At 38.9% G+C, this 288,358-nt stretch overlaps 6 protein-coding genes and 1 long non-coding RNA gene across 17 annotated transcripts in view; 3 read left to right on the forward strand and 4 right to left on the reverse strand.

Annotated features, from left to right (window-relative positions):
* The window catches only part of ANKRD31 (ankyrin repeat domain 31), a 71,663-nt gene extending 66,424 nt beyond the window's left edge, over positions 1-5,239 (reverse strand). Inside the window, exon 1 of the mRNA XM_067464571.1 lies at positions 5,101-5,239. Within this exon, the coding sequence (XP_067320672.1) occupies positions 5,101-5,186 (86 nt within the window). The 5' untranslated portion in view covers positions 5,187-5,239. The remainder of the gene's footprint in view (positions 1-5,100) is intronic.
* A 6,816-nt stretch (positions 5,240-12,055) lies between these two features.
* Positions 12,056-16,793, reverse strand: LOC137096439 (uncharacterized). Its single transcript, XR_010909476.1, has 2 exons — positions 16,709-16,793; positions 12,056-13,837 (listed from the first exon to the last, which is right to left on the reverse strand). It is a non-coding gene; the product is annotated as an uncharacterized lncRNA (long non-coding RNA).
* Positions 16,794-17,099: 306 nt separating this feature from the next.
* On the forward strand, positions 17,100-39,870 carry HMGCR (3-hydroxy-3-methylglutaryl-CoA reductase). Of its 2 annotated transcripts, none has more exons than XM_060761655.2 (20): positions 17,100-17,227; positions 23,833-24,019; positions 24,321-24,432; positions 25,508-25,595; positions 26,680-26,764; positions 27,952-28,057; positions 29,300-29,406; positions 30,332-30,448; positions 31,247-31,398; positions 31,992-32,233; positions 32,333-32,505; positions 32,934-33,128; positions 33,587-33,745; positions 34,169-34,326; positions 34,470-34,575; positions 35,812-35,982; positions 36,294-36,434; positions 36,550-36,708; positions 37,850-38,004; positions 38,111-39,870. In XM_060761655.2, the coding sequence occupies exons 2-20, from the start codon at positions 23,855-23,857 to the stop codon at positions 38,163-38,165; spliced, it is 2,646 nt and encodes an 881-aa protein (XP_060617638.2). In that variant the 5' UTR covers positions 17,100-17,227; positions 23,833-23,854; the 3' UTR covers positions 38,166-39,870. The 2 variants fall into 2 exon arrangements, with proteins under 2 accessions (XP_060617638.2, XP_067320673.1); XM_067464572.1 differs by lacking the exon at positions 17,100-17,227 and adding an exon at positions 17,375-17,492.
* Positions 39,871-69,498: 29,628 nt separating this feature from the next.
* Positions 69,499-137,626, reverse strand: CERT1 (ceramide transporter 1). Of its 4 annotated transcripts, XM_060761651.2 has the most exons (18): positions 137,128-137,625; positions 122,508-122,642; positions 110,645-110,761; positions 91,457-91,564; positions 90,124-90,262; positions 88,802-88,885; positions 87,004-87,161; positions 85,564-85,656; positions 83,588-83,674; positions 82,993-83,085; positions 82,389-82,466; positions 78,886-78,981; positions 78,273-78,405; positions 78,105-78,175; positions 75,628-75,756; positions 75,257-75,386; positions 73,599-73,735; positions 69,499-72,497 (listed from the first exon to the last, which is right to left on the reverse strand). In XM_060761651.2, the coding sequence occupies exons 1-17, from the start codon at positions 137,221-137,223 to the stop codon at positions 73,608-73,610; spliced, it is 1,875 nt and encodes a 624-aa protein (XP_060617634.1). In that variant the 5' UTR covers positions 137,224-137,625; the 3' UTR covers positions 69,499-72,497; positions 73,599-73,607. The 4 variants fall into 4 exon arrangements, with proteins under 4 accessions (XP_060617634.1, XP_060617635.1, XP_060617636.1 ...); XM_060761652.2 differs by lacking the exon at positions 82,389-82,466 and having other exon boundaries at positions 137,128-137,626; XM_060761653.2 differs by lacking the exons at positions 110,645-110,761; positions 122,508-122,642; positions 137,128-137,625 and adding an exon at positions 94,781-95,090.
* A 77-nt stretch (positions 137,627-137,703) lies between these two features.
* On the forward strand, positions 137,704-178,890 carry POLK (DNA polymerase kappa). 4 transcript variants are annotated; one of them, XM_067464573.1, is made up of 16 exons: positions 137,704-137,851; positions 147,886-148,066; positions 151,347-151,506; positions 153,067-153,186; positions 156,899-157,051; positions 158,178-158,309; positions 159,808-159,961; positions 162,123-162,371; positions 165,947-166,071; positions 169,458-169,624; positions 170,415-170,447; positions 171,042-171,135; positions 172,205-172,376; positions 173,604-174,467; positions 176,827-176,875; positions 176,981-178,890. In XM_067464573.1, exons 3-16 carry the CDS (start codon positions 151,378-151,380, stop codon positions 177,063-177,065), a joined length of 2,526 nt encoding a protein of 841 aa, XP_067320674.1. In that variant the 5' UTR covers positions 137,704-137,851; positions 147,886-148,066; positions 151,347-151,377; the 3' UTR covers positions 177,066-178,890. The 4 variants fall into 4 exon arrangements, with proteins under 4 accessions (XP_067320674.1, XP_060617629.2, XP_060617631.2 ...); XM_060761646.2 differs by lacking the exon at positions 147,886-148,066; XM_060761648.2 differs by lacking the exons at positions 137,704-137,851; positions 147,886-148,066; positions 151,347-151,506 and adding an exon at positions 151,513-151,603.
* Positions 178,891-180,543: 1,653 nt separating this feature from the next.
* On the forward strand, positions 180,544-221,934 carry ANKDD1B (ankyrin repeat and death domain containing 1B). Its single transcript, XM_060760812.2, has 15 exons — positions 180,544-180,801; positions 184,509-184,612; positions 186,541-186,639; positions 188,561-188,659; positions 188,753-188,857; positions 192,326-192,424; positions 198,063-198,161; positions 199,238-199,336; positions 203,164-203,262; positions 206,206-206,304; positions 211,677-211,775; positions 214,351-214,446; positions 217,870-218,068; positions 219,505-219,636; positions 221,438-221,934. The coding sequence occupies exons 1-15, from the start codon at positions 180,675-180,677 to the stop codon at positions 221,494-221,496; spliced, it is 1,614 nt and encodes a 537-aa protein (XP_060616795.2). The 5' UTR covers positions 180,544-180,674; the 3' UTR covers positions 221,497-221,934.
* Positions 221,935-224,600: 2,666 nt separating this feature from the next.
* On the reverse strand, positions 224,601-262,688 carry POC5 (POC5 centriolar protein). 4 transcript variants are annotated; one of them, XM_060761642.2, is made up of 13 exons: positions 262,572-262,688; positions 254,753-254,853; positions 250,622-250,724; positions 241,214-241,324; positions 240,206-240,393; positions 237,491-237,667; positions 236,884-237,000; positions 234,760-234,939; positions 233,288-233,450; positions 229,046-229,218; positions 228,671-228,751; positions 228,117-228,290; positions 224,601-225,050 (listed from the first exon to the last, which is right to left on the reverse strand). In XM_060761642.2, the coding sequence occupies exons 2-13, from the start codon at positions 254,834-254,836 to the stop codon at positions 224,910-224,912; spliced, it is 1,692 nt and encodes a 563-aa protein (XP_060617625.2). In that variant the 5' UTR covers positions 254,837-254,853; positions 262,572-262,688; the 3' UTR covers positions 224,601-224,909. The 4 variants fall into 4 exon arrangements, with proteins under 4 accessions (XP_060617625.2, XP_060617626.2, XP_060617627.2 ...); XM_060761643.2 differs by lacking the exon at positions 254,753-254,853; XM_060761644.2 differs by lacking the exons at positions 250,622-250,724; positions 254,753-254,853.
* Positions 262,689-288,358: the final 25,670 nt, after the last annotated feature.

The raw sequence follows: 288,358 nt of genomic DNA on the forward strand, positions 1-288,358 counted from the left end.
ATTTCAACAGAAAGGAGAAATCCATGAAAATGAACAAAATCTGGCTACCAGTATTTAAAAAAAACCTCTAATATCAGGACAATTAATAAAGAACAACACTCAGAAAACAGAGGAAATCCAGAGAGGGAACAATCAGGGCCAGCTAACACATCCCAACAAAGGATTTCCCAGGCAGGAAACATCCAGGCTTTGAAGCTGCAAGGATATTAAATGCTAATCAATGTGGCCAATTGCAAAATTCACACTTGCCCCAAGCAGACAAGAGTTCTTTCTCCCACCCTGGACATTCCACAGATAAATAAACCTCACTTGCCTAGTTTCCAACAGACCTCTCAGCCTCTGAGGATGCCTGCCATAGATGTGGGCGAAACGTCAGGAGAGAATGCTTCTGGAACATAGCTATACTAAGCCCGGAAAACTCACAGCAACCCAATTAAGTGAAATCATATCCTTGTATGAATGGCAAAACTAACCGAAATGATTCCGAAACAGGAGATGATTGACACAACAAACAGAATTACAAAACAATGTAACAATTAATGTTATCATTATGAAATTAGTATGAGAACTGAGCATTAGTTCATTTTAATTGCTTATTCTTGGGAAACACGTTCATTAGTACATCAAGACATTCAAATGCAACAACTGTTGCTAACACCCTTGAATCTAACAACATATCACAAATTGGCCTCCCAGCTTATTAATATAGCTCTTATTAACAAACGATTATGTATAAGTCTTCCCTGCTCAATGCTCTATTATTATAGAAATAAAATTACCACACTACCCACATGTCAGCTCTCTCTTATTTAAAAGGAATGTTATTTGCATTCTGAAACTTCATCTCCTGATCCTTTTAATTTGCAACATTTGTCCAGTGTTTATTACTGCTTTGAATGGCATAAGGAGTTATTGGCAGGCAATGAAAATAAGGATCAGAGCTTTGTTTATGAACTGTGTAGGCTGATCACCTCAGATAGCGAATCCTGGGGAAATGACAGCACGTTGCCTTATAGCCTATCACTGCTACTTGATGTGTTGGGTGCCTTTAGGGCAGTGGTTCTCAACCTTCCTAATGCCGTGACCCCTTAATGCAGTTCCTCATGTTGTGGTGACCCCCCAACCAAATTTGGCACAATTACCTGATACACCCAAATTTGAATACTGGTGGGGTTGGGGGGGGGGAGTTGGTTTTGTCATTTGGGAGTTGTAGGTAAAGGTTTTCCCCTGACATTATGTCCAGTCATGTCTGACTTGGGTGTGGTGCTCATCTCCATTTCTAAGCCAAAGAGCCAGCGTTGTCCGTAGACACCTCCAAGGTCATGTAGCCAGCATAACTGCAGGGAGCATCGTTACCTTCCCACCAGAGCAGTACCTATTGATCTACTAACATTTGCATGTTTTTGAACTGCTAAGTTGGCAGAAGCTGGGGCTGACAGCGGAAGCTAATGCCACTTCCTGGATTTGAACCTGCGCTCTTTTGGTCAACAAGCTCAGCAACTCAGCGGTATCGTTGTTGGGATTTATCGTTAACCTACAATCAAAGAGCATTCTGAACTCCACCAACGATGTAATTGAAACAAACTTGGCACACAGATATCCCTTGACCAACAGAAAATACTGGAAGGGTTTGGTGGACATTGACCTTGAGTTTTGGAGCTGTAGCACTGTGGACTCAAACAATGATGGATCTGGACCAAACCTGGCAAGAATACTCAATCTGCCCAAATGTGAACACTGGTAGATTTTGGGGAAATTAGACCTTGACACTTGGGAGTTGTAGTTACTAGGATTTATAGTTCACCTACAATCAAAGAGCATTCTGAACTCCATCAGTGATGAAATCGAACCAAATGTGGCACACAGAACTCCCATGACCAACAGAAAATACTGGAAAGATTTGGCAGGCATGGACCTTGAGTTTTGGAATTGTAGTTCACCTACCTCCAAAAGCACTGTGGACTCAAACAATGATGGATCTGGACCAAACTTGACACGAATACTCAATATGCCCAAATGTGAACACTGGTGGAGTTTGGGGAACATTGACTTGACATTTGGAAGTTGCATTTGCTGGGATTTATAGTTCACCTACAATCAAAGTACACTCTGAATCCAGCCCACAATCAAGGGAGGGCTCGTGTGAAGGAGCCCCCGGCTGCCTCGCGGCCTCGCCATTTGGTGAAGCCGCGAGGGAGCTGAGGCAGCCTCCACACAAGCCCTCCCTGGGCTCCCCCACGGGCGCCAAGGAGCCCAGAGAGGGCTCGTGCAAAGGAGCCCCCGGCTGCCTCGCGGCCTCGCCATTTGGCGAAGCTGCGAGGGAGCCGAGGCAGCCTCTGCACAAGCCCTCCCTGGGCTCCTTGGCGGCCTCGCCATTTGGCGAGCCCGCTGGGGAGCCCAGGGAGGGCTCGTGCAAAGGAGCCCCCGGCCGCCTCGCAGCCTCGCCATTTGGCGAGGACACCAAGGAGCCCAGGGAGGACTCGCAGCCTTGTGGGCGGGGCCGAAGGAGGCGGCCTCGCGACCCCTCCGAAATGGCTAAACGACCCCCTGGGGAGTCGCGACCCCCAGGTTGAGAACCGCTGCTTTAGGGTCTCTCCAATTTATTGTGGCCCTAAAGGAAATTCATCAGTTTTCCTGGCAAGATTTGTTCAAAGGGGGTTTGCTATGGCTTTTCTCTGAGGCCCCGTCTACACTGCCATATAAAATCTAGATTATCTGCTTTGAACTGGATTATATGGCAGTGTAGACTCAGATAATCTAGTTCAAAGCAAATAATGTGAATTATCTGCCTTGATATTCGGAATTACATAGCAGGGTAGAAGGACCCTCATATAATTCAGTTCAAAGTAGATAATCTAGTTTCGGTAACTGGATTATATGGCATTGCAGATCCACTCTGAGGGTCCATCTAAATTGCCATACAAAATCCTGATTATCTGCTTTGAACTGGATTATATGGAAGTGTAGGCGCATATAACCGGGGGCCCTTCTATTGAATTCGCTCTCTCAAACCTCATCTACACTACTATATAATCCAGATTATCAAAGCAGAAAATCCACATTATCTACTTTGAACTGGAGCCTCTTCTACACTGCCATATAATCCAAAATAATCCGCATTATCTGTTTTGAACTGGATTATATGAGTCTACACTTCTAGATAATCCAGTTGAAAGCAGATAACCTGGATGTTATATAGCAGTGTAGAAGAGGCCCCAATTCAAAGTAAGTAATGTAGATTTTCTGGTTTGATAATCTTGATTATATGGTAGTGTAGAAGAGGTTTGAGAGAGCGAATTGCTCAGGCTCACAAAATAGATTTCAATGGCTTCATAGGCCCCTTCCAGGGCCCTTCCACACAGCCCTATATCCCAGAATATCAAGGCAGAAAATCCCACATTATCTGAATGTGGACTCAGGGCCCATCCACACAGCCCTATATCCTAGTATCAAGGCAGAAAATCCCACAATACCTGCTCTGAACTGGGTTATCTGAGTCCACATTAAGATAATATGGTATTTCCTGCCTTGATATTCTGGGATATAGAGCTGTGTGGAAGGGCCCCCACATAACTGTATAAAATCCCACATTATCTGCTTTGAACTGGGCTATATGGCAGTGTGGATTCAGATAACCCAGTTCAAAGCAGATATTGTGAATTATCTGCCTTAATATTTTGGGTTATGTGGCTGTGTGGAAGGGCCCGTAGTGATTTTCAGTGAGGGTCACATCTGCCTTATGATTGCCTTCAAAGGGCAACCCTAGATTTAGGTCTCTTCTATACTGCCGGGACTGTGGCTCAGCTGGCTGGGAGTCAGCTGCATTAAGATCACTACTGACCGAAAGGTCATGAGTTTGAAGCCAGTCTGGGTCGGAATGAGTGTCTGACCAATTTGTGTAGCTTGTTATCAACCTTTGCAGCCTGAAAGACAATTGCATCTATCAAGTAGGAAATTTAGGTACTGCCTACGCGGGGAGGTTAATTTAACTAATTTACAATGCCATAAAAATCTCCAGCAAGCCTGCAAAGAATGAGGAAGTACTTCATCAGTGTCACAAATAAGACAGTGAAGCAGCAGCTTCCCTAGTGGCCAGAATACCCTCAAGAAAAGCTGGAATGTTAAATTGCCTCTGTGCCTGTCTATTTATGTTGTGTGTCTATGGCATTGAATGTTTGCCATGTATATGTACATTGTAATCTGCCCTTAGTCCCCTGTGGGGTGAGAAGGGCAGAATATAAATACTGTAAATAAATAAATAAATAAATACTGCCACATTATCCAGATTATCAAAGCAGATAATCCACGTGATCTGCTTTGAACTGGATTATATGAGTCTACACCAGCTCAAAGTAGATAATATGGATTTTATATGGCAGAGTAGAAGGGACCTCATATAATCCAGTTCAAAGCAGATCCTATGTGGATTATCTACTCCAATAATCTGGGTTATATAGTAGTGTAGAAGGGGCCATATTTAGCTGGGGTTAAGGTCCCTTTCACACCACAAAATGGCAGCACTTTGATAGCATTTCAGCAGCCACAACTTTATCCAATTTGAGTTTTGTTGAGGTATTTATGAAGTCTGGGACCGGGGGAATCAAAACACCTCATGAAACTAGAAATCCCAGGGTTCCATATAATGGAGGGGTGGCAGTTCAAGTACTGTTAAACTAAAGGTTGTAGAACTGATGCAGATTGAAACCACTTGAATTTTATTGAAACCCAGGATGGCATGGGCAAACTTGGGCCCTCCAGGTGTTTTGGACTCCAACTCCCACAATTCCTGTCAGGAATTGTGGGAGTTGGAGTCCAAAACACCTGGAGGGCCCAAGTTTACCCATTCCTAAACTATGGTGCCTCGCCAAACTACAATTCCCAGGCCTCCCTAGAAGGCATGGAGCCATAGCAGTTAAAAGTGGCGTTAATCCGCATTAATTCCTCAGTGTAGATAGAAAAATGGCACCCAAAGTGGAAAAGACAAGAATCTCCTTCTGAATAAGCGTGTAGAGTGGCTTCTCATACAGGAGGCCTTTGGATTTTGCTCTTTCAGTCACGTAACGTCTGAATGTCGGCTGTACACGTGTTTGTGCGTGTCACCTCTTCCCGCGGAGGTCTTCTTCGTCCGGCTCGCTGTCGAGCACGGAGCCCTCAATGATAGTCTCGTCGCTATCGCTGTCCGCCATGGCTGCCTCTTGTTTACTTTCCTCAACTCTGAGCCAGAGATTCCCGCTTCTCCTATTCCTTAAGGCGTCTTTGGCTTTCGAAGACTGTAATTCCCATAATGCCCCGGGCCTCCTATTCCTATTCCTTATATCCTATAAGGCAACGAGGGGAATAGGAGGCCCGGGGCATTATGGGAATTGCAGTCCTACACTTTGCTGATGCTGTAGGGCAGCGTTCCTCAACCTAGGGACCACGAGGAGGTGTCAGAGGGGTTGCCAAAGACACAGTATTTTCTGTTAGTCATGGGGGTTCTGTGTGGGAAGTTTGGCCCAATTCTATCGCTGATGGGGTTCAGAATGCTCCTTGCTTGTAGGTGAACTATAAATCCCAGCAACTACAACTCCCTAATGTCAAGTTCTATTTTCCCCCCAATCTCCACCAGTGTTCACATTTGGGCATATTGAGTATTCGTGCCAAGTTTGGTCCAGATCTGTCTTTCTTTGAGTCTGGATGTAGGTGAACTACAACTCCCAAACTTAAGGTCAATGCCCACCAAACCCTTCCAGTATTTTCTGTTGGTCATGGGAGTTCTGTGTGCCACTCAATTCCATCGTTGGTGGAGTTCAGAATGCTCTTTGATGACAGGGGAACTATAAATCCCAGCAATTACAAATCCCAAATGACAAAAATCATTTTTCAAAAACCAGTATTCAAATTTCAGGTATTTGTGCCAAATTTGGTCCAGTGAATGAAAATACATCCTGCATATCAGATATTTACATTACGATTCATAACAGTAGCAAAATTAACAGTTATGAAGTAGCAACAAAAATAATTTTATGGTTGGGGGTCACTACAACATTATGGTTGGGGGTCACCACAACATGAGGAACTGTATTAAGGGGTCATGGCACTAGGAAGGTTGAGAACCACTGATGTAGGGAGGGCTTTGATTGTGCTTTTTCTCCATGGCATTGTATTGAGGGCATGAGCAGCACTAAAGTTGTTTTGGCATTTGAGCTGCTAGGTTGGCAGTGGACAGTGGAAGCTCACGCCGCTCCCTGGATTCGAACCTGTGACCTTTCAGTTGACAGCTCAGCACTTTAACCCACTGTGCTACCGGGGGCTCATATTTGTGCTCTACCTGAATTCATTTACTTCGTCTCAGCAACTGCTTCCAAGGGTCCCAACCCCCAAGTTGAGAAACACTGGGCTAGATTCTGATGAGTACATTTTATTAGTTACCTTCCAGTAACTTAGTAAGATAATTATAGGTATCCTGAGGATTAAAAGAACTTTGGCTAATAATGATTTATGACGGGAGCCACACTCTGGTATTTGCCCGAAGGCACAATGGCTACATATGAGGGCACTGAAGGCACGGAAACACCCTGGCCCTGTCAATCAACCAACCAATCAGTCAATCAAACTTTATTTATGTTCAGGAAAGGACAAGAGGGATCCTCTCACCTCTACAGTAAGTGTACCTTACTTACTTACTCAGGAAGTTGGACTGGATGGCCCACAAGGTCTCTTGCAACTCAATGATTCCATGATTCCACTAACACCAATCAGTGCAACCAATCAAAGGAAGATGGTAAATGGAACATAGGAATGGCAGAAGGATTATGAGAACGGATCTGATTTCAACTGAAGTGTTATGTTATGTTTGTTTTGTTGATTTGTCTTGGTTGATTGTTAATTGTTGTGGATTGATGCTGTTGATCCTGTTTGTTGCATTGTTATGTTTTAATTGCACTGACTGTTTGATAATTGTACCATGTAAACCGCATTGAGTCGCCTGTTTGGGCTGAAAAATGCAGTATAGAAATAAAGCAAATAATAATAATAATAATCATAATAATAATAATAACACTTTCACGCATATGTGTGAGTAATAGATAAAACAGGCCCTATCTACACATGCTATAAAACACATGTTAAAAATGGCAAGAGAAAACCTGAAATTGGCAATAAAATGTGCTAATCAGGAATGGGTGCTGCAGAGCAGAAAGATGCACACAGCACTTCTGGAACCAGTGCGACCTCTGGAAAATTTGGATAAAGGAACCAGATATGGTACTCTCAGGAAAGTAAATAAACACGGTTTCCCTCCACAAGAAGAAATTGCTTTCTTCTTGTTTTTGAATTGGAAAATTAGCTGCATTGCTGTTTCTTATCCAATGAGCTGCAAGAATTCAGCACATTTCTCCAAACAAGCTAAGAAAAAAGGGGGTTCTATTGGATTGATTGGGCATACAGGGAGCTTTGTGGACACTGCAGGGAATTTTTCATGGTTCCTCGGTGTGTGTGGAAACTCTCCAGCACGGAACTGGATTTCTTTAATCCACATTCTGATTCAGATTATGTGGCTGTGTAGAAGCAGCCCGTGATGTTATAGCACTGGGGAGAGAGACAGAGACAGAGAGACAGAGACTCTGGATCATGGCTGGAAGGAGGTGGGAAGGGAAGTTTTGCAAAGTTTTGGTTTCCCTGACAAGTCCTGGTTCTGCTGTGAGGAGGGGGTGCAATAGATTTTTTTAGAGACAAAAGTGTAAAAGTTTTTTAGTTACTTTGCCAATTGAAAGGAATCATATTGAAATGTCCATCCATTCTCCTTCACTCCAGATGTTTCCCAGAGGAAATCTTCTCACTACCCAAAAGTGGTTTAAACGTTCAACTGAATTTTTGCACAGGAAATTATAGAAGCTGGAAAGGAGATCATTAACATATTCATTTTGTGTTCATATAAACACTTTCCAAACAGTATCCTGTTGGCAAGAACTATAGTTGGCAAGAACTATAATGTCACATGATTAGTCCCAACCAAAAGCAGCATTATCCTGATCCAATTGTGATTTAACAACCTAATACTAAAATGCTGCCCCATGCTAGACAAAAAAAGCAAAATTGTATAGTGTTTCCATGGCTGTACTTTGTGGAAAATAAAGTTGTCAGTGACTGCAGTTGTCATGATGCTTTGATACTCTGGCTAGCTAAATCAGTGTTTCTCAACCTTCCTAATGCCACAAGCCCTTAATACAGTTCCTCACGATGTGGTGACCCCCAACCATAAAATTGTTTTAGTTGCTACTTCATAACTGTAATTTTGCTACTGTTATGAATTGTAATGCAAATATCTGATATGCAAGATGTATTTTCATTCACTGGACCAAATTTGGCATAAATACCCAATATGCCCAAATTTGAATATTGGTGGGATGGGAGGGACTGATTTTTTTCATTTAGAAGTTGTAGTTGCTGGGATTTATAGTTTACCCACAATCAAAGAGCATTCTGAACTCCCCTAACAATTGAATTAAACCAAACTTGGCACACAGAACTCCCATGACCAACAGAAAATACTGGTGGGCATTGACTTTGAGTTTTGGAATCGTAGTTCACCTACATCCAAACTTGGTACAAATACTCAATATACCCAAATGTGAACACTGGTCGAGTTTGGGGAAAACAGACTTGACATTTGGGAGTTGTAGTTTCTGGGATTTATAGTTCACATACAATCAAAGAGCATTCTAAAGCCTACCAACAATAGAATTGGGCCAAACTTTCCACACAGAACCCCATGACCAACAGAAAACATTGTATTGTCGAAGGCTTTCATGGCTGGAATCACTAGGTTCTTGTGGGTTTTTTCGGGCTATAGAGCCATGTTCTAGAGGCATTTCTCCTGACGTTTCGCCTGCATCTATGGCAAGCATCCTCAGAGGTATGAGGTCTGTTGGAATTAGGACAATGGGTTTATATATCTGTGGAATGGCTGGGGTGGGGCAAGGAGCTCTTCCCTGCTGCAGTTAGGTGTGAATGTTTAGCTGATCACCTTCATTAGCATTTGAAGGTCTGCCTGAGCCTGGGAAAATCTGTTCCTGGGAGGTGTTAATCTGTGCCTGGTTTTTTCCTCTCTGTTGTTTAGCTGTTATAATTTTAGAGTTTTTTAATACTGGTAGCCAGATTAATTTTAGAGTTTTTTAATACTGGTAGCCAGATTTTGTTCATTTTCATGGTCTCTTCCTTTCTGTTGAAATTGTCCACATGCTTGTGGATTTCAATGGCTTCTCTGTGTAGTCTGACATGGTGGTTGTTGGTGTGGTCCAGCATTTCTGTGTTCTCAAATAATATGCTGTGTCCAGGCTGGTTCATCAGGTGCTCTCCATGTGTCAGAGAAGCCATTGAAATCCACAAGCATGTGGACAATTTCAACAGAAAGGAAGAGACCATGAAAATGAACAAAATCTGGCTACCAGTATTAAAAAACTCTAAAATTATAACAGCTAAACAACAGAGAGGAAAAAACCAGGCACAGATTAACACCTCCCAGGAACAGATTTTCCCAGGCTCAGGCAGACCTTCAAATGCTAATGAAGGTGATCAGCTAAACATTCACACCTAACTGCAGCAGGGAAGAGCTCCTTGCCCCACCCCAGCCATTCCACAGATATATAAACCCATTGTCCTAATTCCAAAGACCTCATACCTCTGAGGATGCTTGCCATAGATGCAGGCGAAACGTCAGGAGAAATGCCTTTAGAACATGGCTCTATAGCCCGAAAAAACCCACAAGAACCTAGAAAACATTGTGTTTTCCGATGGTCTTTGACAATCCCTCTGACACCCCCCCCCCCCCCCCCGTGACCCCAGGGGTCCTAACCCCCAAGTTGAGAAACACTGGGCTAGATCAATGTGCCCTTGAATGCCACCTGCTGGAGGAAAATAAATTGAGAAGAATGCCTTCTTTACATATCCTACTTGTGGCCTTGCTGTTGGCATCTTCTTCTTGACAATTGTGGCTACAAGTCCTTAGACAAATCACTCAGCAGTTCCTACTAAGACCCAGAAAATATTGATAGCAGCCTAAGATAAATTCTGTAATTTTAATCCTCAGTCCTGTTAGGAATTTTGGAAAGGAACTAGTGATTGTTATGTGAAAACTCACTTTTTGCAACCCCACCAAAATTTCTTATTTTGCTTTCCCCTTATCCCTTCTTTCTACCACCTTCATTCTGTTTTTTTTTCTCTTTACCTTTTGGAGTCTCATGGGGATCCCAGCAAAGTCCCAGGGTTAAGAGTTTCACAATTCAGGTTTCTAGGACAGATAAGGAACTTTTATATGGTGCCCAATGTAAATAAGGAAAAAAAGTAAAGACAGGGCTTTGGAACCAGGCCTTTGGGCAATAGCGCAATACAGAATTGGCATGATGTAGCAGCACGAATGATGGCTTCGGGACTAGGTCTCATGTTTTTAAGTTTTCATTTTATTTATTGTATTTATGTTTTATTTGTTTTATTGTCAATGTAATTGTGTTGTGTTGTGTTGTATTGTACTGTATATTTGCTTTGTTTATGCGGCATTGAATATTGCCATACTGTAAGCCACTCTGAGTCCCCTTTGGGGTGAGAGAGAATGAGATAGAAATATAGTAATGTATATATATGAAGGCTCATTTAGATACAAATAAGACCCAATCCTCCACCCTGCATGTAGGACTTTGATCTAAAGCTCGTAATTCAAAAAACTTTTTAAAATAAAATAAAATAGTGATGCAAAAGTTAGAGAGAAATAGGTTTAGAGTAAAGACACATCTGGACAATGTGACATTGATTAGCAATATAGTTCATGCAAACAATCATTCTGAAGACTGGTTTCTTCTGAAACCCCAACCTGGGTCCATAGGTTTCACTTAAATAAATTGAATAATGTTACCCTATTCCATCGCCAAATTTCCAACTTGCATCATAACTAAATTAGTTTTAAAAGGAAGCTTTCAAAATATGAATAATTGGTTTGAGCTGTGTTGATGTCAGCTGTCAACTGAAGACATTCCAGACAGTCCCAAAATGCGGGACCTGTCACGGATTTACCTGAAGATGCCTCAGATAAAGCCAAATGAACCTGGAGTAAACTAGAATTTCCCAGTTTACTCCAGATTGATTTGACATCTGGAAAGATCTGGACTTTAATGTAAGGTCCGGATCTTTTCAGGTATGGGCCCTGTAGGGAGTGACTCCTGAGACCGCTTCTGCAATTCCAGGGGCCAATCCCCACTGTGATCCCGGTTCTTTGGGCTCCAAGAGCCCATTTACTTCAAAAACTTATGAATTGTCCCTTGCAGAAGCCACCTTCATTGTTTAACATAAAAAAGTTTTACAAACCAGAAATTACAACATCCATATTGTTTTGCTTCAATGTTTGTTTGTTTGTTTGTTGTTTGGACAGTCTGTGCAACCCCTGGATTGGCCAGTGACCCAGCCCTGCTTTAAATAAAGGCCTTCCAGTCATTAGGTGAATTCTATTGCCACATGCATATTCAGATACTTCCTCCTTTCCTATTGCTTAAGAGCAATGCATTCTTCTTTTGAGCTTGTCTGACACTTGTATCTTGCCTAACATTTTTATTACTATGCCTGTGTGTTTACCTTGTGCACGCATAGGCATAGCGACCCCATTAATTTCATAGAAGATTTTTTTTGGGCAAGAAATATTCAGAAGAGGTTTTGCCTGTTTCTTTCTCTGAAATTTAGCCAATGGAATCTGGTATTAGCAAACAGTCTCCTTCCAAGTACTAATGACAGCTGACTCTACTGGGACTCCAAGACAAGATGAAATCTGTTGCCTTTAGGGTATTTGTGTCTATGTTTGCCTTAAAAAACAACTGGAGACTTCTGTTTTGCCTTAATATTCTATAAAACTTGCTTCATAAGCAAGTTTATGTCACAAACCAATGCAAAACCATGTTGCCAAGGCTCACAGAAAATTACACTTTCATCGTGATGGAAGACTGTTCATAAGCTAGCTCAGAAAAGTACGTACAGCTAAAGGTCCAAGAATCCTCAAGCAATACTTGTCAGTCAATAAGCACCAAAAACCTAGTTGTTGCCTAAATGCAACACTTTATTTGTATAGCATCATCAATGCGGATTATGCTTTACAGTCTACAAGAAGAAATGTCCTCACCTTGAGAAGCTTGTAAATTAAAGTTCGATACCAAGGAAACAACAAAGGGAAACACAATGGAGGGATGAAGATAAAACTGGGGTGCATCTTGACAGGGCATAAAAGGCAATGCTGATCCGGAATGAAGTACTCACCAGAGGCTACTCTCCACAATCCTGAGCTACCTGGGAGTTACATGGAGGCCACACTCCACACACCTGAACCACACGGGGGCTGGATGATGCCTTCATGGCTAAGTGATGCCAGAATCATACATACCCAAAATTATGGTTTGCTCAGGAGTTCTGGGGGAAGTTCCAGTGCTCTAGTTCCCAATGTGGGGCACACATCCCACAGGAGGTAATTTGATTTTTAAGAGGGGGTGCAATTCAAGAATTAGTTATTAACAGCGAATCTTTTGCATTTCTTATAGTTCTAGGGGCCTCATATACAGTACAGGCAGTCCCAGAGTTACAAACATCAGACTTACAAATGACTCACAGTTCAGAACAGGGATGAAACAACAGGAAATTAGAAAAATCACTCCTGTAAAAAGTATCATGGTGAAAAGGTGTCTCCATTGAAGCTGTATCACCAATTCTTATTTCCACAATAAGCCATTTTTTTTTCAAAATCCAATGATCATGGGGACAGAAAGTGAGGTGAAACCTTCTGAACACGGACACAGACAGCAAAACAGGGATGTTAACCCTTCCCTGTGCTACCCAAAGCATGTGTATAAGGCTGAAGTTACATTTAAAAATGTACCACTTCCAACTTACATACAAATTCAACTTAAGAACAAACCTTCAGAAACTATATGGTTCATAACTTGGGGACTGCCTGTATATTAGTATATATTGTGACATACACAATTTTGAAATTAAAATCAGAATGTACACGGTGGTCAGCTTGTGACAATAGAAAGGGGAAAAGCTCACTCATAGAGAGGAGTGATGAGAGCCCAGAGTTACTAGAGAGCACACAAGCATAGAAAAATGAGTCCACTTTAATTTCAAACACCCCATTCATCTCAGTATTCTTTTAGCATTACAAACTATACATATGAATGGAACAAGAAATCTGTTTAAAAACCCAAAGCACAAGTATTACTTTCATAGATGAGTCAATATTTTACTCATTTACCAGTTGCAAGAAAATTAACGTTAGGTGACAGGATATTCTCACATATTCTCACCAAATACAGACAATGAATTTGGGCACTTAAAAGTCACCCTGACTTCATATAGATTACTCAAATCAATTTGCTCTTTTATCTTTCTCTCTTTCATGGATGCCATGTTCTTCCGAAGCTTGTTTGTTGTTGTTTATTATTTCAGTCGCTTCCGACTCTTCGTGACCTCATGGACCAGCCCAAGCCAGTGCTCCCTGTCGGCCATGGCCATCCCTAGTTCCTTCAAAGTCAAGCCAGCCACTTCAAGGATACCATCCAGCCTTCTTGCCCTTGGTCTGCCTCTCTTCCTTTTTCCTTTCATTTTCCCCAGCATCATTGTCTTCTCCATGCTTTCCTGTCTTCTCGTTATGTGGCCAAAGTACTTCATCTTTGCCTCTATTATCCTTCCCTCCAGTGAGCAGTCAGGCTTTATTTCCTGGAGTATGGGCTGGTTGGATCTTCTTGCGGTCCAAGGCACTCTCAGAATTTTCCTCCAGCAGTTAACTTAAAAGGTAGATTTTTGGTATCAGTGTGCAGCTGCTTGTCTGTGGTAAACAGTGGAGAAAAAGAATAGGATTTAGCCCTTGCAGATCCTACTATAGTTGTGTGAACTTATGTTTATTTTCAATAGACACGGTAAACACCATCTCTCTCCAGAATCCCTTACTGAACATGTGCAAACTGCAAACCAGAAAGAAAAGTGGGAACTTCGCTGTAATGGTTGCACAGTCCACAGACTGATGCAGGGTAGCATAGGTTGGTTAAGTTAGACCAAGTTAATGGTCTTTTAGGCTTCCTTCATATGAATAGGAGGAGTTCACTTTTTGAATAATAAGTTTTATATGTCCCAGGGTGGGGTGGGGGGAGGAGTGGCATCAGGATTTTAGAGATGCCTAGGTGGGGCATGGCCAGGGCATCCCACGACTTCTCTTAATGTGCTTCAAGGCTGCATTAAGTGGCCTTGGGCTATATTACCCTGCATCAGTATATGGGCAGTGCAACCACTACCACGAAGTTCTCTTGGTATCTGTTAGAGTTTGGCTCTAGAACTCTCTCATAGTTACCAAAATCCATAGATTTGCTACAATGGTGTAGTAAAATGGTGACCCCTCTATGAAGTGACAAAACTTTGGGGGTGAGAAAGGCGGGGTACAAGTATATGAAATAAATAAATAATCTTAGAGCTGTGCCTATATTGAACTCTGGTTTCACACTGATGTGGCATTAGGGGTTTGGCAATTGTTATTAGAATGTGGAAGGATGGGTTTTGTAATTCTACATATATAATATGTATTGGGGATCACCTTTTGTTTTGTAATTCTACATATATAGTATGTATTGGGGATGGGTGATTTCGTTGTACGATGTACAATAACAAAGTTATTCTATTCACTTCCAAACTGCATTATATGAGTATACTGACCACACAATGCAGTTTCAAACTGCACTATATGACAGTGTAAATGGAGCTATATATGGCTTCCCACCTGCACCAACCAGACTGATTGATAACTGGCAAATAGATGGAGAAAACATGGAGGCAGTGACAGACTGTATTTCTTGGTGTGAAGATTATTTATTTATTATATTTAAAACATTTCTATTCCACCCTTCACACCCCGAAGGGGACTCAGGGCAGAGCACAACATATAAACGGCAAACATTCAATGCCGGGACATAAGTAGCCTATACACATACATAAACATTAAAATCATTTATCGAAAGAATAAAATCCAATGTTTAAAACCATTTCAATAATTTGCATCGAATCTGGTTGGCGTGATGAGGTTTCCTATTGCTGCCTTATTGCATTGACCCAAAAGCTTGGTTCCACAGCCAAGTTTTTACCATCCTTCTGAAGGACAGAAGGGAGGGAGGGAGCTGATCTAATCTCACCAGGAAGGGAGTTCCATAGCTGGGGGGCAATCAATGAGAAGGCCTTGTCTCTCATCCCCGCCAATCGCGCCTGTGACAGTGGCAGGACAGAGAACAGGGCCTCCTCCTTTATTTCCACAATTACTGCAGACGCAGATTGCAGCCAGGAAATCAGAAGGTGTTATTTCTTGGGAGGAGAGCAACAGCCAATCTTGATAAAAAAGTGAAAGTAGAGACATCACATTGGCACCGAAGGTCCACATAGTTACAGCAGTGGTATTCCCCATAGTAAACTATGGATGTGAGAGGTGGACCATAAGGAAGGCTGAACGAAGGAAGATAGACACATTTAAACTGTGGTGTTGGAAGAAAATTCTGAGAGTGCCTTAGACTGCAAGAAGATCAAACCAGTTGATACTCCAGGAAATAAAGCCAACTGCTCATTGGAGGGAAGGATATTAGAAGCAAAGATTAAGTCCTTTGGCCACATAATGAGAAGACAGGAAAGCCTGGTGAAGATAATGATGCTGGGGGAAATGGAAGGAAAAAGGAAGAGGGGCCGACCAAGGGAAAGATGGATGGATGGTATCCTTGAAGTGACTGGCTTGACTCTGAAGGAACTGGGGTGGCCACAGCTGACAGGGAGCTCTGGCGTGGGCTGGTCCAAGAGGTCATGAAGAGTCGGAAGCGACTGAATGAATGAACAACAGTAAAATTAGCATAAAAGTTTAACTGCATTGAACTGCATTATGAGAGTCTACACCAGGCATGGGCCAACTTGGGCCCTCCCTCCAGGTGTTTTGGACTTCAACTCCCACCATTCCTAACAGCCTCAAGCCCCTTCCTTTCCCCCTCAGCTGTTGGTGAGTTGTTCATTCGTTTCCAACTCTTTGTGACTTCATGGACCAGTCTACGCCAGAGCTCCCTGTTGGCCGTCACCACCCCCAGCTCCTTCAAGGTCAATCCAGTCACTCCAAGGATACCACCCATCCATCTTGCCCTTGGTCGGCCCCTCTTCCTTTTTCCTTCCATTTTCCCCAGCATCATTGTCTTCTCCAAGCTTTCCTGTCTTCTCATTATGTGGCCAAAGGACTTCATCTTTGCTTCTAATATCCTTCCCTCCAATGAGCAGTTGGCTTTATTTCCTGGAGTATTGTCTTCTCTAAGCTTTCCCTTCTTCTCATAATGTGGTTATGGGCGAACTTTGGACTTCAACTCCCACCATTCCTAACAGTCTCAGGCCCCTTCCTTTCAGCTTAAGCAGCTGAAGGGGAAAAGGAAAGGGCTTGAGGGTGTTAGGAATGGTGGGAGTTGAAGTCCAAAACACCTGGAGGGCCCTAGTTTGCCCATAACTGGTGTAGACTGGCCATATAATGCAGTTTCACATGCAGTGTGGATGAGGCCTATGTCAGCAACGCTAATCTCATTGGGTCTGTCCGTTATTTGCTATTTTTATGACGTGAATGGACCTCTATGTGTCAGAAAAGCCATAACTGACATATAAGAATTAATAAATAATACTATTTTTTTCAAAAAACAACCGTTGCCAGGGTGTGAAGCCAATCAGCGCTTGATGGAAGAGGCAAGGCAGCGGCAAATGGAAAAACAGCACTCCTGTGCGCTTCCTCCTCGCCCGCTGGCAAAGCCGAAGCCCATTGGTCCGCCGAAGACCACATGCAAATAAGCCGGCGGCTGGCTGACCACTGAGGAAGCGCGAGGAGGTTCGGGCGGCGCTCTCATTGGTCGGCGCCCCCGTGGCGAGATGGCGCGCGGCCCCCTCCTGATCCCGCCGAGGCTTCCCTTTCTTTCTCTCTCTCTCTCTCTCTCTCTCTCTCTCTCTCTCCGGTTGCTATGGGGACAGAGCGCGGTGACGCGTCACCCGGCTGGGCGTGACGGACGGCCGCCATTGGCTACGCGATCGGGCGATGGCGTCGCGAGCCGGGTGTCCTTGTCCAGCGGAGAGGGCGGCCGCCTCAGTCAGCGGCGAGGACAGCGGAGAGAGAGGAGGCGGCCGCTGGCATTGCCTGTCCCAGGACGAACCTGGTCGTTGATTCAACAAGGTACGGGCCATTCCGTGGCCTCCACAACCTTGGCCTGAGTGTCAGTAGGTTAGGCCGCGCTGGCGAACGGGCGCGATTTCAGGACTATTTCTGAGTGAAAAGAGGGGTTCGATTCAGGCGCGCCGTGGGCAGCCCGGAGGGGGCCTTCCTTCTCTGTCGGTTCTGTCAGCTTCCCTCAAGGAAGCTTCTCTTCTTCTCTGAGGATGGCGGCTCGAGTTAGATGAAGGCGTCTTCTGTTTTTCACCCGAACAGCCGCGGAGGGACGGTAGGGCCTGAGGCAGAGCTGGGACTAGGCCTTCTATAGACGGTGCGCCTGTTTGTCATCCCTCGTGGACGTTGAGAAGGAATACTGCCCCTAAAGCAGGCCTTTGGCAATTTGGACCCTGCAGGTGTTTTGGACTTCAACTCCCACCATCCCTAACAGCCTCAGGCCTCTTCCTTTTCCCCCTCAGCCGCTTAAGGAAAAGGAAAAGGCCTGGGGCTGTTAGGGATGGTGGAAGTTGAAGTCCAAAACACCTGGAGGGCCCAAGTTGCCCCAGGCCTGCCCTAAAGAAATCAGACAGGTGCCCTCTCTAGATAACTTTAGGAAAGAACTAAAAACCTGGATATTGAAGCAGGCTTTCAAAAAAGGTTGACTACTTTTCACTATGGTGGTGGCCTTTTAGCTTTTTCCATATCTATTGGTTTTAACTGGTTTTGCCTCCGCAAAAGCCCAGTACATTTTTAAACCTGTGAATTTATTTATTTGTTATGATATAGTTTTTTAATATTTTTGTTTATGATTATTGGTTATATAGTACATCTTGTGGCGCATTGGGTTAAACCGCTGAGTTGCTAAACTTGCTGACCGAAAGGTCGGCGGTTTGAATCTGGGGAGCAGCGTGAGCTCCGGCTGTTAGGCCCAGCTTCTGCCAACCTAGCAGTTCAAAAAGGTGCAAAGAACTTCCTGACTGTGAGAGCCGTTCAGCAGTGGAACTCTCTGCCCCAGAGTGTGGTGGAGGCTCCTTCTTTGGAGGTTTTTAAACAGAGGTTAGATAGCCATCTGTCAGGTGTGTTTTGAATGCAATATTCCTGCCTCTTGGCAGGGAGTTGGACTGGATGGCCCATGAGGTCTCTTCCAACTTTATGATTCTATGAATCTGAATAGATCAATAGGTACCGCTTCTGCGGGAATGTTTTACTGTTATTGCTTTAATGTTTATTGGTTTGCTTTCTGAGTTTTATTGTTGTATTTGTTATGCTGTTGTTTTATTGAGGGCTTTGGCTTTTGTAAGCCGCACCGAGTCCTTTGGGAGATGTTAGCGGGGTATAAATAAAGTTAATAATAATAATAATAATAATAATAAGGTAACGGCCCTCCATGCAGTCATGCTTGCCACATGACCTAGGAGGTGTCTACGGAAAACGCCAGCTCATCAGCTTAGAAATGGAGATGAGCACCACCCCCCAGAGAAGGACACGACTAGACTTTATTGTATTATGTCTTGTCTTTTTAGTTTCTGCTTATGTTTGTATTGTGACTTCATTCTGTTGTGAGCCGCCTCAAGTTCTTTTGGAGAGTGGGTAGGTTTATTATTATTATTATTATTATTATTATTAAAGCACAATAGGTCTCCCTTCCCGAAAGCGAAGCTTCAGGTAGACTGGTCACACCTGCAATGGGGAATTGATGCAGTTTGGCACATTAATGGCCACAGCTCAAAGCTATAGAGTCATGGGGGCTGTAGTTCCACAACAGTTGTGGGCCAACTTGGGCCCTCCAGGTGTTTTGGACTTCAACTCCCACAATTCCTTACATCTATTAGGAATTATGTTCTACAAGGTCTTGATCCATCTCTCCCAAAGAATGCTAGTGCCTCTGTAACATAATCGGACTTGTTTTGTGCATGTGCCTCAATGAATTGTGTATCCTAGGATTCTGTAACCATAAGCCATGGCGGTTAAAGGGGTGGCAAACTGCATTAATTCTATAATGTAAATGTGTCCCTGTTCATAATCTAAGAGCCGTGCTGCATGCACAATGGAGGACCTTCTCACAATGCACTCAAAAGTGGCTAGCTTCTGGTATTTATTTATTGTGTCAGAAGCAAATTGAGAATACAGTTATAATGTATAAAAACACCACAAATAAAGTTAAACACTTGGCATTATGCTAAATTTCCTTTGATCAGAAGCTGGCCACTTCAAGTGCCCCTGGTTTCACTGTAAGAAGGTCCTCCATTGTGCATGTGACAGGGCTCAGACTGCATTGTAGTAAGTGGTCTATGGTTTGCTCTTCTCCACACTCACATATCGTGGACTCCACTTTGTAGCCTCATTTCTTAAGGTTAGCTCTGCAGTCTGTTCAGCACCTTCCAAATCACCCAGTCTTCTGTGTGTCTGGGGCTGGGGATCCTCATCTGGTATCAGCTACTGATGGGGGTTCCAGGTTTTAACCTGCCACTTTTGGACTCTTGCTTGCTGGGGTGTTTATGCAAGTATCTCTGTAGCTCTTAGAAAGCACTAGTAGCCAGCTTCTGGTGAAAAGAAATGTAGTATTATGGCGACTTTGTAACTTTGCTTGTGGGTTTTTTATACATTATAACTGTATTCTCAATTTGTTTCTGACACGATAAACAAAATAAAACCATTTAAGAAAACCAAATTGAAGACAACATGAATTGCAAAAGCATTAAGCAGCCATACCTAATAGATCATTTGGGTCGATGGGGTCAGAAGTCTCTTACAATTCTTAAGATTCTGTATAATAAATACAGAGCGTTTCAAAATGATGAACCGAGTTTCAAAACAGTATACTTCACAGCAGTGACATGTTACAATTACACAAAAAGTGAAAAAAACTGTTTACTAACCATTTTAAGCCAGAAGCAGAGCTTTTAAAAAACTGCAAATGGACAATATTTCATTAGGCCTTATGTTGTGGGGTCTCCATCTTGTGAATGACTGAATCCTGGGGTGGTTTATCTTCCATAGAGGCGTCTAACAGCAATTGTTTGAAACTCTATGCCCCAACCTTTCAAATTGTAAGGGTTTCATTCATGGGTGGTTCATGGTTGCAAAGATATAGCGATTTCAAATCAGGTTCATCTTTTTGAAATGCCCTGTAGATCCTCAAAATATAAAAGGGTCTTATTATTTCTCCTGGAGACAATATGTGCCTATTCTGAAAAATAGACAATTGCGATTTTAAAATAAGGCATTATTGGATAAGCAGTGTTAAGAACTCCCTGAAGTCCAGTTCACTGGTTCTTGTCGTTTTCAGTCTTGTTTGAGTATAGCAGGGATGGCTTTTGGGTGTGGCTGGTATCAGAGTATTTGCAAAGCAGTGGCACTTAAACGTATCAGAATCACTTTTATCACAGTGTTTGTCTACCTCTTACTGGTAATTGTTGTTAGCTGTTATAGTAATTTGTATTCTGTTTTGTCTTTTATAGCAATGTTTAAAAAATCTTATCCATTTTGCTCTAATTACTTTGTAAAGATATTAAATAAATATTTTAAAAGTAAGGGAAAGGACAGTAAGGGATAGAAGAGATAGAAAAGGAAGGTGTTCCCATGGATTTTTGTTCTATGTTCTTAAAAATAAATAACTGAAAGTGAATTGTGTTGGCAACCAGCTGACTCTCAATGAGAGTCCATTATTTAAAAACATGTAATTTATGCACACCGATGTATTGCATGAAGTACTGTAGTTCTTCATATTTGACAGAAGAGCCATGAGTCTTGCTGTGATATGGGTGTCATTCAACATAAGCTAGTCAGTAACGTTCCTGAGGTGGCCTTATAGAAGAGGATTGTCCCTGCACACCACTTTCTTTGCTTAATAGCTTCAGTGTTGTGACTAGATGGTTAAGACTATTTTTATATGTATGATTGCAGAGTTAATATCTATAAAAGCAACCTCTGTTTACTGTGTTAGAACCTGTCTCAAAGATGGCTTGTTCAAGAGAAATAAAAAGTCTGTCTGTTTGCCTCAGAAATTTTATGGTTCTAAAAGTAGAATATTTTTACACTATTGCAAATAGATGACCATTATAAAGTAAAGCGATTTGAGTGCCCTTTGCATTCTAAACTATCTGTAACTCACACAAGGTAATTAGCAAGTCTAATGAGAATAGATCAAGTTAACACAATCAGTCTGATTTACTTTTTTAAAGGTAAGCTTAGTGACTGTTTTTTATTTTCAGAAACTTGAACGATATACATCGAATACTCCTATAAAATCTGTTAAGTATCCTGATAAAACAGCTGATGGAAAAATGTAATCAGATTGTTTGTGAATATGAAGACATCAGGGCTACTACTTTCTTTTTTATTAAAATGTTCTGTGCCTTAAATATTTTAAAGTAAAATAGGAGAGAATGGCCTATGAAAAAATCAATTAATTGTGTCAGCATTTAACATATGTCCCATGCTATCTTAATCAGACACTTGAAATATAGTAATGTTCTGTTTTAGGAGTGTAGACCAATCAATCTTTGAGGAATGTAGACCAATAAAAATGTACCTGTTCCAACTGTCATACAGATTTAACTTAAGAACAAACCTACGGAACCTGTCTTGTTCATAACTTGGGGACTGCCCGTAGTAATGTTCTGTTTTAGGAATGTCGACCAATAAAAGTAGGATTGCCAAACTAAAAACAGCTTTGTGACAACTGAAAAAAAATCTATACAGTGTACTAATTCAGATTGCAATAAGATTACTGCCCTGAAAAAATATTGGTTACAGGATCGTTATGAGAAATAATTAATATCAACAAATTGTCCTTATTAAATATGCAGGGACATATCTTAAGGAAGTTAATGGAACCGTTTAAAAGAAATGAAAGTGGGCAGGAGACATGTTACTGTTACAAACACATGCCTACACAGTACATATATCCTGTCTTTTGTAGACATCAGAAAAGGATGCTATTTGGGTCATACTTAAATGGCATTTGGCTTGCGTTTTCCGAATGAAAAAAAGTCATAAGAAATATAATTGAAAATAATTTTCTTGAAATTATTTGCTCAAAACTTACAATAATTGAAATGGATTTCTATATGTCAGTCATATATATAAAACATTTTGCACTTCAGTCACTTGGCTTGTCTCCTAGTACAGGAAGATCCATTTGTATATACTATATAGATTGTTTTATATATTTGGAGAGCACTTCCTACCAGTGTAAGAAATCAATTTTATTTTTCTTTACAACAACTATTCTAAAAAGTCCACAAAATTGTTGTTACATTGCTTTGAATTATACCATATATCTAAATATCTTGGCATTATGTGTACAGTACAGAGTCTCACTGTTTCTTGTTAGTATGTACCTTTAAGTTGTTTCTGACTTACAATGACCCTAAGCTGAATGAATGAATGAATGAATTTTATTGTTACAGTCATAGAGCAAGAGTATAAAACTTTACAACATTAAAAACAGAGAGTTTTTTAAAGTGTCAGCATTAAAACCTAAAATTCACAAAATTAAAAGCAGAAAATCCATGAGAAATAAAATGAGTAAGTTAAAACTTTATTCGCTAAAATCATCCACAAAACGTTCCCTTATTTTTATAACTTAAGTGAATGTAACACAGGGATTTCTTGGCAAGATTTAATCAGAGGGAATTTGTTTTTGCCTTCTTTTGATGCTGAAAGACTGTGCCTTGCTTTCAATGGCCGAGCAGTGATTTGAACCCTGATCTCTAGATTTGTAGCCCAACAATTAAACTACAATAGATAATTTTCAATGTAATATTGATGAGTAGCTATTTACATCATAGATTGGAATTTGTGATAGTTTCTGTCTTGGAATATTATGACAAGAGAATGTTATTAAAGAAAGAGTTGATACATCATGTAAAACTTAGGATGAGAGTCCGTTGATACATTTGGAATAATCACCAATAAAAGGTACTCTACTTACTCAGAAGTAATCATGAAGAGAAGTTGCAGATTCACTACCAAGTCAGAGAAAGAGACATTGTTGTAGATTTTGACGCTTTGAGGTGGAAGCAATCATAGTAGCAGGGCTGTTGCCTTTGGCAATGGTCCCTGTTACACGAGGTTGCATGATACCTAATGCCAACTCAGCACTGCCCCAGGATGAAGCCATTAGGGCAGTGGTGTCAAACATATGATCCTCCATATGTTTGGGGATCAACTCCCAGAAGCCTCAGCCAGTTTGTCCAAAAAACCCTGTAAGGCCATAAATTTGACACCACTGCTTAAGAGCTACTGACCAGCAAAGCCTGACAATAGGACCTGATCTTGTTATAATTCTGGAACTTTCTGCATGCAATGAGGTCTGGGTACTTCTGTGCCCCAGGAACTCCACAGTCTATCAGCTTTTGTGTGGTAATATTCCTTGTGATGTAATAGAGTAATTTTCAGAGGTTCTGAGAAGAAACACCTCTGCAATCTTATGGAAGAAATGTTTGTATTTCCTTGTTCCTGTTTGAAATTTTTTAAAATTAATGATTTTGTTTTATGTTCAGCTAATACAATAAACGAATAATTATCGCATCTGCTTAATCTGCATAGAGCTTCTTAAATTATAACTCTACCCAAATGCATAGTTTCCTGTACTAAGATAATACTTTGTTTGTATTTACTTCTAGGTCTGAGAAAATAATTTTGAACATGCTGTCCAGACTATTTCAAATGCACGGCCTTTTTGTGGCCTCTCACCCATGGGAGGTCATTGTGGGGACTGTAACTCTCACTATTTGTATGATGTCAATGAAGATGTTTACTGGTAATGACAAAATCTGTGGATGGAATTATGAATGTCCCAAGTTTGAAGAAGTAAGACAATAAACCCATTCTTTACATATTCGTTGTTAATATAATCACCTTATTTAGAATTTAAACTGCTAAATTGATCTAAGATAAGTTCAGTGAAGCACTGTTTGATGATAGCTATTGACAAAAATAAAATGCATGAATTTGGTCCTAATCTAGTTTTAGTATTAGAGATTAATTAATGTAGCCTGATACTTGGCAATATTATTGCTTCAAAAATGTGAAACACTGAAAATATTGATAACATTTTCAGAAAATTAATGGTTATATTTTAATAAGCAAAACTATATTCTTCTCTTAACAGGATGTTTTGAGCAGTGATATCATAATATTGACAATCACACGCTGTATAGCAATCCTTTACATATACTTCCAGTTTCAGAATTTGAGGCAGCTTGGATCAAAATATATTTTAGGTAAGTTTATATCGTTTGTTTCCAAAAGTGATCACAAAACAAACAAAATGAGAATTACAAATGTCCATGTATATACTGATACAATATACAGTCAGATTTGTACATGTAGGTAATCCAAATACAAAGGCCGAATACGTTTAGGCTGCGTACACATTCCAGAATAAAGTTGTTGCTGACAACATTCACTAGATTTTACTTACATCTATTTGTAGACTAGCACAGATTATTATTTTTTTGAGAAGGTGTTCTGGTCCAGGTAAAAAAGGAGAATACACTTACAATTTAAGCATATTTTATAAGTGTGATTTATTGTAGCAGATGTTGAAATAAGAGAAGAGAAGTATTTTAGGAGGTCTTGAGGTCTTTCCAAGTGGAAAAAAATGTTTCTATAGTTCTTTGATGCAGATTACTCAACCAGGCCATCTCTGGTGCTAAGAGGCACAGAATGCAAATGTGGGTCATAACCACAAACAAAGGGACATGTGTGCAACATAGGGAAACCATCCTGTCAATTTGGTTGAGAAGCCATTGGTAACAAAAAGCAGGGAAAATTACTCCTTGGGATTGGAAGAAAGATAGGTATCTTAAAATTCTATTTGCACATCAAGTTGGCATCCTTTGAGAATTTAATATTGCCCCAAGCAACCAGGAATTCATTTTGAGACAATACATTTAGGGAGTTTCTACTAAATGCAAGTTTTTCAGTGCTGTTCAAAGCTGGATAACTTGCTTCTAAATCAAGATTGTCTTAATGTATTGTCGAAGGCTTTCATGGCCGGAATCACTGATGTTTCGCCTGCACCAGGAGAGAATGCCTCTAGAACATGGCCATATAGCCCGAAAAAACCTACAACAACCCAAGATTGTCTTATTAATGGAAATTAAAGGGAGTGATGCATACTTTAGTTGGTGAGGCATCAGCACTCTCTGGCAGAGAAAACTAAAGACCCTCTAAAACTACAACTCCTATTACTTCATGACATTGAGCCATGGCAGTTAGTGGTGTCCAATTTCATTAATTCTACAGTGTAGATGTCCCTTCTGTGCGTTTTATTGCCATTTTCTTTTTTCCAAGGTATTGCTGGACTCTTCACAATCTTCTCAAGTTTTGTCTTCAGTACAGTAGTGATTCACTTCCTTGATAAAGAACTGACAGGCTTGAAGTAAGTATTCTTCATTATTGTATATACAGTGTACTTCTGTTTATCCAGCAGTAGATTTAACCTCAAAACTAAGATGAGTGAGGTTGGACAAAGTGAGAATAGTTGTATAAATGTTCAGAGTAGCCCAACTCTTCTAGCAGTGCTGGAGTACTTATACTGGTGTATATTTCTGATAAAATATTGAAGAAAATATTTATAACAATGAGCGAGAGTTCCTCTTGAGCGCCTTTACATTGCCAAAATCACCAGCAGCTAAAATGAGAAATGCAAATCAGTCAGCAGTCTAAGAAGCACACATTAGTTAAGCTTTTGTAGACAACAACTCAACTCATTATTTACTATGCTGCATATATCCTAATGACATGCAGTGCATATATGTATCCAAATGAATGTCGCAGGTGGAAAATCAACATAATTTACTTTTGTTAACTGTCCTCAAGTTGATTTAGACTTATGGTGACATTATTATTATTATTATTATTATTATTACAGTATTATTTTTATTATTATTACATTTATATCCCACTTGAATCCTTTGAGAGACCTCTATCCTATCATCAACAACCCTGCTCAGATACTGCACACTCAGAGACTCTTTGATTGAGTCTGTCCATTTGTAATTCAGTTTTTGTGCCTGCTTTCTACCTTATCAAGCATTATTGCTTTCTCCTGTGTCATGTCTTCTCATTATATGGCCAAAGTATGACAGTGTTAGTTTAGTCATCTTGGCTTCTAGGGGGAGTTCAGCTCTGATTTGCTTCAGGAGCCATTTATTTGTCCCTCCAACAGTTCATGGCATCTGTAAAAACTCTTCTCCAGCATCACATTTCAAGTGAATTGGTTTTCTTCCTGTCAGCTTTCTACACTGTCCAGCTTTCATAACCATACATACATGATCCAGTATTAAATATCCCCAAAAACCTTTAATGTATTTCTGTAGCTTAAGTGCCAAAACTAAGTTAATTTGAGTATATATTATTTGTGCCTTCATAATTGAAGACGTCTGTAAGATGTGTGTGTATCTTATATTGCACATTTGTAAATTAAACTTTAAACAGCCAATGTGTTTTCAAAATCTTTACAGTGAAGCTCTGCCATTCTTCTTGCTCCTGATCGACCTCTCCAGAGCCAGTGCATTAGCCAAATTTGCTCTCAGTTCCAATTCACAGGTCAGCATAAATGTCTGTTTTGATATTGTGCATTTTTGTATTGAAATTACTGTCCTTCTAATGTATATGTTGTAAGGAGCCATAAAAATATGTGGTATTATTATTAGTAGTATTTTATTAAAGATGTCAGCCTGTCATGACTGAAAAATCTTATATGAATATAGTGATGTAGTCTAGAGTCATATTCTGATTTAGGTTGGCAAATTGGAACTTTCAATGCACTAACTAGAATAATAGCGAAAGATAACAATTGTCAGCAGGGGCCTATTTCTAGATTTGCCTACAAACTGAGAACCCTCTTCTCAGCAGTGGTCCCTTTGTAGGTGCTTTCACCGTAGTTGCTCACCTGATGCCTTTTCGCTGACCACTGTGTTAAAAAGTTTGTAAAAGACTTTTCTGCCTTGAGCAATACATTACATTTTTCAGTACAGCTATTTTCCATTTTGAAAGTATTTTTATTATCACCTCCCTGATTTGGTGTTTAATATTTCTTCATGTTTTAGAATTGCTTTAATGCTCTTTTGTACAATTATATCTGCTGATTCTGTGATTTCATATTATTTTGGTGCATTTTGTTATCCATCCAGAGAACAACAACGGATGATGATAGATGAATAGAATAAATAAAAATTGAATGCCATTAAAGTATTACAGGACAGATAAGGCTCAGTGTGAATATTGGCATATAGCTGCATCTTGTGAATATTTTCTTACTGTTGTAAGCAGTTATAATTGGATTGAAATGTGATATATACCCCATACGTTGTTGCACATTGTCTAACATTTGCAGGACATGTCATTCAATTGTTAAATCATAATATGCAGATATGTTCCTTTATGCATAAAGCTGTTTAACAAGAAAAACTTGGAATATGGTGATCAGTAATAACAAAGCTTTAGGGATAATTAAGAAATTAACTTTCATGTTCTCACTGTTCATGGATTGCTTTGAATATTTTATATATGAGGCATTTGGCTCTTACTTAATATTTGATTACTACAGTTGTTGTATGAAACACTGAAGGCCTAATCTTTTTCTTACTATGTCAATGGATCCTTTATGGATTTTGATGTAAAATCATTATACATATTGGACCCACTTTTTAAAATTCTGTTTCAGCACTAGTAAGAGATTTCACTCTTCCAATTTGTATACTAATTGCTTTAAATACTTGTATTTCATGTAGGATGAAGTGAGAGACAATATTTCACGTGGAATGGCAATCTTGGGTCCTACATTTACACTAGATGCCCTTGTGGAGTGTCTTGTCATTGGCGTTGGTACAATGTCTGGTACGTCTGGAGTTTTATTGCCATTTAAGATACCATCTATCAGAACACAAAAAAAGATAGACACTTCTACCTACATTGTACTAGGGAAAAGATAAAACATGGGTTTCTGCAGATCTTATTGAATTATTACTCATTCTTCACTATTGACTATAACAAACAGGACAGTCCAATATCTTCTAAAGGACTATATGTTCCCTAGAGGATGGGGATGAATGCAGTTTTCTGTTGTCCTGTTAGATTTCAATAGATATCAGAATTGTGTAATAGCTGTTTTAGAGAAAGGACTTGTGATATTTAGGAAAATTATTTGGCATGGCTTTTTTGTGTTTGTTTCTGAGGATCCCAAGGCTGTAGTCACAATTTTACTGAAAAACATTGCAGACAAACTTTACTAGTGTTTTCTACAACATTGTTCAATAAGACAAAAATGATGACATTTTTGGAGGTTTTATTAGCTATAGAAAGCTATTTCACTTTATTTTATATTTTTAACTGTACATTAATTGGAAAATTCCTTGTGGTGTGCGCTTCTGACTTCTTTCCCCATTCCTTGATAGATTATGCTTTGTTTTGTAGTACATGCCTTGATTAGTCAGAGATTGAAATGCTGTGGTGCACTATTAAGTATGCCTGTCCTTAACCACTTCAGTTGATTGAGTGCACAACAGTAAAAACACTAATAATTGTGTGTGTTGTGCTCCAGTTACACCAGATGGCCTGTTCTTTCCAAACTCAGTTTAAACTGGTCATTTTCATTTTCAAACCAAGGACCAGCTTATTTCAATGATCACATACTATTATATTAACCCACTTTTGCTTTCTGTTTGTCCTATAGCACTTTGTTTTCAGATCCTTCAGAAAGCAAGAGCTATTCGGCTATTCAATACCAGAAATAAAGCATTTCCTCTAATCGGGTCATCATTTGGCATCTTTCTAGCTTTGAGGATTCATATGTTTCCCTTTCTGTTGGTTTTTAGGGAAATATTTCAGACATTTTGATTTCCTTTTTAAAAATTTCAGAGCTCACCACTGCATGGCAACCCCACAGAAAACCCATTTGGGGTCATGACCTATGGGTTGGGAACCATTGGTTTAAATGGTCCAATTGTAGTCAAAAGTAGTTTTATTTTTATTTCTATGGTTGTATATGTGTGTTTTGTTTGCCGAATATAATCTTTATTACTCTTCCAAAAAAAAAAGAATGATGTGGTTCTAATTGCTTGACCCTTATCTTTCTGACAGGAGTGAGACAGCTTGAAATCATGTGTTGTTTTGGCTGCATGTCTGTCCTTGCCAACTACTTCGTCTTCATGACTTTCTTTCCTGCATGTGTGTCCCTGGTATTAGAGGTAAGAGTTCATCAGCATCATAACTTCGAATTATCGTGACTCAGTTATAATACTTGTGAAGTACTTCGTCATAAGCTGAATATATTGCAGGAAATAACTTACAAAAATCTGGAAGAAACTAAAGGGGAAAATACTGTGACACAAAACATTATTAATGTGCTGTATTACCCAACTTTGAATAAATAGCATGAAAAATTCATGCCATTGATTTGAAATAAGAGATGAATACAGGAGCTTAATATCATATGATGGGGATGTTTCTTGAACAATGAATAGACCATGGAAAGTTGAATAATTTACAGCCATCTCTCCACATTTGCATGTTAAACTTTCACAGATATGATTCACCTCAGATTATTTGCTGCTGCTGCTGTATTGTATTTTTAATAGCATCTTTGATAACATTGCTTTATTACTATAAAATACACAACTTTATATGTATAAAACAACAACGCTAGAAAAACACAAAAACAACATGTATGTAAGAAAACCTACAAGTTACAAATAACTTTTCTTCTTTTACTGGTTAGTTATAATCCACATTTAGAATAATTTCCTGTGTGTGGGATTCTAGTCACACTTTTACAAACAAATAGTTACTATCATGTGAAAACTAGAACGGATACACTTCCCCTGTATCTTTGGTTGCTGTCAGGAAATCAAACTAGCAGGATAGGTGGGCCTGGATGTGTATATGCTCCCGTATTCAAGTAGGAAGGTGGTCAGTATGCATAAAGGATGAATACTTCTTTCATTGACAGAATATACGTCTCCTAAATATTAAACAAAACTATGCTGCATTTCTCATTGTGAAACATCAGTTGTATATTCTATAGAATATCATGTAGCTTTTAATACGATGATGAATCACGACCCTATGTAAGAAGGTTAATACATGTGCCAAACTTTAATTTTCTTCTTGCAGCTTTCACGGGAAAGTCGCGAAGGCCATCCCATTTGGCAGCTCAGTCACTTCGCTCGTGTTCTAGAAGAAGAAGAAAATAAACCCAATCCTGTAACGCAGAGGGTTAAAATGATCATGGTAAGTTGTTTATTTTGTTAATTCATACTATTAGGAGTACTGATAAATCAAAAGGACTAAAAATGTTCAGTTTTCTCCAAATGTAAAAAAAAAAGTGACAAAAATAAAAACAGCTACTTCATCGCCCAAGCATAACTTTCAAGTCAAAATAAAGTGATAATTGCAGGGCAACATAGATTCAAGGCTTGATTTGATCAAGAGGCGAGGCTAATTTTTAAAGTGATTTAAATATTATTTTACCTGCTGGTACTTCATTTTGTTTAACTAAAGGCATAAATCTGGTTATGAAGATATGTTAATTCACAATTATAGTATACATGTTTGCACCATCTAGAAAAGTATAGTCTCTATCCTTATAACATGTGCACCTATGTCTATCACATCCACATGTTTAAATAGGTGCTTTATATGGTATAGTCCATCAAGAATCAGAGACGGCACTAGGGAGCACTTGATGATGATAACAACAATAATATATTTTTTATTTGTTGCCTGCATCTCCTTTTGGCTTGATGCATGGCACAAGGCACACTTATTGCAATTTTCCCCTGCAAATGTTTTTTTTTAATTTAATTTTAAAAGTTAATATTAGAAAAGCTTTAACTATATCAAGTTTATGACGTCAGAAAATGTAAAGGAAAATTAAATATAAAGGGCACAGGTGTTTTGTAATGAAAAAGTCTTACAGCTGTAAGACTGCAATAAAAAAGAATGTGCTGTGAAATTCTCTTTATTTATATTCAACTTAGTATATTTTCATATTCTTGGATTAATCAGTAATTCTGTTTTAAATTTTAGTCTCTAGGATTAGTTCTCGTTCATGCTCATAGTCGCTGGATAGCAGAGCCATCTGCACAAAATAGCACAGCAGAAATTTCTGTGGGACTGGATGATAATACACCCAAAAGAATTGAGCCAAATGTGTCTCTGTGGCAGTTCTATCTTTCCAGGTATGCTTAAATATGGTCAGGTTAATACATGTTTGTCTGTCTGTCATTCATTTTAGATTATTTACAATGAATTAAGCTACTAATTTTGTAAGCTCAGTGTACACCTTATTTTAAATTGTTTTTAAAAATTTGGGGGATCAGGTGGCTTCAAGACACTGCAGAATTGGGGTGGGATGATAGCATTTGGTCTTGTCTCAGCCATCTATTTCCCCACATTTTAAAAAATAAAAATAGACACACTTTTTTGAATGATTTTTCTCTTGAAAACTGCCAAATTGCTCTCCCGAAACTGGACTTGAATAGTCTCACATAAGATCAGAATGTTAAAAGTGTTTTGGAGGAGAAGGATTAATTTATAGAGCACTATTGCTCTATATCAGTTTTTTATTTATTGTTTTTATTTTTTTATTTATTGTTTTTTATGTATTTAGACAGCAAGAATGCCAATATATAGTGGGTAATCAAGTATTTGCACTGGACAGAGAAAAGGAGACATAAATGGTGCTCTTTTTTAAAGATATTAGAGAAACTAGCCAATTCTCCTTGTTTTCATTACAAGAAGTAATACATATTGTCTGTTTACTCCCTTCTAGAATGGCCAGTATGGATATTGAGCAAGTAATTACACTTGGCTTAGCTCTTCTCCTTGCTGTCAAATACATCTTCTTTGAACAGACTGAGATGGAATCCACATTGTCATTGAAGAACCCTATAACATCACCATTAGTGATTCAGAAAAAAAGTCCTGAAAACTGCTGCAGAAAACCATCTGTGCCTTTAAAAAATAATCCCACCACCAAAAATGCAAATACCCCATCTGCCAAAACTGAAAAGGGTATACTCTTTAATGATACTCCTGCTTACAATTTTTCAATGTTTAGTACCAAAATTTGAAGCATGCAACCATTTATTTTATCTTAAAAATTTTTTGCAGATGAAACCGTAAAGCCTTTCCTGCCGGAGTTGCCAGCAAAGGCCACCTTTTTGCTTGGTAGTTGTGCTCCTGAAGCAACATCTACATTAGATAATAATACAGAGCCTGATCTCAAACTGCCAAAAGAGTCACGCTCTGTTGAAGAATGCCTTTCAATACTTCAGAATGGCAAGGTAAGAAAGTAAAATAACTTGGAGCAGGAAATATTTTTATGATATTCAGTATGGATGTATGCCATTTTTATGAATCTGGCTTGTGGAATAAACCAGCAAATTACCCGTTTTCTATTTGCATAATGTATAATGGACTGAAATTCTGGGAAAAGTGTAGAAAATATATTGACGTCCATCTTTCCACCTGGACCTTTCAGAAACCGGGTATCAGCAGTAACAGTTACCTAACCCTGAAAGATGTTCTTACAAACAGTTCAGATTCAAGTATTTTTTTTAAAAAAAATTGCCTCCAGGGTCTCATTGTCTCCTCCCCAATTCAATGGCAGTCTGTCTTAGTTATAAAGAATTCAGGCTGTTATCTATTATTAGAAAAGAGATGGTTTGTAAGAAGGCAATCAAAAAATAAACAAACATTTTCATCTTCCTAGATGGGCGCTAAGTTCCTTACTGATGCTGAAGTCATTAATTTAGTCAGTGCAAAACATATTCCTGCTTACAAGTTGGAAACTTTGATGGAAACTCAGGAACGTGGTGTGTCAATTAGGAGACAAATTTTATCTCAGAAACTTCCTGAACCTTCCTCCTTGCATTATCTTCCTTACAAGAACTACAATTATTCTTTGGTGAGTAGATGTGTGGGTTAACAACAAAGTATATACACATTTATTTACTTATGAACAGAATAATCAAGTGTTTGGGGTTTTTTATTTGGGTTTGAAATTAAACCAAATGTGGTCATCAATAGCAGATATGGGTCCTCAGCCTGAAGAAAATGATAGAAGATGACAGATATGGTTAGTAATGAACATCCTTTGTAGAGGAGTTGTTGTTGTTGTTGTTGCTTCTGAAGTACAGCAGATGTAGATGTGTCTTCCCCTTTCTACATGTATAGCTTGGGATGATATAAATACAATATTCACATTAGTGTCATCTAACATTTCTGTAATCAAGTTTGTATTCTGAGTTTGTAGCAAGCATCAATAAAATGATTATTGTTCATAAGGTATTGCTTGCCATAAAGTAATGATATATATAATTTTTAAAAGTATTTACCTATTTCAATGTTGACTTTTGTGTTAAGGTAATGGGTGCCTGCTGTGAAAATGTGATTGGATACATGCCAATCCCTGTGGGAGTGGTCGGTCCCCTTCTTCTGGATAACAAAGAGTTTCAGGTTCCAATGGCAACAACAGAAGGATGCCTAGTGGCAAGCACAAATAGAGGGTGCAGAGCAATATGTGTAAGTACCCATGGGCAGGGTTGGTATTTAAACAGCTAAATTGAGTGGCATTCAGCTGTGCCTGTCAGGTAGCGGAATCCCCCTGAGTCTGAGAGGATTGATATATAAATATAGTAAATAAATAAACAGATTTCCCTTCCCCTCTGCAGTCCCCACTTGCTGATATTGCGGGGCAAAGCTAGGATGGAGAAGGCAATATAATGTTTCTGAGCTTCCTGTTGCCAGATGTTTCTTGAAGTATTTGAAATGTATTTATTTCATGTAAAAAGCATTGCATATATAAGCAGGCAACAGTGACCACATTGTCTGTATAGTCAGGGCATTGTGGATAAGCATACAGGTGCAGAGTTGTTTGTTCTGACATAATAAAAGTTGAACATACCAGTTTACCAATCACGAATCATGCTCTTGTCTTTATCTCAGCTTGGTGGAGGTGCCAGGAGCCGTATTCTGGCGGATGGAATGACTCGAGGGCCTGTGGTAAGGCTGCCCACCGCCTGTCAGTCTGCCGAAGTGAAGGCTTGGCTTGAGACACCAGAAGGCTTTAAAAAAATCAAAGATGTATTCGATAGCACTAGCAGGTTAGGATTTTATGTAGTAAAGGATAGGGTATTGTGCTTCCCCTCCCCCCCCCTCCCCCCCAAATAAAGCACTTTGAAACAGTGCAACCAAAATAAATGTTAAGGCAACATATATTTATCACTTTAAAAATATTTTTATATAGGTTTGCTCGTCTCCAAAGGCTTCATGTGGGTTTAGCAGGACGCAACCTCTATATTCGTTTCCAAGCTAGAACTGGTGATGCAATGGGAATGAATATGATTTCAAAAGTAAGTGCCGTAATTTAAACAAACGCTGATTTCAAAATACAGATGTTAATAGTAAGATACCCCGAGGATAGAGAAAAAAGAAACTAAAGATCTAGAATTCTACTTACATGTTAAAAGTGTTGCTGAATTGGGAAAATTAGGTTGTGGTCCAATTTAATGAACCAGAGTTGGGAATTCAGTTAAATGGGTTGACAAATTTGTCTGCAATAAATGGTTTCATGCTAATCATTTTCCCAGCTTGGTTCTCTCCAGATGTTTTGGACCACAATCCCTACCATATCCTACACTATACAATTGTGAGGCTGATGTGGGTTATAGTGTTATCTTAGGCGATACAGTGAAAACAATTGTTGCAGAAATCTCTTGCAAAGGAAGTGAAATGTGTGATTTTCAAACATTTCTAAAAAAAATTGGAGCAAACTTTCCATAGAGTTCATGTGTATTTTTTCTGCAGTGAGTTTGGTCTGAATTTATTTTTTGTGAAAAGGATTTACATAAATTAAAATCCTCTTCATCTAATCCAGCGTGGAGCTCACAAAAGGTTTTGATGACATAATTTGGTTAGCGTTAAAGATTCCATGAGACTCCGTTTTCCCTCCTCCTCCCTTTTTAAAATACTTTTTTTCATGTCAGGAGTGGCTTGAGAAACTGCAAGTCGCTTCTGGTGTGAGAGAATTGGCCATCTGCAAGGACATTGCCCAGGGGATGCCTGGATGTTTTACCATCCTGTGGGAGGCTTCTCTCATGTCCCCGCCTGGGAAGCTGGAGCTGACAGACGGGAGCTCATCCCACTCCTTGGATATGAACCGCCGACCTTTGGTCAGCAGTCCTGCCAGCACAAGATTTAACCCATTGCTACACCAGAGGCTGAAACACATTAACATGATTTGGTTAACACTGAAACAGATCAATATGATCTGATTAATGCTGAAACAGATTAACATGACTTTCCCATCTCCCTATAAGAGTAAAAATTTGTTGAGAGAGTGTTCCCACTTCTCGGGCAAAGTCTGGATCCAAGCTAATATTTGGCACAAAGTGCCTTCTATGGATGTCTTCCAGAGTAACTTGCTATGAGTGAATTACTACTTAATTTAACTTTAAAAGAATGCTCTTTTTTAGTTTTGTGTTTTCAGTAGTGCCTTTGGGAATTAAGTAATCTATTTTAATATTAGAAGTAATATCAAATATTTTCTTCTCTCTTTCTCTCTTTGCCATCCTTTTTTCCCTAAACAGGGTACAGAGAAGGCACTTGCAAAACTGCAGGAAGAGTTTCCTGATCTCCACGTTTTAGCTGTTAGTGGCAACTACTGTACAGATAAAAAGCCAGCTGCCATAAACTGGGTAGAAGGGAGAGGGAAATCAGTTGTCTGTGAAGCAGTCATTCCAGCAAAAGTTGTTAAAGAAGTGAGTACCTCCTGTGTAAGCCACCTTGATTTAATGCAAAATAGAATGAAATGATTTGCAAATTACTGTAGTGTGTGTTTTAATAGATCTATTCAGATGATCTCAGTATGAACTCTATCCAGAAATTATTTAGGTGGGGGCTGTAGGTTATTTAGAACTATAACTTTCTTTTCATTCAATATGGTAATATTTCAGGCAAGTTTCTATGTGTCTTCTTGGTAAGAGACAAAAATGTGTTTTTATCACTCTGCTTTCTGCATTAATTGGAATAACATAGGAGTTTTATTATTGTTTATTTGGGTTTGTTTTAGGTATTGAAGAGTACCACAGAAGCTATGATTGAAGTCAATGTAAACAAAAATTTGGTTGGCTCTGCAATGGCTGGCAGCATAGGGGGCTACAATGCTCATGCAGCGAACATTGTCACTGCCATGTACATTGCATGTGGACAGGTAGGTTTTGCTTTAATTTACCACTGTGTGTATGTGTAAAAAAGAGAGGGAGGGAGGCATACAACAAAATCAAAGCTAAAATCATGTGATCTTTTATTTCGTTTTACCTGACTAGGATGCAGCCCAGAATGTCAGCAGCTCAAACTGCATCACGCTGATGGAATCAGCTGGTCCTGCCAACGAAGATCTATACATCAGTTGCACAATGCCCTCCATAGAAATTGGGACTGTGGGCGGAGGAACCAACCTGTTACCACAGCAGGCTTGTTTACAGGTGTAAAGACTCAGAATAAATAAATATGTATGAGTATCAAAAGAAATAAATTTGCATAATTACAACCCAGCCCTGTTCTGTATCGCAAAACCTCAGTCACATGTTTCTGGTCCATGTTTTGCAATTTGGAATCATTGTGCTGTTCCAGCCAACTCCCACATTTGAAAGTTCTATTGCAACGGCTCCCAACCATTTGCAAGTCATAGCTCTATTTTATAGAAGCCAAGTGACCTGCGACCCCAACACTTTAAAATAGGTTTTTAAATAAAGTAAATGAAAACACATCAAAAATAGATTTTTCAGTGTAATATAAATCAAAACAATGTTAATTTATGGCATATTTGATGCGATCATTGAAGTTGTAACTCATTAACAAGCATAAACATTTGCTGTTGAGTTTCATGAATGTCAACCTCATGTCGTTCTCCACATTTAACATGTTTCTTGTTTTTAATTGAAGAAGCATTGAAAATCCACTCTCATAGAGATATGTAGAAGCAAAGGAGAGTAAAACATGAATCACAAGCATGATGATATTAGGATTATGTGATTTTTTGTTTTCCCTCCTTTACATTTTCATAGCTCACCACTGCCTGGCAACCCCTCAAAAAACACTTCGTGACCTTATTTGGGGTTGTGACCCATGGATTGGAAACCACTGCTCTATTGTTTTGTTTTGCTTTTTAATATCACAAATGTATATACCTTCATTAGCTGTGGGCGGGGAAGACACAAATATTTGCCCATCAGGGGCATGTGTATATTTAAAGGTACTGTCAGCAGATGCCTGTAGTAGAAGAATGCTTCTAATCCCATCAGCTCTAGTAATCATATCTACTAATGAGGGATACAGAAGTTGTAGTCTCCTGTATGGCAGGCTGGATTCAGCCCTTGGGACTTAAGTTGCAACTGGCTCTGATTCTCCAAGACCAAATGCAGAGATCTTTCTTGCTGCCTGGTGTATTTCAGCTAAGGCTACGAGACATTGGGCTTGCTAAATTCAGAACTCAGTTGCTTGTACAGCTTTATCACTGAGTGAATATTTTGAAAGTAGTTTAAAAGTTGCAAAGTGAGGGCTTGCAGCGTCTAGAACAGAACACATTTGTGCCTTTTTCTAAAATACGCTGTTATCTCCTTATAGATGTTGGGGGTACAGGGAGCGAGTTCGGAGAACCCTGGAGAGAATGCCCGCCAGCTTGCTAAAATTGTGTGTGCGACAGTAATGGCCGGAGAACTGTCCTTGATGGCTGCCTTAGCTGCAGGGCATTTAGTCAGAAGCCACATGATTCACAACAGGTAACAGAGGGAGACCATTACCTAGTCTCATCACCTTGTTCCTCTCTTCTACTGGACAGTTAACAATACCTGACATTTGAATTTGTTTTATCTTGTTTTTTGACAGGTCAAAAATAAATCTACAAGATCTTCAGGGGACATGTACCAAGAAAGCTGCGTGAAACTGACAGAAACTTGAAACAAAACATAGCTATGAGAAATTGATGTGCGAAAGGAAACAGCACATGTGAACTTTAGAAGGAATATAATTGTTCAATACAATGGATTGGTGGAAAGACACAATGGGATTGGTGGATGTGTAATCCACACTTGGCTATTTGCATCCTTTGCCCCTTTGGATGCCACACAAGGATGCTGCTCTATGGGAAATATTTCAGGTGGTTTTAATTAGGACATGGACTCCAGTGTGTCCTGAATCATATAATCTGTACCACGAGGCTCCATGTGGTTAATGCAAGCTATCCAAAAGATTAACCTTGCTCCGTTTGGCAATGAAAATATTCTGGCTACTGAAAGGAAAGCAAGTACTGTAACTCATTGGTGAGGTTTTTAAACCAGTCGACTCCATTAGTTGCTTGTGTTCTTTCATTGTTTTCAGGCTAACCTGGTATAGTTTGCATACAAACCTGAAACAACCTGTTATTCTTGTGGTCCAAGCCTTCAGCTCACATCAAAGCATCCCACAGACTCTTTTTTAAAAAATTGGTTTAAGGTTAAAATTTGGACAGTGGAATAATTCAATTGAATCACAGTAACATTCAGAATTTTCTTTCAGGGTGCTTCACTTTCCGTTGTGCTATTTGTACAGATTGTAATGTTAATTCTCCAGCTCATTGGGGGAAATTTGCATTGCCGCAAGAAAGCTATGGTCAGTAGATACTGTATTTCAAGAGATAAGACCACCGAGGTGAAATTCTCAGGTGTTTTGCTCCGATAGACTTACGTTGCATAGGGGACTAGAAGTTTTCTGCACCGTCCAGTGGGAAATTCTCTGAGGCCGCTGCTGAAGATCACTGTAGATGTAAAACCTAATCATTTCAGTGGCACTTTTTCCTAGGAGAACATCCCAGTTGACTGCAAACTTGGGAAACTCTAAAGGGTTAGGGTTTTAACAGGGATAGTTTTGAATAAAAGAGTCAAAAACATGTTTACACGTTTTCTCAATCATCATTGTAGGGTATGGTGTGAGTCCCACTGCCTCCCCATCCCACCCCACAAGAATAGGCACATGCCTTGAGAGGAGAGATCTCTTAAACATTCATACTGCTTTGTTACTGATCCTTCACTCAGTTTTTTTCTTGAATTATAATTTATTATTTGGGGGCAAGTTCCAAGTTGCTTCTCAGATTTTTGAAGGAATACTAACAGGTTCATTGAAATGATCTTGAAAGTAAAGTGAATGCAACAAAGGTAGCTACTTATTTGTGAAACCTACCACAAAGCTACATGCAGGATCAGTCTGAAGAGGGAGAGCAGGAGCTCAGCGGTTGTCAGAGGAAGAGGTGACTCACTGTCCGAAGCTGGATAAATAATGGTTTTAGGGCTGGGGTCCTTCAGTTTCTGCTTGGTCCTACGTGCAAGAGGCACACTTCTTGCAAGCTCAGTACAATTGTGGTAGTATTTTATGGGTTTTGTTAATACATAAAATATTTAACTGGTATGTATTAGGTTCATAAAGTCAGCCCAAGTCAACTTGTTACTTGGAGGTATGTGCTTCGGCTATTTGTAAATAGCATCATGAATGTCCATCCTGCTACAGTATTGTTTGTCCAGCAGTTACCTTTTTGTTATTTATGCAGAGTTTGAACTTAACAGGTTTTAATATTTAATGCAACACTGGGCTAGCAATAAATGGTTTGTACAGTGTCCATTTTGGTGAATGTAACTGACATTCTATCTTTCCAAAAACCATTTTGTACTATTAAAATATTTGGTACATTTTTTTTCAGTTTCAGTAAAACAATGTAAAAAAACAAGTTTGACAAAGCTTCCCCCTCCCCTCCATTTTAAATGTTAATTACAGGCTTAGAAACAATTGTAGAGTTTAAATGCTATCCGGAGATTCATCTAGACCTTCTGGCCTTTTGAATACCTAGGCAAGAAAATAATAGTGGCCAAGGGTGGCTGACCCCTGTAGCAACACTGGCGCGGTCCCTTCTCCGTGGAATGGCAGTTGACTAATTTATGAGTTGCATCAAAACCTATAGTTGTGGCTCCCAAACCTGCCCTTGGCTTATACATTAGAGTGATTTATACATGAGTATATATGGTATCTGAAGACAACCAGGAACAGATGACATCTTAATGTACTTAAATATAGCAAGTGGTATACCAGATATGCTGTGTCTAAATCAATGGTTCTCAACCTTTTTTTGACCAGGGACCACTCTTCAACATTAGTACCAAAAGCCTTACAAATCAGTTTTTGGTCAACTTTAAAAGACACCCGTTCCTGTTTGATCTTGGGGCCAACTCTACATAGTACATGGATGGGAGATTGCCAACAGAGACCAGGAGCTGTAGGCTATATTTTAGAAGAAGGACCTGCTAAATCTACCTCTGAGTATTCCTTGCGCAAAATAATCCTAGGGAATTGAGGCATATATGCACATAAGAAATTTAAGGATGAGGTCACTGACTTCTCTTGTCCACATGCCTGTGATGTTGGCATGGCAATTAAAAATGGAAATGAAGCTAAGAAGGGCTGAAGATTAAATACTGTATTGCCACAAAATATTGCATTGTCAAAAACAAAAGACGGTATGTGAAAATTTTAGGCAAAAGCTGATCCTTTCCTTACAAATGTTACTCCTTTGGCCAACCTTTGCCAGCATAAAAATCCACAACGAATATTTCCTTTGACAGATGGCCATCACAACTCAGTTTACAAACCTCCAGTTGATCAAACATCTGATGCTTTCTGTGACTGTCAAAATCCCCTTTGCCAATTTAAATTCATTGGTTTGGTTTGGGTCCTACCGAAAGCAAGCTTGCTTCTACTCTTACGTTTTGGAAGATGCTGATACTTCATAACCCCCAGGACTGTTTACCATCTTTATTACCTTGCCGTGAATATATTCTAGTTAATTAACATTTAAAATTTGAGGATCAGAAGTGTATACTATTCTAGATGATATTTGACCAAAGAAGTATAGAATACCTCATTACCTCATTATAGGTAATAGGTAATAGGTAATACCTATTACCTCATTTGATCTGCACACTGAGTTCTTGAGCTGGGAAACATAAAAAGTTTCCACGGGGGAAATGTAAAACATCTCCCATTTCACCTATTGCAGCCTCCTAAAAGCATTGGTTTTGTGCCAGTGAACAATGAGTGTTTCAACTATTCTTATTGCTGGATCCATAGCACTACGTTTTCCAGAACCTCAAGAGGTCCTTAGGATGTCTTGTATGTTGAGTTATAGGAATATAGCTGGATGATTGGCATTCCCCTCTTCTTCACTAGTCAGTAAACTGATGTTGTGGGGCTGAAAGGCTTTTGGTAATATTTGACAATGATTCAAAAATGACTTGCAAAATGTAATTAGAATTTAAACAGGTCAGCAAGACAGCAAGTTCTTTTGATACAGCCTATAATTGCATTGGCTTTTATTTGTTGCCACATCCTCCTTCTAACTCATACTTATGGTTCAGAACCCGCTATGCCCAAGCTAGAACCCTGCAATTCTTTAACAGCAAGCAGTCCTGTTCATGTGGATCTTTGTGGGATCTTTAGGAAGTTTGATCTGTTTGTAAATTATGAAGAGGGTAGTTATAGATTTGTGTGTGTGTGTGTAGCAGCTTAGCAATTTCCCCAGACTTGGCCAACTTGATATGCCTGAATTATTGGGATGGAGGGAATAATTACATGCTATGGTCATCTATGAAGAATGGGAAGACCTAATGTCATAGATTCAAGTCTGACCAAAGTAATTAAGAGGTGCTCTCATACTGCAAATCCAATAAGGAAATTATCCCCTTCTATCTAGTGCCTGACAGTAATTTAGAAATATAATTCCGCTTTTGCACAGCTTCTTGGTCACTTAGTATCATGCAGTCATTCACCAAATATCCTGCACATTATAGTCATAACAGAAGGAGAAACGATGTGGCATGGACTTCCTTTTATAAAAGAAGGTGAAAAACATTGGGTCAAGGAATTTCAACAGGTGCCCCACTCATGGCCATTCAATAGCCAAAAGGATAGAAAGTTCAGTGAGACTACATGGGCTATCCAGTCCAACCTTCTGCCATGCAGAAAAAGCACTCCCGACAGATGGCCATCCAGCTTCCTTTTATTTGAGCTTCCAAAGAAGGAGCCTCCACCACACTCTGAGGCAGAGAGTTCCACTCCTGAACAGCTCATACAGTTCTTCCTAATGTTCAGGGGAAATCTCCTTTCCTGTATTTTGAACCCATTGCTCTGAGTCCTGATCTCCAGGACAGCAAAAAAGAACCCCGCTGCCTCTTATGACATCCTTTCAGACATTTAAACATGGTGATCATGTCTTCTCTCAGCCATCTATTCTGCAGGCTAAAAATACCTACCTCTTTCAGACACACTTCATAGGGCATGGTCTCCAGACCTTTGATCATTTTCACCACCTTCCTCTGGACCTGTTCCAGCTTGTCAATATTCCTCTTGAATTGTGGTGTCCAGAATTGGACACCATATTCTCAGTGAGGTCTAACCAAAGCAGAATAAGAGGGTACCATGACTTCCCTTGATCTAGACACACTACTTTTGATGCATTCCAAAATCTCATTGGTTTTTTAGCTGCTGCATCACATTGTTGGCTCATGTTCAATTTGTTGTCCACTCCTTAAGATCTTTTTCAGGTGTGTCCCACCCTGTATCTGTGCACTTCACTGCTTCTGCCTAAGTGAAGTAGTCTACATTTCTCTTTGTTGAAATTCATTTTGTTAGTTTTGGTCCAGCTATCTAACCTGTTGAAGACATTTTGAATTCTGATCCTGCCTGCTGGAATATTAGGTATCCCTCCCAATTTGGTGTCATCTGCAAACTTGATAACCATCTAAGTCAATAATAAAGATGTTGAACAGCACCAAGCCCAGGACAGAACCTACTAGTCATTTCTTTTCGGGATGAAGATGAACCATTGCTGAACACCCTTTGGGTTCATTCACTCAACCAACTGCAAATCCACTTAACAATAGTACATATTATATAGCCCACTTTTTACTAGTTTGTTTGCAAGAAGATCATGAGGGACCGTGTCAAAGACCTTACAGAAATCACGATATGCTACATTCACAGCATTCCTTGCATCAGCCAAGCTTGTAATCCTGTTGAAAAAAAGGTAGAAGATTAGTCTGGCATGACTAATTACTAAAGGCTGACCTTTAGTAATTACTATAGCATTCTTTTCTAAGTGGTTACAGGCTGCCTCCTTAATGATCTGCGCCATAATCTTTCCCAATATTGATGTCAAGCTGACTTGATGGTAATGATTAGGGTCCTCTTTTTTTCATTGTTCATAAAAGGGTGCCAGCCAATAGTTGCAGTTACAGATGCTTCATACAAATCAACCAATGAACATCCAAGCGTTTCACAAGTCTCAGGTAGCATGGTATGAATCATTTCACCTACCGATCTGTTTTTTAGATGCCGAATAAGTTTCGACAGACATAGTTTTCATCAGATGGAAAATGGAACCCTTGCCATGGCTTCTGATGGGAAAGGAAAGATATAGTGTACGTAGTAAAGACCTCTGTCCTGCCACCTAGGAAGAAGTGATTTAGACTTCATCTATTTCTCGGTGTGTCAAAATGTGTGTGAAAATTTAATGAGTAGGCTCGTAAGCAAATAATAGGTGTTGTGCAAAATGTTCCAGTTGTTTTGAAATCTGGCCATAGGGTTACATTACTGTTTGCTGAAGGAAGCATAGTTTTGTCAGATCAGAAGAAGGATAAAAGGTAACCTTTCAACTAAAGTTAGACCTTTTATTTCATAATAGAGCATCTAGTCCTGAAGAACACCATTTCTAAGAAATACTCTCCAAAGATACAATCAATATTGATCTTTCCTTACGGCAAGAGAGCTGCTGTTTATAATTGGTCTGTCATATTCACATATTTTACATCCACAGATTCCACAGTTAACAACTTGAAAATATTTTTTTAAAATCCCAAAAACGAATCTTGGTTTTGCCATTTTATATAAGGGACACCATTTTATTAGTGAAGACACCTGCCTTGTGCTTTGCTACTCTGCTGCTGAGTACGCATACCCAGTGTGAAACATATCTCACCACGCTAAAACAGTGGATGTGGCTCTTAATGTGATATGCTACATTATCACAGGCTGTCTGCGCCCTACGCCATTAGAGAAATCACACTGTTTAGCCAGTTTTGCACCACCTGACATCTGCTGGGAAGTAGCAGCTAATAATAAAAGAACCAAGGCTGTGACATCTCCGGCCCATCCCCTGTTCAGATATCAGCCAGCAGACCAATGCCTTAAATCAATAAATAGTTCTCTAAGATCTACAGAGATACTTAGGAACGCTTCAGTAAGCAAGAGTCCAAAAGTGGCAGGCTAAAACCCAAAACCTCAAACTATGGCTGCTGCCAAATGAGTGACTCCCCTCCTGGGCACACAGAAGACTGGGCGACTTGGAAGATGCTGAACAGACTGTGCTCTGGCACCACAAGATGCAGAGCCAACCTTAAGAAATGGGGCCACAAAGTGGAGTCCATGATATGCAAATGTGAAGAAGAACCACATTCCACAGACTACCTATTACAATGCAGCCTGAGCCCTGCCACATGCAGAATGGAGGACCTTCTTATAGCAACACTGGGGGCACTCCAAGTGGCCAGCTACTGGTCAAAGGACATTTAGTATAATGCCAAGTTTTTAAACTTTGTATTTTCTAAAATACAACACAACTACTCTTGGCTCACTTGTGACACAATAAATAAAAACTACTATTATGTCACTGTAAATAATAGGATTTCAATATCTACAGATTTTGGTATCCATGGGAGGTCCTGGAAGCAAACCCCAACAGATATCAAGGACCAAATATAGTTGACCAAATGTTTTTAACTCTGGAAAACAATAGCACAACTGGTAATTTATTTCTGGTTAGTGTAATAATGTCAGGTCAGAAGATGATTCACATTTTCTGAAACTGTATTATGCACACAAATAATCTACTACCTGGTTGGGAGAGGCAATATGTGGATGAATCACTTTAAAGGTCACATCTTCCATGTACGTGGTTGTACATCCCACACAGAAACATCTCCTGGCTTCTCTTTTCACAAATAAAGCATTTACTCCACACCAAAGCCTTCAAAGCAGCCATGAGTAACATGTGGCCCTAAAGAGGTTATTAGACTATAGCCCCCAACCATTGCAGAGATTGCCTGTACTTGATAGGCCGGATAGGAGTTGGTGGACAGGATAAGAGATTTAAAGAATGGCTTAAAGCTAACCTTAAAAACTGTGGCATAGGATTCGAATACTGAGAAGCTCTGGCCCTTGAGCGCTCTAACTGGAGATCAGCTGTGACCAGGAGTGCTGCAGAATTGGAAGAGGTACAAATGGAGGGTGAAAGGGAGAAACATGCCAAGAGGAAGGTACATCAAGCTAACTCTGACCGGAATCATCTTCCACCTGGAAACCAATGTCTTCACGGCGGGAGAACATGTGGATTAAAAATAGGGCTCCACAGCCACCTACAAACCCACTGCCAACACTTTACACTTGGAGGAACATCATCCTTGAGCTACGAGGGATTGCCTAATGCTAATGCATTTTAACAATATGTTAAGGATGAGATAGTCCCCAACCCTGCACAAGACTTTACACTTGGAGGACCACCATCCTTGGTCTACAAGGGATTGCCTAATGCTAATGCATTTTAACAATATGGTAAGATACTATACCCCTACTGATGTAGCCTAGAATTGCATTGGTTTTTTCAGCTGCCACATCACACTGTTGACCAACATGCAGCTTGTGGTTTACCAAGACTCCTAGATTCCTTTTACATATACTGTTGCCAAGTCAGGTGTCAGCCATCGTATATCTCTCTATTTCATTGAGTTTGCCAAATGGTAGCACCTTACATTGGGCCCCCTGGTGGCACAGTGGGTTAAACTGCTGAACTTGCTGACTGAAAGGTTGGCAGGTCCAATCCAGGGAGCGGGGTGAGCTCCTGCTGTTAGCCCTAGCTTCTACCAACTTAGTAGTTCGAAAACATGCCAGTGTGAGTAGATCAATAGGCACTGCTCTGGTGGGAAGTGCTCTATGTAGTCATGCTGGCCACATGACATTGGAGGTACCTACAGAAAACACCGGCTCTTCGGCTTAGAAATGGAGATGAGCACCACCCCGCAGAGTTGGACACAACTAGATTTAATGTCAGGGAAAACCTTTACCTTTACTAGCACCTTACATTCTCCCTGTTGAAATTCCTCTTGGCACACTTCTCTCTTTTGCCCTCCATTCGTGCTTCTTCAAATTCTACAGCACTGCTGGTCACAGTTTACATCCAGCTGGAGTGCTCAAGAGCCAGGACTTCCCAGTTGTCCATGTTTATGCCAGAGTTTTTTAGGTTGGCTTTGTGCCCATCTTTAAATCTCTTTTCCTGCCCACCAACATTCTGTTTTCCGTTCTTAAGTTCGGAATAGAGCAACTGCTTTGGGAGATGGTGGTCACACATCCGGACAATGTGGTTGGTCCAGCAGAGTTCATGGCGTAGGACCACCGCGTCAGTGCTGGTGGTCTTTGCTTTTTCCAGCACGCTGACATTTGTCCACTTGTCTTCCCAAGAGATTTGCAGGAGTTGCATGTGACGTCTGTAGACAGTCCACGTTTCGCAGGTGTATAGCAGGGTTGGGAGGACAATAGCTTTATAAACAAGCACCTTGGTATCCCTATGGATATCCTGGTCCTCAAACACTCTGTGCTTCATTCAGAAAAATGCTGCACTCACAGATATCAGGCGGTGTTGTATTTCAGTTTCAATGCTGACTTTTGTGGAGATGTGGCTGCCAAGGTAGCAGAAATTGTCAACATTTTCTAATGTTACATCATTAAGCTGTCTCTCTGGCATTGGAGAGGGATTGGCTGGTGACTGCTGGAAGAGCACTTTGGTTTTCTCGATGTTCAATGACAGGCCAAGCTTCTCGTATGCTTCTGTGAAAGTGTTTAGAGTGGCTTGTAGGTCTTCTTCTGAATGTGCACAGATGACTTTTGATCAACATATTGGAGTTCTATAACAGATGTTGTTGTAACCTTGGTTTTGGCTTTCTGTCTGCTGAAGTTAAACAGGTTGTCATCTGTCCAACAGATGATTTCCACACTGGTGGGAAGCTTCCCGTCAACAAGATGAAGTATCATAGCGATGAAAGTGGAAAATAAGGTTGGGGCAATAACACATCCCTGTTTGATACTTGATTCCACCTTAAATGGGTCATTTTGGGAGCCATTGCTGTCCAAGACTGTTGCCATCATGTCATCATGGAGGAGCCACAGGATGTTCACAAATTTGTTAGGGCACCTGATTTTTTGGAGGATGGCCCAGAGAGCACTGCGATTCACTGTGTTGAATGCATTTGCAAGATCAATGAATGCCATGTACAGAGGTTGATTTTGTTCCCTGCATTTTTCTTCGAGCTGTTGTACAGTGAAGATCATGTCCACGGTTCCTCTGGAGCGGCGGAAGACATTCTGGGATTCTGGGAGGGTGTCTTCTGAGAGGGGTAGAAGGTGGTTTGAAAGGATTATTGCAAGAATTTTCCCAGTGGAGGTTAGAAGGGAGATACCTCAATAGTTTCTGCAATCTGTTCTTTCCAACATAGTGCAATTGAATTTTTTGTCCTTCAGAAGTTTGGTTCCATCTGAAGAGTGTAGAGGCTGTATGCCATGGTTTCTTGGTCCATCTATGACCTTTGTGGCTTTGAAAAATCCCTGAGCATCTTGGGTATCTGCCAGGTGTTGGATTTCTTCAGCCTTCTTTGTCCACCAGATGTTCTTGGGTTCTCTTGTCCTTCTTTGGACCTCAGCTTTTGCACTGGCATAGATCTTCTTCTTAGCAGCACAGCTGACGTCTCTCTGCCATGTTTGGGAGGCTTTCCTTTTCTTGTCAATTAGCTGTTGGATCTCGTCATTTTTGTCAAACCAATCTTGATGTTTCTTGCTTTGGTATCCAATAGTTTCTTCATAGGCTGTGATGATGGAGGTCTTCAGTTTGTTCAATGTTCCTCAACATTTTCGGGGTGTTCTATGGGTCTTTGAGTGCTGTTTGGAGAAGGGCTTGTTTGGAGGGCTCCTGAAGGGCTTGGGTGTTCATTTTGTGCCTTGCCTTTCTTTCTTGGAATCTGTGCTTGGGGCGATCTTACGACCTGGGTAATAATTGTTTTGGGGTCCTCTATTTTCCCCCTTTTTTTTTGAAGACAACGTTTACCTTATTCCATCCTGTTGGAACTTCTCATGTTCTTCAGGGATTCTCAAAGAATATTGCCTGTGGTTCGGTGATAATATTCTCAAACGAATACCAGTGGTTTTTGTCTATTCTTTTAATACATTCAGATGCAATTAATCTGTCCCTGGAAAACTGAATTCATTTAGTAAGCAGACATTCCTGTGCTATCTCTTTGCCTTTTCTGTTCTCCATTTCCCCATTGCATCATTTGCTCTAATTTCCTTTTGGGAGAAGACTGAAGCAAAGAACATGTTGAGTAGTTCTGCATTTTCTCTGTCCCCTTGTAGCACTTCTCCATCACCTCTACGCAGTGGCCTTACAATTTTGTTGGTCTTCCTTTATGCTATGGACATAGTCCAAAAAGCCCTTTGTATTATTTTTAACCTCTTTATTCTGGACAAAAGGTCCCAGTCATCACACAATGTGGAGAAATAGAATGGTTTCTAATTGGCAAGGAGATCAAAGAAAGGTGCATTTCATAATCCTATGTGCTTAATTTATACAATAATAAAAAGTATGATCAGGTTCAAAGGGAGGAGGTGTGATAATTAGAGAAAAGAACATCAAGAAGATACAACAGATGTTATCCTGTTACTTGCAAGGACTTTGAAACCACTGCTGAAGAAAAAGGGTGGAGGAAGGAAAAGTGCAAAAACTAAATATGACACAGACGATATTAATGATAATAGATGATGTATGTAACTTTAACTATAGGAATAGTAAAAAAAAACCTTTCTATACTTTGATGCAGTCATTGTTCAAACTGGGGACCTTAGAAATAAGAAGAAGGAAAGGGCCATGATTAATACAGCGGATTAAACTGCCAGAAAATCTTGCAGACTGGAAGTTTGGCAGTTTAAGCTATTGGTTGAGTGAGCTCCCGCTGTCAGCCCTAGCTTCCTGCTTACCTAGCAATTTGAAAACAGAAATGTAAGTAGACAAATAGCTACTACTTTGGCTGGGAGGTAAAAGGTGCCCCAAAGACATGCCAGCAATTTGATCAGGAAGACGTCCATGGACAACAGACTCCTTGGCATGGAAAAATGGCACTCCTCTGGTTGCCTGCTACATGGCAGTGATAGCAACTTTTTCAACAAAAATTCCCATCGAGAGTGTGACTTGTAACCTTAGTTTCCGGATAACCCTTGTATTTTAAAAAAGGTGAAGGGGAATTGATGTAATAAGATACCAGCCTCAGGATCATATTATTTACGGTGCTGAAAACTGGATAGTAAAAGAAAGCTGACTGGAAAAAAGTAAGCTAATTTAAAATGTCCCACTGGAGGACAGTTTAAAAAAACCCACCATTTTATTGAATTAGAAAGAAATTGCATACAAATATTCAGAATTATATAGGAACATTAGGCTCAGTGGAATCTGTGTAATCACATTTTTCTTCATCTGTCAATTGAAAAGATAATAAGTCATTTTCTGAACAAGTACATTCCAAAAGCTACAAGGTCAGCAATGGCCAAAGCTTCTCACATGGTTGTTCATATGATCAATAGACAGAAGATAGTGTTGTGGCTCACTTTGAGCCTGAGCTTTCTGATCCTGAGTTTCCTTAGGACGAGGAGGATGATGGGTTACAGATTTCTGAACCTGTTCCTGTTATTGAGGCAGACAGTGTTGATTCTGAAAAAGAGATGGCAATTCTGTTCCCCAGGGAAAGGAATGTTGTTTTATATAAAGATAGTGAAACTTCACAGCTGCAGGTGGAAGAGTCAGCCCCATCTGGGAGATCAGGGCCTCTTGGTTCCCAGGGTGACCAGTCTCAGGATAATGAGGGATCCGGCCTTGAAGATGGAAATTTGATTAGGGAGGACCGTTTGCAATTAAGGGTTCGCTGAAGTGCACGCCTTGCCAACAAACATGAAATTTGAGGTCAACGTAATGCTTTCATGTTGGGGAAACATATTTAATGATCTGATTGAAGTCTGTCCGTTGTCAGTGCAATGTTGCTTTTACCCTGTTAACTTCTTTGAAATTGCCTCGGCTTTTGGGGAAATCTTCTAGCTCTTTGGGACTTTGGTTTCGCTCTTGATTTTTGGGGACTTTGTCATGCTGCCATGGATTCTTGTTTAACCAGTGCTAAAGGATTATGGTTCATGTTATTGGCCTTTGGATCTTGGAAACTTTGCCTTTGCATTTAAGACTCTGTTTTGATTATTGAACTTTTGCCATTTTACTTCTATGTTTTTGATTTTGCTTTTCTTCAATAAACTAAAAAACCTACAACCTTGGTGTGTGGTGGTGTCTTGAGCAAGGTGAATCTGTCCTGAGTTGCGACAGACAGAACAGAGCTCTGTGGATACCTAGGGCCTCTTCCTCACAGCTGAATAAAATCCCACATTCTCTGCTTTGAACTGGAATATATGGCAATGTGGACTCAGATAACCCAGTTCAAAGCAGGTATTGTGGGATTTTCTAACTTGATATTCTGAGTTATATGGCTGCGTGGAAGGGCCCTATGACTGCCAAATAAATGAACAAATAAATGGGCTCTATAGCATATCAACTTTGAACTCTCACTAGAAGCCAAAATGACTGAAGTGAGATTATCATTCTTTGGACATATAATGAATCAATATGACTTGTTGTCTTACTTAATGATAGACTGCATTATTAATGATTTTTTCAAAGAAAGAAGCCATCGGCTTGAGTTTACAAGTCTTGACCAAGGTCTCAAGTGGACTTTCATTTATAGGGCCATAATAGATTGAAGCTGATTTGATGGCAAATAACATACACCTTTAGAATTACCCTTTGTAAAGGGTAATTCTAAACAAGTCTGGATTGATTCTTGCAGTACAGTATGATTTCTGTAATCCACACCTACAATAATGCATTCAGTGTTCTAAGTTTGCAAGAGGTTGACAGAGTAATAACATCAGCACCAGCTAGACCTGGGGTCCTCAAACTTTTTAAACAGAGGGCCAGTCACAGTCCCTCAAACTGTTGGAGGGCCGGATTATAATTTGGAAAAAACCATGAATGAATTCCTATGCACACTGCACATATTTTATTTGCAGTGCAAAGAAACCCCACTTAAAAACAATACAATAATTAAAATGAAGAATAATTTTAACAAATATAAACTTATTAGTATTTCAATAGGAGGTGTGGGCCTGCTTTTGGCTGATAAGATAGGATTGTTGTTGTATGCTTTCAAGTTGTTTCAGACTTAGGTTGACCCTGAGCGAGGGCCGGGTAAATGACCTTGGAGGGCTGTACCCAGCCCTCGGGCCTTAGTTTGAGGACCCCTGAGCTAGACAGTGTGAACCTACATTGTAGAATTAATGCAGTTTAGCTATTTCATCACACTAGAGAATGAACCCACTTTAACTCCAGTTTCTGCTTCCTGCAGAATTCTGGGGTTGCATTGATTCTTAAGCTCCTTATGAATTGGAATTCAGGCCAAGATCTTGTACACTTTTAGCAAAGCATAATTAGAAAGCTGCACAATTATGCTAGATCTCACTAACTGTGTGATGACAACTCATCTGTTCCACAATGGTCCATTAGACCATCCACCCACCACTTGAGAAGTGTGAAACAAGGCTATGCATGTGCTTGCAGAACAATGGAGTGCACAAGGGAACATACTTTTAAGCAACTTCTGGGAAAGTGCATCTGCATAACTATTTTAATATGATGCTGTGTCCCAACAGATGTGTTGGGACATGACCCTTGTGGATTAGGAAAAGGTTCCCCAAATCAGAATTTTATCTTCAAGTGGTCATGAATCTGAAAAATCATTTTTCCAAAAATGTTGGAGATACTAGGTTTTCCCACGAAGGGACAATCCAGATCATCAATCCTGAAAAATACAGACGCAAAGGAGGGAGTTTCTCATCTGGTATCAGCCATGGATCGAGGTTCCGGATTTTAGCCTGCCACTTCTGGACTCTCACTTGCTGAGGAGTTCCTGCAAGTATGTCTGTAGATCTTAGGAAGCTATTTCTTCATTTAAGGTCTTTAGATGTGCCATGGGTACGTTGTTAATACAATGTTGATTTTTACTGTGTATTTGTATATTCTTAGTATTTCTGGTCTGTGATTGTAATCAGTTGATTGACAGGAGAAATTGAGGATTTAATTAAGTGCAAATTAAGGCCCTGAATAGCAAATCCTTTAATTGCTTTTTTATCCAGATTAAAAACATATTTCATTTCAGGAAAGGGAAAATAACCTAAGAGTGTTATTTAACTACTTGTGTCCCAAAATTCAGCTTTATCATTTTTATTTTTATTTTGTTAAATGCCTATTTAGCAGAGGATACCATGCCCGTTTCTGACATATTCACTTGTCATTTTGTGCCTGTGCCGGGATAGCACTTTCTCCTGCCTCTGGAATTCTGTTGTCTGACTGGTTGTTCTTTGGTTGGACTCTACTTGTTTAAAGGCTATATGGAAAATCAGTGTGGTATAGATAGGACTTTGAGTGTTGGACCACGACCACGACCAGTATTTGAATCCCCATCTGGCCATGATCTGTTTGGGGACAAAAGAGAGGAAGCGTTCCCAAAGATAACCCAAATCATATCAGGTAAAAGAGGACTCAAGGGCCCTGATGTAATTCCATTGTGTGTGTCTCTCAGTTTCCTAGTCTGTTGTGAAAGGATTATGGTAAATTGGGGAATCATTTTCTGAAGTCACAAGTGGGGTGAGACATCATCCCAAGGAAATTCAAAAGGGGTTATTGCAGGGCAAATGGGGAAAAAAACCCAATGTGGCTGTGCTATATGTCTCAGTGGAATAGAGTCTCGTAATTAATAATCTTGGGATCTAATTTTTGATAACAAAGTCTTAAGCCAGCGTTTCTCAACTTGGGGACAGAACCCCTGGGGGGGGGTGTCACGTGGGGGGTCCCAGAGGAGTCGTCAAAGACCATTGGAAAACGCAGTATTTTCTATTGGTCATGAGGGTTCTGTGTGGGAAGTTTGGCCCAATTCTATCGTTGTTGGGTCCAGAATGCTTTTTGATTTCAGGTGAACTATAAATTCCAGCAACTACAACTCCCAAATTACAAAATCATTCCCCCAACCCCACTAGTATTGAAATTAGGGCATATCAGGTATTTGTGCCAAAGTTGGTCCAGTTAATGAAAATACATCCTGCATATCAGATATTTACACTACAATTCATAACAGTAGCAAAATTACAGTTATGAAATAGCAACAGAAATAATTTTATGACTGGGGGGTCACCACAACATGAGGAACTGTATTAAGGGATTGCGGCATTAGGAAAGTTGAGAAACACTGTCCTAAACTAACACTCAAACCACTACAAGGAGTCCTTCACATTTGTTGTGATTAGAGGCACAAGACCCCCATGAAAGTGAAAAACTGTGAATAAGGAAATTGCTGTGTTGTTGTAGGTTTTCGGGCTGTATGGCCATGTTTTGAAGCGTTCCCTCCTGATGTTTCGCCTGCATCTATGGCAGGCAGGAAATTGCTATTTGTTTTAATCTGAGAGAATACCTCTCTGGAAATTTCTAGGTTTTACAGCATGATCAACATTCTCTAGGAGCTGGCCATGGAATCACACTGGAGGACCTAGAAATTCCTAGAGGATCTCTGGATATCTACAAAGTCAAAACCAAATGTAACAATTGTACACCATGCTGGCTCTCATACAGGCCTGCATACACTGTGGAATATAATCTTATTTGTGTATAGTATCCTCTGGTGACAGCAACAATATTTCCATGATTTTCAGTTGATAAACCATGACACTTTGCCACAATTTATTATGATCCACACAATCAAAGGCTTTAGAATAGTCAATAAAACAGAAATAGAGGTTTTTCTGAAACTCCCTGCTTTTCTCCATTATCCAGCAGATACTGGCAATTTGGTCCTCTGCCTTTTCTAAACCCAGCTTGTACATCTGGCAACTCTCACTCCATGTAAACTATTACATTAAACAATTAAGAAGAGACACCTGTGTCAGATTATGATCCTATCAATACTGATCCTGAGAGTAAAATCCATTACAGGAGGTTACTACTCAAAGACAGTTGTGTTTGAAAACCATTTTGTTCTCAAAGTTCCAGTTCAAGTTTCTATAGAGCATTATGTAATAAAAATAATGAGTTTTACATAATTAGGAGGATTATGCATTTTAAAATAAAAATGTTCTTGTCCTTTACACAAGGGATTAACGATGTTTCTCACCTAAGGCAACTGTACCATACCTGTTTCTTGCAAAACAAGTAACATCCTATCCAGTATACACATGGATGCTAAATATTTAATATCTACAGCAAAGAACATTCTTTGATCTTAGTTTTTACTCTTCCAAATAAGAGTAATTTTTTTAAAACTAGGATTAATGGTGGATTATCTTTTGGCAATTTGAAATGTGCAAGTTTCACCTTGATTGGAACAGGAGCAGATGATTGCTCATATGTGTTTTGTGCAAAAAATTGGTACACCTTTGAGCAATGGAATGTTTTAGTGGTTCTTACATTATTAATTGCTGCTAACTTTTAGTATTGTGTCATCTTTATCTGCTGCCGAGGAAGGCAAAGTATGGCTGTCTCTAAATGCACATCAGTAGTATAGTAGCTATATTTTGCTATAAGACATCATCATTGTGTGACCATATTTTCCAAGATGTTACCCAGTGTCCTTTCCAAGATGTTTGCATTCCAAATTTGCATGTTTTGGACATACTGGACAACATCCACAGGACTGGCATCTGTGGTTTCCTTTATTCACAACAGGCAAAATATGTTCTCTTTAGGCATATTCTAGCTTTGCCTATTCAACTCTATAGTATTATTAGGCCAGAAGCCCTTCATCCCAATAATGTTCTTTGCTTTTTTAGGTGTTGCATATCCACACAAAATTTGAAAAAGTAGATCTCATGAATACGAGGGACTAACATTTCAAATCAGGGGAGGGAGACTATGACCTTCTAGATCAGTTGTTCTCAACCTTCCTAATGCCGTGACCCCTTAATACAGTTTCTCATATTATGGTGACCCTCCCAACCATAAAATTATTTTTATTGCTACTTTATAACTGTAATTTTGCTACTTTTAGGAATCGTAATGTAAATATCTGATATGCATGATGTATTTTCATTCACTTGATTAAATTTGGCACAAATACATGATATGCCCAAATTTGAATACTGGTGGGGTTGTGGGGGGGAGGGTGATTTTGCATTTGGGAGTTGTAGTTGCTGGACTTTATAGTTCACCTACAATCAAAGAGCATTCTGTACTCCACCAATGATGAAATTTAACCAAACTTGGCACACAGAACTCCTCTGACCAATAGAAAACACTGGAAGGATTTGGTGGACACTGTCCTTGAGTTTTGGAGTTGTAGTTCACCTACATCCAGAGAGCTCTGTAGACTCAAACAATGATGGATCTGGACCAAATGTGGCACAAATACTCAATCTGCCCAAATGTGACCACTGGTGGAGTTTGGGGAAAATAGACTTGACATTTTGAAGTTGTAGTTGCTGAGATTTATAGTTCACCTACAATCAAAGAGCATTCTGAACCTCAGCAATGATCGAATTGGGCCAAACTTCCCACAAAGAACCCCCATGACCAACAGAAAATACTGTGTTTTCTGATGGTCTCTGACAACCCCTCTGAACCCCCCATCAGCCCCCCCTCCCAGGGATCCGAACCCCAAGGTTGAGAAACGCTGTTCTAGATGTTTCCAAACCATAACTTCCATAATTCCTTATATTGGCTATGATAGTCAGCTACAATTTGGAGTTGTAGCACAAAAATATTGGAAAGGCCATGGTAGCCCAACTTTTTTTTCAAACATTGATTTCTGGGTATCAGAAAGTTTGGCACATTAGTGAATATGGAAAGCAAGATATTAGAGATACAGGCTTTGGTCCTCCATAAGGAGACATCGCTCCAACAATGGACCTCATTGTTCTAATCATGTCCCTTGTTGCCATCTCTCAAAGCCCTGACAACAGATGGATTGGAAAGTGGGATAAACAAGAAGCTCCCTCTAGCACTGAAATGTTTTGTTAAAGGGAGGCAGCTAAAGATGCTCCTGAGAATTGTAAAGCTCCTGGCTACTAGGAGAAAGCTGGCCTCTCCTTCTCTGGCAACTCAAAAGTCAATAATGGCATGAGTTTGGGAGAAAGTGGCAGAAAATAGATCTGGCAAAGATGAAACACTATCTTCATTAGTGGTGGACAAAGAATAATAAATTGCTCAACTCTAGGTGACAGATTCAAGAGGGCTTTATCACATCACGTCTTCGTTTCTCCCATATGATGAAAAGATTGTGTCGAAATGGGCTTGGTGTACACAAAGCATTTTAGTCATTCATGGCCAGCCCTTTCTTGAATCACACAAAACATCTCCAATTGAGTCATTGATATATAGTTTAGATTTATGAAATATTTGCGTCTTTCCTTTGTCAATATGTTTGGAGAAATGTGTAAATAAAAACCCTCTGATGAGACAATCCAAAGTGAAGCAAGAGGTGGTGGAAGAAGATGAGTCTCTCAGGTCAGAAGGCACGCAAGTGGAAAAGAACAGAGGACATATATGAGTAAAGGTAAAGGTAAAGGTTTCCCCTGACATTAAGTCTAGTAGTGTCTGACTCTGAGGGGTTGTGCTCATCTCCATTTCTAAGCCGAAGAGCCGGTGTTGTCCATAGACACGTCCAAGATCATGTGGCTGCCATGACTGCATGGAGCAATTACATTCCCGCCAAAGCAGTACCTATTGATTTACTAACATTTGCATGTTTTCAAAATGCTAGGTTGGCAGAAGCTGGGGCTCACCCTGCTCCCCAGATTCAAACCAGTGACCTTTCAGTCAGCAAGTGACACCACAGCTGTGACTGAAAACACAGCTGGACTCAAGCTGGAAGGACCTTGTGTTTGCAGATGGAAGGAAAGTCCAAAGCTACACAACACGTATTATAGCATTGGTTCTCAACCTTCCTAATGTTGCAAACCCTTAATACAGTTCCACATGTTGTAGTGACCTCCAACCATAAAATTATATTAGTTGCTGCTTCATAACTGTAATTTTGCTACTGTTATGAATCATCATGTAAATATCTGATCTGCAGGATGTATTTTCATTTACTGGACCAAATTTGACACAAATACCCAATACGCCCAAATTTGAATTCTAGTGGGGTTGCAGAGGGGATTGAGTTTAGGAATTGTAGTTGCTAGGAATTATAGTTAACCTACAATCAAAGAGCATTCTGAACTTCACCAGCAATGGAATTGAACCAAACTTGGCACACAGAACTCCAATGACCAACAGAAAACAATGGAAGGGTTTGGTGGGCATTGCCCTTGGGTTTTGGAGCTATGGTTCATCTACATCCAGAGAACAATATGCAGAAATGTGAACATCAGTGGAGTTTGGGGGGAAAATAGGTCTTGACATTTGGGAGTTGTAGTTGCTGGGATTTATAGTTCATCTACATTCAAAAAGCATTTTGAACTCCACCAACGATAGAATTGGATGAACCTTCCCACACAGAACCCCCATGACCAATAGAAAATACTGTGTTTCCTGACGGTCTTTGGTGACCTCTCTGACACCCATTTACAACCATCCAGAGGTCCCAACCCCCAGATTGAGGAACACTGTATTATAGGAACATGGAATCTGTAAAGCCAAAATCATGAAAAGCTGGTCATTGTAAAACAAGAAGTGAGACGTACTGCAATACCTGGAGTGTGTGAACTAAAGTGGACAGGTTAACAAATAACACTATCGACTAAAATGTATTAATCTTCAGTTTTCAATCAGAATATAACAAATAATTTTGCTCTGGAAATTAGCACCTAAAAAGAAATGGGGTGGCAATAATAGAGACACAGCAAAGTCTGACTGAATAATATCAATAACTAGTATACTCATATTTCAGATTTATATTGCCAGAAGAGGAAGAGATTGAAAGATTCCATGCCTGGAGTCCAGGAAGAAATGGATTACACACCCAAGCAAGATATGCTGGTAATCAAAAGTGACTGCAATACAAAAGTAGGAAACAGAGCAGAACATTGTGGGAGAATCTGGCTTAGGATCAAGACAAGCAGGAGAGTGACTTTTTTGTGCAACTCATAGTTTGTTTACAGAAAACAAAGTCTTCAGGTGGCCAAAGATATCATTGTATCTGTGGATGTCACCCTGTCCTTCTCCCTATCAGATAGGAGAAAGGGCGATAATGCTTGTCAACATGCACTCCCCCACTCCCAAAATACACTTTTATCCTGTAATGGTGGAGGAAGCACCTTTTGGCACTCCTACCCCACTTTGGAAGGAATGTGGGTGGGCCTGCCATGTGTTGTGTGATGGTACACTGTGTCATTACCACAAAACAAAGTGGTAAAACGGGGCAAAAGTGCCCCGTGTGAAGAGGTGGTAAGACATCAAAGATCAGTAATTAGGAAGAGCAGAAAAGTGGGTAGAGGCAACAGCAGTTTGCATTTGCCTGATCCTACTGGGAAGGCCAAGACTCCCCACCTCCCTCTGAATTAGCTGAATAAAAATACATTTGAATTCTGAATTTGGTTTGCAGCAATTGAAGTAAACTGAGGACAGGGGAGGAAAGTGGAAGGAGAGGAGTGAAACTGGGAAAGCTGCAAAGAATTAAACAAGCAAATGAGGAGTTATATCACAAGAATTCACACTTCCTTTGATATATGGAAGAGGTCTTCAAGCAAAGGGTTTCGTAAAGCCAGGAAAATGCAAACAGTACTGAGTTTATAAGTCTTCCATTCTACAAGCTTTAAAAAAGAGTAAAAGGGAAATAAAACACTGAGCAAAGTGAACATGTTTAGTGGGGAAAGTCTGTGCCTCTTAAGTAAAATAATTTGGTAGTGATTATCAGGAAAAGGAAGAGAGGATTATGAAATATTGAGGATTTTGTAAATCCAGCACCCAGGTTTTGCTTCTGAGGCAAAGAATACTTCGCCCTTTTTCTTCAAGACAATGGTTATGATACTGTATTCAAGTGATTTTGTTGTCGAACACCAATACCTCCCCCCCCCCCCATAAAGTGGAGACTCAGTATCTGTGGGAGTTATGGTCTGCTAAAGGCGGAGAGCCTTGATGAGTTGCCACAGCCCTTGCCCCACTGATTGTCCCTAGTTGCACCCAAGCACCACTGATCAGCAACACATAACCCCCACTTTCCCCCAAACCTCGCTTTCTATGCCACTGGCCTGGCCAGCTCAGCTGGTTTACTGGAATCTCTCTGCAGCAGAGCACAAGCAGAGTCCGGGAAAGCCAGCCACAGCCGGTGCCACAGATTATGAACCAGCCCTGCTGTCAGAGATACACTGTCTCCACTTTTCTTCCTAATTAGGCTCTGTTGCTTCTCCCTCCACTTTACCCCACTGTCCATAACTACTCTTTTCTTTTATTATTTCCCCCTGTGAAACTGCGTGTGTGTGCATCCAATAAAATATAACAAAAAATAAATAAAACAGCCCTTTCCCTCCACAGCCCGTCTTTCTCAACCTCATATGAAATAAACCACATTCTTTTTTTCTATCTATTTATTTTTCTTTATTTTTGTGGCTTTCTCTCAGCCCTCGCTGCATATGGCAGCACCAAGTGTGTGTACGGCAGTGATGAGGATGAGAGACTGTGAGCAGCTGTAGTAGCGGTGATATGGGTGAGTGTGTGTGAACAGAGATGTTGGGTGTGTGGCAGCAGTGGTAGTGTGTGTGTGTGTGTGTGTGGCAGCAGGTGTGTGGCATGGCATTTGCACAGATCCACATACAATTAAAGTCTGGTCCCTCAACATTCTGTGGGCAGAGGCGGCCCTAGGTAATTTTCAACGGCAAGCAAACAGTATTTTGGAACCCCCCCCCCCCCCCCGCCCAACCAATCACTGATATATATTTTCTGTTCGTCGTGAGAGTTCTGTGTGACATATTTGGTTCAATTCCATCATTGGCGGTGTTCAGAATGCTCTTTGATTGTAGGTGAACTATACATCCCAGTAACTACAATTCGCATATGTCAAGGTCTATTTTCCCCCAAGAGCGTCTCAAGAGCACCCTGGGCAAAATCAACTATACTGCGAATGCTTACTTTGCGTAATGGGTTGAGCCGCCCCTATCTGTGGGACCATGAATTGTCTCCATTTAAAAAGTTTGGAGATCCCAGACTTAGAATGTAGGTTCTTGGGAACACATTTGGTCACTGTGATGATCAGCAACCATAAAACTGAAATACAATAAAACTCAAAATCCACAAAGGAGCAATGTCTCTATTGGCCAACCAAAATGCAGTAAATGTATCATGAAATCTTTTAAAGTTTCAGAGGCTTCTGCATTCAATCAAAGATGTTAAAGTCATACAGGAGAAGAAATTCCTGCAGAATCATAAAAGTGAATTATTGTAATTACAATGCCATAACTCAGGGTATAATAATATAATATCATTATAATATCTGAATAGAGTGCTGATCATTTTCTTTTCTGAACTGCAGGTTGCTTCTTCAGAATTCAGTCACTGTTGTTTGTGATATCCTATGACATCAAACATCATTTGGATTCACTTCAAGACTTTGTGCATTTGTGTATCAAAAACAATGGATCAATATTCCTTATGTTACTGGTTATGTGTTGTTTTCAAACAGCTTAAGTTGGAACATAAGGTATCTCTATTCCACAGCAATTTGTCATGTTATTTAAGGGCATTTCCTGGAAATAATTTGGGGACATATTTCCCCATGCATTGTTCCTCCCCTTTTCTTCTTGTTCTTGTGTGTCTTCAAATAGTTTCTAACCTATAGTGGCCCTGTAACATAGTTTGTTTGCAGGTATTATTCACAGGGTGTTTCCTTTGCCTTCCTTGAGGCTGAGAGCGTGGCTTGCCCAAGATCATCCTAGTCATTCCACCCCACCTCTGCGTTTTTCAGCCTATAGTGGGTGGTGGAAAACCTGACAATGCAACAAAATCCAAAGATAAGCAGGAGGGTGAAACATGGCTGCATAGTATACATGCTTGGGAAGGAAGGTGGAGGGGATGGACAGATGAGAGAGGGAGTGATCAGAAGAAGAAGGCGTCTGAAATGTCAAAAATGGGTTCACATTAGTTCTGGCTGAAATCCTGCTATCATTGGAAGATTCGAGCTATATGAATAACTGGGAGCTGTCTTGGCCATTTCTATTTGCTTTGAGATGCAAAAAGGGCTAAAAGAGCCTATCTGCTCCCATCTATTGGTTGGTATTTCAATTACACTGCACTTACCTTATTGCTTTCTCTGCAAGAGCAAGATATATTGCACTACAATCTCATGTTTGTATTTCCATGAATGCTTAATGGTTGACTACATACTCAAATACAATTGAGAAACTCCTGAAGGTGCATTCACACACTTTGATACCATTGGAACTGCCATGGTTCAGTGCTATGAAATCCTGGGAGGCCAGCACTCTTTAATAAAGAAGGTTTGTAAAACTATAACTCCCAGGATTGCATAGCATTAACCCACGGTAATTTTAGTGGTGCTAAAATGCATTAATTTTACAGTGTAAATGTAGTGATTTCAGTGCAGAGTGCAGGGAGGTCTGTGCCTGGCAAGACTTTGCTAAACCAGATCAGCCAGGAGAGTATAGGCACTCTGGGTTGAAGGCAAAGCTACAGAGGTTTATTACAATTGGGCCAAACAGGATGCAAGTACAAGCAATACATTTTGAAAGGTACAAGCATTCATTCATCGAAAAATACATGCATTTTATGCAGTTCTGACAGGTATTCAGACTTCTTGCTTTCTCCACTTTGTTTTGTGGCCCTCTCTTCCTTGGAAATAGTATAATCTCAGCCTCAAATTGAATAAACAGTCATCCTGAGCTCATCCTGGTGACAAAGAGGATAATCTGTCTGCATACACACACACACACACACACACACACACAGGTTTTGATATTTGTCTGACTTGGGAAATAGCTGGAAGGATGCTGGCCGTGATCTCCTTTCCCAAGGGAGTATGCAAACTGGGAACATGGAAAGATAGCTACCTTCAGGATACAATTTGATACGTACATTTGATACAGTTTATAATTTAAGAATTGACACAATACATATATGATCCAAGTTACATACAGATCATCAAATTGATATGTTTTATTAAGGGGTTAGGTTTAATAAGTGTTTTTAGGGTACAGCTGCTGCTAGGTCCATCCTGGAACCTCTAGCGGCTTGGCATTTCACAACTTTAGAGTTGCAGAAAATGTTTTTAAAATAAAGAAAAAAATCATATATATTGCTTAGTGTCTCTTTATGGCTTATAAACCTTTGGGGAGAGGTGTGCTGTGGCTTGGCAACATAGAGGCATATTTAGACTTTAATTAGCACTTTTCAACACTGGCCATTTTAGGACTTAGTGATCCTTCAGTGCCATTGCCTATGTGGTGCTTTTTTACAAATTCGTTTATTTTAAATTTGAATCAATATCATTTAACCATAGCTTTTATGGGAGAGAGATGGAGATTGTACCTCAGATCCATATGGGGCCCCAGGATGTCCCAAGTAGAAACATAAAAGAAGCAGAAAACCCTTACACACTATGGTATTTTATAAACTTCCCCTTGAATGTTTTTCAAATTAAATTCATTTTGGGCTTAATATTTGTAAATATGAATTCTGGGTTGCTGTACGTTTTTTGGGCTGTATGGCCATATTCCAGAAGCATTCTGTCCTGACGTTTCACCTGCATCTATGGCAGGCATCCTCAGAGGTTGTGAGCAGGAACCCTCAGAGGTTGTGCCATAGATGCAGGTGAAATGTCAGGAGAGAATGCTTCTGGAATATGGCCATACAGCCCGAAAAACTTATAGCAACCCAGTGATTCCAGCCATGAAAGCCTTCGACAAAATATGAATTTATTTGTTAATATTTACAAGTCATGATAAAATGGTAGGTGGAGGACCTACAATGACATTCTGCTAAAATTCTATAGAAGTCCATTTAAATATACTAATGTAATTATTTTTTCATGACACTACTGCTTTTAAATATGTGAACAATAGCTTGCCATAATGATCTTGAGAACCTGAATTGCAGTGAACCAAATTAACTTCTTCAATAATAGTGTGCACAGATTGCATATACCATCGAAGAAGGAATATATATTTATGAAAACATGGATTGGATTAAGAGTGCACAGAGATACAGAAATCTTTTACTGGTGCTTAAAAAAAACAACAGAAAATCTCCAACTGCAAGTGAAACTGTTTAAGAATATATGGATATGAGTTGCTTTTCAGCCTCCACTTATCCTCCAACACGGCTTTGTAGACAGTGAGGAGGTTTTCATATGAGCCCAAGCCCTTTTCTACAGTCACCATGGAATAGACTCACCAGAGGTAGGAGAGCCAATCGGCTTCCTTTTCATCACATCACACCAGCTCAGCAGAGAACAACTCTGCATCATTTGACGTTTCTCGGTGCTCGGACAGGATACTGATTTTCTAGGGCTGGACGACAGCTTCTTTCGTTTCCTTCCCCAGGCCATGACATATGTAATAAATAAAGTAGTTTCTGCTGAGAGCAGCACAAAAGAATTATCAATTCCTAGACTGACTGTAGGTGCAGCTGTTTTTCTAGTATTCATTCAAGTGTTTTGTATGTGTGGAGGGGGTGGTATCTATTATCTTTTCAGTTTTTTAAAACTCTTATGTTTTAAACAACTGAAAAGTTTTCATTATATCAATTGTTACTGACATACTATAAATTAAGAAATAAGTGATAGGAAGAAAATGTAGAAATCATACCACTAGCCATATATACATACTTTGGTAAAGTCCATGAAATTCAATAGGACTTGCTCCTGTGTCAATGTGTACAAGATTACAGTTACAAGAATGATTTGTAGACTGCAGTTTGATTTGTGAATATTTGTATCATATCATCATAGGCAATCACCTGTGGCAGTGGTGCAACCCTTGTGCCAGCTGAACTGCTGACCTGAATGTTGGCAGTTTGAATTTGTGAGATGAGGTGAGCTCCCATCTGTCAGTCAGCTTCCCATGTGGGGACATGAGAGAAGCCTCCCACAGGACGTTAACACATCCGGGCGTCCCTGGGAAACGTCTCTGTGGACAGCCAATTCTCTCACACCAGAAGTGACTTGCAGTTTCTCAAGTCACTTCTGATATATATAAAAAACAACGTGTGGCCGAGCATGATTGCCTTCCAAAGGGTGAAAATTTAACTGGGTACGATATATAGCTGTTGTGTGTATGCTAATTAATAAAACCCTATACGGCTCCGGTCCAGCGTACCTGTCCGAACGTATCTCCTTCTACGTCCTACCTCGGAGCTTAAGATCTTCTGGGGAGGCCCTGCTCTTGGCCCCGCCTTTGTCTCAAACATGCTTGGCGGGGATGAGGGACAGGGCCTTCTCGGTAGTGGCCCCCCGCCTGTGGAATTTGCTCCCCAGGGAAATTAGGCCATCGTCATCCCTCCTCACCTTTAGAAAAAAGGTTAAAACATGGCTGTGGGACCAGGCTTTCGGGCAATCAGGTTAAAGGACAATTGATAATGTTTGACTATGGCATGGAAGAGCATTTGGATAAGTTAAGCGGAGTAATCATTAGTAGATGGCTAGCTAAACAGCCACCAGACTGGCAATAGCTAATCAGAGTGTAAGTATACTGTTTTAATTTTTATTTATTAATGTTCATGTTTAATGGTTATATTTGTTATTTTTTATTTTATGATGCGGCATTGAATTATTGCCAATTGGAAGCCGCCCTGAGTCCCCCCAGGGGTTGAGAAGGGCGGGGTAAAAATGTTTGAAATAAATAAATAAATAAATAAATAAATAATATATGCACCTTTAAATATTTAGCTTAGCCCTCAGCTGCATTGTGTAGGTGTACCACATGAACAGAATGAGAGATAACAGCACTCTTGGAAATGTATGTTATTATCTTACAAATTAACATATTTTCCAAAATAAAAATAATAGGTTTTCATGAGATCTGTTTTGTCCTCATACATTTCGTTATTACAATTTGTGTGTATGTATCTCTTCTAAAGGATTGCTTTAACTTCTGTATTGCCAGTAAAATTGAATTACTGTGTCACAAAATGATGCATGTCTAAAAAGTGTGTCACCAACATAAAATGTTGGGAAAGCTCTGGTATATGCAGTTGCAAGAAACATACTGGCTGCAAAGAAAAGGAATTGTTATTAAACTTCTGGTACAACATAGCTGAAATGACAGTTCTCCCTACAGCTGGAATGATAGTTGGTGTTCCACACTTGCCAACAGTGAAATATCTTTAATTTAGAAATACTACATCTGTCACAGATAATGAGGAGATATAACTGCATGGTGGCACTTTAGGTAGTTTACATAGGATCAGTAGCTCACATTTTTCAAGGAAATGGAGCAATATTATGTTTTAAGTTGCAGCTTAGCCTCTTTGGTTTAGATTTTATTTATGACATTTATATGCAACCCTTCTCACTCTGAAGGGGACTCAGAGCGGCTTACAAGTCATATGTAAATACATTATATTATTAGCATAGTACAATATTAGTACCATATATTCCCATATTGTACTATACCACTATACTGTAATATTATTAGTAATATTACATGTAATATGAAATATATAATTATTATACTGTATTGTTATTGGTATTATATTGTATTACATTATATTATCAATATTATATGTGTATACAATATATTATTAGCACAGCACAATATTTGTATTATATATTACTATATCGTACTATACCACTATACTGTAATATTATTAGTAATATTAGATGTAATATAAAATATATAATTTAGCTACACTGACTTTTTTAAAATATTATTTTTATTAAGAATAAAAGTTGCTCGAAAGAGAGTGGAGAATAATAGAAAAGAGTATTTGTGGTTATTAAGATAAAAGTATCTTAATTACAAAGAAAGTGTGGGAACAATGTGTTAAGAAAAGTAGGAAAAAGGAAAAAAGAGAATTAAAAAAGAAAAGAAAAAAGGGAAAAAATTGCATTGCACTTCCAGGTCACTCAGACCGACTTAAGCCTGTCTGTTTCTTTCCTCTTCGACCTGCAACTAAGGTGTATGCAAAGATAGTAACAGTGACACAGACACCTCAGTAGCGAGCATGTGGTTCAACTCAGACCCGCTCTTCTGAGTGGTGGCCCTAATTATAGCAGTTTCATGAATGGAATCAGACGTAACTGAAAAAGAACTTGGGACTCCTGCTTTGTCAGCTGGCAAGTGAATAAATGACCCATGAAGGAGTGGACTGCTCCTCTGTTATCCAGAGAAAGTAACTGGGAGCAGAAAAGGATGGCAGCTTAGTTTACCATCCACTTTATACGGAGGAACCACAGTGCCATTTTGAACATAGGAGTAGAAATAAAACAGCCATCTCAAATTGTTCAACATGAATGGTAGCCAAATGAGTAGTCGTGCTAGAACTGTTGTCCTATCATCCTCTTCACAACATATCTGAGATTTAAAAAATTGCATCTTCCATATAATCCTGATATTTTAATGCCCAAGGACATTCTTCTCCCAGCCCTGCCTTGCTGAATTTCCACTTTCCCTTAGGTCTATCTAGGAACTACTGCACAAGCTCTGAGCCCTCTGAACTCAGCAACTATTATCGTTCAGCCATGATATTGTTTTATGATGTTAATGCTCTGTTACTGTGATATGTCTTAACCTTGATGTGTTGTTTTTTAAATTTTATATTATTGTGCTATGTTTTAATTTGTGTTTTTCGGGCTTGTCCTTTTGTAAGCCGCCCAAGTCCCTTCGGGGAGATGGAGGCGGGATATAAAAATAAAGGTATTCTTATTATTAAGTATTCCATTTCAATGTGTGCTCATTACGTATGCTGTTTGGGCCCATCCTACTTATCTGCATCTCCTCCTAGGAGCCCACATGAGCCCTGAGGTTATCAGGAGAGGCCCTGTTCTCAGTCCCACCACCGTCTCAAGTGCTGCTGGTGGAAACGAGAGAAAGGGCTTTCACGGTGGTAGCACCGTGTCTCTGAAACTCCCTCTCTAGAGAGGTTAGAACAGCCCCCTCCCTGCTGTCATTTTGGAAGCAGGTTAAAACCTTCCTTTGGAAGCAGGCCTTCCCCAAAGAAGATCAGCATACGGATAGTTATAGTGGTGTGCAATACTTGAGCAATATATATTGTGGACCTCTGGCGATTGATTTGTTTCTTATGGCCTAAAGCAATAGGATATTGCTTTAGGCCATAGGATTATATGGCTATTACACTGTATGTTTAATATGTTCTATTGTCAGTTTTATGTCTTTGTTATGGGAAATGGGATTTTTTTTCATATTTTTCGTATTTTAATTTGTTAATTGTTATGTGGGGATTTATGTTGTATTTTTGAATATAACTGTCTGATTGTATAGGTTTGTAAGTCATTTTGCAGGGGAAAAAGTGGGACATGAATAAATAAATAAATAAATAATAGTTTATACAGCCTGTATTTTCACAAAATATACTTTCATGATATGGAACGGGTCTTTTGGTACACATGTGTATACAGACAATGTGGACACTTTTGTGTTGATGAGATTGTGTGTACATAACTGACAACTCCGGAGTTTCGGGGTGCGGTGTCATCTGTACGCAGATGATGTCCAACTCTGTCACTCCTTCCCACCTGCTACTAAGGAGGCTGTCGAGGTCCTGAACCGGTGCTTGGCCGCTGTGACGGTCTGGATGGGGGCGAACAAATTGAAATTGAATCCAGACAAGACAGAGGTACTCCTGGTCAGTCGTAGGGCCGAACAGGGTATAGGGTTACAGCCTGTGTTAGACGGGGTCGCACTCCCCCTGAAGACACAGGTTCGCAGTTTGGGTGTGATCCCGGACTCATCGCTGAGCCTGGACCCCCAGGTTTCGGCGGTGACCAGGGGAGCATTCGCACAGTTAAGACTCGTGCGCCAACTGTGACCGTACCTTGGGAAGTCTGACTTGGCCATGGTAGTCCACGCTCTGGTTACATCCCGCCTTGACTACTGCAACGCTCTCTACGTGGGGTTGCCTTTGAAGATGGCTCGGAAGCTCCAACTAGTCCAACGGGCTATGATATTAACAGGAGCAGGGCGCAAGGAGCATACAACCCCTCTGCTGTACCAGCTCCACTGGCTGCCGATTAGCTACCGGGCCCAATTCAAAGTGCTGGCATTGGCCTTTAAAGCCCTAAATGGTTCTGGCCCAACATATCTATCCGAACGTATCTCGGCCTATCAGCCCACCAGGACCCTAAGATCTTCGGGAGAGGCCCTTCTCTCCATCCCGCCTGCTTCACAGGTACGGCTGGCGGGAACGAGAGACAGGGCCTTTTCTGTGGTGGCCCCGCGGCTTTGGAATGCCCTCCCTATAGAGATAAGATCAGCCTCCTCGCTGATGGTATTTCGAAAAAAACTGAAGACATGGATGTTTAAGCAAGCATTCGGCTAATCCGATGCGATGAAGTTTTGATCAAGGACTGGTAATCACAGACAACGAAATTGGATTATGATTTTGACTTAAGAGATGCATTGGTCTGTATTGGTGGCCCAATACTGTGTATTGTATATGTATGTGTTTTTTATATTTTTAATTGGAATATTGTTGTTTTTAAATGCTGTAAACCGCAATGAGTCGCCGACTTAGGCTGAGATATTAGCGGTATACAAGTGTACTAAATAAAATAAATAAATAAATAAATAAACTCATACTTGTCTTCAGTTTTCATGGAATTAGAAAATAATAGCAATGCTCTATGAAAATCCAGTAAGTTGAACTATAAAGTATGCCTACTCTAAGATATGGTCCACAGATTGGTGATGGTCCAGGAGATAATGGGCACAAATATGGTTACAAGTCTTTGGCACATTGGAGAAAAGAACCACAGGTCCCACACATCAGACAACAGGAGATGCATGCCTCGAAAGCATTGTTGGAAGTGCAGGAAGACTTATCTTTTCTACTAATACATGATGGTATGAAATATGAAACAATCAAGCATTGGGTACTACAAATAACTACAAAGCAGAGATTTGTTTGTAATATCCTTTTAATACTTTTCATTTTTAAATACTGGTTTTTTAATCTGTGATTGTAACATGGAAGAGCCATCTCCATGTAGATTTCTTTCTTTAAAGTTAACAGGATCATAAAGCTATCATAGAACAGTCACACTCTACACACTCAAGATACTCTAAAAACTGATTCATGTTTTGAGTATGTAGATGAACAGTGGCAACTCAAATACAGCTTCATCTATACAATAGTTGACAAAAAGATCAGTGAAAGTTCGACTTGACAATTTGATTAAGGAGAACCAGTACAACCTCTTTATGAACCAGCTCAGCCCAATAAGGTAAGACTAACTTCTTTTAAGATGAAATAGCGTTTCCCACAAGAAATGTGTAAAATTTAGTCAGAGTGCAAAAAAATAATAAAAAAATAAAAATGATTTAAAAATCTGATAGAAATGAAGAGCCCTTGTTTCCTGACTTTCTCCCTAACTCACCCCCAACTAAATAAAAGGAGTTAAGTCCAGCATTTGATAGAAATACTTGTGAGGGAGTGGCAGATTTCAGGCTTTCAAGGCAACGGATGCTGAGAACATAAAGCTTCCTTTGGAGAAGGCTCTGGATCCACAGATTAAGTAATAGTTAGTTCATACAAAATGAAAGGGACCGGAGTGCTTGCTCATCACTTACTACCAAAAGGAAAAGAGGACACTGGTTGATAGAATGAATATTAGACAGACAGAACGACAAATTTTAAAAGACCCTGTCAAAAGAGGGAGAAGAAAGAAATTATATTCTAGAAGAAAGGACACAACACCGACTTGGCTGGTATGTACTGATGAAGCCTATTCGCTTCTTGGGAAAGGTTTTTATGTTGCATCCAGCTCTTACCATAAACCCCAAGAAAACTTCCATGATCAGCTGGGCAGGGCTAGCTCTCGAATGAAGTGACACCACTTGTCTAAAAGTAAAAGGTATTCTTTACAAATAGTCTCTTTAGTGTAATATTTATTTACAGAATTGCAAAATACATCACATTTAGTGCAAATGCAACTAATGATATTAAAATTTATATACTGCTTTGTAAACTTTCCATCTCTTTGTAAAATAAAGCTATCCAATTAAATTAAAATTACTTGCATGTGTTTCATGATCATTACCAGAAATGGTAATTTTTGTGTTCAGGGCTTAAACATTATTCTGTTGTTGAAGTTCCCATCAGTGGCTATGGTGAACTAATAATTTTTTCCAGTTGATTGTAAAAAGATCAAACATATCTGAGGTATAAGAAAATGTATATAAAATGCTTACTGGTGATATAGTAAACAGATCAAATTTCTTGACTTATTTGCCTTACTAGCGTTACCCCATAGGCACTTTTCTACATTTTCAAATCATGATCAGAGTTACTCTGTAATAAGGCATATTCCATGCACATTATTGAGAGAAAGGCAAATAAAGGAAATCTAAAAAGCATGAAATCTGAATGTATGTGCAGAAATCAACCTTCACATGTCACCAGAGTGTACCAAAGGAACACCTGCCATAACTGAAAGAATTTGCTTCCAACCTCAAAGATTTTCATCAGCTGTATCTTCATTTAAAAGTACTGTCTTTGTTTTTCAGGCATGAGCTACTCTATATGAAATAAGACTTTCTGCTCTCTTTCCAAAAATATATCCAAATCTCGTCTCTTTCTTTCTATATATATACACACAAGCTGATCAAACAGCTAAAAAAATCATCTGAATAATCTCCATTTAAAAGCACCACCACCAAGCGAGGCAATTTCTTAAAAGGACTATCAGCTCTATCCACAGTTTACCCTTCATGTTATTTTCTTAGTACTGAAGACTGGCAGATCCTTTGAAGTGAAGTTCTCACAGCACCTAAGGGGAACTTTTCCATTTGGGTTTTTATGGGTTTCACACTTTACATTACATTACAGGGCATGGCTCAAATGTTACACGTGTAAAGGGTTTTCTATGTGAACTTCATAGCACAGCTTTCTTTAACAGAAAAAACAAAGACGCAGCACCGGAAAACTGCATGTTTGCTCCTTCTTCAAAATTGGGAATGTTATCTTCTCGAGTCCAATATGCTCCCCTAAACTCTCATACAGTGTCACTTTCCTCAGGTTCAGGAAACCAAATTACAAGAAAACAGGCCCCTCAGACCCAACACAGGCAAGGAGACATTGCCGTGGCACTCTCTGGTAGTCATGCCCTCTTGAATGGTATCTGCTCCGAAATTCCTGGATCATGTTCAATAATTAAATCTCTGTAGCACATATCACACAACTAAAAAATACGATAGAAATATAAAGATATCTGGGGAAAAATAAAGCTTTTCACACCTACTCCATCAGAGCCTAGAAGGTCTTCATAGGAAGTAGGATCATAGAAAAGGCAAAGTCATAATAAAGATTTTGACCGCCCTCATATTTTCAGAGACATAAGATGATTTATCATAGAAACCAGCAGCAGTGAACTATGATTATACAAAGCAAACACAAATCCCCTCCAGAAGGACACGCAGAGTTTACTGAAAACCTGGCGGGGGAAGTTACAACACACAGGTTTTTGTGTACATAAAGCACATACAGCATGCTATATGTGCATTTCTCGTTTGTGCTTTTTAGGCAGACACAAAAACAAGAGCTGTGCAAGTGTCGTATGAAGTTCCACAGAAAATAAAAAGCTTTTCAAATTATTCATAAGTTAAAGCAATAAACCAAGTTGGTGACCCAAAGCTGTATTTTTCTCCTCTACATCAAAGCAAATAAAATAGAGCCATATACATGTATTGAAACATGTATTTTTATAATTACACACCAATTGAGCAAAGTGAGCTAGCAGAAGACAGTGAAAGTTCAGCTTCATGGCACTGAAGATTTCTTCAGTTGAATATAGAATCCAGGACTTGGGTCATAAGACTGTAGATCCTACGTTCCTGCTTGGAGCATTCATTTTGGTTCATTTCTCCAATGTGGAATGTTCACACAGCCTTGTTCCGATCACTAGGAAGGAAAATGGATGAAAAGAGCTTCAGTTCTGAGCACCTTCATCAACAGCTAGGACAGAGCTTTCCAGACATTTCATGTTGCAACACACTTTTTAGACCTGAATCATTTCACAACATGGAGCCCCCGGTGTCACAATGGGTTAAACTCTTGTGCCAACAGGACTGCTTGACCAAAAGGTTTGAATCCGGTGAGCTAATGTCTGTCAGCTCCAGCTCCTCATGTGTGGGCAAGAGAGAAGTCTTCCACAGGATGGCAAAACATCCGGGCATCCCCTGGGCAACGTCCTTGTAGACGGCCAATTCTCTCACACCAGAAGCAACTTGCAATTTCTCAAGTCGCTTCTGACACGAAATTTTTTTCCCCATAACATAGTCATTCGGGAGGCTAAACTAACATCTTATAAGAGATATGGGTACATACATAGACTATAATAACAAAATGCACAGGGACACAACAGATCTCATGAAAACCTTTCATTAATTTTTTTTTAAATAGGATTCTTTGCTTATTTCACATAGACTCAGAGGTCTCCCGTTATGTTTGCGCAACACACCTTCACACTGCGCTAATGTGTCGCAACACGGAGTTCGGAAAGCTCAGAACTAAGATGGCACCATGAAAGAAGACCATGTTGTCTTCTCTGCAAATATGCCATTTGTGGTTTTATGAGGGAGAGTGCAGAAATAAGAGCCTCCTTTTAAAAGACAATTTAAAAACAAGATCTGAAAACCCAATGGGGAAAAATGCTGCGGCCAACAAAAGACAGAAAAGAGGTATTTCTTTAGAGCTAATAGGGATAATGCCACCAAAGTTCAACCATCAGGTATATGCTCCTTGTTTCTCTGGTGGCAAAGAATTTCTGGGAGAGTATCCCCCCCCCCTCCTAGCATTTTGTGACACAATGCTGTTTTGAAAACTATTTCGCCTCTTCAAAATCCTACCCACTTCCCATCATAGTAGGATTTCAAACATCCTACTTTATTATTTCAAGTCAAAATCTAATTAAAATTTCATTTCAAAAGTTTCTGGTTACATCTGATAGCAATATTAAAATAGAAACACTGAAATGGGTTTTAAAATTTAAGTAATGCATACCTCCAAATGCTAGAACAAAATAGGCTTTCCTGCCGTCTTCTCTTGCACATATGATGTGAACCGTTTCAAGAATTTAGGATACTCTCGTTTTGCTACAGCTCGTAACACAGAAGCTGGGGCCCAGCCACCAGGATTCACTAGAAATGAGGAGTAGAATCATTTGTTAGTTAAGGGACAGAGTAGGGTAGAAAAATAAAGTTCTTCTTCTTGCAATGCATGACTCTCTGCACCACTACACTTGAATTCAGGTTGAGCACAACAAACTCCTTACCCTAAATTGAAAAAGGCAGGAATAATTAGAATAATTCCAGTAAAGCAATTTCATCCCAATACTATGACTTTATAGACTTCTCTCCCATCTTGGGGTTCAACACCACTTCCTCTAACCAGTACTAGATGATAATCCCACTTGAAACTAGTCATATTCTGCCCACTGGTGCCATAACTTGTTCTAACATAACTGCCTACACATAAGATTGCGCTCCCTTTACACCTTACGTTCTATCTCTGGGCACAGGGAAAAGACCATTATGTTACATAATATGCAGTGCAATTTTATTAAATAAACTCAAAATGTTTTACAGATGTTATTTCACTCTTTGCCCTCCAGCACGTAACAGCTGTGGCTACAGTACTATTTCCCTCAGTTTCTCCAATCCACTTCAGAACTTGGAACCTCCCCAAATGTATTCAATTAAATACTAATCCTATCTGATGTTCGCCGCTGTCACCACATAATTCCAATAGTACATCCTGTTCTTAGTCCCTACAACAATCATTCGTAAGCAAAAAAACACCCCAAAGCTTTCTACCTGCCATTCACTCTTAACAATAATTACTATCTAACACTATAATATGGAAACAATCATGACTGGAAACAATCATGACTGCCTTCTGTGAAGAGATGGCACCTTCAGTGCTGTAAGATGAGCCATTTCCTGCAAATTCCCTCTTGGTGGGTCAGTCAAATGCACTAGATCCTATGCCATTTGGAGATCTGGGAGGTCTTCAGATAGTGATTTTTGAAGAGAAGAGTACCAGAAATTAGAGCAGGGATCCCAACCTATTTTTGACCAGGGACCACTCTCCAACATTATTACTAAAAGGGTTACGAATCAGTTTTTGGACAACTTTAGATTCAATTTGGGTTATTTGGGGTGCCGATTTAGAAAACTGCAATGGATGGACCACATCAGCTCTGGTTTCTGATACAAAACATATGCCATCCAGTAGCTACCATCTGCTCACCCACAGAAAACTATATTGCATAATCTAGAGCTGATGTGGTAGTAGTAATCTTTTGTGGGGAGGCAGTTTCTCCCCCTCCTGACCCCCCATTGCCCTGGGGAAGGTTTTGCGAGACCAGTTGCTCTTGTTGCAACATGGTTTCAAGGCGACAGTGTAGTAATGTTGAGGCTGCAGATGATATTTTCATTCTTGCAGCCCACTGAAGGACCACAAGTTGGGAACCACTGATTTAGAGGAAGGAAGCCCCCATGACTTAAGTGGAATGCTACATGTACTATTTCAGGCTTTGGGCTGGGGCTTTAAGTGCATATTGCCTTCTTCGTCTCTCTTTGCCACCTTCATCTCAAAAGATGCAGTGTCTTACATAAAACTTTTTGTGTATTGTTGATCTTCACATTTCCATATCTTACCATTTGCTACATATGTAATCTTGCATAGGATGTTGTCTCTGCTTATTTTCTTCTTTCCTTCTGGTGGGCTCACCAACGTCTGACAGATCAGAGCAATATTTATTTTGGCACGAACACATCGATTGTTCAACTGTTAGGGAACATAAGCAGCTATGTTATGCTGTTTAAATGGCAATAATAAAACTATCAGCTCACTTGCCCCCCCCCCCCCATTAAATTATATATTTGGAAGCCTTTCTATTGCTTGCAGTAGAACTATGGAAGATAGTACTAGGAACAAAAAGGCATTCTCTTCTTGCAGCCTGGAAAGAAGTTGGTTACACAATTAAAACAGTTAGTTAACATTACCAAGAACTGGAAATTACACTTACAGGGGCATTGTCGTGCTCTACAGAGAAATTACAGACAATCCATGTATCAGGATCATTTTCGTTGGAAGCTGGTATTTGTCTAATTGCAGACAAATACAAGACATCTCGTTGAGAAGCCGGCCATACTCGCTACAGGGATCAACAAGAACATTAAGCATTTATATAGCACCAAACAGCATTTACAAGACAGCTTCATGTTATTATCCCCATACTGCAGAACTGCCAGAAAAGAAAATGAGTACATGAACAAATTGGGCCTTTTGACTATGTTCAGATTTGTAGCTCAATCTTACCCACTATACAAACTTTCAAAGGAGCACAATAAACAGGAGGATGCTAAGACTGTAAAATATCCTTAAAAACAGGACATTTTAACAGTTTTTAATAAAACAAGTACTTGTAAGAGATGTGAACTTTTCGAGAAGAGCCATTCCACTGCTACCTCTCAAACCAATCCACAGGAATGCCCCCTTTACGTATGTACTTGCAAAAAGAGATGCTTCTTTCATCAAGACACTTATCTGACACATTATTTTACTATTAAGCCTTCATGCTATTGTATAACACTGGCCAACACACATTTTGGTGCTCAAGTGTTACCTCTGTTTCTGGGTAAATTTGACGTGCTGATTCCAAAAATAGCACCAGTTTCCCCCTATTAGCTCTTGTTTTTGAAATACAGATCATATGACATATCCCAGTCTTTATCTGCTTACCCATAGAAAGCCATGACAACCATATATAAGAAACTAGAGATGATGTAGTCTATCCAATGCAATTTTCTGAATCAGCGCCCCAAACAACTCCAGGAACAGGCCTAAAAACCAAGACGCTACAGTTATAACTGTGCTCCACTTAACATCCTCCTCTTTCTTCACTCCCAAAGCCTTCACTCCCAAAGCCTTACTCTGAATGGTGGCAATGGGCAGAGAACATTACAGGCAATATACAGGCTACTCTGACTACTATGCTTTCAGAACAACTCCACAGAGTTTCAAGAGCTGTATACTGGCCATTGCATGAACGCATCTGGCCCAGCACACCAGAGCCCACCAATCCTCCACAATAGTCAATTCAATCACTTCCTGACTACAGTGTTTGTCACAACTGGGAAAGTGACCAGTGAAGCTATCTGGCATGGAATTGGGGGAAGGTGACCGATTGCTTGATTCATTTATTTATTTACTTAATTTATTTGCTGTATGTATATTCTGTCTTTTTCCCCAATATGTGACACATATATGTGATAAAGCTCTAAATGGTTCCAGACCAGTTTACCTGTCCGAATGTATCTTTCCCTATGAACCATCTTGGAGATTAAGATTGTCTGGAGAGGCCCTGCTCTTGATCCCACCTCCTTCATGGGCACGATTGGTGGGAATGAGAGACAGGGACTTCTCAGTGGTGGCTCCTCAAGTGTGGAACTCCCTCCCCAGTGATATTAGATCAGCCCCTTCCCTACTGAACTTCAGAAAGCGAGTGAAAACGTGGCTTTGGGATCAAGCCTTTGGTGAATAATACAGTGCAATAGATGAATTCAGAATTATGTGCAATGACTTCCAGAATGGCCTGGACTTTGATTGCGGTTTATAGTAGTAATTGTAATGATTTAAATGTTTTCAAGTTTTTAATCTTGTTTTTTAAATTTTAATTGAAATCTTTATTTAATTGTATATTGGATGCATATTGTTTTTAAGGCATGGAATTATTGCCTATGTTGTAAGCCATCTTGAGTCCCCTTTGGGGTTGAGAATGGTGGGATATAAATAAATAAATAAAAAATACACCACAGTCATAAGTCAAGTCATTTCTGCTACTGCAAAGACTGAGCTTGTGTGTAACCACTCCTTCCAATCCCTGTCCCTCCAGAAAAACTTATCAAGAAGATGAGAGGCTCTCTTGCTTTGTGTGGACAGTGCTATGAAAGGTTGCACTGGGAAGGAGGGGTATCTAGAACTTGACAGAGTTTTTAGGCAATTCCCTCTTTCCTCGGCCATCCTCAGAAGCATAGCCCAAATGTCTAGAAGACTAAACCCCGTCCTTCACAGGAGGCAAAAGGGTGTAAGCATACTCTTGCAACAGCTGGATACAATCTCATGCAGCTGGGACCGAATCTTCAATATGTAAAGTGCATGTGGTAGCATTAAGGTATGATCTCTCCCTTAAGATAACACTTTTATTGAAGGAATCACACCCACATTTTTTAAAAAAGCTTTCAGTACCAAAGGAATGGATGTGCTTATGAGTAATATAAAGATATTAAGTCTAAAATGTTTTGCCAAGTTTTAAACAGGAAGAACAGACACAATGTGTTATTATCTGATCTGGCCTGCTACACAGCGTTTAAGTGATGTTTTAATAAACCAAGCCACATCAGAAGGGATTACCATTTCTGTAAGGTTGTTTCCTCTCCTTTTAATATACATAGTACTTGTCAGTCTTATGAAAAGCTGTTACTTAATAGCATTAAGTATTACCTTATGTGTCTGGTAGATTATGATTGCATTATCAGCTAAGGTTTCAACGACTTGGAAATTTTCAATGGTTGCTAAGAAGGAAAACAAATAATTTAGGAAAACATAATAATGTAATAAAGGAACTTTTCCCCCAATTTATCTATACTTATAAGAATCAGCTCTACTTACTTTCCCAGTCATTACGAACATCAACATTCCAGAAATACTGGCAGACTTCATGCCCGGTTACCCCTTTGACTGAATGTGTGGCTTTCAAAGGATCTAGAACAATGCCATTTTCTTCTACTTCCCTCCTGTACACCTTTGAACAAATATATTTGAAAATATTCGATTTGTGTCATCCTAAACATATTTAACACTTTGAATCTACCTGAAATGGAGTAAGTCAGTGGCAGTTAAGAGTATTAGATTTAAGCAGAATTGGATTTTTCTCGTGGTTTAAATCGAAAGACAATGTGACGCTATTTCCAAAGACTAAACCAAAGGGCAGCATCAAAAAGAATATGAAGAATGCAAGCTTTTAAACAAAAATAGTGGATTTAATTAATAAGAATAGCGATCATTTGATTCTATTCAGAATATTTGTACAAGTAGGAGTTATCAGCAGAAGAACAATAATAAGCTAGAGCAAATATATGTAGAATTTACTTATTTGTATTTGGTTGCACAAGATGACAATATTATTTATTATATTTTATCCAACTAAAATAATAGTGCTCAAGATGTTAACCAATAGCTAAATGTAAAAATTATATATGAAGCATTATAATTTTCTATTTACCTTCATTTCACCTTCTTCAACCACCAGCTGCCAATTTGCATCCCCTCCCACATCCTGTAAGGAGTATGTTATGTGGTTTTGCACCATCTCCTCCACCTTGCAGAAAAAAGAAAAACACAATTACTCCTATCTTCTCCTCTACAGTCAAAATTCAAGGCACTGTGTGAATATTTGGGTGCATAACCGGTATTTGTAAAATAAAAATCTGAAAGAAATTCATTTTGATCAAGGCACTTTGATGAACCAGTCTGCAAAAAAAAGCACAAGCCATATACAGGATTCAGCAAATCATCACAAATTCAGTTGGCAGCGATGAGAAAGACTGTCTTCTCAGTGGCCACTCCAACCCTCTGGAACACCCTCCCCAAGGAGATTAAAACAGCCCCTTCAGCAAAGAGGTCCTTGTGTTCTTTCATCTTGCAAGTGAGATTAAATATAGCATTTTTCAGTAAGCATTTAAGATTCTTAAAGTTAGTTTAGCATTTGAACTACACTGTGCATATTTAGAAAGATCATGTGTGCACCATGCCATATTAACTGGGTTTGTATAGATAGGCAGATTTCACGCTTGTGAGATCTACCTTATTTTTTAAACAAGAACACCAAGTTCAATCAAGTTGAACCAGGTGTGAAAGATAAGAATTGAAGAATTTTGATACCAGGAATTTATTTTCACACTAGAATTAAATGGAGCTCATAGTTGTTCCATATGACCAAAGCTTTCTTTTTGGAGGCTGCAATTATCTAACAGCTGGGAGTCAGAAATTCTTGCTATCTTCTGTAAATTACACAAAAGCTTACTAGCACATTGACTTCTTCTTGCCTGGGCCTGTTGGAGCCATTTGCATTCAGATAATACTGCTATCAACTTGTCTTATGTTGCCAATATAAATTAATTTCTCAATAATCACTGATGACAGTAACAGTAACAACTAAGTAAAAGCTAGTGGATGACCAGTGCACAGAGGCAGGAGGATCTGAATCCATTTTCTTCATCCAAGTTAAGATTGCTTACCCACTGCTAACTATATAATGTTCCATCTGCCCAAGTAATTTTACTTCAAGGAAAATGGAATTCTTCACTTCTTATCAATTACGCAAGCTGAGCATTTTTTGCATTATTTTCCTCTTCCTGAATAATTCATTTTTAAACTATTCATTTGGTTTTTGCAAAAGAAAGGTACCATGAACATGTAGCCTCTGTTTCTCATATCCACAACCCCTGAAGTCTCCTGATCCACCCCCCAAATCACCAGACTACCTTTTTTTATTCTGGCGATGATTTATTTCTTGCCTACAAATCACCAAAAATACTACAAGAAACAGCCCAATTCTCCAAACTTTTAAAGTAAGCTGTAAATGGTTGCAGCAGAAACCAAATGTGACATAACGTTACTCCTAGTGTGCTTCTGATGTATCATACAGACCACAGGCAAAAACTGCCCTTGTCTCCTGACCGTTTCCCCACTTATGCTAGTGTCATCCAGTAGATCCAGGACAGAAATGATCTCCTTCCCAGATGCGCTCCTGCTTCCTTATATCCAAGCAGAAACACTTCTGAACACTAAGTAGGGCTGGAGATAGACAGGAAAGCTCATTCTGATTATCAGTGGTATCATTGATGCAGCTGCCCAGGTCTTCTGATATGTCCAGTAATAACCGACCTATATTCATGAAGATCTAGCAGCTGCATAGAGGAAGAGCAGACACTGGAACATATTGTGCTTTGTTTAAGCAGCCACACACAGGGCTAGCTATAATCACATGCCTGCATTTGGTTTAATAAAACTGCTGCACATATGATCCTTTCACAATTTTTCACAATTTCCCAATCTTAATACAAAAGAACAAGATGTACTGTGCTACATTAGCTAGTGGCAATCTCTGCATATCTTTCCAGAATGTGTATTTAATCCTGAAACCAATGATATATGTCCACTTCCAGACTTTGCAAGATCATGATTCCTTGATTACATCTAGTGCTGAGTCTTTGATATAGCATAGATGCAAATAAATTATCTATACATTACGGGATGGACACAATCATTCTAGAAATGTTATCATTATATGCAACAGATTACATGTTCTATCATCCAGCACCCTTTATAGACATCTCTTAAGCTAGTGTATGGTAATGACTTAACTATTACTACTCTTGTGCTATCTCTTAGCTGTAAACTTCTGTTAGTAGATGGCAACAAACATAATGTAAAGCAGCCAACTCCTGAAATTACAAATGTTTGAATTAAAAGCTGACAAAGTGAAAGAGATGCAAGAGTTCAGTTACAGAATGTAAGATCCTTCATTCATAATCACAAATATTCTCAATCTACCCCTGACGCTTCTACACATAACGTGTTTTTCACTGATTAGCTTGACATGAGATAACAGACAATACACAATTAAGGCAGCTTTTGTTCTGGGAAGTGTACTGCACAATTTTAAAAATTGTAATAATTACAGAATTCGATTTCCAAGATCAGAGAACTAAATATAACAGTAATGACTAAAAATCCTTAGATTGTAAACTACGTTGTAATCCACATTTAATTTTAAAACATTCTTGCTTCTTCCTCTCTTACAGTTTTGTGCAGAATCTCTTTAAAATGTTTGTATACAAACTGCAGGATTATACTGTCAAAAACAAATCCAAACATTAGATCTTCTGTTATCTAGGGTATTTTAAGATGCTTTTATTTTCTTCATTTTGCAGTTGGATGCAGATTCAGCAGATTTTCTGCTGAAGAGGAAGATTAATGGGAGATGTCTTCTTCAGTTTAGAGCATCAGAAGAAAAGGCACCTGTAACAATATGGCAAAGCTGGACAAGATGGAAGGAATCACCAATGTTTTTTAGATTCGCATAAAAGCACAGCTTGTTGATATTCTGTATTAGTAATCTGATGACTCACATCTTCAAACTAACCAGATACTGGTTACGTCAAAAAACTGAATTTTCTCAAAAAGCCAGAAGACGTGAAGCTTAAAGTTTTCATATTTACTCTAGCAACAGTCTCAATAGAGGTTTAAGAATTTAGAAGTTATTTGAGAACTACACAGATGCATAAGGGATGTCACTTTACTTGGAAGTACTGATTTGTTGCAGAATAGATAAATTGAACATATATTGGAATATCTTGGATTGTTATTGAACAGCATTTCTTTTAAATGTATTATCGAAGGCTTTCATGGCCGGAATGCCTCTAGACCATGGCCATATAGCCTGAAAAAACCTACAACAACTTCTTTTAAATGCTGGACATAAGCAAAAGTTTAAAAATTGTGTTACATAAGTTTATGCCATTTTGCTTTCTACAACTGAACACTGACACCGAGTGGTAGTTATGCAAACTACGTAAAGCAGCAGAATGCACATTTCCTTCCTATAGTTTCATTTGTACTTTATTTAACACAAGTACAAATGGTGATAGAACATAAGAAACAGAGGAAATAATGATGAAAAAAAGCACAAAGATGTGGTAATGCCACTCTGTCATACAGTACCTGGGAGCTGAATCTGTGAACATCATCAGAGGCACTGACTAGATCAATGGAAGACATGGAGGAAGAGCGACTATAGGGCTAACAGAGACAGACAAAGAAAAAACCAAGTAATCAGAACAAAGGCACAACAGAGCAATTCAGTACCAACTTCCAAGCACATGAAAATGAAGAAAAGGAAAAACAAAAGCACTATAAGCAATGAGTGCTGCAGCAAATGCTGACTTCATGCACCTATTATGCATTATGTTCCCAATATTCCCTGCGAAGAATTCACTTCCAATAAAATCAAATTGTTGCTGGCTACATTTGGTTTATATATGTTCAGCAGTTCAAAACGCAGCATCATTGAATAAAATAAAAGTTTCTGGAAATCTGGAAAAGAAAAGTTTCCAAGTTGTGAATTTTATTTGGTATAATTTTGATATCTTAACAGAAAAAGCATCTCAGGACAATGCAATGGAAAACAGCTTCCTTTCCACAAACTGAAAAGGAATTTGAATGAGATTTATTCACACATTCTAAGAAATTCATATATTATAGACATTCTGCTGTAAGAATACAACAAACTGATTTTGCTTCAAGGGCAGCATGAGACGCGCCTTACCTTTTGGACAAATCTGTGCATCCCCACACCAGAAAATGCATCCCCAGGTGGTAAAGATGATGTCCAGTGCAATCGGACTTTTTCACTCTGAGACTAAAAGAACAAAGGTAAAGATTAGTCTACATTTTTGATGTTGTTGGCTACATCACCAGAGAAATACTGAAAATAATTCTCTATGGCAGGCACCACATGGCATACCTGTTTTAAAAATGCAAAGCCATAAACATAATGGCTGCGTTGCACAGGGAGAGCAACTGGCTACTGTTGCAATTGATATATTTAAGGGAGATGTAACAATGAGGAAAAATTAACAGTGTAACGAGAGAAAATTAACTGACCTAAATTCACTCATAAAAGTAGTACAACTCTACAGTTTACAAATGTTTGCACTGGTAGGTACATTTTTTAAAAAGTACATTTGAAATGTAGGAAAGTATAATAAATAAAATAAAATAAATAAAATTCAGATTCTTGCTATGTTAAAACACAGACAAGTGTATACTTATAAGAGGCTACTGTGTATTCCAAAAAGTATTTTAACATAATTTGGCTGTAACAAAAGATATCCCATACTATCTTTTAATATAAGTATTACCTGTTCTTCTATTTTATCTTGCCTATCAAGTGCAGCTTCAACAGCATCAAAGAATTCTTCCTCATTAATCAGACTGTTGGGACCTTCCTATAGCAAAATCAGTGAAGTATCACATCATTAAAAATGTAAAATGTTCACTGGATAGAAAACCAATTATACTTCTTACAGTTCATCAATGGGGAAAAAAACTGTTACAGTGATGTCGTATAGCTGGTGTTCAACAGCAACAAAAATGAAAACATGTTTTTTTCAGATCTCCTTACAACACTGCCTTCTATACTATTTGTTTCTGTCAACATTCAAGCAGTGAAAGTGTGGACTATCTGTGCTGCAATCCACTTCACCTCACTTCCATGCAAGAGAACTTGAGAAGAAAAATCACAAATAGAATCAGGCCAGTTGGGCCAGCTTTCTAGCCCCTTCCAAGACCAGATAATAGAAACTCGGTTAGTATGTCTCAAAAAAGGATTGGATCCAGTCTTTATCTGCTCATTTAAGATAAATGTGGGGAATACCTACGGACTTCAAGAAATTGATGGGCTACACCTCAAACAGATAAGTCAATGTGAGGATAACAGCAGTCCAAAACAGATGTCTTGGCCTTACTTTTCACCCTTTCAGCTTCAAAATGTATTTATTCATTTCATGTTAACACACAAGGAAGTAATATAAACATATTGCCAGGTAATACTTCCAGCTGTAGCTCTTTATTTTTTTTAAGTTCTTTACAATGTCATCTATACTAACCATGATGGGTTTAAATGTCACACTGACCCTTTGTACAATCCTGGATGACTGCACTTCCTAATATACCAGGTGAACTTATCATGGATTTTTGTGGCAAAGGTTTGTCTTCTACTTAGGCTGAGTGTGACCAGTGGGTTTCCATGGCTGAACAGGGATTTAAATACTGCTCTCCACAGCTGTAGTCCAACACGCAGACTACATGCACATATTTAGAAAGGGTGGTAAAAACAGCCAATAGTACCCTTCCCCAGAGGCTTCAGTAGGTTTTACCATCCATGTGGGTACATAATATTTTAGAACCTCAAAATTCATGGTATATGGGGATTATTATATGCGGCATTGAATTTTGCCAAACTGTAAGCTGCTCTGAGTCCTTTTCGGGTGAGAAGGTAAAGGTAAAGGTTTGCTCCTGACAGTTGTGTTCAGCTCTGGGGGTAGGTGCTAATCTCAATTGATATATTCACATTTGCATGTTTTCGAACGGCTAGGTTGGCAGAAGCTAGGGCTAACAGATTTGAATCGCTGACCTTTCGATCAGCAAGTTCAGCAGCTCAGCGGTTTAAGCGGCTGCGCCACCGGGGGTGAGAAGAGCAGGATAGAAATATAGTAAATAAATAAGAAAATAAATTGTTGGAGGTGCACGTTGACCATCACTTAACTTTAGTAGGCATTAATATATGGGTTCCCTGGATGATTTTGGACTGTCATTCCATTAATCTGTTATATTGGCTACGACAAATGGAGGTAATGGGAGCTATAAGACCAAAACATCAGGAGGGCCACAGAGGTCCTTCCTTGATCCCTTGTGATGTTTAAAGTCAAGTGCAATACCTACTGAAGTAGAAACCTATTTTGTCTTCTTTGGAGTTTTTAAAAAGTAGGGGGGAGGGATCCTTGCAACACATGCTTCAGTCCTGTTACATTCAGTGCTTTAACAATCAAACAGAAAAATGGACTGCAGTAGAGATGTTCATTTTTTAAATATTTCCTGATTTTAAAAAGTAGAGATTTTCAGGCAAGAAACAACTGTTCTTCTAAAATAACAGGTGCTTTTTATACAAAGAATACTGTACAACACCCCTGCTTCCAAGCATTTGTGAACCAGGGTAAATATTAACTAGATAAATATTTAAAGAGTGGGCTGAATTTCCTTGAGGTTATCACACTAGAGACGCACAGTCCATTCTCAGCCTAAGAACACAGAAGAACTATCGCATGTGAGTTCATACCTCATAATCTGGCCCTCCAAAATGAGACTTCTTTTTAAGCTCTGTCACAGCATTTTTGTATGCTTCTTCTATTCTTCTCCTTTTTTCAACTTCCTGTAAATAGTAGAAACAAGAGGCAGAGGTTTGTTCTAAATCGAACATTGGATCAATAATTTAACAGCATCTGATACTGCCTTCATGAATGCCGGTATTGTTGCATTAAATGCAGAGGTTTACCAAATCACATTTACTGTTGGATTTCATAAGGACACACATTCACAGCAAAACTGGTTATAACCATTGCTACAAGAATCCAGGATTGGAGTGGTATAGACTCCAAATGACTACTGATGAACTCATTCTGTTTGCTTTTAAATAATTTAAATGGATGCCCATTCAAAAAATCACTGAGACATGGCCATGATAGTTGATCCCCCCTTCCCCCGTAACAATATTTTTCTATGTTACTCAAACCCAAATGTAATACATCAGAAAGGAGTCTGGAGTAAAATAATATCTATATAATATTTTGAAGGATCAAAGAGTTGACATAATATTTGAAATGGGAAAAGTCATTCCACAGAGGTATCTAAGGATATTCAAATGACAGGGATATTCTGCTGACCACAATCAGAGGCACCTTTATATACAAAGAAAGCACTTGTGGATGCACCCTGTAATATCACTTGCAGATAAAATTATGGTACCGTAATTTTATGGTAGCTGCTCTGAGTCCCTCTACGAGGGAGAAAGAGCAGGATATAAAACCAAGTAAATAAATAAATAACTATAAACTACAAAAGTCTGAACATACCCAGTAAAAAGGTAAAGGCTTTCCCTAACATTAAGTATAGATGTGTCCAGCTCTGGGGGGTGGTGCTCATCTCAATTTCTAATCTGAAGAGCCGACGTTGTCCGTAGACGCCTCCAAGATCATGTGGCTGGCATGACTGCATGGAGCGCTGTTACCTTCACTCTCATTTGCATATTTTCGAACTGCTAAGTTGGCAGAAGTTGGGGCTAACAGTGGGAGCTCACCCTGCCCCTGGATTAGAACCACTGACCTTTCCATCAGCAAGTTTAGCAGCTCAGTGATGTTCAGGGGGCCCTGAACATACCCAGCATACAACTAATACTGGGTAAAATGGTCTCTCTTGGTTCTGAAGGATGTATTTTAAACCATTTTCAAACTAAATACAAATTAATTATTTAACCGACAGCTCAAACATACAATCCCAACATGAAACAGATGGTAATCAGGTTTGCATTACTGGATAGCAAACCAAAATATAACATGTAATATTTGCTGTTTAAGTGTTGACCTTCTAAAAACTTTGATCAAACATATCCTGAAGATACATAACTATAAAATATCTGTATGTAAACACAAATTACCAGCATCAGTATACTTGAAGCCAAGTAAAACACAATTTAATCCTTGCAGAGGCCCAGAGAACTTACCTTATCCAATCTTTTCTGCCAGCTCTCCTCGCGTTTTACCATTAGCTCAATGCAATGGGAAAGTGTAGCAAGAATTCCTGCCGTTGTTGCTTTGAAAGTTATAGCTTCACCTTTAAAGTCTATGCCATTTATTCCTTTGGGCGTTACATGAGGAAATACTAAAACAAACAGAGATTTATCAGTATAGTTCTCAGTTACTGAAATCCATTGGTCTGTGCAGCATTAGAATATTTAAAGTGGTTAACTAGCATTCACGGATCTGCAGAAAATAAATAAAGTTTAACAGGAGGAATTCACTCTTTGAAAAAAAATCTCTATCCTGTGTAACTCCACATCGAAAAATCATGTGGGAGGCAGGAGTAGAAATACTCTTGTAACAATAGGAATTTGACAGCTTGAAGTGGGAATTAAAACAGAGCCACCTTAAAACCTAGTAGAAGCTGCATTTCAAACCCAATAATTAGCATGAATTTGAATCTCATTATCAACTGTAAAAAAATATCCTGAAGAAAATGATCAGGTTGGTAATAATGTCCTATAAAAAGGAAGTACATTATTTGAATAGACATACAGTAAATTGATACATTTTCCTTACCTACAATGGTCAAAAATACATCATAATGCATTAACCATCTGTTGCTAAGCATGTTTAGAGAAAAGTGATCTATTTCAAAGTGTATGAGACAGAAGGTTGCTACAGCATGACAGTTCAGGTATGAATAGCAGGCATACAGAGAATGGTATATCTTTCCATTGCTAATAGTTGCCACTGGGCAGGGACTGTGTATTCTGTCAAGACTATGGCGGGGCAATGCAACACACAACAGTTATGACTTAGCTTAAAGCTTTCCTCCACTCAGATGTACTTTTTCTTTAAAGCTCCACCTATGTAAGGTTGCAGTATGTGACAAACTTCAATTGTACTTTGTCCTTTGGGTTTCTACACGAAGATCAGTGGCTTCGCCAACAAAAAATTATTTGACCTCAAAATTAAAGTGGTGCTCCAAGGCTTGGGAGAGAGCATTAGAACAAAGTATTTTATTTTGTGTAAATGTATATCATGTGATTATGTTTGCTAGAGGTGTTAGAATATGCCAAAAATCGAACTAAATTTACAGTTAATAACAGCAACAGCAACAACAACTTTATTTTTTTATACCCGCCTTCATCTCCCCAAGGGGACTCAGGGCAGCTTACATGGGGCCAAGCCCAACAGAACAGTTAAACGTTAACACATTAAAATGAATATCAACAAAATAATAACAAAAACAATATAACAATATAAGTAAAACACAAAGTTCTACAGTGTATAAAATGAACATCAAACCAACAACCAATAGCAAGGTTCAATGTGTTTTATATTGTTTGATGTATCTCGTTCTGATGTAATTCAGATTCTAATGTCTGGATTATGTGATTCTAATGTTATATTAAGATGTTTTTAATTCTATGTTTTAACTGCTTAAATATCTGTTTATGTTCTATGTTTAATATGATTTTAATGGTTTAATTTATAGTTATATGTTATTGTTTTAGTTATTATGCTTTGATTGTATATATGTTGGTATTGGATCTTGCCGTATTGTCTAATTGTGTATTTTAGTTATGTTTGTTTAATTTACTGTCCTGCTTTACTATTGTTTGATATCTGATGTATAAAATGTTATCGCCTGTTTACTGTTTTCCTGCACTTTACGGCATTGAATGTTTGCTGCTATATGTTGTAAACTGCCCTGAGTCCCCTTGGGGAGATAGGGCAGGATAGAAGTTTTATTATTATTTTTATTATATTACTTACATTTTTCTTTACTACCATTACTATTGTGCAAAAAATCTCCATCAGAGCGTGTTGAAGGAAAATCATCCTCATCATCTTCTACCACTGCAACAAATAGAGAAAATAATTATGATTGTGCCCAACATCACAGAATCTGAAGAGCAACAGACAAAAAGATGTTTATTGATGATTGGGTGATTTCAATATCATTCATAGGATCGCCATAAATCTAAGTTGACCTGATTGCTATGAACAACAACAAATATTTGTGGAGTAAGTCATAAGGGATTTTTTTTTATATTACAAAATTTTATGGAGGATTTTTCAGAATTTCCTCTCTTATATAGATATTGTTTCTGGGTAGAAATATGGTGTGCATATTATTACATAATTACATTTGCAAGGTTTCTTTTACACATACATGCTCCTTTGTAGAGGTGAAAGAAAGTTCAAACAAGCAGAAATGAAAGGGCTGAAGGAAGGACATGCCAATTGTGGGCCACTTTGAAACACCAGTTCAACAAAGCAATTTATGACCATAAGCCAGGTTTCTGTTAGCTTCACTTTATGAAATCACACACTGTGGTTCTATGCCTTTAGATTTTTCATGAAAATAAAAACATTCTTTGGCTGACCTTATGATATTTTATAGACTTTGCGGTAAAATATAAAGGCACTGCCTTGAGAATAAATGTTCAGTTACAATAAAACTAATGTGAAAGCTAAAATTCCTTCTAGTTTTGACATGTTAGCAATCCTGCAGTTCTATTAACATTTGTTTGTAGGTCTTTTTGCCCCTCCAGGAGTAACACTCACAGAAGAGATTTTGCTTTAGAAAGACAATACATAGAATCAATTGGTGTAAGATTATAGGCTCCTGGTATAAGAATATAATTGTAAAAAATCACCTTACTGAAAAATGGGATTTGAATATCTACTGTAGATTTATGTTGCATTGATGCTGAAAGATCTTATACCTGGAATAACCAATGCAGACACACCATGAATATATCAATTCCTCTGTGAGGTGAATGAATCTGCAGTATCCTTTGCATTAATGTGCCTCAGGTAAAAAGTGACATAAGTCTCTGCTTAGGTTTTTGTGACTTCTTTTGCAAAATGAGCAAACAATTTAATGGCGCCAGTAAGGAAAGGCTGGTGGGTATTTCAAAGAACAAAAGAGAGTAAATAAGCATAGGAATACAATCACACAACTCCTTGGAAAGAAAAAAGTTGGATGTCATGCAAGATGGCTAAAAAGAAAATTGGTGACAGATGTCACTTTCCAACTAAGCTCCGTAATGTCATGGCTTTTGCCAGAATAACTGGCTTTAGGTTAATACCTTTATCTCTCTGGAGCTCATCCTTGGAGACAGCATCAGCACAGGCATCAAAGTATTTCTGTAATGTATCGACCTGTCTACACAATATGTCTCTGAAGGTTTCCATTTCAGCAAGCTTCTCACGCAAACTGTGACCCTTCTGAAAATATAAGAGTTAAAATATTCAGCTATTAGTATTACTAACTTAATGCAACTATAGTTTTCTGCTTCTCACAGGTCCCACATATAATCTGGAGTATGAGATTTCTTTAAGAAATCAGTATGGAGGAGGTAAAATCTATGGCTATAGCACAATGTATTACTGAGATATAATAGTTATGGTCAACATTTTTTAAAAAATTAGAGTAATCTCACTGAGCAGTATCAATCACCATTCCCAACAAATGTACCTGGGTTGAATTTCATGTCAAAATTATGTGATACCAAAATAAAGCAATAGTGTAGATATTTCAGTTTTTTAAGAATATACATTTCGGATTCTGTTTTTTCCATAAGCATTTTTATCCTTTTCAAGTCATCATGTCACATAAATTATTCAAAGAGATTACTGTAAACATTTCCCTATGGGTTTTAGATTAGGCCTTAATCTATTCTGTGAACAGTAACTTGTGCCTTTACTAGATGTAGCAGAAACTTCAGAAAGGCCTATAGTTGCACATGCCCTGGCACCATTCTTTGAATTGCTCCTGTGAGAAGTTACAATATCCTGTATATGTGATACGTATTTTGCATACTACTGTCTTCTGTGACTTTCTGATCTAAGTACAGATTGAATATCCCTTATCTGAAATGCTTGGGATGAGGAATATTTTAGATTTTGGCTTTTCAGTTTTGAGAATAAACATATTTGTATATATGTACATAATGAAATATCTTAGACATGAAACCAAAGTCAAAGTACAAAATTCAGTGTACACGGAACCATTAGAAAGCAAAGGTTTCACTATCTAAGTCACCTATGTGGACGATTTTGAGGTATAATATTATAATGTAATGCAATATAGTACTAATAATACTAATATGATACTATAATTATATATTTATATTACATGTAATATTACTAATAATATTGCAATATAATGGTATAGTACAATATAGTAATATTTAATACTGATATTGTACTATGCTAATATTATAATATATTGTATGTATATATATTTCGTAAGCTGCTCTGAGTCCCCTTTGGGGTAAGAAGGACACCATATAAATGTCGCAAATAAATAAATAAAATATTTCAGATTTTGAAATTCCAAATGAGGGATAATCAACCTATATTTATACACTCTGATCAATTGGGTTCTTTCCCAAGGCTACTGTGTTATTCAGCGCTAACCTTGAATGAAGAGGTTGATGTTGCAGAGTACCCACTTGCTCCAGACACAAGAGACACCATAGAGCCATGGCGCCGCAAGCTTGATTCGGATCCATAGCCAGATTCAGTCTGTAGGATGAACAAATGAATTAATTACAAAATACTAGGTGTCAAATCTCTGCTAAAAATGTTTTTTTGAAGTTAATATTGGCAGGACAGGTTAGTAATCTAAAGAAAAACATCCTGACAGATAATGCAATTTAAAGAGACTCACTTATAATATACTTGAAATAGTATCTGATTAGAAGAAAAAATATTCTTGTAAACTGTAAGGTACAATCATCCAATTTGGGATTTGATTTACCCAATTATAAAAATGGGGCTGGAGGAGGGGAATCAGTTGGTTTCTATTTTGACTCTTGCAAAGTTAACCAGGCAGTTGGGAGGAAGATATCACTTTATTTCCCCTTCTATCTCTATTCCTAATTTTGTCATATTTATTTCTCTGCCTTGCCCACAGAAGAAAGGAACATAGCACTGTTGCTTGAATGTAACTCCCACCATCTCTTACCCTCCCCACTGGGAAATGCTGTCTAACAGATGAAAGGCAATTTATTCCTAATTTTTGTCTAAGAGTCATCTTCTGCACCCTGCAATCAAACAATTTCTTGACTTACCATTTCAGCTAAGGAAATATTGGATAACCAGAAACTCTACACAATAGTATTCATAAGTGTAAATGTGCCAAAGGTAAGCCATATCAAAAGACTGAAAGGCTACAATACAATTGTACCTACATATTCATGTGTCATAGATTGAATAATTCATGGCTTTAAAACATGCAAAAAAAATATTCCAAAAAGCAAAATTTGATTTTGTTATTTTATATAAGGGAATACTATTTTATTATGCTATTATATATAATGGTATTTCAGCATCTACAAAATCAAACCCCAAGAGACCTCACAACTTCTGAGGGTGCCTGCCATAGATGCAGGCGAAATGCCAGGAGATAATGCTTCCGGAACATGGCCATACAGCCCAAATAATTTACCACAAACCTCAACAGATACCAAGGGTGTACTGTATCTCAAATATGTTTTGCAAAACTCTATAATTATAATGTGTAATACTATATGCCACTTTTCAAGTCAAATGATCCACTACTAAAGACAGAATTTGTATATCAATACAGTTATCAGGGTATTCCTTCCCTGTTTTGGAATAATGCTGTTAACACCATAACTCAGTGACTGTTTCAAACTAAGTGAAGTTCAGGTTAAAAGTTTAAATCTTAATAAAACCATGAACAGATGCATGAAGGCCTGGGGGGAAAAGGAAAACTTTTCTTTTGTAAAGTCCTTTCCTCCAGAAAAAGTGGCAAAATGTGCAAACAAAACAAAACAAATAAAACCCACACATACAACCTCCCACCAATTTGGATGTTTTATTTATTTTTAAATGATGCAGATTTAATATTCAACATTCTAATGTTAAAAGCAGGGTGTTCATATTTTTAATCACACATAATTGTTTCTAAAAAAATGAGAGAAGTTTTAAATGTACAGCCATATACAACTTCAAATTCTAATTGTGGTTTCTTAGTTTTTTATGGCATTAAATGCCTTATATTTGTTTGGCATTATACTGTAGAAGACAAGTAAAAATATTTTTAATTAAAAGTTTCTTCTGCCTTTTTTGTTTTTGGCTGTTTCCCATTCAGATGTCAAACAAAAAAATCCATATGGTTTGGGACCTTGTTGTTCTATTATAAAACAGCTTTATAATTGAATAAATGGCTCATTATAGTCAATTATAAAGCAGTTTAAACAATCAAACTATCCCAGATTTAAAATACATAAATGAATGAGGCACCAACAAATCCTAACATTAAATGTAAAGGGAATTCACAGGAAAACTGCTATGGGAGTAACATCTCAGAATAGCAACAATAAATCACCACGGTGTTAATCTCTCCTCTGTATAATAATAATAATACTATTTCTTATGCTCATAAATAGGAAGGAAAAGATGAAAAATGTAATTAACACTGAACCTAGCCTAAATAAGAAAGGCCCAACCTTGGAGAAACGTAGAAGGAGGAATGTTAGTTCAAAGACTGTACAGACAAAATGGTTCTCTATTAAAACATTGATGAAATTTTCCCGGTTACAGAAAAACGCAAGCATTTGCACTATGTGGTATGCGTAGAAACTGAGTGTGAATTCAACAGGAGTAACTATATTTAGTCTAACAATAAACCTAATATTAGCTGCATTTTGGTACCAGATAATTTAGTTAATTACTGCCACTAGAATTTTCAGGATGTCTAAATACATGAATATGAGTAGTCATCCTCTCTACTCCCAAAAATATCTAGAAGGAAATCTGGATAATTTTGAAAACATTTAAAGGACCATATCAAACATAGTTCCCCTTGGTTAATGATAAATGCGATACCTAAGAAAGCATTCAATTAGTACCTTCAAACAGGACACCCAACTTTTTAGGTAAAGTGTCAGCCAAAATAAACAGTCATTCTGTGGCTGAGTTTTCATCCAATCTCGTCAGTGTGTTTGATTACAGAAGAAATGAGCACCTTATACTTTTCATAATTCTGTTAGAAATAACATCTTTATTTCAGAAATACCATGCATTTACACCTGTATCTGCAAAGATACATTTTTATTCATGCTAAATAGCACCCTTAAAAGACATTTTTAGGTTTCTATAATAGAATAGTTAAAAATTTGAAGAGCTGTATAAAGCATATAGGACAACTGGACCTGCTAACAAATGCACTCATTGAAGGAGATGTGGTTGAATATCAACATATTCTGAGATGGGGAATTACAAAACAGTATTATATTTTATTTACCACAGAGGAGGGCAGGGGCTAAATCCATGGTCTGGCAGTTTAATTTCAAAAAAGGATAAAAGCACAGAATATTACTAGTACATAGGGATAGAGAAATAAATATTACTTGCAAGAAGCATGCAGAGAGAAAAACAATACAAGCAAGCATCATGCAAAGCCCCACCATTCTATTGCTGCAACATCTAAGCCAGAGCAGAGCAGTGCCGCACTTTTTATGACTTGCAGAAGAGATCATTAGCAAATCACTGAAGAAATCAGTCCGTTACAACCAAAAAAATCTTGAGGAAAGTGTTTCCATCTCGAAGCAGGAATACTTTCATCTGCTAAAACAGAAGCAGGCAACCTATTCAACAGCAAAATTGACAGTCACCACCTTGAAATTGCTTGCTGTTGGCTGTACTACTCAGGACATAACATTAAATACACTAATGCCAGTTACTATGCTGCACATCCAAAAGCCATTTTACCAGATATCCATGCATGGGGTGCAGCCTCAAAAAGACACAAAAGAACTGACAATGTAAGCACACTGCAACATCTTCATCAGCTTTCTGCATCTCTGAATAGACTCCATTATTCTTTTGAAAAAGCTTTTTCATAGGTTATCAGTCGAGAGGAAAAAGAAGTCACATGATCCTTGTGCAATATTTTTCTGGTTGAAGCGATGGCTGTCAGTACCAAAGGATCTTCCAGCAACACAGTAACTAAGTGTACTCCATCTCAAATTAGATCGTCACAGCTGACTCATTTGTCAAAAAGGGATTTCCTTAAGTGGGTCAGTAATGCTTAAGAGAACAGGCATGGGCTCATGGGAAGCATCACTTGCTTCTGCGCACTTATTCCCATATTTAGATGAATTTTAACCCCTCACAAACTCAAGAAACACCCAGCATTGAAACAGGACATTTATTAACCTATGCTACCTATTGTATAATAGTTACAAGCAAGTAGTTACTCTTCTTTGATTAGACAGCCACACATAGATATGGCAAAATAAACACACTAATGATACTACCCACCAATTCCAAACTGGGTGTTTACATGTAACACTATTTGTGTGTTTCACAAACAGGTCTATGTGTTGGTGATTTTGAATTAAAGTAGACCTACTGAACCAATTGTTGAAGTAAGTCAACACTTAGGTAAATCTCTGGTGCAATTGGTCTACTCTTATTTGGGATTAACAATAACATTCAAACCTGAAAGTTTATAAAGAAGTAAAAGAAAAGTGAACAACCAGTAAAGATAGAAATATATACTGAAAGAGTAGTAAAAGAGTGCAACATATATACATTCCTATCTGGGAAAGTTGTTCACTTCCAAAGCTTTGAAAGAATTACACATGGACTGTTCAGGTAATAAGGGGACTCCTATCTAGCCAGTCAAATCTGCTGTTCAATAGGGTGGAAGAAGTTGCAGTCAGATCACCTTCATATTCCAGATAGTCCCCAAGTTACAAATATCTGACTTACAAAAAATGATTCATAGTTAAGAATGGAAGTGAGACAATAGGAAGTGGGAGAAATCTACCCCTAGGAAGGGAAATTCACTCCTGAAAGAGTTATCATAAGGGAAGGGTATCTCCACTGAAGCTTTACCGCCAATCCTTTTTTCCACAACAATCTATTTTTTTCAAAATATTATCACAGGGAAAGAAAGTGAGGTGAAATCTTCTAAGCAGGGGCACAGAGAGCAAAGCAAACACCTTAGGGTATTAACCTTTCCTATGTTATTCAAAGCATGTGTGTGTGTGTATGGGTGGAGTTACACTTAAAAATGTACCTGTTCTAACTTACATGCTTTTTTGTGTGTCAGGAGTGACTTGAGAAACTTCAAGTCACTGCTGGTGTGAACTTACATGCTCATTCAACTTAAGAAAGAACCTCCAGAACCTGTCTTGTTCGTAACTTGGGGAGTGCCTGTGTGCTGGTACGGCTGTACCAGGAGCTTCAACTTCCTTTTCTTTCTTTGAGTATTTGCATGTTGTAAAGGATCTCCGCCAATGGTAATGAAGCTGTCACCAAAGTGTAAAGAGACGCTACCAATTAGTGAGGAAGCGCCTAGGTTTAGGAGAGAGGAGCCACTGATTTGTAAAAGGCTCTGGTATTAAAAGCTCTGTTTGTGTGGTGAGGTAATTTTGGTAGAGTGGGTGCACAGAACGTAAAATTAATGGAGATGAGGCAGTTTTAAAAACCAAAGAGAACAAGTTTATTTTTTAACAAAGCGTATGGTTGCAGTATGAAGATGTTGAGCTTGGCAAATACTTGATGGTTACATGTAACTTGGTTGCGATACAATTCAGACTTTCGATGTTACAACTTATGAACTCTTGCTGTGGTGAAGCGCTTTATTAACCAGTGTTCCCTACAGTGAATAGTCTCTCTGTTTGATCTATACTTGATCAAATCACAGATCTCCAGTCTTCCTCCGACTAGCGATCCTAACAAGCCTCTGTTAGTTCTTTCTAACTAAAGCAACTAACAAGGTTTTCCCCTTCAGCTTCCTAGCTGAAGAAATCTCTACTATTCACGAACACTAAAACCTGACTCTTCACTTCTTCACTCCCCAGAGTCTAAAACTGACTCTGCTGCTCTCTCAGAGTCTCTCCCCTGACTGACTCTAACTGTCACTTTTTTAAAACCTTTACTCTCTAAGCTCCTCCCACCTCCTCTTCTGCCTCGTTTCCATGGTAACACATTTCTCACAGCTAGGCCGCTCCAGCCTTAGGGCAACCAATGCAAACATAAATACAGTTATAAGCATATTATTATAAACACTTCTGTACACATGTATTCCAAAGTCCCATGCATTTTGCAATAAGGTGGCTTCCCTTGATAGGTCACCTGCCTATCATCGTTAGGTTTTTTAGTTCCGCCCCTTTCCCAGGATTCCTGAAGGAAAGGGAGCCATTTTAGCTCAGTCTTACAGTTGAAAGCTTATCTACAGGACGTGAATCAGCTCCACCTCTAGAGAAGCTTCGTTTCTTATGAAATTCCGGGGAAAACAGTTCCAAAGGACTCCAGCTGGAGAATCTACAAAGCCTTAACTGGTAGGTCTACTCGGAACCCAAGAAGCAGTTTGGAGCCGGGAGTAGAGCCTACACCAACAAAGTTTAGAAAGTAGATCGCCCAAGGAGGGGTTAAAAAGGGGTTTTCCTCTTAAAGAAAAGAAACAGTTCATGAAGCCAGTTGCCTGTCCCTTGTGGACAAGATTAAGAAAGCCACCAGTTGATTCAAAGCCTTGAAGTACTTGTTTGACCTGTTGAAGATCTGAGAAGCATTTGTTTAATTTGTTGAAGACGTAAGCAATAATAAAGGACTTTGTTAAACTTTTCTAAGCTTTTAAAGACTCTGTATAGGAAAATCCTTAGGGCCTCTCACTCGAAGTACCCCGGCTTCCCGCTGGGCACAAAGATCACGTCCTGTTCAAAAGCCAATTGCTATAGGCCCAGCGCATGACAGCACAGTCTGTATACACAAACAAGAGAAAATTGACTACATCATGATGTGTCAGAAACCTGTACACAGGTATATGTTACTAAGGAGACAACAGTTTGGTTATGAAACTCAAAATATTTTTTTAAATAAAGATTTCATATGTCTTAGATTAAAATAGAGCAAGCATGGTATAGTAATTTTCATGTTGAACTAGGACACTGGGAAGCATCTCAAATCTCCTCTTGGCCTTGAAATTCTACTGGGCAAGTCACACCCACTCAGCATCTGAAGAAAGCAAAGGCAACCTCCCCTTAACAAATTCTGCCAAGAATACCCTATGATTGGTTCACCTTATAGCCGCCATAAAGCAGAAATGAAGGCACATAACACCACCAAAATTCAAATGCAAAGCAACTAAAATTTCCAAAATTACCATGAAACCTGGAAGTAATAGAGCTTCAGGGGATGACAATGCAAGAAATGGAAGAAAAAAACTGACAGGGATATCAATATAGCTACTAAATTTAGTTCAGCACTTGGTTTGACAATGATAGCCCCAAACACTAAGAGGACCAAAGACATTGAGTGACATTTGGGACAGACTTCAGAAGGTTTTATGAAAACACATAATCCTGGATTAAGTTCTTGAAATCTTGCATAAATAGTAAGTGAGGTGTGGTGAGTACCACAGTCCATATCATTTGCCAAGTTGACTCAGAATTGTTTGTATTATCTTTTCCCAACCTTGGAGTTTCCAAATGTTTCGGCCATCAGTTGGCAAAGTTTTACATTTCTGGTCATGCCTGCTGGGACTTATAACTGGAGGAGCCCGGATTGGAGAAGGGTGGTCTACTGATCCAGACTGGAAAAAGGTGATTGATAAAGGCTTCTTTTCCAACAGTTGTGAATCTAGAAGAAACTAGGCTTTGCATACTGTATGAATTCTACAATGTGTGCACAGTATCTGTCAAAGAAACTGAGTACAATAGGTCCTTGATATCTGATATGGTTTGGTTCCAGGACCCCACAGAGATAACAAATCCCATTTGCCTTATATAAAATGGCAAAATTAAAATTTGTTTTTTAGATTGAAAGTAGCAAAAAATTGTATTGTCGAAGGCTTTCATGGCCGGAATCACTGGGTTGTTGTAGGGGTTTTTTTGGGCTATATGGCCATGTTCTAGAGCAGTGGTTCTCAACCTGTGGGTCCCCAGATGTTTTGGCCTTCAACTCCCAGAAATCCTAACAGCTGACAAACTGGCTGGGATTTCTGGGAGTTGTAGGCCAAAACACCTAGGGACCCACAGGTTGAGAAACACTGTTCTAGAGGCATTCTCTCCTGACGTTTCGCCTGCATCTATGACAAGCATCCTCAGAGGTAGCGAGGTCTGTTGGAACTAGGAAAATGGGGTTTATATATCTGTGGAATGACCAGGGTGGGGCAAAGAATTCTTGTCTGTTGGAGCTAGGTGTGAATGTTTCAACTGACCATCTTGATTAGCATTTGATGGCCTGGCAGGTTTTTGGTGTGGCTTGTTAGTGCCTGGGAGAATCTTGTAAAGCCTTGTCAGACCGTGCAAAAAGAATCTGCAAACTCCACCTCTTCCAAGATGAACTAAACCACCTAAACTGGGCTTTACAGGCCAATGGATACTCCACCTCAGACATCAGAAGAGCTGCAAGACCAAGAACAAGCCATGTGAGTAAAGACAAAGATCCACCCAGAGGAAAAGTGTTCTTGCCATACATCAAGGGAACCACTGACCGCATAGGGAAGCTGATGAGGAAACACAACATACAAACTATCTACAGACCCACCAAGAAAATCCAACAAATGCTACGTTCAGCAAAGGACAAGCGGCATCCTCTCACTTCTGCAGGAGTCTACCGTATTCCATGCAGCTGTGGACAAGTCTACAGAGGGACCACCAAGTGTGGCTCCCAAACATGAATCAAGGAACATGAAAGGCACTGCAGACTACTTCAACCAGTGAAGTCAGCATAGCAGAGCACCTAATGAACCAACCTGGACACAGCATATTATTTGAGAACACAGAAATGCTGGACCACTCTAACAACCACCGTGTCAGCCTACACAGAGAAGCCATTGAAATTCATAAGCATGTGGACAATTTCAACTGAAAGGAGGAAACCATGAAAATGAACAAAATCTGGCTACCAGTATTAAAAAAACCCCTCTAAAATTACAACAGCAAAACAACAAAGAGGAAACAATCAGGGACAGCTAATCAACACTCAACAAAAGATTCCCCCAGGCACTAACAAGCCACACCAAAAAACTGCCAGGCCATCAGATGCTAATCAAGGTGGTCAGTTGCAACATTCACACCTAGCTCCAACAGACAAGAGTTCTTTATCCAATCCTGGTCATTCCACAGATATATAAACCCAATTTTCCTAGTTCCAACAGTCCTCGCTACCTCTGAGGATGCTTGCCATAGATGCAAGTGAAACGTCAGGAGAGAATGCCTCTAGAACATGGCCATATAGCCCGAAAAAAACTACAACAACTGAGCATAAAATTGTTCTAAGCATTTTCTAAGATCACAGCTGATTTAATTGGCATAGGAAAAATATGTCAAATTTGAGTTAGGGAAATGTTTGAGAGAGCTTTCTAATTGCCTTTGCTTTAAAAAGGACAAAGTGCCCACTAGGTGGAGCCTGTGCTTAATGTATGTCTTAAAAGATTTGTTATAAGAGCAAGAGATAAATATGGATGTGCCTGTCTGTTAGAACTAAGAACCTAGCAATATACGTTCAGTTTGCAAATACGCTACTGTAAAGCATTGGATGACTTAGGTCCTGCACAAAAAGACAGACAGGATATGAATTAAATGCGTAGATAAATAAATATGAATATCATATTCCATGGAAACAAATATTAGACGTACTAATTGTTATAGTGCATCTGCAGGGCACACAACCACTTACAGAACTTCTTAAACAGAAACAGCTGGATTCCAAGACACAAATGTAACTAACAGTGTGAAGGAACAAATGAAGGTATTTAAAACTGAATTAATGGATTTGGAGATTACAACTACAGTGCGCCCTTCATTTTTGTGGGGATTAGGGCCCCCTACGAAGATTGCAAAAACATGAATTAAAAGACCAAAAAATCAACCTGACAAATAGGTGATTCAGCTTAAATTGAATTATGAAAGAAAAAACAGCCAACTTTATTAAAAGAAAGGTTTGTTGCTGTGTGCCTTCAAGTCATATCAGACTCACGGTGATCCTACAACGATCCTATCACTGAGTTTTCTTGAACTGATTTATTCAGAGTGGAGTTGGTTTTTGCTTTCCTTTGAGACTACCAGAGTGACTTGCTGAGTTGGGATTTGAACCCTGGTCCCTAAAGTTTCTCATACCACCACACATGCCGATTTTAGACAGGAATGATACAGGAGTTTCCCACTTCAGTAGCAATGTTGCTTGACCTAAAATCGTAACAGCTCTCTCCCTAATTTAAGGGCTGCAATACATGAAGGCATTCAGTTGACCTTGAGAGGCCTGCTTTGGATGAGCTCATGTTATCTTCCCTTCCCTGTCAGCTTCCAAAGCAGTTTCATTCCCACACTCAGAAACAACATCTTGCTCCAAAACCCCCTCCGTTTTCCCAACCAGAGAACCATTTTGCTCCAACACCCCCTCTGTCTGGGCACCCACAGAACCATCAGGTCCTGCATCCCGAAACCCCTCATCGTCATCAGCTGGCTGAACTATAACACTTATGACCATAAGTTCAGGGAACATACTGGCCATACAGCAGAACAAAACAAAATCCACATGAGTAATACCTTGATTGGCCAACCAAAATGCATGAAATATTTCACGTAAGCTTTCAAAGCTCTACTGGCTTCTTTTTTTCAAGCAAAAGATTTTAAGAAATCATACCCACTTGGCATCATCTCAGTCCTCATGTCAAATCTTTATGCCTCTCTAACCCTTTTCCTTTCCAGCAATGTCCCCATATTGCTTCTTACCAATGTCAACATCTGTGCTGACAATCTCATCTGACCCAGCTTTTCCCATATACAGCTCAGTACTTGCTTGTCCTGCTATGGAATTCCCTGCATTTCTTCCTTCTAAACTGAACACACACTTTCCTCTCTGCCTATTGCTACCATTTTCTGTCTACTGCTTCTTCAGTGGCTTCAAATCTAATGCAATGGTTTTCCCCTGGAACCTGACTTCTCCCTTCTATGTCTTGTCCTCTTGAAAGAGTGCAGTTACCATAGTAACTTATCTGACATAAACAGGCTGACAGGACATTGGATAAATGAAAATGTTGGATAATACAGAGGCTTCTGGGAGTAGAAGTCCATATCTCTATCCTGGCAGAGATCAGTGGTGAGTGAGTTCTCTTTCTGTTTGGTTTTCAAGACACAAGGAGAGAACTCACTCACCATAGATGGAAAAAAGAGCAATGAACAAGGAATTGTAATGAAAAGGTAGATAGTACACTTACACAAATCCTCAAGACAATTGCCCACCTCCATTCTTTTCTCTTCCCATATTTCCTACAAACACCTGTGTAGCTATGGCCCTTCCTTCCAACTTGGACTAAACCATTGCTGTGCGGGGGGGGGGGGGGGGGGAGGGAGGAGAGGCAGGACCATTATGCTTTGGCTCCTCCTTCAGAGTCCGTACAGTGGTACTGATCAAAATGGGGAAGAAATAAGGAAACTAAAAACACAGCCTTTAAAAGGAAATGCTGGAGAAAAAGGGGGGTGGGGAAAATTGGATAAGAGCACTAGATAACACAGAAGGTCGGATAAACGAAGGTTGGATAAGCAAACTCTACTGTAGTTCATTCCTAGCATTAATTCTGTATACAACTGGCACTCTGCTTTACCTCAATACTCTTGAAGTGCCCCTCACACACCAACTACCTCCTTCTCATACTTAGCTTCAGGTATATCTCAGTCAGTATGGCAAGCACAAACTTCACATTCATTTGCAAGCTTTACGTAGGGTTAAGCCTAATTAGTACTTGGATGGGAGACACTAGACTAAATCAGGGGATCTTCAAGAGTTGCTGGCAGTCAGAATTGACAAAATGTGACTAGATGGGCCATTGCCTAATTCAGTATAAGGTATATTTTTATATTTTAATTTATCTCTAAAAAAAGGTTTATTTCAAGTTAAATGCTTTTAGGAAGCCAGTTCATTTATACACAATGTTACCAGTGTCATTTGTTTATTTTCTTCCCCTCCCCCTATTTTAGTAAATCTACCTTCAATCTGCAAAAATTATATTTATTCCACTCAGGCACTATGACAACACATTATTCTGCATGACTGAGCTAGAAGTCTGGGGAGATTTAAAACTACATGCAATAAGTCCTAGTAGCCACTAGATGGAGGCAATGAAAAAAGTAAGACAACATCATTAAAGGTTACTATTGGTCAAAGTCCAATAGTAACCTTTATCCTGCTTCCATTACACTTGTTATTTTACTTTTAAATGTTTTCAAGACAGCCTAATTTCAAATGATTAAACACTCATAAACCTCTGCATATCAAGAACTTTTTCAAGTTTCTTAAACTAGTATGTTGAGAATCAAAATACAGTCAAGGTAAGATTTCATCTCAAAGGCATTTCAGGCCTAATTTTTTCTGAGTATAACTTGCATGCAAGGCTCGGGGTCCCAAAGCATATTCAAACTAGGAACACTTTCTCTTCTTAAATGGTCAATTATACCGTCCTCAAACACTTCTTGTATGCATAGAAAGAGAGGGAGTGTGATACTATGGCTAGGAAATCAAACTATGACTGGTGAAACCCAGTCCAAAACAATTCATCACTTCAGCTTGCTGGATGACCTTGAGCCAGCCATTCTCTCTCTTAGCATAATTTCACAAGGAGGAAGGGAGGAATCACATAGGTTGCCTTGACTTCCTGGGATCTTAAACTAATAAATACAATTTTAATGTCAGAAGGGCTCTTCACAATTTATTGCTCTGCAACTGCCCATTCAGAGATCATCTAGTGACAGAAATTTGTATTCTGATAACCTTTCCTTTAAGCTAAAATAATACTGCTTCTGTTTCCTCTTTTAAAAAAATCTACCTATCTAGCTTGAAAGGTGATAGTTCCTGGAAGTCCTAGATGCCAGAGTCAGGAACCAGGGATTCTATGTCTTCCCTCTGTAGTATAAGGTAAAGGTTTCCCCTTGTCTAGTCATGTCCGACTCTGGGAGGTGGTGCTCATCCCCATTTCTAAGCCAAAGAGTTGGTGTTTTCTGTAGGCACCTGTAAGATCATGTGGCCAGCATGACTGCATGGAGTGCTGTTACTTTCCCACCAAAGTGGTACCTATTGATCTATTCACATTTGCATGTTTTCAAACTGCTAGGTTGGCAGAAGCTGGAGCTTATGACTGGAGCTCACCCTGCTCCTTGGATTCGAACTGCTGATCTTTTGGTCAGGAAGTTCAACAGCTCAGCAGTTTAACCCACTGCGCCATCGGGGGCTCTTACCCCTCCCTGGTAAGAAAGAATAAATAGGAACTGCAAATGTTTTTATCAACAGGCAATGCTGATATGATATACTGTTCTTTTTAATGTTGCCTACTGCTTTCAAAGCCTTTTGCAGAAAATCAGACAACAAAGCTAAAGAAAAATCGAATGAATTTGCACAGCCATATGGATTATAAACATTCAACTTTCCTAAAATGCAGCTTTAGAGTGTCTATGCATAATTCACAAGGATTAACTGCTTCTGACATGTTAATGCACACAACAATGCCCCAAAGTATTAAAAATAAAAACCAACTGAGAGTAATTCATAGAAAGTAAGAGAAGGATACTCAACCTTTTCATAGTCCAAGTCAGTAGAGTGTCGTGGACTACAAGCTGAACAATCTGTGCTCAAACCTCTACTGAGCCATGAGGCCCACAATGCAAACCTTGGGCAAGTCACTACCTCTTAGCCTAACTTGCTAAGGTTCTGGCAAGGTTAAGAATAAGGATGTTCTTGAGCTCACTAGAGGAACACAGGGTAAGTGGAGAAAATAAAACAATAATAAAACAGGGTCATTTTAAGAGAGAAAATAAAAACACATTGAAACAAACAAGATTAAATGCCCCAGATCTTTTTTCTCTATATTAAAATCTGCCTCACCAAGAAGATTACAAAGAGAAAATGTGTCATTACATTAATGTAAATCTGAACAGTTAACATGAAGTTTGCTACAGAACATTTTAGCCAATATGTTCCATTCTTGCCAGGCCCCCTAAAATGAGCCAACCCCTAGAAGTGAAAAACCCTCAACAAACTCATCTCTTTCTCATCTCCGAAACATAAAATAAGAACAGACTCAAGAGATGGATAGAGATATTAATTGGAATAAAAGGGTGGATATATGAACTTTTTTTTAGTAGGAAGATTCTCTAACAAATTAAAGGAATTACAATTAAGGACCTTTATAACAAACACCTAATAAAGTACAATTACGGACAGATAAAAACACCTTTCAATAGGGCATACTACACACTGCATCTTTTCCACTGTCACATTGCTCTTGTATTGTTTCTTTTCATTAATGGGAAGAACCTATCCACTACCCCAATATCATTGTTCTTTTGCTTTTCATTGTGCGATACTGTCCTTCTTCTCAATATTGTGAAGTGGAGGAAGGCCTCACAAGAATGCTGAAACTGTGTGACTGTGCAGTTGCACTAAGATAAAAAGAAAAATAGACAAAATAGTAGGAAATGAGGCTGTGTGGAAGACTGGACATGGGGATTTATACCAACAAAGTGCCAACCTTGCACAACTGAAGCAACACATGAACGTGAGTGTTCTAATAATGGCACATACATTTCTGTTTTATTAAACAATGCAATTGTGATGAGACAACACCTGGTGTGATAAAGTCCTGAACCTCCACTTGGTTTTTACTATGCGATCTACTGGAAATTTGAGCAACCGACAGAACTGGAACAGTCTATATTCCAGTCTGTGCAAAACTTGTTTTGAGAATGGATTGGAACAAGAACTTCATAGAAATGCCAAGGCCTTTGCTTATTATATTTTACATTTCAAAATTCGCCTGGGCGAAATTAAATGACACGTTTGAGATGGTCATTAAAACATACTGTTCAACTTTGCATCTGAGGTAGTAGGCTTAGACTACAAAAGCTTATGCTACCAACTTTGTTCTTTCCAGTTTCTAAGGTGCTACAAGATCCTTTTGCATTTTGATATCCCATAATAACATTGCTATGTCTTTGAACTCTGCTTATGATTCATGATACATAAATGCTGACATTCATTACTGAACATATGTTCCATTAGGAAAGAGTAGCTTACAGTACTGTCTGGCATAAGACTGGATCTGCTCCTTTATCGTGCTTGACAGTACCCAAAAGATTAATTTTGTGCCCATGTTGCTTTTTAATACTTCTATTCTGTATCCATGCCATTTCTTATATTGTTTTGAAGACTTCCATGTTTTACAGAAATATCTTGAGATGATCACAGGGATAACTGGGAACATAGGGGCAAATGGTCCTTTCGCTCTTGATAAAAACTAATTTGTTATTTTACTGCATGTAATCAGCTACCGTTTCAATTAAAAACTGCCTGGGATGATAAACTATGAGGACATTCGAAATCATTTTTAATATGAGAATGACTTTGGGCTCTGTCATTTTTTTTTTAAATCATGCCTTGTTCTTTGCAAAAAACTTTTTAGCTCAAATAAGAGTAAGAACAGAAGCACTACAAAATACATTGAACTCTACCTTGCAGGCATATCTGACATCTTTTCATTTTATTTCACACCTATTTCAATTTTCAATCAATAGACTGAACAGCAAAGGACATTTTGTGCATCCCACCATATTGGAAGGCTGGATGGCAGTTACATGTCTCATGTAGTAGCACTATGACTATAGAACTCCTTCCCAAGGGAGGTCAGGGTGTCTCTATTCCTTCTCCATTCACAGCAGGAAAGCCATGCAAGTTTACTTGGCCTTCAGTTCTTTCAATCAGCACTGTCTGTGATGGTTGTTTTTAGCTGTTTAGCTTGGAGCGGGGCATGCCTGTTTTAAAGAGGACTTTTAGTTGAATTGCTTTTATTTGTGGATTTAACATTTTAAACATTTTACCCATTGTGCATCATCCCAGAACATCTTGGAAAACTGAGGGGCAACAAACAAATGGCATGAAATGTTTTGGGGGTTTTTTTTGTACTCATATGTTGTATGTATTTTACTGCGTAGTTATCGTGTTTTGGTTTTATTTTATTGTAATATGCTGCTGGGCTTGGCCTCATGTAAGCCGCCCCGAGTCCACATTGGGGAGATGGTGGTGGGGTATTAAAGATTATTATTATTATTATTATTATTATTATTATTATTATTATTATTATTATCGAACAAGCAAGCAAACAGGGAGGCTTATGAACTCTAGAGATGGTTCTGGGGTGAATTAAAGCAAACAAGATAAAAATCCATATGATACATGAGATACTGTGGGTTGGAAAACAGACTGATCTGGATGAAAATTTGAAAACAGTGTTAGATTTCTTGTTCTTGTGCTTCAGGCTTAGGTAAGGAAGCAGGTTCCTATACAAGCAATCCCCGAGTTAAAGACATATGACTCACATACGACTCAGTTAAAAACAGGAGACAACAGGAAGTGAGAGGAAACCTATCCCTAGGAAGGGAAATGGACTTCTGCGAGAGTTATCATGGACAAAAAGTGTTTCCGCTAAAGTTTATCACCAATCCTTTTTTCCATGACAAACCAAAATTTTCAAAATCCAAATGTCACAGGGAGAAAAAGTGAGGTTCAATCTTCTGAACAGGGGTACAGACAGCAAAAGAAATGTTATATGGCTGTTAACCCTTCCCTATGCTATCTAGAACTGATTGGAGTTACACTTATAATGTACCTATTCCATCTTAGATACAAATTCAATTTAAGAACAAACCTACAGAACCTATTTTGTCCATAAACCAGGGACTGCCTATAAAGGAATAACTTCACAGTTTGGATTATGTGTTAACAGAAAATGCTAAGGTGGCAGTAATAGCCAGGAGTTTTTTTTATCATCTTAAGCTGTGACATTACCTTTGTAGGGTGAGGCTCACATTAATGTTGCCAAGGAGTAAAGACACTAAAGCTAGATTAGTACATTTAAAGAATTAACTTGCATATATGTATATGTATGATGATATCTGTTTTTGAAGATGGATGGATGCATGCATTCAACTGTAAAAACAATCAAGCTGGGACACCTGCCTAATGCCTAAATCCAATTACTGACTTCCAATACAGCAGTCCCATTGAACGAAATGAGTCTATTTAAAATTGCTTCAGAAAGGAAGGACGAAGGAAGGATCAATCATTAACAGGAGTTGAATCATAAGGTTATGGGGCATAAAAAGAAGCATTTTTGTAACCTGGTACGTCAAGTTTGCATGATCAACAATTCAGTTCCAGCGAACACATAGATTAGTATTTTTCTAACATGGTACTGAAGCTATGGGATTCTGAGAAGATGAGAAGAGATAGAATCTTATTTGATTCATCAGAGTAGCATCTGGTTCCCTATAATGAGATGAAGAAACACACATCCTAATACTGAGAGAAAATATGCAAGCGTGTACACATGCATACACTCACAGTCCCAGGCCTATCAATTGTATTTAAGTTAGTGGAAGCTTTGATGATTTTCTGCGCTATAATAAAGTATTGTATAATGGATATAGCTGTCTGGCTGGAAAGTAACACTTCCCACCAATTTGCAAGAACTGTGTTTAAAACGATTAGTAAGATTACTGGTCAGTCAGCCCATTGAGCATTAGTGCCTCTTGCTGGTGTGCAAAGTCACCATCACCAACAACAGATCTTTTTTTATGGGCTCCATGGGTTCTCCCATCTGGCCTATGAACCCTCTTAGGCCAAATGGAAACCTTTTCCCTTCTGTGGTGCTGCCTGAGCCTTGGCCATGCATCCTCTGGCAAAGTGCCCCAGCTGCCCACAATGTCAGCAAAGTCCTTTGCTCTAGTGCCTCTCTTTTTCTGCTGTTGTGACCTTGGGCCAAGCCCCTCCCAGCTGCATGGGTTCTGCTTCACAGGCCTCTACCAAAACAGGCCTGTGTCTGTCCTCAGCAGGCACATCTTCCCAAGGGCCATTTTTGACAGTTGCTCTCTGTTTTATCTGAGTACCACCTACTTTACCAATAACTGCAAAGTTTTCAAAGGATCTTTATTTTATGTATTAATATTATCCACTATTGTACCATAGTTTATAACATTACGTATGACATTTGTTGTTGAAGCACACCATCTGCTGCAGCTCAGCCACCTACGTGACACCTTTTCACCCAAAATGAATAGCAAATTAGCCCAAATATAGCTCGGCCAAAAGGTATTCAATCTACTGATTTAAAGTTTGTTACAGAAATGAGTGTTCCACAGAAAAAGCAATTTCAAAAATACATTCCAAGGTAAAAGATACAAAAGTAATTCCAAGGTATATGTAATAAGTCAAAGAGCAACAAAAGTACATCTAAATTACAGGATTCAAAAGTTATTCCAAAATATATCCTACAGTCCTAGTATTCTTTGATGCAGCAATAAACAAGGTCCAGCACTGAGAATAAAGCCAGAGGCCCCAAAAGTTAAACAAAGAACTGTATACAAACAAGATTCCCCGACCACAGACAGAAAAACATGACATGAAACCAAAGCAAAAATCTCCTACGGCAGAACTCAAGGAAAAAGTGACTTTCTCACACAGAGCAACCAAAAAGATAGCTAAAGAAACCTATTTTTTCCCATGGAGACACTATCAGTCTGACACTTGGAATCCCCCTGTTTATTTTTCAAATGCTGAGAAAACCATAATTATTAGGGTTGTGCACTGATCCAGTTTCCTGCGGCACTTCTAAGAGCACAAAACGGGAAGGGAGCTTCCGGTATGAAAACCCGCTCAACATGAAACCACTGGGAGCCGATCACTGCCCCCCCCCTCTGCTTTTTTTGATCACGTGGATCTCCATGCCTCCTTGCCTTGGAAAGAGAGAGTACATGTGTGTGGCGTGCAGGCACAGCGCATGCAACTGCCTGCAACTGAGCATCTCCTCTAGAGTAAGAAAATCAGAACTTGCCTTCTTGTCTTTTAAATACTCGTGTGTGTGTGTGTGTGTGTGTGTGTGTGTGTGTGGTGTGTAGGCCCAATGCAGGCACCTGCCTTCAGCGAAGCGCCTCCTCTAGAGTAAGAAATTCAGAACTTGCCTCCTTGCCTTGGAAAGAGTGTGTGTGTGTGTGGCGTGCAGGCCCAGCGCAGAATAAAACAGTTTAAATGCCTAAAATGACAGGAAGGGGGCCTGGGACTCCCCCCCCCCCCAATTATGGGCCAATAGAAAACTTCTTTCGGCATCCCAGAGCAAAAACAGGTATCTGCCCTCCCGATTTTGGGAAGCTATCAAAAATGGATCGGGGCCCCCACCAAAAGCCAGGACACGAAAAGGGTCAAGGTTACGCCGAATGCACAAGCCTAGTAATTGCCTCTGCTTGGCACTATATTGTCATAATTGAAGACGCTAAGCTATAGGCAACAACCCAGTATCTTCCACCTCCCTCACATTCCTCTCAGGGTCAGGGAAAGTCTGTGGAAGAGTCTCATGTGAAACATTATTGCTAAGAGCAGATCTGCCTCTAAGGCAATTCCCACCATCCAGGAAAGACCTACTTTATTCCTCAGGCACTACAGAAGCAGCAGGCTCCAATTCAGGCTCCAATTCTGGAGCACAGGACCCCTCCAAAGGCTCCCCCCACTCCTCCTTAGACCTGGCCTCAACACCAGCATCACTACGCACTATTATTAACTGCTAGGTAATAGAAGGCATACCTTGTGTTGTTCAATTGCATCTATCCACTGTTGCCTGTGGTCTGGATCCTGAGCCCGTAGGTACCAAACACTGTCATTTACGCTGATATCAAATCTACACTCATCAAAATCATGGGGCTGTAGAAGAAAAGAAAACAGCAGTTAAGACAACTTGAACTAAACATAAATAAAATAAACTATAACAAACCATAAGGCAGAACATATTATACCAAGAGTTTTTTAAAGAAACATCTTAAATATTGTATCTGCTCTATCCTTATACATAAACTTATATTTCAAAAATGTCTCATTCTAGGGACAATATGACATTAGTATTCTAAAGCAGAGATGTCCGCTATTTCGTGTGGCTGCCTCCTGCTGGTTTCTGGGAAATGTAGTTTAGGGAAGCCAATCTTTCAGGTTTAGAATTTCAAGGGCCCTACCCTAAACTAGAATTCTGCAGAAGAAAGGCAGGCACTCCTGCTTTAAAACACTAATGTGATATTATCTGGGGAGCTGATTAAGTCTATATTCACTTAGGATCAAGGACCTGTAGCCTTAATGTGTCCAGATCATTCATGAACCAAAGTAATATTGGTATTTGCTGACCACTGAATTGCACTGGAATATCATGAGATTCCATAACCAGAGGAAGTTAACTATAAAGTCATACTGAAGGATTCTTACATTTTAATCAAATCTCTGAATAATCAAAGTCTCCAAAACGGTAAATATGGATGGATAACTATATATGAAACTATCTCATATCAAGCCAGAACATTATTCTGTCCTGCCTAAAGGACAGAAGCTCTTGAAATTCCAAGTAAAAGTCATTCTCACTCCCTGCTAATTGTTTCCTTAAAAACATAGAAATGATAGAGATTGATGCAAAGCCAAAATCCAAAGCCAGTGTAATCCAATACTGCCTTTCTACAATTAAAATTTTTGGAAATCAGGTTACCAATGTTAAGCATAAGAAAATGTTTAAGATAAATAGGAAATACTAGATCCATACTGTTTAAAATCCTATATCTAGGCAATATAGTCAGAACACCAGTATTTGAACGTTTTTAGCAGTATGTGGCAACTGTCATGAAGGGACATAATTCTTGTAATTTGTTACCACTTGATACTCTACTGAGGATTGATGAGAATTGTAGGTTACAGACCAAACTGGGTGATAGTGAACCACAGAGGAAACAGGAACCAGATCTTGGAATGTTTGTTACTTTCAAGCATTTTCAAGTCCATATTTACTTAAGAGAGTGTCATGGACCTGAGAATGAAAAAATCCACAAAACCACAAAGAAAAGTTTGGGAATGAGTACATGTGTACTTTCAGATGGATCTTTGGGAGAGGCTAGGAATAAACTAATGTGGTGTGATGGTGGAGGAACAGAATAATTCTGTTAAATCTAGATTACAGTAGTAGTACACGTTCCTTCCAGTTCAGAAAAACCTCAAGAAAGTACTACGGGATAGAAGATGTTCTCACTGTAGAATACCTTGCAAGCAAATGTTTAAGAAAGGCTTCATGAATGACAAAATTTTGACTTACCACATTTTATATTTCTATACCATGGAACTATACTGACCTTGAAAGAAGAGGCTATATTGCAATATTATAAAAATCTTTTGAAAGGTCATCCATTGGATGAAATGTTATAATCCGTGACATTCAATAAGGTACCACCCCAGAATTATATTTGTTACTATATAGTGGGTTTGTTTGTGGTTTTTGTGTATTATAAATGATAGTCAGGTTGTTCAAATCTACCAAGCACTTAAAATTGGGCTGCATTCAGAGAATAATGGGTTTGATGATGCTCTCTCACAAAGGTCTTTCATCTGATTTTAGCCACTATAGATAGTCATGTGTCTGTTAAAAAAATTAACTGAAATTTGCCCTAAAAGTCTGAGTTTACTTTTATACTGGCCAGTGTTAGTACAGGCAGTCACCAAGTTACGAACATCCAACTTACAAATGAGTTACAGTTAAAGAATGGGAGTGAGACAACAGGAAGTCAGAGAAATCTACCCCTAGGAAGTGAAGTTCACTCTTGAAAGACATATCATGGGGGGAAAGATGTCTCCACTGAAGCTTTATCACCCACCCCTGTTTCCGCAACAAGTCAAGGTTTTCAAAATCCAATTATCACAGGGACAGAAATTGAGGTGAAATCTTCTGATCAGGGACACATGCAGCAAAACAAACACCACAGGGGTGTTAACCCTTCCCTATGTTATCCAAAGCTCATTTCTATAGATCTATATATCTATATCTATATATATGGCTGAAGTTACACTTAAAAATGTACCTGTTCCCACTTACAAACAAATTTAACTTAAGAACAAATCTGCAAAACCTATCATGTTCATAACTTGGGGTCTGCCTGTACTCTCTTCGTAGCATCACTTCTGGCCTGTCTGAACACCTGAGCACAATGGTATCATTGAGGGGCACAAGGAGGATGCAGAGGGGGTGATGGCAAAATTTAATTGGAGGGCCTAACGATTCCTAGAGAGATGTTGTCTCTAAGAATCTCTAAACCCTCCAGTATGACTCTATGGTCAACATCTGGCAGAAGCTAACCATAAAATTGCATGGTGGGACCTAAGCAGAATATTTCAATCAAATCCACGAATAACCAAATTTACAAAAGTCAAACATACAAATGTGGAGGGCATATTGTAATAGTTTTAGATAACAAAAAGAGATATAATTTTGACTATATAAAAGGTGAGGAGAAAAAAAGTATACAAGTTTTATTTGCTTGTAATTACAGTAGGAAAAGATCCTTTTTGCCTCATTCCCTGGCTTTCTAATGTGTGTGTGTGTGCTCATTTGTGTTCTCATTTACGTTCAAGGAAAATATTTTTTTATCTTCAAATGTCACTATAATGGAAACAGGCTACCAAACAGCTGTTTCTACAAGTCTTCTACTTCCATGAATATTCCAAGAAAGCTGGATGTTTTTGCTGTATGACAAACTCTTCTACAAAACAATTGAATTTGTAAGTTTGGGGGGTTTTTTGGTGCTACTCCCCTTCCATTGCTGCACTAAGGGCTGGAAGTATCAAAATAGTTAAATCTATGACTAGTTGATAACAAGAAGAATGACCTTTCCCACAGCATGGGCCAGAAACAGCAAGGTTGCAAACTAAACTAAGAATATCATATAAAAACTGCAACTGTTGGCACAAAAAGGAAACAAATATATGATGTTACATGAAATATCTCAAAATTCTCAGAGCAAACAGCACACTCAAAAGCCATATTGATTTAAATCAGACTGTCAGCAATAGCTAAGTAATAGCTGAGAGGGAACAGAAAACACACAAAATATTTTAACCATTTTCTTCAGGGCTTCCTTTGCCTAAAGAATGAGTGATTAGGCTGTAAAAGCAGGATGTTATCATTGTAACCATACATCTTTACAACACACAGGATGATAATGTTTTCTTATTTAGATCAACAAATAAAATGTGAAACTACCTGTGAAGCAAGTGCTTGACACAATACACAAATGTTTTTAAAGCCCAGAACAACAAAGCCTACACGAACAAGCTATTTACTTTAAGCATAATTAAGATCTGGCTCTATCTGAGGAGGCCAGTAAACATGGTGTAACTCACTAATTCACACAGCCTTGCTTCCTATTTTTCCTCAAGCTTATTATACATGTTTTAATATCACCATTCTATCTGTAGCTAGCTACTGCATAATTATGATCAAAAGGAGCAGAGAGGTTCCTGTGTTTAAGAAAGGCATCACCATCCGTTCTCATACTGTTCACTGCTTGCTTGATTTTACAAATCTACTATTAAGTTTAACATCTAATGGCTAAGTTTTCTTATCCTACATAATAACACTTTATTTTTCCTAACTATTTTGTCACTTCTGATACTGTATTCTTTGGAAGCTGGTAGCTTTGCACAGTGGCTTACCAATGCTGTAGGGAGGAAATTCTGCCAAGCAGATTAATTACTAATTTCCTGTTGAATCAGCAATAAAAACAGCAGGCATACTGTCAAAGTTTTACTTCATATTCAAATGTAATCATAGCTGTTCTTCAAAGAGTATTTTACAGAGATCTGCACATGGCTGAATTGTTTCATTTTTTCTACTCTGATTGCAATATGGTTTTGGAAAAGAAAACCAATTATTTTTAGAATCTAGAAACCCTAGAAGTGGCAGTTTACTCATAGGCCTATAAAACTGTTGTGCCTACAACCATGTATGTTGAAGGTACCAGTTGAAGTCTACAAAATCTGGACCAAAATGGAATTTTGCACAGCATGATTAACCTTGTAATATTTTTAAAAGGGACACACTGAAAGGGGACTGCACTGAAGAGATTATGTTTGCTAATTTCCCTTCTCTAACTACAGTGTTTTATGCTTCCTTCCTGTCCTGGAGTCCTTGGGACAGTGGAGAGCTGTTGTTAGGATCTGAAAGGGAGAAGTCACTGCAAAACATGTTCCTCCTAATTTTCCACCTACAGCAAAATCCTATTATTATTATTATTAATTCTCTTAATGGAAGAATCAGCAGATGAGATGGGAAATGAAAAGCATTCAGTCAAACTATAAAAACCCAAATTAAAATTCAATTATAATGACAACAAGGGGGAAAAAATCAGCTACCCAAACTCTACACTCACACAAGGACACACAACATCAATTTAAGGTGGGAAAACTGCTACTACTGAGTGTTCGTATTTATTATACAAGTACAGTATACATTTTGGAAAGCCAGAATGTATAAAATGAGAGCAAAAACAATGAACGAAAACCTGAATGTTACAACTGTATGTGATGATTGTACACTTGTAGTGTAAATCAAGAAAATCCTATCAGCTGAAAGTGTAATTCAGCTGATAGGAAGAGAAAGTTCTAACTTTAAAAATATGAGAATAAATCTACTGTATCAGAGACCAAACCAAGGGATATAACTGCCTTGCATAAGAAGAAAATGTATACAGTGCAATTACTCTCTTACACCAAGATACAATATGGCTTAAAAATTAAACAACTTTTAAAACCAGTCCAAATCGTGGCTTGAAATAAATGTCAATTTTGCTCTTGAAATATTCTCATCTGGAACTATTGACTTTTCTATATTCATTAGTCTTTTAACAAGTAAAGATGTAAAGTTATTTTCCAGATCAGTAATTCTGTACAGCTATTTGCATTCACTACTCTATATACTGTAATTAATGTATAAATATTCTCCCTTTAAAAACGGGTCTAAATTAGTTATAAAATTTTATTAATCACACTTAACATTTTTTACTCAATCTTATTTACATTTCTATTACTATCCTGAGTAAGTGAAAACATGGCATAAGGACAAAATTCATACTATAATTGTTATAATTATAGTATAATTCTTATAACAAAACCTTATTATACACTGTTTGTTAGATCTCAAATCATTATGACTTTATCACAGGGTTTTCTCAGGAAGATTTTTTTTCAGATATTTATAACTACTTTTCTGTAAGGCTGGCAGAATGTGACTTGCTTAATGTGATTCTGTGGGTGTCCATGGCTGAGCAAGGATCCAAATCCTGATTTCCAGAGTACGAATACAACATTCAAATACATGATATTTGGAACACTCAAAATACAGTTCCACTGCAGGTTGTGTCATTTTACTATAGAGGCTAGCTTTCTATCATTACAACTGTATGCAAAGGGATCTTCTATCACCTTTGAGACTAACTTTAAAAAAGAAGTTGGTACCATGAGATCTGTAGACTTAAGTCTACTTCATCGGATGTAATCGATTCCACAATTTCCCAATTTTCTTTCAACAAAATTCAGGGCAGTATAAATTGAGGTTCCCAGCAGATATCCCATTTAAACAGTGATGAAATACAAACCTATTTCACTAAAGTAGCTAGATGCAACATTTATATATATTTTTATTACATGACTACGCATGCAACAAAATTAGCAAAAATATGTGCATTCCAAGCTACAAATGACTTTCTCACAGGTAGCTATCTTTCTATATTTGATAAACTGCTTCTCATTTGTAACATGCCCCTGTCCAATACAAACTGTTATATTGTTAGCATTCTATGATTTGTGCTTTTGTTTTATATTTCCAGATAGTTTTCTTTCCCTTTTTAAAAAATGTTCAAAACGTTGGCCAGGGATAACAAAAGGCGTCTGGACAAAGTGGGTGTACATAAAGGATCACTGAAAGGAATGCTGTTTTGGAGTGTTTCATCATTATGGCAAAGGGGAATTGACTGAAAAGCTGCCTGTATGAAAAGACAGTGCAAGTGGTAACTAAGACTAAACTAACAATCGGGCGACATGTAGCTACAGATTTCTACTGCCAAAAATCTACTGAAGGAAATTCCATTCAGGTACATTACAAGCAGTTGAAACGTTTTGGTTATGGTATTTCTATTTCACATCCCTTTGAGAGAGAGAAAGATCTGAATTTACACTTTCAAGATTAACCAAAGTTTTAAAGTTGTGTTAAAATACTATCTTACTTATATGCCACATAAGAAATGCTCAAATCCTTCCCATTATATCAGTGAATACCAACTAGTAGGATCTCTTTCAACACGGGCTTACAATGCCATGTAGACTTTTCTTCAGCAAACTGTTCATTCAACTTCAGATACATTTGCTATATTAAGTGAAACAGTGATGAAAATAATGCTGGAATATGCATGAAAAACCAAATAATATTGTTTAGAGCAAGGTTTCTAGATTCTGGTTGGCTAATCTTTGGAATGTTTGTGACAAGTAACATTTGGCCTCTTAAAATAGTGCCCCAGTGCCGGGATATTCAGAAGTACAGTGTTCTAATTGTATGCTGCCCTGAGATATCACAATTCATCCGTGGAAAAAATAGTAAACAAATACATATAAATACGCTCCAGTCTGGTACTATCCTAAGACTTTTTTGAAAAATTCTCAAGGCATCTTAAATCATAATTTTGTTTCTGCTTGCTTTGCATATCTTTAGTTTCATGTATCTCTTGTTTATTTTAATTTTAGGGGGTAGAGGTGGTTGACTTTGATATAGTTGCAATTTAAACACTGCACTGGCATCCAGACAGATAAAGGACAATATTAAAAAAAAATATTTAGTGTTTCAATGGTTCAGAATTTCCAGTTTCCATGGCTTCAGCATTTCCTTTTCTGATCCCAGAAAAAAATTCACAAAATAATAAATAAATAAACAAACAAGTGAATAATCAGTTTAATGCAAGTCACCTGTTTTTTTAAATGAGCATTTATCTTTGTTTGATATGGTTCATCAATAAATGGTGGCACCTTCAAAAATTTCTAATTGGAGGTTCCAGGGCCACCCTGAAACAGAGATTTCTGACTGAACTATCCCCCCCCCCCCCCCCCCCAGGAACTGTGACATTCTGGTTAAGCATACCTCATTGTGGCTCACTGAGAAGCCACTACTTCAAGGTGAAGCATTTTAAAGCAGGACTTCCCCCAAGGACTTTGCTAATTTTTCAGGGAGGGAATAACAGGGTGTGACTTGACCTGACGTGTCTTAATTAGTGACATTGGTGGAAAATAAACTATAAATGCTGTAGTAAATGCAGTACTGAATCCAAAGTCTAAAAAGACAGATAACTGCAATGAAGGATTAGATGTGTGGTAAATAAAAATGTAGCTAGATAAGGCTTCACATATTCACAATATAAATCACCAGGCAGTGTATCTGAATATCAAGTAAAACAATAACGTTGAACGCTATATGATACACAAGAAATATTCTATAAAACTCTAGGATGGAAGAAAAATATAAAGCATTCCATTCATTCAAAAAAGAACATGAGAGTTCTAACTCCCCATTCCCCCTCCTTAAGTTCCTTTTGAGAATATGGAAAAATATATCTTCATGAATGTTTCCAGATTTTTTCCCTTGGCCTTCTCAACTCTAAACAATTTATGTAGAGGGAAAGGACACCTAACCCAGTCGTTGTACTGAAAATCTTAAATTAAGCTGACCATGACTTCCAAGAGTGCAAAAATGACATATGTCCTGTGCAGTTTCAAGCTACATTCAACATTCAGTGTCATCCTCTCCTCGTGTTTCCCAAGGTCTGCTCTGAAGGACTTTTGGTTTTCATCTCCTGACATAACAGAATCTAGATTGTAGGTAACCTTCTACTGATGATTAGACTAGGTATCCTCTGAGATGGTATCCCGTTGTCATCTTGCTCATGCATAACAGAGCTCCTATTTCCACTTGGGAAGAATGGAGACTACACGGAGGACAATATGTTATCCCAGATTATGTTTTTGTTCAATTGAACATCTTGATAAAACAGCAGGAAATTATGAGAGTCATAGAAACATCCAATCAGAATATTTTCGTTGGTTTCCAAATAGCAAAGTATTAAAATGTTCAAAGCAATTTTTTCCAGCAAAGATTTGTAGAATGGGAAAATTCTGCAAAGGAAGTCTTTGCTCTAGAAAGATGTGCAATGCAAAATCTTGTGTGTTTATACAGAGCTTTTACCATTTCCCCTTACATATCCTCTCAGGTTCCACTGTGACTCCCAAACAATAGTTGCCAAGATTCCTTTTAAAAATCCAGAAAATTAAAAACAAAACAAAACAGGACAGGACACCAAGCTAGAAAGTCTACAGTTATTCATAAATAAGTATTTATAATGTCTCAAAAACATGATTGTGCTCAGCAATGTATGAAGTTATGTACCTGGCTTATTTCACAAGAGATTTAAGAGCCATTTCTGTTACAACAACAATATGTGCTGAGAGAATCAAATATGTGCTCTAACTTTTTAAAAGGAAGTGAAAAGAAAAGCATGCACAGGCATTATGTTACTGGTCTGTAATTCCCATCATTCCTTACAATTTGGCTGTGAAGGCTAGGGATGCAGGGGCCCTGCATCCTTTATTCTTGCACTGGAAATATAAAGTTACAAAACCTCTATTTTCCTCCTTTAAAGGGGCAAATAGCTTCTTGTACTTTGGTAAAATTAAATTTAATGTAGAGACTCAAGCTAGTTTAATGTCTCCCTTCTTAAAGGAGCACTAGGAACCTCTGCAAAGGGTCAAGGATCTCTAATAGAATTTTGAGGCCACTCACACAGTTTTAAAATTGTGTTGGAAATAGTTAATTAAAATCAAAGAATAGCACTAATGTTTATGTCCTTTAAAATATGATAATAATAAAAGGAGCAACTGATATTTACTACTTAGAAATCATGAATAGTAGGCACCTTATAACTAAAACATATACAAATTTGCAGAATTTCTCTTCCACATTTCCATCTAAAATTTTAAAAAACAAAAACTAAGTAAACAACAACAGAGCAAACACTATGTTTAACAAAGAGCATATCTCAAATAAAAATGTCTCAACCTGGAAGGGGAAAATAAAGATCTATCTTCTGCTCACACCTTACTTGGAGGACCAGGAGAATACACAGAAAATACTGATATGATGCTTGCTGAGACAAGGGCATGCATCATCTTTAAAAATACTATTTTAATCAGAATTATTATTTACTTGCTAACTTCATGTATATACATGTGACTATAAGTAAATATAAGTCACATAAAACTGACAGAACTATTAAAGCTTAATTGGAGGAGAACCTTATTTATAGCTGACACATTTGTAGTATAGATATGGTTTTAGATATTTGGGATAAAGATGCTTCATTTCTAACACTCCTGCTATTCTTCCGGCAGTAGGCTAAAACCTTTTATTGAGGCAGGCTTTAAATAAGAAGGTTTTAAACATTAAGTCAGGGAGTGCTGCAGTTTTAGCTTTTAATATGTTTTATGGATTTTAACAGTTTTAAAAAATACCATTGATATTTAATTCTATTTTAATGTTTATATTTTTGTAGATATTAAACTGTATTGAAATGCTTTTAATGTAAGCCGCTTCGAGTCTCCCTGTGGAGAGAAAAAGTAAGGTATAAATAAACATAATAATAATAATAATAATAATAATAATTCCATTTTAACAATAAATTAGGAATAACATCCTTCAAATAGGAGCTCCAGGTGCTCCTGAAGTAGCTTCCCTTTTTGCTTACCATAATACTACCATATTATACAAATCTAATATCTACCCTAATTTTGGGAAAGTAATTTAGTCAAAGCAGATGAGCATTTGATTTGAGCAAATATACAACAACAACAATTTTATCACGGTCCATAGACCCATCAGTAAAACCAACAGTCATTATAAATTCTCCCATCTCAGGAGAAGTCTGAGCAAATATGGTAGAAGCAAACCTCCCTGGTTTTCTAAGACAGCCTTCAGAATATTCTCCAGATAGTCAGGGCACCCTGCTATATGTATACTATGCGGAGAGGCAGGATGCGATGGTCAGAAGTGCTTATTATCAGCTTTAGCTGATACGCCAACTATGCCACTTCCTAAAATCCAAGGGCCTAAAAATGGTAGCACACGCACTTGTAACCTCAATGCTGGACTTCTTCAATGCACTTTACATTGGGCTACCTCTTTACAAAGTTCAGAAACTCCAATTAGTTCCAAACACGGCAGTCAGACTAGTTACACAAGCATCTATGAGTGAGTGTATTACAACTCCCCACTGATTGCAATTAGTTTCCGGGCAAGGTACAAAGTGCTGATTTTGACCTTTAAAGCCCTACATGATTTGAAGCCAGGTTATCTACAGGGTCACCTTGTCCCATACAATCTGCCTCAGACACTGAGGTCCTCTAGGGGTCGGCTATTCCAGCCGGCCAGAGCCCAACTGACAACTGTCATCCAGGGGCCCTTTTTATTGGCTGCCCCATGACTGTGGAATAATCTGCCAGAAGATATTTGACCGCTAAATCAGCTGTCAGAATTTAAGACACAACTAAAGACCTATCTCTTCCGGCCGGCTGACCCTGACAATTTTAACATGTGAATTTTAACCTGTATTTTATTGCTGTGGTCTTGTGTGTATTTTGTTATATGTATTTTTATAGTGTTGTGTTTATCTCTGTTTTAACCCTAATGTACCCCGTCTCAAGCCACAAAGGGAGGTGAGTAGTAGTTGTTGTTGTTACTGCTGTTATTATTATCTCTGTGCTAAATTGGGCTGATGGACTTTTCACTAGTAGTTAACAATTACTAGATCCAATCAAAGAACTATGGGAAGAATCAGCAGAAGGAGTTGACATTGTATGATGCTAGTGTATTGATTTGGAAACAGAAGAACAAAGAAATCACGGGAACATGGATGAAAACATGGTTACTTTCTACATTATTATTGCTAGCTTCCAGTGTAAGGCAGCATCGGCATGCAAAATAACCACATGACCAGAAAGCGCATGGCTGCTCTCTGATAGATCAGCAGATATGCTTGACAGCACCCATGCTCCAGTGATGGTCTCATGATGCTGTTGGCAATGAATGAATCAGGCCTCAGATGTCTTTATCAAATGCTTCTTAAAACACTGGGGTGGGGAAATTAGGCCTCGCTCAAAAGATTTTATATACGTTTGAGATAACTATATTTACAACTGGATTGCTTTTGATTTCTTTGTACAATGTGCCAACTATCCAGAAGACAAGTAATTTTAAGCAGATGCAGCATATTTCTAATAGTGGGAAAGACAACACCAAATACAGGAAGTGTCTTTGTGATTTGAATTAGACCACACATTCCAATAATTATTGTGCAATTGATAATTATTGTGCAATTGCTATATATTTCAAAATATTTTACTGTACCAGCCTCCAAGGCCAAAAATATTATAATTTGCTGTAGCCATTAAAAAGCCCTTTTCAATGTTTTCTCAGCTGTACTGTTCAAAGCCTATTTCCAGAAAATAGCATCTGAAAAACTGGTATAACAAGATAAATAAACTTTAAAACAACACTTACTGTAATGACAGCCTTACTCAGACAGATTGAGCCCCTGCAGCCGTATTCTGTTTCATCTTCAGACTTGTAGTAACTTAGAGTGTTGTTCTTCAAGACCACCCACCGATCCTGCCACCCATGGATGTAGTTGGTCCACTATAGAAAAAACAAACACAAACATTTGAAGCAAACAAACTGTAAGACTATGAGCACTCTATTTGCATAACAAAGTGTGTGAATAGTTTGGATATTTTTTTTGCTCTTGTTAATATTTTTTCAATAAACTGACAAGCACCCTTTATTTATGAAAAAAATGCCAGTGTTAGTCCTTTCAGTCAGAAGATTTTTCACAGTTTGGCTAGTATCCAGTTAGAGATTTATGAATGTGGGGCCAGAAAGTCACCAGTGCAGACAGGATGTTTCTTTATGCCTTGTCTTTGTAAGTTGCAATTGTGAGTTGCAGCTGCACACTGGGTATTGCAAATCCTGTATTGTGCATTTCAATAGCACCTTGAGTATTGTCCATTGTGAATGTGTATCGTACAACTGTACCTAGTCATTGACATTTGTTGAATAATGTTGCCATATTGAACAGAGTTGTGTAGTGTTGGTGTATCTCCATATGTGAAGATTTGCACTAAGCCAAGGGGTTGCTGGATTGCAGCCATTAAGTAAAAAAAATCTGATACAGACTGAAAAACTTTGGAGAAACCTGATCATTTAATGACAATATTAAATAAAGCAATACAGTGTAAGTCCCAAAAGGATAACTGCATAACAATTTAATTAGGCAAATCTATTTGTGAGCATTATAACATTAAAATCCAGATAATTATGTAAATAACACATCATCCCCAAGTAGAAACTCAGGACAGACACACAGCCTGTTTCTTTAAGGATATGCTGCTTTTTAATAGTACTCACAGTAAAGACCAAGATGGGTTAAATGCAACACTGTTTCAGCCTCAGAAGGAAGGTCTTAAGACTATTTCAATAAATGCATGCTAGGGCCTACGTTAGAGTTTTCAACAAGAGTTCCCAAAATGCTAGGATTCCATGACAGTTCATGATTAAAAAAAACAAACATTTTTTCAGCTGTAGATATGTAGAGGTACTCTGAGACTTGGAAATTATTTCAAATATTCCTCCAGGATAAGGCCGACCGAGACGGAGGTAGGTAGACAGCAGTATGATTTGTTGATAAATTTCTACACTATTTGCAATAGAGTTTATGTCTTTCAAACTCCCAATTGCATAACTGTAAAAAATTTAAATTACAAAATGGAAAAAGTGTGGGAGGGGAGAAGTACATTTTTAAATGAAGCAATCTGTGAGCTTGTTTCTGGTACTAGTTACAAATTTGTGAACTACACATTCATTTGTGGTTAGAAATACTCATGTGACTTAATTCTCTCCAACTCAGTCATTATTTTGAACATGGATTCAGTTGGCAATACTGAGTGATAGTTAAAACAAAACAAAAAAACAAAATAACAAAGTTGGTCACGCAAACATAGCATTACAGCCTTTAGAACTATATTCTGCCCTCTAAGTTAGGTGTGGTGGCACTCATAATGCATAAACTTTTCTGAAATTATCTTCAATTAAATTACAGATATAGAACAGCACATTAGCTTCATACACTTAAGAAAGATGCTCATTGCAATAGTACCAGAGCTTCGTTAGAACACTTGTTTGTCTGCCATGTGCAATTATAAATTACAACAAACTCCAGAGGCAGAATAATGGTAAAACCATTCCCTTCTTTCCTCCATTATATTCATAAAAAGCAGAAAAGAACCGATTATTGCATTGAACTCATTGTTCTTGGCATTTGCAGCACGGCCATTCAGATGCCATGATTTCTGAGAAAACCAAGAACAATCACTAATACTCTCTTCCTATAAGCTGCAACTGTATCATGATTTAGCTAAGGGACTGACTTTCTTTAAGTTGATGAAGATGTAAGCAAAGGAAATAAGGAACAGACAGACAATCAGAGTGAAGAGAATCAAGTTCAAATTCCACTCTAAACTTATTAGGTGACCATGGAACAACAAGTATCCCTTCAACTTGATCTACTTTATATGGTTACTGTATTGCTGGGCAGAGGGATATCATATTTAATTTGAACTGCAATACTTTACTGGGATTCACCCTAAACCAATGATTAGACATTCTTCCATGCAATGAGGAAGTGTTAGCCTGAAACAAAAGATCTAGGACATCCTGATGGCAGAAACCTTTTGCATTGACAAGAGAGAACCAGTACTGTTTTCATAAACAAATAAATCAACCACACAAAGCACAAAATTATTTAAATGCTACAGTAGGTGTTTGAATGTTAAGTTTAAATACAAGAGACCCAGATGGATTGTGCATATAATAATTATGACATAATGTGGATCACCAAAACTGTTGAGGCAAACTATGACACAGAGGTATTTTGAAATTAGGCCAAAGTCCACATGGCATCAGGCTGAGACTTAAAGGGACAAATGTTTTAAGGATGATTGCCTCATGTAATTGCCTTGGAAAGAATGCCACTTCTTTTAGTTCTGGGAAAAGTCTATAAAGATAGTTTAGTCGCTTCATGGCAAGGATAAATTGCCTATGTTCTGAAGGTATGACTGGCTGCATTTTAAGATCCGTTGTTGCTCTGGACAGGGTGGAGAAGGAAAATGATCAGATACCGAAAAAGGAAGTGCTGTGGTTACTTTTCAATCACTTATACTGGGCAAAGTATGACTGACAGGCTGCATGCCACAACCAAGGCTTCTGCAGCAGCCCCATCCCCCAATCCCTACTCTTGTCTTTCTTCAAATAAAATGATCTGAGTGACCATTTTGCACTATTTTAAGTCTATATGTCCCCCCACCTCCAAGGCTTTAGAAAAAAAGAGAAAGGTTTATACAGAGATCTATTTCAGGTATAAAAATAGGATAAAACAGCCTTCCTGTGAGGCCTTAGTTGTGATATGTGTGTATTAAGTTTGATTGATAAAAAAAAAATATTAAAAACTTGTTTCAAATGTAGGGGGTGCTGGTGGTTCAATTGTAAAGTCACTTCCGAATTTCTCAAAAAGAATTCAAAATGTTCCAAAACTTCCCAATCACTTTGTTAATGGCAGACATGAATGAGTAGTAGGGGAAAAACAGCACTGGCACCGAGAAAACTTCAGGAGATTCTTCCTCCCGCATTTTTAGACCAATCCTGAGGACACTTGCTACAATAGTAGAACATATGGACCACTGTTAGCTCACTAAATTTCATAACCGTTGACTTCTCTGTGGAGTTTTCGGCAAATATTCAATTATTTTACAAAAAACATTTTTTAATAATAAAGAAAATCTGTTCCTAGTTTGAAAGTATTATTTCCTGTTTCATTGGGTGGTCTTTACTTTGAAAGTAGTTGTTCTACTCCAGAAACTTTGCTTGTGTGGCACAAACTGTGTTAAATTGGTGGAGAACAGAAATCATAGTACAGTGTTTCCTCACTTATCAGGACTGTTCAATTCCTCGATAAGTGCCACCAGCTCCGCTTGCCCTCCCGTGACTTGGAGCGCATGTGCAGCTGCTCCTCCTGACCCATCCTGAGGGCGCCTGTCTACCTCCCTGGCCTCTGAAGGCATGTAGTCAGCAGCAGGAAGGCCTTCCCCGCTGCGCCTCAGGCCACCAGCCACAAGAAGAGGAGGGAAAGTGAAATAGGAAGAAATTTCCTCTTCCCTCCTCTTCTTGATGAGTAGTCTCCACAAGTTCTAAACAGTTTTAGACAGTATCCTGATAGGGCTAATGAATGGGTGTTAAGAATAAGTTGACTGTGCAAGGATGCCACTTCATACTACAGGAGAGCCTGGCTTATCCAACCTTCGCTCATGTAACGTTCTGTATTATCCAACATAGTCTGCCTCCCACCCAGATCCACAGCTGTTTCAATACATTGCGATATTTTGGTGCTAAATTCGTAAATACAGTAATTATGACATAATTCTGCTGGGTATTGAACTTTTTCTGTCAATTTTTTTGGTAAAACATTATGTTTTGGTGCTTAAATCAACATAATTTGATGTTTAATAGGCTTTCCCTTAATCTCTCCATATTATCCAACATTTTTGCTTATCCAATGTTCTGCCAGCCCATTTATGTTGGATAAGCACGACTCTACTGTATCTGTAAGGCTAGTATTATTTATTTGGATTGGTGGCGGCTCTCCAGATTCCTAGAGAAAAACACATTTTTTTTTTCAAATAATACTTGAATACCTCAGGCAGCAAGAAGCCAGACCTTGAAAACTGCTAGGCCATTAAATGCTACCCAAGATGGCCAATTGAAACATTCACACCTTCCTCCACTAGACAAGAGTTCTTTCTCCCACCCTGGACATTCCACAGATATATACACCCAATTTTTCTAGTTTCTAACAGACCTCACAACCTCTGAGGATGCCTATCATTGATTCAAGCGAATCGTCAGGAGAGGATGCTTCTGGAAGATGGCCATACAGACTGAAAAACATAGAACAACCCAATACTCAAATTGATGATGCAACTGTTCCCGGTGGGTGGGGGTGGGGCGAAGGGGGAAGAAAAACTGCTAGACACAAGTGGTTGATAAGGGTGGAATTGGGATTGGTAAGGTTAAGTAAATAAGATACATTATATTGAGTAAAAATGTAAGTGGAATTTCATTTTTGAGATTTGTATTACTCTACTTGTGTCTATAATTAATAAAATTAAAAAAAACAAAAGGGAGCACATTTTTATATGTCATATCTGATGTATGCAGCTATGAAAAACTATTATCATTTTACAAGTCCCAAGAAACATTAAAGAGACATTTAAAATGTGTAATCGGCGCATATAGCAAAGGTTTTCTGTCTAAAATAGAAATTCCAAAAGACTGAATGGTTCCAATCACATTTTCAGAATTAATGCATTTCATGAAATATTTTTTTTTCTTTTTACTCAGCAGGGTGATGCTAACATTTTCTCTTTTCAGTAGATTGGTACATATTTGTATGTTCATGGGATTGCTATAATGTAACAAAAGATCTGTATAGGGAGTTGTTTAAAGTATTCAAAACTAATTAAGTGCAAGCAATTAAATCACAAGAAATAATCACTGCTCTCTCCCCATCTATCCTGTATGCTCATGTATAAGTCTAGAAATTTAAGTGGGGGAAAAACCAACTTAAAAGCCTGAGTCAACTTATCCATGGGTTGGTGTGAATACTGTACCTTAATTTTTATCACAAAAAGAAAGAAAGAAAGCTTATTCCCTTCTTTGAGTAGATTAGCAAAAGGAAATTGCTTACATCATTCCAGAAAGACCTAAAAGAAACACCTTCTACTCGCTCTGCCATGGCACCACATGGACTTTTTAATGTATAGGAAATGGTGGTGGTGGCCAGAGGTGGCTGATCCCCAGAAGTGGCACTGGTATGTTCCCCTCTCTGCGGAATGATTCTTGATTTATCTACCAGTTATATCAAAATCCATATATATGGCTGCAGAATCTGTCCTTGACTTATATATGAAGTTGAATATATATGTTATATACGGTATTACTGGAAATAAGATTATAGTGTTTCTTTATTGCAGTGCTGTACTCAAACTGGATAGGTTATCTATGTGTTTATATATAGGTTCAGCATCCCTTATCCAGAAATCCTAAATACTCCAGAATCCAAAACTGTCCATATGGGTTATTGAGATAGACATACCTTGGCTTTCTGATGGCTCAGTATATAATCTTTGTTTCATGTGCAAAATTATTAAAATATTGCATCAAATTACCTTCAGGCTATATGTATAAAGTTTATATAAAACATAAATGAAGTTCGTTTTTTGACTTTTCCATGATCTCGTTATGTAAAAGGTAAACGTCTCCACTGACATTAAGTCTAGTCGTGTCTGACTCTGGGGGTGGTGCTCATCTTCATTTTTAAGCTGAAAAGCCGGTATTGTCCATAGACACCTCCAAAGTCATCTGGCCAGCATGATAACATGGAGTATTGTTACCTTACCACAGAAGTGGTACTTATTGATCTACTCACATTTGCATGTTTTTGAACTCCTGGTTTGAAAGAAGCTAGGCCTAACAGTAGCTCACCCCGCGCCCCACATTCGAACCACCAACCTTTCGATCAGCAAGCTCAGCGGTTTAACCCACTGCACCACCAGGGGGCTCTCATTATGTACATATGTGCAAAATCAGGTAATCCAAAATTTGAAATAACCTGAAATCCCAAACACTTCTGATTCCATGCATTTCAGACAAAAGATATTCAACCAGTTCACACATCACAGACTTTGAGTGGTTGGAACCACATGCAGCTTATGGACCAACCCTTTCACATCCTTGAAATAATTAGCTCTGCACCTTTCAATAGACAAAAACAAAACAAAACTATTCATAACAGAACTGAAAGGAAAGGAAAGCCATAGTTCAGTTCTTAGAATATAGAATAAAATTAGCAACTGAAATAATGGGCTTCAGTCATAGAAATTTATGCTGTAATATACTGTTTATCTGTAAAGATGGCATAAGACTTTTTATTTCCTTGTTTTCATTTTGAAAGAAAATAAAATGGATCTCTTTTAAAATAATAAGTATATCCCTGCCAAGAAACTTATGCAAACTATAGGGGAGAAATACATTTATTAGAAACATCTGAACACAGGCAAACAACTTGAGGCTCTGCGGATTCAGCCTGATATCATAAGGACTTTGATATAATTTAGACTGCCCCCAATCAAGTTCAACCTATAGGGGAGAAATACATTTATTAGAAACATCTGAACACAGGCAAACAACTTGAGGCTCTGAGGATTCAGCCTGATATCATAAGGACTTTGATATAATTTAGACTGCCCCCAATCAAGTTCAACCCTGGCAAATCTGCTCTTTTCTCAACAGCTCATTAGATGGAAAGGGAAGAGGAAAAAGAGGTCATAAAGAGAATGAGAAAGAATGGGAGCTGCCGAACAACTGGCTTCATCAACCACCAGAATGTAGATATGACAGATTAGCCACAAGAGAATACAGTTCTAAATGTTACCATCCCTAAATGTTACAAATACTGTACTAGGCAAGATGTTGACTTTCTGATTTTTAGGTCTTAAGTTTGGATTTTACACCTTAGTGAATCATCATTGTCATTACATTTTATCAGCATAACTTCCACAACATATATTTTAAAGAGAATACTTAAGAAGCTATTGAATAGACTTTGGATGGATAAAAAAGTGTCCAACAGCCAAAGCAAGGGAACTGAAATGCTACTGGTAGAACAGATTTTCTCTGGTGCCTTTATATAACTCAATTCTGGTCAAGGATCTTCTACTGCAGAGTGAAGAGACAATGGGGGGGGGGGGAGGTTGAATCCTGTTGCATAAATGTGAGTCTACTCATATGATGGATGTACATGGACAAAATGAAGAGAACAAAAATTACTCCTCCCAAATAAATGAACTCTCTTCCAAATTAAACTGAAGTTTAGAAATAAGGATGAAAAAGCAACCTCTTGTAGCACCTTACTAACCCAATCAACTTTTCAGAGTAAATATTAAGAATTGCCTATATTACAAAAGTGTTTGCAGACAAAAGGGGCAGATTTTTTTGTCTGTTTTCCTTTTACAATATTTTGAAAGAAAGGTCCAAAAGGTAACCTTTAAAATGATTACTTTGTTTTGTTGTTGTTGTGTGTCCTATGGCAATCCTTAGGTGACCATATTATGAGGATTTCATGTCGGGTGTGTGTGTGTGTGCATTTACCTTCCCCTGATGCTGAGAAAGCATGATGTGCCTAAGGTCATCAACTGGATTTCCATGGCTGAGCGTGCAATCAAAACCTAACTTCCAGGTATAGTCCTTGCTTGCACCACTATATCACACTGGAATTCAGTCTAAACACGCCAAATCAAGAGATATGAACTAGGAAATATTCCTATTCTATCACTCTCCATGAAACCAAATTCACTATCTCAGAATGAATTAATAAGAACATAAAGATACTTTGGATACATGCTATCATTAACTTGTTATGAAAGATGAGGGATAAACAAAGAAAAAAGATAAACTTCAAGAAAATATTTCTTGAAGTAAAAAAAAATCTGTATCTTGGAACAGTAACCAAGTTTCCATTATTGAGAATCAAGAGAGCAAACCAGATCAACCACATGATTAAAATTATATTGTAGATAATTAATATCTGTTTAACTGTGAGATTTCTGATCAAGATTCTGAGTTGTATATCTGTAAGTCTCAGCAAAATTAGGATTTTATCCCTTTCACTATTCTGCTGTAGTCTTTTATGATATCCCATACCTGTTCGAAAGGATCTCCCAAATTCCAATACTTTTTTAAAGGAGATAATGGGATGGATAGAAATGCATCTGGCAGAGGTATAACACAATCTCCAGGCCTCTGTTTCTATATTATCACATTCCAAGAAGTTACTGAGCAAGCTCAACTATGTATATTTTTCTAAAATAATAAATATGATTAAAATATAAATAAGAGTATAACATTATACTCTAGAAGATAAAAAACTATACTCAAAGGTGAGAGCCAGCCTAAAAGATTGTTTATACAGACAATGTTTGTACAGTACGAAAAAAGCATTTTCATATTTTTCTCACACATACATGTATAGCCATTTTATATATAAAAAATATGCTATTTAGAAAATTGTGCTGTTAAACACACTATAAATCTGGCACCATTCTTAGTGAAGACACTAAGAGTTATATAATTTTCAGCTTAAATTTGAGATATAAATACTATTTTGCTAATTTCATATGTTGCATACTATTAGTACATTAAATTGGATGTCACTTCCATATTGAACTTCTAAAAGCTGTTCAGAAATGTAGTTCAATAGATTTATAGGTAAAATTTCATCACATTTCTGCAATTCCTTCTTTGCATGAGAAAAGGAAATGCCTTCAGTGTCATAGTGGCTTACAGAGTGGAAAAGGGAAATCCTGAAAAACTACATCCACTACATTTTTTAACAAGCTACATACATTTTCCAGGCACTTTGGGGTAAAACATTTGGTAACTACATGTGGAAACAACTGCAATGATGCTGTTATAGAATGCAGCACTAAAAGCCCAGGACACTGCAAACAGAGGATGTTCTGTTTTTCCTTCTTTATTTTTTCATAGTTGAAAGGATGTTGAGCAATACCTGTATTACACACAGACCACATGCACACAATCTTCTGTGTCAACCCATGGCAACAGTCTACACTAACACTGGTTGCCAACACTACATTTCTGTTGAAAAATCATCACAGGTGAGAGCTGTGGTTTCACAAGCCCTTGAGCCTTCTCTGCCAAGGTGCTTCATCAAATACCCAGTATTTTATACCATAAAGGCATGGCAGTTAAAGTGGTGCCAAACTGCATTTAATTATACAGCCCCTGTGACTGAGTTTGGAACAGAAAGCAGGAACGTAGTTCAGACTAGCAGTGAGATATAGGCACGGTAGAAGGAAGATTACATTAGATAAGAGCTCAGAAACCTATGTTCTCATGTTATTGAAACTCAAATATCCATCACAGATCCTATGTGGAATGATGTCAGTAGGAATTCATCAACATGTGGAGGGCCACAGACACCTCAGCTATAGGATTAAACCCTATTACCACTCCTACCATTACAATTTTTACAGATCAGTACTGCTGCAGTGATTCTCAACTCACTTTCAACAGGTAATACTATCTTACATCAAAGAAATGTATGAACCTTCTGTCTGTGGTGCTTGGACATGTGTTATGTGTAATATTCTCGTTGTATGATGCAAATTCCTCATTTTGCAGCACTCTAGTTATTCCATTTTATAATTCATAAACATGAAATAAAGAGCTTTTGGACTATATTTAATTTCTGAAGAAATAAATTCATTCAGCTGAATGAATTTCTCAGAAGCAGTATCACTTCCGAGCACCTCATTACCTGCATTTTGTTTCAAAACAAAAATGAATGTAAGTGATGGACCTCTCAAAAGTCACAACTGCCACCCAGTTTTATAAGAGTATTCTGTTGAAAATTTTGTGTCTTCTTTAAAAACTAAAGTTCCTTAACCAGAAGAAGATCCCTCCACAGATTTTTAAGGAATGCCGGGAAGATGACATACTAAAAATTACAAAGCTACAGACAAAAAGGTCTTAAATACAGGCCATCTGGTTCAGATATAGCTTCTCTCTTCCTCTTCTCCCTAAATTGCCTTGAGTTTTATAGCACTGTTCTGACATTTAGAACGAAGGTCATGCCACTCCTTTCTGATGCTACCAAGGTATGTTATGCTTGCATGCTGATCACATGATTGTGTTTTTTTTAAAAGAAAAAGAATCAAAAAACACACACACAAGGCTTAGAAGCGTTGGCCTTGCAGGTCCAAGATGAAGTTAGCCTTTCCTCTCCTGAAGATTCAACCAGTGCCCTGAGTGCTTTCATCCAATGTGTCTCTATAGCATTACTCAGCCAAGATATGCCTACAAGTGAAGTCAGAGATGGGATTACCAGCCTCTTACAAGGAACCTGATGAATAGACTGCTCTTTCCTTTCAGTGCATCACATACACATACACACGCACATATTTTTTAAAAAGGAAGGGGGAAACAGTTGTGGGAAATCCCACCCATAATGAGCGGGTTATTTAAACCGTGATGAGTCTTGATCAAGAAAAGGCTGGCGACAGGTGGGCTTCAGGGAATTTTTAAAAGAGAAAAAATGATATTCACAAGAAAGATGTGATCTTTTTAAGCTGATGTTTCATTCCAAGCCAATGCTCCATTAGAAAGCTAGGCAATTTCTGAAGCAATTAAATAATAATTTTTAGAAACTCAGTGCCCTCAACCCAACTGTAGTGGTAAGGGATTATAAAAGATTATTTGTTTTTCTCTCAAATGAGGAAGAAGGTTGGTAAGGAATTGTCTACTAACTGATGTTGCATCTACACTGTAGAATTAATACATTTTGATACGACTTTAAAGTCCGAAAAGGACACTAGGTTTCATAGACCTCAGTGGTCTTTAGCTGACTGAACCAATATTGATTTGCTATATCTAAGGGTACATCTACCCTCCAGAATTGTGGTTTGATACTACTTTAACTGCTGTGGGCTCAATGCTATGGAATCCTGAGATTTGTAGTTTGGGGGGCCAACAGAACTCTTAGACACAGAAGTCTTGTAAAATCACAACCTCCATGATTCTACTGTGCTGAGCCATGGCAGTAGAAGTGGTGTCAAGCTGAATTAACCCCAACACTGTGTATGCACTGAGATAGCCTATGCCACCAAGCGGCTGTTTTATCCCAGGTGACTCAATGCTAAGGTTCTGGGCGCATCTACACTGTAGAATTAAATGAGCTTGACACCACATTAAAAGATCCAAATAGACACTAGGTTTCATAGAGTGATCGCTAATCCACCCCATTGGCCTTTAAACTGAATGAATATTGGTTTGAATCTCAACTGTAGAATGAATGTAGTTTGACACTACTTTAACTAGGAGCCCCTGGTGGCACAGTGGGTTAAACCTCTGTGCCGGCAGGACTGAAGACTGACAGGTCGCAGGTTCGAATCCGGGGAGCGGCAGATGAGCTCCCTCTATCAGCTCCAGCTCCTCATGCGGGGACATGAGAGAAGCCTCCCACAAGGATGATAAAAACATTAAATCATTCGGGCGTCCCCTGGGCAACGTCCTTGCAGATGGCCAATTCTCTCACACCAGAAGTGACTTGCAGTTTCTCAAGTTGCTCCTGACACGACCCCCAAAAAAACCCTACTTTAACTGCCATGGCTCAACGGAATCCTGGGATTTGTAGTTTAACGAGGGAACAGTGATCTTTGGGAGAGAAGGTGAAAGTCCTGGTAAAACTAATTGTACCATCATTGCATAGCATTGCACCACAGCAGTTCCAAGTGGTGTCAAACTGTATTAATCCTACAGTGTAGCCATAGATGCACCCTTGGAAGGTGGTTAAAATATCATAGGCTGCCAGGAGATAGCCAAATGATGTGTTTTGTTAGGAATTGTGGGAGCTGAAGTCCAAAACACCTGGAGGACCCTAGTTTGCCTACACCTGTCCTAAGAGCTGTTTTCGCCCCCTTTAAGGGGGGCTTCTCTATGATTCCTCCTTGTCCTGGGGCTGTTTTTCAGAGTGCCTCAGTTGTTAGAAATTGTGGAAGCTGAAGTCCAAAACACCTGAAGGGGCGAAGTTTGCCTATACCTCATCTACACTGTAGAATCAATCCTGTTTGTCAACACTTGAACCAACATGGAATCCATACTATGTGCAAAAACTTTATAAAAATATTATAGTACAATATAAAATAATATAATAATTGTATATTATATATTACATGTAACATTACTAATAATATTGCAGTTCAGTGGTATAGTACAATATAGTAATGTATAATACTAATATTGTGCTATGCTAATAATATTTCTTGTTTATTAGTTCAGTCACTTCCGACTCTTTGTGAACTCATATTGTAAAAGGTAAAGGTTTCACCTTGACATTAAGTCTAGTTGTGTAGGACTCTGGAGGTGGTGTTCATTTCTATTTCTAAGCTGAAGAGCTGGCACTGTATGCAGACCTATCCAAGGTCATGTGGCTGGCATGACTGCATGGAGTGCCATTACCTTCCTACTGAAGCGGTACCTATTGATCTACTCATATTTGCTAGGTTGGCAGAATCTGGGCCTAACAGCAGGAGTTCATTCTGCTTCACGGATTCAAACCGCCAGCCTTTCGGTCAGCAAGTTTGGCAGCTCAGCCATTTAACCTGTGTCACTGGGGGCTCCATAATATATTGTATAAACATACAATATTGATAATATTATAATGTAACACAATACAATACTAATCATAATACAATATAGTATATTATAATAACATTGAAATATAGTAATACTAATATACTAAATATAAGTATCATCATCCCTCCTCGCCTTTAGGAGAAGGGTGAAGACTTGGTTATGGGACCAGGCCTTTGGCCACTCCGGCAACTAAATCAGACAACCAGGCGAGTAAGACCAGCAGGATTGATGAAGTGGAACGTAAAAATAGATCTATGAGTAGCGAACGCTGACCATGTAAGAGGAGCAATTGGGTTTGTATTTGGTTTTATTGATTTTATGGTTATAATGTATATTTGTTGTTAACTGTGTATTGATGTAATTCTGTGTTTGATTGTCTTTATGATGCAGGCATCAAATTGTGCCTTTGCTTTTGTAAGCCGTCCTGAGTCCCCTTCGGGGTGAGAAGGGCGGGGTAAAAGAACCCCAAATAAATAAATAATAAATAAATAAATTACTACTGATAATATATAATGATATATTGTTTTATTATTGTATATTTTTAGTTGCAATGTTTTTGAGTCTCTGTATGGAGAGATAAAACGGGATATAAATAAATAAATTGTGGGGGTTGTAGTTTGTTGAGGCACTAGCACTATCATACAAAAAAGGGGGTAGTTAATGACGTGTAAAACTACAACTCCCTTGATTCCATCATGTGGCATTTCAAGTGGTGTCAAACTGAATTAAATCTAGACTTAATCTGTAGTACAAGGGGGGGGGGATAAAAATCTTGTAAAACTAAATAAATAAATTGTGGGAGTTGTAGTTTGTTGAGGCACTAGCAGTCTCTTACAAAAAAGGGGGGTTAACGACGTGTAAAACTACAACTCCCTTGATCCCATCATATGGCAATTCAAGTGGTGTCAAACTGGATTAAATCTGGACTTAATGTAGTAAGAGAGGGGAATAAAGATCTTGTAAAACTACAACTCCCTTGATTCTATCATATGGCAGTTCAAGTGGTGTCAAACTGAATTAAATCTGGACTTAATCTGCAGTACAAGGGGGGAGATAGAGGCCTTGTCAAACTACAACTCCCTTGATTCCATCATTTGGCATTTCAAGTGGTGTCAAACTGAATTAAATCTAGACTTAATCTGCAATTGGGGGGGGGGGGTTAAGGCTTTGTAAAACTACAACTCCCTTGATTACATCATTTGGCATTTCAAGTGGTGTCAAACTGAATTAAATCTAGACTTAATCTGCAATTGGGGGGGGGGGGGGGTTAAGGCTTTGTAAAACTACAACTCCCTTGATTACATCATATGGCATTTCAAGTGGTGTCAAACTGAATTAAATCTAGACTTAATCTGCAGGGGGGGGGGATAAAGGCCTTATAAAACTACAACTCCCTTGATTCCATTACATGACAGTTCAAGTGGTGTTGAACTGGATTAAAGCTAGACTTAATCTGCAGTACGGAGGGGGGGGGGGATAAAGGCCTTTTAAAACTACAACTCCCTTGATTCCATCATATGGTGTCAAACCGGATTAAATCTGCAGCGTGGACTTAATCCGCAGTATGGAGGGGATAGAGGCCGTATAATACTACAACTCCCTTGATTCCATCACATGGCAGTTCAAGTGGTGTCAAACTGGATTAAATCTGCAGCGTAGACGCGCCCTCTTTCGCAGCAGGACCTTCCTCCATTTCCTCTCCTCAGGTGAGGCGCCTCGACGGAGGGACACACCACAAACCTCTCATTCAGTCTGTTGCGGAAGGAAAACAGGCGCTTCTCCTCCTCCTCCTCCTTCTTACCTTACTGAGGACTCCGCAGAGTTCAACAGGCGGCCCAGACTCGGTCTCGGGATCCTCCTCGGAGCCTGAGGAATTCCAGCTTTGGTTGTCCGACATGGAGACGTCGTTGGCCGCCGCCAAAGAGCCGAGAGCGAGCGAAGCAGAGGCGGCGCTACCTGACCGACTGACACCTTCTTCTCCTTCTCCTTCTTCGAGGCCCCTTCCTTCCGCGGCCCCCTTTCGGCCACTGCCGGCAAGTGCAGCTTTCCCCCTCAGCGAGAGATTGTGGAGCCAACCATTCTCCTTCCTTCCTTTCCTTTCCTTCCTCTTCTTCCTCCTCAGAGAAGAACTGCTCCCTCCGTCGCCATCTTACTCGCCGAGCTCGCGCTATCGGCAGGCTAGACCACTCTCCGCCAAGCCCTTTCCGCGCTCGCTCCCTCCCCCTCCCACTCGGAGGGATTGCTGGGAAATGTAGTCCCTGGTTGGTTTCTTTTCCTCACTCCCTCCTCTCGTCGCTGTTCAATGCGCGGTGGCTTCTGGGAGGATTTGTGTGTGGGTGGTGAGGGGGCGGGGCCAAGCGGCGCGGGCGCAGACGGCCCAACTGTCACTCGGCTTGTGACGTAGCTCGAGGCGCGTTTCCTTTCACTTGCCTGTTGGGTTACTTCTTTCGCCCGGCCGCCATTTTGAATCGTGGAGGAGGAAGTGGTGGTGGTGATGGTGTTGGAGCCCTCTAAGGAGACTTGAGGTGTGTGGACGTTGAGGGAGCTTCGGGGCCCTTCTTCTGCCTCCTTTTTCTCAGGAAGGAGTGGCTCCTCGGTTTCTCCTCACTGTTAGGCCCGTATCTTGCTCCTCTTTGGTGGTACTGAGGGTGCAGCTACACCAGGCCTGGGCCTTCCTTCCAGGTGTTTTGGACTTCCAACTCTCACCATTCCTAACAGCCTCAGATCCCTTCCTTTTCCTCCCTCAGCCGCTTAAGCTATATAATATTTATTTATCGTGTCAGGAGCAACCCCCCCCCCCCCCCCAAAACCAGTTGTATTGCATTTTTTAACAAACAGACAAAACACAAAGTTTGCAAGCTTGGTAGTTGATTAAATGTCTTTTGACCAGTCTGTGCCCTACACCCCTGGAGAAATTACACTGTTTAGCTGGTATTGCACCACCTGACATACGCCGGGAAGTAGCAGCCAATAGTGAAAGGACCAAGGCAGAGACATCTCCAGCTCATCTGTTGTTTGGGTATCAGCCAGCACGTCAACAACTTAAATCAAGAAATCGTTTTCTAAGATCTACAGAGACACTCGCTGGAACACCTCAGCAAGCGAGAGTCCAAAAGTGGCAGGCTCAAACCCCAGAACCTCAATCAATGGCTGATATCAAATGAGAGACTCCCCCCGGAGCGGCAAGCATGTAGCGGGGGGCGAGGGGGCTTGGGGGGCTTCAGCCCCCCCCCCCCCCGAAATTCTCTTGGTGGTTCGTGAAAAGGCCTTACCGGTGCATTATTTAAACTGTTACGTTTATTCATATCATGATCTGATCACCATACTCAATATATCCCATATGCATGGGGGTATTGGGGTAACGATACAAAAGTTTTGCTAGGGTAGACTCTCTTTCACTCGAATTCAGCCCCCCCCCGAAACAAACTCAGCCCCCCCCCCCCGAATCCAAATCCTGGCTACGGGCCTGCTGAGCGCATAGAAAACTAGGCGACTTGGAAGGCGCTGAACAGACTGCGTTCTGGCACCACGAGATGCAGAGCCAACCTTAAGAAATGGGGCAACAAAGTGGAATCCACGACATGCGAGTGTGGAGAAGAGCAAACCACAGACCACCTGCTGCAACGCAACTTGGGCCACGCCACATGCACAATGGAGGACCTTCTTGCAGCAACACAATTATCTGGTTGATACTGACACGATAAATAAATAAAATACCAGTAACTGGCCACTTGGAGTGTCTCTGGTGTTACTATAAGAAGGTCCTCCATTGTGCATGTAGCAGGGCTCAGGTTGCATTACAGCAGGTAACAATATAGTACAGTTGTGCTGTGCTAATAAAATATTGTATACACATATAATATTGATAATATAATGTAATACAATATAATAATAATACAAAATAATAATGTTTTATATTATATGTAATATTAATATTATTACATATAGTGGTATACTGTGTGTTGTTCATTCGTTCAGTCGTCTCCGACTCTTCATGACCTCATGGACCAGCCTACGCCAGAGCTCCCTGTCGGCCGTTACCACCCCCAGCTCCCTCAAGGTCAGTCCAGTCTCTTCAAGGATGCCATCCATCCATCTTGCCCTTGGTCGGCCCCTCTTCCTTTTGCCTTCCACTTTCCCCAGCATAATTGTCTTCTCTAGGCTTTCCTGTCTCCTCATGATGTGGCCAAAGTACTTCAACTTTGTCTCTAGTATCTTTCCCTCCAGTGAGCAGTCGGGCTTTATTTCCTGGAGGATGGACTGGTTGGATCTTCTCGCAGTCCAAGGCACTCTCAGCACTTTCCTCCAACACCACAGCTCAAAAGCATCGATCTTCCTTCGCTCAGCCTTCCCTAAGGTCCAGCTCTCACATCCGTAGGTGACTACAGGGAATACCATGGCTTTGACTAGGCGGATCTTTGTTGCCAGTCTGATGTCTCTACTCTTCACTATTTTATCGAGACTGGACATTGCTCTCCTCCCAAGAAGTAAGCGTCTTCTGATTTCCTGGCTACAGTCTGCATCTGCAGTAATCTTTGCACCTAGAAATACAAAGTCTGTCACGGCCTCCACGGTTTCTCCCTCTATTTTCCAGTTGTCAATCATTCTTGTTGCCATAATCTTGGTTTTTTTGACGTTTAGCTGCAACCCGGCTTTTGCGCTTTCTTCTTTCACCTTGATTAGAAGGCTCCTCAGCTCCTCCTCGCTTTCGGCCATCAGAGTGGTGTCATCTGCATATCTGAGGTTGTTAATGTTTCTTCCAGCAATTTTCACCCCAGCTTTGCATTCATCCAGCCCCGCACATCGCATGATGTGTTCTGCATACAAGTTAAAAAGGTTGGGTGAGAGGATGCAGCCTTGCCGTACGCCATTCCCAATCTTGAACCAGTCTGTTGTTCCGTGGTCAGTCCTGACTGTTGCTACATGGTATACTGTAATATTGTTAATATATTATATACACATATTTATTTATTTACCATATTTATATACCGCCTTTCTCAGCCCGGAGGCGACTCAGGCCAGTTCACAGTCGGCAACAATTCAATACCTCCACAATTATAAAAGTAAAATTAAAAACAAATATAAATACAATTAAAAACTTATAGCATATAATATAAAACCATACAAAGCCATAGAAACATAGTCAACAGCATCTCCTTACTAAAATCGTTATCCAGATTGCATTGTCAAGTCCCATAATTTCATCTTTACCTGATTATGTTATGTTAGCAAAAACTTGCTCGAAAAGCCAGGTTTTAACCTTTTTATGGAATGTCAGAAGGAAGGAGCCAATCATATATCCGTGGGAAGGGCATTCCACCGCCAAGGGGGCACCACTGAGAAGGCCAGCCTCTCGTTCCAGCCAAACACATCAGTGAAGGAGGCAGGACCTAGAGCAAGGCCTCCCCAGAAGATCTTAGAGTCCTAAATAGTTCATAAGGAGAGATATGTATGGAAAGGTAATAATGTAATGTAATACAATATAATACAATACAATATAATTATATACTTTATAATACATGTAATATTCCTAATAATATTACAGTATAGTAGTATAGTACAATATAGTAATATATAATACTAATATTGTGCTGTGCTAATAATATATTGTATACACATATAATATTGATAATATTATAATGTTATACAATATAATAATAATACAATATAATATTTTATACTTTATATTACATGTAATATAAAGCATAGTACAATATAGTAATACATAATACTAATATTGTGCTATGCTAATAATATAATACATTGTAAGCTGCTCTGAGTCCCCTTCGGGGTGAGAAGAGCAAGATATAAATGTCGTAAATAAATATAATACTATAATAATTTAGTACAGTATAGTATGTAATAATATTGTACAATGTAATATATAATAATGTAGTAATTGTATATTATATATTGCACATAATATTACTAGTAATATTGCAGTAAAGCGGCTGAGGGGGCAAAGAAAAGGAGCCTGAGGCAGTTAGGAATGGTGGGAGTTGGAAGTCCAAAACACCTGGAGGGCCCAAGTTGGCCCAGGCCTGGTGTAGATGTACCCTGAGTGTTCTTTTCTTTTTGGATAGTAACTTGTTATAATCTATGAAATCCAATAGGCTTTCTGGTGGTTCATGATATGCAAACCTTGTTTCGTGCAGAACATGATCGAATCTATTGTGTATGAAATTCAGGCTATATATAAAGACCTCTAAGTGAACTTTGTGTCTGGATTTGAGTCCCATCTCCAAGATGTATATGTAATAATAATAAAGCTGTGTTTATATCCCACTCTATCTCCTCGAGGACTCGGAGGTTTACAAAGGATATTGGCAAACATTGAATGTTGCGAGAGGCTGAACAAAGACAAAAGTAACAAACCCCCCAGTCCCAAAAACAAATCCACTTCTATACCAAAAATAATAACACATTATACTGCAATATTACTAGTAATATTATATGTCATATATAATAAACAATTCTTATATTATTATATATTATACTGTACTATATTATACCACAATATATATAAAATACACTACAAGTACATTATACTATTAGTATTATGTAATATGTTGTACCATAAGTTGTAGCATATACAATATGCAATATAATATATTACAGCATTATTAATGTTACATGAAGCCCCCGGTGGCACAGCAGGTTAAACCATTGAGCTGCTGAATTTGCTGACCAAAAGGTCGGCGGTTCTAATCCAGGGAGCAGGGTGAGCTCCCGCTGTTAGGCTCTGCTTCTGCCAACCTAGCAGTTTGAAAACATGCAAATGTGAGTAGATAATAGGTACTATTCAGGTGGGAAGATAACAGTGCTACATGCAGTCATGCTGGCCACATGACCTACGTACAACCCTGGCTCTTCGGCTTAGAAATTGGGATGAGCACCAACCCCCAGAGTTGGACATGACTAGACTTAATGTCAGGGAAAACTTTTACCTTTACTTTTACTGCAATATTACTAGTAATATTATGTGTATGTAATATATAATATACAATTATTATATTATATATTATTATACTGCACTATATTATTATACCAATATATACACACACACACTACTAGTACATTATACTATTAGTATTATATAATACATTGTAACATATCATAATTTGTAGAATATACAATATATTATAGTACAACATTATTAATATTAATACAGTATACTAGCACCATTACATTACAGTGTTATTATTTCTATCTATTATTGTATTGTATATATAGAGGGGCTCACAAGTGATATTGCAGGATAACACAATGGAGCTGTTGGTTTAAAGGTACTGTCCTATTATCTGGGAGGATGCCAAAAGAGAAATACTTTGCGGGGACGGGGACACCTGAAATTGAAAACATTTCTGGCCCCAGGTATTTCGGATAAGGGATGCTCAACCTGTAGTTAGAAGGTATTCTCAAATATTTTATTTTCCTGTTTTTTATTAAAAGGAGATGAAGCAGGAGGGGGGGCACACAATTTCACAAATAGATTATATTTGAGGATGGTGTGTAATGTATGTGGAGAAAGGAACAGCATCTCACACAAATATTTCATAAGAGTGTAAAGGTTACTGTGGGTGTTTGAGATCTGATTCACCAGATGACAGTTTAATTTGCCAACTGTTGGTGTCACCATCAAACACAATCACAAAGTAGCCAAAGCCAACTGATGTACTAAAATCTGGTAGTGTTTTGTAAATGCGATGGAGTGACACCTGTCTGAGTGAAAGGAAGAACTCCTCCATTGAGAGAATGACCCATTGACACTGGGACGTCTGCGTATACATGTATAGCTGGGCATGCTCTGGAATAAAAGGGAAACTAGCCATGATACCATCGTTGCTGTGGTTTCCTCTAAAGTGGCAGATGGTGATTTAACATTTAGGGTTTTTAAAATAAACTCTAGCTAGTTGTATGGATGAGAAATATAGTGGCTTCAGCAGGAGGTGTTCCTCTTATAAGAGTATGGGAGAGGAGTGCACACATTATCTAAAATGACCCAAAACACATAATATTACAGAGACAGACTCTTAAGTAGTCTAATAGAATCATGGAGTAGAATGTCAGTGATTTTGTAGAGGCTAAAGTGCTGCACCCAAAACCTGCTAGAAAGAGATCCCCAACTCAGTAATCACTATACAGGCCATCCTCGAGTTGCAGACATGCATCGTAAATATGACTCAAGAACAGGGTGAAAAAACAGGAAGGAGGAGAAATCTGCCCTCCTGGAGGAGTTATAATGGGGAAAAGGTGTCTCCACTGAAACTTTATCATCAATCCTTTTTTCCACAATAAGCCATTTTTTTTTTCAAATTTGAATGTTCACAGGGACAGAAATTGAGGTGAAATCTTCTGAACTGGGACACAGACAGCAAAACAAATGCCACAGGGGTGTTAAGACTGCCTTATGTTATCCAAAACTTTATGTGCGATATATAGTTGGAATTACACTTAAAATGTCCCTGTTCTGACTTACTTACAATTTCTACTTAAGAACAAAACCTAAGGAACCTACCTTGTCTGTAACTCGTGGACTGCCTGTACCTATGAATAACCTTGACTTATAGGGTTTCAGGGTCATATAAATTGCCCTGAGATTCCTATAGAGTCCTGTAACTTCAGGTCAAACTTTGACCCAGAAAAACCTACAAGCCAGCATAGACAGTAGTGAGGAATAACAACTTTGGGCTGAATGAGTAACATTCTGTATTTGTAATGTGTTCTGTGCCTGCTCTAGATGAGCATTGGATCCCAAATTAATTTTCATTTATTTATTGTTTGTTTTGTTTTATGAAGAGGGTGTGTGTTCTCAAGCAAGCAAACCATTTCTAGCCATATCTGAAAATACTGCAGAGCTCTGTTGGCATTTGAGTCCATATGTCAAGGCAACTTTTATAAAAGGGGGAGAAGGGCTTCTGAAGCAAGGGGAATACAATGGGTTGCATTTCATATCTATTGCATTTCATACATTGGGCATGGATGGGCCAATATTGTGTATGATGGTTTTTTTATGGTTTTAAATTGAATACTGTTGACTGTTGTATTTTGTTGTAAACCGCGTTGAGTCGCCGGCTAGGCTGAGAAACGGCGGTATACAAGCATAGAAATAAATAAATAATAAATAAATGGAAGGGAAAATATTTGCTAACAGCAGCAATATTAATTCTATTAGTGATGCAGGGTGAATAGCGCAGGGTTTAATTCACATTAATGGCAGATTAGGCAGGATGACGATTTTACAATATACAGATTCATGTCTCCAGCATACTTGGAGTTGTATTTAATTCCCTGTTCTAACTTTTTATAAATAAGCTTTACTATTGACAACTTGCAAAGTTAATAAGTAACATTTTTATTATCAAGAAGGAAGAATATAATAAGAATTTAGCATTTTCTTGACAAAGCAGAGACACAATTTTGCAATTGTAATTTATGCAACCTGTAATGAGAAAGCTTATAGTCTGTTTGTTTGTTTTAACTAAGGGGTGCCTCTTCTAATTTTCAGTACTTTTCTCTTAAACATTTTTTTAGAACCAAGTTTTCCAGCTATATGGCTGTCCTGTATATATGTACAGATAAGTAAGTTACAACACCATCACAGTTATAACACTAATTCCACTTTAACTTCCATAGCTGCATATCACAAACCCCCAGAATTGGTAGTTTGGTGAGACACTAGAGCTTTCTGATGGAATATTCTCAATACTGCCTCCCGCTTGTACACCCAGAATACTGTAAACTTCAACATTCCACAAAAGTTTGGCAGTTACAGTGAAATCATAATCAATAATTGTGTAGAGTGAAACGGCCATGGATCCTGGTAGGCCTACATTTATTGGAAGTAGTCCCAAGGAAGATAGTAACAATATGTGTGCTTACTTAGCAGTTAATACCACTGTGACAAAAGGATGTTTTGCCTGATATTTTTATGAGTGAAGCCTTTGAGGATTTTTCACCAAGTCTTAAAACCATAAATTATGATTTTTTTTTAATAATTATTTACTTTATATGTCACCTTTCTCCCTGTGGGAACTTAAGGCAGCTAACAACCACACATTTTGGTGCCCATTTAAAACAAAGCAAATATAAATATTAAAAAAATACTAAATAGCACTGTGTGGGTTAGATTAAAATACAATTAAATATCATAAATACAATTTAAAAACATTTGAAAACACACAACCTAGCCAGCAGTGTTCCCTTTATCTTTCTCCAACTGCCTGCTGGCAGAGAAAGGTTTACCTGTTTGCTGGGCCATCCTGGTGTCTCTTGTTAATGATTTCTCTATCCTGGTTTTTCTATGTTAATTCCTCCTTAAGAGTAAATACACTTACTCTTGAAAAATATTTTTATTTAAAACTTTCTCTTTAAAACTCCAAACATGTAAACAAGCTTTTCTAGAAAAAAAAGAATTATATTGCTCATGAGCAGAAAATCAGAAGAGGAGCAGGATTAAGATCAGAATAATTCAGACTTTCAAACATTGAATTGCATCTCCCATCATTTCTTTACCATTGACTGATGGACTTGTAGGCCAGCTAATTTGGAGGGCTGCGTGATTCCCATACTGATTGAGCTGAAAAACACTTGAATTTTGGCAATTGTATTTGAAATTTGATCACTAGGGGATGTTGAGAAGAGTAAATCCTTTTTCATGTGATGCCAAGACTATATTTAAATGACAGGAAAAAGGCCTCTGGCAAGCTGAGACTCTAATCTTCTATTTTAAATTACTCCTGTTTGTATTACATTAGAAGAAAAAAATATCCACCATTTAGTCAGCAGTACTCTTCTGCTTGGCTTTGATTGTATGTTTGCTGGAGCAATTCTGTGTGTGTTACCATATCTGAGAAGGATACAAACTGACAATGGTTCAGCCAAGAGCAGTGATAGAATGTGAGAAAATAATAGCAAGTCATCTGTAATAAGAATATCATTAGACATCATATTACAGGGTGCTACTAAAAAGTGAAGAATAATTATTCATCCTTTTTTGTCTTTTTGTTCTTTGTTGCTCCCTTGGAATCTTAGGCTATCTTCCCTTGTTAATAAATGGGATGAAGCGACACTTCAGGCTTACCTGGGGGTTGCTGGCTGTGACGACAAGGCAAGCAGCAAGGAGGAAGCCACAATTTGCCAAAAGATAAAAAAGGAACTTCCTGTAACTTGGATTGCTCCTTCCACTTGCCCCATTAGGTAGGAAAAAGAAAGTCCTTCTGGGTGTTGCTGCGTGGAGGAGGAATCCCTAGGACTGTATTTCTCAACTTTCCTAATGCCACGACCCCTTAATACAGTTTCTCATGTTGTGGTGACCTCCAACCATAACATTATTTTTGTTGCTACTTTATAATTGTAATTTTGCTATTGTTATGAATCGTAATGCAAATATCTGATATGCAGGATGTATTTTCATTCACTGGACCAAATTTGGCACAAATACCTGATAACGCCCAAATTTGAATACTGCTGGGGTTGAAGGTTGATTTTGTCATTTGGTAGTTGTAGTTGTTGAGATTTATAGTTAGCATTCTGAACTATAGTGGAGCATTCTGAACTCCACAGTTGATGGAACTGAACCAGTCTTTGCACACAGAACTGTGACCAAAGAAAATACTGGAAGGTTTTGGTGGGCATTTACCTTGAGGTTTGGAGTTGGAGTTCACTTACATCCAGTGTCATCAGTTGAGAGCCCCTCCCCCCAACACCAACCGCTGCTCTGGGACCAGAGTAAAGAGAGGGGCCAAGAAGACAGTTCCATCTTCTCTTCAGTGTCATCAGTTGGGAGCCCCTCCCCCCCAGCACCAACTGCTGTTCTGGGACCAGAGTAAAAAGAGGGGTCAAGAAGGCAGTGCCATCTTGTCTTCAGTGTCATCAGTTGGGAGCCCCTCCCCCCAGCACCAACTGCTGCTCTGGGACCATAGTAAAGAGAGGGGTTCAGGAAGATAATTGTATTTATTTTATTTATTGTATTGTATATTATTTTTAAGCCTCTCTGAGTCCTCTTCAGGGTGAGAAGGGCGGCATATAAATGTCATAAATAAATACAGAGAGCACTGTGGACTCAAACAATGATGGATCTGGACCAAACTTGGCATGAGTACTCAATATGCCCAAATGTGAACACCCATAACCAACATGCTCTCCCCTCCCTGCTTGGAGTCAGCCCTCCCCTTGGCTGAGAGGCCAGCTGAGAGGCCGCCCAATCACAGTAGGAGGAGGGCTTTTGGTGGGAGGATTTGCTGCCTGGAGGCTAGAGATCTTCAGCCTTCTCTCAGAGGCTGAAGATCTCCCAGCCGGCCTCTCAGCCAAGGGGGGTGGTTCCTAAGACCATCAGAAATAATGTGCTTTGTGATGATCTTTGGTGACCCCCCCCCCCCGAAACTTCCCCTTGCAAACCCGTCAGGGGTCCTAACCCCCAGGTTGAGAAACCCTGCCCTAGAAGATGAGCCTTTCTCTTCCCTACTGTTCCAATACAACATGTTACTCTTTGCTCTGCCTCGTTACCCATTGCTTTGCACTCTAACCTTGCATTCATCTCCCTCTTTCTGAATAATAGAGTCCATGGAGGATACCAGGGGTATCCCCTTCCTAATTTTGCTGGTCTGCAGTACTCCAGTGGCTGAGGAGATCTTTTAGCAGACCAAGAAAAGTGCAGATGTGATGTCAGGAACAGCTCTAACTTTATTTAGAGCCCCTGTGCTAACATCACACAGGAAGAGCCAGAGGCCACCTTTCTGGTATGAATGCATATTTGTATATATACAGACATGAAAGCTAATATGGTTTACTGGCTCAAGTATTGGACTATGACTCGGAAGACCCTGGTTCAAATCTTTCCTTGGCAATAGAGCCTCCTGGCCTACCTTGAATAAGTCACTATCTCTCAACTTGAGAGGAGAGCAAAGGTAAAGTTGCTCTGATCAAATTTGCCCAAGAAAACCCTCTAATAGTTGCCATATCTCTGAAACATTCAGACAGCACACAACGGTACTATAAACATGCATGTATTCGCTCCAAAATTAACACATTTGCTAGAGAAAATAAAGTAGTGGGAAGATTCTAATGGAAAGTCTGTTAATCCTTTGATGACTATTGAGCAAATTACACATTTGTTCATTTTCCAGCTGTGTTCAAAAGGTATGTCTTCATTCACATTCTACAACATAGATATTATGTGATGGTGAAATATCTCTAATGATGATAGCGAAGAATGTCAAATATGCTACAGAACCATTGGAAAAGTGATGTAAAACACCTTTTTGGTTTCTTTCTCTGGTCCCTTTTGCCTATCCCTGATGTCCCTGAGACTAGCTATCTCCTTTTCCTGTAAGAAAGCAGCTTCCATTCAGTTAATTGGAATAAAATGAAATACTCAATTTCATTTTGTGACAAAAAGCTACTGCTGGATTAGAGCCCTTCTTTGTTTCCTTTGAAAAACACATACATTATAGTTTACGTCATTCGGCGATGCTAAAACAGGTTAAAACTTTGTTGTTGAAGTCTTTCATGGCCGGAATCACTAGGTTGCTGTGAGGTCATTAAATGCTAATCAATGTGGTCAATTGCAACATACACACCTGCTTCAAGCAGACAAGAGTTCTTTCTCCCACCATAGACATTCCACAGATATATAAACCTCACTTGCCTAGTTTCCAACAGACCTCTCAACCTCTGATGATGCCTGACATAGATGTGGGCAAAACATCAGGAAATAATGCTTTTGGAACATGGTCATACAATCTGAAAAACTCTCAGCAACCCAGGTTAAAACTATTTTTTTCACCATTTCCCTCCACATTTTTGTATGTCAAACTGTCCTCTTTTTAATGAGCCCAAAGGACTCATATTTGTGCTGTTGTCAGCTGCAATGCAACCAGAATCATATGTCATGGCTCAAAAATCCTAGCATAAATAAATGTTACTTAAATGATCAGTCTGCATGATAACAATATCAGAGTTAGATGTTTTGAGCTTTTCAGGAAAATTGTAGCTTGTCTTGCAATTTGTCTAGGTCATAGATGCAATTAGAAAGTTTCAGTATTGCAGTTTAATTGTAGTAAGATGTTTACAGTTTGCTGTCATTGCTAGCCCTGTAAAACAAAGGCTACAATGGTGTTGTAATCCTAGTCATTCATCTGAAAAAGCCTATGGCAAACCAAGCTTCATAAGCTCCTGAGCACTTGCTAGCTAATCACACCATTCCCCTTGTCAGTGTTGCTATTCTAACAAATCAGCAGGCGATCGAAACTGACAAGAATCCTGTGTTCCACCAGGGCTCTTCCAAAAGGCAAAGCTCCAGTGACTGGAAAGAATGTCATAATAGCACAGAAGGATTATGACGTGGGTACAAACACGTGCCCTTCTTTGATACTAGCAGTAGCTAGGAGCACAGACCTGATATCTCATGTTCCTTAAACCAGTTTTGTCAATGTCCTATCCAAAGGGTGGACTTCAAATACTTTCTTAAATTCCTTAAGAATTTTACTTTCAAAAGTTGAACAGTCCCAAGGGTGTCTCTTTAGAAAAATAATATTCAGTGTGCAGTGAATTAGAATGTAGCTGAATAGAATCATCCAGTTCATTAAAAAGAAGAAAAGAATATAATAATAGTGAATAATCCCTACATTATTAAAATGGGAATGGCACCTGCAGTTTCACTTATCCACATCTGAAAAAATACATGCTCTCTAAGCATTTTCTAGGTTTTCCAGTACACTTCTAGTATGCTTCTGCCGGAAGTCATTCATTTCAATAGGGTTTGATGTTATTTGCAGTTTTTCAATTGCACAGGGTACTGTATATGTTAATTAACTCATTGAAGACAGGAGAGAGGCCTCCATTTTTCTTTCACAAAGACAATGTAGGTGGGGCTCTTGGTAACAAGTTGTTCACTTTAAGGGTAAACAATAAAGTGAGAGAATGCACAGGATGTTTAGTGTTGCTGTCCTGTACACAACTACCTTAGATTTACTTCTTTTCAGATACCTCTAAAAAGTTTCATGCTTTATTTGGTATACGGGTTTTGTTAATGATAACTCAAAAATATGTGTCAGTCATGTTTTTATTGGCGATTATGCATTTTAAAGTTTTCTCTCCTATCTGAGAAATGTAGAAGTGAAACTTGTCATGCTTTAGATAGTAAAGCAAGAATGATTTTTGCTTGAAAATGTTAAGACTGTTTTTGTAGAATTTTTTTTATCATAAAAGGTTGGGCTTTTAAAAGTGTACGCTCAGAGAAAAAAGGCCTTTGGTGTTTGAACAGCCAAGAAAAAGCCTTAAATAGAATGTCATGGTTTTTTTAATGTACATCTTTATTTTTTCCTACTAAAGATAGTGCCTGCTGTTTCAGGCTTTTCCTCCTTTATCTGAACATTTGAAAACATTTGTGCAAAATAAAACCCACTGATTAAATACTGCTAACTCATTTTGTTAAGGTAATATTATATCTAAATGTAAAAATGGCATTAAATCCAGAAGTGCCTTTGTGGTCTTGGGAAGATGTTCAGATTTTTACACACACAAAAGTGAAGTTAAATCCAAACCTATTCTGTTCCTGCAACATTTTCTGGAATTTTTTGCAGGGTGAAAACCATGTGGACTTCTGTGGAACCTATTTGCAATGGTTTCAGCTTGTTCTCTCAAAATATTAATTGGTTGTTGTGTGTCTTTGAGTTGAACTAAGGCAAACCCACCATAGGGTTTTCTTAGAAGATATTTGCAATTTCCATCCTCTTAGGCTGAAAGTGTGTGACTTGCCCAAGGTCACCCAGTGGATTTTATGGCCAAGTGGGAAGAGGAACTCTAATCTTCCAGAGCTGTAGTCCAGCATTCAAGCTAAAATGACCCCCCCCCCCCCGGATGCTGTTATTATGGTACTTTGAAATTTGTATTTGAAACTAATTTATAGCCAGAAAAAATGATGAATATATTGCTTGTGTGTTAAGTAGTGCCTGAAAGATAGTTTTATAACACTGTGGTACCTTAGAAGTGTCCTTTTAAAACATTTGTATTTTTCAGAGCAAAAGCTGAAAAATTGCTTAGTTCTACAATGGAAAATACAGATGATGTTTTTTCTCAAGACGGGCTTCTGCTTAGAATGGGCCTCAATGATAACAAAGCTGGAATGCAAGGATTGGATAAAGAGAAAATCAACAAGATCATATTGGAAGCTTCCAAGGTTTGCTTGTTTAAGCATCTGCAAAAGATTTAGTTCTCTTGAATATTGATTGCATTGAAGAAGGAGTACAAGGTTTTTACCAGCATCAGAAAGAAAAGTATGCTGTCCATTATAATAAGGGTGAAAATGAAAACTGGATTTATTTGTAGGATGATACCACTGTTGTGGTATCCTTGAATCTTTCATGAACAGTAATTAGAATTAGAGCAATTTAAGGATTGTGCAACCTTTCAAATGTTTTTAAACTGCAACTCCCAGCCGGTGATGAGGAATACTGGGAACTGTAGTCCAACAATATCTCTTGGACTGCACAGTTTTTACTGTCAAACCCTTGTGCCGGCAGTACTGAAGACTGACAGGTTGGAGGTTCAAATCCAGGGAGAGTGCAGATGGGCTCCCTCTGTCAGCTCCAGCTCCTCATGCGGGGACATGAGAGAAGCGCCCAACAAGGATGGTAAAACATCAAAACATCCGGGCGTCCCCTGGGCAGCGTCTATTCAGACGGCGAATTCTCTCACACCAGAAGTGACTTGCAGTTTCTCAAGTCTCTCCTGACACTTAAAAAAAACCTCCCTGGGTTTATAGATGTCTGCTACAGGACTCCTGTCCTTTGCACTGTACCTTACTCCGTATAGAGATTAGTCTGAAGCAAGAGTTGTTCTCATAGGAACAATGTCTTCTGTCGACAAGAATGTTGTCTGATAGCCTAAAGCTCTGACAAATGTGCTACCATGGAATTTTATTATCATTCTGCTTCACGGTATGCATAATTACCAGTACACTATCTTACAGTCTGCCCCCACACCTTTAAGCAAAATAGGTCTTTATGCTTAGATATGCCACCATACCAATATATGGAAAATATGTCATAAATCATTTATATTCTGGATAACAGCACCAGTCATGAAATATGAAAGCTGACTGTTAGGCTGACCTGTGTCATTCTGGTACCCATCAAACATGCTGGACCTCATCTCCCATCATTAATAGTCACCAGATTGGGGAAGCCCTGTGATCATGAACTGTTGTCTTTCAATCTCTGTGCCATGCTTTCAAGTTTTAGATATAAATAACTGATAATAATTAAGACCCATTGCTTTTAAAATTCCAGCCTTTTATGCAGATCCTAAGTATTAGTCAGCATCTCCCTGTAATGTAGATAATAATGTTATGACGTCTCTGAAGTGTTGTGTTGGTAATACTGCTTCAGTGCAACATGTTAATTATTTATAATATATTACTCTGCTTTCCTCACAGAGATGAGCTAATTACAGACATATTGCATCATTTTCTTGTGTAAATGAGTAATTCTGATACCAACTTCTGCTGATGTTGAAAGTATCATGTGATCCTTCTTTTGGTTATGCAGCTTCCACTTATTTCTTGCCATTTGGGTGTAATATTTGCCATTCTGAAAACCGATATGAAAATCCTGGGTTTGAGTTTATTTCTTTTTTGGAAGAGACTATGCTTTAGACAGATTAAGCTAACTAAAGAGTAAGCAGATTAAGCAAACTAAAGCTAATAACTGGAATTGATAATTTTTAATCTCTTTGGCAGGGTTCTAAATTTTATGAAAATGAACTTAAGAAAGACCAGCAAGTTAACAAACGAATTGAAAAAATGTTAGAGGTGAAAAAGAAAATTACAGACCAACAGATAATGAAAGCACAACTACAGGTAATGTGCAATGTTGTCTTGTAAGATTAGACAGTGTGAGAATAAAGAATAGAAATAATCAGCTGGTGTAGTGCACCTTGGTTACATGTATATTTGACTGAACATTGAATTTGTGGGAGGGGGGAATTATATGTCAGGATTTTGAATCTGGAGTTCAGTACTCTTTAGCCTTATGTATGAATTTGCTATTAAACTAATTTTTGTCAACACATTTCCCCATTTAATAGATAAAAACCAGGTTGTTATATGCTGCATTCAGCCTTAAAAACCTCTTATCTAAACTCCAGGAGCATATACTTTCTAGAGTATCTCAACTGGGTTGTAACGAAGCGTTAATCCCACCGCTTGTCAACAAAAATGTAAAGAAGCAGCGCTAATCTCACTAGATGCCACCAAAAATTATGTGAGGAAGTATTAATCTTCTTTAATGTCACCAATATTCTGTGAGGAACCTTCTTCATAAATATCAATTAAGCTGCCACCAATATGTTTAGAGACGCTGGTTTATGTCTCTGTTTATCCTTAGTTGTGTTGTGAGGTGATTTTGGTAGTGTGGAATGCACCAAGCATAGAAGCAATGGAGGAGGCAGGTTTAAAATACAAAGAGAACAAGTTTTATTGTTAACAGAACGTAATTGTTGCAGTTTTGAGAATTTGAACTTGGCACAAGGCTTGATGTTACAAAATGGCTGGTTTGAGATACTTTCAGGCTTCTGAATGTTACAAATCTACAAACTCCTTCTTTAGTGAAGTGCTTATACTATCTCAGAGTTCCCTATTGTGAATATCCACACGGTTTGCCCTATACTCGGAACAAACCACTGATCACCAGTCTTTCCTTACTGGCAATCCTGAAAACCCCCCTCTGTTAGATTCCTTTAACCTAAGCAATCTAACAAGGTAACACCTTCAGCTCTCTTGCTGAAGAAATATTCACAAATTCTAGGAACTACTGAATTCTCACAGCTTCACAACAGAGCCCTAACTGGCTCTCCTCTTCCCCGGGTCTCTTCCACCGGACTGAAATTAACTGACGCTTTCAAACCTTTTTCTCCTTAAACTCCGCCCACCTCCTCTGAGGCTGTGTTACCATGGCAACCTATCCCTCACAGTTAGGTCATAGCAACTAATGTAAAACCTAAATACAGTTTAAATACAGTATAATAAACACTCTATAATAAACATTATAAATACAGTTTAAACACATTATAAATAACACTTTATAATAAACACATCTCTACATGGGTATTTTGGGTTTTGTGACCTTCATTGTCAATGCCCTCCAAAGCTATTTAAGCTATTACAGTTGAATTCCCTTTTCTTCTGTGTGTATGAGAGAGAGAAAAGCAAAAAGTATAAGTCTTTCTAGGTAAGCTTGACTCTTTGGCAATCTTACACCAATATGTGCAAAGGAGTCTTGTAGCACTTTTGAGACTAATTGAGAGAAGGAAGTTGGTAACATAAATATATCCTTTGCTGCAAGTGTATGAGCAATAGAAAGTACCTGTAATATTGAGGATGATGAGATGAGGTTTTGTGATGATATTTCCCAAGTAGATGTGTGGTCAGACTTGGCATTTGGCCAAGATCTTGTAGCTATCTTCCATCCATGCCATGTGTCCTCAAATAAGTAACTGCTTGACATTGCGGCTGTCTGTAGGCAAATAAAGGCTTGCCAGCACCAGCCTTTGAGAGATGGCATCATAGGATATATAGTTCATTGATGTATATCTGAGTGACCTCAGTTGGGAACTGTACGTGACCACGAGTAGAATTTTGCCATTTCCTTCCTTTAGTCCATTCTGTAATAGGGGTCCTCTGCTGCGGAGACATATACCTTGGACTAAACAGGCATAAATCAGATACTAAGAAAGGAAATATAAAAACCCATTTCAGAAAACTTCAGTCTTCATGGACATTCCATCCTGGTCCTTAGAACAGCACTCCTAGAATAATAATAATAATAATAATAATAATAATAATAATAATAATAATACTTTATTTGTACCCCGCTCCATCTCCCTGATGGGGACTCAGTACGGCTTACATGAGGCCAAGCCCAAAACAACAATTACATGAAATAAAACAAAACTGAAAACGCAAATAATAAACAATAATAACACAATTACATAAAACAAAGACAACATAGCAATATAAAATTACAATAATCACAACCACAATAACATGGGCGAGCTACATGTAATGGATAAAAGAAAGCTGGGTAGAAACAGATTAAAAACTCAGGCGAGATAAACAAGGACAGAATATTTGCTGAGGAGGTCATAAAGCAAAGCTTTCCTATGGGGGGAATGCACCCCAATTACAGAAACTGTTAAAACTAAGCACTAGTATGAGGATGTAAATCTATTCATCAAATGCTCAGCGGAAGAGCCAGGTTTTGAGGTTCTTTTTAAAGGTTTCTAGAGTAGGGGCTCTAGAACTCAAAAACTGCAGAAGAAAGTTTCAAGAGAAGCAGTAGAATTGGAGTAGATTTAAAAAAAATCCAACTTACTGGTTGAACAGAGACTCTGGCTTCCTAACATACTACATGTATGAAGGCACTAGTTAACACTCCAGCCTTGTGAAGACTCTCTTGCCCATTTGATCACATCTCCAGCCAGTGTCATATTACATTCCAGTAACTACTTTTGTCATTTATATCATACCTTGACTTTAGCCAATATCTTTTCATCATACCTTTGTCCTCCTAATCATCATACTTAAAGCTGAACTTGTGCTCTCATCATGTTTTGCATATCTGTTGCTATTTACATATACAAGCTGCTCATTCATGGATATAAATATTCCTCTATAAGCATTTCACTCCTTTCATATCTGATAAAATAGATTTAGTCAATGAAAGCTTGTGTTACCAGATTCTTTCTCTCAAATAGTCTCAAAGGTGCTACAACCCCCTTTTGCATATTAATGAAGACTAACATGACAATGTCTTTGAATTTTACATCTGGCTGGATGACCATCTGTGCTTTTCCTACATGGCAGAGGGTTGGACTGGATGGCTCATGTGGTCTTTTCCAACTCTATTCTATTATTCTATCTATATATGCAAGTTATACTTAGTTTGTATTTTCAACAAGTATATTTGCTTGCAACCCTACAAAAAACCCAGATGTGGTTCTTTAGTGCTGCTTTTCCTGATAGCATCATGTGTGTGTGTGTTGTAATAAAAGAACAAGATGTCAGATACTACCATATAAAGCAAGAGAAGACACCTATGTTTTGTAAATTACATGTCACCAGAGTATAACTTGCACAGTAACAGCTTGGCAGTATCTAGTGAAGTTTTTGTGAAAGATTTGGGGTTTTCTTATAGCCTTTTGTTCTCTACACAAAGAATATTGGATTATATTATATTTTATTTCATTAATTTAGTTAATCGTGGCATCTTTTCTATATGGATATTTCCCAGTTTCTCAAGTCATAGCTTAGTGAAGATTTGAAATGATCCTGCATGATGATTGCTTCGTGTGACCATTGTCCTGATGATGTGAGACCATAAGGTGCTGTCATGTAACTTTTTCAGAATCAAGTAGCAAGTCCCAGTGTCCTTTATTTACATTATTTGCTTTTTAATATAAAATAGTCAAACATGATATCTATTTTTATAGTTTTAACAAAAATATTGATGAGAGTCAAAGTACACAAAGTATGCTTTATCTTCAAACATTTGCTTTAATTTACTTTTACACAGATGGATAAGATTGCAATGGAACTTGAACGGAACCGTGATCTTAGCTGCACTATTGTGCATATTGACATGGATGCTTTTTATGCAGCTGTAGAAATGCGAGATGATCCTGAACTGAGAGACAAGCCCATTGCAGTGGGATCAATGAGTATGTTGGTAAGCTGGAAGATAGTCTTTATTACAAAAATGCATAAGATACTTGATATTTTATTTTGCAGAATGTGTCAGTTCTTACTCAAATAAAACATATTAGAATCAGGTATGTTTTCTGAGATATCCCTTAGGTTCTGCACTTTTTCTATTAAGCTTTTTATATTTTTCATATGTGATACTTTTTTGAGAAATGAATTTGGATTATTTCATACTGTGTGTTGGAAAATGTATCAATCACTTGTGAAGATGTTAGAACACCTGTTTCTTTTGATTCATGTCTATATTATGTCAAATTGTTACTGAAAGATTTGAAGTAATTTTTTCTGACCTTTATCTGAGTATGGGGTAACTTTTCAGAATATACCGGTACGTGCTGTAATTCATAAGATAGGTGTTAAAGAAAGATAGACACCAGGTATTTTGGAAAATGGCTTCCCTAGATTTTTGCCAACCTAATCATGTCCACCAACTTCTGTTTATTCCAAACCTTTTCTTCTGTCAGTCAAATTAGATTTTACCATCAAAAGTACAATTGTAATATAAAAGGATAGGATCAAGGTAAACCAGTGGACTTCCTGGTTAAGTGGAGATTCCAAGTCTTGGTATAACATGCTATTGAGTTATCGAATATTTGCCTTTTTGTTTGTTGGAATCCACCCTGAGTTCCCCACGGGAGATAGGGCAGAATATAAAGTTGTTATTATTGTTGTTGTTGTTGATGATATTTATTGTATATTATAACATTTAAATTGTGTGTACTGTTGCTTATAGAAAATCAAGAAATGTTTGTTCTGTTTTGGATCCAATGTCTCTAGACCTGGTCTAAGACACCTGGATGGTATAGAGTATTTAAAAATTCATAGTTAAAATCTCTAGGACAGTTAAAGCAGCCATTTCTTTCTTCTTTTGCCCTAAGTTTCTTCATTACCCAATAGGTTTGTGTCTAAAAAGATCATGGGTTTGGCATATAACTTTTATTGTATAACGGGATGCAGTTATTATGTGTTAAATTGCTACTTGATATATTTTAATGGGATTTGATTAATCTAGATGATATTTTCATCATAATAAGAAACCCATTTGAAATGCCTTGTCGTTTGATTTGAAATTATATCTTTATCTCTTTAAGTCCACTTCAAATTATCATGCTAGACGATATGGGGTACGTGCTGCTATGCCTGGGTTTATTGCTAAGAAACTCTGCCCACATCTTTCTATAGTGCCTTTAAACTTTACGAAATACAGAGAAGTGAGTGAAGAGGTATGTAATTTGTTGCCATTATATTTTATTTTGATCTATTTACATATTTATATAGCAGTGTCCTCAGCAATGTTTTACAAATGCAAAAACAAGGATGGTCAGTAAAAGAATTAATATTGCAATGAAAATGGATAGATATCATCACATACTTGATTCCTCAAGTCCATTTTAGCTTTAGAGGAGGCCTTTTTTTTACAACTGGAAGTAACCTGAAACCAATATTTTCTTTTTTTTTTAACAGCTCCCCCTGAGTCTAACATGGGCTAGTGGGATCTAAATATGGCAAAATGCCCTTTCTAATACCTAGAGGATATTTGGGGACATTCAACAATAAAACAAACTGACCCTATAAGGTCACAAAAATGTCCTGGGGTCAAATGTGGTTTATGAAAGGCTGTATCCAGTTTACGTTCATAGCCAAATGTTCATGTATTTGATTATTTTAATTTGCTATATGTATTCCTTGGATTGAAATTATTTCTGCTGATTTTCATGTTTTCTTTAACTAGCTTTGACTTTTAATAAAGAATTCTGTTAAGACCAATCTTGTATTAGCTATAAAAGGAAGGGCAATGAAAAGTTGGGTTAATATTTTGAATTGAATTAGTTCTCTCTAGCAGAAATAACCTTAGGAGATGTTAGTATCACTGAACATTCAGTATAGTGAATAGCAGATTCTTATGACATGAATGTTCTCCTTTGTCAGCATAAGCAAGTTTACCCAAGGAGATATAGTAGCCTGCTTGAAATATCTCTATTTTTATTTTAAATTCAGGAAAATTAACCACTCTGTTTATTGGAAACCTGCCAGAGACTGGCAGCCAATGTCCCAAAATCAAACACTTGTCCGCAGACCACAATTTAAAGTAGTATTTTTATAATTGATTTAACTTCTGACTATCATACAATTAGTATTTTATCAAAGCTTTTGTGTAAACATTAGCAAAAGCAAAATAAATTGCTTTGTAGTGAAGTGTGAAAAATTCTATATACCTGCTGTCAATCAGAAATTTATAAAAATCAGCAACATGATGCTAAATTATCTAGCATAAAGAAAATCAATAGAGGGAAAAGTAGTAGATTTGCAAATAGCATGCAATATATAAATTATTGATATGCATTCTATGTAAGCAATATTTTAATATAAAATGATTCTATTCTAAAACTTTTATGGTAAATATATTGTAGAAGGCTTTTATGGTGAGTTTTGCATTTTAATACATATTGATGTCATAGGGAGTTTGCGTATGTGTAGTAAGCTCTGATAACAAATATCTCAAAATAATTTCATGGGCTAAATTTTATTACAGAGAAATTTTATTTATTTATTTATTTATTTCCTATATTTTTATACCGCCCCTCTCAGCCCATATATAAATTTAGGGGTGGATATATCATTTTTCCTATCAGTTAAAAGAATAGAATAGAGTTCTGTATTGATTGGTTACATATTTTTTCTTTGACAGTGACACAGCTTTTTAATTCTATATTTGTCAAGGTTAGAGAAATATTAGCCGAATATGATCCAAATTTTATGCCTATGGGCCTCGATGAAGCTTACTTGAACATAACAGAACACTTAGAAGAAAGGAAGAATTGGGATGAAGGCAAGAGAAAGCTTTTTATCAGAACAAACAACTCTTCTTTACATGGTAAGCACTTATCTTAAAAGGAAAAAGGGGGGGGGGCAGAAATTTGGCAGCATTCTTGAGACTTAACTAGTTTTTATTTTTGCAAGAGTGTTCATGGCTATAAAGCCGTTTCTTTGGATGCAGCACAGCATCTGAAGAAGTAGGTTTGTTGTTGTTGTTGTTGTTGTTCATTCGTTCAGTCGTCTCCGACTCTTCGTGACCTCATGGACCAGCCCACGCCAGTAGGTTTACATTCACAAAAAGTTCATGGGAAAATAAAAGCCAGTTTGTCTCAAAGATGCTGTCACCCTGGTCCTCTTTTCTTCCTTTTTATGCCTTAAGAGACTTGTTAACAGGTATTTCTTTGAAGATTATCTAAAAGTTTGTCCCTTTCTTGTGTGTGTTTTGCAGTGTTGGGATGATTATTTGGGGTAGAGTAGACCAACAGCTACATTTTGGGGCAAATTGCCTACCTGAGCTATCCATCATAAGTGCAATGTACTGGGTCTGTTGTGCCCTCTGGGGTAATTATCAATGTGATTTTTAAAGGACTAATAAGACTGATACACTGGTCCAGTATTGCACTTAATGTGTAAGGGTCATCATTCATTTCAGTATAGGAAGGTCCCCTGTTTCTTCTTACTAACTTCGGTAACTGGCTAGGATATATAATTGGTCTCCTGAGTTTATAAGTCTTAATTGAAATTCTATTCTACTTTATGAAGAAATCATTACAGTTTGTAAAATTCTTATTGATATTTTTTATTGTTGCAACTTTAGGCTATTCAGTAATAAGGTTTTCTGGGAAGCTTACAAAAAACAAATAAAATCCAGTTACTCATTACTAATAATAAATGCATGAATAACCCTATGGTAAGTGTAATGCAGTTTATTTTGAGCAGCACTTAGACTTTATATGGCTACTGTAGCTAGTGCAGACCTCATCAGTTTCACTGCTTTGTTGGGTCTCCTGTAAGATGCTCTAACTACCACTTTGCTATCAAATCAGGTTCATGTTGTTACACCTGTGGTAATTTATAAAATCCTAAACAGATTAGGACCAATTTATCTGAGAGGACACTTACTTCTGTATAAACCAATGAGGTCTGTATTCTCTGATTGGGGTGGGGGGCTCTGTGTATTGTACTGAGTCCTATTTAAAGCCATTTAGCTGTTCTGTACAGTAAGCTTTCTCTATTATGTTGTTGGAATCGGGGAGGCTCGCAATATAGGATGTTCCTGCAGCCAATTGAAAATTTGTCAGCCAGATAAAATATTATTAATACTCAAACTGTTGTAAATATGAAGCTTAACTACGTAAAGTATTCAAAACATACTCCTTTTTGTTACTCTTTGAGCTTTTCAAGGCCCTTCCACACAGCCCTATATCCCAAAATACCAAGGGAGAAAATCCCTTGAAAATCCCTCAGATAACCCAGTTCAAAGCAGATATTGTGGGATTTTCTGCCTTGATATTCTGGGATATAGGGCTGTGTGGAAGGGCCCCCAGTTTCCTGCCTTAAGGAAATTAACAAAGACTTGGCTATGGAATGCGGCCTTTGACAACTGAGTCAACTCTGGTCCACATGGAAGGAGAATGATTAACTATGAATTATGACCATGAATGTTTTTGACAACTTGGCTGTGTAATTGTGATGATGACGATGTTGTATTGTAATATGTTTTTAACGTGTAATGATAATGCATTGTGTGGTTTGTATTTGTATATGAACACATGTTGTGAACTGGATCTCAGTCCCTCCTGGAGGTGAGAAGATCGGTATAGAAAACTTTTAAATAAATAAATTAAGGAGTTTTCTCAGCAAGAGTAACAATTAGAATCCTTGTTGTTAACTATGGTAAGTCAACTTCTGGTAATCTGTAAATGGGAGACTTCTAGGGCCCCTTCCACATAGCTGTATAAAATCCCACATTATCTGCTTTGAACTGGGTTATATGGCAGTGTGAATTCAGATAACCCAGTTCAAAGCAGATATTGTGGATTATCTGCCTTGATATTCTGGGTTATATGGCTGCGTGGAAGAGCCCTAAGTCATTCTAGCTTTGCATGATTTAAGAGATTGGAGTGAACTGAAGGATTGAACTGTGGAAAGGAATTTGAAAATGTGATTGTTTTATATCCAGAGTTCTAATAACGCAATTCTTTTTTTTTTATAATAAGGTGAACAAAATAGAATTACAAATGAGTCAAAATGGAATGAAAATGCACATTATTGTTCACCAGTCTTGTTTGATGATGATATTTCAAATTGCAAGCCAAAAGACCCTTCTCTAGTGCATTCAGAAGAACAAGAACATCGGCAATCAACAGTTCTAACAAAATCAGTTGTCTTTGGAACATTAGCAGAGGAAGCTGTGGAGGAAATTCGCTTTAGAATTGAACAAAAAACAAGGCTCACTGCTAGTGCAGGTAATCATATTTTGTTTGTAACGTGTGATTGTAAAATTTTCTCATATGCATCTTATAGTTCAGAAGTACACTCATATTATAACTGTCAGGTAAAGCTGTGTCTAGGATCTATTTATAGCAAAAATAACTACCCTATTTTCTGGATTCTAAGACACTTTTCCCTCCATGTGAAAATCTTTAAAGCAGAATGTGTCTTATTGGACGCATTGTTTATGTGTATGTGTATATATAGCTTTTATTCTGCTGATGGTACTGAAATCAGTGTGTGTTTTGCATCAAAGGCCCTTTCTACACTGCTATATAAAATCCAGATTATCTGTATTATATGGCAGTGTTGATTCATATAATCCAGTTCAATCAGATAATGTGGATTATCTGCTTTGATAATCTGAATTATATGGCAGTGTAGAAGGGACCTTAGAATGAAGAAATCGGCTAATATAAAGATGGTGACTTGCTGAAATCACTATCTGAGCCATGTATGTGAGCCACAAGTACTGTTGTTCCTTTAATGTCCAGGAGTTAATGTACAGTGTAGAAACCTTAAAATAAATCTAATCTGTAACATGGACACTTTATGAAGGAATAAATGGAAAAGTAACCTTTGTTCATCTCATGCTGAGCTTTTGCCTTCGTTCCCAATTATATATGGGAAGCTCAACATGTATATTGGTCATGAAGGATAAGGTAAACAGAATGATTCTAATTCCACACTGGATGTTTCATTTTAGCCTTTTGGACAGGGAAAATAAGCATTTTACAATTTCCATATTTTTTTTAATTTAACAGTTTCCATTTTAGATCATTTCGGTCCATTTCTTATATGTTAACAGTTTTTTGTGTGAAAGAGGCAATAAAAAGCTATAATTGTGTGTTTCCTGTAGACAAAAAGTGGTGTTGCTGAGGACTGTGGGAGAACAAGGAATTGTTCAGATTTAAAGTATTCAGTGATAACAATCCCCTGGCACTGCTTTGACACATTTTGTTTAGTGGCAAAAAGAAGCTGGATCAATTGGCTTATTTCTTATCTACAGAGTGCATGCAGTTGGTGCAGCGAGAAATTCCTAGGATATTGTAAAACATGGAAATAGCTGTAAGGTGATGCCTACATAGCTACCTTTTAAAAAGCCATCATACTTGTGGAAGGGGAGAGGGGTGCTGTAAGAGAAACAAGAAGTACAGAAAATTGGAAGAGTCTCGAAAATTGGTGGACAGAATGAACAAATGTGAAATGTCAGGAGTTCCCCTTCAGTTTCCTTTATACTCTTTACAAAATAAAAAACCATAGCATTTTAATAAAATACCTATCTCAGTACATTCACCAAAAGAAGAATCTACAGCATTATAGGTTTATCCTGCTCTCATCAATTCAATTCAGGCAGTCATTTTTCAGTTGCAAATATTGGCTCAAATCCTCCCCAGATTTTTTGTTCCCTGATTTACAAACAAGTCAAGGTTTATGATTCTCCTTCCTTTCCTACCTTAACAACTGTGGGATTACAGTGACAACACAATCTAATCTGAAAGAGAGAAAAATAGCTGAAAGTGACATTGATTTTTTCCAATTCACGTTTGCCAACAGACAAAAGAAAAAGCAAGTAGACAAGGAGTTAAATCTGTTGGCTGCTCCTGTGACTGCTGCTCTGTAGGTCTTGGAGAATTGAAAAGAACATTTAATGCTGATCATTTGGCCGTTGCAAGACAAGCCTCAAGTGGTGTTAAGGAAAATATTTTTCTCCTATATTGAAAAACTCTGCTGGTGAAAATTAAATTGTGTTCAGAGTTAAAACAGTCCACAGACTACAATGCAAAACACTAGTGAAAGAGAAGGAGAAAAGCTAGATAAAGTTTTAAAAAGGAAGAAAAGACAAGGACAAAGTCAAAGTGAGATTAAACGATGTACCCTCTTTATTAGTCTTGGAAAGTAACAGCACTTCTGAGGGAAAGTTTTTCCATTATTCTTCGGGTAATCATTTTGTTTTGGAGAGCAGTAACAGAGGGGTAGGGCAGAGGCTGGGAGAGTTAATGGCACTTCACCTCACACTAAGAATGCAAGTGTGCGAGCACTCTGATTGACAACAGAGGAGGATGGAAAGACCTATTACACAAAAAATAGGAGAAACAGTGCTGAACAGTACAACCAACACAAGTTCTTAGCTTTCCTTAAATCAGTGCTCACAGATATGCAGAATGCACCACCAGAAAGCAATTTTAAACAGACAGCTTCATTTAACTGTCAGCAATTGCAGTTACATAGTCAGAGCTGGATCTCTAGGTTCTGTTTCCATCACTATTGAGTGCTACAAGTCACCATCACACTACAAACAAAGGCTGATGTGGGCCAGGGGTCATCAAAGGATCCAAGGAATATACCTAAACCTATTTTTGATCCTTCTAGATGTCTGCAGGCGACCCTCCCTCCTTTTTCAAAGTCAGATTTGAGTGAAAAGCTGTTTGGAGGGTCAGAAAAAATGTGCAAGGGAAGGAAATAGTATTGAAATGGGCAATCATGGCCTCTTGGAACTTCTGAGAGGCAACTATTTATTTCAGTCCACATTTTTATAATGGAACAATTGTGTTACTGTGCAGGGGCAGAGGAAGCGTGGGGCACACTAGTTGGTTTGGCAGGCTAACTGATCTCTAATTCATGCAGTCATTCCTTCAGCAGCACCTAGAATTGTAGCTAGAAACTGATTGGGAACAAAGATGAACATTTAAGTACAGAATGTGTTTCTGGTGACTGGTCTCAGTCAGTAGCCTGGTAGCTGTGTTTTACATTAACTTCTGATTCTGAGCAGCCTTCAAAGGCAGCCCCATATCCAGTGCATTGCAGTGGTCTTACCTAGAGATTACAAGAGTGTAAGTATTTCATTGCAAGAGATGTTGTACCTGGCTGAGCAGCCATAGCTGGGGGAAAGTATACTGTTCCATTTCAGCATCCAATAACAAAGCTAGATCTGTAATAATCCACAAAATATAAAAAATGTAGTTGATTGTTTGCATGATATGTTAAAGAGACTTCTTTATAATTTGCACAATGTTTTTAGAAGGTTGCATTTTGTGTTTTGGTGTCAGTATGTATAGTTTGTTGGAATGTTTTATTTATGTTGGAAGGTTCCATGCATCTGAACTCCAAGAGAAAGACATGATAAAAATCAGATGAATAGGGGCAGCGTTGGTAGTCATTCTATCTTGCAGTATCACTTTAGAATTCACCTGAATTTGATGTTTAAAAGGATTAAAAGTGTTACTGATGGTACCTCTTCAAATATTCAGATTGCCTTAACAGTTGTTCTGTAACTTAATTTACAGAGAATTGTATGATTGGAATGTGCAAAACATTTTTTTTTTTTGCCTTCAAGCACTTGAACATTGTATGAAGTCTTCTACTCTTTCAATACTAGTTTATACACAGGAAGGTTGTATTTAATTCTTTTGAGAATTTTATAAGTTCAGTTTTGGAAATGAGTTCAAGTAAAATAGAAATCATGTGTGCTCATCACACCTTTAACACTAGAACTGAAATAATAGGGAACAGAAATCAGAGGGTATCACTTTGTTTTGTTTTTGTCTAGGCATTGCTCCAAATACTATGTTGGCAAAAATGTGCAGTGATCAAAATAAACCTAATGGCCAATTCAGAATCCCCCCAGACAGAGAACATGTGATGAACTTCATCAAGGATTTACCCATCAGGAAGGTGAGAAGTTGTGAAGTTATTAATTATTCAGAGTTATTAATGTTATTATCATTGGCATCAACTAGGGTTGTGCTGCTGTAAATCATTTGTTCTTGCAGAATAGTTTACATAATTCAATAAATTTCCATTGAAGGACCCTTTTAAAAATTGTGCTGTTTTTGAAAGAGTCCTTGTAGCGGAGACAGTCTCACCTCTCATTTTACCATTTTCCTCATGTACCTGGCTGTAGGAAAAGCCCACTGAGGATCATAGAGGCTATGGTCTTACACCATTCTGAATCACTCTCCCAATCCACCCACCTAACAAGATGATATTGGAAAGATAGGAAGGAGATGAATGAAGATTTTGAAGACCAGAGCCTTTGATGATCCTTGCTCTAATTCCAGCTACACCCTTTTACCATCCTGGCTCAGCTTCCCTTTTCCTGCCCCACCCATATGATCTTGAGAGGGGGGTGCGGAGAAGCCAAGAGAAGATAATTTAGGCTATAGTTCAGTCTTTCCCTCCTAGTATTGTGGTGAACTGGCAAGAAAGGATTATCCTCACTGTCCATATTCTGGTTCATGATGACTCAGATGCTGTGTGCTGGTAACAATTCTCCTCACTTGACTAACCTGCCAGCCACTAGGAAAAGGTGAATATGGACTGGGAGGGAGGCAGGAGTAGTCCTCAAGTCTATTTGAGGACCAGGAGGAAAAAACTGATTGAGGCAAGAGGTTACTTTTCATCTGAGTCTTTGAATGCTTGAGAAATCTTTTTTTTCTGACCCCCCCCCCCCTGCTTAAATGTTTTTTATTTTTGGTGTCTGCATACAAAGACTATCTTATTCTCTTTCTAAGTCTTTATCTCTTAAAAACCTTAATGAGTATTATGGTCTCTAATAGCATTTCTTTTGTTTTTACACATTTACATTAGTAAATGTATACAAAGTGTGTAGGAATGGCACCCGCCCAAAAACTGATCCTGGAAGGCTCCAAAACTCTTCAAACATGGTCTTTTGGTAGCTTTGAGGACTGCGCAAGGCAAGGAGTAAAGTTCTCAGAATTTTGTTAGCAGACTTAGCTTATCTGTAGTTTTGATTCATTCAATGTCTACCTTAAAATTAAGGAAACTGAAAGTGTTACAGTTTTCAAATCTTCTAATCTTATTATCATATGAAAAGTGGTTGTGTTATTGGTTTATGCTTTTTCAAAAACTACTTTGAGGCCTTTCTGATAGCTGGTAATGTCTGAGAAATGAAAAATAAAACCAATGTTGGAGATAGTTGCCTTGGCCTATTTAGGGCACAATCCAAAAGTTTAATAAGGACCAAATAAAGGTTGGAAAGCAGCAACCGACAGCATAGCTTTTTGTATTGGAGAAATTTTACCCCAGTAAATATGAACTAGTAAGAGAGAAGCAGTGCTACCAATCTGACTTCTTTTAGCGCATGGTATAAATCTCCATTTGCTAATATAAGGATTATCACATTTTTCTTTGGTTTTCACCTCTCTGTTACAAAGGGCTTCTCTGTTCTTCTGATTAATGTTAGAATAAATGCTGCCTTTCATACTTTCAGAAGGAATGCTGCCATTGCATCTTTGCCCCAGTAACTTCTGATATAACCTGAGGCCCTTTTGTTGTATCTGGCACATAATGCTGCAGCTGTCCCCATTTTCTCATCTCTGCATCAGATGAATCACAGTATCTGATTAATCTACCTGTAGAAGTGCTTTGCTAAATGCTAGTGTGAACTACTAAAATTACCTGTCATTTTTCAGGATTTACTTCCTTCAACAGTCTCTACATGTTAATGTCAGAGCAGAAAGTGAATGCCTGTTGTTTTATGCACACATGTGGGTAAATTCTCATTGAAGAACCTTTAGGAGCCATGTATCATACAGCCAGCCAACTGCGCACACTGTTACTTTTAATAGACATTTTGAAATGCTGGCAGTTATAATATTCTTTTAAACAAGTCGGTGCTCTGCAAAGTAAATATACACATATATATTGAAATCTTAGGAGCTATCTCTCAACTCCCTGCGGTAATGGAAATGGACTTGTATAGTCATCTCTAACTTCACCTAATTTATTGGAGGTTTTGATGGCACTATTTAACCAAATTACAATAAATTATTTAATCTCTACTCTGTTTTAAGATCAGACTCTCAATCCTTTCCTAGAATGAAGCTAGATTAGATCAGCACACTGAGCCACTTTGATGTCTTGGAATGGAGTTCCGATAATAAAGCCTTTCATTCGTTTTGCTAAGGCATTGGTGTCTTTGCTCCTTAATCAGGAAAATGCATTAACTAACCACTGCAGGCATTATCATTTTTACTACACCTCGCAACATACTTTCCTCCTCTCTTGTCATTTGTGTTTGTTTAGTAGTCTGAAAATTAGCTGCAGCCAAAAGCTTACTTACTCACTTTGCGATGTATTTGATGGTCCTATTATAATATTTAGAGATGTCGGCTGCTTTTGATACAGCTTTCAAGAAGCTTAGAGCCTTTGTGGTCTCCCTTCTTAATGCATTTGAGCACTGATATTGCTCAATACATGAGGACTTTCTGCTGTTGACACTCTGCTGGTGTTGGAACAAAGTAAAATGTGTTAACATTATAAAAGACACATTTCCTTATTTATTTGAAAGTGCATTGTTTATCACATGCAGTTTTAGAATGATTAAACATGAAAAATGTCAGTGCTGAAAATGCAGGAGACTCCAGCTACAGGCCACACTCAGCTATAACTGTTTTAAAGATTTAGTTTAGAAGATAATAGCTAAGTGTACGTTACTGTTTTTAAGTTTGCACAATGTTTTCTATGTTAGAAATTTGTCTATGATGAAGAGTTAGTAGGAAGGGAGACTGTTAAGTATTATTACTACTAGAAGGAATTATTATACCATTGTTTTAATAGAAACACCCTATCTTATAGAGGTATTCTTTTGTTAGTAGAACAGACATCTAACAGAACAAATTCTCAGTTCTTGTGGGTTTTTTCGGGCTATATGGCCATGTTCTAGAGGCATTTCTCCTGACGTTTCGCCTGCATCTATGGCAAGCCTCCTCAGAGGTGAGGTCCCTCAGACCTCACCTCTGAGGAGGCTTGCCATAGATGCAGGCGAAACGTCAGGAGAAATGCCTCTAGAACATGGCCATATAGCCCGAAAAAACCCACAAGAACTGAGTGATTCCGGCCATGAAAGCCTTCGACAATACATAGAACAAATTCGACTTTCATCGGGGTTCCAGGTGGCCTCCAAACCCATTCCAGAAGGTTAAGAGCCTTCCCTTGCAAATACAGGGGCAGACAGGGAAGGATATGTATAGTCCTGTTGCACAAATCGAGTCTTGCTTACCCTCCAGTTTTATTGATACATGTTAACTGCCTTTCAGGTTCCTGGAATAGGAAAAGTAACAGAGAAAATGCTCAAAGCATTGGGAATTGTAACATGCACTGACCTTTACCAGCAGAGGGCACTGATTTCTCTGCTCTTCTCTGAAACATCTTGGCATCATTTCCTGGAAATCTCTCTTGGTTTGGGTTCTACACAATTGGAAAGGTATTTGTGTGTAATTAATTGTATTCATTTTAAATGGTTTGCACTTTTTTATTAGCATGGTAGGCTTTATAGAAGAGGAATGCATGAATTTTCCCTTTGCCAAGTCAACATGTTTCATCAAACCTACTATTTACTCTGACTGCTAGGATCATTCCAGATTCTCAAGCAGAGGCAGTTCCCTCCTTTGTTTCCAATATTTTTTAGTTGTAAATAGACAGCATTTACTTTATATTTAAATGCTATTCATTGAACCAGGTTCAGTAGGTGACCCTTTGTATCTTTGGTCCAATTTACATCTCTGGAAGCCTCCAGGCCTGCAAAGACTGTCATAAATACCACAAAACAACAAAAACAAACAGAAGTTTTGGAAAAAAAACCTAGTGTTTGATATTAAACATTGTGCTGGTGGGCTGTCTAGTGCAACCTAAAAAGGTTCCAAGAAAGGCAATTCACCTCTTTCTCAAGATAGAAGATCAGGCTAGGGAGTTGGGAAGGGTTGAACACTGCAGAAAAACAGCACTTAGTACCTGTTTCCGATTTCACTATGAAAGAGATGTATTCTCTTAAGAGCACAATGCAGCTGAAAACTTATAAAACCTGATGAAACATGAGTTATTGGTGTTCTCTTTTTCTAAAATATGTTCAGTTCAAGTGAATAAATTTTGGGGTTTTTTGGTGTGTGTTTCATGCAATCAGAAATGTTAATATTTTCTTAATTGGGGTATATAATATTGAAATTGGCTCATTATTTTGGTGTACTTTATTTTCATATTTTTCTTTCCATTTGTAGGGATGGCGAAAGAAAAAGTATGAGTACTGAAAGGTATGTACATACACAGACACATGTAAGTTACCTCACCACTTGGATTTTCTGAAGTCCTTTGAAGATTTTCCCTGATGCTAGAAACATCACACAGAACTGGTGCATATGAATCAAATGTGCTTCATTAGAAGCAGCATGAAACTCCCTGTACCAGACAGAATTTCCTACTGCTCTCCAACTGATCTCTTTACTTGGCAGTGGAACAGATCAGAGACAAAATTCCATTAATTTCTTTGGGATCTAAGTGAGACTAAGATCATCTGACACCAGTCTGAAATCTTTATCTGATGCTGGGCTTATTCATTGGTTCGTAAGCATTCCTTTCTACAGCAACGTGCACTACAAACCATATTGTGGGTGTTTATGTTAATATAGCCTATTATTGCTCTCTATTATATCCTGAGAACTTTTACTTCAACATGCTGTAGCAAAATTGACACAGGGTTTTTAAAGGTCAATTTTCTAATATAGTTATTAATATACCAGTGAAATGTTTTAATAGAAAAGTGTTGTTTCCATGTTAATATATGAGAACAAAACACAATAATTGCTGCTGCAGTGGCATGACTATGACTGTTTCCTTTTGGTACCTAGGACATTTAATGAACTAAACACAGAAGAACAATACAGTTTGTGCAAAGAACTGTGTGCTGACCTTGCACAGGATTTAAAAAAGGAAGGACTTAAAGTAAGTAATGTTGTGATTAAAATACAGTATTCCTCGTACTGATTAGCATTCAGGCCTTCTGTGTCCTTTGGCATATTGCTTCTGTGAGAGGTACTTTTTATTTGTTTTCTTCCATGGTAACAGGATTTATTTAGGCAAGAATATATTTAGCCTAAAGTTAAATGTTTCAGACAATCAATTCCCCAAGTAACTGTTGAGTAGCTGTTGCAGTAAAAATTGTTAATTAGCAAAGGAAGCAACAGTAATGGATTGCCTTTGCTCTTATTCTGGCCAAGCGTAAAACGATCAGGCCTTTTAAGGGATATAACATTATTCTTCCTCATCAGCTTCATAATACGATGCAGCCTAAGGCAGGCACTGTAATTTAATAGAAAGTGGTATTCTTGGTGTTTTTTTTTCTAGATCATTTGTAGTGAACTTTAGCTATCTTGGCATTTATGGCAAGAAAAGGAGCGATACATATGAAACATGATTTATTTAGTTATCCTGGTTGATTTGGTTAAAGAGGGCTGGGGGTGGTGTGATTTGAGTGTTGGGCAAGGACTGGGAGAGAAGGGTAGGAATTCTTGTTCAGCCATGGAAACCCATTTGGTCACTTTGGGCAAATTACACTCTCTTGGTTTTAACAAACATCAATGGCTTACCTCTTCTAGAGCAATCTTGGCAAGAAATCCCTAGGATAAGGTTGCCATAACTGGAGCCAACATAAAGGCACCTAACAACAACAGGCTATTTGTTCATTTATTTAGACTTTTTAATTTTAAAATGTGCAATCTTTTAGCACCTTGAAACAAATTGGAATAAAGAATTTTTTAGCTTGCCCTTAGGCTCTTATGTACTAACTGGTCTGTGTCTGCAAAAGCTTATGATAGAAATGTCTTCTTTCCAGTTAATCTCAAAGGAGCTGCTTGGTTCTTTAATGTCTTTTTATGCTATGACAGAATAACAACATTTTTTTTAGTAAAGGTACCTGTGAATAATTCATTACTAAGTGTTAATCTCAGAGTACAGTGATTTTTTTAAAAAGCTATGTAAAATTATGTTTGAAAAGGTTTATTGTTTTTAATAGGCTAGAACTGTGACTTTAAAGTTGAAGAATGTAAACTTTGAAGTGAAGACAAGAGCTACTACAGTCCTGTCTGCAGTTTGTACTGAAGAAGAAATATTTGCTGTTGCTAAAGACTTGCTTGGATCAGAAATGGAAAATGTGGCTCCACAGCCATTACGGCTACGATTGATGGGTAAATATTTTATCAATTGAATTGCTATTGCTTTGTTATAATCAATTTTTACTTATTTTTTAAAAAATCTAGATTTTGAAAGCACCCTGTGTTTTGAAAATCTATGGACATCAATATTGTCATAATACAAATGGCTAGAATGATGATTTTTTAAAATATACCAGAAGAACATGGTATTTTGAATTGCAAACAATCTTTCTTAAATATTGCCACACATTTTAAAATATGTTGTCTCTAAATGTCAGTTTTAAAAAAAACTAAGTATAAGATACATAGCTATGTACAATTGTATGGAATTTGTGGTGGCAGATATATTCAAATGCTGTTAGGTTTTAAAAGCGGTGGAATTCATAATGCATGCAAACTTTGTTAGTCACACTGAAGTTGTGCTGGAATCATTCTGAAAAACCTGTAATGACTAGCATGCATTCCATTCGTTTCAGTGGAAATTAAGGGCAAGTTCTGGATTAATCCCGGTCATTAGAATAGCATCTAGATCTTAGGGTTTCATATCATTTTTATTCAAATGACCTACAGTGAGCTCTTGATAGCCACAGGGACTTGATTTTGGTATGCATGGATCTTATGCAGATGAAAAACATCTACATGCTGAAGTCCGTACCGCATTAAATGTGGTATAGGGCAATGAAAGCTAAGTTGCCATGCACACTGCTAGATGTATATTCCTTGGGGTTCCTTGAGCATCCCAGCTGCCTGCTTCTGTGTTTGAGGCACAAAGCAGAAGCAGGTGGCTGACAGGCTCCCCAGAGGTGAAGGAGCCCCAAGAAAGGACAGGGTAGCCAGGACTTGCTGCTGCCTCCAGAACTGCCTACTGCCATTTTAATAGGTATTTATACGCCTCTCCTCATGTTTAGTCTCTCTGCAAGCCAGAGAAACTGCAAACACAAGCCAAAGCTTATAAATTCCTAGCAATATTATAGCAAGCAGCAGTAGAGGCAACCACAAGCTCTACCATTGCCCACTTCTGCCTTGTGAAGGAACCCCACTCGCTTGAAGGCAGAAGCCTCCTTCACAGTGTTGTGTCCAATTGAAATCACAATGGGTTAAATAATAGATAAATCATAAATAACTCTGACCCACTGAATGTTCATGTAGTTCTGATTGCAGCTCTGTCCTAATAAATGTTTTACCTAAATTTTTGTTGCTTTTGATTTATTTTTTGTTTTGTTCATTTTCAACTTTATGTAACCTGTTTGTCATCTTCAGGTGTACGAGTATCTGGTTTTTTAAATGAAGAAGAAAAGAAATATCAACAAAAGAGCATTGTTAATTTCTTAGAGCCAGGAAAACCAACCAGCACTTCCAAACTCTTTTCAAGAAAATCTGCTGAGGAAACCTTTCCAAAAGCACCTGATAGAGAAAGTTTTTTCAATAAAAAACGATCTACAAGATTAGAAGCGGAGCAGGCAGTTTCTTTAAATGAGCCTTTAGACCAGCAGAATCTTCAGGACATGGCACCAGTGACATCGTCTGTAGATCAAACGGAGTACAATGAACTCAAGTTCTTTGTTTGTCCCGTTTGCTTTGAAGAACATCAAGATAGTACTTTGGAGGCATTTAATAGGCATATTGACAAATGTCTCAGTGGGACAGTTGAAAAAGATTGTACTAAAAATATGAATAACAAATCATGGGACAATACAAGTGATCTGCCTTTGGATAGGAAGAAGAAAGACTGTGAAAAAGATAATACTAGCAACCAGTTGAGTGAAGTACAATCTAATGTAGGTGATTGTGCTGCCAATGGTAATATGGACATTTTTCCTATGGTGCACAATAATGGACATGATAATGAGAGTGGATGTGCCGTTTCTAGTGACTGTGTATTTGGTATGCATGCAAAGCAGGATTTTACTTCTGAAGTCTCATCAGTGGAATATTTTGAAGAGCCCTATTGTACAGATAACAAGTTGCCATGTTTTTCTGACATGAGTGAAAACAATATTTTAGTTTGTCCAGTCTGCAACTTAGAACAAAAAACAAAGGACCTTGCAGTGTTTAATAGACATGTAGATGTCTGTTTAAACAAAGGTATTATCAAGCAGTTGACAGAAAAGCCAAAAAATACTGGTAAGTATTTTGTTTGCCAGACATTAATATTTTGGGTTGAGGTTTGTTTGTTTTGTTCTGTTTTGAAGATAAGCTTGGAAACAGTTTAACAGTTCAATTTCTTAGACGTCTTTATAAATAAGATGGCAATTTCACATTTTGCGAAGAAATAGTTTAATTTTTTTCTTGAGAAAAGAATAAAAGCTACTTTGTCAACTTTGGTGAGTGAGGATATCTTTTTAATATGAAATAAAAAGTCTTTGCTTTGCTTTGACTAGATTATGTGAAATTTCTTCCTACCGCTAATAAATCAATACTCATAAGCTAGCAAGTCAGCTGTACTTATCCCAGTAATCCTTTAAAAGCCCAGTGATATCATATCCACATCACCCACTAAATTTGGGGTTGTGCTACATTGGCTTACCAGGATTTCCAATGCATCTCATATTTATTCCCTTGTTATTAAATCAAATACTAATATATCCTGAAGAGTACAAGCACAACTCTAGAATGTTCATATGTTGTGAATTATTGATAACATATGAAAATTAATCTCGGAGGCTGCTTTAGGCAGAGAACCGAATAACTTTAATAACATCAAGGATTTCTGAAGATAATATTATATATTAATGTCTTCAGAAATTCTTGATTTTATAGAAGCATAGAGTTTGAAGGCATTCCCAGCATATGACCGCACAGCCTCTGCTTAAAAACCTCCAGAGAAGGAGACTCCCCTGTGGTCCAAAGCAGCATATTCCACTGCTGAAAAGCTCTTGCCCTCAGGAAGTTCTTCCTAATGTTTAAGTGGAATAATTTTTCCTGCAATTTGAAGCCACATGCTCCATATGCAAGTCTCTAAGGCAGTAAAAAACAAGATTGCCTCCTCTTCAGTGGGAAATCCTTTTCAATATTTAAACATGGCTAATGTCCCCTCTCAGACTTCTGTTCTCCAAGCTAACACCAAGCTCCCTCAGCTATTCCTTGTAAGGCTTGGTTTCCAAACCTTGGATCATTTTGGTTGACTTTCTCTGGACATGTTCCAGCTTGTCAATATCCTTCTTTTCTCTAAACATATTTTTTTCTAAATTATGGAAGTACAGGTAGTCCCCAAGTTACGAACAAGATATGTTCTGTAGGTTTTGTCTTAAGTTGAATTTGTAAATTGGGACGGGCACATTTTTTAAGTATAACTCCAGACATATGTCGCTTGTTGTGGAAACAAGGATTGGTGATAAAGTTTCAGTTGAGACATCTTTGCCCCGTGAAAATTCTTCTAGGAGTGAATTTCTCTTCCAGGGGTTAGATTAACTATGATTCGTTTGTAAGATGTTTGTAACTCAAAGACTGCCTGTAGATCAGTGCTAGTGAAAGAAATACCTGGCTGAATATAGCTTATTTTTGTATGTATAGCTTATACTTTAATTATTAATGGTGGGTCTTACACATAATAGAGGTTTCTATTAACAAAGTATAGAATTTCTTTTAAAAAGTTACCAAAACAATTGCAGTGAACAATTTTAAGGTTTGAGAGTTCTGCAGTGTTCATACTGGCCAGCTGTATCATCAACATTCAGTTATGGAAGGTGGCAAACTAGAAGATTGGGCAGGTACAAAGATGTCTTCACTGACAGCCTCCCAAAACTGGAAAATAATTTAAAATGAGGCAGCCCTACACCCTCCAGGGCAGAAAGATCTGTCATTGCTTCTGCTCTGGAGTAAAGGCATGCCATAATTAGTTAGGGAGAATAGTTAGTTACATATATTCAGCCAGTCTTCCTTCCCGGATGTGTTATTTAGGATTTGCTTGAGACTCGGAGTAATAGTTCTGTGCTACCTTTTTGCCCTCTTACCGCAGCAGCATTAATAGCTAAACTGATTGTAGTAGCTCAGTTGAATTGATCTCATTGGAGCTGTGCTCCAAGGAGGAAGGGATATCTGAAGTGTTCTCTTTTCGTCCACAAAGTGGCAACAGAATTCAAACTGTTTCTGCATCCTTTCTCAAAGTGACAAGTAATTTCAAGTAAGGGTGGGACATATGTTGCCTTCCAGATGTTGGACTGTGACTTCCATCATCCTAGTAAGCCTAGCTAATGGTGGGGGACAATGGGCATAGCAGTCTAGCAGGAATTGGGGAAGGGGCACATGTGTCCCACTCCTGATATGAAGGAGGGAGTTGAACTGGAGAGTGGTTAGAAATGTCATAGTGACGACATTGGGGTGATGGATAATGATAAGGGGGGCAATGCAGAAGTGAATGGAGAAACAGAAAAAAATTAACCTACAATGTTTTGTGAGTTGATACTATATGTAATGATATATTATTCTCCTATAATAAATTCTAGTTTTCACTTAAAACATTGGATCTTTCCCCATTTTCCAGGCACCTTGGACAGAGAACATAATACAGCTTCTACAATAGGAGCAAAACGGTAAGCTGTAAAAGCAATATTTTTTGAGTTTTTAGAACGGATCGGTATCAGTTATACTGTTAATCCAGATGCTTAATTGAATTAGTGTTTTTTTTCCCATTTCAGATCTGGAAAAGCGCTTCACCAATCAACATCCAAAAAAGCCAAATCAGCCAATTCCAAGTGCACAATAGAAACATTTTTTAAATGAATGCTATATATTATAAGGAAGACATTTTGATCAATGTTATAGCACTGCAAAACATACTGATGAAGCTATTTTCATTGTGTATATATTTTATATATGATTTTGCACTTATCAAAGGGACATTTTACGCTCAAATAGTTGCCTTGCAGTAACTTGATATTTTGAATAATGAAGATGTACTTATGCGAAAAATGAATGAATTGAAGGATGAAAATGCATTGAATGAAGTCAGCAGCTCTCAATGTATTTTGTTTGTGAGAGTTGGTATTTTTATTATTCGTGGCTATGCTTAAAAAAGTGAAATGATTGCCTTTTCATTTGATAATGAACAGATGCACTTCATGAATTGGATATTGTCAATGTGAGCTTTTTATGATCTGGAAAGTCACCTACTGTGCTGTATAAAAATTACTGCAGGAAGTTATGGTACTTTGTAGTCAAAATACACTAAGCATGATAAACACATTTGTGAGCCTTATCTACATACAACTACAAACACGCATGCACCTACAGATACACTTTAATATAAACAAGACATGCTTTCCATTTATAACTTTTCAAAATTTCACATACTACACAGATAAATTAATGTAAAGCACAAAGAAATTTTATGCTATTTTTGTAGCTCAAATGTAGGCAAGCTGATACAAATTTAGTTTTAGTCTCTTTCATATGAACTGAATACAGCTTTTAAAAAAATATCCTTAATGCCCTGTAAGACCTTGCCAACATTTACAAGGAAAGACCCGTGTTTTAGCATATGCATCTTTTATAATATATGGCTTTGCAGAAAACTATTTTCAGTACAATTGTCAAAAAGTACTTTGCCTTCCCAGGATGGCTGGCCATGTTAAGGAAGCAATTTTCTTATCCAGATTCTTCCGGCTGCAGTAAGACTATTCTGGTGTAAACAGATTGAGTGTAAGAAAATTAGGTTAGGAAATTGTATAATGAAATAAATCCTGTCGGTGTGCTGCCTTTTAAAATTATTATTATTATTACGTTATTACTTCAGATAAATTTCAAAATGGTCAGAATAAGAGGCACTCTTTATATGAAGGTATTTCACCACCATGTTTTAAAGTATTTGCATTTCTAAATATTAATATATTTTGTTCTTTACATGAATTATGTATTTTGAAATAAATTAATTTTATTTGTGATGTAATATCCAAAACATTTTTATCAATAGCTTTATTTCCATCAATGTGAACCTCAGTGTAATGCAAACTAATAAGAAGCTTTGAAAAATATTTGAACATTATTAAAAGTGCACTTCAATTATTAATTTTTGTGGTAAAAGCTGCTTTTTATCTTTCCTTGCTCCACCTGATCAATCTGTGCTGTATTCTCAAGAGCTCAGTCTTGTGGAACAGGTTTTCGCTATGGTAGTGAAATTGCTCTGAAATCATTATTTGGCCATTCTTCCTCCACTTTGTCATAAAGTCCTCTTTATTTCAAAGAATATCAGGAGTAAATGGGGGGGGGGGGGTATTTTGGCATTTGGAAATGTAACCAACTTATTTCAGTGGATGTTGCCAATGACTACAGCACACTTCTGTTTTTGTAAAATCCCAGGCCAATCACACAGGCCCACCCTAAAAACCAACTTGGCATGTTTATAGCCTAGTTGTTTTGCCAGATAAGCACAGGTGAAATGGAGTTGCATGCAGGTGAGGAGGCAGGCAGAGAAAAGATAAAGCATTCCAGTCTCTGCAGCACACAGAACAGAAACCAAGCAGGAAAAAGTGGGATACAGCAGTATTATGTATATTTATGTCTTGCTTTTTCTCTGGGACAGCTGAATAAATTCCTAAAACCCTGAAAACTGGCTGTAGAGCTCTATCCCGAATGGCATTATGAAATTTTACCTCTGGTTTCTACATCATAGATTCTTCACATTCTCATCCACATTTACTTTCATATTAAGTCATCATTTTCAGTGTTTGTTTAGCAGGTGTAAAATTAGCACAAAGACTGATAACTTTTGAATCTTCAACCTCTAACTCATTTTCACAGCAGTCCTCCATTGCAGTTTGGGACTGTGCAGATTGAGGAAGGAAATCATTTGGGGAAACAGAATTGGTAGCTGTGTGGAGAAATATCCACTGACGGCGAAAATGTAATGAAGCTTGATCATCCCTTATTTGAAATACTGAAATCCTCCCAAATCCAGTGTTGCTCACATAGGCGAGTTAGGATCTGTCTAAGGCAGTCGTTCCCAACCTGTGGTCTGTGGACGAAAATATGGTCCACGGTCTCACCATTACTACACCATTGCTTCGAAACCACGTGGCAACAGAAGTGACTGGTCTTGCAAAACCCTCTTATAGTGCCGAGGCAACGAGGATGTCAGGATGGGAGAGGCTGACTACCCACGAAAGATTACTACAACCACATCAGCTCTAGATTATTAAATATGGTTTTCTGTGGGTGAGCAGATGGCAACTACTGGATGGCGTATGTTCTGTATCAGAAGCTAGAGCTAATGTGGTTTATCCAATGCAATTTTCTGAATTGACACCCCAAATAACCAAACCGAATCTAAAGTTGACAAAAAACTGATTTGTAACCCTTTTAGTACTAATGTTGGAGAGTGGTCTCTGGTCAAAGTGGTCCCTGGTCAAAGCATTCCCTGGTCAAAGTGATCCCTGGTCAAGTGGTCCCTGATCAAAATGTTCCCTGGTCAAAGTGGTCCCTGTTCAAGTGGTTCCTGGTCAAAGCATTCCCTGGACAAGCGTTCCCTGGTCAAGTGGTTCCTGGTCAAAGCGTTCCCTGGTCAAAGTGGTCCCTGGTCAAAAAAAGGTTGGGAACTACTGATTAAGGTGTTGACTGAATTAATGCAGTTTAACACCACTGTAACTGCTATTGTTCAACCCAGTAGACTCTTGGAAGTTGTAGTTTTACAAAACCTTTAGTCGCCTCTGCCAAAGAGTGCGGCACCTCATCAAATTACACATCCTAGGATTCTTTAGCACTGACTAAACCAGGGCAGTGAAAGCTGTGTCAAACCATTAATTCTAAAGTGTAGATTGCCTTTGAAGTAGCAACACCTTTGGTTTCTGGTGGGTCCATGGACAACAGACAGTTTCATGCACAAAACCATAAATATTGTGCGTAACATTATCTTCAGCTGATATTATGGGCCCAAAGTCACAAAGGGGTTCAATATCAATGACTGCTTTATCTGAAAGTACAATAACATAGCATCCTATACACTAGGCATGGGCCAACTTGGGCCCTCCAGGTGTTTTGGACTTCAACTCCCACCATTTCTAACAGCCTCAGGCCCCTTCCTTTTCCCCCTCAGCCGCTTAAGCGGCTGAGGGGGAAAAGGAAGGGGCCTGAGGCTGTTAGAAATGGTGGGAGTTGAAGTCCAAAGCACCTGGAGGGCCCAGGTTGGCCCATGCCTGGTACACACCTTGCTATTCTCCCAGGTGCCACAAGGCTCTCCTGAATGAAGGTGGAGGAGGCCCTTCCCAAACAAAGGCTGGGGCACCTGCTGCTGCTGCTCCTGCTCCTGGGCAGGGAGTCGCCGGGCAAGGAGGGAGGAAAGGAGGAAGGGAGCGACGCCTGTCCTTCGGGGCTGGCCTTTGCTTGCCCCTCGGCGCCATGGAGGCGACCTGGAGCCGCGCCGTCAAGAGCCTGACGGGTTTGATAGGGAATTTGAACCCCATTCCCGACGAAAGCGACAGCGCAAGAGCCGCAGCGGCGGAAGAGGCAGCCAACGCGGAGATCCGTGAGTTTTCCTGCCCAGAAGGAGAAGGGAGGGACCAGCAGGAAGCCCAAAAGCAGCCTCTTTGGGAGAGAACCCTCCTCCTGCTCTCTGGTCCTTTTGGTTCCCCTCTGACGTTGGGTTCTTTTGGGGAAACCCCTCTCTCTGGCTCCTCTTTTTTTAGGGGAGGGCGGGACTCTTTTGGGAGATCCCCCCCCCCTTGCCTTTGGTTGTTTTGGAGGGGACCCAACCCAGACCCTGGTTCTTTTGGGGAGTCCCTTCTGCCCATGTCTGTCTCAAAAAGGGTCCCTCTCCCCTTTGGCGGCTTTGAACCCATGTCGCGCTCTGGTCACAAGTTGAGAAGATAAACTTTGGGTTTTGTTTCAACCCTTACACATGCCAGACAAGTCACACTGTCTCAGCCCAGAAGGCGGCAATGGCACAAGCCCCTCTGAACAAATCTTACTTCACATTGATAACTGCAGCTCACAGCATTCTGATCCTCACTATGGACTGTTTGGGCCAAGATTGGTGTGAATTGCACTTTGTCAACACAGCTTTGCACAGTTCCCTTGGGTCTAAAACTGTGGTTCTCAGCCTGTGGGTCCCCAGGTGTTTTGGCTTACAACTCCCAGAAATCCCAGCCAGTTTATCAACTGGTAGGATTTCTGGGAGTTGAAGGCCAAAACATCTGGAGATCCACAGGTTGAAAACCACTGCTCTAAAACCTGAAAAGTAGAAAGCAGAGGAGAGGGTGAACCCTGGCACCATGGTGATTGGGAAGCAAGAAGGAAGTCAAGCAAGTACATAAGGATACCCTCTTCAGCAGTGTTTCTCAACCTGGGGGTCAGGACCCCTGGGGGGTTGCAAGGGGGTGTTGGGGGGTCACCAAAGACCGTCAGAAAACACAGTACTTTCTGCTGGTCATGGGGGTTCTGTATAGGAAATTTGGCCCAATTCTATCATTGGTGGAGTTCAGAATGCTCTTTGATTGTAGGTGAACTATAAATCCCAGCAACTACAACTCCCAAACATCAAGTCTATTTCCCCCAAACTCTGCCAGTGTTCACATTTGGGCATATGGAGTATCTGTGCGAAGTTTGGTCCAGATCCATCATAGTTTGAGTCCACGGTGCTCTCTGGTTGTAGATGAACTACAACTCCGAAACTCAAGGTCAACACCCACCAAAGTAAGAGTTAATTAAATCAATTTAATATTTGCTTCTCACAGACTTAGCATGGGGATTTGGCTCATGAGTATACCAGTTTTTTGGGGGGTGGGGTTCAGAATGCTCTTTGATTGTAGGTTAACTATAAATCCCAGCAACTACAACTCCCAAGTGACAAAATCAACCCCCCCCCCCAAACCCACCAAACCCAGTATTCAAATTTGGGTGTATGATGTATTTGTGCCAAATTTGGTCTAGTGAAGGAAAATACATCCTGCATATCAGATATTTACATCATAACAGTAGCCAAATTACAGTGATGAAGTAGCAACGAAAATAATTCTATGGTTGGGGGTCACCACAACATGACAAACTGTATTAAGGGGTCACGCCATGAGGAAGAATGAGAAACACTGGTCTAAAACCTGAAAGGATTAAAGCAGAGCAGAGGGTGAACCCTGGCACCATAGTGATTGGAAAGGAAGAAGGAAGTCAACCAAGTACATAAGGAGACCCGTTGGAGAGTCATTGCACGTTATAGAGCTGCTATGAGCTTTCTGGGCTGTATGGCCATGTTTCAGAAGCATTCTCTCCTGACATTTGCCTGCATCTATGGCAGGCATCCTCAGAGGTTGTGAGGTCTGTTGGAAACTAGGCAAGTGAGGTTTATATATCTGTGGAATGTTCAGGGTGGACGAAAGAACTCTTGTCTGTTTGAGGCAGGCGTGAATGTTGCAATTGGCCACCCTGATTAGCATTGAAGAGCCTTTCAGTTTCAAGATTTGGCTGCTTAGTGCCCGGGGGAATTTCTTTTTTGGGAAGAGTCGGCGTTGTCCATAGACACCTCCAAGGTCATGTGGTCGGCATGATGGCATGGAGCACGGTTACCTTCCAGCAGAAGCAGTACCTATTGATCTACTTACACTTGCATGCTTTTTAACTGCTAGGTTAGCAGAAGCTGGGGCCAACAGTGGGAGCTCAGCCCGCTCCCGGGATTCGAACCGCTGACCTTTCATTCAGCAAGTTCAGTGGTTTAACCCCTGCACCACCAGGGGCTCCACAATAAAACACAAATAAACATTTTAAAATCATTTAACAATATACAATGACAATAAAGTTATGCAATTCTATATATATTTGGCTGGAGTTACACTTTCAAAATGTACCTGTTCCAACTAAGATGCAACTTCAGCTTAAGAACAAACCTACTTTGTTCATAACATGGGGACTACCTGTATACTCAATTGTCACCCATCTATTCTTTTCTCTTGAGAATAGATACAGCTATTAGTTCTTATTTTATTTTGTAATTTTACCCAAAATACAAACCATTTCTCATACCAAAGTAATGTATGTATATCTCAAGATTCACAATGCGATTCGCATCATGATTTATTACTGACCATGCTGACTGAATTGCATAAGATTGGAGACCACAGATTTTTAAAATACCTGGTGTAACTAAATGCTATGTCCACCTGCATTATATTTGTGCAGGCTGAATATTGAAAGTTGAGAACCTAGGCCAAAGGTCCATCTCAGATTTGAAATTGTGGGAAAGGAGAGAGAATGCTGCCATACTAGCCTGTCTCATCTGTTTGCTTAAATCTCTTCAAGGACTAAAAGGAAGGTCAAACATTTGCTTTCATTGTTAAGTTTATTTATTCTACCTTTTCCACCAAAACTAGGACTCCTTTCCTCTGTTATGCACAACATATAAATGCATAAAGGCAGCATAGGGCTAGGAAATTTTTTCCCTCCCTCCCTGAATGGTTGAAAAATATCTATATTTTCTATATACCTACTACAAATGAAAATATGTATTTGTGTATGTGGCTGGCTCCCATATCCACAAACAGCTTTAACCCATAGTGCTGAGGAGCCACCAAAAGCCCTATTTCCAATGACATTTCAGATTAAAGGGAATGCCATGAACTTGTAGCCCAATCCCCTGCCAATGTCCTCCCCAAAGACCATACTGCTCACCACCCAAGGAATGCTTTCATTTGAGGACTATTTCATCCTAGATTTTACTCGTTTCCTCCACTACAGACATCCCAGTGTTTCTTACTCTCTCCATTGGTGTGGAATTTGCATGATCCCACCCACTGCTTCTCTCTTAACCCTTTCCTACTCTTTTCAACGCTGTTTGCAAAATAAACAATAAACATACTGGCGGAGTTTGGGGGATTGACTGCAGATGATGGAAGTTGTAGTTCACCCTGCATCAAGTCAGAGCATTGTGACCCCCACTGACAATGGACCTAGACCACATTTGGAGCACAGAACTCCCATAACCAAAGAAAAATACTGGAGGGGTCTGGGGGGAATTCAGATAATCTGGGGTCAGATTCTGAAATATAGGGCAGTGTAGATCCAGCTTCTGATAGATATTGTTGAAATGGTTTCTATTCTTCTAAGAATGAGTCAGTGACTTAGTCTTCAACAACATTGTTAACTTGTCCATTTATATTTAAAATTGAACAGAATGGAAATACAACATCCCCTGGATTAAAAGTTTATCTATTGCAACATATAAGAAAATGTTTTTCTGTTTTGCAGTTCTTCCTGATGAAAAAGAATTCCAGCATGCGGCTAAAACTAATAATCTGGAAACGATGGAAAGACTGTTTCAGAAAAAAGTTAACATTAATGCTGCAAATATTGTAAGTATAAAACACTCTAGTTCCCAAAACAAACCAATCCTTAATTAAACCAGAGTATGTTGTCGAAACCTTTCATGGCCGGAATCACTGGGTTGCTGTGAGTTTTCTGGGCTGTATGGCCATGTTCCAGAAGCATTCTCTCCTGACATTTTGTCTGCATCTATGGCAGGCATCCTCAGAGGTTGTGAGGTCTGTTGGAAACTAGGCAAGTGAGGTTTATATATCTGTGGAATGTCCAAGGTGGGAGAAAGAACTCTCGTATGCTTGAGGCAGGTGAAAATGTTGCAAATGGCCACCTTGATTAGCATTGAATGGTTTTGCAGCTTCAAAGCCTGGCTTGTTGTTGCCTGGAGGAATCCTTTGTTGGGAGCTGTTAGCTGGCCCTGATTGATTATTGTCTGGAATTCCACTGCTTATTGAATGTTGCTCTTTATTTACTGTCTTGATTTTAGAGTTTTTTTTTTTAAAATACTGGTAGCCAGATTTTGTTCATTTTCATGGTTTTCTCCTTTCTGTTGACATTGTCCACATGCTTGTGGATTTCAATGGCTTCTCTATGTAGTCAATTACAATTTGGTTTTTGGTCAAGTTTAGATTTGGTTTGATTACTTGGGGTGATGTTTAGAAAATTGCATTGGATAGACTGTTGCATCAGCTCTAATTTCTGATACAGAACGTATGCCATCCAGTAGTGCTTGCCCACAGAAAACCATATTTAATAAGCCTCAGCACGATAAGAGGGTTTCACCAGGCCAGTCGCTCTTGTTGCAATGGTGTAGTAACTGTGAGGCCGCAGGCCATATTTTAGTTCTTGTGGACCAGTGGTGTTCCATGGACCACGGGTTGGGAACTACAGATATAAAATATTATAATGCGCATATATATATATAATACTAGAGTATACAGTAAGCGTAATTTTTCAGTCCCTTTTAAGGCTGGAAAAGCCTTCCTCAGCTTATATTCGAGTCAAAGTTATTTATTATTTTACTCTGTTATTATTATTATTATTTCTCCTCGTGGTCACCTGTGAATTTGCACATATGGTATAATCCTGTGCTCACGCAGGCAACGGAAACTCTATTTTATTATTACATTTATTATTTTACTTTATTATTGTTGTTATTATTACATCTATTATTTTACTCTATTATCACTGTTATTATTACATTTCCATTATTTTACTCTATTATTATTTTTACATTTATTATTTTACTCTATTGTTATTGAAAGGCTACATAAGCACCTTTACGTTGAAGAAGGTTAGAATAATGGTTTAATCAGAGTTGGACAGTCTTATCTTAAATTAGTTTCATGTAAATATTCAGATACATTTAACCAAGAATGCCTCAATTAATGTAATTTTTTGGTATCTATATTTATTTTCAAATGTACCAATAGCAGCTGTATTTCCCACTCTCGGCTTACACTAGAGTCAATACATTTCCCCAGTTTGTGGTAAAATTAGGTGTCTTTGCTTATATTCGGGTCAGATTATACTCAAGTATATATGGTGTATGTATGTGTGTGAGTGTGTATGTATATATCATGCTAAGAATATTGGTATTAATTCCTACCTGTGCATCTTGCAGTGGATTTAAAATGCATGAATTAAAAAGGTATTATTTGCATATACTTGTTCGCCTCCTTATGAACAAATATTGTACTTTCCTACTGTAGTCACAGACGACTGTCTCCAAATATTTACCTACTTGACTAAATTCATTGAGCTTATCATTCTTATTTATATATGTAGATTCACCTATATTTGTGGAAGTATAGCCTTTATTTTCCTAACAACACAGAATTTTGACATAGTATTAATGATTAAGAACTGGAATCTGCAATTTTATATGCCCCCATAACTCTTGACCTCATTATCACAAAATACTGTGCCTAAACTTTTATATTTTGCTTTCCTCTTATTTTAGCTGAAGCGCACAGCTCTCCACTTTGCTGTTGCAGGAAATCATATATCTGCAGTGGACTTTCTCCTCCATCACAAAGCTAGAATTGATATTGCTGATAAGGTGATGAAAATGGTTCTTTAATATTACTTTACCTTTGCTGACACTGAGAAATAGGAATATTTTATAGAAATGCTGACATTGATGGAGGGCCCATCTTTCCCTCTGTTTTCAAGGAGAATACCTGTAAAATATGAAATGTTGACAATTTCCTTATAAATATGTAAATAAATAAAATTACAAAGTAATTTTAAGACTGGCTGAAGGACCACCAATCAGGCCCGTAGCCAGTATTTCGTTTCGGGGGGGGGGGGGGGGGGGGGGCTAAAAATTTTTCAGGGGGGGTTCGGGGGGGCTGAGTTTCGGGGGGGGGGCTGAGTCTGAGTGAAAGAGGGTCTACCCTAGCAAACCTTTTGTATCATTACCTCAATACCCCCATGCATATGGGATATATTGAGTATGGTGATCAGATCATGATATCAAGAAACATGACAGTTTAAATAATGCACCAGTAAGGCCTTTTCGCGAACCACCATGAAGCCCCTCAAGCCCCCCCCCCCCCCCCCCCCCGGCTACATGCCTGCCACCAATACTCTTTATCTACCAAAGAGTGCTGGCAGCTCACCAAACTACAACTCCCAGGATTCCATAGCATTGAGCCATGGCAGTTAAAGTGGCATGGAACTGCATTCATTCAACAATGTGGATATGTCCATAGTTTCCTATCTGCAGTTCTGGAAAAATACTAACATGCTGTGGCCCCATCTACACTGCCATATAATACAGTTTCTGAATAAATACTACTACTACTACTACTACTACTAATAATAATAATAATAATAATACACTTTATTTATATTCCACCCTTCTCCCCACGGAGATTCAGAGTGGATTACAGTATAAACAGATACTGGGAAACATTCAATGCCTTGTTACAATACAATGAGACACACAAACACAAACAAAGGCAAAGGCTTCTCCTTTCATTTCTGGCTTTGAAGGCGGTGCTCATCTCTGGCTTTGTGGGAGGTGCTGTTCTCCATTTCCAAGCCAAGGTGCCTGTATTGTCACCTCCTGGCCATGTGACCAGCATGACTGCTTGGAGCGTCTTATGCCTTTCCTGCCCAAGTGGTACCTATTTATCTACTCACATTTGCCTGTTTTTAAACTGCTAGGTTGACAGGAGCTAGGGCTAACAGTGGGAGCTCACCCCATCCCATGGATTGGAACTGCCAGCCTTCAGGTTCAGCAGTACAAGGGTTTAACCCATTGCGTTATCCAGTGAATCCAGATTATCTGCTTTGAAGTGGATTTAGAAACTGGATTATATGTCAGTATAGATTCAGCCTGACATACAATTTGTTAAAGGGATTTCAGAAATAATGTATTTGCAGCAGCTTGAATGCTGGAAAAAGGTACATATGTGTTACTAAGGCAGTGTTTCTCAACGTGGGGATCGGGACCCCTGGGGGAGGGGTCACAAGGGGGTGTAAGAGGAGTCGCCAAAGACCAAAAGAAAATACAATATTCCTGTTGGTCATGGGGATTCTGTGTGGGAAGTTTGGCCCAGTTCTATCAATGGTGGGGTTCAGAATGCTCTTTGATTGTAGGTGAACTATAAATCCCAGCAACTACAACTCCCAAATGACAAAATCTATCCCCCCCCCAACCCCACCAACATTTAAATTTGGTCCAGTGAATGAAAATACTCATAACAGTGATTCATAACAGTAGCAAAATTACAGTTATGAAATAGTAATGAAAATAATGTTATGGTTGGGGGTCACGGCAACATGGGGAACTGTATCAAGGGGTTGCGGCATTAGGAAGGCTGAGAATCACTGTACTAAAGTTTCCTACAGAATTTGCCCCAGAGCAAATCCCCATTTGTTATGCCAATTAATTATATTATTCCATGCAATATAAATGAAGAACAGTTTTGAATTTCATTGTAATGCCTTGCATTCTTTTATCTCCTTTGAAGCATGGACTTGTTCCAATTCATCTTGCTGCGTGGACTGGAAATCTGGACATAATGCTGATGTTAATCAAAGCAGGGGCTGATCAAAAAGCTAAGAACCAGGTTTGTTGCAGATATATACAAAACAACATTAAGCAGTTATATGATAGGAGAATTCCTAATTCTGTTTTACAGCCTGTTTTGTCTTTTCCTTAGGAAGGAAGAAATGTCCTCCACTTTGCAGCTCAGAATAATAATGTCAGAATCGTGGACTATTTCATCCAGGATCTTCACTTGCTTGACCTCAATACCCCTGATGAGGTATTATGAGCAAATGACATATTATGGACTATCTGCTATTTGACACTAGCAATGTTTTGTGAATGCTTTTCATTTAATAATATCTATGGTTAATTCACAGTCATGCTCTATCTATATTCTCTGAATATAACTTTTTGTGCCTTTCTGATCTGCCTTGACCACCATGTGCATTAGACTGTGCATTTGCCATAAACGATTGGTCCTACAATCACGTTTTGCCAAAGGAGACCTAGTAAACACCAGTCTCGGAAGAAAACAATAGTTACAATAGAAAGATCCCAAGTTCAATCTTTCACATCAATACTGAAAAGGGTTACAAAACTCAACAGATATGTGAACCCTGCTTGCCAAATAGATAACAATGGACTGAAGAGACCTACATCTATCTGATTCAGCAGAAGCCGGTTTCATATGATGTTTCTCCAGATTAAAAAAAGGTCTTTTATCCCTTCCAATAGATGGTTCAGGCCTCATTTGATTTCAAAGGATCAGCCAAAAAGAAACCAAATAAAATATCAATTTACTTGTGAGTCCTGCTAAATAATACCAATGGGACTTACATACAGGATAAGATATTCAGGATTGGAGACTATTAGTCTAGCAAGATATCTGTAATTGAAACCTATTTTTTCAGTGAAAAGGCAATACTCTGGTTCTTCTGTAAACCTTTAGTGATGAAGTCGTTTCTGTAGAAGGTGTATATTCCCCTATAAGGGTATAAATTGGGTATGGGCAAACCCAGGCCCAGGACCCAGATGCGGCCCCTTGGGCTCTTTTTTCAGGCCCTCCTATCTCTCACCATCCTATCCTTCATTTGTTCTCTCTTTCCTTCCTCCTTCCCTCCCTCCCTCCTTTCCTTACTGCCCTCTTTCTCCCTCCTTCCTTCCCTTCCACCCTTTCATCCTTCCTCCCTCCCTTCCTTTCTTCTCTCTTTCCTCCCTCCCTCTCTCCCTCCCTCCAACCACCTCCCTCCAACCACCTCCCTCCAACCACCTCCCTCCATTTCCTTCTATCCTTCCTTCCTTCCATTCTTTTCTTCTTCCATTCCTTCCTTCCTTCTCTCTTTCTTCCTCCTTGGGATGTTTAGCTGGGAGAAGAGAAGGTAGAGAACATGAGAACCATGTTTCAAGATTTGAAAGGGTGTCCCATTGAGGAGGAGGAGGAAGAGGGTGGGGTTGGAACTGACTTTCTGCTGCTCTAGAGACCAGGGCACAAGGCAGCAATGGGTTCAAATGGCAGGGAAAGAGATTCAACTGAAAAGATTAGGAAGAACTTCCTGAGAGTAAGAGCTGTTGGAGAGTGGCATAGGCTGCCTCAAAATGTGATGAAGTCTCCTTCTCTGGAGGCTTTTCTGCAGAGGCTGTCTATTGGGAGTGCTTTGATTGTGCCTTCTTGCATGGCAGGGGGTTGGACTGGATGGCCCTTGGGGGTCTCTTCCAGCTCTAGGATTGTAGGATTATATATCAAAAGTAGGCAATACGAGGTCGTCTCTGGTTGCTTCTGGATTGAGAGACTCAGCCATCTACGAAGACATTGCCCAGGGGACGCCCGGATGTCTTGCAATCCTGCGAGGAGGCTTCTCTCATGTCCCCCAATACGAGGTGTAATGGATACACTTTTTCTTTCCTGTCTACCATCTCATCCTGATCAAGACCAACCCTTTGAGGTTTCAAATGTTTCCCATCTTTCCTTCACTTTCTGCATCCAAAAGAGAAAAGAGAAGGGGAGGAAAGGGCAGGGATGCGACTTGGGGGAAATCCCCTCCCTTCCAGCTTACCTACCCCACTGCGGCCCCCAAATTAGAAAGTTTGCACATGCCTGGAATAAATCAATATTGCCTTTGATCCTTTTTAAATCTGTGTGGTTTGAAATACACTTTTCTCCAGGACGGTTAACCAAACTGTGCTACATACCCTCCAACATTGCACAGATGAAAATTAGAAGACATGTAACCAAACAGTATCACATTGTGGCCAAGATGGCAACAAATATTAATGAGGAGAAACACAAAACTAGGAAGGCTGTAGCACTTTGCTTTTGCCCAAGTTTATTGGGAAGGCAACATTCATCTTCTCCTTCCCACTCCTTCCTGATGAGCTAATTGAATGCATATTACCTTTACATTTTAAACTCAGTTTGCAGTAGTTGAAGTAAGATGAGGACAATGTGAGAAAGTCGGGGGGGAGGAAGGAGGAGAGAAAACCTGATATGTTTTTTAAATGCTGAAAAACTGGATTAATTACAAGTGTCCCTGCAAAATTGGGACAATTGGAGAGTGTTAGCATGTATGCTACAAATGCTTGCTACACATAGCTTTTGGCATATGATGATGTCGCAGTTCCCCATCATGGTCTGTATAGCCATTGTCTTATCTTCTATATCAATTTGATCTTCTGGTCCTCATATTTTTTAAACCTCTCTCATTTTGCCTGTGGATACAGCTCATCCATTTTTAAAGCTCCTTCTTACTTTCTATAGTCATTTCGGTCAGCTTTGTTTTCCTCCCCTTAGAAATTTGACAAACTGCTTTTATCTCTTTGCTGATAACTTGGATTCATGATGGATGGAGGAGCTGTAGTGCAAGAAATAAGTGGCTCAAGTGATGTCAAACCTCATTAATTCTACAGTGGGGATCAGAGGTTTCCATTTTTTAAAAAATTGGGACCACTTCACCAGGAACCAGTTTTACCAGGGACCACTCTCCAACATTAGTACCAGGTTATGAATCAATATTTGGTCAGCTTTAGATCCGATTTGGTTATTTGAGGTGCTGATTCAGAAAATTGTATTGAATATACCACATTAGCTCTAGTTTCTGATACGCCATTCAGTGGTCGCCATCTGCTCGCCTACAGAAAATTGTATTTAATAAACTAGAGCTGATGTGGTCTATCCAATGCAATTTTCTGAATCAGCACCCCAAATAACCCCAGGAACAGGCCTAAAAACGAAGACACCAAGGCGCCCCGCTTCCAGGCGTCACATGGAACTGCTCTGCTTGGGGGGGGGGGGGGGGGGAGGAGAGAAGCAGCAGTCAGGAGGCTTGCTGTCACACATCTTTTGTGGGTAGTCAGCATCTCCCCTCCTGACATCCCCATTGTCTTCAGCACTATAAGAGGGTTTCGTGAGACCAGTTGCTCTCATTGCAACAGTGTAGTAACAGCGAGGCCACAGACCATATTTTAGTTCTTGGGGACCACTGGTGGTCCACGGACCACAGGTTGGGAACCACTGCTGTAGATGCACCCAGAGCTTAATGACTCAACAAACTACAGTCATGGCATTTAAAGTGAAATCATTGTGCATTACAAGTGATGGTTGTAGAAGGTGTTTGGAATTACCCTCTGGAGGTTATATGGATTCCTGTGGTTGGAGGTTATCTTCACCCGGTTTATGGTTCCTGGTTAGCACCTTTTCTGCAAGAGCTTTGTTTTTTTACTGACCTCTTTAACTCTTATTGTTTCCTAGAAAGGTAGAAAGCCATTTCTTCTGGCGGCTGAATGGGGCCACGTAGAAATGGTAAACGAGCTGATTTCCCTTAACTTATCCACCACACAAAAGGACAAAGTAAGTTTATTACAATAATTGCAATAAAAGCTTCTTATTCAGCTTTTTAGTAAATGAATCTTCAGCTCAAAACTGTATACTTAGTTATGTTTCTAATCACTGTAAAAATCACTTTATATGGTGTGAATTATGGCAACGAAGACAATGAAAGAGAATGTTTAGTGCTTTATTTCACTTTGGTGTTCTGTGTTACAGTATATGATTTTGTAAGTCTTGACAAGAATCATCTCTTGCTTATATGTGTGTTGAGGAAGAACACATGGACAATGTAGCAATCAAGTTAAGGTGAATGTATATCAGGTGAAGGTTTTCTTGATGCAAGTAGTGGGTGAAATGAAGTAATCAGAGATGGAACTACACTACAAGGTTTGCTGGAAAGAAGCAGATTAATGCATTGTTTTGTAAGTTTGTTTTTCCTTCTGCGATGGACAATGATGGACAATTTGTTTTCAATGCTGCTGTATTTTTCTTTATAAAGCTGCATGTGTCAATTACTCCAGAGTAAAGACATTTTTTCCTATTATACTCTGTGTAATTCAATTTGGGATCTGGAGCTGGGAAGACTGCTGTGTAATTTCAATATAAACTAACAAACCGCAACAGGTTATGGGCCCAGCTTGCCCAGTCTGCCCAGCTTGCCCAGTCTGACCAGATTGCCCAGTTGGATATTATTTTTCTCCAGTTCCAGTTTTGAAGACATTTTTGGTTTTGCATTGTGTGTTTTGTTGGCAAAACAAGAAGATGGATACTGGAATGAATTTTGCTTTCCCTATGGCCAGGTTAAATGGCAATAACTATTCCATTTGGAAAGTCAGAATGGAAAGTTATTTGAGGAGAGAATCCTTGTGGGAATGTACAGAGAACCCAGTGCAGCAGCCAGCTACAGCAGAGCAGCTGAGAGCTCTGGAAAGAGCAAGGTCTACTCTGATGTTAGGAGTTGACGATGACCAATTGGTTCATATAAGCAGCCTGCCAACTCCCAACGCAATTTGGGTGAGACTCAGAGAAGTACATGCTTCCAGTTCGGCAGCAACGTTGGCTGTACTGGCAAGGCGACTTTACAGGAAGAGATTGGAGAAGAATGAAAGTCTGAAAGACCATTTGCAGATATTGCAGAGTTTGTTTTTGCAATTGGAGGAGAGAGACTTTCATCTCACAGAGCCAAACAAATGTTTTATTGTCCTGTCATCCCTGGATTATTCGTTTGACGGGATAGTAAATTCCTTGGAATCACTCCCACAAGCACAATTAAACCTCCAATATATTTGTGCTAGAATTCTTGCTGATTGCGAAAGGCGAAGAGATCGTTGCCTGGAGACTGCAAATACAGCAGGACGTTCTCAAGGAAAGCAGTCAGCCGGAGTTGCACTCGAGGAGGAGACGGAGAAAGTTTGTGTGGTGAGAAGGTGCTTCAAATGTGGGTCTCCAAAACATTTAAAGAGGAATTGTCCAAAACAGCAGCAGAAGAAGCAAGGATGGAAGAGAGTGAACCAGAGGAGGGGTTCCTCGCATGTCAGCATTGTGAAGTCCCAAGGGAGTCCAACAGATGAAGACATATTTTATGTGGACTCTGGATGTTCACAGCATATAGTGAACAACAAAAGTTTGATTTGTAACCCTGTGAATCCTAAATGTTCAAATGTTACCCTTGCAGATGGAAAACAGTACAAAGTACAGGGACAAGGGGAAGTTTATGTTAAGCATTTGGGTAAAACATTAAGGAATGTATTTTTAGTTCCAGAGATTGATTACAATTTATTATCAGTTGGAAAACTGGATAAAGAAGGTTATGAAGTTAATTTTTCTGGAGGAAAAGTCAGGATTTTGAAAGGGAATAAGTTATGTGGAACTGGTGTATTACAAGGGGATTTGTATGTGTTAACTTCAGGAGGTAACACAAGTGATGTAAATGTAGTAAGTAAGAATGCTCCATTACACCAGGGATGCATTCATGATTTACATAGAACATTAGGTCACCCAAGTTTCAAAGTGTTGTATAAAATGCCAGAGTTTAGTGAAGGCATAAAATTAAAACATTGCACGAAGTTTCTAGATTGCAATGTATGTAAGAAAACTAAAGCACAGTCAGCCCCAATTAGTAAGAAAAGTTTAAGAAACTCAGAGGAAAAGTTTCAGTTAGTACATGCTGATTTAATCGGACCGTTTCAACCGAGTAAGGGTGGAGCCTGTTATATACTGTGTATATTAGATGACTATTCTTGTTTTTCTTGGTGTTTTTTGTTGAAACAAAAGAGTGAAGTTTTTGAGATTATTAAGAATTGGGTGGCATATGTGAAGAGACAATTTGGAGTAGGAGTAAAGGCTCTCCAAACTGACAGAGGAGGAGAATTTACCTCACATAGTTTAGAAAATTTTCTGAAAAAAGAGGGGATAAAGCACAGACTCACATGTGCTTATCAAAGTGCAGAAAATGGAAAGATAGAAAGACTAGTAAGAAAAGTTCAAACAGTGAAAGATTCTTTGTTAGAAGATTCTGGATTATCCCAAAATCTATGGGGAGAAGCAGTAATGACTGCATGTTATTTAATTAATAGACTCTGGTGTGAGCCTATTCAGAACACTCCTTATTTTATGTTATATGGCAAGAAGCCTCCATTAGGGCATTTAAGGAATTTTGGGACACAGGCATGGGTGTTCATACCCAAACCATTGAGAAGGAAAGGCCAAGATAAAGCCAGGAGATTAACAATGGTTGGCTATGCACAGGGAGCCAAAGCTTGGAGATTTTTAGATAATGAAGGAAACATTGTTATATCAAGATCTGCTAACTTTGCCTGTAGCCAGAATTGGGATAAGATTCATGCTAATCAGGAAGTTTTCTTTCCTATTTCAAAAGAGGAAACTCATGAGCAAGGTAGACAAAACACAAAGCAAGAAAGTGCTGCTACACCTCAACTCATAAGTAAGCCTATAATTAGAAGATTTAAGAGGCCTAGGCCCTCAGATGAGGATGATGAGGTGAATGAAGATCCTGGAGAGGGAACTAGTCAGGAAATTTTACTCAGAAGAAGTGAGAGAACCAGAAAGAAACCTGACAGGTTCACAATACAAAATGTAAGAGTATGTTTAGTTAATTATGAGCCTCAAAGTTTTGAGGAAATAGAAAGTTTGCCACAAGAAGAGAAAGAAAAATGGTTAGAGGCTATAGATGAAGAGATGAAAAGTATGGAAAGGTTAAATGTGTATGAACCTGCAGATTTACCAAGAGGGAGTAATCCTATTGACACAAAATGGATTTTTAAGCAAAAGATTGATGCTAATGGTCAAGTTAGGTACAAAGCGCGTCTTGTTGCTAGAGGGTTTACACAGATTAAGGATATAGATTACACAGAGGTGTATTCGCCCACTGTTAGTCCTAATTCTGTAAGATTGATTTTAACTCTTGCAGCATGTTTGAATTTAAAGGTATATCATTTTGACATAAGTACAGCATATCTGAATGCTACTCTGAAGGAGAATATATATATTGTACCTCCACCAGGTTCAAAGTACAGAGATACCAATACGTATTTTAAGTTGAACCGCGCCTTATATGGTTTGAAACAGGCCGGACTTGTCTGGAATGATTGTTTAAATGATGCTTTGACCAAAATGGGTTTCCAGAGAAGCAGAGCAGATCCATGCGTGTATGTAAGAAATGTACAACATGATTATCAAGTATTGTTTGTGTATGTTGATGATGTATCATTTTTGGCTGAAACTCAAGCAGAAATTGACAAATTTGCAGAAGAGTTAGGAAAACATTCTAAGTTAAGAAACCTTGGTCCAATTCAATATTTTCTTGGTGTACAAATTATGAAAACTGAACAAGATTTTGTGTTAAGCCAAAAAGGGAAGATAATGCAGATTTTGGAAAAACTAAACATGAAAGAGTGTAAAGGAGTTAAATCACCCATGATTTTAGGTTTTCAAAACGAAGTGGAAAATGCTGAAATATTTAAAGAGAAAGCTTTATACAAGAGCATTATTGGTCAGTTATTGTACATATGTAATTACACCAGAGCAGACATTGCATTTGCTGTGAATTTTCTAAGCAGGTATGCAAGCAACCCAACCATTGCTGCATGGAATGGACTTAAGAGGGTGGCAAGATATTTAAAGCAAACACAAGATTTTTGTTTGGCATTAAGTCCAGATGATTCACTATCTTTGCAGGTATATACAGACAGTGATTTCGGCAACTGTACTGATAGAAAATCGACAACAGGAGTTTTAGTTAAGTTTTCTAATGCTGTAATTGACTGGAAGTCGAAGAAGCAGAGTTATGTAGCTTTAAGTTCCAGTGAGGCTGAGTTTGGTGCACTTAGCTTAGCATATACAGAGATTTGTGTAATCAAACAACTGCTTAAAGACTTGCAAATACCTGTTGAAGATCCAACAACAATATATGAGGATAATCAGACATGCATCACAATGGCAACACAGGCCAGAGTAAAACAAAGAAGCAAGCATGTAGATATTAAGTACAGTTGTGTAAGGGATGCAGCGAAAAATGGTGAAATTGATATAGTATATTGTAATACAAATCTAAATCTAGCTGATGTACTAACTAAGCCACTGAGTGTACAGAAACATCAGAATGTTTTGAATGATTTGGGAATTTTTGAGTGTACCATGTAATTGTATTATGTATTGTGTTTTCCTCTACACACGAGGAGTGTTACAGTATATGATTTTGTAAGTCTTGACAAGAATCATCTCTTGCTTATATGTGTGTTGAGGAAGAACACATGGACAATGTAGCAATCAAGTTAAGGTGAATGTATATCAGGTGAAGGTTTTCTTGATGCAAGTAGTGGGTGAAATGAAGTAATCAGAGATGGAACTACACTACAAGGTTTGCTGGAAAGAAGCAGATTAATGCATTGTTTTGTAAGTTTGTTTTTCCTTCTGCGATGGACAATGATGGACAATTTGTTTTCAATGCTGCTGTATTTTTCTTTATAAAGCTGCATGTGTCAATTACTCCAGAGTAAAGACATTTTTTCCTATTATACTCTGTGTAATTCAATTTGGGATCTGGAGCTGGGAAGACTGCTGTGTAATTTCAATATAAACTAACAAACCGCAACATTCTGTACATACAGATTGTGTAATTTTAGAATATTTATCAGCATCCCCATTAAGAATTCCATATAGTGACTTCACCTCATTAGAAATTAACATATTTATTTAAGATTACAAAAAACAACAACGTTATAATCATAATGTGAAACTATCTTACTCATTTTTAGTGCTTTATTTTGGTAAATATTAGATATTTTATTTGTATCCCAACTTTGGGATGTTTACATATGGAGAAAATACATTTTATCCTGCCCAGGGGAGAAAAGCAACTTAAATTATTCATCATGACATGATTTAGATCCAAAGAAAAACAGAGAGGAAAACAAATGGTTGGAAACCACTATCTTCCAATTCCCAACCTGGTTACTTCTGTACATCTGAATGGCACAATGGCTGAGCAACAGTTCGCTGCTTCTTCCCTTTGTTAAGATTACTTTGCTCTCCTAATTAAACATCCAAATATTATGCCCAGATTTCAACATAGAATCTTAGAGTTGGTCTTTGTCTCGAGAATGTTTGGAAGTTATAATTTCTGTATGTCTTCTTATAGGATGGAAATACTGCATTGCACCTGGCGGCTAAAAATGGCCACCATGAAGTGGCAGAAGTTCTCCTTGATCAGTGGGAAGTAATAAATGAGTTCAATGAGGTAAAAAAAAGGACAAACATACCGTCCAATATTTTTCAAGTGAAAAAGTGGAATGATAGGTGATTAACTGGGACTGTCCCTGCTAAATCAAGACAGTCAGAAGTATAAGTATATAGAATAAAGGAAAGAATGGAGATACAAAACAGATGAAGATAAAGCATAACTAGCTTGGACATTGTGTTGTTGAAGGCTCTCATGGCTGGAATCACTAGGTTGCTGTGAGTTTTCTGGGCTGTATGGCCATGTTCCAGAGGTAAATTCTCCTGTCATTTTGCCCATGTGGGCGAAACATCAGGAAAGAATGTCTCTGGAACATGGCCATACGGCCCAGAAAACTCACAGCAACCCAGTAACTTGGACATTCCTTCTGAAGTTCTGGCCACTTGTTGAGGCTACATGCCAGTCATCTTGTTTTGGATCTCGCAAATTGACCCACTGTGATGAGGGTAGTATACTAAAAAAATGGGTAAAGTACAGATGATAATCCAGTTTGCTTTCATAATTTCATAAGATGAAGGTCTCATTTTGTCCATTACTTACCAAATCAAAGATGTTTGGACTGACCTTGGTGAGGATAATAACACAAAATTGCCGGATATGCATTGCTCAGTAGTTAAAAATCTACACTTCTTTGCTTCTGTTTATGGAACTCAGAATTGCATATATATAGGGACCCTGGCTTTGCCCATCATGTGGTATCGATGCGGTGATTAGTGGAATTCTTGCCTGTTGGTCAGTTGGTAATCAAAGGAGAGAACTGCCAGAAAGAAAAAGTGGCAATCTTATAGATTAGTTTGTATGAGACAATTCCATCAAAATAATAATTTAAAAAAAACAAATTTGCAAATTACATTCTGTACCTTGCATTCCTGCACACATTGTGGTTTAGGTTATTTATCTTAATTCAACAGCTGGGTAGAAAAAGGTAATTATTGTTTCCGTCACTTTGAAAAGTTTTTTGTTCTCTAAAGGAATTGTTCATTGCCACTGGAAATTATTCAAGTGCCTGCCTCGAAGCCTGGTGATAACTCTATTTTAATGTTAGATGTATTTTTTTCTTTATTGTGCTGTTTCAGGAAGGTGAAACACCTTTTTATCTGGCTGTGGCAGGAGGCCATGAAAAATGTGCTGATCTCTTACTGGAAGCAGGAAGTGATATCAATATCTCAAATAAGGTACATTGATATGCTTGATGTTCTTTAATTCACTGAGATAATATTTTTCAGCCAATTTAAGTGAAATCAGGTAATGAGCTAAATCACGACATGCAATGGCTCATTGTTTACAGCAAAGATGGACAGTTGGGGTCCTCCAGATGTTTCTGGACTACAATTTTCATCATCTATCACCGCTGGTTATGTTAGCTTGGTGGTTCTCAAACTGAGGGCCCCCAGATGTTTTGGCCTTCAAATCCCAGAAATCCTAACAGCTGGTAAACTGGCTGGGAATTCTGGGAGTTGTAGGCCAAAATACCTGGGGACCCACAGGTTGAGAACCACTGTTAGATAGTTCTGCTGGGAGTTGTTTTCCAACAATATCTAAAGGGCCTTGTCTATTCCAGAGCCTCTGAACTATGGCAGTTAGAATGCCAAACCAGGGGTGCATCTACATTGCCCAAATAATGCAGCTTGATACCAGTTTAACTGCCACGGCTCATGGGATCATGGGAGTTGTAGGTTTAAAAGTAAAAATCCTACCAAAATCCCACCCACAATGTCCTCAGCAGTATACCCTTCAGCATATTCCAAATGCCTGATGGCACAGAAGTGTCTTTAACTATCTGTGAAAGGCAAGCAGAGATGGGGCCATCCTGGTCTCTCCTGGAGGGAGTTCAAAAATCTGGGAGCAGCCACCAAAAAGGCCCTCTCCCATGTTCTCAGCAAATGCACTTGAGCGAGAGGTGGGACAGAGAGAAACCCTCTCCAGATGATCATAGGAATCTGAAAGGTTTGGAGAGAGAGAGAGAGAGAGAGAGAGAGAGAGAGAGTCTTTCAAATAACCAGCACTTTGAATTGTGCCTGGAAACAGGTTGGCAGCTAGTGGAGCTGTTGTCCCAGTTAGAAACCTGGCTGCTGCTCTTTGGTCTCAGCTGAAATTTCTAAACACTTTTCAAAGGCAGCTCCACATAGAGTGCATTACAGTAGTCTGACCATAATAATAATAATAATAATAATAATAATAATAATAATAATAATAGGTTGCAGATTTTTCGGGCTGTATGGCCATGTTCTACAAGCATTCTCTCCTGGTGTTTCACCTGCATCTGTGGCAGGCAACCTCAGAGTTTGTGAGGTCTGAGGATGCCTGCCACAGATGCAGGCAAAACGTCAGGAGAGAATGCTTCTACAACATGGCCATACAGCCTGAAAAACCTACAACAACCCAGTGATTCTGGCCATGAAAGCCTTTGACAAAACAACAACAATAATAATAATCAACACTTGGGAAGTGTCCGACTTGTGATTTTGTGATACAAAATCCAGCATATATATCTAATTTGCTGTGTCACACTGTATTTTTGTGTCAGTAAAATAATAATAATAATAATAATAATAATTGTAGACCGTCCTTTCTCGCCGAGGGGACTCAGGTTGTTTTCAGCATATATGGCAAACATTAAATACCAACAAGGAAAAACATATAAAGAAATTACATCAAAATAGATCACATCAAGCAATATATAACCGGCCTAACTTTGAACTTAACAACAGACAAAAATAGCCAAATATAAAAACTTAAAAATAACTTATACAGACATAAACACATAGCATAAATTTATCACTGGGTAAAACATCTAAGAACTAACAACTAAAATCTTATGGAGAGATGAGGTGATTTGTAGCAACCAACAAGCCAAAATCAATTCCAGTATCTAGACAAGATTTAACATATCTAGGTGAGGATGTAAGTTGAGGTGTGTTAGTCTTCCTCCTCTCCATGCGCCAGAGTGCGTAGATGGGTTTTTAGCAACTTCTCTGAAACTAGAAGGGCGTGCAGAATGGCTCCCAGCCTCGTGGTTCTTCATGTTTTCGAGGCATGTACCACCATGACAAGATCTGACTTCTCCAGAAACAGGCGCAGCTGGCACACTAGTTTTAACTGTGCAAAAGCACGCCTGCTCCCTTCTGATACCTGGGCCTCTAGGTTCAGAGCCAAATCCAGGGGTACTCCCAAACTGTGAACCTGCGTTTTCAGGGGCAGTGTGACCCCATCTGACTCCTTATTCCCAGATCTGCCTTCTGACTGACCAGGAGTATTTCTGTCTTTTCTGGATTAAGCTTCAGTTTGTTTGCTCACATCCAGTCCATTACAACTGCCACCCACCGATTTAGTTCAGGAACAGCTTCCTTGGAATTAGATGGAAAGGAGTAGTAAAGTTGGGTGTCATCTGCATATAGGTCTTATAGAACTACAAGGATTCCATTGTGCCATGGCAGTTAACGTGGGTCAAACTACATTAATTGTGCGATATAGATGCACCCATTGCTAAGTGGATGAACTCACTTTTTTATATGGAAGATGATGGGCTCATCCTGTACCTCCCACCTTTCACTGTAATAATATTCTCATTTTTTTGTGATTAAAAAGGGTCCTGACGTTCTGTTTCTCATCATGTGTTAGTTCAAGAAAACTCATCATGATTGATAAAAGGATTTTTTTTAATTCTAGTAAAGTTTTAAAAGCATGTAAATTAGAATGTTTCATTATTTGCTAATGGTGCTTCTTGGCTAAAACATTTCATTGTCTAACTGAAATCAATGGATTATCTGCCAGGAAAAATAGCCATGACTGTCATTCTTGGAAACTTTATTTTTTTAGCATGCCATGTCATAAGCAGTATAGTCCTTTGCATTTTAAATCAGACTTATGACGCTGTTCATTCTCTGCAAAGAGAACCTATCCTGACGTTTTGCCATTGATTCAGGTGAAATATCAAGAGTCAGTGCTTCTGGAACATGGCCATACAGTCTGAAAAACTTACAGCAACCCAGTGATTCTGGCCGTGCAAGCATTTGACAACACATTGAAAACAAGCTCTATGCTGGTATACTCCCTAATCATATATTCACTTTGCACACATCTCCAGTTTTGGTAAAGATAAATGGGTTCTTAAATTATAGTTGACCTTTCATATCTGTGGGGGATTGAACTTGCTGTGGATTCCAAAATCCGCAGCTTCTCAGATTATGTTATATACACCGGTGTAATAAAATAGTATCTCTTACATAACATGGCAAAAAAAAAAAATCAAAGACTTTCGATAGAGAGTCTGAGGATCTGAGAAATCCGTACACAGCCCACCAGTGTAGTTGTCGGTGTGTAGCAAAGTCAAGGGTTGGTTTTTGTTTGTTTATTTTTTTTAAAAAAGAGCCACAATTTCTTGAATCCTCAGATCCAGAGCCCATAGATGTGGAGAATCAATTGTACAGTTTACCTGGGCCGGGCTTTAGCACAGTTGGTTAATCAACAGCAGCAATAGATTACACCAATCGAAAGGTTGGCAGTTTGAAGCCTGGGTTGGGGTGAGCACCCGACATTCAGCCCAGCTAACTGTCCAACTAAGCAGTTCGAAAACAGCTGTGGGCTGTGAGTAGAGAAATTATGTACTGCTTAAGCAGGGAGGTATTTTTCGGCACCATAAAAAGGAAATACCAGAAAAATGCCAGTGATCAGAGGAAAGAGGAAATCTGTGATCAAGGGCTCTCCATCATAGAGGATGTAGAGACAGCACTCCCCTCTGGCCAGAATCAAGCACAACCTCCAGAATGCCGAAGTTGGGGAAAATGCCGACATATACGTCTATCTGTTGTCTGTCCTGCCTATTTAACGGCATTGAATGTTTGCTGTGTATGTGTTCTGTTATCCGCCCTGAGTCCCATTTGGGGTGAGAAGGATGGAATATAAATACTGTAAATAAAAAATATAAAATAAATACCTTTTAGATAGAATGGACAACTGTGATTTAAAATACTTTCCCCTCTCTCCATTGTCTTTTTTCTAGCACAATACAAATGCATTACACATCGCAACCCAGAATGGACATACATCTTTGGTCACTTATCTTACAAGTAAAAATATAAATTTGGAGGCTCAACCTGAGGTGAGTTCCCCCCCCCCCCACCCTAATTTCATGGACAATTGCTGGTAACTGAAATTTGCCTAATTCAAGACATAAAAGAAGAACCACGGTTAATAAATAATGAGAAGAAAGACATTAAATCCAGGCATTTCAATGTGTGCTAATGTCAGTGGGAGAGTGTTAAGCATCTGCCTGGTTGTTTTACAGAAATCAATGAATGTTAAATGTAATTTATTCTGGCAAGATCGTGCCTATTGGCGTCAACTTTTTCAAACATTGTTATTATTGTCATTGTCACCACCACCATCATCATAATTCCAGCTTTTTCCAGTGTGTAACTCAAGGTGACTCACCACTGTTAGAACAAATAGGGAGAAATTTACACCCTACAAAATTGAAAAATCAATTAAGCTATCAAAAAAATTGGTTAAAAATAGAAACCATTAGAAATAGAAACAGCAACATATAAAAGTCCATCACATTATACAAACCTATTGCTCTTTTTAAAAATTTATCAAAGACCATCAGATATAGAAAGGCTTTCCTGGTTAGGGAGTTCCAGAACTGGGAGCAGAACAAAACAGGTCCATGTTGTTACCAGGCATATCTGCAAAGGTGGAAGGACAGAGAGAGGGCCTTCCCCAAAAGATCTCAAAACACAAGAAGGTTTGCAAGGGAGAATGTGGTCCTTCAGATAGTCTGGACCTGAGCTTCATAGGACTCAGTAATAGTATCCCTTATTTTGAAACGTATTCCTTGATTTTATTTATTTTTAGCAAAAGCATTGCATAAATAAACAAGTATAAAACTGATAAAATAGAGAGAACACAAGCGGCTAAATAGTTTTAGGTCAAAAATGGGCAACAGCAACCAAATTGTATGTAGCTTTAAACAGTTCTTCCTCTGTTTTTTTTTTCCATGTCAGGAGTGACTTGAGGATCTGCAAGTCACTTCTGGTGTGAGAGAATTGGCTGTCTGCAAGGACGTTGCCGAAGGATGCCTGGATGTTTTACCATCCTATGAGAGGCTTCTCCCATGTCCTCACATGAGAAACTGGAGCAGACAGATGGGAGCTCACCCCCTTTGGGTCAGCAGTCCTGCTGCCGGCACAAGGATTAAACTCCTCTGTGAATGAGGCAGGGCATTGTGAACAAGCATACAGGTGCCGAGTTGTTTGTTCTGCTCCATAGTCGCACAAGGTGGAGGATTCTTCTAGGTAGTGCCATTTTGCCAGGTTGTCTTTTGATCTGCCTACTCCATTTTTGGAAGGGGAAAAAAAGTAAAATATATTTACCCAGCCACCATTAAAGTGCTTCTAGCCCTCTCCTGGTGCGTAGAAATGATGTGCCGGGAGAGGAGGGTTGTAGAGGAAAATTGCTCCATGCCCCTTCTCTTTGCACGTCATTTCTACATGCCAGGAGAAGGCTGGCAACACTTTCATGGCGGTCAGGTAAGTAATATTTTTACTTTCTTACCCTTTTTTTGGGGGGGGGGGTTCTTTTGTGTTTGAGTGCCCCGCTGGAAGATTCGACGGGGCATCTAGATACCCCCCCCCCCCAAAAGCGTGGGTTTTCGGGGAGAGGCGTTTCTTAAACCCAATTGGGTGCAAGTTAAAGGGATGTGGGTCTTAGTCTGTTTAACAAGCTAAGACGAACACAGGTCAAGCAAACTTGTATAGTATCCCATGCATGGGACAATTGTGTGCAGTGGGTTGTTGTAGTTTTTTTCGGGCTATATGGCCATGTTCTAGAGGCATTTTCTCCTGACGTTTTGCCTGCATCTATGGCAAACATCCTCAGAGGTAGTGAGGTGATTGTGTGCAGGATTGCAGCCTAAAACCATAGGTTGAAGACCCACATAATGTATGATGCACTAGGAATTTTCACAGAAAAGTGATACTCTTTTTAAAGAAAAAAATATGCTACAATCTTTTTTCTCAGAATAAATTGTATGTGTTAAATTAACATGTTTGTGGGAGAGAGGAGTTTTAATATCCTTGCATATTTGGAGCAGAGACTATATGCAAGCTAATCTGCATTGAATATTACTTTGCTGGTATCATCCAAGTAACATATTTTGTTGACTATTAAAATATTTTTGTCACATTTTAAAATCTTTGCCAACCATGAAGTATAATGTTGTTTATGCTATTTCTCACTAGCTGTTAATGATAGATAAGGTTCATCCCAGTTCATTTCAACAGACAGAATCTACGATTGCTTCTAATATTGTCATGCCGTATATATGGCTAAGATGGAAAAAAAAGTGCAAAAAGAAATTCATTTGAGGAGTTGCTCTGGTAATGTTTCACAAAGAAGTAAAGGCTGGGAATATAAATGAGTTTATATTCCTCCTTGATGTTGTACCCTAATTTGTGTTTTTCAAGTTTCAGGCTGTATCAAACTGTACAAGTTGTCTATAATTTTCTATTTTTCTCATTGTGCGTCTTGTTCTTTATCATATGTGCATTCTGAAAGGAAGAAACCATGAAAATGAACAAAATTTGGCTACCAGTATTTTAAAAACTCTAAAATCAGGACAGTAAATAAAGAACAACTTTTAAAAAAACAGGGGAATTCGAGACAACAATCAATCAGGGCCAGCTAACATCTCCCAACAAAGAATCCCCCAAGCAGCAACCAGTCAGGCTTTGAAGTTACAAGGCCACTGAATGCTAATCAAGGTGGCCAATTGCAACATTCACACTTGCCTCAAATAGACAAGAGATCTTTCTCCCACCCTGGACATTCCACAGATATATAAACCTCACTTGCCTAGTTTCCAACAAACCTCACAACCTCTGAGGATGCCTGCCATAGATGTGGGAGAAACATCAGAAGAGAATGCTTCTGGAACATGGCTATACAGTCTGGAAAACTCACAGCAACCTAGTGATGCTGGCCATGAAAGCCTTCCACAACACAATACTTGGAGTAACTGTTTTGATTTTTCTTCTGTTTGCAGCAAAAGAATTCTCCTCTCCATTTGGCCATCATAAAAAACAGCTTATCCGTGGTGAATAATTTAATAGACGTCGGCCATGACATAAACTCTCTCAACCAGGTGAGCAATTGTCCTTAGAGACGTATAGTTTTAAGATGGAAGGTTATTTCTATTTCTACCTTTTCTCCTCCTTCTCTTTAGAATATCGAATTGTTAATACCAACTAGAGAAAATTCATTGAATCAAAGACATAAATCAACACTCGTGTCAATTCTGTTGATTCTGCTTGTGGACAAATAATTGCTCTTAAACTTATATGTTGGGGAATCTGAGCTGATAGGCTGAAAAATAACCCTCAGTTGGGGTGATTCCACCATAAATATATTAGAGTACCACAAGTAAACTTCATAGCCAGAAGAAATTAACGTGTGCTGAACTGAGATAGGCTTCTATTCTTCTGGATGGCTTAGAATTGCAGAGTCAGAACTTTAGGTTCAAAAATTTAGTTGAAGTAAAATACATTATTGATAGAAAAGGTTGTGGAGCTAACTAGCTCACTAATTCTCCCCGCTTATCTTTGCGATCACCTCTCCCTCTATAAACTGGCGTGAACTTTAAGATCTTCCGGGGAGGCCCTCTTTTTGCTCTCACCGCCGTTACAAGCACGGTTGATGGGGACAGGAGAGAGGGCCTTTTCGGTGGTGGCCCCCTGCCTCTGGAATGCCCTTCCTAGAGAAATAAGACAGGCCCCATCCCTCCCCTCTTTTCGTAAGAGCCTGAAGACCTGGTGGTTTAAACAAACCTTTGAGAATGACTAGTTCTAGCTCAGCCCCAGACACTGTTGAATATGGCCATATCTTTTCCTACCAATTACCCAGGTTACTCCCTCCTATTAGGCCCCGGAAATGAATAGCCATAGACTTTACCTATTATTGTTTTTGCCTGCTATAGCATTGCACCTAATTTTCTGGGCCCTCTACAAATTGCACTAGCCTTGGCCTGGCCTTTTAAATTGCCTTGAACAGGCAGGATTATTTTAAATATATATGTGCTGTTGTGATTTTTTATGCTTACATTGTCTTGTTAATTTTATGTTTATGTTGTTTACTTTGTATGTATTGATGATGTTACTTGGAAACCGCTCTGAGTCCCCACGGGGAGATAGAACAGTATATAAATAAAGTTTTGTTTTTGTTCTAAAGAAGAGAAAAGGTAAAAAAATCCATGCAGCTACATTTTGCCTAGAGAGGCAAAATGTGTCTTTACTGGAAGGAAGAAAAGGCAAAAGAGACTGGAAAATGGTGGAGAAACCACATGGTCAACTCAGGGCAGTTTCAAACTTAAAGAGGAAGTTCCCTCAGAGAATTCCACGTCACCAAAGGGGGAGGAGAGAGTGGCTAGCAGTGAAGCGGAAAGACCAAGATCTTTAGGGAAACATGCATAGGAATGTGGGGGAAGGAGTCCCTCAGCTTAGCCCTGTCTCTGGCTTAGCTACTCATTGAGGACTGGAAACTTGATGACACAAAAGATTTGTGCAGACCAGGGATTAAACCCAACCCTACTAAAGATAAGATGTGGAAATTATCATTTTCTTGGTGTGTTTTAAGTCAGACCTGTTTCCTTAGTTTACAGTAATGTTACCAAACAAAACTATTGGATTTCACCACACTTGCAGGTTTTAATACCTTAGTTCAGGGCTTCTTTAACCTTTTCCTCTCACTACACTTTCTGCCTGAGAAATATTTTTGTGACTCCAGGTATATAGGTATATACAATAGGTCTAAAAATCAGACATATACTGATAATAAGCCAGCATTTGCAAGGCTTGCTAAACAGGCTGATTTTTCTTTTCATTGAGTCCAGCTGAAGCATTTTCTGCATAGACCACTTTAAGCACTACACATTGTTGCTAACAGATTCTTGTAAACAGGCGGTGATCAGAAACCGTTTACTGTTGCAAAATTCTTTGTGACCCCAAGATTGATCAAATCTGCATTGTCAAAGGTGTTTTTGGCCAAAATCACTGGGTTGTTGTGAGTTTTCCTGGCTGTATGGCCATGCCTTCCTTCAACAGAAAGGAGGAAACTATGAAAATTAACAAAATCTGGCTACCAGTATTTTTTTTAAAAACTCAAAAATCAGGACAGTAGATAAATAACAACAATCAGAAAACAGAGGAATTCCAGACAGGAAACCAAGCTAACACCTCCCAATAAAGTATTCCCTTGGGCAGGAAGCAGCAACGCATTGAAGCTGCAAGGCTATTCAATGCTAATCAAGGTGGCCAGTTGCAACATTCACACTTGCCTCAAACAGACAAGAGTTCTTTCTCTCACCCTGGTCATTCCACAGATATATAAACCCCACTTGCCTGGTTTTCAACAGACCTCAGAACCTCTGAGAATGCCTGCCATAGATGTGGGCAAAACTTCAGGAGAGAATGCTTCTGGAACATGGCCATACAGCTGGAAAACTCACAGCAACCCATTGATCAAATCTGTCTGGAGCAAGGATTAACAACCTGCGCTGTAGCTCCCAGAACACAGACTCTCTCTGCTCCAATCTCCAATACTCCCCTCCCCATCAATGCTCAAAAACTATATTGCTCTTTTATTTTCTTACATAGTAGTTTCTGCTTTACTGTTGCTAATGGTGGTAGTAAAGCAACAGTCACAGCCACCATTAGCCTTCTTTCTTCCCCCAGCTGCCCTGGACCTTTCCAGCTTGCTGTTTTATCATAAGTGATGGGGACGATAAAACTTTGATCAGGGTCACTGGGGAGGAATAACCTCTCTCCAAAGTGACTCAGAATCAATTAGCATTGCTTCTTCTATCTTGCCTCTGGGGGAAAAAGTAAGGCAGCGATCTACATTGGGTCATGTCAGGATTGCAGAGACTAAAGCTAACGATGGTAATATGATGGAGCAAAACAAGTGGCTGCTGAATGAAAGTGGATAGAACCATTTGAAATGTTGTCATCCTAAGCAGACTTCCATAATGATAGCATTGTACTTGTTCAACCCCAGTGTTTTCTGGCAGAAGACATTACATAACAAACTAGGCTTCTCCAACCTGATGCTTTCCATATGTGATGAACAGGACATGTGCGCCTGCCTGGCTGTTTGCTTGCGGACGTGATGAACTAGTTCCCAGGGACTGAATAATGCAGTTTATTGGACATGGAGTGAACAAGAGAGGAATATATCATTGAAATGATAGGCCTCTTACGTGCAGAACCTCTCCACACCCTTCTGTTAGTTGATCATTGAATGAAATGAAGCGAGGCGTTTCTGCTACGAGGAATTTAACTCATAAGTGCTGGAGGATGGCTCTCTCCAGTTTGATTTCTGCAAGTGGCATTCTTCCACTTCACTTTGTAACAGCAGCAAGTCAAGTGCAATTGCCATCTGTAATCATGATTAACATAAATATGCTTCACCCAAAACAGCAATGAAGCTCTTTTGGAGCAAACCTTATTGAGGGAAGACAGTCTCCTATGTGTTTAAGTGTAAACACTAAACACGTTACATAACACAGATTATGCAGAGATGCAAGTTATTTTCCTTTGTACTGTAGAGGAGAAATGTTTGAAATAATAGATAGTGGCTTGAACCCAGCATCTTTCCTTAAGGCAAGGGAAGAATTATATCCATTCACAGAGATATTCCAATCTGGAGTGGAATATTTTAGAGCAAAACAGGATAGGAAAAATATTTATTGATTCCCTCTGGTCTTCTGAAAAGTTGCTCTGGGCATTCCACCTAATGGTAAGAGCTATTCAGCAGTGGAACTCTCTGCCCCGGGAGTGTGATGGAGACTCCTTCTTTGGAGGCTTTTAAGCAGAGGCTGGATGGCCATCTGTTGGGAGTCCTTGGAAAACAATTTTCTTGCTTCTTGGCAGGACTGGATGGCCCATGAGGTCTCTTCCAATTCTATGATTCTATGGGCAGTAGAAAAGATGATGGTGATCATCATCTTTATACCTTGCTTTTTTGCCAACCAACAATCAAAACAAGTACAATATGTTTAATAAATAAAATAGAATCAAGCAATTGCCAAGATCTGTTTGATGTATTTCCTGAAGCTGGTATTGGAAGGGTGTCAGCACTGGTGTAAGAACTGAACATTGGACTATTACTCTGTAGAACAGGATTTGAATCCCCACTCAGCCATGGCAACCCACAGACTAACCTTTGGCAAGTCACACACTCTCAGCCACAGAGGAAGGTAATGGCAAAACTCCTCTAAAAAAAATCTTGTCAAGAAAACCCTATGATAAGATCATCATAAGTCAAAAAAGACACACAATAACCATAAGAACAGTTAAGCAGTAATGTGTTGTCGAAGGCTTTCATGGCCAGAATCACTGGGTTGTGGTGAATTTTCTGGGCTGTATGGCCATGATTCAGACACATCCTCTCCTGATGTTTTGCCCACATTTATGGCAGGCATTCTCAGAGAAATTGCACTGTTTAGCCGGTATTACACCACTGACATCCACTGGGAAGTAGCAGCTAATAATGAAAGGACCAAGGCAGTGACATCTCTGGCTCATCCTCTGTTCGGATATCAGCCAGCACACCAATGTCTTAAATCAAGAAATAGCTTTCTAAGATCTACAGAGATACTCACAGGAACACCTCAGCAAGCAAGAGTCCAAAAGTGGCAGGCTAAAACACAAAACCTCAGGCCATGAGTGATACTGAATGAGAGACTCCCTTCTGGGTACACAGAAGACTGGGCGACTTGGAAGGTGCTAAACAGACTGCTCTGGCACCACGAGATGCAGAGCCAACCTTAAGAAATGGGGCCACAAAGTGGAGTCCATGACATGTGAGTGTGGAGAAGAGCAAACCACAGACTACATATTACAATGCAGTCTGAGTCCTGCCACATGCACAATGGAGGATCTTCTTACAGTGACACCAGAAGCACTCAAAGAATATTTAGTATAATACCAAGTTTTTAACTTTGTGGTTTTTCCATACATTATAACTGTATCATCAATTCTCTTCTGACACTATCTATCTATCTATCTATCTATCTATCTATCTATCTATCTATCTATATGCAAACACATATATACACAATGGAGGATCTCTTTATAGCAATATTAGAGGCACTCCAAGTGGCCAGCTCCTTGTCAAAGGACATTTAATATAATGCCATGTTTTTAAACTTTCCTGAAAATTCTGCTTCAATAACAACAACAACAACAACAACAATATCTTTGTCTACTAATAGAAGGACAGCAAGTAGAGGGATATTATAGCCTCCTTAAGAAAGGATATCTCCCCAAATAAGGGATTTTTCTCAGTTCATGATAAGGGTTATGGGAGAGAGTAGTTGTATTATCGCTGCTGGATGAAACCCAACAATTATTGCTTACATTTTTTCTCTCTGATGATTATCCTTAAAAATAAATCATGTCTTTATTAATGGAGCCGTTTTTTTCTTTTCCTCTATTACCACACCTTATTTCCATAAACAAGAGGCAACAATCACCATTACACTTGGCAGCAGACCTTGGAAATGTGGAAGTGATTGAAATGCTTCTCAAGAGAGGTTGTGACCTCAACATTGTGGACAAGGTACTTTCCACTGTTCATATTTCTGTGAAGATGTAGTTATTATCCTACATGTGTTGGTATTTTGGAACAAATTGCTCCTTTCAGAAATTCCTAATTTGAAATAATAGTCTCTTTCTTGAAACTTGCAGTCGCCTGGCATTGATTTAGTCAAATGATTGTCTGGAAGGTCAAAGCATAAAATACAATGTTTGTTCTATTCATAAAACTGAATTTATATAAAGTAATCATTGTGCTTTGGGGGAAAAACTATTTGTTCTGACTCTTTTAGAGCCATTTCACAACCATGTTTGAGTTTTATCATTCAAACAGTGTTTGCTTTCTGTTGATATTGTTCTGAAATTATAGCAATTGTTGTTTTCCAGGTTACCAATGGTTTGTGCATGCCTCTCGGTTGCTTTGCATCTTATGGAGACCTCTGTGAATTTCCTAGGGTTTTCTTAGAGAAGGAAAACTCAGGCCCCATCTACACTGTCATCCAATCCAGTTTGAACTGCATTATAATGGGCAGTATACTATCATATAATGCAGATTGAACCGTACTGAAAGGAATTATATTAATCCACACTGCCATAAAATACAGTTCAATGCAGTTAATTGTAGAATGACTTCAGTTTGACACCACTTTAACTATCATGGCTCAATGCCATGGATTGTTGGGAATAGTAATTTTTCAAGGTCTTCAGCTTTCCCTGTCAAATAATGCTAGTGCCTCAGCAAACTACAGCTCCCATGTTTCCATACCATTGAGCCATGGGAGTTAAAATGTTGTCAAACTGTATTCATTCTACAGTGTACATGCACCCTCCATCTTTGCTCCTGCCTTGCTGTGCAGGTTCCAAATTGGGTACATCTTGTCTTTATTTGCAAGGGGTGTGTTTCGCTCTCACTGCTTAAGCCCTCCTGGCACATGAAACCTTGGAAGAATTAACGCTGTGAGCAGCTGTTCCCAGTGTAAATCCACTGACATAAAAGGATTACAGAGGCAACCCAGTAAGTTGCAAACAACATGTATGGCCATGAACTGTCAATACCAGGAATGTCCTTCCTTCCCAAAACAGCCAGTCTCTAACATAATGGAAATTGATTGCAATGCGGCACTATGAAAGCTACAGCTGTAAACAGAGACTTATTTATTTACAAAGGTGTATCAATTAAAGCTCTTGGGGACAGCTAAAGATCTGAATTATACTGACTTGGGTTTGTAGTAAGCTTAATTTTTTCCAAGGAGGTTTTATTTTTGGCCTCCATCTATTGCTTTTTATAATCCTGCCACCCAAGCATGTGTATGTACACCTGCCGATCGAGATAACATTTTATATATTCAGTGAAGTCAGCGATTTTCACACACATTTTTGGACTGCTAGAGTGAAAACTAAGGGGTCATGGTGGGGTAGCAAGTTAAACCACTGAGCTGCGGAACTTGCTGACTGAAAGGTTGGCAGTCCAAATCCACGGAGTGGGGTAAGCTCCAATTTCTGCCAACCTAGCAGTTCGAAAACATGAAAATGTGATTAAATCAATAGGTACCACTTCAGCAGGAAGGTAATGGCACTCTATGCAGTCATGCTGGCCACATGACCTAGGAGGTGTCTACGGACAACGACGGTTCTTCAGCTTAGAAATGGAGATAAACAGCCCCCTCCCCCCGAGTTGGATACGACTAGACTTAATGTCAAGGGGAAACCTTTACCTTTACCTTTAGAGTGAAAACTGGAGAGGACTTTTACCTTTAATTGTTGTATGTTGATTGGTTACTGGTTGTGTGATGAACAACACTTGCACTTCTTGGCAGGGGGTAGAACTGGATGGCCCATGATGTCTCTTACAACTCAATGATTCAATGATTCTAACTTGCCTTTTCAATGCAACTGTTATAAACACATGGTCTCGTTCCCTTTTGGCAACCCTAAAACAACATTAAGATGGTTTTTGTTATTATTGCATTGCCAGACTAATACCATGAGAATTTGTTGCATTTGAATTGGAGAAGATGCTCTTTATGATGAGTAAAGCCCAGTTTATGTTGCTATACTCACAGCTGCCAATGAGGGTAGCATCCTTTTTCATTTTTAAAAGTGTGGGATACTTATTAAATTGAGCACTCAGCCCCCATTGGATTCTGCATGTCATGAAGAGATAGTAGTTCATAACTTCAACATTCCACAGGTGAAACCCAGGACAGTGAATGCGATCAAGATGGCAAAAATTGTTAATAAGGTATCTTGGAGAGGCTGCAGCAATTTGGTTTTGCCAGAGCCTACTTAGAAGGGCAAGACTTCTGCCCACCCATTGCCTCTCTCTGCTTGGTTAACTGAGTGCAGATTACGTTTGCAGTACAAACTCAGTTTGTGTCAGTGAAAGTAAGCTGAGGACAACAGGGGAAGTATGAGACATAAACTGGGATGTACTGATAGCACCCGAAAATGCAAGATGACAGAGGATTAACTGGGTCTGTCCCTGTCAAATCGGTACAGTCAAAGAGTATAGTTGTTGCACATATAACTATAGATTTTGCTTATTACTCCTTCTGACTTATGGCCTACATTTCTTTGCCTGCTTCTGTTTGCATTTTCAGCAAGGAAAGACGGCCTTAGCTGTAGCTGCCAGGAGCAATCTTGCCTTGATTGTTGATATGATCATAAAAGCAGAGCGATATTACACCTGGAAACAGGTAAGAAGCAACCCAATTTGTTCACCATCTGTTGAGACAGATTTTTTTTGCAGTATGTGACCTCATGAATTGTATAGGATTTTCTTAGGCAAGGAATATTCAGAAGTGACTCTGCAATATAGTATATGGCACCTGATATTATCAATGGTTTCCAATCAGAATTGATCCTGCTTAGCTTCCAAGATCAGTCAGGATCTGATGACTTTAGGATATTTAGGCAGACCTACATAAGTTGGTTGGAAGAAATAAAAACAGCTATCTGAGCTGTGTGGAAGAAGCTTAGGTAACAACATGCCAAAATATTCACATGATTCAGAGTAAGGGAGAGATTGAAGAATCTACCCTTTTGCTGCAGAGATGCCTAGGTTTTCATTCTGGATCTAGCATACCTGGGTCTCTTCTTTTTTTTCCTAACGGCTAAAACAGAGAGTGGAGGGAAGAGCAAGAAGAGAACTTAAGTACAGATCCAGCAGATAATAGTTTTAGAACTAAATACTTAAATAGTGTTCTGTCAGAGTGTGAAGTATATATTGAAGGCTTGGTCTGCAAAGTATTCCATATAGGGAAATGAAATTAAGAGGCATAGGAACAAGGAGGCCGTGTTCTGTACTCAAGAGGGGGGTTAATTCTTTTGACACCTGGTTATTCTTGTCCAGATATCTATCTGAATGTGTTTACAACAGAAACTGCTTAATTAGGCAGTGAACAGAAAACAGCTCCTGAAGAAAAAGTAACCTGGGTACATGAATAAAGTGAAAACAGTATTAGCTGGAAGAACCATCCGGCTATTACATGGATAGTTTGGAGTTATATGTTTCATCCCATCCCAATGAGCAGTTTTGTCCCATTCCCACATTCTCTGTCATTTGAAATTCCCATGTTTATTGATGTGAAGGAGCTGCAAAAGAAACATACATATAAGCATGATGTCAAAATGAAAATTTCAGACATTTGATACCCTGTATGAATTTCTTAACATTTATATTTGATGTCAAAATGCAGTCCTTTAATTTTAGGGTGTAGTGGACTTTAGTTTTCTCAAAACTCCTTTTTTCCCACTGGAACTATGACACTAGGAATTTTGTTTTCAGTCCTACTGAACTGAGCTGACAAGTTTTTGTGCAGTTTCCACTTGTACACCAAGTACTCTTTGCAAAAAAGAAAAAAAGTGAAGTTACTACTAAATAGCTAGGAAGAAGAAACACTTGTTATTCTACTTTAAATTGTCCAAGATCTGCTTCTAGATTTTGCCCACCCTTGCTTACAAAAGGTTGCAAAGACTGCACCTTCGCCCATCGTTGGCTTTGTGTTCCATCATATGTCTAGTTATGGAACATAGTCTTTGGAAGATGAAGGCATCTCCCACTCCCAGGTCATTTCACACAGTTTTGGGTAGAATATAAATCTTATATATTCTGTTGGACATACAGGCTGGAGATTCTGGAAGCTGTAATTCCAGAAAGTAAGCATGTTTTCCAACTTTTGTCGAATGTGGTTGCTGCACTGTCTTTCAGCCTGCAAATCACTGAGAAAGGTTTGGATTGCTTACTTCTTTGATGTGGTTAGGGGTGTGCCTCTTATATGTTTTGCTGTTCCAGATGTGCTATTGCTGTTCAAGCTCCAGTATTACTAAATGTCTTTCTTGCATACTTCCTGGAAACAAATACTTTGGGTGGATAGTCATATGAGGGGGGGGGGGGGGAGTTGAAACCTAATAATAAATAAGTGCTAGAACAATTGCTACTTTTGACTTTATGTAGTTGGAGCCAGTCAATAATTATACATGCAATAAGAAATAACATATAGCAACTTTTTGATGGGCTGAAATCCAACATCCCCTCAATGTAGCCCAAATATCAGCAGCCAGAGCTGCGCTATGTGACCATTATACAACCTTCATGCTGAATAGCATGGAATACATTCAATGACTGAGTGCCATTGTGCAATGAACAATGTAGAATGAATGATGCAAAATGCACAACTGCAGCGGACAACAGGAATTGCTATTGTAGTATGCAACGTCGCTATCTCTGCAGTTCTTCTTCTAATGCTGGTTGTTGAATGCAACCATTGTGCAAAGAGAATAATTTACTCTGCATGTGTAGTCTGACTTTCCCATGTGTATGCCCCCCGTGAGATACTAGCTATGACGTGTTAGGAAAGCATTCCTCTCTGTAATAGAGATGGCCAGTGGCAGCACATCCAAGTTTCCTAACTATGAAGGCATTGAAAAGATGGCGGAAATGGTTTTATTAAGACTGAAAGAGGATATGAACTAATTTCAAGTGCTAATACTTACTCCACTGATATCATCATAGCGCCTCAGTTGTGGCATAAATTCATTCTGATTCTGCACACAACCAGGGCTACTATAGATCTGACATGGAAATAACCATCAGTACCTTATGACTACAGAAAGGACAAAATTAGATGTAGAACAAAGTCCCCTTCTCTAGGGGAGCTTTATCAGTAGAAACTTCGATTAACAAAGTCTCTAGCAAAGAAGCTCCTTTTTACAAAGTCTTTTTACACCCAGCCAGATTTCCTACCTCGTTGTCAGCTATCTAGTTGAAAAGAGTTTTTTTTTTTAGCTTCATCGCCAAAGGAAAAAGGAGGAAAGGGAGAGCTGATATAGAATAATAGAAACAAACTTTGTGTTTAGTTGCAGCTTTTTTGTGTGTGTCAGGAGTGACTTGAGAAATTGCAAGTAGCTTCTGGTGTGAGAATTGGACGTCTGCAAGGACGTTGCCCAGGGTATGCCCAGATGTTTTACCATCCTGTGGGAGGCTTCTGTCATGGTAAGCTGGAGCTGATAGTTGGGAGCTCACTACGCTCTCCAGATTCAAACTACCGACCTTTTGGTCACTAGTCCTGTTGGTATAAGGGTTTAACCCATTGGCTGCAGCTGCATATTTGCAATACACAGTGCAATATAAGCTTGGGCTGGAAAAGAATGGTATAACACACTGCTTCAGAGGATGGCGAACTCTCCATCTTTGGAAGTCTTCAAGCAGAAGTTGGACACACACTTTTAGGAGTGCTATAGCTGCAGATTCCCGCTTGGCAAGGGTTGCATTTGATTGTTTTTGAATTAGTCTGTTAACAGTGGCTTAAAACTAGATTGGATGGCCAACAGTATTTGTTCAGAACCATTATATGTAATTTTCCTTGATCAAATTAAGATTTGGTTTATGCTAATAGATCAATCTGGAATACTGAAAAAATATGTATACCTCTTTACAGTGATAATTTTTGGAGTACTAAACAAATCAGGTGTGAATTGTTTTATAATGTCCAGGTTTGCCTTGGTAAAACGTTTACATTAAAATCCAGGTAAGTTGTAAAATCATCCAGGAAAGCCCCTAATAGGAAAAGCAGCATGACTAATTTTTGCTGTTTACCTAGGTATTTTTTATTTTGCAGGAGCATTGCCATAGTGACAGTGATCTGCCAAATGATACCTTATCTTTCAAACAAGATCACAGTTTGCAGACCAAACAGATCCGCTCCTCCCTTTGGAATCTTGCTTATAATCAATTAAAAATGTGTGAATGGACAAAACTGGCACGATTCTGGATGTTTACAGATGAACAGGTCAAAGCTATTGAAGAGCAGTGGACAGGTAAACATACTGGATTTTCTAGATAAAGGAAAATACAAAAATAAATTCAATCTAAAGGTTTTTCTTGTACATTCTGGAGAAAGTGTTTCTATTGCTTGAGCAATTTCACTTAATTTTCACCCCAACCTAGGTTTTAAAAAGAAAAACATTAAGGCTGAAATAGGTAATCCATATCTTGGGACAGATCATAGAATCATACGCTTTCAGTGTTTCGTCCTAGAGCTCCCAGTGGTGCAATGGGTTAACCCCCCCCCCCCCCCCATGTGCCAGCAGAACTTCTGACCAAAACGTTGGTGATTCAAATCTGGGGAATGGGGTGAGCACCCATCTGTCAGCTCCAGCTTATCAGAACCCTCCCACAGGATGGTAAAACATCCAGGTGTCCCCTGGGCAATGTTCTTGCTGATGGCTAATTCTCTCACAGCAGAAGGGACTTGCAGTTTCTCAACTTGCTCCTGACACACACAAAAATGTTTTGTCCTATCGCATCTAGTAGAAAAGATGTAATAGTGTGTGTTTTATTGTGTTTTAAAGAACCAAATGTACTTTCCCATTTACACTATGATGAATGTGTTCTCTACGCAGACTAAATCTGAAAATGTAGTCAATAAATTATCCCATTCCAGTTCCAATATGATGAGCCCTAATTTTTAGTTTTGAGATTTCCATCTCAGACCATAAATCTATTGAGGAATTAAATGAGTTTATTTATCCCAAGCCACCATATATGCCATTGATTTTATGGGTTATCAACATTTGACCGAAGGAGGGGAAATTCCTGATTTCATCTCTAAATATAGGTAGCAGTAAGGGAAGATGGGAACTGCAGGCTAATCACATCTAGAAGGCCAGCTCTGTATAAATAAGGTATAACTAATACTGTGGCTTCCTAATGTTTTAGATTGTAAATATTGGGATTTTTAGCCAATGGTCTTGCCTGGTTGAAACTGAGAAGTCAGTTGAACAATGTCTATAGGGCCTCATGTTGCCTAACTCTGAAAAAAACTATAATTATGAAGAAAAGGTTAATATCTACCCACCTCCCCCCAATATTATTAGCCATTTATCCTCAGAATCCAATCTTTGTGGATTAAGATTATGTCAAGGTCCTTCTCCAAGAGCTTATAATGAGAAAAGTACAATGAAGACTTGAGTTGGCAATTGCTTAATGTTGATGTATCATTTTTGATGACCGATGAGTTGCTTTTTCCCACTCAACTTTATAGACTGATGTTTATGTGCTTCAAACACTACTGGTGTTTATTTTGTTCAATGCCCTAGGACCTGATTTTGCTGTTTAGATACAGAATGAATAAAATAACAAACAGAGAATGGCTACTTCATGCACTTCCTAACTGGCAAGCTTTGTGATAAAGATCATGTAATATATTTCTCTTTTTGAACACTGAGCTCACGTTCTGTATGTGATCATCCAGGGAAAAAGAGCTACAAGGAACACGGGCACAGAATGCTTCTAATCTGGTTACATGGTGTCCTAACTGCTGGTCAGAATCCAATCAAGCAATTATATGAAGATCTGGTGAGAGCTGGACTCCAACAACTAGCTGGTAAGCAATTGGTATTAAGAAGCAGTCTAACTTCCAGAAAAAAATATACTGGTATGCTTGAGGGAGCGCGATTCCTTGAACTGCCTGTACAGGTCAAAATTTGCTCCAAATCTTAGTCAGTAACTGTTTCTGAAGAATGACCTACAACTGTGAACATGCTACAGTTCTCATCATGTTTACTTAGAAGTAAGCACAATTGAGTTCTGTAGGACTTATTTCCAATTAAACACAGAACTGAAGCTTAAACTTCTATTTACATGTAAAATAGAATAGCACCAGGATTGTGGCGCACCTGGCTGAGTGTCAGCTGCATTAAGATCACTCTGACCAGAAGGTAATGAGTTCGAAGCCAGCCCGGGTCGGAGTGAGTGTCCAACCAATTGTGTAGCTTGTTGTCGACCTTTGCAACCTGAAAGACAGTTGCATCTGTCAAATAGGAAAATTAGGTACCACCTATGTGTGGGGAGGCTAATTTAACTAATTTATGAGGCCATAAAAAAGACTCCAGCAAAAAGCACTCCAGCAAAGCATGCGGGGAATGCGGAAGTACTTCATTGGTGTCGCAGATGGACAATGAAAGCGACAGCTCCCCTGGCGGCCAGAAAAGTTAAATAGCCCCTGTGTATGTCTATATATGTTGTATGTCTAATTGGCATTGAATTTTGCCATATATGTGTATATTGTAATCCGCCCTGAGTCCCCTGTGGAGTGAGAAGGGCAGAATATAAATGCTGTAAATAATAATAAATAAATGCTGTAAATAAATAATAAAATATTCTTCCATTGAACTACCAGCGTTCTTCACCACTGGCTATGCTATCTAAAGCTGCTGGGAGTTGCAATCCAGCCACATCTGGTGTAAACTGATATGTACAAGAAATTAGGTGGCTGCAAGCCTTGTTGGGAACCAGAGCTGTTAGTCTCAAAAATAACCCTCACCTGGGGTGATTCTACCAAAACTATAGCAGAGTGCCAGAAGCACACTTTATAACCAGCAGAAACTTACATGTGGTGAGTTAGGATTAACTTCCATTCAACAGGATGGCAACAGCATTGCAGAGTCGCAAGTTTAGGTTCAAAATATTTATTGAAGTAAAAAAAAACATTCTAGGTAGAAAAGGGTTTTGGAGCTAACTAGTTTACTAAGTTCATCTTCTAAGGAAGGTTAAAGGATAAAATATCAAAAGTATCCATGCAGCTACATTTTTACCTGGAGAATGGCAAATGCGTCCTCACTGGAAGGAAGACAAAGGCAGAAGAAGGGGCTAAGGAGAATGGCCACATGGCCAAAGCCCAGGGCAATCAAAATACCTTTAAAGAGGAAGTTACTTCATCCCTCACAGAGATTCATTGCTACATCTTCAGTGGGATGGGGGTGGGGAGAGATAGTGGCAAGCAAGCAGAGTAAAGACAAAGCCCCTTCTGGGATAAGCATGCATAGGAATGTAGGGGGAGGAATCCCTTACTCTAATCCTATCTAGTCTAGCTATTTATTGGGGACTGGAGACTTGTGCAGTCCAGGGATGAAACCCAACAAGCCTGATTAATAAATACTGAAATAACCCAAGTACACAGTAAAAGTGAACTAGATAACTTTGGGATGGATCTGTTTCAATTTCAAAAATCGTAGTAATTGCCTTTGCTTTAACTAGCTTTAACTGTGTAGTGTCCAAACAGATCGCTGAATGGCTACTGAATGTAATGTTAGCTATGTGCAAACCTAAAGGAATCATTCACACCTGACACAGATTACAGACATCTGGAGTTTTCTGAACCCTAATGACAGCCTTTCTTTTTACAGAGAAGATGAGATCAGAGAGTAATGCTGGCACAGACCCAAGAAAATGTGCAGTTTCATGAACCCATCCAACAAAGCCAGATTGAAACTACTTTTTGAAAATAACATACAAATATTGAATTTCATTTGTTTACAAGTTGTTCTTTCAAAAACTGCCGATTTACTACCCCTGCATTTCTTATGATGTTGTCATATGAATATTTGTTTTAGAGACAAAAACTAGCCTTTTTTCCTCCTGGCTCCCACCTCCTCTTTTTTAGGCCAGAGAATCATAGAATCATAGAATTAAAGAGTTGGAAGAGACCTCATGGGCCATCCAGTCCAACCCCCTGCCAAGAAGCAGGAATATTGCATTCAAATCACCCCTGACAAATGGCCATCCAGCCTCTGTTTAAAAGCTTCCAAAGAAGGAGCCTCCACCACACTCCGGGGCAGAGAGTTCCACTGCTGAACGGCTCTCACAGTCAGGAAGTTCTTCCTAATGTTCAGATGGAATCTCCTCTCTTGTAGTTTGAAGACATTACATATTCCTTGTAACAACTAATTTCATATTCTACATGTGAATAAAACTATATAAAACCTTGTGTTAAATTCAGATATTTTGTGGCTTAATTTATTACTAAATTTTGTGAACACAATTACTATGTTTTCATTAAATAAATTCTAATGTTAGGTAAATATGTTGTTTGCTATTTAATGTCAGTAAGTGATATTATTTTAGTACGTATAATTCCTTGCAAAAGCTTTTTAAAATCACATTTAAAAAAAGAAATGACCTCTGATTAGCACTTTTTCTTTCATTTCTGCTGTGATTGTCCTTGTTCCAGAGTTAAAGGAACACAAGGAACACATAGTTAGGAACACAAGGGCAGAAAACAGGATATAAATGTTTTATTCACAAAACTTTTTCCCCAAGCATTTATGTATCCTTGAACTCCCTCCCTCCCTTGCAGAAGCTGCTCCTGAAGACCTCAAGATCTTTCTGATGTGGCAGCCATTGCTATGTGACTATGTGACCATTTCCTAAACATAAACATGATTGTGTCTTAGATGTGTACAGTAGTATTTTCAGATTCTGGCTAATAATTAGGAAAGTATCTGGAGTATTATTTTTTGGGAATAAGGATGCAAATGGATTTTGTGACCTGTATTAGGTTCAATCAGTTTAACTACGGAAGATTCTTTATTTTTTGGAATACCATATTGAAAGCGCACTGCTAATTCTCTCATTAACAATTTGATCTTCATAGTACTTTCAGTCACAGTATTCTCTGAAAGTCAAATGGGTCAATAAATCTGACAGAATTACCTGTCCCTAATAATAAAAGTGCATGGAAGATGCTGCTAAATTTAGCAGTGTTTATTTTGTTGTTGAAATCCATTCATGACCTATAGCTGGACTTTTAATTTCACTGCAAAATCCTATGTGTATACAGCAGGTGCCACTTGCAAGAAAAGTCGTTTAAACTACATGCGCTTTGGGCATTAGTTGACACACCAATCCATGTACGTTACTGATGTCTCACCACTCCCAGCATTGCAGTTCACAGCTTGGTATATTGAATTGCCGTGACTGAAAAAAATATTACATTTGATATTTAGATAATGTGAAAGTTCTGTCCATAGTGTTTGTTGCTATGCACATTTCACATATCCAAGCTATCACTTCATGTCTCATTCAGCAGTGAATTTACAAGTGTCTCATAAGTCATACCTAAGAGACTCTTCCAAAGTGATTTCAAAAGTTGAAGTCAGAAGAGGCAGCAGCATTGATAACGTTAAAATACTACACAGAAGGAACTTCAAATGCATTCTGGGAATGTATATTGCGAGCTTAGGCGTACAGCAATGTTTTTCAACCTTCCTAATGCTATGACCCCTTAATACAGTTCCTCATGTGGTGACCCCCAACCATACCATTATTTTCGTTGCTACTTCATAACTGTAATTTTGTTACTGTTATGAATCGTAATGTTATGATATGCAGGATGTATTCTCATTCACTGGATCAAATTTGGCTCAAATACCCAATATGCCCAAATTTGAATACAGGTGGGTTGGGGGGATTGATTTTGTCATTTGGGAGTTGTAGTTGCTGGAATTCATAGTTCATCTTCAATCAACCAACAATGGGATTGAACCAAAATTGGCACACAGAACTTCCGTAACCAACAGAAAATACTAGGAGGGTTTGGTGGGCATTGACCTTGAGTTTTGGAGTTGTAGTTCACTTACATCCAGATAGCATTGTGGACTCAAACAATGATAGATCTGGACCAAAGTTGGCACCATTACTCAATATGCCCAAATGCAAACACTGGTGGAGTTTGAGGAAAATAGACCTTGACATTTGGGAGTTGTAGTTGCTGAGATTTATAGTTCACCTACAAGCAAAGAGCATTCTGAACCCCAATGATATAATTGGGCCAAACTTCCCATTCAGAACTCCCATGCTGGGACTTGTTGGTGTAAGCCTCCTTCCAGCCTTGCATGTTCTCCCTCGCCTGCACATGTGCACCATGCTGCCATGTGCCAAGCACACCTGCTCTCCCCTTCCCCACTTACAGTCTCAGAAACAGCCCTACCCTTGGCTGAGAGGCTGGCCAATCACAGTGGAGGAGAGCTTTTGGTGGGAGGATTCGCCGTCTGTTTCCAAAAAGGAAAAGAAGGACAGGTGGAGAGATCTTCAGCCTTCTCTGCCAAAGGGACACCTAAGATCATCGGAAATATGTTTTCTGATGGTCTTTGGTGACCCTTCTGAAACTCCCTTGCGATCCCCCCCAGGGGTCCCGACCCCCAGGTTGAGAAAAGCTGGCCTACAGCAACATGGCACTACAGACAACCTAGGGCTTCTTGCTGTGGGGAACCATGCAGAGATTGTTATTTATCTACTGCATATAACTATAGTGGCATTCATTTTACTCACCCATATTTAGTGCATACATGAGTTAATACTTGTGATGACATTTGGTCCAACTTCCTTGCAGTGTAGTGTTCCTTCTTTTCAAAATTGGTAAAGAAACATTATGAGGAAGGCAACCTTATTTCTGAATTTCAAGTAACTGCTATGTCAACAGTTGAGATTTCGTTTTAAAATCAAGTTTTGAAGGAGCCTCTATCAATGCTTATGCAGCAGGAACATTCATGCTTATTAGAACACAAGAAGTTCAGTTCATTCTTTTTTATTAAAAGCATTAAATAATCATATTTAATAAAATATGTTAAGGAAATAAGTATTTCAAGTATACCTTATTTGAAGTTATACAGAACTACATTGCACCGACTTGAGTGGCTTACTTTTTATGCCATGCAACGTTTTTACATCTGCAATGTTATTACAGATAGAAAAAAAACATGATGCATCCTTGGGGACTTCCTTTATCAATTGGTAAACATTGAGAAAGAGTTTGAACGATAACCTGGCAAATTCTTCCCATATGGTTAAGTTGAAATATGAGCATTTTAGCCTTCACAGCTATTCAACAACTTTTATTGAGTGGATGTTGTTATGGGTCTGGGTGCGAGTCTTCCTGCTGTGTCCTGAAGGTCTCAAGCTGATACCATTAGAAAACAAAGTTCGAGGGTATTTAGCAGCAGTAGCTTGAGAGACAGTTTGCTGAAATATAAAAGGAAGAAGGAGTTACTTATATGGGGTTGCATCTCATAGACTACAACATTAAAGGTAAAAACAATAGGCAAAATTAGTCAGGAACTTCCTGGAAAACACTTTTAATATTGTAGCAGTTCACTAGTTAGTTGCCAAAAGGAATGAAAAGCTCTTGAGTTCTTACTCTAAAGCAAAACATTCTTCACATATGCTTTTAGCAGGGCAAATTTCCTCTGGCTATGTGTTTCACACACTCTTGTTAGCCCACTTAAAGAAAAGCAAAGACTTTGGCAGAAAAAGGAACATATTCCTCTTGCTTTGTATTCAGTCAAGCAGCTTGACAACTTGTCTTCAGGAAAGAAGCACAACACTATTGTCAACTCTGTTCTTACTGCCTTTGATCCTTCCTAGACTTGTCCACTTTAACTCAACATGTACACAGTGACTGACAAGAAGCACTACTTTCAAAAAGCCTTGGGTGACCTTTGTTGTAACCGCAGTTAAAGGAAAATGACAGCAGAAGAAATATGAATCCAAGTGGCATCTAGATGTATAAATATACTGAAGTAGGAGGAAGAAAAACATCCAGTAGTTCTAATAGGAATAAAGAACTTATCACCACTTTTGAGTACACTGGAATGCTTTCTACTAATATTATCAACTAAGGCAACAAAGCATTTGGTGTCCAAAATTTTCAAAATATCACACGTTTCTGTAGCTGTAAAATGCCTCATGCTCTCTCTAGGGCAGTGGTTCCCAACCTTTTTTTGACCGAGAACCACTTTGACCAGGGACCACCTCGACTAGGGACCGACCACTTTGACCAGGGACCACTTGACCAGGGACCACTCTCCAACATTAGTATCAAAAGGGTTACAAATCAGTTTTTGGTCAACTTTAGATTCGTTTTGGGGTGCTGATCCAGAAAATTGCATTGGATAGACCACATCAGCTCTAGTTTCTGATACAGAATATATGTCATAGTCAGCGATAGGGAAGAAGTGGCAGGTGATGCGAAAGGAGCAGAAATAAAATAAATCAATTAAGAGGAAGGAGGTCTGCGAACAAGATATTCCTCCTCGTGGCTCATTGGTGGTCCACGGCCCACCAGGGTAAAAACCAAAACAGAAAGTAATCTTTCCTATTCACTTTCTTCCTACCTATGCAAAGGCCTTACCCCATCCGTTTAATATTTATGCATCACTGGATTACAACAAAGGGCAATAGAACCATGTTGATGTGGGTATAGGCATAGCAGTCAAAAGAGAAAGCATTTCAGATTTTTTAAAGTTCTCTAATTCTCCGCTAGTTCTAGTGTAAAAAAAAAATCACACAGAGACTATATATTAATACACTGCCAACCGGAATAGCAAGGAAAGTGGAAATGTACTGTGAGTTTGAGACCATGCTAGCAACCACCTGCATCTTGACCTTGCCACTGGAATTTGCCTTAGACTGGGTCAGACCCTTGGGACAACCTGCATGCTCCTATTCCATGACAGCCGGTCACACCTACATCTCAGATACTGGAGTATGAGGATTCAATTGAACCAGTTCAGTCCTTTCCATTTAACAATTAACATTCCACATAAGAATCGGATGTGGTCATAGGAAAAAGTTGTGGTCATGGTTTTTTAAGAGCAACCCAAAAAAGCCACAGAACTGTGTGCAATCTGATAGATTTATCAAAACAAACAAACAAATACAAAAAGGTGGGTGGTTGTAGGTTTTTTCGGGCTATATGGCCATGGTCTAGAGGCATTCTCTCCCACCCTGGTCATTCCACAGATATATAAACCCCTTTTCCTAGTTCCAACAGACCTCACTATCTCTGAGGATGCTTGCCATAGATGCAGGCGAAATGTCAGGAGAGAATGCCTCTAGACCATGGCCATATAGCCCAAAAAAACCTACAACCCACTGATTCCGGCCATAAAAGCCTTTGACAATACATTAAATACAAAAAAGGAGGCTGGGGCAGAGATAGACCAAATATCTGATCCTAAAGTCATCCAGTTTGTACATTATACTGAAATATAATGGAGAGGAAGAGTATGCATGTCCACAACTAGGGCGCATTATATGACAAATGCTATGCTAAATTCTCCTTAGTTGTTGAGACACTGATTTGATTTCAGAATTCCTCTCCCCCCTCCGCTTCAATTTTCACACTTTCTGCTATTTTGAACATAAGTTTTATTGGAATTTTACCACTGGATGCACACAAGATACAAGATGCAAAGTATTTTGATTTAAAAAGGGAAATAAAATCAAACCAGCACTGTTTGCTGCATATTTACTGAATCAATACTGAGAAGAAGTCCCTTTGGCAGCAATTACGGCTAATTTATTCATGTCAAAAGCATTCCATAAATAAGTATACAACTGATAAAAAAATAGAAGAAACACAAATGACTAAATAATTTTTGACCAAAAAAGCATTGTCTGTGGCTTTAAACAATTCTTCCTCTGTGCATGAGGCAGGGCATTGTGGGCAAGCATGCAGATGCGGAGTTGTTTATTATGTCCCACAGCTGCACAGCAATTACAGCTGTGCTTCTTGGATATATCTCTACTACCACATCTGGATCCTGTGATTCTTGCTCATACTTCTTGGCAAAATTGTTCCTGCTCTGTCAAGGAGCAGCTGTCAAGTGCTGCCTCAGGTTCTCAACTGCATTAAGATTTGGGTACTAATTAAATTGTTTCAAGACATTCACATTTTGTTAAAAGTGATATTAAACTGCATTAAGTCTACAGTGTAGATCAGGCATGGGCAATAGGCTGTTAGGAATTGTGGGAGCTGGAATCCAAAACACTTGGAGGGCCAAGGTTTGCCCATGCCTGGTGTAGATGCAACCTGAATGCGTAGAAAATGATGTTTTACTGGAAAATAGTCCTGTACTTTAATACTATTAGAGTATATTTTGGTAAATACGATCCTGCTGTTTCAGAAACGAAGCCAAGGAGACATCGAGTAGATGTTTTGTCTCAGAACTCAATTTTTTTGTCAAAAACTCCAATGAACTAAATAAAAGGAAAAGGCAAACAATACTCAAATGTTATTTAACTTACTTGAGTGACTGGATGATGTTTTTCCACAACAACAGAATTCATGGGAGGAGAAACGCCTATCACATCTAAGCTACTGATGATTCGATTCTTTGGTGCCATTTCAGATCGGCCAGTGATTCTAGCTGTGATCGTCCTTCCAGCCTTCTGATGTGCCGTTATAACCCTAGTCAGGGGCTACAACCACCACAATACAAATTACAGTTACATATAAATGGTCAAAGTCAGCTTTTCAAAAGTCAGTTATTCAATTATTTATAATTATTCTATGTGTGATCACACTCTAGTTTTACCCACATAATATTTACAGAAGCTTCAACGCTTTGGTTGCAGACACTCCCTTAAATCCCCAATATGTGAAACTTGACAAAAATGTATTTCCATTGAAAAGGGAAATACTAAAATGAACAGAAAAGTGTTCACTAAGTATCTCCTACTATAAGAACATGGATAAGAATGCACATATCCTATTACTAAAGTTTGTGAAAAATGTTAGGAGGGGTCTACCACCATAGACTTTATTGGAAAAAGAAAAAATATATACTCTTGACCATTACCGCTTTTGGAATGGAGGAACTTGCAGCACCGGCGTCTAGTCTGGTCTGAGAGGTCACTGCATGGCTCTGGTGAGAAGAGAACTGCAAGCAATGGGAAAAGATTGCAATGTTTAAGTATCTGAGCACCACTCATTTCTTAATCCTAGATTATGAAATAACATTACCTTGATTCGCAGGAGCAATATTACAGCAATGCCAGCACTATGTGGTATGATTGGCCAATTCTACTCAAACTGCCATGACAAATGTCATTAACATTCATCCAGCGTTCTGCAGCATTCCCAATCTCTTTTGCTCCACTTCACAGAGATTTAAGACTATCAGAACTGGGAGCATGCTCCTGATTGGGATAATTTGCAATGCTTCTTTACTTACCAAATCTTCTGTGTGAGCAACACCCGGAGCTGGTGTTGGAGGTGGAGGAGGTGGTCGAGGTGGAGGCGGCGGGGTGTTTGGTGGTAAAGGTGGATCAAAGTGAGATGGAGGGAGCCTTGGTGTAGAACCATCAGTGCCAGCACTGGGTTCTCCTCTCTTATCTGACAGTTCAACTAACATAGACAAACAAACAAACAAACAATTGTGATTGTAGAGCAGTTAATAATTAAATCAGTCTCATAATATGTATTTTGAACTCAATTATTAATACAAATATTTTAAAACAATACTGTGCAACTTGTATTTCTTTGTTTAGAAATGCACAATGTATAAGCAATATTTATTCCCATTTATTTAATACAAAGCATTATCTACATAAATAATTGAACTGTTAGTAATATTTGTGTGTGTATATGTGTGTACACACACACACACACACACACACAAGATAAAGGTTTCCCTTGACATTAAGTCTAGTTCTGTCCCACTCTGGGGGGTGGTGCTCATCTACATTTCTAAACCGAAGAGATGGTGTTGTCAGTAGATGCCTCCAAGGTCATGTGGTTGGCTTGACTGCATGGAGCACAGTTACCTTCACGTCTGAGCGGTACCTATTGATCTACTCACATTTACATGTTTTCGAACTGCTAGGTTGGCAGAAATTGGGGCTAACAATGGGAGCTCATCCACTCCCTGGATTCAAACTGCCGACCTCTTGATCAGCAAGTACAGCAGCTCAGTGGTTTAACCTGCTGTGCCACTGAGGGTTCCAACACAAATATATATAAAAGGAAATTCAGAAAATGGCCCAGAGTAATTTGCAACTTAAATTACATATATGGGAAGACAGAGGCCAGAGTAAAAGGGGCAAAACTGTGTAAGCCATGTTATATGTCTTATTAGATCCACTTGGCAGTGCAGTCTGATATCCAGCTGTACTCCTAGTCCATCAAACCTGTTTGCTCTGTGGTTTTTTTTCCTGGCAAACTTTAAATACATCTGTCATAACCTTGAATCTGGGGTTATATTTAAATTTTCTTCACTTCTACCAGTAGGATTTTTGTAGTTTTGGGACAACTTTAGACAAAGGACAATATATAAATTCTTAAGAGAAGCTTCACTGAAAACAACTTCAGGAAAAGGAGGCAGCATTCATTGAGTGCAATGAAGTATGTGCAGAATTGTTTAGGGGAGTCAAAGAGTACTATGCAATGCAGAATATAAGACTGCAATCCTCAAACGCATTTGTGTAAAGGCACCTATATATTTTCAAGCTAGGCTAACATCTGGGAGAACCAGGAAGGATCAAATAACTCACCAACAGTATCTAAACTACTGAAAATGTAAATATTAAGAGATATATAAGACCGCTCTGTGACTTTCCATGTCATTGACCCTTGTATCCTTCTGAGATGCACCTCTGGGATGAAACTTGAGGGCACAGTTTTACAGTATTTCTGGTCTTTCCTCAGCAGAGGGTTTTCTTTTGATCCCACCATTAGCAGAGGCATGTTTGCTGAGATACAGGAAAGAACCTTCTTTTTGGCTGCTCCTAGATTAGACTGCCCCCTCCCCTTTCTGCTAATTTTACCTCAATAGGCGAATAACTTTTTGTTTACCCAACTCTTTGATTGTTAACTGTATGCTGAAAAAGATCCTTTAGATGGGATGTGCTGTATTTTTATAATCATTATTACTAATATTTCTACTATGATTACTTTTTTCATTTCTTCCTACCTTTTGCATTATTCTATTCAAGCTGAAATTTGTTTAACATGGATTATAAACTGCCTTAGGTCCCATATTGGGGAAAGTAAGGATAGCAAATAAATGAATAAATAGACAAAACATACTTGATAGACACAAACTTGCTATTCCTCCTTGAAAACATTTCTTAGGACCTCACCCCCTTATGTCACCTCAAACCTAGGGTTTAATTCCAAATCACACCCAGGAAAAACACCTTAGCTTTCTGATATTTTTTGCAATATCTAGACTAAAGACCCCTCCCTTTCAATCATCCGCTCAAGTCTGGCAAATAGATCTTTGGTTTCTTGAGGTATCTTTTGTCCACAATTGATTCACACATATGTACAGAGCCAAGTAGGCAAAACTGCTGTGTGAATGTCATAATACAGCATATGAATTAATACTAATCTTTAAAAGAAACCATAAACATTTTTTCCCATAAATCCTGTAATCCTTCCTTTCAACAGGGCTGGAGTGCCACCTTGTGGTAAATTACATAATGCAGATTTAAAAACAAGTCTATCCTTTTTAGGTGGCTATTTTTAACAGGAGATAGCTTCCCTTGTATAAAGAAATTAAACAGCAAGGATTGTCAAAAAAACAGCAATAACAGTGAGGTTCATCTATTTTATAGTAACTCTATAGTCAAAATCTTGTATGCTTCTCATCAGACCAAATACAGACAGTCCTCAAATTACAAACAAATAGGTTCTGTAGGTTTGTTCTTAAGTTTAATTTGTATGTTAAGTCAGAACAGGCACATTTTAAGTGTATCTCCAGACAAAAGATATATATAAATACACACACACACAACACACAAACATACAGATACATACACATTTTGGATAGCATAGGGGAGGGCTAACATTCCTTTTTTATATCTCTGTCTCTGTTCAGAAGATTTCACTTCCTTTTCTGTCCCTGTGATAACTGGATTTTGAAAAAATTGGCTTGTTGTGGAAACAAGGATTGGTGATAGATTCAGTGGACACAACTATTTCCCATGATAGCTCTTTCAGGAGAAAATTTCCTTTCCTAGGGATAGATTTCTCCCACTTCCTATTATTTCAGTCCCATTCTTAACCATGAGTTTGTTGTAATCCGGTTGCTTGTAATTTGGGGGAGTGTCTGTACTGTAAAAAAAAAAAAAGCTAAATATTTAGAATCAAAGTTATGATTAGCAAAAAATGTGGACTGATATCTGCCCTGTCTCTCATTTTAATTCTTAGTTAACCGGGGGAAATCGACTTACAAAAATCAGCAGTCAACCACTGCCTTGTCTGAATGCCTGGAGTTTTCCAAGTGTAAAAACCTCTGCTATTCGCCAACTCCACGTGCAGTGGCAAAACAGGAGAAAACAAGAGTCAAGATGGGATAACAGCATCTTGGTCCTGGAAAGTTGATTGTTGCAGGATAAGACAGGTAATTAGCTACAGGGCCTATTGTGTACTTTCAAGTTATTTCTGACTTATAGCAACCCTAAGGCGAAATCTGTCATGCAGTTTTATGGGTCTGAGAGTATGTGACTCGCACAGGGCCACTCTGTTTTTTTGTGGCTAAACTAGGAATTGACCCTTATCTTTAGAGTTGTAATGCCATGCTCAAATTACTACATCACTATCTAACCTTCGCTATCAACTTAAACTTGTGCCTTCTTGAAATGTATTGGCAACAAAAAACTGCTACTGTTTTCTTCGTGTTGTTCCAGAAGATTTATATCCTTTCAAACTACTGATTCTTTGGTGGATAATAATTATTTACATACATTAACATTTTGGTTGCCGAGCCTATTTCATGCTAGTAATGTATTTTAAAAATTATTATCTTCCAATGAATCAATCATTTGGGCAATTAGAAAGAAATTTAGAGCAACTTCTCTGTAGTATATACATTTTTGTGGGGGGAAATTCCCGCCAGAGGGCAGTCCTGGGTGCTGCAAATATGTTGTTGTTGTTGTTGTTGTTGTTGAGGGGGGGGGGTTTATACACAGCTCACACATTCCTTTGTGTCCGCCTACTCTTGGTTTACATCTTTATGTCTCAACCTGATACACAAAAAAAGCTCCTATCAGAGGCTTCCCTATTCAGTAATTGTTTTCAGGGCCCTCTTATAGCAAAACTGAACTGGAAAAAAGTGGCATTTTTTTGTAACTGCCAATTGGATAGGATGAGGATCTTCTAATGTCCATAACACTTTCTCAAAACCCAAAGGGGGGAAATGTACAGACAATTCATTGATAATTGTTGTTGTAGTGTGCTTGAAGTCATTTCAGACTAAAGCAAAGCTAGCACAGTTTTCTGGTAGAATTTGTTCTGAGGGGGTTTCCTTTGCTTTCCTCTGAGGCTGAGAGAGTGTGACTTGGCCATCGTCACCCAATGGGTTTCCATGGCCAAGCAGCAATTCAGACCTTGATCTTCCAGTGTCCTAGTCCAACACTCAAACCACTACACCATACTAGCAATTCATTGATGTTTCTTTCACTGTAATACTAACCATGGTCAAATTTGAATTCTTTGCCTTGAAATACTGTCATTGCTTCCAGATTCAGTGCACAGACACCACGCATGAAAGCCTTCTTCATAGTATCTTCACATTCCTGCCTTTTATTCTGCAAATCTATAATTTCAGCTCTTGTCTGTTCCAGTGCAGCATTCAACTAGCAAGGAGAAAATATTTCTAATAAGCATTCATTATTTAGCACATTCGTATTTGCATTTCCCTTAACCGTTTGATAAAAGATAGAGGGTAAATGCATTCTGCATTCCTGCTTGGAAACTACACAGTACACAAAATTCAGTGTACTTGGACCCCAAATAAACAATGTACCAAATTGCAAGAAGCATACTGCAATATGGACCAGACTTACATATACTGATTTTAACTAATTTTCTCATGCATTTGATAACCTGTGGTTTCAGAGACTGATTGGACAATACATCTGAAAAGTAAAGTCAAAAGTTGTCACCTCCTACAGGGATAAGATTAGATTCATAGGACATAGTCCTACTTGAATTACTCCTGTTTTTCATGTTTTCCTTCTCTACTCAACTATGTTCCCTAGCCACACATGAATTGATTTTCCTACATTTGTTTTGCGTTTTCTTTTTCAGCTATAAACTTTCTTGCTATTCTCTTACATTTTCTGGTAATATCCACTCTTAACAGAGTTCAGTAGTCTGCACTTCTTTTACAGTCTCTATGTTTACATGTTTTGATGGTGGCCAGATCCACACAGCTCACAGATACAGCAGTGCCTCCACATTTGTAGGGGGTTACGGGTATGAGGACTCCAGGAAAGTGGAAAAACCATCAATATAAATAGAAAATCACAAATGCTGTATGCAACTTAAAAAAAAAAAAAAACGTTCCCGCTAAGCAGTTCTAAGTCTCCAAGTGTGATATCTATGGTACAATTTTTGGGGTCAGGTATAGGACAGCAGCAGAATCGACAGCAAATAAAATAATCAACGAATAATCAAATCCATGAATAATTAATCCACAAATATGGAGGGGCTGTACTTTCATTTTCAGAATGATTATTTAAATATTTCCCTCATTTTAAAAAAAGCTTACTTTTATTTAGTTTGCTCATTAATGAAATTTCTTAATTTCACCTGATCATCTTTTAAAAAATCAAGTGTTGGTCAGCTTACAGCTATCCTATGGGTTTGATAGTGTTTTCTTAGGCAAGGAATACTCATAGGGCGTTTATCATTGCCTTCTTCTGAAATACATAGTATACAGTCCCTGGCAACTTAGTTTATATTCAAAGCAACCCTAATGAAATCCAAGTGCAATGACCAAATCTTATTTGATTCTAGGTTGGCCACCATGCTGCTCGAAAGCAGAAGCTCTACAAGTTATTATCTTTTACTGTATGAGACATATATTTACTACTCCAATAGAGAAAGAATACTCTTTCAAAACATTCAGTAGAAAAAAAGTTTGTTTAGAAGCGTTGGTACCTCTTGAAGTTTAGTTTCATAGTCATTAGACAGTTCAACACGAACAGATTCCGCACTTGACTGGTAGGCCCTTTCCAACGATTCTTTCCATTTTGTATGAATTTGAGAGCGCCAGGTCCTCCATGCTTTCTTCACCAAGCCCATTTCGTACAAGCGATCGGCCAACCTATTTGTATATACCTGAAATGATGGATGAATAGATTGGGTATGAGTTTCTGACATGCTTAAGAGAAGCCAATTAGGCTCTTATCTCCCATATTTGCTGTAATTTATACTTTATCAACATTATATCAATGCTGGGAAATACAAGGTTGTGTAGTCCATATAACATGGTGATGGGCTGATGCATAGTGTCAAAACAACCAAAATATGTGGATCTATGGAGGTTTTATGTGTATAGGCAGCCCCCAGGTTATGAGCATGCGACTTATGAACAAGTCCCTTACCTTTGACCAATTCAGCACACAATGTCTTTCAATGCACTTTAGCTCACCCTTAAATGAATTAAATCCCATTGTTTGTCCCCTCCAAACTTCCCATCAGATACATTACCCTACTCGTCCATCTCACCCAGCATTTTAAAATCATATCTGTTGTATTTGGCCCTGCCCACTTGGTTCAATGTTTTATTTTGTTTATACTCTGTATTATTTTGGATTTTTAAAATTTATATTATTGTATTTATTTGATGTATTATTTTATGATCTTTCGTGGTATTTTGTTCTGTTGTAATTTGTTGAGCTTGGCCTCATGTTAGCCACCCTGAGTCCCCTTGGGGAGATGGAGGTGGGGTATAAATAAAGTTGTTGTTGTTGTTATTATTATTATTATTATTATTATTATTATTATTATTATTATTAGCACTAGCTCACCCTTCCTCTCAAGCTGCAGTTGCTAGTGAAAGAGGCTGGCAACAGGCTCCTTTGCCCCTTGCCTCCAACCACGGTCTTGGATAGGGAGGAATAGCAAGGGAGCTTGCTGACTCTCTCTTGTTGTTCCTCCACAGCCAAGGGTGAGAGGGATAAGGAGTGAAGAAGGCTCCAGCCAGCCTCCCTTGCCCTTCATTAGAGCCTTGGCTGGGGTGAGGGAGACTGATCTTCTGAATAGGGGCACAGACAACAAAGCAAACGTTAAAGGGGTGTTAACCCATCCCTATGTTACCCAAAACTTTAAAAAGATCTTTGGTTTGGGTTACACTTCGAAAATATCCCTGTCTCAACTTACATACAAATTCAACTTCAGAACAAACCTACAGAACCTATATATGTAACTTGGGGACTGTCTTATTTGTACTGCAACTAACTAGAGCTTGATGTAAATAGACCACAAAATACATTTTCTTTTGAGTAATCCATGCAGATTAGGTCCAACCACAATCCTTCAAATTCAAAATAATACATTTGGAATGGCTGCACACATAATATTTTCAGTCATTTAATTTATGGAAGAAATTGATGTTTCCAAATAAAAATACAGTGTTATCAAAAATCCATGGTAAATGTTTTAGCAAACACACATATGAAACCTATATGAATGTGAAGGCAAAGTTTTCAGGGTTTTTTTCACACTGAAAGATGTTCAATATGGCTGATGCCAGTCACACAGCACACATCTAAATGCTAGTCCAGCCCCTGCCACACACGTTGCATCATGTTGTGGTCAATGGAACTCACAGCTCCGGGGACTTGTCTGTTTAGCTCATCAATAGTCGCCAATAGAGGTGAAACATGCACTACTGTGTGAACCAGCATCTAATCATCTTTCCATCTAGTGCCGCTTTCTGATAGCACATTCTAAAAGCCCATTGCACGGTAATTACGGACTTAGTGGTCTGAAACTGTAGGACACAGAATGCCTTCTCCTGCTGGGTTGCAGCCATTTTGCACTGCCGCACGAGCACACATTGCCTGGTGGTTGCTCATGCAATTACCCCATTCGGGTGGCACATAAGAGTGTGGGAAAAAACTTGATGACTTCCCTGAAACATTCATGCTGCTTTGAGTTTCCTTTGTGTAGAGAAAAAGCAACGTATAAATAAATAAAACATAATAATAATGTAACTGACTCTTTGTTGTCAGATTCAGCAAGGGTTTCAGTCTTCTGAAATTCAGCCCAAACATGTACCTCCTGTTTAGCTTCTTGTCTGCCTATAAGATGCTGAAGACGCCACTTTGCAAATTTCTTCATGAGCTCTATCCTGTCCTTCTGTTTCTCAACTGCATGTGTCAAATTGGCAATTATCTAAACAAAACAAAAGAAAAAAAATACACAGATCTTAAAAGCTACAGAGTAATACATTTTTAATAGCTTAGTTCAAAAGCACACATGGACTTGAATGGAGAATCTGTATTCCTCTCAACATTGGACACCCACTCCCATCCTCCCAATCTAGGTTGTTATTACATGGAGTCCAACACACTCTTCAATTCTGATGGACAGGCCAATAATATACTTCCCACAGTTCTCTTTCATGGCAGATTTCACACCTGACCTCAGATTCCCATTGATTTATGAGGAGGAAAACAAAAATGACAGTGTAAGTAGGTAGTAAGAAAATGTACAGTAATTTCTAGGCTGCAGAAGCCTCCAATTTTCCAATCACAGTTATGCTCTCTTCTTTGTATTTATTAAGACAGCAGCAGCTTGCTGCTAAGACCGTTTTTGTTACAAAAGAATAAAGACAATGTTTGCTTTCTATGACTTATTACAATAGATTAGCAGAAATTATTACTTCGTCCTTCCTCCCTATTGAAATCTCGTATGTATGTAGTAGCTCCTTCAAGTTCTCCATCTGATTCATCAATTGTCTCACATGAGCTGCATGTTTTTCTTTTTCTTGTCTCATTTCAAGTGTGTGATGTTCAATAAAATGAAGCTTCCATTTCCTCAGTTCAGTAAGAACATTGGTCTGAAAAATTCAATACAGAGGTTTACTGAAGAAACATACCAAGTTCATTAAAATACTCAATGCATTTTAAGTGCACATATTTCCTCCTGCTTTTGTCTTTTAGTAACAATTGTTAAAACAAAACTTATCGGCTCCTCAATACAACTACAAGTTTTTCATGTCTATTGCTATCCACACATGCAACCTGCTCATTAGTAGTTATGGATGTCTATTTCTAGGCTCTTCACTTCATCTATCTGATGAAGTAGATTTAAGTTTGTTTATACAAGCAACTTCTTTATCTCGGTTGCAAAAGATGATACAAGATCCTTTTGCATACTAATCTAGTCTAACATAGTTATGTATTTGAATTTGAAATGCACGTTTAGATTTATAGGAGTAGGAACACTTTCTACCACAAATATGTTTATAGATCATTAATGTTGCATTAATTTGCTTTTACAAGCTGAAACAGAAGGATAGCACAAAATGTCTTCCCTTCGGCAGTTTTTTTGTGTGTGACAACAACGTTTATGCAAAAGGAATATAAACCAGCATACATTATGGCTTCAAAACATGGAGCTCTCTAGTGCATGGCATTTAAATAACTGCCTTAACTCATCAATTTTTTTAATAAAAAGTAAAGGGGAAAAAATAATCTTTCAAAATCTGGTTGGTTACATGATGACAATCGATCTCTTGGTAGATTTTTTTAACAAGTCTCAATACTTTACCAATAGGGGCTCTGAATAGCAGCAAAATATTTTTAAAATAGTGTGCTTTGGGGACTTTCAGGATACATTTTGGTCTTCTTTTTTATGAAATGGTAAAGGTAAATGTTTTCTCTGACATTAAGTCTAGTTGTGTCTGACTCTGGGGGGGGGGGGAGGGGAGATAGTGCTCATCTCCATTTTTAAGCCAAAGAGCTGGTGTTGTCCATAGACACCTTCTAGGTAAGGTGGCCACCATGACTTTATGGAACACTGTTACCTTCTCGCTGGAGTGGTACCTATTCACCTACTCACATTTGCCTGTTTTCTAACTGGTAGGTTGGCAGAAGCTGGGGCTAACAGTGGGAGCTCACCCCACTCCCCAGATTCGAACTGCTGACCTTTCAGCAAGCAAGTTCAGCAGCTCAGCGGTTTAACCTGCAGCACCACTGGGAGCTCCATTATGCAATGGAGTGTCCATCAATTAATCATTTTGCTTATCTCTTAAGTTTTCCCAAAAGTGGGACTCAAGTGAGTTTATAGAATAACTCTGAAGTTTTAGATCTGTTTAAAACAATCAACCACATTGCTAATTTAAAGAAAAATATAAAAGATTCAGTCCACCAACATACATTCCAATTAGTGTTACAAGCCTGCGGGACTTACAACTCTGTAATTCCAGAAGATAATGAGGACATGTATTACTTTATCTGTTAAAAAGCACATTACTAATTTCTCCAGTAATTATACAACTGGTTAAGAAAGATTTCTAAATATAGTATACATAAGGAGAGATTTAACAACTATTTAACAACTATTTCCTGGTACAAGAAAACAACATCCTCCCAGAATTATTTTTTTTCCAGCTGTTGTCCAAAAAGGGCTAACTTAACCATAGAGGGAAGTTTCCTAAGTGAGCACCTCTGCTAAAAAGAATCTGTTCACATAATTCTGAATTCATAAATACATAAAATCTATTTGGGCCCTTCTTGTGGATTAGAGCAAAAGCTTAATATAGGGCCATTATCTCAGAAGCTAAAATAGAAGTTTTTTTTTTTTAAACCTATTATTATTATTATCATGTTTCTGACTCTAGGATTGCGCTAAAATTCAGATGCCAGCTTGGTTAGATTCTGCACACAAAAAAAGCGAGGGGTGTCATATTTGATCAGCCTTATTGATTTAATTCTCTGTTATTTTTCAGTCATGAAGAGCATGATCAAAATATTATTTTGTGTTTGTTAGACTACGGCTCCAATTATACTTTATATGTAATTACTAAAATACTGTTTTCAACATAACAAAAACATAAATAGGAATATTATTTCAGGAGCATAAAAGTTTACAGTAGAGGGAGTGCCGTTTTACATTTGAAGCCTCACAGCTTGGACTCGGTTATGCAAAATATAGAAGCAGGAAAAAGGAAAAAGATAAGTCCCTCCTCCTAGGAAAAAACAGCAAAAGAACTCCCAAATTTAAGTAAGTAAGTTAAGTTTATTGAATAAGTCAATAGACTATATCAAGCAGCTTCCAGATGTGTTTAGTAATATGCATAGATTTTTCTTCCAGCTAAAAGTTGATGTTACTATACTAGTGATAACTTCAAAGGGTTTTAAAAAAATACACACAAATATATGCTTAAAAGGGATTCAGTACACAGAGGTCTTTGATAATGTAATGCCATACAAATACACAAAACAACCATGAGCTCCTTTCTCCACATCAATATGGTACCATTGTCTGCCTTCTGCTCCATTTCTACTTTATGAAAGTATATCAAAGTGGTTCCCATTTACATTTTAACTCTAAACCTTTATGAAAATATTACAATACGCAAAACTATAAATACCTTAAGGCTTCCACTCCAGAGATCAAGTATGCTCTCTATTTGGGTTACTCTTTCATCTGAAAGGCTTAGATCAGTCACATTTGACTCCTGAAGATCCCTCTGAATAGATGAGGACTCTTGAGAAGAACTTTCTTCTGAATCAACAGGGCAAAGTCCTTCCATATCTGTGCGTGTTGGCTCCTTTATTGCTGTTAAAACAGATGTTTTTTTTTTCAAAAAATAATAATGAAATTCTGATATCTGTTATTGGATTGCAGTGAACTTCTGAGGGCAAAATGGTAAAACATCCAAACATCCGGGCATTCCGTGGGCAACGTCTTTGCAGATGCTCAATTCTCTCACATCAGAAGCGACTTGCAGTTTCTCAAGTCACTCCTGACACACACACAAAATTATATTAAACAAACTAGAAACCAATCCAATTACACATACACATAAAGTGCATACGATCAAGCAGGCTCTTAAGAATGTCCACTGAATGTCACAAGACTTTGCTATTTTTGCTGCAACTGGCTAACACAACTCTGTTAGAAGTTACAAAAGATTTTGCCTTTGGAAACTGATGTTTGTAACTCCTGAAACCTGCTGAAATGAAAGAGGGGTACTTTTTGAAGGCAACAATTTTGTTTTCTCTAAATGTTTGCCTTTGACACAGTGAAAATATGCCTTTGACACTGTGAGGGGCTAATTTATTACAGGAAAAAGCTAAAAGCTGATACTACATTTTATACAAGTATTAACCCTTGTTTATCCCTATCGCCGTGCACACATTCCGCAAACATACACAACCATTGTGCACACAAAGTTTGCACATAGTTCTGAACAAGACAGGGAGATATGTGGTATAAAAGAGAGAGTCAGTTCAAATCCCTATGTAGGTAGCTGTCTCAGCTTGGGTGAAAAATCATAGCTAAGTATAACTATTTTTATTTGTTTGTTGTAGGAAAATCATTATCCCCACTCTGCTTGATCTGTACATTAAGCTGAATGATAAAACAGCAGTTATACCTTCTATCCTTGTTGTCCGAGTACATGGTACAAAATCAGGAGTTCTCCCATGTTTTCTCCAACTTGGGCCTGCAGTTTCATGTCTGCGCCCATCCATTACTGGACCTTTTCCTGGTTAAAATATAAGAAATGATTAGGTCTGGACAAGCTAGTTCAAAGTTCTCCTACACTTATTAATGTCATTGATTTCAACCATTTATATTTGCATGTTCGATCCAGTAACTGGTAATTTTTTAAGATCTCCAAAAACAGAAAGAAAGAAAGCTAGACAATGACCAAAATGGCCATCACTTCCCTAGTTTTGTCAGAAGGGAAGTGATGCCTGGATGAAAAAACTATGGCTATAATGAAGTGTAATTATATGGAGTAATGTTATCAAAATAAATGGAGCTGCATAAAGGTTTGTGGATGCGGTGATGGTGGTTGAAGATCAAGCTACACATTTCCCTCAAGAATATGCAGTCTTATTTAAGGAATATTTTCCCTGAAAGGAGCATTTGGATAAAAAATAAAATAATTGTCATTCATTACATTCTAACAGAATAAGAACAAGCTCCTTCGAACAGTGTAATTTTAGCAATATCCTTCAAGGATCAGAGATAGTAGTCGGCTTCAAGAGTGGCTCAATCAACTACAGATGTTCAAAACCTAAAGGCCAGCACCTGAGAAAGAAGCCACATGACCGGATGGAGGTGAGTCACCATGGCTTAGTAATTTATTACATATATCTTATAGGCTTATAAATTTAATTAACTAAGTCGATAACGCTGGACAGGAAATTAAATGTTCGTGTTACAGTATTGAAATGCTAGATTTAACACTGCAGCATACTTTATTCTGGCATTTCTTACAGGACTTATCCCTAGATCTGTTATTTCACAGTGAAGCTTGTTATTAAGAAATGGAGTTCTCCTACTATAGTAAAATAGATCTAAACAATAAAACAGATTTTTTTTTCAATTTCCATGTTTTGGAAAACCATTACAACCCCTGGATGTCCACATTACCACTAACAATACAATCTGTAAGATCACAGCAAACCCCAAAACAGAGTTCACTTTTTAATAAAAAGCTGGAGGGTACCACAGAAGATCAGGTAGATTAAAAACTCATTTAACAAAATGTAACAGATTCAGGATTTGCTAAGCAGGGAACAGCAGGGGGATGCTCCATCTTACCCATTTTTCTGTTTCTTGAGGATCTTCATGATTTTGCTATCAAGATTTAATGGCACAACCGTGAGGAAAATAGCACTTTCCCTTGAAGTGCACTTGCTTTTAAGTGTAAACAATGAGGTCAATGCTTTCTTTGCAAACAGATCTGTGGTTGGGTTGCTCTAAGTTTTTTGGGCTGTATGGCTATGTTCCAGAAGCATTCTCTCCTGACGTTTCACCTGCATCTATGGCAAGCATCCTCAGAGGTTGTGAGGTCTCTGGTTCTCTGGGGTTTGCAGGAGTATACATCTATATACGGAGCAGATTAGGCACCTTGTTTAAATGCCAAAAATGTCACTTTTAAGATGTACTTTGCTTGCCCCTGTAGCACTGAATTTTGGCAGGAAAATCATTAAGACAAGATCCTGGGGAAGAAGGGAGTTGCCCTTGGATCCATGGAAGTAAATGCTTTGACAATTCAGGCTTTAAAAATTGATGCCAACCCAGATTGCAATACCCAATTCTACCTTCATAGGCAAAAATTCTTTAAAAATCAATTTCTGTTTCATTCTATTTCATTTTATTTTCAGCCCCTTTTACATTCCAACCCTCTCTATGTAAGGCTTTCCATACCCTTCCTTTGATATTTGCATGCAGCCTTTAGAACAGTGGCTCTCAATCAGTGGGTCCCCAGATGTTTTGACCTTCAACTCAAAGAAATCCTAACAGCTGGTAAACTGGCTGGGATTTCTGGGAGTTATAGGCCAAAACACCTGGGGACCTACAGGTCGCGAACCAGTGCTTTAGAAGTTCTGGACTAAAGGAAAATGATCAGCCGCCACAATCTTTATTTTTATGTTAGCCATGGCAGATATCAATGCCTGTCCCTAGGTACAAAAAATATGAAAATAGGGGAAGACAACAAAAGGTAAAAATAAATCATTTTTACATGTAAAAATAAATCATTTTTACATGTATACTACATTTATTTCAACAAAATTAACAAAGCTTCCATTGTGAACAAATTATAGGAAAAGCTCAGGCTCTGATAAGTCTAAAGAAATATAGACTTTCAATGTTCAATGTCGGATTGCAATCTGATGTTCGCAGTACAACATGAGGCTGCAATCTATGCTGGAAAGGAAACAGGATTTTACTCTAGTAATCAATAGCTGCCTCCAAATTCCCTTACTGAAAATGCGTGAAAAGTCCAACAGAGAGAACAAGAGAAGGCAGATATGCCTGTCTCATCAGATCACCTCAGAAGCATAGATCTTGGTAACTAGCTACCGAGACGGAAATCATAAGTGGAGATGGGGGGGGGGGGGCATCCCTTATGTATTTCTGCTTCCGGTACTAAATTTTCTATTCAAGATGGAATTCCCAAAAACATACACATTTGTTAATTGAGGTACACCTGTAATGTTGTAAGCTTGTGTCATTTCCCCTTCAAAAGACACACTATATCTTGTTCAGGACTTTGGGGCAAGAAGAGGATGAAGGGGAGGAGGGTTTTCTTCCAGCAGCAGAATCTGAGCCCCAGGTGGATGAGCAACCTGACACTGTAGAGATTGCTACTGCTGAGCATGACCAGGACCCTCCAGGAATAGAAGCACTTCTTCAGGAGAAGGAGCAGATGTTAACTCTCCCCAACTGGCTTCAATTTAGGGTTAATGTCATTCAGATGCGAAGGTTCAATCGGCTGGCTCAAAAGAGAATCTTGCCGCTATAAGGAATTTTCAGGAGCAGCATAAAGGGTTAGAGTTTATAACGGCTCATTGCTGGAAACAATTGTTGTGTTGTTGCTCTAGCCGGTAATCTTTGGTGACCCTTGTGTCTTGAATCTCAGACTATACTCTTTGAATTTCGGACTTCGACTTTTTGGTGAGACTCTGCATTTGACCTTTTGGACTGGACACTCGTACTTTGCTTGCTCTTTTTGCCTTGGACAGATTTTGACTTGAATCTTGGACCACCTCTGACCACGCTTCGGAAGAAAGGTTGCCAACCCCGACAATCTTTTATCAGAAATACTTAAGACAAAAGTCTTTGGATTTCAGATTTTAGAATACGTTTCGGGGATGGAGCTTCAATAGCTATTGGTATATATTGTAACCCCAAATGTATATCTCTATTAAAAAATAAACCCTGTCATTTAAAAAGGTCATGTGGCCGGCATGAGTGCATGGAGTGCCGTTACCTTCCGGCCAGAGTGGTACCTATTGATCTACTCACATTTACATGTTTTCGAACTGCTAAGTTGGCAGAAGCTGGGGTTAACAGCGAAAGTTCATCCTGCTCTCCAAATTCAAACTGCTAACCTTTCAGTCAGCCAAGTTCAGCAGCTCAGTGGTTTAACCCGCTGTGGCACCGGGGGCTCCCTTATACACACAGCATAAAGATAATTTGATATACAATATTGTGCATAAAACAAAGCTTATGTATCACTGAATAATCAGAAAGTTTAGGTGTCCCTCTCTCAGCCCGCAATGCAGATAATTTTGGAGTGTCTTAGATCTCTGAATCCAGAATAAGGAAAGTTTAATCTGTATCACTCTGATAATCATCTTGTTACCTTTCGTTCCTCAAGGGCTAGAAGCTATTCCATTTTGTCCATGTTCACTGACTAAAGGGTGATCTGGAATCATCAATGGGATAGGCTCAACTAAGTAGCAGTAAAGCGACTGTGTTCACCAGGTTTTCACAACCTTCTAAAAGTATTTTGTCATCTACACTTGGACTCTTTTACACTACAACTAAATAAAGCTTACCCTGAAAGAGTAACTAAAAGAGCTTTCTCGCCATATGAGTATCCAGTAGCGGAGCATCTTGCAACTGTTCTGAGAACTGTTTAGAATTCTAGAGTCTTGCAATTATTTGAATCTTAGCAGTTTCACCAACATACATAATCTCTTGTTGAAAAGATGTACAAAAGCAAAGCATCCTCCACCAAACTTTATGGGAGAAGAAGAACTATTTACATCTTCACAAGAGCTTCTTTGCATGTGCTGATCTGCTGTAATAGCTGAACAATATGGCATTATTATTTGAATGTTTTATTTCCAACAAAGAACTAAAATGTGGATCTGATTTTGGATGAATGCAAGATCTCCCTATTTAACTCATGGTTACTGAAAGTGCTTAATAGTCGAAATCCATTGCAACTCTTGTAATAGTGTTGGGACTTGGGGACCTTCCATTACGCAGCTTTCCTTCATAATGAGAACTCATGCTCTCATGCTTCACAGATTCTCAATGCTTTGGAGCCCTTAGAGTACATTAGGACTGCAGGAGGGAGAGAGGACTGTATCTCTCACACAGGGAGAAGCACAATGACAGTACTGCATACTGGCTAGTATGTATAAAAATAAAAAGAACATACCGATAAGTTCAAAATCTAAAGGAGAGAAGAAATGGGGTAAAAGGAACACGGGTGTGTGTTACAAATACTGGGAGAGAGGGAAAAGCTGAGGGGCAATTTGATTTAGTGTTTGGTTCAGTGACATATTCAACGAATGATTTCTTGCCTTATTCTAGAATCATAGAATCACAGAATCAAAGAGTTGGAAGAGACCTCATGGGCCATCCAGCCCAACCCCCTGCCAAGAAGCAGGAATATTGCATTCCCTATCTTAATGGAGGAAAAATCACATATGCTGTTCTAAGCTCCTTGGATAAAAGGTAAGCTATAAATGTAACAAATAACAAAGTAGAAGAGAATGTTAAGAAATGCAGTAAGTCTAGGAATAGAAGACAATAAACACGAGCTGTAAGTTGGGGCCGCCCTTGGCAGCTAAAGCCAGATTTGTGTTGTTAAGTCCCTGCCGCCCCTCTCCTATCTATGATGATCTGGAATGGCATTCAGTTTATTAAGCGAGTCCTACTCCATATCCCTAAGATTATATTTTTGTTACTGATCTTATGTTATACCTTTGCAGTTGGCCTGTGAAGGTTGTCTTCTTTTATTTCCACCTACAATTCAGAGGGGATTGTTCCAGCGGTTGCCAACTGAGATGTTTCAAGTGCTGTGACACCCAGCACTAAAATGGTCTCTTGTAATCTTCCTTTCTCGGGGGAGAAGCTGGAAATTTGGGGGACACTGGAAAGACCCAAATGTTTCAATCTTTGGGTTTGCTTTACTAGTAAATAATTGAGTTATTTACCTATATATACATGTGTATAAGCCAACCTCGTGTATAAATTGAAGGTTTTGGGTCCAAAATAGTGAATTTTGATATGTCCCATGGATAAATTGAGGGTCATTCCACAGAGACAGAAAAAAACGCCCATGTCATCCCTGGCCACCACTACCACCATTTTCCCACCCAGAAATTCTAAAAAGTTTGCTCCACTCTACTCAGAAAAGGTGATGGTTACTTTTTTTTTTATAAAAGTTAAGGTACAGTGGCAAAAAGCAAGGACTTAGACTGTTTGAAGAGTTCTTAAAAGAAGAACAAATTATTTTGTGAGAAGCATCACCACAACAATTTTTCCATTTAGGCATTCAAAAAGGCCAGAAATGATGCAGTAGCAGAGAGAGTAGAGGGCATTAATGCTTCTTTTAGATTTTTGTAGAGCAAACTAAACTCTTTATCGCTCAGAGAACAGGATGGTTCCTTTTTTTTAAAAAACTTGGGCCTAAGTTGACCCAGGTTTTTTGGGTTGATTTTTTAAATTAAATGTTCTAAATGTATGCACAAGTATATGCAATAGATTTTTTGGGCTACTAACTGCCTCCTGGCAGCTTCTTCCCCTTCTCTAGTTCATAGAAAATGGGGTGCATAGCTGAGGTTGAATTTCTTTCCCCTGTTGCCAGAGACGAAATTACACTAGAATGTACCACAGATTCTTAATGTAGGAAAACACAGGAACCTGCCTCATTCTGAGACTGACCTACTGAACTATGGATTTTTGATACTGGCAGGTAATGATTATAAAGGATTTCAGAAATGAATCCTTCCAGGTCCCATTTGAAATTTTTGAAACTATTATCATATGGTGACAATTTAAATAGAAAAATAATTAAAGGAAAAAACTTTAGGGTGGAAATAATACATAAATTTCAAAGACAGAATTTGAAAATGCTACTTTTCTGAGAACTGGATGATTGTGGGAGGTGTAGTGCAGAAATTAATGTTGGCAGGCTGTGTGAATGGAGTACATGAATATGAAACTTTTCTTATTTTTCTTATCATCCAGGGAAAATCCCAGCGCCAACCAGTAGCAGCCAAGAAAGTCCTTTTTGCTATGCTCAAATTAGAAACAAACCTCCCAGGCATTTAAACACTAAAAGAGATACTAATGCTCCTTTGTACATGTTTCCTTTTCCCCAAGGCTTGCTTTCTAGACAAAAATAACCAGTATTCCTTTTTATTCTACTCAAGCTATGTCTGAAATATAAAGCAGAAGTGAAAGATCACATGATCATCATTGTGCTTCTGTGTCAAGCTAACAGAAGGCAAACCCATTTATTTGGAGAAGTGAGAGTGTATTCCCAGCATTAAACTATTGTATATATGAGCCAAATATATTCAAGAATTACTGTATTTTGTAGATTTCGTGCAATTCTTTCCATTTAAAGCCTTTTCTAGTTTTGTTTTTGCTCACTGAAACAAAGCTTTGCGATTTTGAATAAAAACAATACAAATTTGAACTATAAGGACGTCACACTTTTTGAAAGCCTTGAAAGATTAGAGGGATTGAAGATAAATTAAAACTGTTTCATATTTTTAAAGGAGTAGATATTGATGCAAATACTGTTTTAAGAAAAACCTCAGGAAATAAATTCATAGCTAGAAAACAATGACTAAAGCAAATTAATAAATATCAATCACTTTGCCTTTCAAGTAGATGATACCCCACAAAACAAGGAACATAATGACCTGATATGAAGATCTGTGTTTATTTTGCCAGAACTGATCTACTTGGAATAGGAATTGTGTAAAAAAATATATGTGATACACTAATATGTACTGTGAAATTTCTTTGAAATAAATCTTATTATACAGTAAATGTTATGGCAAAGGAAAACTACCAGTAGAATTTAAAAAGTTGCCCTGAAGATCAGTGAGTATATTTCAAAGTAATTCTGATCTGAACTATGAAAAGGGCCTTTGTTTTGATGACTGAACATGTGCTGTGCTTGAAGAAGAGTTTTGACACAGTATCCCACTTGCATTCTATTGTATGTTTCTCAAAGATTGATGCTCTTGAAATAAACTAAGGAAAATAGCATGGCAGAATAAGAAAAAATATTCTAGAATGTTTTGCATATGCTCTTCATATGCTTCATATGCTATGGTATCACCCACAGCATATGCAATATCATACCACATATGCTGTGATATCACTTCATATGCTGCAATACCATTCTTGAGAAAAGGCACACAGCATAAAAGAAAAACAAACAAACAAACAAAAACAAAACAAAAAACCCAACAACGTTTTAAGCCCCAAAGGGAAAAAGAAGTGATACACAGAGGCACCTGAAGGCCAAAGGGAAGGAATTGGACTATTCCACCCTTTTAAATTTTGTATCAAAAGCATTGCATTTTTTATATAAAACTGATAAAAATAGAAGTGGCTAAATATCTTTTGACCAAAAACGGGCAACAGTAACCGTATTATCTGTAGCCTCCAACAATTCTTCCTCTGTACATGAGGCAAGGCATAGTCGACAAGCATACAGATACGGAGTTGTCTGTTCTGCTCCACAGTCACACAAAGTGGATGATTCTTTTACGTAGTGCCATTTTGCCAGGTTGTCTTTTGATCTGACCACTCCACTTCTGAGTGTGTTCAGGGACTTCCTAGTTGCCCATTCTGGTTTGCCCCTAGAGGCAGACCCTCGTGGGGGGGGGGGGTATCTAATTGGGATGTCCTGGTTTAGCTGCCCAGAGGGATACTCTTGCTGTTGCTGGGGGAACATTAAGAGGAGTGGTGGTTCTCATGAAGCTTTTCGTTGATTTGAGTCTCTTGGGAGGAGACTGATAGCCATGCAGTTGATGGATTTCACAGTGTTCAACCTTATTTCTCTCACAGTTACCAGCAACTTCCTGTCACACATCAGGGTGGGGGGCAATGCTAGCTAGCTTGTTAGAGTTTATCAACAGGTGTAGGTTTAAGACATCCTGTGATTATTCTGCATGTTTTGTTCAATGCTATATTCACCTGCTTTGAGTGGGCAGACTTGTGCCAAACAGGGCATGCATACTCAGCAGTTGAGTAAGACAAGGCTAGGGCTGATGTTTATTAATTTTGGGTCTGCACCCTCATGTGTTGCCAGTAAGTTTCCACAGGACGTTACTGCATGCAGCTACTTTGTGCTTGGGGTTCATGCAGTGTTTCCTATATGTTAGTGCAAGTGTTTAATCTAAGGTGATATCAAGATATTTAAGATGGAAACAATGTTCAGACTCTTGACCTTCCCAGGTAACTTTCAATTTCCTATTGGCTTCACGGTTCTCTAGCTGGAAAGCACACACGTGTCTTGGCAGGGTTAGGCTTCAGGTGGTTATCTTTGTAATAGCTGGAGAGATCTTTCAAGGAATTAGTAAGTTGGATGTCAACTGTTTCAAAGTCTTTTGCTTGTGTTGTTCGGCCTAGGTCATCAGCATATATAAAGCTCTTTGTGAGTGGTAGGTGTGGCTGATTGTTAGTAAAGATGTCAAACAAGGTTGGTGCAAGAATGCTGTCTTGGAGTAAACTCCTCCATCTACATCTACTTGCCTCCTCCATCTACTTTTCCTGCCTTGAAACTCCATATAGGTTTTCTAGGAGGGTCTGGACAATTTTTGTAAAATGATAGTCCCGGGTAATAGGGTAGACTTTCTGCAGCATTTTCCTATGCTGCACCTTGTCATAGGCTGCCGCAGGATGAGGGGCACAGAAAGAGCCTTCTCGAAGACTGAGGAAATACAGTTGAGAGTCCCTTGGGCAACGTTTCTTGTAAATGGCTAATCTTTCCAAACCCAAAAACATTGTTTTTAAACATTCCACCCTTTGACAAGTATAATATTGCGACAAACAGACTACTGTGCAAGTAAAACAGTGTACAGAAAATCCACTGGTCAATACTGTAACTAGTTCATTCATGTTTAATCAGGGTAATCCATCCTTCCCTGAAAAGATATGTGGCAGAACTTCATTCTTTCAGTGGTAAAATCTATTTAGCATATCTCTCATTTTAGTGAAAGGTCTCTTCAAAAAACAACTCCAAAGCAACCACCATATGCTGGTTCCGGTTACAAGTTACCTGTAGATTTCTGACGAACTTCTGTGTGAGCTGACTGTCGTAATACACTTGGCTCAAACTTTGGAGTAACTACAGCATAACGAAGCAGTTCTTCATATTCATCCTACCATAAAAGGACCACAAAGAATTGTAATGTTGTTACCACTTTTGAATACGAACTGGAAGAATAGACAATTATGCTGCTGTTTCAGCCTACATTGGCTGAATTGAAGATGTATACAACTTTTGCAAAAATGTTTTTAATACACACTGCATCACAATGATTGCACCAAAGTAGCAAGAGGGTTATCAGAGTGGAAAATGGGCTCTAATCAACTACCTGGAGATCCATTTGTGCAAAACCAGTGATAAAAGCAAAACTGTGAGAAGGTCAGAAGGAACTCTGTGAGGAGATAACAACTCCTTGTGAAGAAACCAGGTTATAAGTAATCAAGAACTTACCCACAACACCTACTATAGGTTTGACATGTTTGTTTTCTAAAGCTAACATTTCTGTGCTATTAAACCTCGCTATTGGTCTCCTAAGTCAGACATACTTTCATAGTAATTAAAAATAACAAAGAAATGACAGTACTGTCAACACTGATCTTCTTTATATGTTGCACTGACATATATTAGGCTCAAGAAAGAATGTCTGAAAACTGACAAATACAAAACCCCAACAAACTATTTGAAACATATAGTATACTGAGTTACTGAGTCAAATCCAATACCATGCTTCCTCTCACCCCACCCACAGCCCTTGGAGTCTTCTCAAAACTGGCTGTGAAGGTTTTCCTAGAAGTAGAAGGGTAGATACAGTGGGATGTTTCTGCAACAAAGGTGAGGAACCTTCAGAAATGTTGGTACTTTGGAAATTTTAGCTCATAACTTCTATCATCCCTACCCAGCACTGAACATTTAATCGTAGCCAAATGCTAAGTGCTGGCTTCAGCAGCACATATACTAAAAGTGGAACACTGTGGTAAAGATACTCTAGTCTAATCCATCTAGAGGTAGAGGATTATAACATAAACCTAACATATTTTTAAGGCCAAGATAGTTGCATTTTTTAATGAGCAATACAATTTCAACAAGTCACATACAGTAGGAGACACTCGCCCTACTTGGATCAAAGACCCTAATCTTACCTGGATCTTCTCTAGTAATAATTTAAAGCACAGGCAAGGAATTGTTGTCACCTCAAGGGTCACAATGCCTCACAGTTGGCCTTCTGTAGTCACCCCCACACACTTTCCTATCTGCCCTGCTACATAACTACAGATAATATACTTTTATCTTCTCTCACATAATACTACCTTTTTATTTTTTCAGTTATGCTAGAAAAAAGCTCTGGAATGCAACCACTGGGAAGTTTTCTTAAATCTTACTTGCACATGAGCTGCCCCTGAACAATTAGAAACTTCTCACACAAAGCAATTAAACTTTAAAACAGGCTCTATTGATTCCAGTGGGGAAAAAACAGATGTGTTGAACCAAAGAGGACAGCTACATCTATCACTGACACCAGGGGCAGCTAGTGGTTTTTGTGTCAGGGGTGCAGTGAATTCACGCTGGGTTTCATTCAAGTCTTAAAGGAACTATTCAAGGTGCTATATCTATGAGGGATTGGTTTCAGCACCTTGGATAGTTACTTCTAAGTCTGCAGTTAAACTCAGAGCAGATTCATTTACTGCCTCCTTTGGCTTAGAAGCCTCCAGCTGCCCCTGGCTGTCATCCATCCCCCGAATATTGCTAATAGACATAATCATATGGCACTGCAACAAACACTGCTGCCATGGCCTTGACTGATTATACTGTCTGGTGAAGATAGGAGTACAATCCTGGTTCCATTATTCATGATTACAATAAGTCAGAGACCATCAGTACTCAGAAGATAAGATAGTCCATTCTTCCAAGGTTAAGTATTCCAAAAACAACAAAAGGAAGCAATAGATCATTGCACAGCACTTAATTTATATTTCTATAGAAGCTAAAGATAGGCAAAGTGTAGCCTATGAGGACTTTTGGTGGCCCTTCGTTTCTTCAGACCCCCAAATTGTCCTTTCTTGGCTAAAAAACAAGGATAAATTGCCTCTCCCGGAAACAATTTTTTTAAGCAAAAACACTGGAGTGGATTTTTAACAATCCATGTAGACTTCAGAGGATCCAAGGAAAGAAAACATGTTGCAGTTTCCCATCCTCACCTTAGAATAATACCAGATATCTCAGTCCCCTATTCTGATACATAATATGCAATTCCAAATACATAGGTTTGCATTCTTCTTGACAAATGAATGAAATGTTTCATTAATAAAACTTAGGATATACAGGAAGCAGATCTTTATGTAAATTTGTATACTGGATAAGTGATCTCCGAATACAGTGCCTATGACATCTTTAAAGAAAACATTGCACATGGTTTTTAAACTGTTTTACATTGTTGTCATTCCTTTAAAACTGTTTCAACCTGTTAGTAACAATTGATTTTATCAGTGTACTGCCCTGAGATCTTTTGATACAGGGCAAGATATATATATTTTAAAACAAACAAATAAATTGCACAAAACTAGAAATGTTTGATAGAAGGCAAAGAACTCCAGGCCACAATGCCACTCACTTTGGACACATTACAATTTTTAATTTCTGCCTAGAATTTATTTAGAAACCTACGCCAGCAACAAAGCAAGAGATGAACTTCTGCAAGGAATTCTAACAGAATGACACCATACCGCTTGAGCACAATTTTGAGCAATTGTTGATTCTGAATGAAAAGTAAATAGCTCCTATGATCTATGGCCTGGATTTTGTTGGTAGTTCACATTAGAATAGACTTATTGAACCAGTGGAATTCACATAGGTATTAGCTAACTTTCACCAACTGAATCAACACATATAGTTGGAGCAATTAACAGGAATCAGGTCACTAACTGCTCTCCTACTGGAAGCCCATTTACTTCCAGAAAGTTATTTAGGTTATATAGTTTAAGGATTTGCTCATTAGTCTCAGAAGAACAAATAACATTCCCAAGCTCAGATCTATTTTGGGATTTTTTTCTGTCTCTATGTAGACATAGTGTTGTGTCAACAAACGCATCTTCTTGATCATTTATATTCTTCTTGATGCAATCTATCTAAACATATGAAGGAAAATCATACTTCTAAACTGATCTCCAATCAGTTTGGAGTTAAATTTTTTAAGAAATTAAGGACCAATATTAAAAACTAGGGGCAACACAGAATAATACACCGTTGACAGCCTGACTAGTTAGGAGACAGGTGAGCTGCTAGGCCCAAGGCAACGTCTCCATCCCTCCTTTCGGCTGCAGACTAGAAGGTAAGTCATATGGGAACTTACAAAATAGTTTTGGACAGCACTGCCCAAACCAAAAATAGCCTTCCAAATTATCCTCTACCTTGTTTAAGAGCAATATCACTTTAGTGTTTTAAGGTGAGCTGTTATGTGGCTGCCTCCTGCAGAATTCTGGGAAATGTAGTTGAGAGAGGGGCCTTTGGAATTTTCAGAGAGGTTATTTGTTTCCCTAAACTAAATTTACCAGAATTCTGAAGGAGGCAACCACACGATAGGAAAATGAGAGTGTGTGCTTTACAACGCTAATGTGGTATCGTCCTAAGCCAAGTGAACAGTTTGGCATTGGCACAGGGAGACAAAAACTATTTTCTATTTTCTAGCATCTTATAGCACCCACAACTGAAAGCTATGTTAGATCTAATTCTGGTTTTCTCTACTCTGGAAACGGGGAACGCAAGACTCAAACCATGTTTGCTTAGGCATGGGAAGTACCTATAAGAACAGGATAATTTGACCTGTAATTACAGTGGACACTTATGCATGGCTGCCAAGAGAACATTTTGACTAAATATGTGCGGAGTGCCAGAACGGCAGGCCCACTTTCTACTCTTCCCTCAGTCTAATCAGTGCTATTGATATCTAGAAGATGACAAGCCCCAAAAGATTAAAATCTAAGCAGCAGATCACATTGACAATTATACAACAGTATTTAAAAAACATGTATAGTTCATTTCATATATGACAGTGCATTAACAAATGAGTAGAGCTTAAAAGATGCAGATAGGTTAATAGTTCTTAACAGATGTACAAGTTCCTCCAAAACACCACTGCTAGCCTACCTGTAGTTCTGAAGAGACAGAACTGCCTTGATCAGAGTCTTTAGGCAAAAAAGGACTTGTGCTTTTCTCTTCAGAAGATGACATTCTGCATTAAGAAATTCCTACAAAAAACCCAAAATATGATTTTTTAAAAATCACCAAGAATCCCATTTCTTTCAATTGGCCAACATGCCTCTAATGCAGTGGTTCTCAACCTGGGGTGCCCAGATGTTTTTGGCCTACAACTCCCAGAAATCCCAGCCAGTTTACCAGCTGGTAGGATTTCTGGGAGTTGAAGGCCAAAAACATCTGGGGACCCCAGGTTGAGAACCACTGTTCTAATGGTACATTGTCACAAAATAATTAATATGTCTCAAATAAGAAGCAGCCATTTTGGACAATTCACAAACTTCCCTATCCAGTTTGATTTGTGAGTTGATAGCAGAATATCATCTTGATATCTCTTCCAAATGAAAGTGACTCTCCAAAAAAATGCAAACACATCCTTCTGCTTGTTATAAGCATATTTTGAAGACAACTGAAAAAGACAGAAATTATGTTCTATATTTTTTTCTTTCTTTCATTGTGTCCATATTTAGAGAACCTTGAAATCAAACATCTCTGGATCATGAGGACGCTCAATATTTTAAGTACAACTTGGCTTGTGAACACTTCTGATGATTAAATGCACAGTACCTTAGTCTACAACAGTATTTCTTTCTAGTGGAGCAAAGATATTTATCATAATCTTGGATATTATCTTTAACTGTGTAACTCCCTCCAGAGCAGGCATGGGCAAACGATGGTCCATGGGAAGAAAAAGCAGGCTACACCTTCTTCTGCAAGGGACTGCCAGAAGAAGAAGGAAGAATATACAGGGCCGACTTTGCTATTAGAAATGCCCTGGTGAAGCATCTGTCTGAAGTACCCATCGGCATTACTGAACGACTCTCAACCCTCTGAATTAACCTTGTCAAAATCCACAGGCAAATATCATAAGTGCTGTGCACTAACACGAAATGGTAATGAAGACATGAAAGAAAATTTTTACTGTCTGTCAGCTGGACACCATTATGTAGGAGATACCTAAGGAGGACAAGATCATCCTACTGGGTGATTTTATGCAAGAGTTGGATAAGACTTTGATCTGTGACCAGGGATCATAGGAAAAGATGGGGTTGGAAACAGCAACTAGATTAGCATCCTGCTTTTCCCCAAAAGTGCAGAACACAATCTTGCCATCATAAACACACTCTTCCGCAAGAAGAAACAAGCTTAAGACATCACAGAAGAACCCCCGGTCAAATAACTGGAACCTCTTAGACTATGTAATTATACATGCTAGAGACTGCTGCTATATACGCCTCACAAGTGCCATGACAGGTGCTGATGTCTACTGGACAGACCAGAGGTTAATCTGATCTACAATGGCCATCAATATCGCCTCAAATGCAGGAAAAAAGATAAGGCGAAAAATGGACACCCAAGCCCTTCAAGAGCCTTCCAAACGAGCCCTTCTCTAAATAACACTCAAGGATCATCTACCTATAGAACACCCTGAAAATGTTGAGCAACATAGGAATAAACCGAAGACCTCCATTATCACAGTCTTTGAAGAAACCACTGGATACCTAACTAAGAAACATCAAAACTAGTTTGATGAAAATGATAACGAGATCCAACAGTTAATTGATAAGAAAAGGAAAGCCTTCCAAATATGGCAGACATCAACTGCGCTACTAAGAAAAAGATCTATGTCAGTGCAAAAGCTGAGGTCCAAAGAAGGACCAGAGAACGCAAGAACACCTCTTAAACAAAAAAGGCTCAAGAAATACAAAACTTTGCAGAAGTCCATAAAGCACGGGGATTCTTCAATGCCACAAAGGTCATCTATGCCCCAAGAAACCATGGCATACACCCCCTACATTCATCAGATGGAACCAAACTCCTGAATATTAAAGAGATCAATTGTATTGGAAAGAGAAGTACCACAACCTCCTTAACCGCAGCTCCAATGTGGCCAAAGAGGTTCTCTCGCAAATCCATCAACAATAAACGAGGAATGAGCTTGCAGCACTGCTTAGTTTAGAGGCAGTCAGCAAAGCCATCGCCCAGCTAAAAAACAACAAATCCAGCGGACCTGATGGGGTCCCTACTGAAATCTTTAAAGATGGGGGACCTGAGCTGACACAACAACTCCACCAGATCATTGAAAAAGTGTGGGCAACTGAGAAAATCCTCGTGTTGCCTCTGAAAATCCTGCTAATCTCTTGGGAAGACAGGCAGACAAATGTCAGCATGCTGGAAGAAGCAAAGAGCACCAGCATTGAAGCGATGCTCCTCCGCCATCAACTTCGCTGGACTGGCCACATTGTCCGAATGCTCAATCACCATCTCCCAAAGCAATTACTCTACTCTCAAGTCAAGAATGGAAAACGGAATGTTGGTGGACAGGAAAAGAGACTGAAAGATGGGCTTAAAGCTAACTTTTAAAACTGTGGCATAGACACTGAGAAATGGGAAACCCTGGCCCTTGAGCATTCTAACTGGAAGTCAGCTGTTACCAACTGTGCTGTGGAATTCGAAGATGCATGGATGGAGGGCGATAGGGAGAAATCTGTAAAGAAGAAGGCATGTCAAACCAACCCTGACTGGGACCGCCTTCTACCTGGAAATCACTGTGGAAGAACATGCGGATCAAGAATAGGTTTCTACAGTCACCTAAGGACCCACTGCCAAGATACTACACTTGGAAGGCAATCATACATGGACACAAGTGATCGGCGATGATGACTGTTTCACTGGACATTTGATCAGTTTCAAAATTGCAATAACTTATTTTAATCTCTTGTTATTTTACTGTACTATTGTGCTGACATCTTAAACTTTGAGAAACATCTTTGAGAAACTTCTTGAGCAGGCAAGCGATTTATACTTTTAATAAAATTACCTTATCTTCAATTCCATGACACTATTAAACATTACACAGCAAAGTAAGTGTACAAAAATAATCCATCTCAAAAATAGTTAAAATAAAGTAATAAAATGTAGATGCATTAAAATTGCTTTATCTCGAGGCAAATACTGACTCCTGTAGTTCATACCTGGCTTGTTCCAGACATATAAAAATAAAGTGAAGGACTCCTATAGATTCAAGATGAAAACTCAGTTTTCAATTTTGACAATTCTGCTACTGTTTCTTTTGGATTTTTTCTTTCTTCTGGCGCCCAACTGTGTTTTTATTGCTGTTTGGTTATTACTGATAATTATTTTCTGTTTCATTATTTTCTCATATTGTTTGGTTATTTGCTTTTTAATCCTTTTTGTTCAAAAGAAAAATAATTTTCAACAAATTAACAAGGGCTAGATATCAAAGGAACAAAATGAAGCAATAAAACTTGAAGGAAAACAAAAGTGGAGAAAATCTTAATAAAGGGATTTTTAATTGAAAGCTCATCTCTGTGGCATTCGTATTTGCAGTGTACAAGTAAGACTTTCATAAAAAGCATATCACTTCCCTTACAAGTTAATGGGAAATAAGATAGCCTTCACTGCAGAATAATCTCACTAAGGTTCTTATAATATCTTAGTGATGCTAATGCAGGTCCAGTATTCTATTCTCCACATATGCCGTGGGCTTTAAAAAATCCCTCCAAGTTATAAATACTTCAAGTTATAAATACAGGTCAGGACAGAATGCTTCTAGAACATGGCCATACAGCCTGAAAAACCTACAACAACCCAGTGATTCTGGCCATGAAAGCCTTTGACAATACATTAATACAGGTCTAGCCTACAGGTCCAGTCTGCAGGCTAAGAACCTAAATTGCACTACTGCAGAAGAAGCCATTTAAGGTCACGGGAACAGAGTCTGCAGACCTTGATTAAGATTAATGGAGTAGTTTACTGCTCTTGGGGATGACTTACTCAAATGAAGGTATGAACAGCTTGCAGAATACAACAGCCTCCCAGCTCTGTTCTTGATTTAAGATTTTATTTTGATCAGTATAAAATGTTGCTTAAGGCTAATACATAGCAGATGTGAAAATCCATAATTAATCCAGACATAAACAATTAGGTAAATGAAAAACATAGACAGAGTATTGCACATTGTGGCCAAAACAGTCCAATTATTATTATTATTATTATTATTATTATTATTATTATTATTTCACAGTCAATTAAAAGGCTAAAACCCACAACAAACAACCCCATAACATCCCAACCCCATGATTTCTCACAATCCCTATCAACACAAACTAGCAGCTAACCCAGGCATGAAAAACGTTTTTGCCCTGGGCTGGGCCAGAAGGACCAGGCTGGGGTGGGGGTGGAGAGGAGGCAGAATGGGAGGGGTGGGGCCAGGTCATCCTCAGGCTGTCCTCCCAGCATAAGGATGGGGCTGCTTGCTCCATCCTTATGCTGGGAGGAGGGTGAGGCTTTGGAGCTTGCTTAGCTGCCGCCTGCCTAGTCCCCTGGCCATGCTTCTCCTGGCATCCTTATGCTGGGAGGGGACCCTGAGGAAGGCACGTAGCAGGCTAAGTGCACTCTAGGGAGCTTCCAGTCGCCACGTGCCTTCTTCCCCCGTCCTTTCTGCACAAAGATGCATTATTATGCCCATAGGGCAGGGAAAATTTGGAGGGCTGGGCATAAGTGCCCAGAGGGCTGTGTCCAGCCCGCGGCCCTTAGTTTGCCTGGGCTAAGCTCTGTTCCCTGTTTAAAAAATAAAACCAAACCAAACAGTGAAATAATTAAACACATATGCAGCATGAAAAACACAGCTTTCCCCCACCTCAACCTAATGTAACTATCAAATTATTACATGCACTTATTGTTCTAATGTTTAAATTAATATTGGAATATTAAGTTTAATTATTTTAATATTATTCATAGTTATGAATTAATTTTAATACATATTAATTTTAATACATATTCAAGGTATGTGTCTATGTAGTAAACAGGCCATATATTAACAAGAAGCCTATAAAGTAGCTCAGTTTAGTCATCTCATATTTTATACGAGGGACTAAAATTGCTTATGGCCACTAACTTTTAAAAACAAAAAATAGTTAATTGGTTAATGTCTCTCGCCCCTCCCAAATTCATTATAATAAAATAGCTAGGATTTTGTTACTGTTTCATTTGATTTGCCTACAACCTCAAATATCTATTTGAGGAACAATTCGTGCATTTCTTAAATCAATAAGTATGTCAACTCATATGGTTAGGGAAAAGTTGAATATGTGAATTACTAATCAACAACAGACACCATAATGAAGAAAGAAGCAGCAGCAGCAACCATGACAGATATGTAGGTGGCTTAAGCAACTGGGTCCCCTTCCACACAGCTGTATAAAATCCCACATTATATGGCAGTGTGGACTCAGATAACCCAGTTCAAAGCAGGCATTGTGAATTATCTGCCTTGATATTCCAGGTTATATGGCTGTGTGGAAGGGCCCTAGGTCAGCAGACTTAAACATTTACCTTTAGGATGCATCATTTCCTGCCTGATATCAGAAGCTAATTAGGCTCAGACCTGGTTTTCAGTGGGAAGGGAGACAGCCACGGAATGCCAAGATTGATCCAAAGCAATCTGACTTAAGGTGAACCAGATTTTCTGGGGCTGAGTGTGTGCGACTCGCCCAAAACTACCAAGGTATAGTTATGAGTTATAGACCATATTCAGAGGAGAGTAAAAACAAACCACTCTTGAGCATTCCTTGCCTAAGAAAATTCAATGAAATGTATGAATTGTCATATATCAACAGGGAATCTGAAGGCATTTAACATTATTTAATTATTTAAATATTAATTATTTAATATTAATCCTCATTGAGATTAAAACTGCCTCTTCCCTGTTATCTTTCAAGAACCCGTTGATGACCAACCTGTTCAAGCAAGCTTTTGATGAATGAATTCAATTGCTAATGACAGCAAGGTCAATTTGCACTGAACTTAGCTAAACATACTATTTAATTGATGAGTCTCCGTGATTACTGTAATTGCTTTTAAATGTTTTTAATGCTTAATATTTATTTATCTTACTTCTTAATATTTATTTATATCTTAGTGCAATGACCAATGACTGTTTACGGAAAACAGTACGTCTCTGTGTGATATGTTATGTTATTTTATGTGATGTATTTAATAATGTTTTATTAGGGGAGAGTCAATTTAATGTTTTATACTATTTTTATTGAGGGCATTGCATTGTTGCTAACACTGTGAACCGTCCTCAGGCCCCTTCGGGGTTGAGAAGGGCAGTATTCAATCATTGCAAATAAAGAAATAAATAAATTTCCAGACGTTATTACACTTTGTGTGATTTCTGTCTTGCATTTTATGGTAAATGTGCTTTGATTTGTATTGTATTATGTTGTGAGCCACTTTGGGTCCCATTTGGAAGAAAAGCGGAATATACTTGGGTTTACTGTGTATGAGCCAACAGTGGCACAGCGGGTTAAACCACTGAGCTACTGAATTTGCTGACCAAAAGGTCAGCGGTCTGAATCCAGGGAGTGGGGTGAGCTCCCACTGTTAGCCTCAGCTTGTGCCTACCTAGCAGTTCAAAAACATGAATAAATAAGGCATTTGGTTAATCGATGCAATGAATGTGATGATTACAGGAATGGTAATATGGACGACGAAACTGGATCACGATTTTAGTCATGAGATGCATTGGGTTGTTATTGTTGTGTCAATATTGTGTATTATGCTTTTATGGTTTTAAATTGTATATTGTTGACTGTTGTACCTTTGTTGTAAACCGCGTTGAGTCGCCTGTTAGGCTGAGAAACTGCGGTATACAAGTAAAGTAAATAAATAAATATTATTATTGTTATTATATTACAGTTACTTGGCTTTACTGTGTATGAGCCACCAGTGGCACAGCGGGTTAAACAGCTGAGCTACTAAACTTGCTGACCAAAAGGTCAGCGGTTTGAATCCAGGGAGTGGGGTGAGCTCCTGATGTTAACCCCAGCTTGTGCATACCTAGTAGTTCAAAAACATAAAAATCTGAGTAGATTATAAATACCTGGATGTTTGAGCAAGTCTTCAATTGACCTTCGATGTGATGTTTTATCTGACCATGGATTAGCAATCAAGATAACGAATTGGATGATGATTTTAACTATGAGATGTCCCGATCTGTATTGGTGGCCCAATACTGTGTATGTTTTTTGTATGTATTTTAATTTTAATTTTATATGCTTAAATGAATTGTATATTTTAACATGTTGTAAACCGCAATGAGTCGCCGCACAGGCTGAGATATTAGCGGTATACAAGCATACCAAATAAATAAATAAATAAATAAATAGATCAATAGAATCCAAGCAGCAGGGTGAGCTCCAGCTGTTAACCCCAGCTTGTGCCTACCTAGCAGTTTGAAAACATGCAAATGTGAGTAGATCAATAGCTACGGGAAGGTAACAACGTTCCATGCAGCTGGACCTTGGGGGTGTCCACATGACCTTGGAGGTGTCTATGGACAACGCCGGCTCTTCGGCATAGAAATTGAGATGAGCACCAACCCTCAGTCGGACATGACTAGACTTAATTTCAAAGGGAAATCTTTACCTTTGCTGTGCATGAACCAAAATCAATGAATGCTGGTGTCCAAACAACAACAACATGCTGTCCTTTACAGAAAGTGGGAACAGAATGATGGATATGAGGAGCCAACTGCGCTTAAGCGGCTGAGGGGGGAAAGGAAAGGGCCTGAGGCTGTTAGGAATGGTGGGAGTTGAAGTCCAAAACACCTGGCAGGCCCAAGTTTGCCCCTGCCTGCTCTGAAGGACCAAAGGTAGAGAACCCACTGAGAACCCTTCCTCACCTGACTCTCCGCCACGCCTCACTCCCACAGCAAAAGAAACCCCGACAGTTTCAAACTGCCAGGGTGAAAAGCAAGGGCTGCTTTTATTGGTCCAGACAGCTTTTTGCTAAAGTCCCGCTGACAGGGCGAGACTTGGCAGCCAATCGGCGCCTTGATCGGGAAGACAGAGGCGGGACTTTAGAACGCCGCCTCCAAAAGCTTTCCCTCTCTGGTTTTTGACGCAATGGAACGGCGCGCCTCTCGTGCTCTGATTGGTCCGTTGGCGAGAGCCCGGGCTTGAGAGGCGGGTAATGAGGAGGCCGTTGAGGGAGGGGCGCGTGAGGGCCCAGCACTGAGGCGGGGTGACGTCACTCCCCCAGGAGCTTTGGACTTCAACTCCCAGAAGCCTCAGCCAGGTTGGCCAATGGTCAGGTGTTCTGGGAGATTAAGTCCAAAAGGTTTGGAAGGCCAAAGTTGGGGAGTAAGGAATGTTTGTCGCTTGTGATTGTTTTGTCATGGCTCTGAAGAGGTGAACCATGGATTTGAAGACAGAGAGAACAGCCAAATGGATCAAACGTTGTAAAGGCTGCAGACCCAGAATCATAGAATCAAAGAGTTGGAAGAGACCTCATGGGCCAACCACCTGCCAAGAAACAGGAATATTGCATTCAAATCACCCCTGACAGATGGCCATCCAGCCTCTGTTTAAAAACTTCCAAAGAAGGAGCCTCCACCACACTCCGGGGCAGAGAGTTCCACTGCTGAACGGCTCTCACAGTCAGGAAGTTCTTCCTCATGTTCAGATGGAATCTCCTCTCTTGTAGTTTGAAGCCATTGTTCCGCGTCCTAGTCTCCAGGGAAGCAGAAAACAAGCTTGCTCCCTCCTCCCTGTGGCTAGGCCCGTAGCCAGGATTTTGAGTCTGAATGAGAGAGGACCTACAAATCTACAAATGAAGTTTGTTTCTTCTGTCTTGGTGCTAAGCACAATTCCTTGTGAATGCGTACCATGTTATTTTAGAAAAGGGTAATCTATGTTGTTAGAGGAAACAAAATGAAATTTACATTGGCAACAATATTATAATTATATATTTACATTACATATAATATTACTAATAATATTACAATATAATGGTATAGTGCAATATAGTAATATATACTGATATTGTTGTTGTTGTTGTTGTTGTTGTTCATTCGTTCAGTCGTCTCCGACTCTTCGTGACCTCATGGACCAGTCCACGCCAGAGCTCCCTGTCGGCCGTCACCACTCCAGTACCGTCGGCCGCTAGCCTTCCTTTCGGCTTTGAGCTAGCTGCGTCATCACATCTGGGGCTAGTTGAACTTATCCTCTGCTCCTCCCCAGTAGCATTTTGGCCATCTTCCGACCTGGGAGTCCCATCTTCCAATGGCATACCAACATATCTCTGGTTGTACTGGTCCATTTAGTTTTCTTGGCAAGGATACTGGGGTGGTTTGCCATTGCCTTCCCCAGGGATCACGCTTGGTCTGACCTCTCAGCCACGACCGTCCCGTCTTGGGTGACCCTTCACGGTTTCGCTCATTACATCATTGAGGTGCTCAAGCTCCAGCGCCACAACAAGGCGGTGATCCTTTGCTGGAGATATTGTACTATGCTAATAATATATTGTATGAAAATATATATTGTAAGCCGCTCTGAGTCCCCTTCGGGGTGAGAAGGGCGGCATATAAATGCCGTAAATAAATAAATAAATAAATAAACAAGTTGCATCCTTGACTGTCTGTCCCCTGACTATAATTTTTGTTAAAATAAGAAGAAAGGATGCTCCTCAAAGTCCTGTTTGGCCTGTTTTCCCTGCCACAATCACCTGCTGTTCTCAGGGTACACTTGAGATGGAGCTTGGACCACAAAGCCTTGAACTGAAGTCCAGAGACCAACCCTAACAGCCCCAAACTCTTGATTTTTGTATGACTTGATTATTACCTTACTGTATTACCTTACAGGGAGCGGTCAACCCTCCTGTTCAAGGAGCTCCACTGGCTGCCATTCATTTACCGGACCCAATTCAAGGTGCAGGTTCTTACCTACAAAGCCCTGAACGGTTTGGGACCCGCCTACCTGCGTGACCGCATCTCTGTATACGAACCCACACGATCCCTTCGATCATCCGGGGAGGCCCTGCTCTCAATCCCATCAGCATTGCAGGCGCGGTTGGTGGGGACAAGAGAGAGGACCTTTTCGATGGTGGCCCCTCGACTCTGGAACTCACTCCCTAAAGACATCAGGCATGCCCCAACTCTGGCAGTCTTTAGGAAGAGCTTGAAGACGTGGTTGTTCCAGTCTGCCTTCCCAGAATAATGATCCCATAACACTTTGTCCTCCAAAGCACTTTACATTTTTTAGATCTGCTCGTATGCCCTTCCACAAACGCCACTATCACCTTTTGTCCATGTCCCAGCATTATTTCCATTTTAACTTTACGTTTGGCCTTCCCACTGTTTTAATTGTGTGTTGTCTTATTGATAATGTTGTATATTTTATTGTCTATGTTTTTATTTTAATTGCTTGTACTGTTGTTTTGCTTGTATTGTTGTATGCGGGCTTGGTCTCATGTAAGCCGCACCTAGTCCCTTGGGGAGATGGTAGCGGGGTACAAATAAAGTGTTATTATTTATTTATTTATTTATCGTGTCAGGAGCAAAACCAAAACAATTGTATTGCATTAAAAACAAACAAACAAAGAAAGAAAACACAAAGTTTGCAGACTTGGTATTCTATTAAATGTCCTTTGACCAGTATCTGGCCACTCGGAGTGCTTCTGGTGTTGCTGCAAGGAGGTCCTCCATTGTGCATGTGGCAGGGCTCAGGCTGCATTGCAGTAGGTGGTCTGTGGTTTGTTCTTCTTTACACTCGCATGTTGTGGATTCTACTTTGTAGCCCCATTTCTGAAGGTTGGCTCTACATCTTGTGATGCCAGAGCACAATCTGTTCAGCGCCTTCCAATTCGCCCAGTTTTCTGTGTGCCTAGGAGGGAGTCTCTCATTTGGTACCTGCCATTAATTGAGGTTCTGGGTTTGAGCCTGCCACTTTTGGCAGGACTCTCGCTTGCTGAGGTGTTCTAGCGAGTGTCTCTGTAGATCTTAGAAAACTATTTCTTGATTTAAGTCGTTGGTGTGCTGGCTGATACCCAAACAAGGGGGTCCTTGGTCCTTTAAAGTCACAAACGTTCATCTGTGCATGTGGGTTTTACTTTCATGATCCTGTGCGGTTGGTTATAATTATTCAACACTAGCTAATCTATGAATTCAATCGTATCTGGCCTTTTACAACTATCCTTGAACCTGTATGGAACACTACATTTATTAATACAAGAGTCCTTGTAACTGCACATATAAAAAAACATGTCTCCTCAGAGAGAGTTTTCAATCCAGTGAAACTGATTTCCGGTAAGTATATTTATTGCTTTCCACTCACTAACTGCCTGCTTTAAAGATCTAAAACACCTGTATTACCTCCACAGCCCCTTGAAAATTTAGGGCAAAGGATATGGTTCACATTCTTCTGAATCCCGTTCCATTCGGTGCCACTCGCACAAGTGTATAAATATGCTTTATACCTGAGACCTCAATATAATTTGATATTGCACCTGAAGAAGTGGGTTTACTTCCATGAAAGTTCATTCTGAAATAAAAACCAGTTAGTTTTAAAGCTGCTGCCATGTTTGTTTGTTTTCTTTACCATTCCTTCTTTTTCAACCTTTATCCTTACATTGTTGCTCTTTCCGGTGGCAAGATGGTAAGGACTGAAAATTCTGCCAATACAAATATTTGTTATAACTTCCAGCCCCACAAGATACAGACCAGCAGGCTATCGCAACTCCAACAATGTTCCTTTTGTTTTTCTTACACATTTAAAATTGTCTTTTAAATGAAGAAGTCATTTCGAATGGTAGCATGATATGTTTTGCACTTCTAGTTGATCTAATAAATATGTCTATTTTGAATTTTGGTTAATGGTCAGCTAAATCACTTTGGATATGGGCTTAGAACACTCAGCATCTCTAGAAGCTTTAGATGAGGTCCTTTAGGGGGATACAATATATTTATTTATGTTTTGCCTCCAGCATTGTGGATTTCCACTACAACCCCAGAGAGAAGAACCATAAAATGCACATTATCAACAAATCACAAACTAGAACTAAGGATTCCACTGAGATCTATTATTCAAAATTATTTGGGAGGAACAAAGTCTGCTTTTATTAAGCCATTTTTGCTTGCAGCGATGTACTGTACCATTTTAAAGACAGACATCAGTCCATCTTAATATGTAACATAGAGAATTACTACAAAGTTTATATTTATATGTATCAACTGAGCAGGCTAGGCTGAGCAAAGCCTCCAGTAAAAAAAACAAAACTACTTTGTCCTGCAAGATGTAAATTTCTCTATGAAGTTCTTGGGTTGAGGGGGGAAATAGATAAAGGAATATCTGGGACCTCTTTCAAGTTTATCTTATAGCAACTTAGACCTGTATTTTTAATTTCTAACAGTGCTCCATGTAACATTGCTCAGGAGGACTCTATTCAGTTATAATGAAAGATTCAATGATATGTTATTGCTGTTAAGACAAACAGGGTTTATGTACCTTTATGACAAATAGGATTTGTGCACAAAAAATGCTTATTTGCTTTAAGGGACCACAGGTGCTACAGACTATATTTCAGAAGAAGGCAATGACAAATCACTTCTTAGTATTCCTTGCCTAAGAAAGCCCAGGTCACCATAAGTTGGTGGGTGACTTGAAGGTACATACTTTACTTTAGATCGAACCCAAATACCATAATGATGTCTGATTTTCACAACTAAGCAAGGTCGGGCAGTTTCGTATTTGGATGGAGATTAGCAAGGACTGTCAGGTACTGTGGGCTTTATTTCAGAGTTAGACAATGGCAAACCACCTCTGAGTATTCCTTGTCTAATAAAACAATAAGAAATGTATGCAATCACAGTAAGCTGACTGGAAATCTAAAGACATAAGTATGGTGAATCTGCTCCCATGTTTATAACCTTCTGCAGATGCTCCAAGTTGTATCTGCAGAATAAAAATCAACAAGCACTGGTGACATCCAATAGAATTTATGTAGAGAAGATACTAAAGTCTCAAGTTGTTGAAAAAGATTTTTTTTCCAGTTAGTCCAATGTGTTTTGGTCTGGTAAATTTCAATAGCCTTCTTCAGGAGCTAACATGACAGCTCCTCTGTCTGGCCTCATGACATTCCCTCATGTCTAGTTTCTTAAAGGCTGCGTTGGTCCTTATAGTCCTATATATTTGGTAACTCCTTGCTGCCATTTGTTCCTGCTGGTTTTAGTTTTCACACATTGACCCTGGACTGCTTTGACCTCCTAGGGACACTCTGTTTGACCCTGAACTGGCTTGCTATCCCCATCTTTTGTTTCTTGAATTTTCCTAGGCACCTTTCTCCTCAATATCTCAGCTCCTCAATTGCATCCTGTCCTGAATATTTCAAGTTTTTGGAAGGTGATAAAACACATCTATGTAGCTTGGGTTTTAATTTATAGACTGTGCTAAAATTTTAATGGTTTTGCTGGCCTACATCCAGTCTGTAGTCCTGCCCGGAATAGATTCATTGAAGGGAGGAAAGGAGAAATGTGCCAAGAGGAAGGCGCATCAAGCAAACCCTTGACAGAACCACCTTCCATCTAGAAATCAATGTCTTCATTGTAATAGGCCATGCGGATCCAGAATAGGCCTCTACAGTCACTAATAAACCCGTTGCCAAGACAGTCATACTTGGTCACGAGGAATTGCCTATGATGATAATGATATGTACTTGCTATGTGTTTTAATGGGTCTATTCGGGTTTGAAATAAAATTGTATTTGGGTGCTCGGGGCTTTTTAACTTGACTGTTCACATTCAACTATGTGGCCCTGTGGCAAGAAAAGTGGTTTAAGAATATCAATAATAAATAATCATACACAGTCAATATATTGGAATTTCAATTTCCCCCAGGCTTAACTATACTTCAATAATACATGTTGAAGAAAATGCCTTATGCACAAGTCAGCTACTCAATGAGCTTGGCAAAATGCACAGCTGTTGCACTTCTCTTTCTTTGAGAAATTTTTCATCGCTTCTACAGCAGGTGGCAACACATCATACTGTTTAGGCACCAGTGAATTGATAGATGATAGCTTGTAGCAACAGAAGAAGCGAATGGAATGCATTAGGCATTGTGAGAAGAAATCAGCTATAAATTGGGTTTTACTGGAATAGAACTATAAAGATTTCTTCCTCTTGTCAAATTGGCTTTGTTCTTAAATGGTTATGAATAAGCATTAGGATTCAGAATGTGGCAGAGGAAAAGTGTTAAAGGAATGGAAGTAAAAGATTCCTAGCCATTGATCTATAAATACCAGCAAAACTATGCCCAATTATTTATATTTAAAATATCATTTCTGTGAAACTTATGTCCAAAAAGATAAATTTCTTTCTGTGGATAATAAAACACTGAGATTCTCAAGTGCCGAAAATGAGCAGAGCCATGGTTTCTGGACTGCAAGCAGGGAGAGAATAGAAGGAAATTCAGTTATGGATCATATGCAACAAAGAGAATTCCTATTCTGCTAAACAACAGCTTGGGGATAAGAGCAGGCTGCCTAAGGAAATCAGTAGCAGAATGATACAAAAGAATCCATAATTACATTGTCTCACAGTCTTTAAACACTCAAAGGCAATTGTGCTTGTTTTCTTTCAAAAGGTTAGGTGAGTCAGGGTCACCACCCCCAGGGAAAACAATGACTTCTAATGCTGAGCTCCTTGTTAATACGTTGATATGTACGACTGTTTAAGATTTTCCTGTCATCAGTTAGAGACTGCAGTCAAGAAATTAGGAGAACACTAGGGCTTGGAAAGCAGCTATGAGGGAAGTAAACACAATCCTGAGGTATAACTGAAAGCTAAAGTTAGGATGATCCATGGTATCACATCCCTTATTTCTATATATGGTTGTAAAATCTGAAGAGTGAAGAAAACTGATAGAACAGTGGTTCTCAACTTGTGGGTTCCCATATGTTTTGGCCTACAACTCCCAGAAATCCCAGTTTATCAGCTGTTAGTATTTCTGGAAGTTGAAGCTCAAAACGTCTGGGGACCCACAGGTTGAGAAGCACTGTGATAGAAGGAAAAGTAACTCATTTGAAATGTGGTGCTGAAGAAATGTTCTACAGAAATTATGGGCTACTAAAAAGAGAAATAAATGGGACCTATAACAAATCAGGTCCAAACTCTCTCTAGAAGCCAAGATGACTAACTGAGGCTATCATACTTTGACTTATCATGAGAAGAGATGACTCACTAGAAAAGATTACAGTGCTTTGTAAAATGGTGATAAGAGAAGAGAAAGAATGCATTCCAGATGGCAGACTTGATCGGGGAAGGGCTGCTGAGGATATGGTGGCTTGGAGGTGTTTCACTCATAGGTACACCATAAATCAAAGTTGACTTGAAGGCGGTAAACAACAAATGTGCGATTTATTCTGATCTTCATTTACCACAGATAAGTCAGAGCATCGAACTTATCATTGATGATAAAAGGGTCCTTCACACCCATCCTTCAATTTGTTATCTTTTCTGGGTACATAAGACATCACCAAGTGTCTTTTTTGTGGGAGCAGCTTATGCATTCCTGTTATAAAATAAACATTGTTCTGCTAAGCTGAGGTTTATCTGTACTCTTGGTATTATTTCTCTTAGTTTATTTGTGAATCATATCACACATTGTACTTCTATTCAAATAACTTTTCCTCTTATGACTTCTTAATCAGTTCCAGAGGTCTCCTTACTTCCCAATGATTACTCCAAAGGGAAAAATCCTGTGCACTCCTCTGGAACAATGTTATAACCAAACAGGAACACCGCAGCTATTTATTCCAATCAGTTGTGTGATTTTGTATATAAAATTTAATCATCATTTCAAAACTGTATTGAAATAGTCTGCTAGATAATTTGTAGCTGGATGGTAAGTTGCTGTTTTTAGGTGTTTCAGCCTACAACATTTACAAAGTCACTGCATGATTTCACTCATGAAAATGCTGTGTTTTCTCTCTTTTTCTGTCTCTTCTGTCTATCTTTATCTACTCTTATTTTAGGAAATGCTCCTCCTTAGAATGTTGGTAGCAGCAGCTAGAGAAAAATCACACTATGACCAATATTACTCTAGGTGCAAGTGTTTGTTATAATGTATTAGAAGAAACACCCTGGCCACTGTGTATGATTTCGCTCAGTATCTTCCAAAACTGCTTCATACTGCTGAAGCTGAAATTCAGCTAACCACTTAAGGAGCAGTGCGGACCCATGCCCGGTGTGCCCTGCTACCTTTACAGCCAGGTGATGAAATGTAGACCAGGTTTGAAGGCAACAAACAAAGGATACTTGATGCAATCCGACATATCCTTACAGTGCAGTGCAAGACATTTAATTCCCCTTTGACAGCAATTCAAAATTCTCACTCCCTCCCCTAATTGGCTGAAAAATGGTCTTTAGGATCTGGGCTTTCATTTCATCCCCTTACGAACCTTCTTTAAGATCATCTGGGGAGGCCCTGCTCTCGGTCCCGCCTGCCACACAGGCACGGTTGGCAGGTACAAGAGACAGGGCCTTCTCAGTGGTGGCCCTTCGGTTGTGTAACTCCCTTCCTGGGGATATTAGATTGGCCCCCTCCCGCCTGACTTTTAGGAAAAGAGTGAAAACCTGGCTCTTCGAGCAAGCTTTTGGAACCTCATTGTAACCAGACAACTCAGTATGGTGGACAAATATGGAATGGCTTAAAGATGCAAATGGACATCGACTTTTTATTGTGTTAAACTGTTTTGATTATGAATTTTATTATGTGAGTTAACCTGTTTTAAATGACCTATTTATGTGTGTTCGGCATCTAATTATTGCCTGCTTGTATAGCACCCTGAGTTGCTTTCAAGCTGAAAAGGGCGGGATAAAATTGTAGTAAATAAATAAATAAATAAAATTAGCTGGGTACTCCTGCTGACATCAGAGACGGATGGTGTTTATCCCATGGCAGGAAGTATAGAGAGCTGTCATTAGTCCATTTAAAGTTGGAGTCTGCTCAGACTGGGTTTAATCATATGGCATAAGGCAGTGCCATGATAGGATTATAGGTAATGTCCAGAAAATAAAAAAGGAGCCGGCCTCTGAGACAATAAAGAAGCTTATCCAAAAATACAGACAGTTCAATGAAAAGTATATAGAACAAAACAGATTTTGTCAAGGCGCTGTATGTGTCTGACATTTCCCAATACCTGCGTGCCCTCAAGAGTTTGATCCTCATTGTGTTTTTAAACAAGGTCATTCTTGCTTGCTCTGTTTACCTGGGTGAATTCACCTCTCAGCAGGACACAGAAACTGTCACGAACACCAACATATTATTATATTTTAAGGCTCTTTCTAAGTGTGCTGGATCATATCTGCCGATGTTCCTGTTAGTGTATCCTAGTCCCCTGTGATATAACACATACATGTAAGAATCTCCCTTGTTCACATCTCTCTGTAAATTTAAAAAAAAATCTCAGTAGATCATAATCATGAATGCACAAGGGGAAACTCAGCATGCATAGTACCTTGATTTTAGGGCGAAACTCCTTGGGCGTGGGTCTTTTCAAATTAATCTATTGTCTAACATTTCTCTTCCACTCCCCTGGGGCTTCTGTCCTTGGCAGATAATAGTTTTAATCTGTCTTGAAATGTCTGGTCTCCAGGTGGTTGTGAGAATGAACTTTTTCGATGGACCAAAACAGAGAGCTTTTGCAATTGTGAAACTTGTATTAAGTCAATAAAAATACCTTTTTGAGGGGGAGGGGGTTGATATTTGACAACATTGCTGCAGATTAACCTCTTTGCATTCCAGGTGCCTTTTCAGAAAAAGTATCAGAGGAAAAGAACATTTTCATCCTTTGCACAATATCAGGATTCTTCCAGCATTTCAAGAAGTCCCCAAAAATGATGCCTCATCAAACTACTGTTTTGATTACGATACGTAGTGAATGTCTCTTGCAGAAAAACTAATTGATATTTAAAGTTCTGATTTGTAGCACGATTATTCCTCCTAATGTGGTGGTAACACATTTTAGATTGTGTCAGCAGGAGATCCAGTGAAACAATAACAGAGTTCCAGTACAATTTTATTAGAACTATGGGACACTACTATAGTGAGTCATAGACATCTACTTCCTTAATTATCCGTATGGATTGGCATCAGTTATCGGGGGTTTCAGACGAAAGTTTTTCTAAGAAGATGCTTGGTATTGAACTGCTGGATTTCTGCATGCAATATATATGCTCTGTCACTGAACTAGAACCCTCTTATCTGTGTCTTCTCCTACTGATTTACTCATTTGTCCGGTTTTGACAGGGATAGCCCTGGCCTAGTCAATCTTATTGTTCCACAGTTTCAGTTGCTTTAGAAATGCCCCAGGGCCCATCCAGGCAGTATCTGTATCCCAGGAGCTTTCACAGCAAACAGGAGGGTGGCCGCCATTCCCCCTGTAAATGTGGAAGCAATCGCTACAAAAGACAAAGAATGCGAGATTTCCAGGTGCAGGAATATTGTGGTTTTGGGCTGAATATTCGCATCTTTGAATATCTATATGTTCCTGCAATCAGAAATCACAGGAATTTTTTTATCTAGGTTTGTTCCTGGCTTTTAGAGGTTTGTTCCTGATTGGTTGGTTCCTAAAAAGAAGGTGAAAATTGAGTAGAATGCAACAACTTTCTTTGTGTGCCAGAAACTTTATGAAATGTGTAGAGGGCACATTTTCCTCTGTCCAGGACAAAGTTGTGCCCCCCCCCCCCCCGATCAATGTTATACATCTTTTCACAAGAAGAGCAATCAGGAACAGCCATGTATAACCCAGGAACAGCACCCTGTTGTTTGATGCGACAAGTACACAACCAAATCTCTCTGGACAGATGGCCAGGCAGCCAGGCTCTAATAGTGTCAAGAATAACAACGTTCTGCCCATGGCCTGATAGTGTGTGTTCCTTTTGATTGTTCAGTGCTGACTTGGGCATAAGTAGTCCTACCCCATACACTTTGCTTGTGTGGCAGATACTTCATGAAACGTCTGGAGAACACAGTTTCTTTCGCCAGGACAAAGAATGTAACTTATTCACTGCAGTGATTCTGCACATATCCACATATCAACATCTTGAGGGGTTTTTTTAATTTTGTTTTAAAAAACACTGACGTTTCTGGTGGAAGATCAATGGCGGCCATCTTGGGAGCCTCTAAATCTCCCAACAAAACATCAAGTCTGGATAACGGAGGCAGAAATCCCGGGTCCAACAGATATGTATGTAGACCTCTTCTGAAATCCCAGGATTTTTTGCCCATTTAAAACCTGTAATTTAGTGCTGCCTGGAAGCTCCTCCAGTTTCTCGCTTCTTCTCACTTTCTTTCTTTGTCCTTAGCTTACTTCAATTGCTGCAAACTGCATTCAAATGTGCAAAAGTAGTTTGCACTCAACTCCTCAAGGAGAGGGAAGAAGTCAGAATCTTGCCCTTCCCAGAAGATTCAGAGAAAAACAAACTACTATATTGCCACATGTGTGTGTGTTCTCATTCAGAACTTTTGCCATTTGAGCACACTCGTAACATTGCTTAGAGATATGTGTTCTGATTTTCATCTGTGAAATACTGGAGGGTATGAACACTGCTGACAAAAGTTTTGTTTTTAGAATCAAAATGGTCCTTAGCTGTTCTTTCTTTGTTAACCAAGCCAAAACTGCAATAGAACTCCATCATCCGCCCACTACACCAGAGGCGGGTAACTTTGTCATAAACGGGGGATTTTCTGTCTGATGAACTACCATAAAATGCTAAAAGAAAGAGAATAAAAAGTGGCTATTAGTGATTCATAGCACCAGTTTCTGTATAAACTAATAGCAAAGACTTGAATCTTTCCTGCTCAAACTTGATCCTATGAGAGGTTTGATTTGGTGACATGAAATATATATTCAGACCCTGCTCAGCCACCCATCTCTGCCCATTCTGACTCTAAAAATGAAACTTGCAATTCCAGGAAAGAACTTGCATAACTGGGTTGTTGTAGGTTTTTTGGGCTATATGTCCATGTTCTAGAAGCATTCTCTCCTAACGTTTCCCCAGCATCTATGGCAAGCATCCTCAGAGGTTGTGAGGTCACAACCTCTGAGGAAGCTTGTCATAGATGCAGGTGAAACATCAGGAGAGAATGCTTCTAGAACATGGCCATATAGCCCGAAAAGCCTATCACAACCCAATGATTCCAGCCATGAAAGCCTTTGACAATACATTTAACTTGCATAACTGTTAGGTGGCAGCAAACCAAGTGATATTCCCAATAAAATATTTTGGTCAGGCTTGCTCAGTTCCTGATCTGAGCGAATAGGAAAATGTTTAAATTAATTACAGATTACTGACATCCACATGGAATGATGGAATTGGAAGGTTTTGCAGTGGCCAATGATAGTACTCCTATGAGATGGTCATTCAGTAATGACCATCCCATAGGAGCCTCCAAAGAAGGAAAATACATTACCCTCTAAGGCAGTATATTGCGCTGTTAGACTGATATTATAGTCACAAAGTTACTCCTAATGTTTAAGAAGGATCTATTTTCTTGTAAATGGAGCTAACTGGCTCATGTTCTGGTTTCTGGAGCAGCATTTCCATCTTCTACATGTCATACTTTGTATATTTAAATATGGCTATAACTCTGCGAGTTAGGACTAAAACACTGGGGATCATATGAGGTGGAGTCATTTTCAAAGGAACAAAGTATGAAAGAATGGATGTGGCCCTTATGTACTGTTGATCGAATATAGTGAGAGCAAAGATCTTTGTCCATGCCCCAAAAAGTCACCCAAAGTACCCAATTACATTTATATCACTTATGCTTGATTTTCAAACAAAGATGCAGTCAATTTTGTAATCACAGATTATGACTAATTTAGGTCTTGCTGTGGTTAATCAGCATCTTTTATTTTCTTCTGAGTGTGATCATGGGTGTATACACACAAATCGTATTACAGATGCACAATGAACAGTACAATTGGTAGTTGTGTAATGATGATTAGGCAGTGCAGCATTCTGGCGGTAAATTGTAGACCGCCAGGCATTGTTTGTGAGACTGCAGTTCTTTTTCTTGGCTCTGATTCATTCTGAGTCACACCGAACATATCCTTGTCAAAATGGGGCGCGCAGCAGAGCGGGATGTCGTGCTTGTTCTGCACCATTAGGTAATTGTATGAGTCGTTCTACGAGAAATGTCTGTTAGGCTGGCAGAGCTTGAAAAAATCCAAGGAGGTGTAGGCGTTCGTGAGAGAGCAGTTAGACTCAAGGGAAAAGAATACACGCACGGTCCCTTTGTAATTGCAAGGGATGGGGGCAGAGAGGGGAGATAATATGCCCATTTAAAATTATTTGGGTCATCACAGTTTATTACTACGCAAAGGTTTGGATAACCCCGGCTGCTTTTTACAGAGCTTTGTTTTGAATTAAAAACAAGCATTGTAATAAACGAATATATGCACAAACAGCAGTGCTTGGAAAAGTTACTTATTTGGACTGCATGTCTCCCAGAATTGGCCACTGGCCATACCGGACGATGGAGTCTGAGAAGTGTGAAATCTCCCAAAGAAATCTTTTTGAAGCCTGGCAAAAGACAGCTGTCTGCCCTTAGGAGCCCTCAAATCTAAAATTTAGGTGGTAGCAGAAGAGGAAGACAAGCAAAGGAAGTAGGGAAGAGAAATAAAAATGAGAGAGGAATGTACACAGATTCAGTGACAATTACTCAAGGTGCACTGTGAAAATAATGCTGTTTGACAGCAATTTAACTGCCATTGTTCAATGCTATGGACTCCTAGTATTTGTAGTTTGGTGAGACACCAGCACTCTTTGGCAGAGAAGGCTTAAGACTGCATTTCCCAGGTTCCCATAGCATTGAGCCTTGCCAGTTAAAGTGGTGTCAAACTGCATTGATTCTACAGTGTAAATTCACCATTAGACTTTCTTTCTGTTGGGGACGGAGCTTCAATAGCCATTGGTATACATTGTAACCCCAAATGTATACTGTATCTCTATTCAAAAATAAACCCTGTTCATTAAAAAATATTTTATTCAATCAAACAAACATACCATTGCTCAGACAAAGACATATGCAAATAAACAAATTACATGAAACACAAAAACAAGCATTTCTACAACAACAAAACTACTAAACCAAACCAATACACAATAGTGTGCATACAAAAGCAAAACTAACCAGCAAACATAAAAACTAATCTATCGATCTCTTACCCTCTGTATGATGATTTCTTTAGTTCTGAATAGTCTACTCCCTTTAAAATATATGATATATTCACACTTCTACATTTCAAAACATATTAGTAAAAGTAAAAGTTTTCCCTTGACATTAAGTCAAATCTAAACACACAATATTCATTTGTGTTTCATATACACCTTAAAGTAAAGGTAAAGGTTTCCCCTTGACATTAAGTCTAGGCATGTCCAACTCTGGGAGGTGCTGCTCATCTCACTTTCTAAGCTGAAGAGCCGGCGTTGTCCATAGATGTCTCCAAGGTCATGTGGCCTGCATGGCTGCATGAAGCGCCATTACCTTCCCACTGAACCTATTGATCTACTCACATTTGCATCTTTTTGTCTTACTAGGTTGGCAGAAGCTGTGGCTAGCAAAGGGACATCATCTCACCCTGCAAATTTGAACTGCCGACCTTATGATCAGCAAGTTCTGCAACTTAGCGGTTTAACCTGTTGCACCACCGTTGCCCCATCATAACATTTTTCTAACTCATAAATCTTACAATTAGTCAGTTGCCCAATCTTATATTGATGACTAAATTCCCAATCTCTCTTGAAGTTTGACAAATACTTTCCTTCCATCAACCTAATCAATTTGTCAATCTTAATGATTTCTCAAATCTTTGTTACTTAAACTCTAGACATTTCTTTTCCATTCCGTTGTACATTCAGAAACAGAAATAGTCCATACAAGAGTTTCTCTGCTTTTTCACTTCTCTTTCGTTGTATATAGATGTTCCTGTTACAATGATGCTTCAGAACAACCCAATCATGAATCTGCCATCTCATGAAGCTAGCTACTGCTTTTCTATGCAGATTTTTCTGTTTGACCTCCAGCCAGGCCTGTTGCTAGATCTTATCAACCTTCTTGCTGAAGCCTTTATGTACAACTTCCAAGGAAACTTTGTCCAATCCTACTATCTCCTGCTGGGTTTTGAATTCCAGTTTCACCAAATTCTGGCTACCCAGTCAGTATTGTCAGAGAATTTTGCATTTCTTCCAATTCTGCTGTTACTTATTTTCTTATAATTCTGAGATCCATCAAAATTTGGTTAAATCCAAATTTATGTGGCTCCACATAATCAACCAATGTGTTTTCCATAGCCATTTTACCTTAAAGTCATGGATATATCCGGCAGTAAAATACTCTTCCTTCTTTCCTTTCTTCCTTTCTTCTGTTTTTTCATTTTTGTTGTTGTTGCTGCTGCTAGACAAAAAGGGAGGCAATATAGCTCAGATATCTGATTTCTGTTTCTTCATCCTTTCCTTCAAGGAAAAGCAAAACTTGAACCCTTTGATGGGTGTGATTTTTTTTAAGTGTTACAATTGACCCATCACACAAAATGCAGAGTAATCTCAGGATGTCTTAAACTTACACCTGTTGATAAACTCTACAAGCTAGCTGGCATTGCCCCCCTGATGTGCGATAGGAGGTTGCTGCTAAATGTGAGATAAATAAGGTTGAACATTGTGAAAGCCATCCATAACATGGCTACCAGCCTTCTCCCAGCAGATCCAAATCAAGGAAAAGCTTTATGAGAACTACCACTCCTCTTGGCGTCCCCCCAGCAACAGCAAGAGTATCCCTCTGGGCAGCTAAACCAGGAAATCCCAACTGGATGGCCTCCCATGAGGGTCTTCCTCCAGGGGCAAACCTAAAATGGGTAACTTGGAAGTCCCTGAACAGACTCAGAAGTGGAGTGGGTGGATCAAAAGACAACCTGGCAAAATGGCACCAGTTAAAAGAATCCCACACCTTGTGTGACTGTGGAGCAGAACAGACAACTCTGCATCTGTATGCTTGTCCACTATGCCCTGCTTCATGTACAGAGGAAGAATTGTTGGAAGCTACAGACAATGCCATTGCTGTTGTCCATTTTTGGTCAAAAGATATTTAGCCACCTGCACTCTTTCTATTTTTATCAGTTGTATACTAATTTATGCAATGTTTTTGATATGAAATAAATAAATAACCACACAAAATTTCTGAACCTTGGCATTTCTTAAAAGAATTTCCAAACAAATAGTTGATTATTTCTCTGGGGGAGTTGACACAGCTGTTTCTAGTTGCATTCCATTTGGGTTCAGGTAAAAGATTTAGGAAAACTCACATTCTTGAGAACAGAAGCTGGATGTATTGCCGAAGGTTTTCATGTATTGTTGAAGCTGGATGCCAATGGGAAGTCAATTATCCAACATCCAGAGGTGAATCTCAAAGCTACAATTAGATGTTTCATTTCTGCTTCAATGGGATGAGTATTTTTTTTCTAAACCCTAATTCCCCTTTGCTTGCCAAGACAAAAACTGTATGTAGTCAGGACATCAGAGGCAGAACTGAGTTGTCATGAAAAACCTCTGCTTTTTCCTTGTCTGGAAAAATACCATCACCAATTTGAGATAACTCAGAGTTGGTGATTATCCACAGGTGGTGACTTTTCCCCAGGAGCTTATTCGAAGAGCTGTCGGTGGATCACCATATTTGCCAGGTCTCAAAAAAGAATCCTTGTTGAATTCAATGGGCTCTATCCTCAGTTTTGTGTATAGGAAAGCAGATGCAACCTATTTTGTGTGGCTACAGTTAGCCTATGTCTGCCATGGTGGAATTACTCCTATTGTGAAAAGTAGTGCAGAAACAGGGATCTAGCTGTGAGTACATTACCTGCATTGGAAGAATTAAAGTAATCACAGCATTTATGAACAGTCGCCATGTGACTGCCACAGAATCATTTGCCACAAGCAGCTATTCTTGGTATGCTAGCGTTGCAGAGACAGTGTGGTGTGGTCCCTACTGGGAGACATCAACTCACTGAACAGTCTGCTTCAGCGGAGAGCTGCTAATTAATTCATTTATAGTAATTGAGTGAAGCACAGATGGCTACACAGGAAATAATAAAATGGCATAGTTTACTATTTATTAGGATAAAACTCTTCCTAGCAACAATAACATTACAATGAGAAAAAAATAATCTTGGGATGGCTTAGTTAGGAGAGACATTTGGTAGGTGTAATAAAACATTAAATGTTTTCTCTTCTGTCTCTTCCCTGCTCCACTGCAGCTGATCAAGAAGGAACAAAAACACAATTTGTCAGCAGTCTCTTGTGCAAATCCCACTGAAGGAAAAGCTATTTATTTATTTGTGGTATTTGTATACCACCCTTCTCAATCCCAAAGGGGAGTCAGGGTGGTTCACTTCTTTCTTCTTCTTCTTCTTCTTCTTCTTCTTCTTCTTCTTCTTCTTCTTCTTCTTCTTCTTCTTCTTCTTCTTTTATTTACCCAGTCATATGACCATTTCAAAATACAACATGAATAAAAGACATGGCAAAAAGGAGAGGAACACAGCAGCTGACCTTCTATTTACAGTCAGAGTCTTATTTTCCTGGTTCTTCTTTTGGGAAATGTGCTCTTTTCTTGATAGCTTTCAGAATAAAAGGGCTTACTTTGATTATTACAGATATTTCCTGTCCTTGTAAGAGGAATGTCAGAAAATCATTTCTGTTGGGGGACCTGCAGTTGGATAATATTGGAGGTTCACATAATATAGTACTTGACTGTGTGCAAGATAATGTCCAAGGACTTACATACATGGTCATTATAACTCAGACTCTACATGAGTTTGCTTCTGGTTGTCCACATGGCCTTCTGTTCCTCCACTCTCAGTAACTGCATGGCTGAATCAGATAAACTACATTAATCCAATTTAGTCTTGAACGGGAACATTAGGAGATGCTACAGAGTTTGCCTGAAACTCTGAAGAAACCTCATGTGTTGACAGCAGGATTGACCAGTTCACTATCTACACAGGGCACTGGAACCATTCCCTTTCCCCTCCACTCATCAGCACAAGGAGAAGGGGACAGACAGTGTTGCTGATGTCACCACTTCCAGATGGCCACAGAACTACATGTGAACTCCTGGCCATTACGGGTGCCCCATGGTGCCATCAGCAGAGGCACCCACACAACCAGGAAGAAGAAGGGAAGACTGATTATCTTATGTTTCTTGGTTATGCAGGTATCTCAGCTGATGTCACCACAGGGCACCCACAACACCCAGACCATCTGCTAGTTGCAATGGTGATATGGACATTGAAGGGACTGACTAGTGTTTTGGCTCCAAACTGGCCTCGGATTTTCTGGCCAGTATGAATTAATTCCAAGTGTAGTTGCTCTTTAGAGAAGAAATTATATGAGTAACAGAAGGCCTTGCTGGGCACTACAATTCAAGAAGGATATTGACAAGCTAGAATGTATCCAGAGAAGGAGGACCAAAATGATCAAAAGTTGGGAGCCAAGCCCTATCAGGAGTGGCTGAGGGTGATGGCTATATTTAGCTTGGAGATAAAAAAGGCATCATATCAATGTTTAAATATTTGAAAGGATGTCACATTGAGAAGGGGACAAGTTTGCTTTCTGCTGCTCTGGAGAAAAGGACACGGAATAATGACTTCAAATTGCAGAAAAAAATAGTCCACCTAAACATTTGGAAGAACTTCCTGATGATAAGAGCTGTTCAGCAGGTAAATATGCTGCTTTATTTATTTTCTTACTTACTTCACTTGTATACTGCTTTTCTCATCTCAGGGGGACTCAAAGCGGTTTCCAATACATTTATGACAAAATTTAATGTCTCACATACATATAAAACCTAACATAGAGCAGCCATAACATATAACTATCAATTGGATAATAAAAACGTAACATCATGTATAAAATTAAAATGTAGAGTTAAAAATATATTAATATAAATGTTAAAATCACATAATCCAGAAATCATGATCCAAGGCAGTTCCAAATGTCAAATGTCAATTGCACACAATCCCTGATCATTCCCTGTATTGCTTACTGCCCAAAGGATGGGTCCCATAGCCAAGTTTTTACTTTTTTTTTCTGAAGGCCAGGAAGGAGGGCGTTGATCTAATTTCATTGGGGAGGGAGTTCCATAGTTGAGCAGCCACCACTGAGAAGGCCCTGTCTCTCGTCCCCATCAGTCATACCTGCGAGGGAGATGGGACTGAGAGTATGGCCTTTCCAGATGATCTTAACCTCCAAGATGGTTCATAGAGGGAAATAGGTTCAGACAGGTAAGCTGGGCCAGAACCGTTTAGGGCTTTATAGGCTAAAGCCAGCAATTTGAATTGTGCTCGGAAGCAGACTGGCAGCCAGTGGAGCTGGCATAATAGGGGGCTCGTGTGCTCCTTGTACCCCGCACCAGTGAGTAGTCTGGCTACCACCCATTGAACCAATTGGAGCTTCCGATCAGTCTTCAAAGGCAACCCCATATAGAGTGTGTTGCAGTAGTCTGTTCGGGATATAACCAGAGCGTGACTACAATGGCAAAGTCTGACTTTGGAGTGTGGCGGTTTTCTTCTCTAGAGGTTTTCAAGCAGAGGCTGAATGGCCTTCAGGGCTGCTTTCACTGTATTTTCCTACATGGCAGAGGGTTGGAATGAATGGTCATTGTGTTCTTTTCTATAATTCTAGGTGACAAACATAAGGTCCATCTTGTACCAGGAATTCTACAAAATATAGAATACACAAAGGCAACCACTGCAAGCATGCTTTTTTCATGCCTTTCTGGGGTGCTTTGGGTCTCTATGAAGAGAGGTAAGTGGGACATAAATATAATAATAGTGAGCAAAGACCAAAATGCTTGAGCTATGTAACAACCCAGCAGTACAGCTGCAGAAATTAAAACTCTGCTTTAAATCATTGGTCAAAAAAACACCCAATTTGCCTTATTATTAAAAAGGAACTGGTGCTGCATAGAGAAAAAAAGACAAGAAGCAACATCTAGTAAACATTGCAAAATGAAATTAACATCAGATGACCCAAACATAACAACATTAACATTCATCAAGGAAGAGATTGCTAGTAGGATGCCTTGCATGGGAAGCAGATAAGAAATCCAGACTGGTAGAAACATCTCTGTGAATTTCCAGAGAGAACTGCTCTTATTTTAAATCACTTTTAAACAATAGCAAAAAGAAAGAAATTTTTGGGCTGCCTTACAGAAGAATAAATTATGAGAATTTTTTTTTAAACATACATATACACCCTCATGCAGCATGCAGTAAAATCCATTATCGGTCTTTTGTTTGAATTCAGCTCACATCATCTTCTCATGGACTATAAAGAGGTTCACTCTGTTCCAGAACAGTAATCGCAGTCCATTAAATTCTGTTCCCTGTAGTCTTTGTTCTCACTTACATTTGATACTGCAGGGGAGGCAGAGAGGGGAGAGAACAAACAAATGAACAAATGAAACTGTCATATCACATATACATTTAAGGAGCTTCGCAGAATTATTATCACTTTTTACAGACTGCAGAAGTAACTAAGTTACAAGTTAACACAGTTAACTGCATTGAGTTCCTTTTTCCAATAATGGGAATGCGTGAGAATACATTTCAAAAAGCTGTATACTTACTGAGAACAAAATAACTTTATTGAATAATGTCTTTTAGTTTCTTTTCTATGTCGTTATTATTTAATATGTCCAGACTTTTTAGATGCATTTTCATCGGATGTTTTAAAGTTTTATGCCATTCCCATATCACTCCTAAAAAAATATCACTGGGACATAACCAAAAGGTAACCAGCAATGCAATGAGTTATATTCTCAGCAGTGTAGCTATCAATGTTAATACCAACAAATTCTTTTAAAATACTTTGTAAGCGTATTGATTTTGCTTCTCTGAGGATTTAATGAATCCTTCTCCAACATAGATGGATTGGTTGAAGAACTCAGAGATGATGACTCACATATGTAAACACCAAGAGGTGTTGGAATTTTAAGTATAGCCATAGTGATTAATAAACTGCCTGTTCATTGAAGTGTCCATAGGAGCCCCCGGTGCTACAACGGGTTAAACGCTTGTCCCAGCAGGACTGCTGACCAACAGGTCAGCAGTTCAAATCCAGGGAGAGCGGTTAAACTCCCTCTGTCAGCTCCAGTTCTCGATGTGGGAATATGAAAGAAGCCTCTCAAAGGATGGCAAAACTTTAAAAACATCCAGGCATCTCTTGGGCAATATCCTTGCAGAAAGCCAGTTCTCTCACACCAGGAGCGATTTGCAGTTCCTCAAGTTGCTCCTGACACAAAAAAAGTGAATTGTTGTGTGGTTTCCGGGCTGTATGGCCGTATTCTAGCAGTATTTTCTTCTGATGTTTCAACTGCATCTGTGGCTTGAGAATCTGAAGATGTCAGCCACAGATGCAGGAAAAATATAAGAAGAAAATGATGCTAGATTGTGGCCATACAGCCCGGAAACCACACAATAATCCAGTGATTCCAGCTGTGAAAGCCTTCGACAATGCCTATTCATTTATGGGGATCTCATGAATTTTATAGTGTTTTCTTAAGTAAGAAATATCCAGTGGTAGTTTTGATTGTTCTTTCCTCTAAAATACAGCACCCAGGGTTAAGACAACTTCCAGGATCAGATGGGACCTGGTTCAATTCAAGACCAAATCCAATAGTATTCAGGCCCAAATCTATCCCCTAAGTCAACTAATTCACTGTTCCAGTTGAAGAGATGGAAATTGTGTAGACTAGCAGCTCTCAAAGTGTGCTCCATGCAGCCCCTGGGGCTCTGCGAAGGTTACTGAGATGCTCCATGGTTCCTCCCCCCCTCCCCCTTCTCCAAGCTCTCCTTCCTCTTTCCTGCTCCTCCCCTTCCCTCCACCTTTCTTGCCTCCAAAGCCTTTCCCCCTTGCTCCCCATTCTGCCAAAAGCCTTTCCCCTGCCTACCTTGCTGCCAAAAGCCTTTTTCCTTCACTACCTAGATCCTTTCCCCTTCACCTTCCTTGCTTCCAAAACATTATTTCCTTCCCACCACTCAGTGGTGCTTTGATTGTGCTTTTCCTGCATCGCTGAAGGGAGTTGAACTGGATGGCCCCTGGGGTTTCTGCTATTATTATTATTATTATTATTATTATTATTATTATTATTATCATCATTATCATCATTACAAAGGCTGAATGGCCATCTGTTAGGGGTGTTTGATTGTGCTTTTCCTGCATGGCAGAGGAGATTGGACTGATGCTCTTCCAGTGTTATGTTGGCTAAACTTGTTCTTCATTTTAAATATTGTATAGTTCTTTCTTTCCTTTTTTTTCTTTGCATTACAACCGAGACATGTGCAGTATGCACAGGAATTTTGTTGTTATTTTTTGCCATTAGTTCACACAAACACTCTTCATCCATCTGCTACTGGCCTGGTCTGTCTGTAAAATTTTAAAATACAATGTGTCTGAAAGTTTGTCCATGCCTGATATATATGCATTACATATGATATGATAAGATATGATATATGATATGATATAATATAATGTATAAACATTTCTTGGGGCTCCACAAGAAACTTTTGCTTCAGAAAGAGCTCAATGACTGAAAAATTTGGGAACCCTTGGTGTAGACCGTAAGTAACTTGCTGTCCCCTGTAACTATTCTTGGAAGCCTTCGATACCCCCTAAATGGAGATTACACTATGTAACAAAATTTGAAAAAAAATCTGTTCCTGGTTTGAAAGTATTGTTTCCTGCTTAATTGTATGGTATTTGCTTTGTAGTTATGCTCCAGAAACTTCATTTTTTGTGGCTGCCACAAACCCTGTTGAATTGGTTGAGGCTCAATGAGATATTTATTGAAAGGCTGTAGCAAAATGTGCTGCAGGATATCCTTCAAAAACAACATTTTTGCAGTTTAATAAACTTTTCCCATTTTTTAAATGATAGAACCATTTAGGAAATGATATTTATAACCCAGGAACATATATTGCATTACATAATGTTATTTCACACATTCTAATCCCTCCTCCCAACAATGAGAGAATCACCTCTAGGGAAAGCAACTGAGGAACCCCCTGAGTCTGATTTTAAGAAAATTGTAAATTTAAAATCAATCAATCAACAAATACTTTAAAGTTGTTTTAAAATGTAAATAACCAAAAATTGATCTTGGAGAGTACTGGGGCTGAAAAAAAAAAGGCTTCCCCCAATTGTCCATGCAATGCCATGGTATGGCTGGCTCTGGGTCAGTGAGTGAGTAATTATTATTATTTTATTTCATTTATGACAATGGCGGATGGAGAGCAGGGCCTCCTTGGTGGATCTTAATCACCACAATGGTTCACAGGGGGAGATGCGTTCAGACAGGTAAATTGGGCCAGGGCTGTTTAGGGCTTTATAGGCCAAAACCAGCACTTTGAATTGTGCCCAGTAGCAAACTGGCAGCCAGTGGAGCTGGCGTAACATGGAAGTTGTATGCTCCCTTTATGTTGCCCCAGTCATTAATCAAGCTGCCTCTTGTTGGAATTTTTGAAGCTTCCAAACAGTCTTCTAAGGCAACACCCCATGTAGAGTGTGTTGCAGCAGTCTATCCTGGATGTAACAAGAGTGTGGACCACCACGGCCAAGTCTGGCTTCCCAAGCTATGGGTGCAGCTGGCATACAAGTTTTAATTGAACGAAAGCTCCCCTGGCCACCGGCGTAACCTGGAATTCCAGACTCAGCGATGAGTCCAGGAGAACTCCCAAGCTGTGATCGTGTGCCTTCAAGGGGAGTGTAACCCCATCTAGCACGGGCTGTAACCCGATACCCTGTTCAGCCTTGCGACTGACCAGGAGGACCTCTGTCTTGTCAGGATTCAATTTGCTCGCCCTCATCCAGACTGTCACAGCGGCCAAGCACTGGTTCAGGACTTGGACAGAATTTGTAATGAATTTGTGCTCCAAGCTGGTGGTAATGGAAGGGCATGGAAGGCACTTGGACAAAGCTGGCAGAATCAATTTGGGTAGTTAGGAAGCGGCAGGGAGGGAGCTGTGAGATCTGACATGTTGAAGGCTCAGAGGTTTGCCTTTGTGTCAAAAATTCTTTGGGCTGGTCTCTTGCAGTTGCTTGTCGCTCAATGCTTTCCCATGGCTTGAGAATATCCACCAAGATCTGTTCACCTTTTCTGGGAAGCATCATTGTGGCTAAAAGATAAAGAATGAACAATGACTGAGTGTCACTGTTAAAAACATTTTGAATTCTAGTTGCTCGGCACAGGATTGTTTTACTGGCTTCCTATGTGAGAATGATAAATGTTTTCCTCACAGCAGTGACTCTCTGTGTTAGAGAGAGGAGGAGGTGAATGCTGGCCCTGATTGGAACAGCATGTGCCAGCTTGAAGAAACAAAAGCTTTTCCCTCTCCGTATTCCTTGCCAATCTCTTATTCCTGATATTAATTTGATGGAAGCATAAACATGTATATAGAGGATCTTTTAATCCACCATGTTCTCTTGGGGATAACATGTTGCAGATATGTATTTATCTCTAAACTAGTCCCACAGTTGCAGTAAAGAAAAATATTGCTTGCTTATTTAAAGAATTTGTATTTCTAGGTGCAAAGATTACTGCAGATGCAGACTGTAGCCAGGAAATCAGAAGACGCTTACTTCTTGGGAGGAGAGCAATGTCCAGTCTCGATAAAATAGTGAAGAGTAGAGACATCAGACTGGCAACAAAGATCCGCCTAGTCAAAGCCATGGTATTCCCTGTAGTCACCTACGGATGTGAGAGCTGGACCTTAGGGAAGGCTGAGCGAAGGAAGATCGATGCTTTTGAGCTGTGGTGCTGGAGGAAAGTGCTGAGAGTGCCTTGGACTGCGAGAAGATCCAACCAGTCCATCCTCCAGGAAATAAAGCCCGACTGCTCACTGGAGGGAAAGATACTAGAGACAAAGTTGAAGTACTTTGGCCACATCATGAGGAGACAGGAAAGCCTAGAGAAGACAATTATGCTGGGGAAAGTGGAAGGCAAAAGGAAGAGGGGCCGACCAAGGGCAAGATGGATGGATGGCATCCTTGAAGTGACTGGACTGACCTTGAGGGAGCTGGGGGTGGTAACGGCCGACAGGGAGCTCTGGCGTAGGCTGGTCCATGAGGTCACGAAGAGTCGGAGACGACTGAACGAATGAACACATTTAAAGAAACCCCAAGAAAATACAGCAAGAAATACCGTAACATCTAACAGCCTCTCCACACATTTGCCCTGTATGCAAGAGCCCAACAGAATTAGGAAAAGAGATTTTAAAAGGATGGTGGTAGATGAAAAAAGAGAAGGAACAGAGACTAGGGACATCATCCCATGAGGGGGTGGAAACGTCATCTTAACATGAAGGTTTGTCTCGCTGCATTCAGAATCAAGTTGTTTCATTTTTCAGATCCCATCACACATAGTTCTTTCTTGCCTCTTCTCCTAAAATCATCTGTTTTCAGATTTATCACATGAGCGAATGCAGTTCCTGCCCACTCCATTGAAAAATTCTGGAAATTTTTTTGGAGGAGATACTTGATTTTCCCCTCCAATCCCGCTATTGTGAAGGAGACCCAAGGCACTGATCTTAAGACAGACACCACTTTTGGGATGCCAGACTTTTCCCTCCAATCCCACTACT

Source organism: Anolis sagrei, chromosome 2, assembly GCF_037176765.1.
Source record: "Anolis sagrei isolate rAnoSag1 chromosome 2, rAnoSag1.mat, whole genome shotgun sequence".
Lineage (NCBI taxonomy): Eukaryota > Metazoa > Chordata > Lepidosauria > Squamata > Dactyloidae > Anolis > Anolis sagrei.

Bases quoted from the DNA above. Each gene is read 5' to 3' on its own strand.
- HMGCR (XM_060761655.2), top strand. From the start codon at position 23,855: ATGCTGTCCAGACTATTTCAAATGCACGGCCTTTTTGTGGCCTCTCAC. The intron at 26,765-27,951 runs GTCAGCATAAAT...TATTTCATGTAG, and splicing joins CTCTCAGTTCCAATTCACAG to GATGAAGTGAGAGACAATAT. The intron at 38,005-38,110 runs GTAACAGAGGGA...GTTTTTTGACAG, and splicing joins AGCCACATGATTCACAACAG to GTCAAAAATAAATCTACAAG.
- CERT1 (XM_060761651.2), bottom strand. From the start codon at position 137,223: ATGTCGGACAACCAAAGCTGGAATTCCTCAGGCTCCGAGGAGGATCCC. The intron at 110,762-122,507 runs GTAAGTGTTGTT...TTTCTTCTACAG, and splicing joins TGAGTAAGGCTGTCATTACA to CCCCATGATTTTGATGAGTG. The intron at 73,736-75,256 runs GTAAGATATGGA...CCTCATTTCTAG, and splicing joins GATTACATATGTAGCAAATG to TGAATCCTGGTGGCTGGGCC.
- POLK (XM_067464573.1), top strand. From the start codon at position 151,378: ATGGAAAATACAGATGATGTTTTTTCTCAAGACGGGCTTCTGCTTAGA. The intron at 157,052-158,177 runs GTAAGCTGGAAG...TATCTCTTTAAG, and splicing joins TGGGATCAATGAGTATGTTG to TCCACTTCAAATTATCATGC. The intron at 169,625-170,414 runs GTATTTGTGTGT...TTCCATTTGTAG, and splicing joins GGTTCTACACAATTGGAAAG to GGATGGCGAAAGAAAAAGTA.
- ANKDD1B (XM_060760812.2), top strand. From the start codon at position 180,675: ATGGAGGCGACCTGGAGCCGCGCCGTCAAGAGCCTGACGGGTTTGATA. The intron at 180,802-184,508 runs GTGAGTTTTCCT...TCTGTTTTGCAG, and splicing joins GGCAGCCAACGCGGAGATCC to TTCTTCCTGATGAAAAAGAA. The intron at 219,637-221,437 runs GTAAGCAATTGG...TTCTTTTTACAG, and splicing joins TGGACTCCAACAACTAGCTG to AGAAGATGAGATCAGAGAGT.
- POC5 (XM_060761642.2), bottom strand. From the start codon at position 254,836: ATGTCATCTTCTGAAGAGAAAAGCACAAGTCCTTTTTTGCCTAAAGAC. The intron at 234,940-236,883 runs GTACATGTTTGG...CCATCATTTCAG, and splicing joins GACAAGAAGCTAAACAGGAG to GTATATACAAATAGGTTGGC. The intron at 229,219-233,287 runs GTTAGTATTACA...TGTCTATGTTAG, and splicing joins AGAATTCAAATTTGACCATG to TTGAACTGTCAGATAAGAGA.